The sequence below is a fragment of the Halictus rubicundus genome, chromosome 5, assembly GCF_050948215.1.
Source record: "Halictus rubicundus isolate RS-2024b chromosome 5, iyHalRubi1_principal, whole genome shotgun sequence".
Lineage (NCBI taxonomy): Eukaryota > Metazoa > Arthropoda > Insecta > Hymenoptera > Halictidae > Halictus > Halictus rubicundus.
Genome location: NC_135153.1, coordinates 616,409 through 854,403, shown reverse-complemented (window position 1 = coordinate 854,403; position 237,995 = coordinate 616,409). Strand labels below are relative to the sequence as shown.

The following is a 237,995-nucleotide window of genomic DNA, read 5'->3' as shown; positions in this document are numbered from 1 at the left end:
ATATTGTCAAAACTCGGAGGGGAGTAATGTGGCGGTTGTAGATAATGTAGATTTCTGTATCGATTAATTTGTTTATATATAGTTGTTAACATTTATTTTGTTTTTGGTTTCCCTACCAACAAAAATTATTTACATAACAAATTGCTTCAGATTAAAGTAAATACTGAAAGAGATAACACGTCTTTTATTTGGAGAAATATATTACACTCCTACAGTCCTTCCACTAAGGCGCCTCCTGATGAGCGCCAGCTCAACTAAACTTGTCACATTTTTTTGCTCTATATTATCGATATCATGAATTCTGACGCTAGAAAGCCATGCCGAAATGGGAAACAAGTTTTCGCCTTTATTTCGCAACAGAATCAAGACAAATTATAGCTCAATTTGTAGCTGGAGATATTTTCTAATGCGGGCTGGTCTCGACATCATCCAGAAAACTCATCCAATGGCATAAAAATGCTTGAATTCCACGGCACGTGCATCGTCAATGTTTGGCCTAATTCTAACGCTCATATTTCTAAATATCTCCATAATCTCGTCAGCTCATGACCAGCCCGCATTAGATTGAACCTTCCTCTTTCGAATGATCCCTTTACCAGCGACAAAATATTCCTTTTTAAGGACGAAAACTTGATCCCCGTAAAACCATATATTGTCGGTAACGTAGTCACTCTACTTTTGGCAGTCCGGGCCCTTAAGTCTGTGATCAAGACCACCGTGCGACGCCACGTTCAGTTTGTACTACGTCAGAAATCAACCAATGAGAAATCAGAACGGAATCTGTAGGTTCCTTACGGACGTAATAAAACGAGTATTATGTGTCTCAAAATGATTAAAACCATAAAATAATTATTAAAATAACAAAAATATATAAAAATAATGAAATCGTATCGATTGAGAAAATATAAAGGGAGATAGGAAAGTAAGAATCGTAGTAGCGGGGCGCTACTTGTTCCAACGCACAAATATGATTGGCGATTTCAAACGAGTTACACGTTTTCCTATCTACAAACACACATCTTTCAACCAACCTCTGCTTAGTGGCAACGTTTCAATTTCCTTTTCGGTTTCAGTCGGGCAGTGAGTTGGTTCTTTCTGCAGACACTCGTGGTGTATGCGCAACAATAATGTCGTGAGTATTGAATCTTTCTATATCTCAACAATCGAACATTATAATGAATTCTTGTTGTTCAGAAAATTTGTTTCAATCTATATTGTAAACATAATCATTAATATTTATTAGAAACGAATGTGATTTCTAATTTTTAGATATTTAATAACATGATCTTTTGTTCTGTAACATTTCATGATCACATGTTCTCTATTCGTTATCGTATTAATATTTTATTATTATTTATTATACCGCCTTGCCTCTCGGCTTTCGCGAGGGTATATTTTATCCTATACATCCTGCACTTTCATCTTCCTCTCTCTCCAATTCTGGTTGTCCTTAACCTCGTTGCCGCATCTACATAAATCTGGATATAATTGTTCTTTCCTCATTTTTGCATTAATATGGAAAGATGTATATAAGAAAGGAATATATATTATGTATTAAAAACTCTAGTAGATTAAGCCTAAATATTGGGTTCAAACCAAAGTTCATAGCGGTTTTAAATTAAAATTCAAAAATAAAATTAGGATATTTATTCACAAGTTTATTCAATAACACGATAAATTACCATGAAAATGGCAAAAAGTAATAGAACAGAATGGAAAATATGTTATTGAACAAATTCATCAATAAAAATGGTAACTTTATCTTTGAACATTAATGTAAAAACAAGAGGAACTACCGTTCCAATCCAATAGTATAATGTTCATATTAATTATGATTTTGTTTAACCATATGTATTCTGATTTCTAGGTCCAAAGTATCACGTGATACTCTCTATGAGTGTGTGAATACAGTAATTCAAACTTCGCAAGATAAAAAGAGGAAATTTTTGGAAACTGTTGAGCTTCAAATTGGTTTGAAGAATTATGATCCACAAAAGGACAAACGTTTCTCAGGCACCGTCAAGTATGTTTCTACCTGACATTGAGGATTCTTTTCGGTTTATAATGGCCATTAAGTAAATCACTTTTTTTTTAAATTAACACCCGAAAAGGCTGCCTCATGCTTAGTCAGGGAGCTGGGTTTTTACCTGGCGGACCTTTACCCAGGGTCTTAAATAAATTGGGGAGGTTTTTTTACCGTTACTTTAGTTACAGGATCATGAATCATGATCCTGCTGGTAAGTTAATACATAATATGGTGCTATATCACCGATTCAAGTATATAAACCAATGTTCAATGATGGTAATTCATATTGCATGTATTATCTGAATCAGTTATGTGGATCACTTAAATGTAACTGAGAACATTGATTTTCGTAGATACTTCCATTTTGAACATGTGAGAATAATCACAGTCTTATTGTTTAAATGACCATAGCTTTTTGTTGAATTTCTTACTATTAATAGTATTTATTATTACAGAAAAATATAATTTTGCTACATGAAATTGTTTAAAATCTATAAAATAAATTAAATTCGTGTGTTAATTTTTAAAATGGTTTTGTTATTACGGTACCACATTTTAAACATGAAAACATAGTTATCTAAGAACTGTAAATTGACCTCTCAATTCTTTTTTGTTAAAGGTTGAAGAATATCCCAAGACCAAAAATGCAAGTTTGTGTTTTGGGTGACCAGCAACATTGTGACGAAGCTAAGGCTAACAATATTCCATACATGGATGCTGAAGCATTAAAGAAATTGAATAAAAATAAGAAGCTTGTAAAGAAGCTAGGTAATTCTTTATTTCTAATTATATTCGTTGAATACTGAATGTTCTAAGAATAGATAGAAATTTTCTACTGAATGATTATTGTACAGATGATCGTGCAATTCATTAGTATTCCTATCTTCCAAAAAGCACCACAGCTGATTTATAATTGCGGCTATGGTCGTCTAGTGGAAGAATATTAAATTCTGCACTTGGTGAGGGCGTTGTGTACTGTTGCAACGTACCTCAATCCGTGTCGAGACAATTTCCAAGTTTAAATTCAGTGAATACTTATGCTTATTGTGTATCGTTATTTATTAAATTTGCACTACTTTTGTTGCAGCTAAGAAATACGATGCTTTTCTGGCCAGTGAATCTTTAATCAAGCAAATTCCTCGTATTCTTGGTCCGGGTCTTAACAAGGCCGGTAAATTCCCTGGTCTTCTTTCTCATCAAGAGTCAATGGTGGGAAAAATTGACGAAGTTAAAGCCACGATCAAGTTCCAAATGAAGAAGGTATAAATTTTTATTTTAACGATAATTTAAAGATACCGTATGTTTTACACGCGCAATTTTCTAATAAATTATAAACAATCTTTCCCATTACCTTAATATAATTCTAACAAATTTGTTTACAGGTGTTGTGTTTGTCGGTCGCCGTAGGACACGTGGGAATGACACCAGATGAACTGGTACAAAATGTACATCTTTCGATTAACTTCTTGGTTTCGTTGTTGAAGAAACATTGGCAAAATGTACGTTCTCTTCACATAAAATCTTCTATGGGACCTCCTCAAAGACTATATTAATTCAATTAATATGGAAGTTCTTGAATTCTATTAAAAAAATAAAGGAAACTCAAAGTGAATTACATTGTCTGTTTATTGTAACAAATGTCCTAATATCTCTCTAAATTATTGGGAAGAGATAGTTGTATATATGTATAAGTATTAGCACCTCTGCATATCTACGCTTTTCTAAAAAATGTTACTTTAAAATTATACAGAACATCTTGATAACAGAATGTTTTATTGTACATATTGTATATATTTCATTAAAATAAAAATAATAAAATAAATATCTTCAGAAAAATATATTTGATAGAATTTTCATTTTGTATCCTGTAATAGTTACAGAAATTTCTTTTAACGCGCATAAGTATTTTGAAATAGTAAAATAATTCAGAAGAAAGTTGGACATGAAATTTTTGTAGAAGGTCTAGTGTAACGATTCTTTAACCTGGGGTTTAACACGTGTTAAAGGGTAGTACTATCATACAAATTCTATTTTTGGCTACCTTTGAGGGGACAAGTTTAAACACTCCCCTTTCGAAGAGCACGTGGTCTCCAATTTCGCCTCATAAGCAGCTTCCGGTGCGGTCGTAGAAGTAAAAATATTCCACCCATATTTTGTTTTACGATAGAACGCGATACGATTTCGATATCGCCAAATCGATTACAAAGTGTAGTTATCAATGATCTGAATTCTGGATTGCGAAACGTATACCACAGAGAAATTCTTATTTATGTGAAAACAGGTATAAACATTATGGATATATATACCATGCGGCAGAATGAACAAATTGCTACTGTGATCCTAGTGTGATCATTTATCTATTTATATTTTGTATGCATAAATAATTTCAATTATACGCTGCATTTACAATATACAGTTTCAACTAACGCGACGTCGAAACAGTTTGTCATCGTTATTAACACTAGAACGACCGGAGCAGTCAAAATGACTGCTTCCTAATTTTTTCTTTTACAATTACTGAAATTGTAAAAATGTTTTCATCGAAAATTTTTTAATGAACCTCTTCATTGAAGCACATATTACAATAAAAGTTGTATGAAGTCTGAATGGGCACAGTCTTGTCACTGTTACAAAGCAAATATACGTCAGTCGCATTTATTGCTCGGTCGTTCTAGTGTTAAAGATATAAATCATATGTAGTCAACTTACGCGATAACATCTACCTGTATGTATTGATACAAATGTGTTTATCAATTTTCTCAAGTGGTCTATGGTAACCGATTGTCGCGAAGATCTTATGGACAATCAGCGAAAAAATATTAGTTTAAAAATGATGGGGGAGGTAGGAAAGCCGTGTTGAAACTGTAAATAGTAAAGTAAACAGTAAACATTATGGTCGTGTTTGTTTAATAAAGTAGTGCAGAGTGCACTCTCAAGGGATAACTACATATAATGAACTAGAGATTCTTATCGGCGATATCAATGACCGGAGGGGGATAAATCTAAAGCTGTCAGTAAGTGGTCAGTCAATGATTATCGGAGAAAGAGTGTGAACGTACCACACGTTTTTAAAATTGTCTTTTCTAACGTCGTAAAATATCGTCGTAATGTGTTGGTGAACGAAAATGAATAAAAATGAAAAGTTGTTTCGCTTCAGTGAAATAAAGGTGATATGAGAGTATGCAGTCTAACAATGATCCGTACCAAAATATTCTTGATGGAATTATGATTGGCATGGTAATAGCATATCAATCGTGTTTGCGAAATCATTCTAAGAACAAAAGCTTTTGTCTTTTTTTGTATCATACTTACGACTTTTTGAATTGCGTGAACGACTTGAAACGACGGGAAGTGTTTACTATAGTATCGACAGTATTTATATAAATAGTTTATTGGAGAAAATGCTATGAAATCGAAGGAGATAGAATGCACAGCTACCTCGGAAAGTAAATAAAAAATGTTGAATTTTTCTTATTATAATAAATTTCCAAATTTTGATTTAAATATTTAAAATCGTGGAAGCGTTAAAGTACTTTCCATGGTGACTGTAATTTGTTAGATAGGATTTTATTAAAAAAAAAATTATTTAATAATTCTTTTAAAAATTTTTTTATTTTAATTATTTGCTATTTTATTTTATCCTCTCCATCGGGATTTTATTTAGAATTTTTTATTTTTGAATTAGTAAACAAAAGAATTTCATATAGTTACCGGAGAAAATCGGAATTTCCATTTTTTAATTAAAATTAATTTATTTTTTAGCTGATTAACATATTCATACGTCATCGCAATGACCGCAATTCGTGCGACATACAATTTTTGTAATTTTTAAATATGATATACGTTAATGTAAAAATATGTTGGAATGTTAACATTTTCATTTCGGTTTTCAGTTTTCTAAGGAACATGATATTGAAGAAACAATTGCGATACTTGATTTGCATGCTACAAGTTTTGTATGTATTAGCCAAAAACAATTCGATTGAATTAGGAGAATATGACACGACGACTTTTGAGACTAACGATGCATATGTTCAATCATCGACGAAGATCGAAGATTTTCCGGATGAAACAACAGAGTTCGATCGAAGCAAGCACCTATTGAATGATCACCTGAATAACAATGGTGCTAACATGTCGAGTCCCGACGTGCCAATCCTCGACTTCGATGAGAAATTTGAACATTCGTTTAATTCGATAGACAAGTTAAATGAACTGAACAATACAGAAAATGAACAAATGATGTGTAATTCGACAGGTACCTTTTCGTCATAAAATTAAAATATTTTTGTTAGTATATATATAGCAACTTCTGTCAACTGTTTAATCATTTTACACATTTGAAAAGTCGTAAGTTATTTTTTTATTTTATTGTTTTGCCGTTCCAATTAATTCGTTTCAATTAGTAAAATTTGACTAGTTCTCAGAATGAATAATAAATGTATTTTCTAACAAAACTAATTTTAGTTGAGTATTATTTAGCAATTGCTAAATAGAATATTTTAAACAATACGCAACGACTGCATAACAGGTCTCTAAAGGCAATCTATTTATTTGCAGTTCCAACAGCACCAATATTGTCTATGGAAGATTATTCTGCATCCAAAAATGAAATCTTATTTTCTTGGAAAATAATGAAGAACGGAAGTAATTGTATTTTGATTCACTTGAAGACTATATGTTATTACGTAGTAACTAATGGTTATGGGTATGATAGCATAAACGGAAGTGCAATGGCATCTATAAATTCCAGTATTCACAATGAATTTCTTATTATAAATTCAACAGTTGAAGAGATTAATCCATATACAACGTACTCATGTTCAGCATATGTTACTAACGAAGCAGGAAGGAGTGCATACAGCGATGCAACAAATATAACAACATTAGAAGATAGTAAGTACTTGAATGTATTGTAGTAAAAATAAAGCAAGCAATAAAAACGAAACAATAATAGGACTGATTTATATTTTAACATATAATCTTTCACTTTTTAGTACCGTCTATACCTGCATTTAATGTTACGAACGTAACGCATTCACAATTTATAATTGTATGGGAATCACCAACATATGTACCAGGAAGTCTACAAGAGTTTGAAATTACTCTTGAGTGGGAAGAACGCTTTACAGTACCGGATTGGTGTGAAAGCTCGTCAAAAAAAGTGACAAAATCTTTTGCTGCAGCAACGTTTTTTTTTAACTATGTAAAAGCAGTAGCATATACAGATTATAAAGTAAAAATCAGAGCAAAGACAAATGCAGGTTGGGGAAATTACAGTGAATATTTGACGTTTCAAACTCTACCAAAAGGTATACTCGCATTGCAGCATATTACGCGTATTTAAAAAATATCTAATTTTATTACGCCAGTGGTATTTTAGTTTCAGATGTAGTATCAAATTTTTCATTGTTGCTTACCGATGATGAAAATAATTCAGATCGTTTGGATGCTGTTTTAACATGGGGCTTCCCATGTTCCCCAAATGGAGAAATAGAGTACTTTAATGTGTCTGTATATGGGATTAGAAGTAACCACTCGCCTCATTCGTTCTCAGTTCAAAAATACATTCCAAATAATATTACAAGAAATGATATATTTGTTATCAACTTGAAAGAATTGCAAGCAGAATACAATTATAGTGTAGAAATATCTGTTAAAGTGGAAGATGTTCAAGACTTAGGAATACCAGAAAGAAGTAATATTTTGTACCCGGCTGGTAGTATGTATTTATTTTTCAATTTTTTCATGGAATATTTGTTTACTATTTTTCATACATTTTCCATATTTCTTCAGTACCGTTTCAACCAGACGAAGAGTATATAAAATCTATAACTATAGACCCATCTAAGGCACGAAGATCTACGACATCAGCCACACTTTTGCTTCCATTATTTCCTGATACAAATGGTGACATTATTTTTTATTCCATTATAGTATCGAAAGCTAAAGATAATATTGCATCAAACGCTAGATACAATTCTGCAAAGCTTACATGGCCAAACATATCTTCTTGGGAAGAATCCATGCTACAAGATTTCACAGTACTGTATCAAGCCACTAGGATGTGTTGGGATCCTTATCGTAGGTGATACGTTTTCAGAATAAGTATATAATTTTATTAAAAAATACATACGTAATTGAATATTTATGTTTTTCTGTAGCTAATTATGTTGCTGATTATGGTGACGTAAAAGCAGTGAAATATGTACTTGGCGAAGATACAAATTGCCAAGAAATTTCTTCTAACACCAATAAACGAGTTTATTGTAATGGACCTCTTAAACCGAATACATGGTACCATGTTAGAATGAGAGCATTTAGTCGTGGTGGTTATGCTGACTCTCCTATATTTGTAATCAAAACCAGTACGTAATTTACTGTAATACTTACTGTTTCGAATTTTCACTGTTAATTAAATATCTCATTTAATTCCAGATGCTGAAGTAAATATCGGGCTCGTTAGCGGAGTTGTTTTTGGTATTTTATTTTTAGGTATTTTAACAACGATGATGCTATTAGTACGCAGATGTTCACTCCAAGAGTAAGTACAATGTGAATTTTGTTCAAGCTCAAATGTTTCTTATAACGACAAAATCCGTTTTAAAATATATACTAATTTACTAGTGTAAATTTCAGATATTTAATCATGATTCAAAATTATTATGGTTTTACATACGCTATATTCACTTTATTAAATATTATACTTTTTGAAAGATATTCTCTTTTAGATTATCAGTGTATGTATGTACACTAAAAGAAATGACCTGAACATTAGTGGGAAATAATCAATATTTCTCTTGTGACTCAGAAGATCACTATAGTTAGTAACAACAAGGTCACTAAATGCAGATGTCAACTACACATATTAAAATATACATTGCACTATGTTCAGTAGCCATCAAACTTACTTAGTCATATAGTAAAACTTGTTTCATTACAATTACTGTGTCCAATGTATGTGGTGTTGTTAAATGTCAAAACAGCAGACGTTTTGTCGTAAAGTTTACAGAAAAATATTAGCATACAATTGTGACCTTGAGTCTAGAGAAAAATGCGTTTCCATTGTCTTCTTTTATAAAGTTTGCATACTGTTTCAATATTTAATTTGTATTTAAAATTTATTCGGCAATTAATTTATACTTCTTTTTGTAGAATATGTAAATCTACAATATAATGTGTTAGTGATCTTTTTGTTAATGTTGTCATGTAAAACACATTTAAAAGGAACATGTTGATATAATTAGAAAATTGATTTGATATTATTTATTTTTGTGTAGAATACTTCAACGATTTCTGCATTCTAATATGTCCAAATCACCAGTTCCTGTACCTTTTTCGAAGAAGAAATTTATAGCACATTGTCAACAACTTATTGACAATCCAGGAAAATTAAGTAACGAGTTTCAATTGCTTCAAACTCTTAGTTTGGATCTGCAGATGCCAACAAATAATGCCTGCTTACAAGCTAACAAAAAGAAAAACAGATACTCTGACATTTTGCCTTGTACGAATTTATATTTAAATGATTGTGTTGCAACTAGGTTAAACATGTATCACTAAATATGTTTCATGTTTCTAGATGACTTTTCAAGAGTGAAATTACATGTAATCGATAATGATCCTAATACCGACTACATCAATGCATCTTTTATACGTGTAAGTAGATTGAAAGATTGACACACTACAATAAATATACTGGCCTTACACTTTATACATAGATAATATTTTTAGGGTTATACAGGGGAAGATGAATACATAGCTTGCCAAGGACCAAAGGAAGAAACAACATTTGATTTTTGGAGAATGGTGGAACAGTATAATATTAACATTATAATTATGCTGACTCAATTAGTTGAAAAGGGCAAGGTAAGGTGAAAGTATTGATAATGTAGTAAAATATACATACAATTGAAGTGGTGTTAGAGGTATATAGTGTTAGGGGAAACAAAAAGGGATAAGATCCGTTTTTAAAGGGTGACCATTTAATTTTGTCTCTGACTGATGTATAAATAGAAATGTAAAATAAATATTCTTTTACAGGAGAAATGTTATCAATATTTCCCAACAATTAGAGAAACTTTTAAATATGAAGACGTGACTATAAAGTGTATAAGTGAACTAGATTATAGATCCTATACACAAAGAACATTGGTGTTGCAAAAGGTAAGCATTTTATATTTCATACAAAATATGTTTGTACTCCGAATGGTTTTGATTATAAATAATATATTACAGGAAAATAAAAAACGACATATAATACACTTACATTTTAAAGATTGGCCAGATCATGATGTCCCAGAAGATTTTGATCCAATGATTCATTTCTGCCAAGTTATACGTCGTAATCTTCTGGCTAATAAAGGATATATTGTCATTCATTGCAGGTAAAAATATTTAAAAACATTATACTATTAAAATTGTTTAAATTCCGTAGAGCTAAAATATTTTTCTATAGTGCAGGAATTGGTAGAACTGGCACTTTAATAGCAGTGGATATACTTTTACAACATTTACGAGATAATAGAAAGTTAGATGTATTTGGAACTGTATACAGATTGCGACATCATAGAATAAATATGGTACAAAAAGAGGTAAGAAACCCAAAATATTATACTTTACGCTTGTGTCAGTAGTGATTATACACTAATTACATCTACTATCATTTTTCAGAGTCAGTATGCTTATATATATAATTGTATAAAGCAAGTTTTAAAGAATCCGTATTGTTTAAAATCTTGTAAGTTCGTCATGTCACGTAAAATACAGTTTTCATAGTTGAGTGTTAGTTTTATAAAGATTTTATATTTTTTACAGACAAGCCTCCACCTATGGATCCGTTAAATGAAAATACATCCAGAAAGTCAAAAATGAAACCAAATTCAAGTTCAAATCTAATCAATAACATTGCAATATGTAATAATTTATTGTGAATAAGTTTTATCTAAATATTTATATATATCTATTTGTGCAATATTTTCGTTTTATATTTATTTTGTATCAAAGAACTAGAATATCGATCAATACGTACCAGGATAATGTACAATATAGTGAAGAACAAATCAACTTATTTGGACACTAAGAACGGTACATTATAAATCAATTTGTGTCATGGATCAATCTACATACATTAATATGGATCATTCAATGATAATAGATTATTTTGTGTTCAATAATACATGTCAGTCATCATGTGCAGAATACTTAATTTACACATATGAATGAACTAGTAATACTGAGAGTTGGCATTTAAGTTGCATTCGTATAGTCTTAGAAACTAGAATTTAAATGATAAAACTATAAAATAATTTTTTAAGTAGTAGTACTAATGTAGAGTGATATTATCAATAATATGAAACATCTAAACACTGCATATGTAGATTTTAAACAGTGTCTACCATCTGTATGTCAGATGATTGCTAGCCAAAGTGTATTATAGTTAGAATGTGTACACTCTGCCTACTCATTATCTGGAATGTGGACTGTACATACATTGTTTCAAATATAGATCTAATGATGCAATTGCTGATTTAAAATTATAAATTTAATTCATAATGTAAACTCAAAGTTTAAAGTGAATAAAAACACAAGAAAATAAATTGCTCTTTTACTATTGTATACATTTAAAAATAAATTACATATAAATATATATGCATATCATATAAAGTTATATTTATTTATACTCACAACATATTGTCACTTGTCAGTAGAAACTGATTTACCACATTTGTTCATCGACACATCATAGAAATTAATATCTCTGTTTAACTCTAACATTTTAATAAATTAATAACGATATTTTGTGGAATAGTCTTTGGGCGAAACAACTAAACCTCTTCCTTTTCTGGCACCTCTATAAACTGTTTCGATAATATCAATCATTTCTTGTTTATCTTCTAGTGTCCAATTTATTTTGTTATTATTTCCTGTCCCCAAGTCAATCATTATATGTTTGTTTCTAAAGAAAAACATAACTGTACAAGGATCGTACAATTCATACCTATAAAAATCAAAATTTATATTCATTTTAGATGTACCACTGCTATATAGTCTACCACTTAATTTCATAATATGAAATATCAGTAAAATTATTTTCATTTAAAAAAATTATTCTTTAAGTTACTTTACTGTATAAAAACTATTTGATGCATAGTTCAATTTTTAAAACTTACATTTTGTTAAAGTCAGGTACTTGTGTAATATCAACTAAATAAATCACAGCGAAATTTTTAACCTTTTCAGCGATGTTATACAGAACTTCATCCATTTTCATACACATTGGGTCCCAATCATGGCCAAATCTAATAACCTAAATAAACATCAATATCGTGTAATTCATTGACAAAATTTATTCAATATAACTGTCAAATAATCTAAATACGAGTAAAAATTTTAGTAGAACATAATATAAAACTTACAACTACTCTATCTTCTTCGGAGAGTATTGCTTGATCCACTTGCCACCCATTGTGAAGATGTGATAACATATAAGACATTGTGCCGTCTTCTTTTTGTAAAATATAAATTAAATAAGAGAAATATAAATTTGTTTAGGTCAAGTTTGAAATCACACTTCGAACGCTTCCTGATTTTGTATCACATGAAATATATTCTTCTTAAACAGCAAGAAACACGAGAAAAGAATTGTTTAATTTATTATCTTTATGTTTAAACCGCACAATTCATATACGTGTTACACTGTGTCACACAGAATAACACTATGTATAAACAAACTGTTCACTTCTCCAAACCATTGATCAACACATGGATTGATGTACAACTCTGCAGCCACAGAGAATGCTCTGTGCTTATTGGCTTACGTACAGTGATGAGCTATTGGACGGTTTTTCGCGCATATGCGTCCAGTAACGTATCCATATTGTGGAGAAAGTAGTGGGGCATTATTATTGGCGGGAAAATACCGGAAAAGTCCAAAAGGAGACGACGAGTCAAGCATGCTACGAATTTTTGGTAACTTATTTTTAATATTTGAGTGACATACACATGTTATACATTCCTTTTTGTAAAATCAAATCATAACAAATTTTGCAAAATTATGCAGGGTGACCAAGGTATCCCATTTTAGCCAAACCACAGACGAGTTATAAAGATAGACCTATCATCGTATGGGACTTCGTGTCTCATGTTCTGAAATATCGACTGTTCAAAAAATCAGAGGTTTTGGTGTGCCCTCTACGATTTAGAGTGGTGAGTTTAGGAATTATATTGAATTACAGGTATCGAAGGCATAGTTGCCAAACCACATCGGAGAATATTCGTCGCATAGTTGCCAATTGTTGCCAATTTACTGTTACTGCCGTGTAATGCACAGCGCGTATTTCGGCTATTTTCCAAGTTACAGTCGTAATTCTCGAAAAGTAAACGAAACGAGCTATTACTTTGCTATTACATGATTAATTCAACTTGAATATTTCATCTTTGTTTAAATACAATGCTTTCTGTTTCTATACTCATTTTAAAGCTAAATAAATGCTTTTTCAATTTATAAATATATATATAAATAAACTTTTATTTATTGATAGTAAACAAAATAATAATTGTTGTTGAAAATTTAAATACCTATTTAGCGCTATTTATATCTTGAAATTGATTCATATAAACTGTTGTTGGCTTCTTTGAACTTTTTGCTATCAAATACAATTTTCAAAAAGGACGGAAAAATATTCAAAAGATTGTCAAAAAATATTTTAATGACAGTTGTTATGCGAGGTTCCATATTCGTTACAAGTTGCGGCTTGTCTGTTATTATATGTTAACATTACATATACAATTATCAGTTCTTTTTTCCAAATATTTTCATAAGTTGTGCAAGAATTTATTAATTATAAACAATAAATAGCGCTAAATAGGTATTTAAATTTTCAACAACAATTATTATTTTGTTTACTATCAATAAATAAAAGTTTATTTACATAAATTGAAAAAGCATTTATTTAGCTTTAAAATGAGTAATAGCTCGTTTCGTTTACTTTTCCAGAATTGCGACTGTAACTTGGAAAATAGCCGAAATACACGCTGTGCATTACACGGCAGTAACAGTAAATTGGCAACAATTGGCAACTATGCGACGAATATTCTCCGATGTGGTTTGGCAACTACGCCTTCGATACCTGTAATTCAATATAATTCCTAAACTCACCACTCACATTTTTTGAACAGTCGATATTTCCGAACATGCGACACGAAGTCTCATAAGATGTTAGGTCTATCCTTATAACTCGTCTGTGATATTACACGAATTATTATTATTACCGTATCACATATATAAGTGAATGTCCATTTAAAATGAATTTATTGTACATCTACTTATAAAGTTTTTTTAAGCATTTTTTACTTAAAGTTCAGACATTATTTTGCCTACTTATTGTTGGATCATAGAAATAATAAAATCTTATGTGTGAAATTATAAAAATACTTTATTAATAACAATAACACACATTTTAAATACAAAAAATTTGTTGGTAGGAATGAGTAAAGTGTACGTCCGTTTGTATGTACCCAATTATGTAAAGAGTATTGCTGTAACAATAGTACAGTACAACATAGAGAGACTTTTCATTCTATTATGAAGTGAACATATACGATCAATATTTTGTGTAAGGCATCGTCTTTAAAAAATTCGAATTTGGATATTTTTCAAGTACATGTACTGTTAAACAAAAATTATTTGATTCATGAATTTGATTCATGAATTTACTTCACGCACAAATGTTAATTTTTTCAAAAATAAGATCTTGTGCAAGAAGTTTGTATGTTTCTTGATTACACTGTCTAACAAAATAAAACTTTTTCCGAGTTTTGCAATATCTGTTGGTGATTCTTATACACTTTGTCATTCTAAAATCAAATCCGAAAGTAGAATTGCTCTATACTTGACTTGAACTTTCTCGCGTGTTTAATTTTTGCGTAACACGTTATTTTTGATCAAAATCATGCATTTTTACAAAAATCAATATTTTTTTAAAACGTTGCGTGATAGAGCAATTCTGCTTTCGGATTTGGTTTTAGAATGACAAAGTGTATAAGAATCACTCAACAGGTATTGCAAAACAATTTTGGTGTTAGACAGTGTTATTGATTAAGGCATCCTTCTATATCTAATTGTGTCATCATTACTGTCACATTTTATACATAAATATTACATGAGTAAAATTATTAACCCTTTCGTTACGGGTGCCGACTATAGTCGGCGGCCACGAGACGACTTGTGTGAACGGGTGCCGACTATAGTCGGCGTTCACGAGACAACCTGTGTGTACGGGTGCCGACTATAATCGGTACAAAGTGTACATACAAGACAATCACAAAGTGGCGTTGAAAGACGTCAGTCCGAACATCGAAAACTACCGACATGCAGTGTCGGTGTACACTTCGCGACACGGTGCCCCGTTCAGTGGCGTCATTCCAGCGGAGCGGGCTGCCGTAAGGAAAGGGTTAATATTGCTGAGGAAGTTAAAATTGAATTTAAACAGAATAATTATTGAACAGTAATAGAACTGAAACAGTTCATACGATCCTGAGGAAAACTTAACATTCTTACTCCATATATCTGCTAATTTTTCGTTCTTCCAATTAGCAGTACATATACATACAAATACATTTAGTGCAATATTTATATACAAATATGAACATTCTTACATAAATATAATTTAATAATTTTCATAACATTAGTCATTGTTATGTTGATATATGCATACATATATCTTTATCTGTATAAAAAAATTAATGTGAAGTTTTTCATGTTCAGTATACAACTTCAAAAAATGTGAGATTGTAGAGAGTATAAAATATAATGGCCATAAATCTCAAGGAAGATTGATAAGTTTTAAATATTCTTGAATATTGTCTACTACAATAATGGTAAACTGATGTAGAGTAGATAAAATAGCTTTTATGGTACGAGTTTTAAGTAAACATCTACAGGCAAATACAGGCAAATTTGCGCCTGAAATTTGCAATTCATTACTTTTTTTACAACTTATTATCCCGCTTTTTTAACAACCAAGATTTTTAGTAACTACTAAGTTGTCTATAATAAAACAAATTAGTATAATACAATGATTTTCAGGAAGCTATATATACAGGGTGAGTCACCTAACGTTTGCACCTCAAATATCTTTGTTGTTTCTAAAGATACGTAAAATATGGTAAGGACAAAGTTGAATGGTACAATGGGGCTGACACGATGCCATAAACAAATTTTGTTTTTATGTCATTTTTTTAGAGATATCAAGGTGACCTTCACTTTTTTAAATGGAACCACCCTTTTTTAAACACCTACAATGATAGTCCCTTTCATTAGGAACTCAGTGGCAATTATTATTCCAAGGTCATTCAAGGTCACAGACAGAGAAAACGTATAAGATTTAGAATATGAAAGCAGAGTACGTTTATCACGTTTGAGACTTGTAGTAAATAGTAAACATAGTATGGTCGTAGTTAAAGTAAACATACTAAGGTCCTTCAATGTTATTGTTATTCAGCATTCTTATTTACTATCAGTATGTTCCAAATGCGATTCCGTCATATTCAATGACTGAAAAGTGTGATATGATCACGATTTACTGTGAATGTAGACAAAATGCAGTGGAGGCCCGATTACTTTATGAACAAAGGTACCCCGAGCGAAACACTCCTTCTAGACAGCCTTTCATTAGTACGTACAGGTTGTTTCGAAGTACTGGAAGTGTACATGCAAGGCAGCACAAACAGAAGAATCCCACGACTAATGAAGACAATGAAATTAATATTTTAGCAGCTATAGCTGTCGATCGTCACGTGAGTACGAGAAAAATTTCCCGGAAAGCAGGCATAAGTCAAAGTAGCGTAATACGAATTCTGGCCCGACATAAATTTCATCCGTTCCACATATTGCTCCATCAAAAATTGCATGGGATTGATTTTCAAAATAGAATTAACTTTTGTCAATGGGGACTGCTTCAAAATCATTCATTTTTTTCTAATGTCTTGTTTACGGACGAAGCAACATACACTAATTATGGCCCAATTATACATTTATAAAATACAGGTATTCTGCTTCCATATTTTAGTTTCATACGTTTTTTCTGTCCTTGACCTTGAATGACCTTGGAATAATATAGTCACTGCATTCCTAATGAAAGGGACTGTTATTGTAGGTGTTTAAAAAAGGGTGGTTCCATTTAAAAAGGTCAAGGTGACCTTAATATCTCTAAAAAAATGACATAAAAACAAAATTTGTTTATGGCATCGTGTCAGCCCCATTGTACCATTCAACTTTGTCCTTACCATATTTTACGTATCTTTAGAAACAACAAAGATATTTGAGGTGCAAACGTTAGGTGACTCACCCTGTATACATATATATATATATGTACTAAAAAATATACAAATTTCTTAACGGTAGAAAAACGAATAGTTCTCAGGAATTAAATACTATGCTGTTGGTCCAAGTGTGCGTTTAACAGTAAAACTTTTAGTTTTACTTGTCTTCCGGGTAGTTACTACAATTATTGCATGTCTCGGTATTCTCATTGCCTAAATTATTAGGCAGACATACATTAACAAAGGTAGTGCTAAATTGTCGATTTGATTCGTTTGTGCTTCAACGTAAGACACAGCAAAGCATAATGACAGCACTCTCAAAAGTAACCAGTAACCATATATGTAACCTATTTGAAAAGTAAATTAATATTTTAGTAATGTATCATATAATTAACCTTTTCGTCTATCGTCTAACCAAATTTACGAACGTAACTTTTAATAGCATGGTGTAATGTAATTTATTCTTTATTCTAGTTGTGAAAAAGATACAAAGAACAAGACAATCAGTAACCATGACAAAACAGATATACACTGCTCTAGAGCAGTAAAAAATCATTACAAAATTTTGACGGATGACTATAGTCACTGCTAGTAACGAAAAGGTTAATAGTGGTATAAACGCACAAAGTATAAATCATACTATTTTTAGAAAAAATATTAATAGTAATCGAATTAATTGACAAAATGGTTAAAGATATATAAATTATTCTTCACAAGAAGATTCTCAACCTTCATGCAATGCATAAGCATTGTATATTTCACAAAGTATGCTACTTTTTTCTATTCTTAATATATTGTAAACAAAATGATACTTTAAATAGCGTATACAGCTCAATGATTGTTTATTACATATTGTGGAATCTCCTTGTTAGTACCACTATTTATAAATTAAATATAAAATAATGAATGCATACCCATAAACGTTAAAGCGCATATCAATACAACTTGACTGAATATACAAGCAAGTGTTCCTTCAATGGATTTATTTGAATGACTCCATTTATGAAAGCCCCACTTACTACCAATAATGCTGGCAGTAGTATCACCTACTCCAACTGTTAAAACGCCACTAAATAAAGCCACCAATGGAATATTGTTACTGGGCATCCAAATTGGAAAAGATAGACCAGAAAGTAGGTACAATGCCGTCAAAGAAATCAAATTATCTTTTTCATCAACATATACAGAAAATCCTTGTTCTAATATCTCTCCAAGAGGTGATATCCTCAAGTATCTTACTAGCTGAAAATAAGCAACAATAAAACAACATATATAAATGAAACTACACGTATATACTCTGTAAATATTTGCAGTGTAAAAAAGTTAGAGTCAATATACCTCAAGAAATATGAATAATCCCATTATTACACCACTAGCAAAATATAACAATGTTTGTTCGTATATTAAACCTGGTATGTACACAAGTACAGCTAATATGTGAAAAATTTTCCTAATTGAAGTTGTCGCCTGGAAATTCCATAATGTTTGATACGTAACTGCAATTATGGCTAATAACAAACAAATAGCCCAATATCCAAACAGGATAATCTGTAACATTCAAAGATATTAGAAATCATTATTTGTTTATACAACGATTCAAACACACTTAATAATTAGTGAAACATACTTTACGTCTTGAACTAAACATATACGAAAACATCCATGTCAATGGATTTTGGTCTAATATGCTGTGCAATATTGGTAAAAAAATGATTAGTAATAGAGTAACCATCATTATGTAAAAGTATTTGGTTACACGAAATATTGGGAAGTATCCACATAGTAAGCATATAGTGATTATATATAATATTGCGACCTGAAATTGTATGGTATTAATAGTTGTTTAGAAGTGATTTGTTTAAAACAGAATTGTAGTCCATTTAAGATACCTGTAACAAAACTGTAGCAATATCGTCATCATGTATAGGTGGTAAATGATATCGTAATGGCAAGTTTGTCACCGAAGACATTATGAATAAGATACAACCATGTACTACTGCTGTCGCTTCCCCAAGTGTGAAGCAATTAGGGAAAGTAGACATCAATTGCATAATACTCCAGGTACCCAAACTTCCTACAGTCACACCCCATGTGACACTCGAGAGTAGTCCTGTTCTTATTTATTGAATAAAAATTTAATTTAAACAATGCATACTGTATGATATTTAATAGATTCAAAATGTAAGAGATTAAATTATATTTTTTTATTTCAAATAAATCATGAAATATTAATGAATAATTTGTGAATTGTCATACCTTTATTTGCTACAAGAAGGTATAACATTGATGTTACAATAGCTGGCAAAAAATATATAACTTGGAAATCTCTGGCCACAACTTTCTTCGTTGACAATCGTAAATACAAACATATTGAACTGATAACAAGACCAACACCAGTAAGACCCACAATGAGGCAAATTTCAGAGTAACTGGTATCCTCTTTTAGCAGATTTAAAATTGCGCTGAAACCTACTAACATTCCAAGCCATAATCCAATGTTGGCGTTTGCCCTAAAAATATTTTCAAATATGTATTATTATTATATAAATATTTCTATAAATTTTTATTTTCATTTGAGATATAAACTTAAAATATTGCATAGATAATTAATAACATGCTCGTACTAAAATAAATATATTGAAATTTATAATCTCAAAACAGTTTTTTGCTCAGCATGTTTATTAAGATTTCAAATATATTATTGTTACACATATCTTTTGCTTTTACTATTTATATTTTTATCATATATGTTTTATAAAAAAATATCCTTGAAACAGAAGAAAAACTAGTAGATACTAGTAGATAAAAAAATTAATTTTAGTTTCACATAATTTAGGATTTTCTCAGAAAGCCATTAATGATCGTTTACCCAATATAAAACGCAATTTCGTTAAATAATCACATTTTTATTAGATTTCGAGGTTAGGCATATCATATTTTATTTTGAAATAACTTCGAGTTTACTCACCGATGTCCAATCCCATTTGTGCGCAAACTTTGTAATATGTTTCCTTCGAAGTAGACGTACTTCTTTACAAGAAAATCCATTATTAAGAAAGTGAAAAAACACACGTTTTATACAATTAGTAGTAACGACATATCCTGTCTTTTGGAATGGAAAATGGGCGATAGTCACTGGGAATATCATTCCTTTTCCGTGTATCTTTTATACATACGTGTATGCATGTATGTGTATTTAGATCCGTACATCAAATGTAGCAGAAAACAATAAGATAACGTAATGAATAATAATGAATTGCTGTCACGAATACCGAATACTGAATACTGTCACGAATTCCATTTTTATGTAAATAGTACATCATGTTTCAATTTTTTATATACGTTTCAATATTCTATAGATCACTTTATTGATAAATATGAAACAACATTTGTGGTTAAATGTATTTTCAGGTTCAAAAGATGCAAACTTAAAATAATACATAACTAAACGAAAACTATCAAAAAATGATAATAAATATGGTAAAAGTATGTTAAAAAATATTATTTATATTATTTATTAAACAGTTATAAAAACATGAAAATAATAAGAAACAAAATTGCTACAATTTCACTGCACAATTATTATATATATTGTTTAACTTTTTAACAATTTACAATTTTAATGCATACTTTACAATTGTCGAGTATGCGAGACAAAATTACACACTTAACATTATACATTGTATGTAAAAATAAATTTCACAAATAACATTAAATAGTCTAACAGCCGTAACTATGAAAAATTGAGGTCTTTTCGGTGTATGTGCGAAGATAATTAATGGTCACTAATGGATATTCTAACATGGCTTGGTATAGTATAAATCTTTGTTTATTGATTACTCTTAATAAATTCAATCAATCCATTCGTTGACGAATCATGACTTGTAATTGCCTTCTTAGTTTCCAATTCTGGTTCTATTGCCTTTGCCAACTGTTTTCCTAGTTCGACACTGTTAACAAATATTGATAACTATGCAATAAACTTAGAACAAGAGATGTTATCAAACCATAAATTGTTCTAGTTGTTGAAATTTTAAAGTAATAACTAAGATAAAGCTTGAATTGAATGTTGAAACAAGAAAATGATTGTTAATTGCATGCATTTTAATTTAGTCTGATAGTCTAACGTTAATTTTGTGTAATTAGTATTGAAACTATATTTAGCAATAATACATTAATGCAAATTTATGTAGGGAATCAAATAAGTACTACAAATAAGATTGTTACCTACCCCCATTGGTCAAATGAATTAATATCCCATATAATGCCTTGGACGAAGATCTTGTGTTCATACATTGCTTTAAAAATAAAATATTCATATTACGGTTTTATTCGAAATTTAACGAAAGTACTATACGATAGTTATATGCACATTGAATTTACCAATTAAAGCTCCAAGAGTAAAAGGCGTCACTTTCTTCACAAGAATGCTATTGGTAGGTCTGTTCCCCTGGAACATCTTGTGTGGCAATAACATACTCACTTGTTCAGGACTCATTCCTGCTTTTTCCAATTCAGTTTTTGCTTCACTCTCACTTTTACCTTTCATTAATGCTTCAGTTTGCGCAAGGAAGTTAGCAAGCAATATTTTATGATGCAGTGTTCCTTGTACCTAAAATTATAATTTTCTGATTTACTATATCTTTCTTATAGGAAAAGTAATGAAATATAACTTATCGATTGATTGCAGTTATACCATATTGTGCGATTGCACAGGAATTATAAAATCAGCCGGTACGATTCGTGTACCTTGATGTAATAATTGGTAAAAAGCATGTTGTCCGTTAGTACCAGGTTCTCCCCACACAATTGGGCCTGAAATATAAGATAACAACATAATACAGAGTTTCATGGTACATTTAAAATATTATGAACTTACCAGTATTATAATTTACTACTTTTCCTGCTTTAGTAACATACTTTCCATTACTCTCCATATCTCCTTGTTGGAAATAAGCAGCAAACCTGTGCAAGTACTGGTCGTATGGTAACAATGCATGTGTTTCAACTTTATAGAAGTTGTGGTACCAAATACCAAGTATTGCCAATATAACTGATGCCTACAAAATAATGTATTCTGTAACATGTTGTGCTGAGAACACATTTACTTCAATTGTAAAACAATAAACTAATAGCTCTTACATTTTTTTCTAATGGAGCACTACAGAAATGTTGATCCATAAAGTGCGCACCACTCAGTAACTTTTCAAAATTGTTAAAACCAATGGCTAAACAAATTGACAAACCAATAGCCGACCATAAAGAATAACGGCCACCAACCCAGTCCCAAAATCCAAACATGTTCTTCTCGTCGATACCAAACTCTTTGACCTTTTGGTTGTTAGTAGATAATGCTACAAAATGACACGCTACCGCTGCATCCTGAACAGTTTAGAATAAACAGTAGTTACATTTGGTATCATAATAAATTCGAGATTAATATCTTTATTTCCTACTTACATTTTTTAAGGCACCTAACAGCCACATTTTTGCAGAAGTAGCATTTGTAATTGTTTCCTGAGTAGTGAATGTTTTTGATGCTATAATGAAGAGAGTTGTCTCGGGATTCAGTTTTTTAAGAGTTTCAGCTACATGAGTTCCATCGATATTACTAACAAAATGTACTCTCGGCCCAATATGATATGGTTTCAGCGCTTCCGTGACCATCAAAGGACCCTGCATACATATATTAAGAGTCAATAAAGTATTCCAAAAACTATTTCTCTTTCAATATTATGTATGTACTACTTACCAAATCTGAACCACCTATTCCAATATTAACAACATCTTCTATCGGTTTACCAGTGAAACCTTTCCATTGTTTTGAGAGAACCTATGCAATGGAGTATATAAATTAATATAACATTAACTTCATATTTAAAAATAAACTATAAGATGTATTTATTATTTCCAAATTACCTCATTAGTAAATTGTTTCATGTGTTCTAACACAGCATTTACTTCTGGCATAACATCTTTACCATCAACCAATATTGGTTTATTTGATCTGTTACGTAATGCAATGTGCAAAACAGCTCTGTTCTCAGTAAAATTAATCTTTTCTCCTTTGAACATAGCATCTCTGGCACTTTCCACCTCACGTTCGCGTACCTAAAAATTAATGCAATGTCATCATTAGTGTTTGTTATTCACTTTACTATTTGTATGATAAAAAGTTACATACTAGATCCAACAATAGTTTAAATGCTTCTTCAGTGAGACGGTTCTTGGAGTAATCAAGTAAAATCGGTCCATCGTCTGGAGTAGGAATTTCTAAACTAATTTATAATTTAAAAATTATAAAGTGCACTCACTTAATAATCTCTGAAAGATCTGACAAGAGTTCGATTAAAATTTCATTTAACAGAGTTTTCAACTTTAAAAATTTGAAAAAAAGGCGATATTTATATAAACAGGGATATGAATAATTATTTTTATACTTTTACGCTAACAAATACAGTTACAAATAACACTTTAATAGCATAATTTTAGATACCGATGCATAACCTTCTGAAGGTCACATCAAGGTCATCTGGTAAGGACTGATGAAAACTTACTTAAATTTTTCAAAGCGTTTAGGATCTTGTTGAAAAAGATCAGATATTTTAATTTTCGATTGATTATTATCGAAATAGTCTTGCAATTTCGTCCATGCTGACTGTGATGTCAAATCTACTTTTGGCATCTTTGTCAATTTAAGGAAACCGCGTTCGAATTCACAAGAACTAGATACGAGCACTTCTGTAATGACTCACGAAAGCAATATGTATGTATCCAGCAAAGATACCGACTTCTTCACAAAATCATTGATAAATGACAATCATGTTCGGTATTCGCTTGAGAAACAGCTGCACGTTGCACAAAATCCACGCGCCTACTGAGAGTCACTTCGACAAATTACATTCCCATCTACATATGCTACGATATTCTATGTTTCGATTGGCGCATGTATAATTTTACAAGCGAAAAATGCATAGAAATTGCATATGCAAATCTCTCTAATATGCAATCTCAACAGTAAATTCTGCATAGATTACAGTAGAAAATAGATAAATGATAAAAAGTATACAAAATGTATAAAGAAGTTATAAATTATGTATTCTATGACTAAAAGGCGCAATCAGAATCAGCGGCGGACTGGCTCTGGGCTGCTCTGGGCTAACACTGTTTGAATACAAATATATCTATAGATATTATAATAACGACTTAAAGTTATTCGTTATTGTTACTGGAAAATCAGTATTTTCTGCTTTATTTAACTACGCAATAAGATATATGTATTTGTATAGATTTAATTTGTCTGTACCTGTGTTTTAATTGTTGTTCGCCTACGTGATAGAATTTAAATATTTCCAATTTTCCAAATATTGCATTTTTATAAAAGATTTCAGTATAAATTTATCTATGTTGAATCATTCAATAATAATGTTAGTATTCTACTTACCATTGTTATAAATTTAGATTTTAAAGTTAACATGTGTATAAAAGTTTAAAGAAGACTCATTGACGAAAGATTTATTAACGATTATGAAAGTAATCATCCTTTTTTTTATCGTTTTTTAATCTTACCGTTTGCAGTAGAAAAACAAAATCGTTCTGCTGGTGAGGTAACTGAATGGCTTTGTTTTATTACGTCAGATGAATAAAACAATCGGAATCATGAACGCCATGTCAAGGTCAAGATGTTTCCTTTGGGACGTCACCTTCAGGACGGTCCTTGTCTAATGACAATGTCAACGAGTATCAATCGACGTCGAATCTTAAAATTTTATTTACCATGTTTCTTATCTTTAGGCTCAATTAGAACTGTCAGAGTTGTTCTAAATATGTTAATATCAACATTCACTTTATTTCTTTAAAAATTATGCGAATAATTTTTTTTGTGCCGGTAACAGATAAGTTTCAATGACCTCCTTCAGTATCCTCCTGTCAAATAATATCGAAGTGTAAATTAATATGTTGCTCTTAAGAGATTAAAAAAAAAGGTGACCGCATGGTTTGAACAAAAAAAAAACGACCGTGAAGTTTTTGTGTCAAACTGCAAAAATTTGCAAATGAGAATATTCAAAATGCTTCAGCATGTCTATTCCTTGCGATTGCTTGTTCATAAAAATTAAATGGAAGCTCAATAGGTAGAGAGAATTTTTTATTGGAAAAAAAGAAAATGTGTGCTAATCTTCTATTACCTAAATCAGAGGTCGGCAAGATTCTCAAGGATTCCATAGTGGAATAGACCACAGAGAATACCACTGACAACAAAAATGCGTATTGACAATAATGCTTCATCGGTTTTGTGGAGAACCTGTGCTGTTCATATGGTACGCGCCTGAGGTTGATGTGGCACTATGGCCGTTACAGGGGGGGGGGGGAGCTAGACGTGCGGGGGGAGCCAGAGGGTGGAGGTCTCGAAAATCGGTCGAAACGTGCATTTCTTGCCGAGCTATGACTTAAATAGTTAAACTATTTGTTTAAAATATTTAGATATGCAAGCCTGATGTCAATATTATGACCTTGAAAGGTTAAACTTTACGTGATATTCATTCAAAGAAACTGAGCCCAATTTATTTATTATATCACCCTGTACTGATTATCGCTACTGCATTGCAAAACAATTGCAAATATGAAATTTTTTTTAGTTTTTCGAACATTTCAGTTTTGTAGAAAACTGCATATTTAAAGGTATTTTAATAAATGTTTACGGAGGCTTTGGGGAGATTTCAGTGTGGCGCTTAGTAATCTGAGGAAACGGTATACGATTGCATGGTTGAAATACCTTTTTCAATTTTGTATTTGGTGGTAAAAGTGTTTGTTCAGTAAAACGATACGCTCTATGGATTTCCGTACACTTACGAAATCAGGTTTCTTTATAGCACCATGTTAGTACGCACATAAAGTGCGGACAGTAGATAGTTTAATAATATTTGCGAAAAGGGTGATCTTTGAGGAGTGAAAACGCTTCTGCGATCAACAAAACTTTACCAGTTCGCAATATCCTGTCTATCAAATATATGTGTGTTTCATATTCGGCATTTACAATGTTCCCTTTAGCAATCGATCGACGGTCACATCTTGACGAGGAGCCTATCAAGTGAAATTTTCAGAGGAAATGATAAAAGTCGATTAAACTCTAACTTCCTCTAACTCGAGTCCTGCTAGAGTGCATCCAAAAAATATCACTAAATTTCTAATTCTCCAAAAATTGTCGATATTCAAACTGTGACAATTTCGTAAAAAAAAATAGTATATACAACAGTAAACTTGGACTCGTTTTAAAGCTCGACGCCTCTACTTTTGTCATCCATCGTTCATTTTTGTGTAAGATATTTCTGCATAATACAGCAACTGGGAAACTGAATACGCTTTTTCAGAACCAAAATGTTACAAATTGGAGCGTATGTAAAAACATTGGAAAATTTTTCTCTCGACTAAATCTACCACAGATTTGAAGATTGAAGCCTCCTCTTTACACCGACTGTTTTCAATTCGATGTACAATTTTTTTAGTTAATTTATTCAGCTTTAAATGAAAAGCCATCTTTACAATAATGATAAGGTACACCGCGTAGGCCAGGCCTGGGCAATTGGGGGCTCGCGCAGTGTCGCCAGATGAGGGGAGGGAGCACGAATTGAGAGGAAAAAGTTACCCTCTCTCTGCCAGTATCGGAGTATGCAGGACAGAGACGAAACGCATCGGAAACTTGGGGAATAGCGCGGTAGAAGGGGAAATTAGAGTGAGGGAACCAGTCTTGATCTGTCGACACTGGGCTTGCGAGCCACATGCGAGTCCTTTTCCCACTCCTAAGATCCCCCACCATGCTCCTATGGAGTGTGGGAGAAGGGGGCGGGCCCCCTTGTGGAACCTATATAGGAGGTTGTCTCCAGGAAAGATAAAAGCACGGTAGGGTAATATGAAGTGGCCAGTGGTGGGGGAACCTATAGGCTGGTAGTGAGGGTCGTGAAGCGACGGCGGGGAAGAAGTCGCCTAGATCTGGCGTAAGCTTTACACGGCCAAACTTGTTCCTCATTTTTCATCTATAAAATATTAAAATGAGTCAGAGTTTATTATTGTACAATTTTTTTCGAAATTATCCTAGTTCAAATATTGACAATTTCTCAAGAACCGGAAGCGTTCGAATACTGTTTGGATCCACTGTATACGTACATCCTTATAGGTGGAAGTAACAGCAATAGCAATAAAAGAAGAAACGAGACTTTTAATGTCGATAATCGATCACAAAACGCCTTTTAATTCGGTTTTACAGTTAAAAATTCATGAAGAACAAAATGCCGATGTATGTTTGTGTTTATGTGTACGCGAGATGTAAAACAAATATGTACCTTAGAAACTAAAGAGAATAAAGAAACGAAAATTATTAAAGAGAAACACGTTTTAACACCAACTGAAAGACAAAAAGAAAATAATAATAATAATAATAACCAGTAACAACAAATGGCAACGTGCGTTCTTCTTAGCGTAAACGTTATTTTTCGGTCGCATTATACTTCAACGCGTTCGCGTCACCATTTACACCTTCTCTTCTCTTTCAATCTCTTACGTTCTTTCTCTTTCTCTCTCTCCCTCGCTCTCTCTCTCTCTCTCTCTCTCTCTCTCTCTCTCTTTTATGCTGCACAAAATTGTCTACTTCGTCGCATTTATGCATTCGTTTAGGCACACATACATTGCATACACACATAAAAAGTCTATTGAAGGTTACCAATGGAATTTTTCGGTTTGGTACGTAAAGATAATAAGCAAATCGTGTCCCGAATTGTCGAAGGAGATAAAAAGCTTCCCTCCGAAGAAATGATACGAAGAAATGCTGCACACTTTATCGATGCTTTGTCTTTCTTTCTTTTTCCTCTTCGTTTTTGTTAATCGTGTAACCCACGTACAAACGGACAAATATATAGAAATACTTTTTATCGATACGTAAACAAAACAGACACTATAAATACGTCGTATAGTGTGTCGCAGTGATAGAAAAGAAACAAATCGTTTTCTTGTTTTGTTTTTTAAATTACACTACCGCTTAATAATAACAGTCCTATTGTCAAACATTTCTTCCTGAAAATGCTCACTCGTAAGGGACTAGTTTCTTTGAAAGATTCTGTTCTAACACGATCCTTGCCCTCTCGTTCTCTTCTAATAGTGTTCGTTTTTAATCTAAAGAAAATCAGTCGTTCATATTTCAGCGGCACAGAATAAAAAAAAAGAAAGAAAGAAAGCCGTGCAAAACAGGAGACCGCTCGCAGTTCCAACAGAAAGCGTTCGAGTGAACGTGATCATCAAACGCAATATGTGCAAGAAATAGAAAAGACGGTGTTTGGCTTCTCACTTCTCTCGTGATTCTCGTTATTATTACGTGTATTGTTTTTTTCTTCTTTTCTTATATTCTCGACGCACCTGTTCTTGCTGAACTTTTACATAGTTTTATTCACATATTTAGCCTCTGCGACGGTAAACAGATGCATCGCAATTACTATAGTCGCGACACTAAACACAGGATACGATTGAACTCGCATTTCGTGTGTTCTGTCGCGTTTCGCGTTAACGTCTAATCGACATCGATAGAAATCTTTCGGGCTCGAGTCTCTATTTAAATCGTTTAATCCGTCGCTCGTGTACGCGTCTACGCCCGCGCGATTCGAAGGATAAACAGAAACAAAAAAGAAAGTAGAAAAAAAAATGAAAATCCTAGGAAATAGATAGAAACCAGAGAGGATACAAGAGTGTTCGCGCCCGGCGCTTTTTGCCTTCAATTTTGCCAGTATAGACGGAGACAGATCGTATCCACTTTTAGCATGGAACAGAACCTATACCCCACTTGTAGCATGGAACAGAACCTATACCCACTTTCAGCATACATACTATGTACGAGTATAGGTTCTGTTCATGCTAAAAATGGGTATGATCTATCTCTGTCTATACTGTCAAAAGCGATGGCAGAAAAACCTCGGCCGTGCGTACTCTCGTATTCTCTCTGATATAAACATATCGGTACCGCAACGGGCGAAGCTTGTATGAAATCGCAGATTAGAACAGCATAAAGGCCAAATGGCGATACTATACGCTCGTTTTCGACGTTTTTACAATCATATTGAGGAGGACAATATAATCTCTCACTTGTAGAAGAAGCATCGAAGTTAGCATCCTCGCACGCACACGATCTTTCACGCTCTCTTGCACTCTTACACCATTGTCGCACTATCATCTCCCTCCACTGCTTCACTGTTTCATCTTATACACACACTTCGTAGCAATAACTTTTTACATCCATGGTCCGTAATAGTGATTTGCATGAATTCGAGGTTCTCGGTACTATCAGTAACAAAATAGTAAGCGACGGCCGTTGCGTTTACGCATCCTGAGAATAAATCGGGGTTTCAGCTTTTGATCCTTGTCCACACTCTCGCCAGCGAAGAACAACTTTTGTTCGACGAAGCTCTCCTCTTCACGAATAATGTTCATTTGTTCTCCTCCTCTCTTTGTCGTTCCACCCTTTCCCCTCCCCTAGCTTTTCATTTTTTCTTCTTATTCTTCTTCTTCTTTTTATTAAACTATAAACGTACATATGCGCAGCGATTTATCGTCCGAATACGCATCACCGGCTAGTAACAGTATGCAAGTAATATTCGAAGGCATTGTTCCGGCTTTAAATCGATTGAAAACAATAATCGCTACGTTTGTATTATCACAATGCTTCTTTTTCGTCTATGTTCTAACCATCATAAACGTTTAAGCAAACGAGTGCGTACAGTCCTGCTAAAGAGAGAAAAGAAACGCATGAATAAGCGAGTCGTTCCCGATGAAAAACAACCATATCCATCCCCCTTCCCACGAAAGGAAAATCGAATCGTCCAATCGACGAGCAAATAAACAAAACGAAAACGAAATACGAAAAAAGGAACTCGAATATTACTTTATACTGTGTTTTTGTATCCACTTAGGGGGGAAAACTTTGGCAACACATCAAACGTTGGCAACAAAATCCTCTCTGTCTCTTTGTTGTCCTTTTTCATTGCTTTCTTTTTGTTTTTTTTTTCTGTTGTTAATTTTTCGCTTTCAGCTGGGCAGCACAGCCTTTACCATACACGCAACATGTTCTTTTTCCTCTTTATTTTTTTACATGCACAATCACTCGTGATAAAGATCGTTTCACATTGAATCGATCGCTTTGCACGCCGAACGTCGAAAAATTTGTATCATTTCATTCGCATAATTTCCATTCAAAGTTGAATTTATTGTTTCGTGTTAACGATGAGAGTCTTATCTGTACAAACTTTCACAGGAATTCGAAAAATATCGTTCAGTATAAAAATTGTAATTAACCCATTGTATGCTATGCCGAAGTCATTCGTCACCCGTCGCGGTGGCGGTGGGGATAAGCTCGAGCGACCGTCAATAGTTTCATTCCGATATAAGACGGCGCTTTTGATTTCGAAATAAGAAAATTGTTATCCCCTCTTCTTCTTTTAAAGCTGTTCGCTCGACACCGATCAGCGTCAGAACAAGAGGATATGTCATAGTCTATCCTTTTCGAATCTCTACAACATTCTCAACGACATTCTCTACAACATTCTCAATCGTCAAGCTACATAGGTACTCTCATCCGAAATATGACGAAAGCCGGTGCCGAGCCATCGTTTTATATCGGAATAAAACTGTATTAATAAAATATCGAACTCGCAGGAGTGCGAGGGTTAAATGTTTATTCCGGATATTTTGGAGTAAAGTAGAAATATCGAGTTTCCACGTTTGACATTGAAAAGTCCCTGACCCCGGACGTGCGTGGAGCGATTGATTCAACGCGAAACAATCCGATAGTTTCTGCGTTCTCTGTATAGTTGATATTTAATAATAATAATAATAGCGATACAATAATAGGTAATCGAATAGCTTCATTGTAATTGTTAATCGTTAATAATCGTTATTAATATATGTATATACAGCACAGAAAAACCGTCTTACACTGAATAACAAATTGTACAGTGATACAAGGCTAACACTGAGATCGTCGGACACTGTTTGCCACTCTCAATTGTTATTACTCTCCTCTTCTCTCATCTTTTTTATTTTCCCCCTTTCGACTCCGTTTCGTGCAACTTCTTTCTTTTTTCTTTTTTTTTTCCTTTGTTCGTCTCTGTTAACACTATTGACGTGCCCGCGCCGATAATCGAGTATTGCCTCGAACAATCATTGTCGAATATAGATAAACATTTCTTTGGCTGATGTACGGAACCGGGCGAATTTAACTGTGGTGGAATCGGAACGAAATGAATCAGCCATCAGAAACATTTAAACAACTCTCCCGCAGTTAGAACAATTACACAACACGCACGATCGTTACTTAGTTTTTCTTTTTTTTTTCTTTTTGTCGGTTTTCACCATAGTTTCAAGCATATTACAATTAGGCGGTATTTATCCGGATCGTGTGAAGTAACTGAATTATAACAATGAAAATGATAAAAGTTCTTCACGCATTTTCCTTAATGAACACTCGCTGTCAATATGTTGCATTGTTTATGTATTACGTATTCACAAGTAACAATTCAAGACGGGGAATAACATCAACTACGGTTAAAATTAATGTACAGTCGGTGACGTTTCAACAATTCAAAACGAATCTATTACGCGTTATAGCTGAGAATCAGATGTACAGGAACGATGCGTTTGTTTTCCATTAACTGTTACGAGAAATAGAAAGAAAAAAAAAGAAGCTCCCACGCCATCAAAATTAGGATTTCGTGGCCGCGACGAGAAACATATATTGTTTTATATTACAATACAGGTCACAAAATAGTTCATAGATAAATGCAAATAGATAGCCTGCCGTTGAACAGAATCGAACGTGTTTCTTTGTCACTCGAATTTGAAGCGTCGCGTAACGTGAAAAGAATTAAGTTACTTCGAACAGTAGAAGTTTCCAAATCGATCGAGTATTATCATTAGACAGCGGATCTTTATGCAAAATAAAAAAGTTCTACCTAAATTGCAACAAACCGGAGCGAATCAGAAATTTATTTTCTTTCTTAATGTGTCTAATAAGTTGAAAATAATATAACTGTACGTTTAAATTCTTCTAATGTTTTCACGGTTTTAAATTGCTCCCAGTGGCGGATTTAAGGGTGGGGGGCTATAGGAGCTATAGCTCAGGGCGGCAAATTTTTGGAAAAATACTAAAGGAACAAGTCATAATAATAAAAACAGATAATTGTAAATGTTAACCAATTTAAGAATAAAAATAACATGTTTTGAATGACGTATGAAATTACAAAAAATCATTTAGAGCCTACAGGACGGGAATGCAGAATGCAAGTACCTAGCTCCCCCCATATCTGAAAAATAGGTTGAGCAAAATTAGGGTAGTACGAATGATTTTGTGCTTTGTACTATTGATAAACCTATGGGGAGAAAGCGTAAAAGGGAGCGAGCGAAGAGGGAGTTGGCCCTTTAAGGAGAGCTGAGGTTTAGAGGTAGCTCCTAAGTATAAATAGAAGAAGCAGAAGTATAAATTCGCCGCTGATTGCACCTACTCATTTTTGTCATGAATGCATAAAATCCGCTGTCCAATTATCATCTTTGTCGTTTTCAACTGCAGAAAAGAATAAGTATGCTATCGTTTCGCATGTTTTTAATCGTTATATCTCTTTTCCTTTTGTTTATTAAGAGAAAAAAAGAGGGATACATTTTATACCCCACGATATACGACATTGTTTCAGCATAGCTGCCATTCAACGCATATTATCATATACAATTTATGGTCCTATTTTCTTCAAGTACTTCTGTGCTACGCTCTCTGCAAGAAACTTAGTACCTGGCCATTTGAACCGGTCAATGGCGCAAGTCGACACTGCACGCTATTACTTTTAAGCCGATGGAGCACCTGACTTTTGAATAGTTTCAGCACACCGTACGAAGATACCCCGAAGGAAAGTCATCCACTTAAAACACCGATAAAATTGCATGATGTAATAACAAGGTCTCGCAATTAAAAATTGAATCAGCCGGTAATAATATTCGTGTGAGCACTTATACAGATTGACTTACATTTAAAGAAACTCTCACCGATTAGAAAAAAAAAGATCTTTATCATTGAACACCTAATACTACATTATAAAAGCATATAATGGTAGAATGTATAATGTAAAATGAAAAAATATAAAAAAGAAACTAACTGTAAAAGCATGTTTTAATGCATCATTGGTTTGTAACGTCTTGTTTTGTGCGTAATCTGTTTTCTTGCGAAAAAAAGGCTTGGACCACTCTGAGCTCGCAACATGCGAGTTATAAGACTGGAGCGAAAAACTGTTATGACTATTGATGCACCTTGTGATTCTTCTTCTCGTGAAAACAGACCACAATAATAATAATAATAATTAATATTTTACGAGTTGAAAACGTTTTAATACAAAGTTAGACAGTGATCATGATCACAGTGTCATATAATCGAAATGCTACTAAAAAAGTGTTCACGTTTCGTTCAATAATGACGGAATTACGGAATGACGTTCCCTTCGAGGCATATTCGTGAATATGCGTTGATATTTCTTTCTTTATACATTACATATCTTAATTTATTACTCATGTGAAAGCTGTACCCCCAGCTGTACTATTGGTTTATTACTGGAGAAAAAGTAATGTATCAACAAAGTTCGTTTATTTCTTTCTTCATACGTAATTTTGATATCATTGAAAAAAAAGCCATAACAAAAATCGCCAATTTTAATTTGTTAATAACGATTAACTTCTCATTAATAATAATAATAATAATAATAATAATGTAATATAATGTAGTAGTAGTAGTAGTAGTAATAATAATAATAATAATAATAATCTAAATAGACAAACACACTTTTACTCTTTTATATGAAACTTGTCAGTGGTAGTTTGTTTATCATTACCTTTGATAATGACAAGCTTCCATGCACTTTCTCATGCGTTCCTTGCTGAAGATGTTTTGAAAACTACAATTTAAATTTATCTTTGTCTCATTGTTTCGTTTGCCTATTGAAAAAATAAAATATGTATTGGAGGTAGACATCCTATGTTAACAAATAGAATCACTTTAAAAAGAATTATGTTAAATTCACTCTTTTGATTAACTCGTATCTTTAAGCCTTTCTTTTTATTCTCATCTATCGTAGATGAATACCAACCACAAAGTGTATTTAGTTGCTTAATTCCGGGGAATAACACAATTCCATTAAAGACTCTAAGAATTTTAAACAGAAGTTCAAAACCAAATTGAACATCAGCTAGTAGAAAAGTATCTACATGAACTACACGCATTCACACACTGTCATACTTTATGATCACAAGCAAGTATTTTATTATAATTATCATTACCAATAATTAATAATTAATTATTCGTTAAATAAGCGAGTCTGTGTAAAAATTTAGCGTTTTTGACACATTCGCACTCTTTCTCACTGCCTCCATTCAGTTTATGACCTTGAGCGCAATATTTTTTGCAAAAATCAGTTTATGATTCTTTCATTTTTTTTCTTTCTTTCTTTAAATTTCTTAAACTATTATCAGTTGCAGCTGGAAGAATTAACCACTCCGTAAAGTTATGAGTCAATCGAACTATTTTTAATATTTTACACGTGTTCAATGTCACACTTACACACACCATCTTTTTCATTTTTTCTTTTCCTTTTTCCCGTTACACTTTCCACAACTTTACAGCTTCCTGCACGTTTCTTTTAAGCTGTCTCAAATAAAGTTCCGTTTAATCTAGCAACCATTATTTCCATTTCAGTCATCCTAAAGATTCGACGAAGACTCACTGACCGATACAACAGTCCCTGTTTTCAAGCTATCATTCTTTAAGATCATTCCAGCTTGCAGGCTCTTCATGATTGTTAGTAACGTAGCAATATTTTTTTCGACAGATGACCTCAATTTGGCATAGTTAACATAACAGACTCCTTTCAACTATTCATAGACTTTATTACAATGGTTTCTAAGGTGTATCTGTTATTTTAAAGGCATCAGCATAAACCACTGTCACAGCACATGCAGTTTTTCAAGGATCTGCATCACGGCAATCTCGTTTTAGTTATTTTTAACTTTCTTAAATAGTTATCTGTGTTTTATTCTTCTCTGTTCACTTTCCAAATGTTTATACGAAGCATTCTGCACATGTATGATTCTCACCATTTATTTTTACAAGGAAATTTTATTTTTTGCGTGTGTGTGTGTCGGAAACTGTGAAATATTATTTCGCGTGATATTAGAGACTTTTCAGATCCGAGATTTTCACTGAAATATTATAGATGTCAATACTGAAACTTTGATGTTGTTACCTCTTCAACGGTATTTGCAATTTCAATACTATGTACAACGGTAGAACATACAATTTCTAAGCATTGCCTTTTTATGGTGATTGACTATTATGTACACTATTTTTCGAGGCACATTTTGCACCGATGGGCTTTACAGAATTATCACTGACGATTTGACTTTAATTAGCACAGCTTGTTTCACCTTTGATCGATACCAAAAGTTTTGATAACATTTTGATAAATGTTCGATCACGTTTCTTGCGTTCACGTACATGTTCGGTTTTCACATCGGTAAACAGACTCTCCCGGCGGTCTATATATTTTTTTTAGTAGGCAATAATGCAACAGATGCAATCTTGCAATATAAAAACATTATTATATTATTCATTCCACAAATTTGGTGCTCATTTCACTGACCACTATAGAACTGAATACGACCACTTGCAGTTAATGGCATTTCTCTCATAACAGCATCCCATGCTATAATAACAAAGGAAAAAGAATATTTTAGTACAACAAAAACAGTTTTAAGTTTTAATTGTAGGAATTCATTTTTAAATACAATATCACTCCAACGATCTGGAAATACTTTCCATGAAAATGAAACTTGTTTTAATCAGATAACGGTTCGTTTATCATTTCGTCATCTCGGGCTACACCTAACATTAGGTATATGTACACTTCAATTTTCATCGATAAGACGTAATTAATCCATCAATACAAATTTTACGAAAAAATTGTGAAAATTGTTATATTTCATTCATAATTCATCAACGAATATGATATTAGATATAGAGTTGAAATTCTAAACTGAATTCCAGATTGTTTGGGCAACATTGCACTTATACACAGTCGATCACAAAAGCCTATATATACCTACTGAATTTCATATTCGGTAGTGTAGCAACCGAGTTATTCAAGTGGCATGTTTTAAATGTCTCACCCTGTATAACGATCCTGAGCAAAACTATTAGATTACAGGCAGGCAGGCAGGCATACGTGAACTTTCATGATTGACTGTATACTCTGGGGTCATCTAAAGAAATATTGTATACTTACCTAAACCAACAAATGAAACAATTTTATCGTGATTGTATGTCTGTATATTAACGTCTTCTTCAGGAGCTACATATAGCATAGAAAAATCTTCCTTGGGTTGATGATATTTTTCCATTATACCTGGTGGAGGTGTAGGGGGTGGTGGCAGACATGGGGGCGGTGGAAATCTGGGTGGGTACCCCATGCACGGTAACCGTTGCATTATCACTGGGTGCATAGGTTGTTGCGTCATATGAGTATTTGGTTGTATGAAATTAGGCGTAAATTTATCACATTTCATATGCCTTTCGAACATTGGTGGAGGGTATCTATCGAAATTCGAGGGTGGTTTGTTGATAAGTGACGGAACTACAGATGGAAAAACTGAACTGGCAGTTGAAGTATCGTCGATCGTAGAATCTTCAGATAGTAAGAGTTGTTCATTTATTTCAAAACCAAATCTAAGTTCCGTTGGCAGGTCAGTGTTCTTAGTGATATCGGACGAAGTTTCATCCAGCAATATAACCGCGGGTCTCGATGCTCTTTGCTTGTTAGACGTTTGCTGCGACTCGGTCTTCAAAGGTGGATCCTCTTGTTGGTCTTGCTTTAAATTCACGGAATGCGGATTTCCTGATTTAACAGACTCGTGTTTGACATTAGTATTCTGTTCTCTCGTAACTTTCGTGATTTTGTCATTTTTCGGTACTTTTGTGCTATCCGAATCGGTAACTTGTCCCTCTTGAGGCGATTTCGGATTGTTTTGTGTGTTTGCTTTTATTTTTGCCGTCTCACCGTCATCAAACGAACCCGTCCCTGAGGTATTTTTATTCTCAGAATGTGTATTAGGACTTTCTGTACTATGTAGTTTCTTCAAATTGTCATCGTGGTGTTGTACATATGTAGTTTTTTTTAAATGCTGATCGTCATGCGTTTGATTTTGTACAGTCTGAATAGTTTGAGAATATCCTCGCCGCGATCGAGGATTATTACATTTCGTGTTTATAATTGGATCTTTGTTATTAACAACGTTGCAATTCGAATTACTGTTGTCCGAGTCCAAATTACAATTTGTAACCGCATTATTAAGCTTTTGCTGTAGAGGATTTGACGCTGAAATCTCGCTTGAACTTCCGTGCTTCTGTTCCTGTTGCGTTAGATTTTGCATTTTTTCGATGTCTTGCACATATTTGATTACTTGAATATTTTTGCTAATAGCTTCTTCTTGAGCTTCCGCTTTTTTCCTTTCCGTCGAACTCTTCATCTTCGACAACAAAGTCGGCGAAGGTGATTTGTCAAAACTAAGGTTCAGAATATGATTCGTGTGAGTGAAATTATGCTGCTTCGTTTTTCTATCGGAGTGTTGCAATTCGTCTAAGCTTGGATAATAGTCCTGAGGAATTTTGTCTGGTTCCGAGGGCGTTTTGGGTGGCACAGTAGGCCACGAAGATGTGTTCAACATACTCGGAACAATCGAAGATATATTTAATACCGAACTATGAGTCATATTAATAGTTGCCATACGAGCTATGTCTGCGTAACTTGCCTGTGGCGTACCGCCTGATGAGGTAGCTACTTTCGATAAGTTGTGTTTGGACGTATTTGATGTGACTGGCAATGAATGGACAGAGTCTGTGTCGCTACTGTCCGATTTGTCACTGTAAACAGTAAGTATTTTACTATATTTGATAAATCTTGTTCAATTCAATCACCATCAAATAGTAACTTAATTTCATCGGTTTAAACCGCTGAAAGACAACGTTATTAATTACCTTGGCGGCATACTACTTGCCGATTTTCTTCTAAGTTCAGGAGAAAGAGGCGTTCTGTATTCGTTAGAAAATCCTCTCGAGTTCTGAAGATACGATCCGGTTGTCGTTAAATTCTGTGCTCTACTACCACTGGAACTTCTCCTCTGCTTTTTACTCTTCTTCTTTTTCGTCACAACCAGAAATTCTGTTTCGTGTTCGGACTCTGGATTGATTTTTTTATTGGAGTTTCGACGACTACCATAATCATCTCCGGTATCATTGCAATATATAGACTGACCTTCTTCGGTTCCCCAGGATCGTCTATCACCGCGACTATCGATAGCAGTATCTCCCGTGCTTCTTTGTTTCGCACGACGTAGAGTGACATTAATTGTGCCTATAAAACGACAGGACACGTATTTTATATATTTAAAATTATTTCATAGAAGATAGTTATCGTTCTTGGAACATTAAACTATAGTACAGTGCCAACTACTTACCTTGCTGACTTGACAGACTACTGGCACCGCTAGAACTGACGCTTTTTTCTGTTGTAAGATCTTCAAGTTTTGTCTTTGATATTTCTTCGAGCGAATTGGATTTCTGTAACTTGGCAGGCAACTGTTCTCTTTTAGTATCTTTTTCTCTACTCCTTGGCTTCGCTCCAGAACTAGTTTTTACTCTTACTGGATTGCCTGGTTTGCTTTTTTTACTTTTAGATTCTTTATTCTCAATAAAGTTAATTAAAGTATCAATGTCTTCGTCGTTTCGATGACCTTCGACGTTCTCAGCATTGTATACAATAACATTCAGTTCCCGTGTGTGGTTTCTTCTAGGCTTCTTACGCTCCCCATTGTAATTTTGCACTGCATTGCCATTTTCATCCAACGATTTTTTCTCTCCAGATGCCGTGGTATGAGCTGTGTACCTAGAACCTTCTGTGCAAAATTGACCCATTTTAACTTACTATACAATCAAATTAAAAGTATATACATAAAAACGACGTCATTCTATTATATTCATCACTGTAGGAAGCAATCTTTATTTTCCTCGTCAAAGCGAAAATACAATATCTATTCTACCATCGATTGTATTTTAATAATCAAATTTCTACGTTCTTATCTTATTGTTTTATCGATTCTATTCTCCTATAGCAAGTAAAAATCAGGTATCACTTACCCATTGTGATATTCTGTGTTTGTAAGGATGCAGACATCACGGAGCATAAACTTGGAACTAAACTTGGAACTTTACCCTGACTAGCAGTAGAACTATTCGAGGTTCCACCAATACCACATTTCACAGTATTAAAAGTTTGAAACGAGAGGGCTCCAGTTACCTCTGTACCGTTAACAGATATTTTTGATTTATCTTGTTTTCCACTATGCTCGCGGAGGGAGAAATCTATAGTAGTATCCACAGGAGTCTGAGCTATATCAAAAGTAGTACGTGATATATATTGAGGTCTACGTGGTTCAATGATTTTCATTTCAATTCCATCATCAATTTCTGTATCCAGAGAGTGAGGTCTTTGAACCCCACTTATTGTGGATCCCACATTTCTTTCGCTAAAAGTACCCACCTACAAAAATATGTGTCAACATAAATATGTCAATTTAATGGATTATATTTAATAGAAGATATATACCTCAGCATCACCCAAGTCGATCACCATGTAATCTGACTTATACTCTGGTGGTGGATTGTCTGATTCAAGCATTTCATTTGTCCCCTGTTTCCCTTTGTTACTTCTCTTTTCACGCGCGTCAAGCTCGGATTCGCAGAAATCTTTCTTTATATCTTTTTTGTCTTTTTCTTTTTCCTCCTTCTTTGTGCTTGTATATGATGGCTTGTCTAAAGATTTGGATTTTTCTTTATTGGTCCAGTCATATACTGTTTTTTCTTCACAGAAACCCTTCTTTATAGTTCAACAAACAAAGAAAGAACATAAATTTAATCATACAGTTTACACAAAGTTTGTATGTACTATTCTTATGTAATGCACATAAGTTACTCGAGTTTTTCTTTTGTACTCACAAAAATGTATAAGGTCATGTTTATGCAGTGACTTTCAGCCGGTAAATTGTAATAAGACACTTTAAATGGTCAATAGAAGGGACAGTCCAACTAGGACTTCACCGTCTTATGCATTAGTGTGAGAACACAAGGAAAGTGAATCGAACAAACAAGACCTGTGCATATCTATTTAAAGTGGTGTGTATAAATATTTATAAATATTATTTAAAATCACGTCTATATATTCTAGACTTGTACTTTTTTAATATGTAATATTGTCGCATCAAATACTAAAATTAATTAGCAGAGAAATTTCACAAAATCCATACCTTTTTATCAAATAGTAAGTCTAGATTAGCCAATGAAGCCAAACTATGTGATGCATTTACATTTGAAGGTAATGAACCGCCTTCTCTTTGTCTGGCAGACACACTGGAGCCTGTATACTTTTTATTTTTTCTTCTGCTTCCTCCGTAGGTATGACTGGAACCAGATGTCAAATAAGCGAAACTATCAAATTCCGAAGCAACAGGTTGTGCCAAATTTTGTAATGATCCTCCGTGCGTAAGCCTTTCAGATACAGAATCTCGTTTATGCCTTCTACGATTTGAACCTGGCAAACATCGTGAATTAGTTATTATCCTACGGCCTTCCTCAGTCTCATCAGCTTCTGCTTCTTGCAATAACTCCTATAAAAATGATTGTTAGTTTACTATTGTTCGGAAAATACCATAATACACTGGAATAGAACTACTAGTATACTCACTTTAAAAAGACTCGATTTTCCTTCACGATCTTTGGGACACTTATAAGTTATGGCCTCATCTAATAGCGCACGTAGTTCACCTTCATTTAATGTGGATAAGGTAGCTGGTTCTTCCTGAAAATTAGAATAAATAATAAAAATATTAATATCTGCAGAATATTAAAAATTAATAGTAAACATATCTACAAGTTGAATTCATGTATACATAAAAAGAAAATAAAAGTCTGATCCACATAAATATACATTTCAGTAGGATAAGTCGGTGTTCTTATTGAATGAAAAGTATTATATAAGCATACGATGAATTGACAATATTATATATCTTCACATTAAATGCATGTATGTTACGCATGAAAAACATTATTTTGTGGAAATACACATACAAAAAACAATGATCATTCTAACAAATTTTGTGTCTATCTACCATAACCTTGTACTATGTAATACATTTGTGAACATTTTGTTTGTAACCTATACACAGTGGAAGAACTTGTTTTGCAATCTAGATTCAAATATGGAAAGTATGCCAACAGACCAATCCAAACTTTAGCAGTAAACCATATGTGGAAATACATTTAAAGACATGCCAAGAACAAAAAGATTAACGCTGACACATGTACATTCATTTTTTATCAACATCATTTTTACAACGGTTAAAATTTGTTTAAACATCAGACAGACAAACCTAATACATTTGTCGGCATCGATTTTCAATAACATAAATATTATACGCAGTTCATTAACATCTTATAATTTGATTACTGCCAGATTTTGAAAATAATAAATTTACATTGTTGTACTTCAATATTATTAATTATATTCTACACCATGGTATAAAGTAGTCCACTAAACAGATAAGCATGGATATAGATAGATCGAGAGAGAGAATTTAAGGTTTCACTTATTGGATTTTGTAAAGAAATATAGATACCGCATAGAAAAAAACGTATATTAGTATAAATGATACACGTTATTATCACAATTAATACTTTGTACATATTTGTGCGTACATAGCATTTTGTTGATGTTAATTTGCAGAACTCTTATAAAAACAGTTAACCATAAAATATATGTTTAATAAAAATGTACATGTTCTAAATTTCATTATTATTTACATCAAATTGATGTGTATTTAGTAATGGCATATATATCTATATATATATATTACTTTATCGAAATATATACATAGCTGTTTATATAACAGTAAAAATTGTTGGTTCATGGGTGCTAATTTGTCTACTTACAAAGTACAGCATAAATATTGTAATGAAAGATACATTTTTTTCTCCAAAGGTTATAAACAAAGAACAAAATATTGTAAAAATTCATGTAGGACGTGTCATTTATTTTTAAATAATTCGACCGACTCCGTCTCACAGTAACCTGATTAGCTTCATTCAATGGAAAATATCTTATCAGAATGGCTACCCGTATAAAAAAAAAGTCGAAGTAATTGACTACCACAAACTTTTTCTTTCTTCTTTTAAAACAGTACACAAACGTCATCCAAAAAACGTTCGTTTAGGAACGAACTTTACCGAGAGCTACATGTAAATGCTGAAAACGATTACGATTTCTCCGAGAGTGTGCCGTTTTTATAGAGATAATAAACCTTTCCGAACTTATTGACCGTGAATTGTCGTACATACAAAACGGAGCACTATACCATTTTCGTACATACATAGGTTAATGATAAACTGTTATCGTTCGTTTCAAAAAAGAAAGAAAGAAAGGAAAGAAATTATCATTCGTTTCGTACTGTTGAGTAATATGCCTCTGAACGAAAAAAAATACTTGGTTTCGTACGAACAATACAAACCAATCATCTTTGAAGATTCAGAATGCACTGTTAAATGAATGCTCGTAAGTCCTTGGAAATTCGAAAAGGATAGCCAGTACGGAGTTTACCTTTGCTTGTAAATTAAAATAGGACACACACCAGGAATGAATTTGGGCTTGTCCAGAGATCGATAGGGGGTCGTGATTAGCTAATTGAGACACGAGGAGATACCGGGGTGACTTACGGACGAAGGAAAAATCTGCTGGGCAGTGCCGGCACGGAATTTATATTTTTAGAGGGCACCTGGGTCGGCTGCAGTCGTCTCTGCTCCGTCGAACTGCAGTCCCGCAGTATAGCACCGTTACGTAGAGATTTTGCGCATTTGAGTACACGATAAACGTAGCCGACGATATACTATCACTGTTCAGAAGAAATAATATCGGCAGTGTCAAGAATATGCCGCTGATTTAAATGCTATTATGACGAGCGGGTGCGGCGCGCTCTTCTCAGCATGGCCGCCGCCATTACATTGAGAGCACGGCCATTCCAGGACCGTAATAAGCAGGGGCCTCCCGATAGCCCCCGTTCGTTATGCTTTGTCAATTGTATGCCGAGTGATGCAAATACATTTAAACTTAACGTGGAATGAATAGGATACGTAAGTTTCCTTGAAATTTTTCCATAAAATATTTCCAGTAATGAAGCAAATAATAAAAAAATGTTCAACGTTGAATGAAAATAATATAATAATTTCAATTCAAATATAAGATAAGAAACTTTTACAAATTGCGTTTCATTTATACAAATCTATAATATCCCATCAAAATTTTTTAAATGTATATCACTTTAGCTTTTCTTTATTACTTAAGAGACACCTTTATCTTAAATTATATTCTAAATTATTGTTATACTCTTAATTTCTGTTACGTGTAATAATAATAAGAATAGTTTCATAGTTATATATAATGTATAAATTTTTAATGTATAAAGTTCTCTATGAGAAACTATTATTTATAACAAGACTGTTTTTAAGCGTATCATTATAGTCTTCATGATTGTAATTTAATACCTTCAGTGTGATTTATGCATTTCATTTATTATATTCGTTAATTGTAAATCTTTAAATATTTCTGGAAATTATTAAAGATCAGATAGCTATATACGTAGAAGTCCAAATAAATGACACAATACATATTTAATTTGTATCTTCCTTGCATTGTCACAAGTAGAAACACAGATTATAAGCTGGATTATAATTTTAAACAAGATACAATAACATGTGTCCATTTACCAATAAGAAATTGAGATATGTATAATATTATTCTTATATACTTGTATAAATCCAGAAAAAATCTTGACTTAAACAAACTAGGTGTTTATCATATTCATATCATCAACTTTATAAAAGTTCTAATAGTTTAGATTATTTTATGATTTCTCTATCCCCCTGTGATGTAAATTTATAAATGACAAAGATACATAAACTTTTTACATGCTATGTTTTAAGTGCATTAGACATCAAACATACTGTTCATTATCTTATAAATGTGCTGGGAAGGAAGCATTGCATAATTAAGAAAAACAATGTTAACATTTTCATTTTTGTAGAAGGTAGCTTTTTAAATTTTGTGTAAAATTATCAATTTCAATTATGTATGATGTAAGTATGTCAACATTATATCCTTATGTTCATAATATGTGAGTTTTACCTAGCATAAAATATATGAATTATATTCGATTGGATTAAATCCTTAATAATAGCCTTAAAGAGATAATTAAAATTTACTTTACATATTGATTAAATTTCATTCTGTATAATACAAAATGTATGTAACTTAGAAATTGCAGAATTTAAGAATAGCAGAAACTTGCTATAAAATTTGGAATAAAAGATTTTAATATATTTTATTTATGTTACTACAGTTTATTTCAATCTTGTTATTCTAATATTAACAAATTACTATGGTTTGATATTAACATATTTAACATAAACAGTTATTTTTTGCTACTTGGTCTTTCGATCTTTCTTTCAAAATGTTACTTTATTTGTTGACGTACAGATAATAACTTGAAACCTGGAGAAACTTTGACTGTAAATACTTAAAATGCTTTATATGAAAATAAGAGCCTTGTGCAATCATTTAAAAAGAAAAATGGTTAATTCATTGATTAAAAATTTTTATATATAACTCACCTGCTTGTTATCGAAGGTAGTAGAAGTCGGCGTACTTTGACTTGTTGGATCTGAACTTGTATCAATATTTGTTGAAGCACTTTCTGCACTTAAACTCAGGTTACTAACAGTCTCAACACCTACCACTAAATTTTCAACATCTCTTTCAGCAGAGATTTCACCACGACTGCTTTCAACAGTTTTATCGGGTGCTACCGGTTCCTGACGATGTTCCGGCCCTGAGGCCATCTTGATCGAAATTGACAGCGCTGTGTCCGCTGTACTCATAGCTTTCTCATCGTTGCTCTTTGGTATTTTCAAGGTCTAACGACCCGATCCGATTAATCACGGAAAATGACTTGAAATTTTCGCATACCATATCATGCGAAGTTTCGTGATCTTGTTTTTTTCGTATTATTAAGCCACCAGAATCATCACATTCGAAGAGGCGAAAGCATTTCTCACTGTACTGATGTCACGTGTCAGGTTAAAATTGATCGGATTAACCGATCATGTACTCATTATGTTTGATTTAGCTTGTAGAACCATGCACTCAAATATTTATAATTAGAAAGATTCAATTGAAAATCTTCTTGTCTTTACGCGCGCACCATGCGCGATGTGAAGGTGACAAAAATGGCACCGTCCACTATCTAGTGTCGTGACTGTCGTTCAATCAGATTAACTGTCGTATTTTGAGGATCCTTTTCTTCCAAACGGTGTAACGTACATTGAATTAGATTATAGGTTTTCATTGTTGTATGTCAGATTCGAATGTACGATTTTTTATTTCTTGATATCAGTAATCTTTCGTTGTTGAGGTTATTTCAGATTGACTTGTCAGCAGCGAACACAGCTGCCGATAAAGCACGTTTTATGCTCCATCAAATGGAAATTGTACATATTACATAGACATCTTGCAAATTGAAATACATTTATTATGTCGATGCAAGACTTTTACTCGAAAGTGATTGAAAATCATAAAAACAGCAATTTTCACTATTATCCTGTTTTATACTATTGATGTAGCAGAAAATTGTTTATTTTTTCAATTACGAATAAGGAAACACTAGACTGCATAGTTTGAAATATATTCCTTTTGAAATAGAATGAGTAATTTGTTTCAATTATTCTTGAAGTTCGAATAAAACAGTTTATGTTGAGAATGTAGCCACGAATTTACATAAAACCACATAACGAAAAACTGAATTGGAATGTTTTCTATAGCACTCGACAAGATTTGATTTTGAAATGCTTTCTGCTGACATTTGAAATTAGTGTTGCAGGCCTTTATGATTCTTAGATAGATGTTGAAGAAAGTCCAATTTTGGAGATATAAAGTGAGTTTGATAATCGGCGTAGTTCGCAGCACTCATAAATTCAAAATGGCCGCTGTCGATATTAAAATGCACATTTTTCACGTATGCTTCTACATAAAATTTTATTATTATTATTTTTTTACACTAAATGCAATGTACTAGCAGCGTTGTTCGAACCGTGCACGGACGGAAGACGCGAAAACATATTTGTACAAAACAGTAACCATGTTTCTGGCATTGCTCGTGTACACACTGGAAAGTATATACTTCGTTTGTATCACTGTTCCGCTGTACATGGGCTTTGGAAGACACTATAAGCACTTTTGAAACATTTCACTGACAAATAGGAACGTTTCATGGAGCCACAAGTACTGTGATCGGATCATTGGAGCGTATTCCAAAATCGTCGGTGAATTATCGATCGCATAATGGTACTTCTGCCTGTACACTTTCACACAATAACACAAAAATCTTCGATACAGTTCTGCACGGAAATATTTTACACGGTGGCAAACGAAAAATTTCTCTCGTCAGGATTTATTTCAAATACAATACAAACTGCAATTCAATTGAAAAAAAGTAGCCCACCCAAAACTTCACAGCACTCTGTCCGAATGTGACCGTACAGTTAATCAACTTTGACACTAAAACAGTTTGCTTGATTTCACTAGTGTTTCATGGAAATTACTCTTAGTTCATCACATCGGAAAGATGTAACAGGAAAACTGACGTAAATCTGAACAGATAGTTTTCTCGCGACACAATAAACGATCGCTTTTGCGCAGAGAAACGGCGGACCAATCGTTTAGCCTCCGAAAATGTCGTCTGGCTGCAGGAGCGTAACTAACAAGGGAAGGACCCCAACTGTACCATTTCGATTTCAATAATCTTTTGCAGAACGATAGAATACATATTTCTAATGATATGTATATATGAAATATTAGTCGTAGTTAATTGACAGTTTTAAAAATATAATTAATTAAAGTTACATAGTTAGTTATTTACTATTATGTGTAGATGCATAGTCGTAGAAGCTGCGACGGCGAAGTGATATGTGGCGTGACTTGTAAGTCGGAGGTTCAGTTTTCGAATCCCGGTTAACATAAAAGATTTTTTTTCTCTTTTTCTGTAATTTTATTGTGACAAGTGAACTGCGGATTTTTATGCATATTTTTATATACAGGACTAAAGAAATGGAACTTAAATAAACAGCCATGTGTAAAATATAATAATGTTCACATGTACGCTACCAAATCCGGTAAATTACAAAAAGAAACTTGCAGACTATTTTTGGATAACATAATTCATACATGTGCGACCAATAATCAATTTTTATTGATTATTGATTCTTGAGTAGTGCAAACCAACAATATGTGATAAAAAATTCATCGACGAAAATAATGTATCCACCTACACATTAAAAATCATTCCGCCAAAATCAAATTCTGTCAGCCTTATGATATGTATCGTTACAGATACGTGAAGAATTATATTGCACAATTCCAAAATCAAGAGCTTCTTTTAACCAGCTGTGATATTACCAAACGATCGGAACGCATAAACACCGATTTGTTTAAATATGACTAAATAGGCATCGTTTGCTTCTAAATTAACTTCTACAAGAGAAATATTCCTTAATGCGAATGAAGTTGCCTTTCTGGACGACATAAAAACTAAAAAATGTCAGTGTAGTAAACAACCGTTTAGTACGTATCTGTAGTGCCGAACATTTTTGCGTTTTTCCTGTATATTCGATAACTGCTACTCCGAATCGTATTCAGTGTCATCGCAATAAGGAAAAAAAGAGAAAAGAAGAAACTTTGTATCAATCGGGATTCGATCACTGAACCTCCGGATTTACAAGTCACGGCGAATGTAATTTGGCCGTCACGGCTTCTACGACTATGAATTTATATTCGTAGTACATAGACAGGATTGTAACTTTAATTAAATATATCTTTTAAACTATCGAGTCTGATATTTCATATATATAATTAGGAATATGTATTCTATCATCCTGCGATAGGTCATTAAAATTGAAATAGTACAGTTGGGGTGAAAGTCAAGCTGTTTACAATTATCGATATTTTTAGTTTATTTCTAGCAATTATTACTAAATTTGTACAAATAGATTCTATTTTTTATCATATTCGTTATAAATCATATTTTTACTATGATCATCCTAAATAGTTCATACATTAAGGCTTAATGACATAATTGCCGATTTATTTAACAAGAAAACAAGAATTTTTGCTTTTAATACCACCTTACATGAACTATTTTTTTTTATCAAAATTGTTGTATAATATCTAATGTGGTGTCGTTAAAAAAAAATATAGTTTTTAGATTTCGTAAAAATTTTCATTGATACGATACTGTTAGTTGTGTGACTGCTACATGCGTCACCATGATCGATGTATCTCGAACTCGAAACTGCGATACGATATAGTCGTCGATTCTACTCGTTTCATTGACGTTATATGTTGTTACATTGTACTTCTTTACAGTCGTTTAGATTAAATAGAAGAGAGCGGAACGTGAAAAGCACTAAGGCGATTGTCAAGTTTGTAAGTTAAAAACAATACGTATTATTTGGCACGAACGATTACAGATGACAGAGAGGTCTTTGCATTCGATTGCAGATAAACAGGTTGTGTTGTAAATACATTTCTCGTAGAGCGATAGATATTTGAAGGCGGCAAAATGATGGAGACGGATAACGTTTTCTTGTTTGTTCCTAACATTATTGGTAAGTAAATATTGAATATTTCCATATGTTAACAACGATCTGTATTTAGTTATACGATTTTTACATACAACGAATTAATGTGGATATTTGTCAAACTAAAGTAATGTAGGAACTAGATAACATTATACTGATTACAATACATGAAAGCTTTCATAGTATGTACAATTTATATTTACTAATACATGTCTGAAAATTGTTTAAATGTTTATAATTTATTTCTTCATTAGTGGTTTAAATATAGAGTGTGATAAGATAAAAGAGGAACAGCAGCATTTCAAAGACTTCCCATACTGATCTATACATATATGAACTTACGGATCAAGACTTTTATATAATATACTAGTATGTTTAGGATATCGAAAGCATTAAACTATGCTTTTATAAAATGATAAGATTACTATAAATTTAATAGAATATAGTACAAATATTTGAGAAAATATGGAACAAACTAAAGGCAATCCAATAACTAAGAACATAGACGTCTAGATGTAAAAGCATAAAAATATTATCACCACAATTATATAAATGACAATGTAATGTTAACAGGCTATGGGAGAGTGATTCTGGCTCTTGTATCTTTTTATTTTATGCCAAGCAACCATGTTATTGCATCATGGTGCTATATAATTAGTGCATTACTGGATGCAGTGGATGGTCATGCAGCTAGATATTTTAATCAAGGTACCAAATTTGGGGCTATGCTAGATCAATTGACTGATCGTGTTGGTACCATGTGTTTATTAGCCACACTATGTGTACTTTATCCATCGTACACATTTTGGTTTCAATTGAGTATGGCAATAGATATTGCTTGCCATTGGATATATGTTCACGCGTAAGGTCAAATTTTAATATGTAAATGCATTTATCAAAGCGTTTATATAAGGGTATAAATAAACAAATATTTCCTTATTACATAATTATATATTCCAGCTCACTTTTACAAGGAAAAACAAGTCATAAATTTATTGACATGGCTGAAAACCCAATTATGAATGTGTATTACACAAATCGTACAGTTTTATTTTTTATGTGTGCTGGAAATGAAGCATTTTACGCTGCATTATACCTTATTTACTTTACTGAAGGACCTATTTGTAAGTTATTTTATTTTGTAGACAGTTATTAGTATTTAAATCTTTTTGAAATATGACAAATAATACGAATTTTTATTTCAGTGGTTGGCATAAGTTTATTCAGGTTGATTATGTACATTTCTGCACCTGTGGCAATTATTAAAGCTGGCATTTCATTGTTACATGGATATGTGGCATGTATTAATTTGAGCATAATCGATCTTAAGGAAAGGCAAGCACTAAAGGGAAATAAATCATTGCATTCTGCAGCATCTTCTACTTCTGCTAAGTCTGATTAATTGATCTTCCTAATTTATTACATGTTATACTTAAATGTCTCCATACTTAATTATATTTTTACACATTAATCCAAAGATTTATGTGCCAGATTCAAAGTTAGGCTCCATCAACTATTTTAATATAAAATAGATGTACAGTGTAATTAATTATTTAATCTCTGTTTTAATGAGAACCACACTACGACCATTTAGGCTATATTATGCTTCGATTAATTTAACAGACTTTTATATTTCTATATAGTTTGTATAAGTTGATAGTTCTTTTGAAAATTTTTTTATAGAGATATTATAGAATTAGAAAAAATAGGAATTATAACTGATGTTATTATAGGTCTCTAATTATTTTAGTGTAAGGTAACAAAGTGTACTTGAACATTTTATGTTTCATATATTATATGTATATGACAGAGTTATATATTTATTCCATGTCGATGTTGGTTGTTCAATAATGTACCTACAGTATAGAAAATGGTGTGGAAGATGTAAACAAGAAACTTAAGATGTTTAATAAATATTTTTGTCCCTTATATGTTATTGACCATTATCTTTATTTTATCATAAGCATTAGTACAAAGTATATCATAAGCATATTACTATTATTATTATATATGTATATATATATATACATATATATATAAGGTATATGAAATTAGCCATATAAACATTAAAATTATCTATTACTATATATTTATTTATATCATTATAATAATTGGGAAATGGATTTCATGCATGTACATCATATTCGGCTGTGCAAAACACAATCAGTAAACAAATCGAGTAAATTTACATAATATTTTTATATTGTTTTCAAACGGTAAAAATATAAAAAGCAGCAAAAATAACTTTGTCTGTAATTCCTGTTGTCCTAAACTTGTCTACAAAAATGTGAATTTATATGTGGTGATCTGTAGCCTAATGACAGATATTTATTAATATTAATAATTCAAAATTTTCACTGCTGCTAATAATTAGAAAAATTAATTTATTATACCAAAAAGTAGTATGAAAATAATGTGAGAAGATAAATTTTAGTATAGTAATTTCTACACCATTGCACCAATCTAGGGAATCTACAGTTATTTAAGAAATTAAACTTAGGAAAAAAGGAAGGTAGCAAACACACAAAATATCATTTGTTCGACGGTAAGCGTGTAATATATGTTTTGTTACTGTTGAGATATTTTGCTAAATCATTATAAAAACAATGGTTGTATTATACAATGTGACACGTGTTTTCCGTTAAGACAATTATATATTTTTTAACATATGTACACCATACACATGTCCGCTGTGATATTCACACCATTATCGTAGTTGAACATATCAAATATACGGGATGCGACAATATTTAATGGCAAAATGATCAACTAACCTCAAAAATTTTGATTTCTTTCCCCCGTCATAGCCAGTCATGTTTCGGCGCCATGTTAACACTTCAAACATTCGCGCATGTTAGAAAGTTCAGAAAATTCATGCGAATTTCTTCCAGTCGTAAAAATATTGTAGAATGAATTGTACACTCCTTATGGTTACTAAAATGATGAAAAACGTCCCGCTAGGACGACGTTTTCTGTTTCCACTGAACTGAGACACATGAAACAAAGTACAATATTTATAAAAACAGATGAGAATTCTTCACCGGCTTACTATGGGATGATTCGCGATACGACAGCGCCAATGTCGTCAGCTGCGTACAAACGGCGGTTTTTTAACTGATATTTAAACTTGCGGATGACCGCTACATCCTGCATAAGATAATTGTGAATTCCTTCAAAGGCATTATTTGTAGTCACGATTATCTGATGAAATGATAACTCAAAATGGTTTGGCTGAATTGAGAAAAAAAAACCGAAAAAGTTGAAAATACAACATTTCTTTATTACCCACATTGAACTTGCAGTAAATAATTAATAGTTTATAAAAAAGTTATATTATATTTTAATCCTTAAGTATATTTTGGGACCTCTGAGGCCTTATAGAATTTTATGCTTATAATTCTGTGATTACGTGTAGACGTTATTATTTGAACATTTATGTAATCCTCCATTAAGTCATTATTTGAAATGTTGGGAACTAGAATCAATTGGTCTTTAGAATCCTCTGCTGTCAGTAAAGGTTTTGTCATAGAGAGAAGTAAGTTTTTTATTTCTGCACATAATTCTTTAATGTAAAAGTTAATTGTAATAATTTAATTTATAGAATTTTGAACAGCAAGTATATATTTAGCTGGGCCTTATAAAGTACTATGGGCTGTTTTTAAAAAAAATTTACCTAAAGTCATATTTATTGTCTATCCCACTCCTACTACTTCAGACTTGCAACGTAAGAGTAAAGTGGACAGCTATTATGTGACTATCTCCTTTCAAAAATAGAGATTAAATGTCAACATATGATCACTGAAATTGGTTGGATTTTTATTGTTCATTTATCAACGTTCATAACATTAAAGAAACATATGTTGCTGTTATTACTACATATGATTTTATATTTTTAGTACGAAAATATGGTATCACACTTAATCTGTAATATACATCTGTATGTACGAAAGTTTTGTATAGAAACCGTTTTATATACATTGCATTGATATACAATAACTTATGTTAACAATCACGAAAAGGTATAAAAATAACTTATGCCATCATAACAGAAACAAACTATAACTCCTCATTTAAAGAAAATATTCTTCATAAAAAAGATAATATAATCGTAGATCAAATACAATACAGTAAAACAGTTAAATTACTTACAGCTGTTCATTACTCTCGCAACACAGTTACTAAATTATCTGTAAAATTTAAGTCTGCTCTTGAAGGATAAAGCAGTTTCATATTACCATCCATATCTACTACTTTTATTTGTTCTACAACTAAATTATGAAAATTCGTATTATCTTCTTCTTCTGAAATACATCCAAAACCAAGTGTGACTATCTCCTTCAAAAATTGGTCCAAAACAGTCCTGGTAAGATATAAAATGATTTAAAAAATCAAATATATTTCTAATAAGTAGACTGCGGATCTTTATGCAAAATAAAATTTGTCTGCCTCAAATGCGAAAAGTAAGAACCAAACAAAAAGTTCTTTCTTTCTTTAATGATTTTAAAAGGTTTAAATTGATAAATTGGACTCACTTGTGCCATAAACGCATAAAATCCGCAGTCTTCTAATAAGGTTGTAATATGTGACTTAAATGTTAAAGTTAGTAAAATTTCTGATTTACATCTCTTAGATTAAACATAGTAAAATAGTAATACAAGGGTTATAAATATTCATAGAGATTATAAAACACTAAATATGTATGTTTAATGTTACTATACTATTATTTTACCTGCAAATGAAATAGGATGTAGCACTGGTTACTTCCACCAATACAGTTTCAGTATTTACTGACATTTTTGTAATGTCGCTATTGGTAATTGGTGGGAAAGATATAACTTGTTCTGTAGCATCCAATAAACATGGAAATAATGCTTTGCCTTCTAATAGATAAAGGTACTTATGAATGCTAGAGTATACATTGCGCTTTTTATCTTTTCTTAAATTTTCAGCCTCTGTTTGTAATTGTTGGAATAATGTAGCTCCGGTATAAATGCTATTACGCATCAAAGGTTTGATTTCTAATAAGGTTGGAGGTTTTGCAGTATACACTAAACTACCTATGTAATAAACGCAACATTATTAAGATAAATATTGTTTAGATACCTAATCTATTATTTTCCATTATACTTACCAGGTTTGATCAAGTTAAAATCGTGTGTTGCAATGGTTGCAGCATTCCTTTTCTCACATATACCTTCATGTAACTTAGTCTGAAGTTGAATAAATTTCTTAAAACTGTCATCCGTGAATTTCATGTTTTTGATAATGCAAGCTGCTATGTAAGGTCTAACGCTTTTCACCTCCTTTGTGATTTTGATTACTGGCGTGTCATCAGTTGTTTTTAGAACTTTCAACTTGTGCGATAAATTATTTATTTCCTTAACAATATTTTCAGATTCTGAAGATTTCTGTGCTTTTTTGCCTCTTTTCGTTTTGGCATTCGAAGCAGCAGAATTAGTGGTTTTAGGGCAGTGCTGTCTAACATAGTCTATTACTTGCTTAGTGCGACATTGATCGATTAATTTTGATAATCTTTTATCTGTTAAATTATTTCCTTTTAGATATAATTCCTTCAGCTTATAACAATCTGCAATTTCACCTGGTACAACTGTAATACAAACAATTAATGAAACCTCCTTTGAAGCGTAACCAACGACAAGGATTGATTTAATCGTCTTTAGAGAAAACATCCATTTGTTTAAAGAGAATTACCTGAAATTGAATTGTCGGCTACGTTTAATATCTTTAAAGACGGCAGTTGACTTATGGTTACAGGAATATCTTTTATTTGATTGCCATTCACATAAATCTCTGAAAGATGAATCAATTCTGGATAGCATATATCAGGAAAATTTTCAAATTTGTTGTTCGATAGATTCAGAACACTCAATTTGACATTAGCTGCCTGGGATGGTAGCGAGACCAAAATATTCGAACTCAAGTTCAGTGTCGTTAATTGCGGAAGGTTTCCGAGTTGATCTGGCAAGGAGGGCAACTTATTTCTGGAGCAATCGAAAACTTTCAGTTTCTCCAATTTGTCAATTGTGCCAGGCAACTTGGAAATTTGATTCGAGTGCAAGACCAAAGTTGTTAAATTCTGTAACTTTTCGATATCTTCTGGTATCTCGTCCAAGCATGTGTTCGATATATTCAGAAAATTCAGATGTTGCAGGTTAAATAAAGACTTGTCCAAACCTTCTTCCTCAATCAATTCAGATATTGCCGGACCTGACAATACTAGCTCATGTTTGTTTTCCGCAGCGGCTGTTCTAATCACGTGCCACGAATTGCCCAGCGTCATTATGTTAAATGTTAATGAAATTCTACCGGTATTAAAAGCTATATCATTTGTGTCGGCTCAAGGTTATTTGCCGGGAAATGCACTCGAAAACGTGTGCGTCAGACGTTCCCACGGACATCAACGGACATCTATATACAAGAGGTGAACCCGTGAACCGGCGTTTTTCGGATACTACTAATCTTCAGCGCGCATGCGTTTCGAGCGATTCCGCGCGATGCGTATCGTGAATATAGCTCTACAATTTGCGGTACTGACAATGGGAAATTCGAACACTAGGCGGGATATTTTATTTCTAATTTTCCAGTTTCTGTAATCCGTGTTTCAGATTTTAATCAAATTCAGACATTGAAATGTAATATTAGTAATTAGAGTATAAATTATCAATTAGAGGAGCATGATATAAGAAACTACGAAGTTAAGAAACTACGAAGTTAAGAATCTGCGAAGAATAAAATTGCAACTACCTCTTAATATGGAGACGTTAATTGCAAAACCAAATATTACTTTAAGTATAATTATACTTATTTTAAAAGTTATACTTATTTTAATACTTATTTTTAAAGCATAATGAATATTAAAAAAGATATATATATTAACTGATTTTAATGAAAAAAATTCAATATCTCCTTTTTAATATTCATTATGCTTTAAAAATAAGTATAATTAATATAGGCAGAGTAATTGGTACTCTCACAGTTGCGGCCCGCGCGTAGTATTAGGTTTCCACTTCTGGCCCGCTACAGTCCTGATGGCTGCTCATCACTGATTTAAAGTAGGGGTACAAAAGTAGGTTTGGCGAATGATTTTCGTGTGAACTATTGTCCATGCAAATTACATACACACGTGTTCTAATAAATGCAAATTACGATCCAGGAACTTGGGGTAACAATTATCTCGTTAGCATTAGAGGAAAAAAAGGGTGTCGTAGAATTTATGTTTAGGCAATTAACTGTAACGTTCGGAACACGCTAGATACCCATTTAACCGGTTTTAAATAATTCGTTGTCTTGATACGGCTGTTTTTATCGGTGAATAACAATCATTGTTAAGAGGAGTACAACGAGATTGTGGGGCGCATTAAAAATTTTAATTCGCCACCTACAAATTGAAAATATATTCTCTTATACATAATTATGTTATGCAATATGCATGAGAGGACCGTCCGCAAGAAGGACAATGTCCGTTTTATGTTATGCATATATGATTCACTAATTGCGTGTATATGATTTATTAGCTGTTATTACGAATTCGACGGAAATGGGAAACCAGTCAGATATTATAAATGACCGTCGTTGCGTGCTAAGAGATTTTTACGCAAATTTCCCACTAAAACGAATATCATAATCCATAACGGGCTGAGCGGGAATATAAAGAACGATTTTATTACCGACCTTCGATTCTCAGTCACCGGTGTGAAGGATTTAGCAATGTCCTTAGGAAATATCCAGTATCAATGATACCAGAGCCCGGCGAAATTTGCATGTGAATAAACTGCGAAGGAGGATGTTAATTTTAGTTCGGCGTCAAAGAACGTCTAAGAGCGATCTGTAAATAACACTTTGATACTTCAAATGGCAGTGTCAATCACCGGGATATTGAATTCATACTTCTGTTCCGGGTCTATAAATAGTGACCACTGTTTTTCATTCCTCGCGAAAAAGGAAACAATCACAATTTCTTTGCTCACTGTTTTCTTGACATAGGATAAGGGACTCAATTACCGTGAGAGTACAGAGTAAAATTTCAAAAATGTGTTTTGTAGATTTGTGTAGGTGAATGTATGAATACAATCACTCAAAGTAATATTCAGACATTCTTTAAAGGGACTTTTTCAATGATTGTGTGATCCATTCGTAAAAAAACCATACATTATATCAATATAATAAAATATGCACGACGTAAGCAACCGCGCGTTCTTCGACCGGCAAAGATGTCAGGCGTGAGGTAAGTGGCCGAAGACTTTTGCGTGCGTCAAATTTATTTTGCTCTGTCGCACGAAAAATATCGCGCGGATAAAGTTTTGTGACACCTCATCTCTCATATTGTACACCTTGACTGGTTATTATCCTGTATACGAGAACCATAAACGTCGTCTGGTGCGTCGGTGGGAAGCCTCCCGGAATCAAGCCGGCAAATCTTCACTTCCGGTTACCCAAAGTCCACGGTTATCAGAGAGACTGTCCCCGATCGCTTCCGCATGGAAGCATTGGACAGTTCCGCGGGTGGGGTTGCTCGGGCGCGTAAGTATAAAGTCGGGAAGAATCGGTCGATTTTCGTCAGTGGAATTGCCTCGAATCGCAGAGTCAAGACACATTTCGATTCAAACCAGTTTATCCACGATCGCGTTCGCCATGGCACCACGTTGTCCAGTTGTCTTCTCGCTCGCCCTCGTTCTTCTAACGTCCGCGTCCGCGTGGCCGTTCAAACAACGCCGCGACGTCCTGGATAATTCGGTGGATAGTCCTGAGGGAGTGATCGCTCATTTGCAGCACTTCGGTGAGCTCCTCTACCAGTTCCCGGACAACGCGACTGGACAGGTTGTGGCGAACTGGCACGAGGGTCTGGACGTTAATCCGGAAGAGATGGGTAGCTACGCGGAGGGCGACATCCTCTTTCCACCCCAGCTGGCGAAGAATGGACTAAAGGCGCAATCCGCCCGGTGGCCAGGCGGTGTTGTTCCTTATATGATCAGCCCCTATTTTAGTAAGCAATATTTTCACTTTGGTTAGCTAGATACTGCCATTTTAACACACTATCTACCGGCGAATATTTCACAATTTTTTAAAGCCCCATGGCTGAGGATTTTTCAATAGATCCTCCAACAACAGCAGATACTTCAATCAGAAACCAATAACTCGCTCTCTATAGCGTAATATAACAATTTTAATTGGAATTACAGTGTTTACTCGATATATGTCCAAAACACGGGTCTAGCCGGGACATATATCGACCAAAATGAAATTCCGGTCATCGATAATGGTTACTGGTAACCAATAAAAAATTCGAATGATAGTATGATCAATTTTAAAGGCTTATCAGACTAACCATTTGAGTGGAAAGGCTTAGATTGTAAGGCACAGCTAATTACCACATCGACTGGTCTGTCAGCCATATTTGGATGACAGAATTGCTTCACCAGACTGGAAAACCAATTTTTACACTGATAGCTTGAATGTACCAGTCAACGACCTGCTAAATGCAAAGTTGAAAGTGTAATTAATAAGCTGCGGATCTTTATGCACATCTTTCAAGATTTATTATTTTTTTTAATATGAAGGAACTAAATGTGTATTGTATCGACTAGATTCTTTGTGGTAAACATAAAATTACGCAATTATTCTTTATTAACGTTTACGGAGCACTAAAAATGATTATTATACAATACTTTATAAAAATAACCAAAATGTCTCTATTCAAATTTTTAACTTTGTGAGAAGTTAGAATAACTAGTTTACTACATGATGTGACAAATTTTTTCATGCAATTTTTAAATTGCAATTTCTTGAAAATTATTTTTGCTCAAAAAAAAAAAAATAATTAGACGTTGTTCAGAATCTTCGTCGCGAGTTTGACTCGACACTGTAGGGCAAAAGGGGTTAATAAATGTTCTGTAAAGTTTTACAAGTCATATTTCTTTATATTATTTACACGAACGGTGCTGCATTTTACAAAGTGCCACTGAGTGAACGGATTTCTGTGTGAGTCTAATATTCTCTCAAGTTGAAATCTATTGCAGACGAGAAACAGCGAAAATTGATTTTCGATGCTATGAACGATTACCATAAATATACGTGCATCAAGTTCAAACCGTATACCGGCGAAGAAAACGATTATGTCAGAATCACAGCTGGCGAGACTGGTTGTTGGAGCAGCGTGGGAAGAATCGGTGGACGACAGGATTTGAATTTACAGGTTCCAGGATGCGTTATCAAAAAGGGCACTGTAATACACGAATTGATGCACACAGTAGGATTCTTGCACGAGCAAAGCAGATACGAACGGGACGAGTTCGTTAGGATTCAGTGGAATAACATTTTAAATGGTATGTGAAGTACTAATGACATTTAGTGGCATAAAGGGGCTATGCGATCCTGTGAGCCCTGGGACTTTTTTCCGCAAATGAAAGTACTGTAACAAAAACTGATTTTAATGAAAAAAATTTAATATCCCTTTTTTAATATTCTCTATGCTTTGGAAATAAGTATAATTAATATAGGCACAGTAATTGGCACCACCACAGTAATTGGGTTCATTGCCAGTAGATTTTTTACATTTTACCCCTACAGACTGTGCAATTGTTTCAAATTCAAAAAGAAGATTTGATATTGGTCTAAATTCAAGGTTTAGTCTGTTTGCGGGTTCAGTGTTGATGATAATTGGCATTGCGTGTTGCGTGTTATCGAAAATGAAATATGAAGAACATGCCATTTCATGCGCACGTATCTGACACCTGTTCGGAGCCCATTCCTATTATAATTTTACTTGTCGTACTTGTGTCAGGCCTATACAAATTTCCAAAATACACCTGTCGTTACCACATGCTACTATCTATCTAGGTCATGCTGGGAATTTTGAGAAAGCCTCCAGACAGACCACTGACGCGTTTGGTGTCGGATATGATTACGGGAGCGTAATGCATTACTCTGCGAATGCGTTTTCAAGGAACGGCCAACCTACCATAATCCCAAAGGTGAGCAAATTGTGAAACCGAAATTATCGAGTTTCATGGTTCTTTATACAGGGTGGCTCAGTACGTATTAGCATATGATTATCTCCCCCTATCGGAGTCTAAAAAATATATATGTATATATATTTATATATATAGTGTTTAGTCGATATTTGTCCAAAACACGGGTCTAGCCAGGGACATATATCGGCCGGGAGATACTATTTTGATCCACGCCGAATGTAGAAGAGGACAGTGAAGCTCTAGAGGCCTCGGATCATGGCACCTCATGGGGTATTCCCCGCGGCAGTGGGGATAGTTCTGTGACTTTTATCGGCTAGGCATTTGGGACATATATAGAGTAAACACTGTATATATAAATTCAAATATATATAAATTTAAATACATTTAAATGTAAATAAATACATATATATATATATGCACATTGCATACACATATTACAAATATATATATATATATATATATATATATATATATATATATATATTTGTAATATGTGTATGCAATGTGCAATTGGAGAAAGATAAATAATTATTGCTTTGAGATGGTCTCTTGTACCGTGAAATATTTCAGAGTACAACTAAGGTGTCATTGGGTCAAAGAGAAGGGTTCAGTAAGAGAGACATTCAGAAAATTCGGAAGATGTACAGATGCAGCAAACGCAGACGCAGCAGCTATTATTAAATGCAACGATTTACATGGACGGAATTTTTACATTTGGCACCGGCTTGAAGAAAAGAGGGGATTGCAGAATCTAGTCCATTATAATTAAGACTACATAGTTTAAGTTCAATGGTGACGTTTGGCGAGCAGCAATCATTCGAGTAAACGATCTTGCATCGATGTTGAAAGGATGTTGTGCAATTGAAAAATCATCTATCTTTTGTGTGTACGTGTATGTGTGTGTTAATTAATACTGTTCGATGCATTTAATGTTTAAGAACGTGAAATGACCGACTAGAATCTAGGAAGATTGTAATTATAGATACCTGTGTGTGAGAAATAAATGCACTATTAAACAATTCTATTGTACGTTCTTTTTTGTATTGTCGTATTTTAATCCCATAAGCACTTCACTCGTTCAGTAATCCTAACAAATTTCATTTATGGAATGTATCAGCCATCCATGTATTGTTCTTATACAGGGTGTCCCACCTAAGTTGAGTGTCTAGAATATATCGCTTATTCTTTTATGATAGAGAAATGTTTCAGAGGAAAACATTATTTTGTTCGAAGGGGCAAATATTGTAATGGGATTCAAATTTTTCTCAAGGTTATATTTTTCCAGACTTCAAGGTCATCGGAGTTTTTTTTTAATAGAACTACATATTTTCACCATCGCGATATGATAGCTGAAGTCATGATGTATCCGACCACCTATAATACTATGACCTTCGCGTGACTTTGGGTACATAGAATGGTTAAAACGGATAATTCATAAGATTATCTATGTATACATTCATACTATCAGGAAGTTGTAACTGGAGAGTGTAAAACTTTGAATCAAAATACCGTAAATACGTAAATAAAAGATATCGGAACATTACCGCGCGGGCCACACCTTCGGTCCACAAATAATGGTCGGTCAATATCGACTTATTGTCACCTTAAATCGAAAGTGTCACTCTTATTACTTAAGTGTCCCTGGATTGCTTCCGCACGGAAGCATCCGAATGTTATCTGCCTATATCAGCCGCGCCTATGTTTTACGAACATTTTTTTTTTCTTCTTTATGAACAAAGAAACGATTGTTTTCTTAACGTAAATTGAATTCAAGGTGAAGTCATTTAGTTCGTAGAAAATATCTGGAGTTTTGGGTATGGTTCAATGGACGCTACGAGAATGTGTAATTTAAAATATTAAAGCACACGTATAAAGGCAGGGCCGCCCTTAGTACCGGGCAAGTGGGGCACTAGCCCCGGGCTCCGCAGTCTCTAGGGCTGGCTCTGCTTAAAGGCAAGTGAAACCTTTTAACCAGCGATTTTTTAAGTAAATACTCGGTTACGTGTGCACAAAGAATGAAGTATTTACTCCATTTTACTACCTGGTATTAGTAGAAGATTATGCATAAGGAACTTAATATCTATTTATACTTACAAGTATTTACTTATTTTTAAAGATTTAAATTTTACTTTGTCGAGGGATTCTCGATTGTTAGATCAAATACAAATTTGATTGAAAAGTTTCTAAAATGTTATGAGACAATGAAAAAAAATATATTCGATGCTTCACGCTCGTTTTTATTTCTATATTTTCTACATTACCTTTACGCTAAACATTTTATTTCTTTCCTATAACAATAATAAAGCAGATTCTATTTCAATCAATTATTATTTTTAGAGTTTTTAACTATTTCAATAAATTTTTGCGGTAACTTACATCTAACATAGTAGGTAGATAAACTATATTTAAATGCGTTGTAATTGAAGTGATTTCATACGCATCAATGTCAACTTTTCATATTCTACAAATGAGTGACGTTCGCTTGGATTACAATAGAAGTTTTTAAAATCTTTTTCGTAAGCGATTCAATTTTATAAAAAAAAATAGAAAGTATAAAGACAAATAGATTTAGCAATAAGGCTTAAGATTTAAGGCTTTTCGAAACCATTTAAAAAAATCATGAACTTTTTGCCCCTTTGCTAATTTCAGAGTCTAGAGTCTTTTTATTTTACATATAAAAATTATAAAGTAGAGTATTCTGAAAACAGTTGCATATATAGAAGTTTTCATTAAAACATAAAAAATAGTGTAAATTCTATCTATTATTAATACTTGAAACTACGTTCGGACTATTTACAGTAAGTCGTACCCTTCCCTAAAAAGGGTCAAAAGTTGTTGTTTCGTTGTCATGCGATAATAAATGTTTAGGTTTTTAGAGAACATAAAAAACGGATTTAGGAATTCATAGAAATTACTGAGTCGGTCTTAGGTCAATCTTCGTTTTTCATAATTTAGTCAAAGTCAAGAATCATTTTATAAGTAAACTAGAAATTAATTTCCGGTTTCAGAACCATCGTTGTCAGAATTTACCGAACTCGATCCAGTTATCCAAATAATCGGTAATTATTTACCACAGCGATTCTTCGCTGATTTCAATGACCTTGAAATATGTTGTCAAGGTCATTATACAGTTTTATGTTTACGTTAGATTTAGTATAAAAAAAAAATACGAAACTTTATTCTCAATTATTGTTAATAGAAATTGGAAAAATATCTATTATATAAAAAAATGCAACTATTTTTATATTGAAATCACACCATCGTCGAAGCAAAAGATTTTTATAAATATCTAGTAAACTAAGGTCTGACCAGGACAACATATTTCAAGGTCATTGAAAACGGCGTGGAATCACCAATGTAAATAATTACGAAATCACCCTGTGCCCCGAAACAGTTTCGATAAATGGAGTTCCACTGTAGGTATTATACAGGGTGTCCCAAAAGTGTTGCACTTCCTTGATATGGTTAATTCCGGAGGTTATTTGAAGTAACTTTTTCTTTTGCGAAAATGTTCTCCGCGGCTTCGTTAATAAGTTATTAACGAAAAACACGGACCAATCAGGGCGCGATAAAATCAGACAGACTCTGTCACAGCGGTAGGTCCCGCTGAACGTGACGTTGGCATTGGCCGAGCGGCCGGAATCCGTCCACTGTAGCCGCGCCGTGATTGGTCCGTGTTCTATTATTAATAAATCCTTAACGAAGCCGCGGAAAACATTTTCGCAAAGGGAAAAGTTACTTCAAATGACCCCGGCAATCACCTCTTTCAGGAAAGTACAACATTTTTGGGACACCCTGTATTCGCCGCAAGACACGTAATAGTCAATAAACATCATCGTGCATTGCTGAAACAAAACTAAATACTTGATTGTCGTTCTACATTGGCCCGTCACACGTTAACTCATTCCTGTTGCCAATAGCTTTTTGATTCCGAATGCGTTCTTTTTCTTCGACGAAAAGAAGTATTCATCCCACCCAGGTTCTCTTGACAAAGTCAGCAGCCCGTTCGCCGATCATGATGGCGGGCGCATTCGTGTTACCAGAAACAACCTTCGGCATGATACTGGTGTCGGCCACCCTGACACCTCTTACGCCTCTGACCCTCAACTGATTGTCCACCACAGCAAGAGGATCATCCGACGGTCCCATTTTGCAGGAACCTGCTTGATGATTCTCTGGAGATGTCTCGTGTTTCACCGCGCATGCCCAGTAATCGTCGCACCCGAATTTCAAATGCTCACAATTTTTCACTGGCGTACGGTCCAACTGAAATCCGTATCTGAAATATGAATGTCACATTTTTATTGTTGCGCCATAAAGGATGATGACTTTTTAAATGTATATTAATATAAGGACCGTACAACTTGGATTTTTTTTAAGTTTTTGATCGTTCTAAAGGGAAGGGATTGTTGTGTACAGTGATTTCTCTATAAATGTCGCCGAGGCCTGGATGATAAACGTCGCGGAATTATCCCTACTACCGCGAAGTATACCCCGGGAGGGGCCGCGAAGCTCGAGCGGCTTCGGACGCCGAGGAGTGTAAACATAACACGGCTCGGCTATGTCTCCTGGACGATACATGACGTTGGTAAGACCCGTGTTGTTGACATATATCGAGAATTCACTGTATACATTGCGAATCTTTACGAAAAATAAAAATTGCCTGCATTAATTGCAATAAACATTTGGAAGGCTTTTTCTGCCCTGAGTAGTCTTAATAAATTGGAAATATTTTATTAAAATAGTTTATAAAAATATTTTATTAAAATAGTTTATAAAAATAGTTTATAAAAATTTTCTTAATCTTTGTACTATTATAAATTGTACCAGCCCGTTTTTGTCATAAATACGTAAAATCCGCAGTCTAGTCACCAACCTGCTGAGTGCTCCGGTCTCGGCCAACCTGATGCTGAATTTGATACCCTCAACAAGGCCGGCTACGTCGTCGGGGTGGTTTAGGTACTTCGGATAAATCAGAGGCTTCGAGAGAGGGTCGTTGTTCCGCAGACGAAGATAACCACGACTTTTCGGGTGCAGATACGTAGGAATAATGTAGATTGTGCGGTTCGCACCCTTTGACTCGCCGACCATGCCGGTCTCCGCGCAATCCGCCAAGTAACCACCGAAAATTAGTTGTATATCCGGGTGGTCCTCCTTTGGATTTGCGTATTTCGTGTTTATCATGGCGGTCACTTCCGATATACCTTTTTAAACATTCAAAAAATATACGCTTCTCAGAAATAGTCGAATGAAAGATCCTAGTATAATAACACACTTTAAATCAATAAATTATATTTCATTTGTAGCATCACATTTTACAGAAATGTGTCTCACAACACGAACAAGAAGAGGTCGATCATTTTTCACTATGTAAAGATAGTAAACCAGTGAATTTGTATCCTGTGGAACTTATAAGAGTTGAAAATTAAAATTAAAAATTAATATTATTTTATTTTTAGCTGAATGACATTTTAACCCTCATACACTGGACCTTCTTTGCAACTATAAACATGATAATGCTTATAGCCAATCACAATTTTATTTATCAATCTTTTAGCAACCCCATTAGTCTTTTTTTCCCTAATGCAACATTTTACATATTTAATGGGCAGAAATTAGTTAGCTAAAAGAAGGTTTTCATACTCCTGGTGAACATAGACCCGGACTTCGCCGTTGAAGGGTTGATCGTGAGTTAAAGTTCTTCCATTCTGCTGTTAGGAAACGAATTACGAAAGAAGGCAAATATCTACGGTTGACTCATCTGGCTTCGGAAAAATAGCATTACAAAAATGTTCGAAAACCTGATATGTACTTATGATGTCTTATATTGCAACTTTCCTTTCTCTAAATAACTCCGAGATCGCGCGGTTTAGAAATCCATCTTGCGGTGCGACTTCTTAACGTGAAAAATTGTAGAAATAGTTCTAACGCGAACGCACTTGTGCGAATCATTTCGGACTGAAAGGGGAATTCTGGTGTAGAGACTTCCCCTATTTTGTAGAAAGTTATGTTGGCGATGTTACGAAAAATAATGCACAGACCTGAGTATGAAATACATGCTGAGAAGAAATCTTGCAACGATTGTAATACAATGAAAGTCGACTGCGTCATAGTTTGTCATCACAATTTGTAAGATCAGTATCGTACATCGCTTTAACGTTGAACAGTAGGTTGATTAAAACAAGTGAAACTGTCTAGTTTGAGAGATCGTTAGTAGCCCCGTGAGATACCACTATTCTTAAGGTATTTACGATCCTGTTTGGCTTAGAACCTGTCTTTAATGATTTAGGCATGGCTGGAAAATTATAGTTCCGTTTTGGGAGAGAAACCGAACCTATTGTCTGTTCGAGTTACGATTAAATAGCATGACATCAATGGCGACTGGTGGCGAGAATATTTGGAATGATTATCAAGGCAAAAATATAAACTTTATTTTCTACCTTCTAACCGAGTGACTTTTCAATCGTGAGCATTTAGGAAGATGGTATTAGACACTATAAGACAAATTATACTCGATATATGCATTTTTATATATAAAATTTCTATCTGTATTTTCTCAAGGTTACTTCAAGGTCACTGTGTGTTCTTTGAATGGAATTCCATAGTTTTGTTTTGATATTATAACAGTACAAAAGAAAACAAGTTCAGCATACGTCTTTGAAATGACCTTGAGGTAATCAGAGGTTCCAAACCTAAACAACTTTATCACGTAACAACAGGAATAACCGTTACTTAGCGAGGTAGATATTTAATAGAAATAATTATATTTTTGGTTACTACTACATAAGAGAAATACCAGATATATGCATAACATGTAAAGTATGCAAAATAAAAAATATATTTTTAAAACAAACCATGACATCAAATTTGTCCAGGTCCAGGTCCAGGTCTGTATTACTAATACACTTTCAATTTTTTATTTTCTTTTGACGCTGTGTATGACAATTACAATTGCAAGCGTGTGCTTACACAAGTGAACGTAGCTAATCCAACTAATTTGCCAATTTAACGGATTTTCGGCATTAACGCACACCACCTCGGCCGAGTTAGTTACGTATGTCAAGGTTTGACTGTGTTTGATATTATTCTAGCACGGATACATTGTAAGATACAATCAGCCCCGCGGTTTCGTGAGATGATCTGGTAGAGGAGTACCACAGAATCCTCGGGTGACCGACTTCTAAGTCAGCTTCGGGCTAAATGACAGTAAACAGACCGATAGGAACCCGGTTGCACCATCGTTGATCGGCGAACATGAACAAGATCATTGTGTAATACGCTTTCACTGGATATCTGCGAAGGAGCCTCTCTAGATCAATCGTTTCGGATACCGCTCTACCTCGACCGACCGACTTCTTTTTTTTTGCCCCTGTTATTGTTACTCCCTGTTACATCTCAGTTCTGCTTCGAGTTGACGCGACTCCGCAAAAACTTTGAGGCCGTTTTGCTCTGTATGTACAGCAGCGGACCTAGGCATGGGCTTTATGGGCTGCAGCCCAGGACCCCCTTTGCGGTATAAAAATAAACAATTGAAAATTTAAGGAAAAGTAAATTATACAAAAATGTTGGGTACTTCAGTTAATTCGGGTTAATTGGGTAGGCCCCTGAACAGTGTTAGCCCAGGGACCCCATAGCGGTAAAAAAAAAATAAAAACAATTTGGATTCAAAATTTAAGTAAAAATAAATTGTATAAAAATTTTGGGTACTTCAGTTAATTTGGGTTAATTGGGTAGACCTCCGAGCAGTGTTAGCCCAGGGCCCTAATGTTCACGGTCCGCCGCTGAGCCTCTAACTTTTTCCTACGAAATATGGAGAAGTATTTCCTTCTGAGGAACTGCTCCATTCATAATAATTACAGACTGTCTAGAAGCAGTTTTTACACTGCTTCATGATGGCGATAAAACTGGGGGTTCGTCGGAACCTGTTTCTTTTTCGTTTCCACTTTCAGCGTAACAACGAGAAATGTACGTACATAGCCACTGGTTGTTTACGCCTCGTTTTACATGTTATTTTCAACTATTTCAGTATTCAGCAGCGTTATCGTCAAACGCAATAAAATTCATTTGGTTCGCAAACACGTTAGAAATATTCTCGAAATGGATGGACCAATTAGCAAACTAAGCATCTGTGTAGGATATCTGGGGAAGGGGGGCACCATAGAAATTTTCTCAATTGTACACTGCTCCTTCTCTTGTTCACGACTCAACGAAAGCGTGATGCTGTCGCTACACGCTCTGATTGGTTCGTGTTTTTCGAACAAATAGGCAAAGGAAAACGGCGCTTAGAACCACCTCAGGAATCACCCCTTTCAGGGTTCTCGATACTTTTCAGCAAAGGTATCCTTACTTGTAATACGTCGAAAGCCGCCCCGAGCCATCGTCTTATATCGAGAGAAAACTATAGTTCCTCCAGGAACACACTTTTTTAAACTATAAAACGAAGCAAATAACTGCAGCACCTTTGCTTTCTTTGAATTTTTACAAATTCAGACGATTTTACGGAGTTTGTTTTTAAAACTCGAAAATTCTTCGGCTATAATTTCGTGGCCCATTAAATTCTGTACAGTAGAACATGTTCTGTTTTCTGATTATCTAATACCGCTCCAGCGGCCACTCTATTTAAAGAGGAGGGGGGGGGGGGAGGTACCAATTACTGTGGGGGTACCAAATATTGTGCCTATATTAATTATACTTATTTTTAAAACATATATATCAACTGATCCCAATGAAAAAAATGTAATGTCTTTACTTTTAATATTCATTATGCTTTCAAAATAAGTATAATTAATATAGGCACAGTAATTGGTACCCCCACAGTAATCGGGGTCCCTTACCCTAGCTTGTGTAGGAGTAAAGGTTGTTTACCTGTGCCGGACATCAGACCATCTCTGAAGAGTAGGTACTCCATCGCGGTAGCCCAGTTGAGGGGAGTGGTGTCGGTGTCGTTGATAGTGTAGACCAACGTGTAGGCGACATGATTGTGAAGATTCTTGCCGACACCAGGCAGATCATGGACAACCGGAACTCCTACCGCGTTCAATTCCTCACGAGGCCCGATACCGCTATTCAGAAGTATTTGCGGCGAGTTTACGGCACCTTCAAAAAAGAAAAATGCCAAACACATGTAAATGAGGACACATCGAAACCTTCTCCCGTGTCGTTGAACTCTCAACGATCCTTCGTCGCCGAACACGGCAAAATCAATTCTCGGTAAAACGTCAGTATTTGTTGGCTGGCAGCGAGACTCTTTTCCAGAGTTTCACTTCCGCTTCCGGTTGCAAACGAGTGAGAATTTGTACATGCGATGAAATTGCATCCTTTTGTTTCCTTTTTTTTTATGGGGGAGACTGGGGGGCTTCAGATATTTTTATACATTGTACATATTTTACATTTTATATCTTATATATTAGCTTTATTATCAACTTGAAATTGTTTGATTGAAGACGGTGCTGAGAAACATAAGTTTTTACTCATTTATACAGAGTGTCCCATTTTAAATTTCTAGGAAAAATCTTTTGAAAATATGAACGATACGAAAAAATGTTTTGGCTAGCAATTGTATGGTTTCGCGGGTGACATATAACTTAGTCGACCTTGAGATGACCTTGAGAAGGCCAATAGAGGTAAATGTTGTGTTTTGCGGTTACCATCGAGTTGCCATAAAATCGTTCTATGTAAATATTAATTGTTATAAAAAGCAAATAGTGTCGTTACTCGGAATTAAACGAACATTCGATTCTCAACCGCGCAAAAATATCTTGAGGCCATTTATCTGCAACAAAAATCTGCGTCGTGGACAGCCTTGGGTTCAATGTTCTTCACACTATAATTGCCCCCTGCAAGAGGGTCATCAGCGGCACAATAACCGAGCGTGTCCTCTTTCGTCGCGATCTTTATGTTTTTTGTCCTCTGAAGGACACGGAATTTCTGTCATCCGCACGAGTATCGATGGTTGATTGTTGTGTAAACGCTGACACGGGATATTTAGTCGGACGGAAACAATTACAGTGTAGGAGAACACGACGGGACTTTAGATAATCGTTCGCGCGAACATTATTAAGATTGCAATTGTGTACCTAATGTGTTTTCATTAAACCTGGTGTATGGGACCCACTTACTGTGGGGGTATCAATTATTCTGCCTATATTAATCATACTTATTTTTAAAGCATAATTAATGTTAAAAAAAGAGGTATATAACATCTATTTATATTAACCGATTCTAATGTAAAAAAATTAATATCTCTTTTATAAGATTCATTATGCTTTAGAAATAAGTATAATTAATATAGGCACTGCAACTTCATTACTTAAATTCTATCTACTCATTTTCATTATAAATGTAATTTATATTTTCATTATAATGTCATTGTAAATGTTCATTATAAATAAACATTCACGGTGTCTACGTTTTCGCGAGGTAGTGCAAAACCATACAATTTTTTTTATACAATTTTCTGAATTTATTTTTACAATTATCTGAGTATTTACAAATAGTCAATGAATAACTTGTTGAATAGGACTATGTTGGTAGTGTTAAATCGCCTCATATAAACTTTTTGTTATTATTGTTCATATACACTTGTTGTTAAAATAGCTTTTGCTTGATAAAAATATTGTTTCTAACGTTTGATGAAGAATTCCTACATACAGACTTCCAAGGTTAACGATCGGAGTAATGAATGTGCGATGAGCGTTGGGAATAAAAATTTCTGATACCTTGAAATATTGAATTCTTCGAATATTTCGTCATTTGTCGGATAATTACAGTTATCGCGTACCTGTTTAAGGACGAGACCAATAATTATGTTCTCACGTCTAATTATCGAGCTTCTGGATTGGACGAAGCAATTAGAGAGGAACTAACCAGTGGGTTATTGAAGAAGTGATGGATCTCGACACTAAAACGAATTCCTCTGTGATTTCCTAGTCTAATGGGAAACGTGCTGCAGATTCGCAGCTAATTTGTTCTACAAGTGAGTCCGACACCATAGTTTTCTGCAGTGCAAAATCTTGCATAAGGCAAGGCATTTACAGAAGATATAGGCACTAAAATTATTCACAGGGATTCTCAAAATATTTAGCGATTAAAATCACTTTCAAATTACTTTTGCACGATAAAACGTTGAAAATCGGAAATCTGTTACGTTATTGATTAAAGTAAGTTCAATTACACTACGGTAAAAATTGACATCCTTGGTCGTTCACGTTCTTCACTTATGATATTGTCATCTCCATTTTTGAGCTTTTCTCGACTCATTTTTCCGACCGGTGGCTCATAAGGGGCTCAGCTCGTTACATACAAAATGAAACTTTTTTATTTTTGGTTTTTCACGAATCTAACTTCTACCATCGTATTCGTCTCGTTTTTCTAATTAAAATGACTCTAAACACGATATAGTTAGTGTAACTAGGGAAGTGAAGAATTAGTGCACCTCTACCGTAAATGTCAAGTCCGGAATTTGAATCGCTTGCTACACAAGTAATTATGGTCGTAATAATATCATGCCTATCATATCTGTCACGCAGTAAACTAATTGTTCCAACTTCTAAAAAGAAAAAAAAACGAGGTCGTATGGTCCAGTGCAAAAAAAGTGATTGTTCTCTTAAAAATATCCGAATATTATGGTGATTCACTGTACGTGTTCCGTATCTTCCAGCGTTAGCAGTATTTCCATGAAATACTAATTTAAATGTTCATTATTTTCAAAATGTCTGGTGTTTAAACAGATGCCAAAACAGGAAACAATAACAGGATATAGAATCGATACATTCTATTTGTCTCAAGGAAATCACTTTCGCAAGCCAGACACCTCATTCCGCATAAAGGCCCCTTAAGAATGGTATAGTATTATGGCAGTCTAGTTACCATAAGTGTAACTTCCCTGTCAATGAAGAAACCCGTCGATCAATGGGATTGAATGCGTTCATTTTACACGCGGCCAGCGAAGCGTTATTATGAAAATTGTAATGATTTGCATTATGCAACGTAATTACCTCCGCTTATGATGACTTCCTTAGCCACCGATACGCGATGGATCTTGTCGTCGTGAACGAATTCCACGCCGACTGCTCTCTTGTTGTTGTCAAATAGGATTTTGGTCGCCGTGGAGTTGAGCATTATATGCAAATTCGGCCGATTTCTAGCCGGCCGAAGGAACGCCCGTGCTGTCGAAAGCCGGGAACCGTTTCTGGAGGTCGTTTGAGCAATGGCAAATCCAGTATGTGTTCGCCCGTTCAGATCTACGGTCCCGTATCCTGGAGACATTAAAAAAATGAAACAAAAATCAATTTCCTCCCTCAGCAAATATACACTGCGGTGCTATCAATAAGATTTTTTAAATTTGGAAGAATAATACAATTTATAAACGAATGATATTAAGATCAATAATAACATTAAGAGTCATACAATTTTATAGATTTATAAAAATTATTAGAGTTGTCTGTGTACACGTCGAAATGAAAGCAAAAAACTTGCTTGAAATATAATCGAAACATAGGTAATAATTGGTCATGATTAACCTAGCGCTCATTAATCACGAAATGATTAGGGTTTTGATCATTATTAACTCTAAAATTTGGTATTACAGTAGTTATAATAATTCTGAGCAGTACTTGGAGAAATGTATTTCACGACTCAATAAAAAAAAATTATTTATACAGCAACTGACTATTGAATTATGATTCTTGTGTAAGAGCAGGAGTACAATGGCTGATGTGCTGGGATATAAATATACAATATATACATACATATATATGCATTGTTACATAACTGCATGCAATGTTAATTTTAGCAACAGATAAATTAATCGTTCATTTCGCGATTGCAGATTTCTGATTAACGATTACAGCATACCGAATCAAATAATAATCACTGATTTATTCCAGTAGCAATCAATTAATTGATGATTGTGATCACTACCATTGCCACGATTACCATAATCAATTGCAAAAGTAATCATTAAATAATTAGCTAGGTTGAATATCATATCGAGATTTCGATATAATATTATACAGACCCCGTACGCGTTATTAATTATTGTACAAATATACAATAAATATACGTCAACATGTATTGTTGCAAATAATACAGTCGGGGACAAAATTAAGTGGACACCTTCTAAACGCTAATAAATTTTCAAAAATTTCGGTTTCTCACAGTTGTTGCTATTTTTAATTATTCACAACAATTAGCAATATTTTAATTATAAAATATTGTTTTATTTTTTTAACGGCATAAAAATTCACAATCTAGTGATCACTTGTTAAACCCAGCAATAATATAGTATAATTCGTAGTTCGATTTATTTAGTTCTCGATCGCTTTATCAATGGCTCGTTGTTTATCAAGTGCGTCAACCTTGTTCATTCACGGTCAAATTGTTTTCGTTGCAGCTAAATCCCGAACAAATTACGAATGGTAACAAGGCCGTCGACGTTCATTAATTGCCGAATTGCGTTTCCCGTCAGATAATTCGACTGTGACGACACACCGGCCGGCCGAGATCGGTATCGCAATTCATTAGCCATGAGCTGTATTGACGTAACGATTCTTTCGCTGAACGTCGAAACGGTTCATTAGATCTAACAAGTGTAAGCGAACCGTGCCAGGGAAATAAAAATGTAACGGTTCTTCGCTGTCACGTAATAACTGGTTCCGCGTGATTCGCTTAACAGAACCGAGATGTTTTTACCATTTTTGTGCATTCGTTCTTTCTCGCTCCGCCATCGATCGTGATGCGATATAGGGGAAAGTGGGGATAGTTGAACCACTTTTTTTTAATCCTCATTTCTCTACGGAAAACTTTTATTTATTACGTTTCTTGAAAATAAAATGAAAAAGCACATATTGCTTTACCATTTGACCAGTGGGGCAGTTATAATAATTCACCGTTTTCGAATTTAAAAATATATCTCGAATAAATCGTGCAATATGGCAAATTTTTCTACTGTCTCTTTGTTTTTGTTTTATATGTCACACAGCTATGTAAGATTTTGGTATAAAAGTTTTTATTGCAAATTTTCTCAAATATTCAACATAGGCCCGCATAAAAAAGTTGTCAAAAATTAACTGTTAGTATTTTCCCCGCAATTCAGATCAATTGCAATTTCTTCAAAATTTCTTTTTCTCTTCATGTAGTAAACTAATTGTTCTAATTTCTATAAAAAAAGTCCAAGTCGTATGGTTCAGTTTTAAAAAAAAGTGATCGTCCTTTTAAAAATTGTCCGAATATTACTGTGAGTGATACATGATACCCTGTAACCTTGTTACCGAAGTTGAAGCCAAACAAGAAACGAATAATCCATATTTACCGAGTTCCTTTCCAGCTTCAAGGAGAGCGTAGCTCAACGGCGGGTGATAAGGGAACTGCGTAACCGTAAGAGGTCCACCAACACCGTGATAACCATAATCCATAGTGTTGGCTTGAAGATTATCTTCGCTCCTGATGAAATATGGAAGGACATCTTGATAAGTCCATCCTACGTTGCCAAGCCTGGCCCAATCGTCGTAATCCTTTCGCGAACCTCTCATGTATGTCATGCCATTCATGACGCTGGTGCCCCCTAGTACCTGAAGAATTTCATTGCATGGAAAGGGTCACGCTTACGACTTGCATTTATTAATTTCATCAATAAATAATTCACTGTGTTTTCCAATTTTTTATTGAAAATATTGATTTTAGGCTACGTACTTTTCCTCTGGGCCAATAGCATCTTCTGTCGTCCTTGTTCAAGCATGCACCGTCTTCGCTCTCCGTGGAATATTGCCAATCAATATTAGATCCGATGAAATTGAAGAAAAACGATGGTATTTGAGTTCCGGTCGGCTCATCCAGCCCAGCTTCCAGTAATAACACAGAAAATCGTGATTCCTCCGATAATCTAGCAGCCACTGTTGCGCCGGCGCTGCCCCCACCTATTACAACGAAGTCGTACCTAACAGAAAGATTCGCCATTTTAATCACAGATCGCAACAAATTAACTTCCTCTCGTCGCCGAACTGGAAATTGGAACGACTCGAATACTAACAGCTGCGAAATTAGAATTCCAGTTCCAGTTTTATAACAGTTTAAGTTCCACAGTCACAACAGTTATTAGATAACTGTGATCTAATTCAGGTACTAGTTTAGTAACTTGACTGGCACTAGTATCTTACCTACTCAACTACTTACGTTAACTAACAACTTAAGGTACTAAGGATCTTATCAGGTTTCAGTTTCATAACAGTTATTAGGTAACTGAAATCTAATTCTGGTACTAATTTAGTAAATTGACTGGATCTAGTATCTTAACTACTTAACTTAAGTAACAATTTAATATACTAAGGATCTAATTAAGTTCCAGTTTTATAACAGTTATTAGGTAACTGTGATCTAATTCAGGTATTAATTTAGTAACTTGACTGGTACTAGTATCTTAACTACTTACCTACTTAACTGCTTAACTTAACTAACTAGTTAAGGTAGTAAGGATCTAATCAAGTTCAGTTTTATAACAGTTATTAGATAACTGTGATGTAATTCAAGTACGCTTGAAGTATAATTCCAACCATTTACACAATTTAATATAACAATATAAAAAATCTACTACTCTCAAAGCACAAAGATTCTTTGCATTAAAATTTTTTTTCACAGGATATGAACAAAAATGGGAATGTTAACTTGAGGTCTACTGTTTCACACATTTTCGTGTTCTTCTGACTTGAAAATAATTTTCACAATGTATGTATGTATATATGTACAGCCTCTTTATCAATATTGTTTTTATTTTCAAATAACAGTGCGAGATAAATTCTTCCAAGTAGTCATTTCTTATTTTGATTTCTTAATTATCTTAAATTCGGGAAATAATGAACGTATTCTGCGCTCGTTATGCAAGAAGCGAGCGTAAAGTTGCGTAAATCTCTGAAATTTCCGTTCTCCGGCGACTAATTCGAATTTTGCGATATCGACCGTGCTCTCTTCAAAAAGGTGAGGTCCCCGCTCCTATGGACAAGGTTGCATTGGCCATTTCAGTTTCTCCAGAACCGGGTACAGGTTCACTAGCCGGTTCTGAAGTTCCGTCGACGACAAAAAAGACTCTCGTTACAATGTCTTACGAATTAGAAACTGGGTTAAAGGAACGAGAGCCTCGGCTAGGGGCAGAGTCAAGCGAAAGGTGGATTTCTCAGCGCCGTTCGTTGGGGACGCTCGCGCTTGTGCGAAGTGGTAATGGTATTTTGAATGCCACGAGCCGCATACAGCCACTCTGTACAACGTAACTTACACTCTTGCCTCTTTGAGGGACGACAACTTACTTTTATCCTCTGAAATGTGAGCCCGAGTACTGAACGTCTCGTGTACCCTGGCGAAAAGTGTTCGATTAAACAAATCGAACGTCCACTTTTACAGCCGGAGCTGATTATCACAACATTTGTAAACATTTGATTTTAGACCATCAATTATAAATATTACTATCATTATTAATACTGGTTAAACTTTACCTTCTAGGACCAAAAATTTTTCACTTTTTTTATTTTTCTTCTCTCCTTTTTTTGTTCTTTGCTTAAAATCGTTCAACTTTACGCACGTATAAGTTTTGAACGAGTGAACTACGCGCTTTGAAACGCAGTTTTAGAATTGGTTAATATTTTGTAAACAAGTACTTTTTTGACAAAAACGACCGTGAAAAGAATTTTCGGCGTTTTAAAAGAAAATTTGGTACTATTCGAGTGTCGCTCCCTATCTTCCTAAAAATCTAATCTAGGTAACTTCGGTCATTGTAATTTCTGTCACACGAGGAATGTTTAATATTCCATTTTCCATGTTTCCTTCGAACCCGCGAAATACCCAAGCGCTGTGATCATTTGTTTTTAAAGTTTTAAAAATACAACCAATTTTAAGTCAGTGCCTTACGCTGTGTCGATAAGGTAGGAAACGTTGAAGATCCTTCTCGCAATCATCATTGTTGCCAAAAATACCTATTTACAATTTTCTACATTCTCTGATACGAATCATCAAACAGATGACATTGTTAATATAGAGCCAACTGTTAAGTGGAAATTAAAGTAGAATACATCATAGGCATGTATCATTAAGCAATACCGCAACGAATGAAACGTAATAAATTATTCATTTACGCATTGCCATGTCGTTAGGAAAATTGTAGGTTTCAAATTGCTCGTTCGTTTCGTTCCTAATGCTACTGTATATTTCATTACGGAACGTTCTATATTTTACAAACACAAGAAACGTTCAACCGTGCAGAGATTCAAACTCTGGAAATTATAGCAGGAATTTACCTAACGCCTGACAGCACTTAATGCCGGACATTGTCATCTTATCAACTCGTTAACGTAATACAAAGATGTTCCGTATATGCAGGATTTAAATGTTCAATACAGACCCGGTGAAAAAGTTGTAAAAGGTACTTTAAAATTTTCTCCACGATTCTGACCGATTGCAATTTTCTCACCTCAGCTAGTAAACTAATCCTAACGTCCCGAAAAAATGATCGTATTTTCAAAAATGTCCGAATTTATTATTATTAATAAATATTATTGTTATTACTGCGAGTGACTGTACGTTTTCGTGTGGTTGGAGGACTCTCGCTAATATTGGAGCATTAATTGGACCCTGCAGCGTGTAATCGACTATAGTCGGGCACGGTTCGGTTGTCGGTACCATTGAGCATGGTAATAGAATTCCGCGTTGCTCAACGTGCCACGGCCCATTGGTTTTGATGGACTTTCGATCTCTTCCAATTATCATTCGCTATCGTTCTCCGTTTTCTCGAGCAACGGTGAAGATCCAACAGTCTCCTGGGCGCCGGTTGCTTCAGTCCGCATCCGGTATACATAAGTGCAAACGCGGATGCATCGGCTGGATGTGATGTAACGCGGGAGAATCATCGGAACAATGGCCCCGGGCTATTACACGTAGACACACGCACGCAACAATTTTACGGGTAGTCGTGCATGGATGCTCACTTCCGAGAGAGTGACAAGACCGTTGTTTCCATCGCATTACGTGAACCGTGTCACCGTGACAATTAAGACTGTCTCTCGTCCTGCCCGACGGTCAACGGATCCCCGGATCATTGGTCCGTTGCACGCATTTCTTCGATCTTTTCCTCGCTCCAATAATCTTATCAAGTGCAACACACAAGTTCCTACATAGTCATGCAAATGTTTTTATTTTTTCTGTTTTTTTTTTCATTTTTCTTACATCTAAGGTTTCCTGCGCCAACTCTCCATTCTCTCAAGTTTATGCCATCCTCTTCCTGCACCTGAAACTACGTTATCCCAGTTGCGTACTGAAGTAATGCATTTTAATTTTTCTCAGACAAAGCCGGTGTTACATTGATACCGGCATTGTCCCTCAGTTAAGTCACACTGGAACCGATTGTAACGAGACACTTGCAACTGAAACTTGCACAATTTCGGATGTTATGCATTCACAAGAAAATTTACCAGCTGCGATTTAAAACGGTAAAGCTGTCAAAAGAATTTATATTTATTCATTATTTACAATTTATTCAAATGCAAGCTTGTAATTATGTTATGGTGAAATATCATGATTTTTAACTTGAAAAAAATATCCTAACGAAGGAAAAAACAGTGTGCTAGTCAGTATACATTTTGAACAGCAAATTAAAATCAAATAATTCATTAATTAATTGTTGAACTAACAAGGTAGCTTAATGGCACTGTAATTGGGACAAGTACCCTATCTTCCAATCCCTATTCATTTTATTTACATTTGTCGAGCTTAAAAAAATTGGGTTGTAACTTTTTTTTACTGAAGATAAAAGAAAATAAACGAAAATATAAAAGCATGATTTTACGAGCATAGTATTCGTGCAGTTGTGAAGGCTAATTAAAAAATGTATCGCTGTTCAGGCGTCGAGTTATGAACACCTACATCTCGGACATAATTTGCATTAATCTCGAAATCGCGAACATAATTGGCACTTTCACTACACCTCAGCTTGGCCGGTATGCGATCGCACACTAAAGGACAAAGACATAACGAGTTTATATGGAAATTCTTTGTTCCAGCAGAATAGAATGTCTATTCTTTCAATCTTTAACCGTATTTCCTTATTTCCAATCTCAACTTCTATTCTCCTCGCTTCTCTTCTAGTTCTCTACGCGCTTTCAGTCCACTCAACCAACCTAATCTATCAAGCGCACCCTCCTTGCCGTCGATCTTGCTGCTGTATTGTTTCTCCATTCATTTCCCCGCAATGTTTCAAAGTCTCGCATTCCTCTCCATACAGCTCAACATTTGTATCCTCTTCGTGGCCCTATTTGAAACGTTAATTCTACCCAATTGGCGAAATTCGTCTAGGATCGATAGAGCTGCCTCGTAGCGGTGGAATTTAGAAAAGTTTCGACGAAAAGCCGCCGGACCAATACACCGCGGTAATTAGAAAATTTTCTGCCGATCGCCCTCGCACGAACACGCCGACCTTTACTCGCCTATAACTCCGTAAATACGTTTCCGAAAGTACAGCAAAAGTGTGTGAAGTATTATTCTCGGATCTTCTTAACAAAACGAGTTTTTCGGCGTTGACCGTCTTCACCGAAGGACACGAGTTGTCTGTCGATTTGTTCGACCGTGAACTGTACTGGAAGTTTAATCCGAGCTTGACTTTGATCGGTTTTACCTGGAGTTGACAGTGTTCGGCGGCACTGGCCTGTTGCAAGGATCTTCAAGGTCGCATTGGCTACGCAGAAACACCTCGAGAAGACCCATAAATAGCATAAAGGATGGGCCACCGCATGTCGATGCGAGAGTAGGCCCGGTTGAAGGAGTCAACGGGCAGTTGCAACTCATCTGTAAGTAGAACAACGATTATTTTTATTTCAAAAACTATTTTGAAACGTCATTCTTAAAATTATTTAGCGTAGACAGCACGCAGAGGGGAATTTCACCAATGCTATTACTAGACTGCGGATCTTCATGCAAAATAAAAACAGTTCGCATCAGTTGACACAGGACACAGGAGCTAAATACAGTTTTCTTTCGATATAAGTCGATCGCTCGGGGCAGCTGACGACGTATTGCGAATGAGGGCACCTACGCGGCTTCATTTTGATATCGAGTGGACCGAGATGCACCAGCAAACTACAACTACCTGTGGGGCTAAAAAATATTTTAATTTCCATATAAAAAAGTTCTTTAATCTCGAGTGTGCACCATAATCCCCAATTTTAAATCCCATTGAAAATCTCCGGATAATTGTAGATATGAGCATATTTTTTTTAATGAGGCACTGACAAAGAATTATTTTTGCAATTATTAGTAACAATCAGTTTATAAAATATAATAGACAGTTTATGTAAATTTACGATTCTGTAGATCAATGTTCGAAAAAGAAAAATGAAACAGAAATTTATTTCGTTCCTCATCTAGAAACTAATCTGAACTAATTTGCAGAGTGACCTTCGATCGCTCGCCTAAACCTTGTAATAATCGTCAAAGTTACCGGAACTTCGGGGTGATACTAATAAATCGAGTTTCATATCGTAACAACATTCTGTCGGACTAGCTTGCAGATTGAACGAAGCAGCCTTGTGGATATTGCATAATTAGGAAACTATTCTAAAATTATTTGTGATCGTCTCGCAAGGGAAGTAGATTTCCTTACAAGGGTAATTTTTCGAAGAATGATTTCACACCACTGCGAATACCATCGTGCTTACATTAACGTTGTACACATAGAATTGTTAATAAATAATTGCTAGCAATAAGAAGTAGATATAAACAATAAAAATAAAATACTAAACGTATAACCAAAACAGTAAATATAAATGATAAAAATAAAATAATAAATATATAAAATTACATACGATTTTTGTCACTCTCTACTCGACACTACTCATTACATTTATCGTTTGCTTCCATTAGTTTTTCCCCATACCTTTCACCGGTTAAATCTTTTTGTTCCGATTATTTTATAAAGTGCTGGTGTCCGGCGTTAAGCGGCTTGCCCTTAATTGTGAGGAATTCGAACAATGCAGCGCGACATTGTGCAACGAAGGAAAGCAAGAAGGCTATCAACGTGTGCATTGTGTTGCAGGAAATATATTGTAGAATTTCTTCGAACGACAACTGAAACGTCGGTTAATGAGTTAGAAGACAGAGTTCGTGACAATCCGAGGAGAATGAAAGCGGCGAGGCCATCGCCGGGTCACGAACTTGCGAAATCGACGTAACGAATCCGTAACGAGAACGGCGACCGATTCTCCGCCATTGGCTGGTTCGTTTTTAGACAGCAGGAATAGGCGAGGACGCTTCGATGGCCCTTTTTATCATAATTTTTTAAGAGAACGATTAAGTTTTGACCGATGGTTCCTGTTGCACTTCTTATCCTTGCGACGAATAGGATAGTATGCAATCGAAAAAAAATTTTTGACCTTCTGACCTTGAAAATAATTTTGCGGCAGCTTCCTTACATCAATTTCCATAGAACCGAGGCGAAGGTGTAGAATCTCGCGTATGATCATTAGAATTGAAATAATTTTCGATCATTTGAATTTTCTTAGTTATAAATAAAATTGAATAAAATAATTATCTTTTTTTCATTTTTTCCCAAGTTTCCGCACCTATCGACATAGTGCGTTGCGAATCGCGTCGGGCTTTCTAATGCGACCCAAAACGAAGCCCCCATGGTCCACCATTTGCGTTACAATTCTGCGGTAGCGTTACATTTTTTACATGGTGCAGTTTCCTCTTCCTACAAGCTTCATTATGGCCGGTGGCGTTCTATGTCCCGCGATACAATGATCTCTAACTAAGGTGAACCGCCATTGTTTTACAAATGTAGGTACACGGTTAGAATATCGTTGTTGCGCCCCTCTACGTTACTCATTGTTCGTAGGTTTTTTCGTGCGATATTTTTACTTTCTTTTCTTTTGAACAGATACCTCTACAAGAGTAGAGCCAATCATGCCCATGTGTGAAAATGCGGTTTAATTAATCAGCGATCGACAGTTTCCTGTTTATAAATAATTGAACCGGTAACGGGACATTAGTTAGTGTGATTTTTCATACGTTACTTTCCTTCTTATCGTTCAAGTGATCATTTATTGGTCATTTTATAGCTGCAAAAATGTTATCAATTCTAAATGATTAATTCCACATTCATTATCTGTCTAAGAGTAATTCTGAAATGGAAGTCGAAAATGTCGTTTCAAGGTGAATCTACCCATAGTCATTTCTTAAACAACAAGAATTCTTGGAAAAATTGCCGATATTTAAATTGTGATAATTTGGCAAAAACAAATAGTACAACCATAAGTCTGGACTAATTTTAAAGCTTAAAGCTTCTACTTCCTCAAAAAAATCAAAGTTGACCTTTATATGTCCTTGGCGCGTCCACCTACAAAAAGACTAATAACAACAGTCTGCGCATCTCTTGAAACCATTTAATCTCCGTCCAAACACGTCTCTGTGAATAATAACAATAACGTAATGATTTGACCTTGAGAGGTGGTAATACCTGGTGTCCCACCCTGTATATATGTCCAATTCAATTGTCTGAATCAATAGAGATTGAATTTAGTACTCTGTAACAATATGTAACTATGCTGTTATTCGAATACTCATGCTTATCTGTGTAGTTCGGATAATCGAGGCTCTACTGTATCGTGAAACATAGCAATTAGTCAGTTTCATTAAATCTCCATAGTCGCAGCTGATCCCTCGCTCTGTTCCAATCAGAAATTCCGCCAGCACACCTGCTTTATGATCGATATATCCAGTCATGTAATGACGATCTATTTCGTCACATCGAGTAAATTAAACTTACATTTCGCGTCTCTCGTTTTTTGCACGACAATCCAATTCTGGTCTAACCGAGATGATAAAAAAGTTGGAAAGGGAAAAAATGTACACCAGACATAACCAATCGACGCAAAAGTGCGTAGCCAGTGTGAATAAACATGATCGCGTATAGTCAGTCTCATATTTGATGGCACACGCTTGAAATTACTATAAATTATTTAGAAACGGACTGAACGACTTCAAGCTACATAGATACGCTAAACTTCACTTCAGGAAACCAGAAATTGTTAACTTTTTCGACTTTAAACACTCATAACTTTTGAACCCGTGAATTCCTAACATTAAAACATCGATTTTCGGAATTTTCTCGCCAAAATCTAGATGATTACATAAAAAGAGTTAAAAATTTTTGGTTTCCTGAAGTAAAGTTCAGCCGAGAGATAGATTAGTACAACCAATTTTCTTAAATTTTCGTTACAAGCAAACATATTAAGTTGGAAAAAGCAACTTTCAAAAATTTTTCCGCAATTCACTCTAAACGGAAGTTTTCGAAAATTTTTTGCAACATTTATGACAAAAACGAGTAGGTGCAATTATGAAATGGTGCAACAGTGAGAAAGGTTAGACGACTTTAAGAGTATTAATATATTATTTTCACTACGTTAAAATTATTAGCGAAAAATATAAAATATTTAGCTCCTGTGTCTTGCAATTGACGTACAAACTTTTTATTTTACATAAAGATCCGCAGTCCATTCATTACATATCATCTGGTGAACTAGTCCGTCTAGCTTTGCAGGAAAACTAATAACCAATGTTTATTTATAAAAAAAGTTATTCTGATTTAAAGTGTGTGCCATCAATTATGGGACTGACAGTATGTATGTATGTACGTATGCAGGTACACACCTTTTGCACCGTTACGTTCACCGACCGAGAATCGCACGCGGGTTTATTTGCCGATTGCGACAGAGACACAGTTTTGCAGCTCCTCATTTTTTTTATTGCTGTTCGATTTTAATCGACGCTCGACAACCGATTAATTGCATCGGTATCGCGCGTTCTGGCGGAGCAAAAGAATGAAATTCGTGTCTTCGGCCGATAGTCTTATCAACATGCGAAACTGTATTCGCTGTAATGCAACAATGGGGTCTATACGAACGTGATTGAAGTAATATCTTACGTAACAGAAAATATAAATGCGTGAGCTGTTTGTTGCCGGTTGATCAACTCCAATCTATTCGGTTGTTGGAAATGAAATGTCGGACTTCGGAAAGTTGCGTTAAACAAATGTAACCTCCTTCCAATGAAACTTACGGATCAATGCAAGCAATCATTTTAATCAACAAATTCTGTCAATGAATTTAAAATTCATTGACAGGCTTGGGCATTATCGAAATAAATTATTTGAAAAGCAATCGTTAAATGCCATTTGAAATAACCAATGAAAAAGTATGAATAAAAATATAAAAAAAAAAATAAATTTTCATTTCTATGTGACTGTTAGTTTATTTGAACTGCCAAATATTTTTGTTTTTAATTATCTCATTTTAGTATTTTTTCATCACTGAAACTGAAATGATAAATAGTACAAGAATCCTGAGGCTTTTACTGTCCAGGAATGGGGGACAATTTTTTTTTAATATAGTCAATTTCAAAGAAAACTTAAAAATTATTTCCCGAAGAAAAAAGATTAGAGCACGTTAAGCACGTTATTTCAGTACTAGAGGATTAGTTACGCAGTAACAATTACGGGAACATGGGGCTCCACTTAAATTATTCCATACTTGTCTTGGCATTTACCATATTGAATCGCAGGACTTATACACAGGGTGTGCTAGTATTGATGGTGGTCGACCCCGTGGAGGGGTCGATTCTACATGAGAAAAGAAATTTGTTTCGTTTGAGGCTTTGTTTTCAAGGAAATCGAGTTTAGAGATCCGTCGGGTTCGCGTGCTTTGTATGCAGAAAGTAGAATTGGTTGGTCATGATCAGACGCGTCAGTCGACTCCTATGGAATAGCACGCGTATTCGCTGCATTTTCAAACTCGAGTTTCTCGAAAACGAAGCTTCGGATGAAAAGTATTTATACAACTTTTATTATTTTTTCTTATTTTCTCATGTAGAATCCTCTCCTTCTCGGTTGTACTATCAATACCGGGACACCCTGTATATGCTTCGAGCAAGCTGAATCGTCAGGTTTAGCGAAAATCATTTAGCAAAGAAATGGCCAACGCGAAAGTTCTTACGGCCAAAAGAGTTAAGTGAGTCTTCATGTTCCTTAGTCGGATGAATTAATTAATGTCCGGTTGAATGTACGTCCACCTTTGGTAGTGGTTTCGCTCCATTTTACTACTAAAGGTGTAGCCTAATCGACTGTACACTCAATAAGTAAAACATGTCCAATAGCAAGAACGAAGTGCGATAGCTAGACTGCGGATCTTTATGTAAAATAAAATTTTTCTATGTAAATTTAAGTTTCATGTATTTTCAATAATTTACAAATCTTAAAACAATGACAATAACGATTTTGCCCGATTCTCTTAGAGCAAGGTTAGGTCCGCTCTTAGTGCGACCGACCTGCCCTCTTCACGATGGGAACGGTTTGGCATGGATTTGGCAGGGATTTGGCATGGATTTTAAACGGATTTGGCATGGATTTGCGACTGCAAACTTTGCACTGAAATACCGAGCCATCTGTTTCTGCATCGGGCTCGGAATTTGTCGACAAGTTTTGGTGGCAGATTCATAGCAAGTCAAGAGCAAATTGCTTACTGGGTAATACATATTAAATTCAAACAAATTATCTTTTTTCCTTCCGTCTTTGGTAACCTTAGTAGTTCACCTACATATTAAGCACAATTTCAAATGAATTTAAGTTGTAAATCTTTTAAGAAAAAGGTAACATAAGCTGTTGTTGTGGAGTGAGCACGGAAGAATGTGCAAATCATGTTTATCTATTGTGTAAAGATATACTGCGATTATTTAATGTTGTTTTAAAAGCATTACAACACAAAAATGCATGTATAATTCATATAGTGAATAATTCCTCTGAGTAATTTCTCTGTTACAAAGATCACCGAGGAAAGTGTGGGACGCTTCCTCGTCTTGCTACCACAATTCTATGTATTTATTGTTCCCAACGCGATGTAAATTATACGTACCAGATGTTGATATAATCCCATTTTCTAGAGATCTGGCAAGTGTAAATGAACTTTTCCTCCGGGAACACGTTTAATATGATACATTAAAATCGTTTCGTAACAGCGACGGGAAGTACCTCATAATTGACGGAAAAATTAGTTCGGTCGTCTTTAGAAATTGCAATTCAGTGTTCAAGTGTATATCGCGGTTTGCATATTTTGTTGTTCGCAACGTTTGAAACGAGGATAACATGTTTATTTAACCAAAATGAAATATGGTAGAAAAATATAATAATTTCAAGAAACAAAGCAATATTTTATGAAAGTACCTGAATATATTGATTAAAAAAATATAGGACACACATTATAGAAAATATTTATATATTAACTCACAAAATTTTATTTGTTATTGATAAATTGATGCTATAACTAACATTCACTTTAGTTTAGCAGAATAGAGAACTATACATTCCAGCAATAGGTTTAATTAATTTTAGAATGTTAATAATCGGGAAGGCATAAGAAAACTCCACTTAATATTCTAGTGGTGCAACAAACCACTTTATTGCATATTTATGATGTCAAATGACAAAATTTATTCATATAAATTATACTTCAACACTGTTTTTTTTTATTTGTTACAATGTTCACCTTGACCAACTAAAGTTAACTTTAAGTTCATAATTTTTTTTATTAATTGGTTTATTATTAATCTATAGTTTATAATTTTTTTTAAGTGTTTGTTGCTAATAACCTTACAATACAGGAGAATTAACGTTGAGGTTGTAAGGAAATTTTAGAGATTGTGATATTCCCTCTCTATAATATTTTTTTATCTGCCATCTAGACAGTGACAGATAAGACAGTAATGATCGTATGAGTGAGAATAAACGAACTGACAGCCAATTATGGTAGATTTTGTTAGAGCTGGGTTTCCTTACATGTAGAAAAGTATTTAATCATACAAGGATTTTGTAACGAAGTTGAATTTAATTTTCTCAACTCGTTACCTTACTTACGTAATATCTTTGTGGTGAGTAAGCAAATTTTAACGTCTCCATTAGGCAGGAGTATCCTTTTTACGTTTTCTGGGAAAAACTTTATACTACCTTTGATTTATGGTTCGTTTTACGACGTCATAACAACAAGTCGGTCGGTCTTTCAATGAATAATGTTTAGCCATTTACACGCAGGCGTTGTATAAGCTTGATATTCTAAAAAAAAAAACAATATTTACGTACGAGGTATTCGATGGTTGGGCAACAATTCTCTAATAAATTTTAACCGTAAAATGTTTACACTCGCCGAGTAATAATGTATAATTGTGTTTTATCCCCGCTGTAAGAAATATTTTACTAAACAGAAATACGTTCTCAAAAACACGTTGCGCCGAAGATTTGTTTATAGATCCGCAGGCTACCTATGACCTTCTTTTATACAGCCATTTTAGTTTTTGCTTTAATTTATAGCTTTTTGTCGCATCAACTGCTGAGTTGTTATGCATTTTACAGGTGAAAGTTCACTTTTTGTTTTGGATGTTGTATAATGTCTAATTTGTTTTTCATGATTTTGATGTACTTAATTGATTTATTAAGACACCGTTGGCTAAATTAAAATGTAATATAAGAACGAGTGAAACCTCCACATAAATTTTCTATCTGAGTTGCAACAAACTCGAGTGAAATAGAAATTAATTTTCTTCCTTAATATGTTTAATGGGTTGCCAAAAATATAAAAGTATTTTCAAATTGTTCTAACGTTTCTACTGTGTAAAAATGCAAACCACCCTTTTTTGTCATCAATGCATAAAATATATTATATATTATATATGTTATTACTTGTAGAAAAATCTGGTTTGTGAAACTGATCATTTCAATATTCAAGAATACTGCGAATTTGTACATGTCTGCTCCATTCCACTGCAGATGTCGAAATATCATGTTCCCTAAAAATTAATAGTTAACGCTTTTTCATCTCGTTAAGTGCTGATCGTCGATATGTCTGACAGGTAAATGGCTAGAAATGGGCCGTTTTTTTCTTAGAACAGATGAGGAGAATGTAAGACAAGTAGTACGATGAGACTGGTGGGAACATTTCAAGGGAAAGGTAGAGTGATTCCGCGTTTCTTAATGCCAAGGTATGCCAGGACACACCGGTCACTGTGGATTGCAACTGTTACGCGATACGCGAACGAAAATTGTTGAAACCTCTTGCGAGCCAAAACTTTTGCAATTCCTCTCCTCCTCCCCCCCCCCCCCCTCGTGGTGCAACAACTACGACAGCAAACTTAGGGAAGATCGGATACGGTTGTCCCAAACACTATAATACAGAAACGTTCGACGGTAAACGTTTATTAATAGCTCAAGGTCATGCGTAGATACACTACCAGGTTTAACTTCACCTTGGCGACCCAGAAATTTTTAACTTTTTATTATATAATCCTGTGCATCTTGACGAGAAAATGCCAAGAATCGAAGTTTCAAGGCGAGGAATTCACTGGTTCAAAAGTTATGCGTTGCAACCTATGCGATGCAGAGATACTCTGGAGCATTTAAAGCGAAATTGCGACCGTATAATGGCTGTCCCGTAATTTTCGTCGGAAGATATTACGATAAGACGTGCAACGTGTTAATTGTTCTGCTTATTTGATGCCGTTGGCCCGTTAAAATTGCGCAGCGAGTTAATTGTAATGCCTGTTCACAGCTGTAAACTTGTCAACCGGTGACACGCAGACTTTCTCACTTGGTTTACGTTTCATGGAAATGGTAACAATGACAGATTTAACGCTTTCTTTGTGAGGGGTTAGCCAATGTTTGCTGTTCATAGTTTTAACGCGAGGAGGAAGTTGAAAATTTATAATCTACCAAATTAATTTAAAACTAGAAAGTTTTTTGATTTATATCGAAACAAATGAAATTTAAAAGTAAAACTGAATGTCATAGACTGTTACAAACTCATAGAGACTGCATACTAGAATTTTAATTGTTCAATTTGCTCTAAACCGAACATAATTAAACGAAGGATTGTTGCTCAAATGTAAATTTCTTACATTTAGAATTTTGAAAGTATAGAATTAATTAAAACATACTATGTTTCTTGATCCACTTTGAATAAAATAAATGTAATATACAAAAATAAATAAGAAAAATGAAAAAATAAATAAATAAATATTATCATAAATATCTTATATTATCTTCATTTTCATAAATTGAAAATACATAAGTCGAAAATAATATAATAATAATATTAAATCCTTCTAATTCCTCTTCAGTTTTCTATTTAATAAAATTCGAAATATAATAATTGTTTTCACGACATTTTCTATATGCGGCGTAACGACACATGTTAGCAAATATGGATTTAGAAAAATACATGTGAAATGAAGGAAGCCGAAGTATTATAATAAAAGTGAACGCCTACATTTTGTTCACTAAATTAGGAATTGATTATTCTTACATGACCATTGATATTATATCATGAAGTTAAATTTAAAATTTAAAAATGTACGGACTGTTAGTAGACAGAAATTTTAGAAAAGGATTTTGTTGAATTTGTTGCAAGAACTATTTCCTGCATGTACAAATATAGAGTATGAAAATATATTCTGCTTTTTAATACAATCTACACACAATTTTCCTTGTGCCATATTTTATTGCTATTTATTGACTATAAATGATATTCAATAGTTGATAGAAATTTTAGAAAAGGAATTCATTGAATTTATTGCAAAAATAATTTCCTGCATGTACGAATATAGAATATGAAAATATATTCTGATTTTTAACACACACTACATATAATTTTGCTTGTATCATATTCTATTGTTATTTATTGATTATAAATGTTACGACATATTCTTGTTGTACAGATTAACAACTATGATTATAATATGATAATAATAACGTCAACGATAAAAATTATAAAAATTGTATAAAAAAAGTCTTATAAAAAGTTGCAAAATTATAAAAAATGTATAGACGATATAAGTTCTGATTTTAGTATATCTTTATATCTAAAGATATAAAATTATATCTTTATATAATATATATAAAATATTATATTAAATAATAATATAAAAAATATATACTTAAATAAGTATATCTTATTTGGGAAGACAAAATTTCGCTATGAATCCGTTCGGAATCGATATCCGCCTTGAAAGATGGTAAATCCGTCTTTTAAAGTATAAGATCCGTAAGCAAGAAAAAGCGAGGTTAAAAGCAGCTTGAGAAAGTAACTACGGCTTTAAATTTCAGCTTCTACGGTTCTAGTCGGTACCCTTTTAGAAATATTGAAGTCAATTACGTCTTGACATATTTTTTCGTTGCAGGCAAAAGTCGGATTTCTCTCGTGAGTTTTGGTTTCAGTCGCAATCATCACCGGGAATCTCTAACGAACAGAGTCGCCAGATTAGGGGAATTGACTCGAATTAAGGGGACTACAGTTACCCTCTTTTTGCCAGTGCCGGATTTAGTCACGTGAAAAGTAAAATTTTTTAGTAAAATTTTCAGCATGTATAGAGCTTCTATGACTCTACAAAACATATTTTTTAAAATTTTTCCTGAAAAATTTTATGAAATTGTGATGAAAATTCTGATAAAATTTTCAGAATATGTAGTACTTACACATATCTACAGAAAGTATTTTTAGAATTTTCTGCGAAATTCTGATGAAATTTTCACAATATGTGTAACTGACACAAATCTACAAAAAGTATGTTTTAATATTTAACACTGAACCTACCACGGTCAAAATGACCGATTTTATATTCTGCAATTATTGAAACTATAAAAATTTACATATGGAAAATAGTAGAATACATTTTTCTGTCCAAGCATTTATTATATTGAAAATTATGGACAATCTCAATAAATTTAGGGTTGCCATTTTTATAAGGCAATATTTACCAGATATTGTTAATGCTTGGCAGGTTTAGGGTTAAATTATATTTTTTATTTTAGTAAAGTAAACTTTTGATCAATTGCAATTTTCTCAAAAAATTGTTTTCCCGATATGCAGGAAACTAGTTGTTCTAAAAAAAAATTCAAGTGGTACGGTCCAATAATGAAAAAGTTGTTGTCCTTTTAAGAGTGTCCGTTCATTAACAAGAGTCACTGTACGTTGTAATTGTTATCTGATTGTGTTCCGTACGGTAAAATATGCTGTGAATTGTGCTGGAGGTAGTTGCACGCAACTGGCAGGAATGGCTTACCTTTAAGGGGTCACCGCTCTTATCCTATGAAGCGAATTCCGTGCTTACAGCACCGGTGATCTTCGGGCACGTTTGTTTGCACCGCGCGCGAGAGCAATGGGATCGCAGTTTACGGTACCGCGATCAACAGCGAACTAAAGTGGTACCATTCCCCATCGCGGTGGTAATATTCGACAACTTCCACCTCTTTCTTACCTTTCCTTCTGCCCGGTGTCTGCTTATGGAAATTACACGAGAGCCTAGTACCATCTCTCCGTTTCTTCAGAACGAGTCGTTGATTTTTGCACACTCGTTGTCACATGCGAACATCGAAAACAAGAAATTCGATACTCGATTTTACTTCGAACAAACATTATGAGTCACTCAAATTTCGCTAAAGTTCCGAAAATCGGTCCAATCCAATTGTGCTGAAATTTGGTAAATAATTTGGTAAATTTTATTTTGCATTAAAAACATGTTTCCCAAAAGGATTTTTGACACTCACACAGCGAATTCTGCCCTTTAGAATTGACGGAACACGTGTTTTAGGAGCCCCTCCATCTGCACCCGCCCCCAAATATCGTCGGTAAGGTAGAAAATCATACTAATATAATACAATTTTTTTGAGTTGTCAAAAATCCTTTTGGGAAACATGTTTTTAATGCAAAATGAATCTATCTACCAAAATTTGGGTCATTCCGATTGGACCGATTTTCGGAACTTCAGCCTAAAATTTTTCTGATCAACTATTATATTCGTTAAAAATACAATTTTTATCAAATGAAACAATTTGTTTTTATTTATATGTGTTATTATACGTATTTTGACATAGTGGATGATAACTTCAGTTGCAATGTGCGCTACCATTTTATCACGTAGTGTACATAGCATTACAAATTCTTTGTGACTACATTTGTTACTCTATATCGATTTCGTTATGCCTTGTCATCGCGGTTTTTAACGTCAACATAATCGTCGTTAGCACCGTAACTTGGTAAATTGTAAAAAGACTGGGGCTCCTTGTCTTCATAACTTGGCGCAGCTGTCCTTGAATCTGTTTCCTGTCGGTAAAAGTAAAAACTGGTTTATGTTTCAGGTTAAGTTGTGGAAAGTCGAAATTCGACAACGTTCCAACCATAACTTTCGAATGTTTTGCGGAAGCTGCCTTTGTCGTAGCAAAAGTGCCGTTGTGCTTATAACATTAACATTAAAATTAAATTAAATTACTGTAGGGTGTAGATCACAAAAAATTGTAATATTAAGAATTAAAGAGTTACAATAACCGTGGAGACAAAATATCTAAATGATAGTCTCCAGTTCAGTCTCCAAAGGTTGACCTGAAGCTTCATCAAGATTTGAAAAAACGAAAGGAATCTACAAAAAATATTTCGTACCAAGTTTTCAACGTCCATGTTTCGTTTTGTTTCGTTCGAGGAATCGTTCTCTAGATCTACCTCTTCAATTAGAGTTTCGATGTAAGATAACAGAGCCTCCTTGTCCATCTCGAAGAAACGATCTAAATTTGCAGTTTCGTTATTAGCGTCTATCTTTTGAGCTGATGATATCCCTGAATCGCTGCTGTATGATTGATCCGTGCGATTAGAAGATCTCACGGTGTCTGAAACAATGGAGGAACGAAAATATTTTCTGAAGCACAATCGGTTTCGTGGTAGTCATAAATCAAACGTCGGAATTACCAATTCAACCAGCGATTATTCAGTTGTTAATAAGATAAATTATATAACAGTTCTACCGCATAAAGCGTGCTGTACTTAAACAGATTTCCACGAACGAGCTGCCTCTTTCAAGAAAAGGTGACGGACTACAGCAAAAAAGAATCAGAGAAACATTCGGGACGTCTCGTGTAAAGGTCACTGGTGCTCACGTTTTTTGCGTGTCTGTTTTTGTCACATTCGTGCACACGAACAAAGACATTTCAGATGTTAACATCCGATCCACTGCCCCGAAAAATCCAACGAAGGCAAAACACAGTATTCTCTCCGTAACTGTCGCAAAGATCTCTACCGTAACTGTCCAAATTTTATCCCTATTACTGGGGGATCCCCCTTGGAACCAGTCAAGCGGTGAACATGCTCGACGACCGATCCAGCGAGGGGTTGAGTATCGGCGAAGCATAAGATCGTATTCTAATTTTTTCTTTTATGAAACTGTTACCAGTTATTAGTATATTTGTCTCGTTTTTCCAAATGAAAAGATACTACACACGATATATTAGGGGTACTCATAAGTAATCAATTATTTGCAAAGAATTTGTTTTGCTTTTAGTTCTGTACCGATCGTTAAAGAGGAAACACGTATTCTTTTACAGTTTTCGGTAAAGCAGCCTATGTTTAAAATATTCTAAAAAGTATAATTTTTTTTTACAACCCTGTAATAAAATGGCGGCGTCCGTACCGAAATGGGAAAGGCATATAGGCAAAGAATATGTGTACCGCATCAATTATCTGAGACCAACAAGAATATTCGTCGATCAGTTTGCACTTCATTGCTATCCAGATTTCGTAGAGGTCCATTTTTTAGGATCAGTAGAGATGCAAACCGCAATATCAACCCCTAAACCTAGCTTATCACTTAGAAAGGTGTTATTGTGCATTTGGTGGGACTGTCGTGGAATAATTCACTTTGAGTTGTTGAAACCTGGAGAAACAGTTACTGCTGAGTTGTATTGTCAGCAATTACAACGGCTGTATTCAGAACTATTGAAAAGAGGGCATCTTTAGTTCGCAGAAAAGCAAATTGACAATGCCCGGCCCCATAAAATGAAACTCACTCAGGAAAAAATCAAAGAATTGCAACGAGAAGTTTTGCCGCACCCCCCGTACTCACCCGACATTGCTCCCTCTGACTATCATCTTTTCAGATCTCTGGAGCATTATTTAAGAAATAAAACATTAACTTCTGTAGAAGATGTAAGGAGGCACCTTGAGTCATATTTTGCTTCACGAACCCTGGGTTTCTATAAGAGGGGGATTGAAAATTTGCAGGAAAGATGGCAAACTGTCCTTAATAATGATGGAGATCATATAATAAATTAAGAAATAAAAATTTGAATTTACTACAAAGTTTGTTTCAGATTCCAAAATAATTGATTACTTATGGGTCCCTGTTCCGTCGTTCGGGACGGGAATTGCCGGTGTAAACGGTCGGACGTACACGAAAGAAAACTGGCGGTTACGCGACACACAACGAGCAATATATTCCCAACTATTTACAGAGTATTTACAATTCGCGGAGGCGCGAAGGATCCGGTGGACTGGGTGTGCTTTCGGTCGCGACGTGAATCGAGTAGCGGGCTCGCAAGTCGTTGGTATCGGAATTACGTTAAGGTGTGCTTTGGTTCGCAAGAGTGTTACATCTCAACTCGATCCGCGCGTCGGTGCGCGGGGTGTATATCGCCGGGCCTCCCTGGCGGCGGAAGGGTGTCGCGGGGTTGCATTTCCGAACGGTTCGGCAGCAACCGTCTTTTCGAGGCGTGACCTCGGGTTCGAATTCGCCCGGTGCAGGCGACCATTTGGCGGGCGCGCTCGCTTGTTTGGGACCGTGGCGGTCCTTTAGGTCGCTCGGTCGATGCTCCCGGCTTGTTGTCGGGCTCGGCCGAAGGTTGAGCCCGAACAGCCCCCCTAATAAACCATAGTTACTTGTGTAGCAAACGGAGTTAAGAATTCGAGGACCTCTACGGTAAATGCCAAGTCCGAGACTTTAAACGTTTTTTTAATATTCATCACGCTTTGAAAATAAGTAGAATTAATATAGGCACAGTAATTGGTACGCCTACACAAATTGGGACCCTTGCCCCAGTAGAAGTCACACGTTGGAGGGATTGTCCGTTGGTATAGGTATACAGAACCGCCGGACTAAATCTCCCCTTGCGAGTTCGCGGACGAACTCCGCCGATGGGTTCTCGTAATCCACTTACAGCCAAGAAATCTCTTGCGGGAAAATTCCTAAGTTCCTTCATTCTTCTTAATTGGGTGTGTAGCTAACCGTCTCGGCACTATTAGGGTTGCTATTCAACCATAAGCCTTATTAAGTGCCTCCTTCCGAGTGTCAATAGTCGCTATCGAGTTTTCTGTTCGGTGTCTACAGTTGCGAACATGTATCCCTTACGGCTTTTAACGGGGGGTTTCCCGTTAACACGTTGCACGACGGATCTTTAAGCAAAATTAAAATTGTCTTCATCACAAAAAAGGGGCCGTTTATATTAGTCCTAGTATTTCTTCTTTTTTTCGAAATATTTATGCGAGTATAATTTCATTTTAATTAATGTTATTTCGCTTGCGAATATTTAAGTATATTTAAATTCCACTTTTAAATGTCACTTTCTTTTCACGGATGTTTGAATGAAATATAGTCCTTTATTCCATCTTACACGGTTTTTTAATAACTTGGAACGTATCTCCCATTTTACTATGGAAAACGTTTTATTTTGCACGGCTGTTCGCACGATTTTTTGCGTTCTGTGCAACAGAATGTCAGATTGTCTAGTTACCAAGCTTTTTTAAATTCGATGTTCCCCTGTGTATTAGGTACGCAGTTACAAGTACTACAGACGCAGAAAATTCCATCAACTGTTCATAGAAAGAGTGAAAAAAGCTTCTAAGAAAGGGTTGCGTCACTGAACGTAACTTTCTAAAAATGTTAAATCGAATTAATTAAAATAAGTTAGGATACATGGCGGTCTTAAATGTGTTGCCAATTAAAATAATTCTCCGGTCAAACCGGGTGCTCTAGCTGCGAGGGAATCCGGAATCGTTAGCCGGTGCATACCATTTTTTTTATATTTTGTATTTTCGACACGCGCTTTAGATAGCTTGAGCTCGTCTAACGATGCTGAATTTTTGTGTAATTTATAGTCCCTCTGGGATAACAATATGACTCGTTCACCCAAAGAGCTTACAAACGAAACAATGTTAACGAGCGTCTTTGTTACTCACATTCACACATCATTAATGTTAATTTATTCTCCATGGTAATATGAGAATACTTCTGCAATTTTATTTGAGTACCTCGAATTGAGAATTAAAGAATTTTAATTCAGAATACTGATAATTGTGCATAAGCGAGGCATAGGGTAAGTGACTCACTTACTGCGGGGGTACCAATTACTGTGCCTATATTAATTATACTTACTTTTAAAGCACGATGAATGTTAAAAAAGAGATATTAAATTTTTTCATTAAAATCAGTTAATATATGTTATACATTTTTTATAAAATGTATTTTAAAAAATAAGTATAATTAATATAGGCACAGTAATTGATGCTCCCACAGTAATTGGGTCCCTTATCCCAGTTTGTAGAAAAATTATCCATAAATCTGCTGGATATTGGTTTGAAAATTCTCTTATTATTAAAATAATAAAATCGAGGAATTCTTTTAATTTTTCTGCATTTCAATTTCGACTAATTGTCCATAACTGGGGCATACTGTTCAATAGAAAAATGATCAGTAAATCTACTAGATATGGGATTGAAAATTCTATTGTTATTAAAATTTTAAAAGTGGAAAATTATTTCAATTTTTCTGTATTTCAACTTTGACGCATTGTGCATAACCGAAGGCGTTAAGCAGAAAAATCAAGGTATTCACGTTTGTACCATCCGAACCATTGAAGTTGTAATGGTCTCCGTAGTTTAGGTATAGGCAAACTTACTTAATTTGTTGAAGAACTTACCATGGACTCTCGGCTCGGAATTGTACGTGAAGTTTATGCGAGCTCCGCCGTACAAAGAAGATTGGTCTACAAGTTCTTCCAAGTTTTTGCTCGTAAACCGGTCTTCGCCGAAATAAGGTACTGCACTTGAGGCGTAGTTTTTATTTCCGTTCTAAAACAAGCAGGTGAGAGAACAATTACTTTCAACGTGATTGAACTTCTACCATGACGGAAATTATTTTTTCCCAATAAATAGCAAGATTATCCAGTTGGTTATAGAAAAATCACATGAAAAATATTATTATTCTTATTTTGCTACAGCTGCGGATGTTTAAACAAAATAAAATTGTTTTGATTAGTATTTCCTTGAAAAGGATGAGTCCAAAGGTCATTTGAAATAACTTTGTCCCTTACGAAAATGTTCCCCGCTGCCTCGTTAAGGGGTTATTAACGAAAAACGCGGATCAATCAGAGCGCGGCTACAGCAGACGGATTCCGGCCCGGCCATTGCCGACGCTACTCTCTGCGCTCTATAACCGCGCTCTGATTGGTCCGTGTTTTTCGTCAATAGCTCCTGAACAAAGCCACGGAGAACATTTTCGTAGAGGAAAAAGTTATTTCAAATCACCTTAGTGTAGTAGAACTTACTTCTGGGTAACTTCGATCAACCGGTTTGTCATCAAAATTTTCTTGAGTAGTTTCGTTTGAGAAATGCGTTAATGACTTCATTAACATTTCTAGAACATCAGCGGTTTCAGAAACGTCACTGAAACTGTCAATGGTAGTATCCGCCCTTTCAGATGCTTCTTTTTGGAAATTTCTGTCGGACACTGTCCACAAAGATGGCAGTTCATAGTTGTCGATAGATAAATATTTCAATATCTCTGGAACATTCTGTGCAAACAAATCATATTAAGAAACAGGACTTATAAATTAATTTCTGATAGAAAATACTCACGAAAGAGAAATCCTCCATTTGTATATCATGAATATCTTTATTTTGTGATGCTACGACAATTTGTTTTGGAACGTCGTGTGGCATATCAGTGTTGAGATTATTTATTTGAGTGTCTGTAATTCTCTTGTTTTCTACCGGAAGTGTGTGAGAGTGCTGGCTATTGGAGTTTTTATTTTCTGGTGATTGGTATGACAAAATTTCCTTTTCTTTTTCTTCCGGATCATGGACGAGATCTACCACTGAACTATTATACCCTGGTACGAACAGACTCTTTTTACCAAAAAGCTCTTCCACATTTGTTACATTCCATTCACGCAAAAGACCATCGACATCTACTAATATTTTATTCAAATCGTCTTGCGAAGGTTCATCCTGTAATAAAGGAACTACAGTGAATTCTCGTTACGAGTCAGTCCCGCTGTTCTTTTTACTGATTCTTATACGAAATCGGAGGTTCTCGCCGAGCGTCGCATTTGAAATACACAGGGCACGCTGGAAACCTAAGAGTCTTATCCGTCTACAAGTCATAAAAAACCTATGACCACTAAGCGCTAGCGACAAGAAGACTGAGAAAATGTCTTTCTCTGATACAATGTTGCACGGAGAAATGGACAGCGAAGCTCGAGAGCCGTCGCCGCCGAGGAGTGTGCCACAACATTGTCGGCTATATTACAAAACTTCTTTATTTTTCGTTATTTTTCTATGAAACTTTTACCAACATATTCGTGGCATTTTTCTGATTAAAATGATGCCAAACGCGATATAATTCGGATCACATTTACACTAATTTTCCATTAATGTAATTGTAATGGGAAGTAACTTTCGTCGTTCATTACACAAGTAAATATCATCGGTATTATACCATATTTTGTTTCATTTTAATCAGAAAAATGCCACAAATATGTTGGTGCAAGTTGGTGCAAATAAAGAAGTTTTGTAATTGGATTAGTAATGGTCTTCTGAGCTCACACCGATATAGCCGACAATGTTGCGGCGGCGATGGCTCTCGAGCTTCGTCCACTCACCGGTGGTGTGGGTTATTCCACTGACTCCAAATTGTAAGGTTGGCACTGATTCGTAATGAGAATTTACTGTATTCTGTAATTGACACAGATCTACAAAATGTATTTTTTAAATTTTCAATATACTCCGTATAAAAAAGTTTTAAACTTTTAGTATATTTTCTGTAATTCCGACGAATTGTTATTTTTAAAAATATTTTTTCATGTCATGTAGTAAACTAACTGTTCTAACTTTAAAAAAAATTAATATCAATATTAAAAAAATGATCGTCTTTTTAAAAGAATCCGAATATTTTTCTGTCCAAACAAAGGACTTTTGTTTACCGAAAGAACGGCAGAAACTTATTCAAGTACCCAATGTTTATTCACCTCGGGGGATCCGTGAATTTGCGACGTTCGCATCCATTTTCGAAATTCTTCGCTGCGCGGCGTCGAAGTGAGAATTGTTTCTATCCAGTTAGTGTACACGACGGGATTCAGTATACTTCTGATGGATCGAAACCAATCTTGAAATTGCTGGAAGTAGCAGGCTGTCGTAAGATTTTATCGAGGAGCGTTAAGATCGCGATTAGACACTGTGTTACTTAGGGCATTGTGGTTTGAGAATAGTCGAACATCATCCATTTTATGGATCGAGGTTACTATGGCAACTTTCTTACTGCTGCGATGAAGTAAAAAAAAATTGAGAAATTATAATTTATGGGTAATCATAAAAGATTTACGCGGGTATAGTTGTGTTAGATTGTCAATTAACAATATTATAAATAGAACGCAACCTTACTGGGTCCTTACGCTTTTCACTACTATACCTTGCGACAGTTATCGTAGCAACACTGTAACTACAGTATTCTCTCCGTAACTGTCGTATCTTCCAGTCTGCCGAGGCACAGTTCTAGAAGAAGTACTACATTCTTTGTAGTGTGCTGAACGAAGGGAAGCTATTAAAGTTCTTCTGACTTGACATTTACTGTAGAGGTAGACGAATTCTCAACTAGGCTTGCTATACAAGCAATTGTGATCGTAAGTATATCGTGTTTGATGTCATGTTAAATAGAAAAACGAGACGAATACGATGGTAAAAGTTCCATAAAAAAATCGAAAATTAGAAAATTAAAAAAAATTAGAATACGATCTTTTGCTTCGCTTGCATTAGTGTGAGTCTCACCGATAGTCGACCATTCGCTGGCTCGGTCGTCGAACGTGTTTACCGCTTAACTGGTTCCGAAGGGTGGTGGGGATAAAAGAGTGACATTTACGGTAGAGATCTTTCCGACAGTTATGGAGAGAATACTATTAGTTGATTTATGAAACAATACTTTAATGGTGTCTTGAGGAGATTGAGCATCATTGTCTTGTTTGTTCAGGGATCCTGGCCAGGAAGATGAATTATTTTGCGGTACCATATTGCAAGTTCTATTAACGTCGCAATTGTACGATTCGCATGGTGCCACAGTTTTCGCGACGCATTTATGCATCCGAGGACATATCCATCCGCGACAATGCGCATTTTCCACCTCGTCTTCTGTAAACATTACGAGTAATGCGAATAAGTAATTATCCCAACTGATTGTATAATGGTGTATATTTTTTTTGTTCAGTATACCTGCTGCCGTTATGCAATCCGTCGTATGTTTACAGGGTGGATCCGAGCAGGTACTCTCTGGTTTCCGTAAGAAGCAGTCGAATTCCGATGAACAACTTAGACTTCGGCATTTGTTGAACCAAATGTGCACGTCTAGAAAATAAATTTTGATTCCATTATCGACTATCATCGAACTGATAGTTCGTTGATTCATAGCATTAGGATTGACCTCTGTTCTTGCTGCAGCTCCGCAGTAGTTTGCACGGCGGGTTGGCACAGAGTGACTCCCGGAGGATACAGTGATGGCCTTGAGGACACTTGAACCCGGCGCAGGACGCCGGACCCTCGTGATACTCCCGCTGAGATACACATCTTGCTATCTGTTGCTTGCATTCTAGTAAACACCACCGAGCATCAGTGAATCCTTTAGTATTTTTAACTCTTAAATACTATAGACCCCAACTACCAGTATGCAGATTCCCCCACCACTGGTCCCTGCATATAACCCTATCGTGATTTTATCTCTCCTGGAGACAACCTCCTATAATAGGTTCCTAGTCCCCCGCCCCCTTTTCACACACTCCATAGGAGCATGGTGGGGGGCCTCAGGAGTGGGAAGAACGTGTGGTCTGGGTCTCCCCACCAAACTCCTGTGCTGCGTAGATGTACACGCATACATTCAAATGGAATACATAAGGAATACAATTCCTTATGATTATGGATGGAATACAATTTAGAAAAGAAAAATATTAAAAATGGATTGCATTTTGACTTTATTCATACTATTTATATTGATATACTTACTTTGATCCCAAAGACAATGTCGAACTTTCACCATGCACAAGTATCCGTTGCTACAATGCACAGTGTCGCAAGTAGAAGGCCCTCTCAGTGACTCTTAAAAAATTTGATTTGCATATGGTCAACGAAACCAAAATATAAAATATGAAAAACTGAAAAAATTGCGCGCTTTCGGCTGAGAAGTACAGTGGCGAACAAAAGAAAGATTGAAATTGCAATTTCTATATATAAGTATTAACAACTTTGGCACTAGATAGTTTTTTAAATGTTGATAACATTCATCTTGCCTGAGGCATCCTCGCACATATTCGATATAAGACGATGGCTCGGGACGGCTTTCGCCCTATTACGGATAAGGGCACCCAGTCGGCCTGACATGGATGTACAGAGTAACAAAACTAAAAAAATGTTCGAATATCAAAATCGTAATCACAAAAATGTAGAATCAAACTTACTCTTGTCCACCCGGTTTTATTACTTGTGGTACTGTTTTAAATAAACTATTAATTTTCTATCCCCTCTTACAGTTTTCTCACTTCCATTATTTTATAAGACGTAGATGTTTATAAAAAATGTATTGCTGCCTTAAAATAAAATTTCAGTTTGTAAAAATTGCCGTGGTTATCGCATACGTTACTATTTAAATTCTCTTTTGTCTGCCATTGTACAATAACTTTCACTGGGAATTTGTCGAGCTACTTACCTGTTCGAGATTTCGCGCAATAAAGCATGCCGGGACATGGAGGATTTTTGCAACGAAATTTACGGTGCACGCATGTCTCCGTCTTTTCACACTGCACGTATGCACATGCTATATGATTATTGCCACCCAGTTCTATTATCAAACAAAAAAAGAAGAACAGTGTTTCATAATTAAAATAAAATAAATTAAAATAAGATACAATAAGATATAATTAAACTGCATTAAACAATTATATTTGAACAAAACCGTACAGGTTACATCGAATGCCTGATTTATTTTAATCAATTTAGTTGAATCAGAATTAATTTTAGAAAATTAATTTAACGTTAACCTAGGACATATGCAGGTCAATACGCTTTTATGCAGAATTTGATACTCTATCGATTCGCGATACAAACGTCTTTCCATATAAATAAATCAAGGTGACCTTCAAATGTCCGAAACGCCTTTAGACATATACAGAAATGTTTACGTAACAATATTTCTCTCTCTATACCATGCGAATTTTGTAAATATAATTTTTTTATATTATTACAAATAGCGCAAATGTTCAAGATATGTAAGTTACGTGGTCACCCTCTATACTAAACCTGTAGACTAATAATAGTATTTCTTGATTAAAACACTTCATAAAATTTGCAGTCTGAAATCGGCCATTTCATATGCAATATTACAAAGATATGGGACACGTCGTTCGCAAGTATTTCATTTGAAATTCAATTCATAAATTGTCTTCATAGTAATTGTACAAAAGACTCATAAAGAAAGATAACAACGACAAAGCATATGTACTTACCTCTTCTATTCAAATTTTCAAGTTGCACTTGTGTGGGGAATTGAAATAGAGCGATTAATGCAAAATACTCGAACCATTTCGTCGCCATAGTGACACGATTAAGCATGGATCATAGTATCAAGTAATGATCGATTGTGACTGCACTTGTTGCCAGTACAGTTGACGTAACTGGTACAGGAAGACCATAGTCATTCGACGCATACGGTTTCCGATTTAAAAACGGTGTACGTCCATTGCAAATTCATTTCCTTTTTTCATAACCATTGCCACGAATTTAAAAATCTTTTTTACAATAAAGAACTTTAACAATAACGCACATTCGTTCGTATGCAATAGCAAACATTTCTATGATACCAAAAGCTCATATTTATTAATATTTACACAAATGAAAATAATCAATAATTGTCAGACAGATCATCTAATACTTAACGTACAGGATTTGCATACTAGACTAATTACAAAAATTTCTTTTGTTTTACAATAAAGTTTTATTTCATACCATAAATAATATTTCTGCTTCCTCTCTGTCTAGATCTATTTTTGCAACGGCATAAACGCATAATTCTAAATTGCTTGTTTTAAACAAGTTTCTTTAAAGAGTGTTTCTGAAATGATATAACGATTTTTAAATAGTTTTTCTAATTATAGTAAACACTTGTGTTGTTACACTCGACTCATTTCGACTTATTTGTGATCTCTACCGTAACTGTCCAAATTTTATCCCCACCACTGAGGGGATCTCCATTGGAATCACTCAAGCGCTAAACACGCTCGGCGACCGAGCCAATGAGGGATCGAGGATCGGTGAGACTCACACTAATGCAAGTTAAACAAAAGATTGCAAGTCTATTTTTATGAAACTTTTACCATCGTATTAATCTCGTTTTACTAATTAAAATGACACCAAACACGCTGTAATTACGATTATAATTACTTGTGTAGCAAGCGAAATTAGGAATTCGTGTACCTCTACCGTAAATGTCAAGGCCGAAACTTTAATCGCTTGTTAGACAAGTAATTATGATTGTAATGTATGTATATCGTGTTTGGTGTCATTTTAATCAGAAAAATGAGACGAATACATTCATACTCGTCATTCGTTGACATAATATGATGATTACAATGGTGCTTATTTTAATAAACAAGATTTGTTTAGAGGAAAGTTATGTTTGTTTAAAGTTACAGCTATGAATCGGACATTTCGTATGCAACAATAGGTCGTTGATATAAACTCTAACTGACTTCTGAAAGTTTAGGGTATCGACGCAAGGGTTGAACGTTTCCACGGCGGCCATTTATCACGTATTAAGTTGTACTTTTCACACGTAATTGCAAGAGTCCAGCGAGCGCACTCGTGAAGCCAGCATTATAGTCCAGTGTGACTTCGGTGTACACATAATCTTCACGATGATCATGAAACTTGTCTGCTTCGTCGGGACCGGAAACCAACGCGCCGTACAGTATTTGAGGATTCGGAACATCCTTGTCGAATTCAGGCCACCCGCAAGCCGCTGGTTTGTCAGGGCAAGACGAAGCTGCGTGATGAGGCTGCTTTGGAGGATTTCGACCCCATCCGATCACGTAGCTCCTTCCTAATTGGACAAAACCGATACTTCATAGTTTCGTAACGATGGTTCGTGGGGGAAACTAGTGAAATGGTTTAGCATCGATATTAACTTTCCTGCTCGAATCAACATCGAGAGGGCATTCTGATACTGAACACTCAAACGATCCATGTACAGTTTTCTTTCGATATAAGACGACGATGCTCTTTTTGCAACAAGAAAATCTCTATCCCATCTTCTTCCTCTGAAGTTGTCCGCTCGATACCAGAACGAAAGGATATACTAACCTTTTTCAACGAAAGATGGGACCCATAAATTCTCGGCCCACTCAAGAAGAATGTCTCATCCGCAATACGGCGAAAGCCATCCCGAGCTATCGTCTTATATCGAAAGAAAACTGTATTCTGCCTGCATTTTCAAGGACTTTGACAAACTGTACTATAGAAAACGATGGCAACTACTGAATCGACTGATTGTATCATTCTTTTGTAACACACAATTTAGAAATAATAATAGAAAAAGAATAAATAATAGAAAACTTTATAAGTAGAGGGCGGGTCTGTATGCAAACTAAAATTTTCTATAACAGTTTTGCAACAAACTGGAGGGAAATAGATCTCCTTCTTTTAATATGTTTAATAGGTTCAAAATAATGTAACAGTATCTGTAAATTTTTCTAATGGTTTTACTCTTTTGGCGAAGACTCCGTAGATTCCCGGTAAGGTAGAGTGACCATGTTACCGACAAAATTAGGCGAAAAATGGTTTCACGCGCCTCAACCTTTCGTCTTTATATGAGAATATTTTTCGCTGCGAAAGGGCTCATTCGAAGGAGGAAGGTTCAATGCAGCGCCCTATGGTCATGAGCTGACGAGATTATCCAGATATTTTGTCATATACAGTCGGGGACAAAAATAAGTGGACAGTTAGTGGAAACAGGTAAAAATGAAGTTTACTGAACTAACACGACTGTTATAAATTTAAGTTTTATTTATTATATATCCTTACAGTGTATAGATTATTTAGCGAATAATTGAAATTCATATTTACATCTTTGTGAAAACACGCCGTACCATAACGAAAATGACAGCTATTTATTAAGAGACAAAAATAAGTGGACACTCAATTAAATGCGTAATAAATCGAACGCATAACAAAGTTAATACTTGGTATTGCCACTTTTTGCTTGTATTACGGCTTCCAGACGTCGAGGAATACTTTTTATTAACTTTTCAATATAATCGTTACTAATTTTTTCATATTCAGACTGTAATCCAATGGAACTTTTGCGTTCATTAACCTTTTCGCGGCGAACAGCGCCTTTTGGCGCTCAGCTATAGATGCTCTCTCCGAGCGAACAGCGCCTTTTGGCGCTCAGCTATAGACGCTCTATACGTGTTCCGTGTTGTCCGCGCATGGTGCTGTCCGCGCGACATCGTATCGCGTATTGTGTTGTCCGCGCGTTCGATCTTCCACCGTCACGCGGGCTACCTAGAGCGCATTTTATTTCTGAGAGCTTCGCCGCGAAAGGGTTAAACTCCATAAGTTCTCGATAGGATTCAAACCAGGGCTCTGGGCCGGCCATTCAAGCAACTTAATATTGAAATCCTTGAAAAATTTTTCAGTTTTCTTAGTAGAGTGCTTAGGGTCATTGTCTTATTGAAAGACAAATTCGACGTCGCAACCCATTTTTACCACTGCTTCTCCTAAATTTTCATTTAGTATATTAATATACTTATCTGCATTCATAATTCCGTCAATTTGTACTAACGTACCAATTCCCCCCCCCCCCCATACCATTAATGATCCACCGTCAAATTTAACTGTGGGTATAATAAATGCTCTCTTATACGCTCCATGTTTTTTTTCTCAAGACTTTGTGCTTCTTTTTTAAATGCCGCAACTCAAATTTACTTTCGTCGCTCCAAATTATATTTTTTTGTAAAGGCTGAACGTTTTCTCATATTTCTTTCAATGATATGTGGCTTACGTCTAGCCTTGCAGCATCTTAAACCAGCTTCGTGCAGTCTTCGTTTTATTATTTTGTTGAAACATTTACTTCCACTATTTCTGCAATACTTCTTGCTACAATCGTTCGATCTTTTCGACTTGTACGAAAAATTCGACGGTCTTCTTGTATGGTGGTACATACAGCGTTAGCGTCCACGGCCTCTTAAATTTTTCACGGTCTTATATACTAAATATTTATTATAAATTTTTCCTATCACACTTTTAAATACGTTGCAGATCCGAGCTATTATGCGGTGACTTAATTTCTTACAGCAGTCTGATACAATTAAGTGGCGAATTTGATATGAAATTTCTTTCGCTCCTGGCATTCTGCAATTATTGTATAAATGTTCTTACTTGTACGAAGCTTGAATTGGTACTAATAAGTTTGATGGTGATCGCTGCATGTAAGCGTGACCTGTGCCTAATGTTTGTATACATTTCTTATCTCACAATAACATTATAACCAAGTGTCCACTTATTTTTGCCTCCTGATAAATAGCTGACATTTTCGTTATAGTACGGCGTGTTTACACAAAGATGTAAATATGAACTTCAATTATTCGCTAAATAATCTATACACTGTAAGGATATATAAAAAATATAACTTAAGTTTGTAACAGTCATTTTAAGGGCCCGGGATAGTCGCGTGACTTTTTAATTAATAATTTCCATTCACAGCCTTCAGACAGAGACTTAAGATCCGTTTTGGTCTTGATCCGACGGGTCTTAAGTCTGTGATTAAACTTATCACATTTTTTGCTCTTTATTATCGATATTATGAATTCTGACGCCAGAAACGCGTTTCAAGTTTTTGGCTTTATTTCGCAGAGAATGAAGACAAAATATAGCTTAATTTGTAGCTGGAGATATTTTCTAGTGCGCGCTGCTCTCTATTTCATCCAGAAAACTCAACCAATGGCATAAAAATGCTTGGATACCACGGTATGCACATCGTCAATTTTTGGCCTACTTCTAACGCTTATATTACCAAATATCTGCATAATCTCGGCAGCTCCTGACCAGCGCGCACTAGAATGAACCTTTCTCTTTCGAATGAGCCCTTTACCAGCGACAAAATATTCTTATATAAGGACGAACTTGAGGCACGTAAAACCATTTTTTGACGGTAATGTAGTCACTCTACCTTATCGCGAATCTACGAAGACCGGGCCCTTAATTCGACTAAACCTCATTTTTACTTATTTCCACTAACTGTCCACTTATTTTTGTCCCCGACTGTAAGTGTTAGAAGTAGGTCAAAAATTGATCATGCGGATGTCACAGAATCGAAGCATTTTTATGCCATTGGATGAGTTTTCTGGATGAAATCTCTCTGCCAGTACCGGAGTACGTCACGTGACCCGGTCGCGGCGGAGGCGTTGGGAATTAGAGTGGGGGAATAAGTCTCGATCTGGCGACGCTGAGGTAACGTCCGGTCAAAGGATGAAGCTTACCACCACCACCCAGCATATAGTGAATTTGTTGTTCGGCGAATTCACGGTATTCCTGGGGGTTGCCGATACCGGGATAGTCGGCTGCCTCCAGGCAAACGAATGCCACGTTCGCCGCGTGGCACAAAGTACCGAATTTGTCGATGTAGAGCAGCCCCTTCGGCGTGCGTTTTTGCTGGCGCACCGAGAAGTCGCAAAAAGCACTTGCGGCGGTCCGATATTCCGTTTGCCCCGTCAATTGAGCTAATAGAACCTGCAACGGACACGATGTTCAATATTTACAAGCTTCTTCGCGATTCATCGCCGAAGGATACGGAAAAAGAATGTTTTCCGAACTATTATTGGCACTTTGTGCAATTAACTCATCGCGGAGAATACCTCGTCGCTTGTACAATGGCTCGCGGAAGTATTCGAAACAGCTCGCGCTGTTAGAACTTCAAACGAACCAAATGTGTACAGTCGCTCACAAAAGTCTCCGTACATCGTTTAAGATGATGTAACTATATTATGCGTGGAACAATGACAAACAAATTGTAATCGACAGGAATTGCGAAAAGAAAATATTGTAGCAAATATTACAACTTTTTTTTTATCCGAGTCTGTAATAAAAATTTAAAAAACCACTATGAGCGCCAAACGAAAGACGTCGACTCTGGTTGACAACGCGTTCAATTTACCTGCACACCGGCGACCTTCTTGTTGTAGAAGAATTCGTTCGGCCTCTCTTTGAGATGGAAATGTTGGTAATGATCCTCGGCATCCTCGAGATAAATCGTGTCGTTTGTTGCCTTGTAGAGCCAAGCAGCCGCCCAAGCTAATTCATCGCCATAATCTGTGCTCTCGTAGTATTGTGCAGCGCCGCGAATCGCTTCGTGATAGAGCCCCCGGTATCTGTCCGCAAATCTGTATAACTCCTTGGCGTGCTTCAAGCACAGATCGCTGTACTCGGGATCATGGCTGCGGAAGACAATGCTCGACGCGGCAAGAGCGGCCGCCGTTTCGCCTGCCAAGTCGGAACCTGAACAATTTTACGGAAATGATTGTAGACTATGGTATTGTACTTCCCCGGTTAAATGCTTGATGGGTTACACGCTTTGTTCCATTGGCGTACCAGGATGTTCAAGATCGATTTTGTAGGCTGGCCTAGTGGTATTCAATTCCTCGGGTCTTCCCCAAAAGGTATGGTCCAGCGAGAAGTCGCCGACTTGTCCATAGAACACATACTCGCTGACGTGGCATTTTATGAAGTAGTCGGTAGCCCATTTGATGGCCTCGCGAAGTTCGTCAAGCTGCCCGGCAGCGTTGTAAGCCTCCGGCCAGCTTACCGCACCCCAGGCCAGAAGTGTGATTGTCGACGCCATCGTGAATCCGAACTTCACAAAATCGCCGGCTGAAAATCCGCATGAAAGGAATATCACTCTGCACAAGTTAGAATGGGGGCAGAAGTCTTGATCTGGTGACTATGACTACAGGCCAGTGTTGCCAGATGAGGGCAGGGAGCACGAATTGAGGGGAAAAAGTTACCCTCTCCCTCTCTCTCTCTCTCTGTCGGTACTGGAGTACGCACGGCGGAGATGGAACGCGTCACGTGATTCGGCCGCGGTAGAAGGGGAAGTTAGGGTGGGGGCATAAGTCTTGATCTGGCGACACTGCGCTAGACACCAGCGCACGCGACGATGGTGCGCGCTGCATGAAAGAGAGGTTGGTGGGAGAAACAGGCGTTGGAGGGGCCCCTACCGTGCCCATCACTGCCGCATACCCTGTATTTACCAAATTGTCTACTTAGCACTGTACTTACCGTCGTAATAACCTCCAGTCAAGTCTTCCCCGTTCAAACCATGATCCTCCAGTGCCGAGTCCTTTCTCCATGGTATGCGATTGTTCTTTGGCAGTTTCCCTGATCGTTGCGCTTCGTAAAACAAAAGCGAGAGCTCCAAGACCCGGGCGTAGTCGTTCTCGTCCTCGATGGGTTTTACGTAGTACGTTGGGCTCGCATTTATAACGTCGATCAATGCGATCGATGTGACAATCACGGTCTGAAATAGGTAACTTGAAATGTACAGATTCAAATCGATTCGGGCTAGGACTATAGATTTGACAGTACAGTGTCGTAGTGCATAGATGAGGGGAGGGTAGCGCGAATTGAGAGGAAAAAGTTACCTTCTCTCTGACAGGAACCGGTCAGTCACGTGACATCGTGACGCATGCACGACAGAGGCGGAACGCATCGCGTGACCAGGCCGTGGCAGAAGCGTGGGGGAATAGCGCGGTAGAAGGGGAAGCTAGAGTGGGAACACAAGTTTTGATCTGACGACTATGGATGAGTGTGACTACTTCGGGGACGAAACTTCACACTTATCGTGTTCTAGACACAATTCGGGAACCTCTAAAGCTGCGTACAGACCTGAACATTTCGACGAACATTGCTCCGAACAGCGAACGAAACGCAAAGTCGACATTCATTTCGGCGCGATTTTGCGTTACGGACGCTGTTCGGCGCGATGTTCGGCGCGATGTTATTATATTTTTCATTCGAAAAACTTCGTACTTGTCTTACACATGTTCGCGTATACTTATTTTTGTTACACTGTATATGACAAATTCATAACACTGCGATCGATTTGCAGTGCACGTACAAAGAGTCTATGTGACGAATTTTAGCGAGGGCCAATCAACACCCGTAGGCTAAACTTTCGTTATAATATTAGGGACTCGATAGAAAATATCTCGATATGAAGACAGGTTCTCGCTTCGCTTCAATCGCGAGAGTATCTTCGACTCTATGAAAGAAACTGCAAACTGCTCCGAGTTTCGGAGCTATACATCTAGCCAAACAAAATAAAATGCTATATACTAATATTCTTATATTATGATATTATATATTAGTATTATTATATTATAATATTATATACTAGTATTATTATATTACAATATTATACAGGGTGTTTTACCTAACTCGAGCATTTAAAATATCTCGTTTGTTTTTTATAATAGAAAAAAATGTCAGAGGAAAACATTAGTTGGTTCAGGAGGGCAAATATTGTGATAGGCAAAAAAATTTATTCAAGGATATATTTTTTGAGATTTCAAGGTCATCGAAGTGTTTTTAAATGGAATAATATATTTTTATTATCGCTGTATCATAGCCGAGGTCAAGACGAATCCAACGACCTGTAATATTATGAGCTTCACGTGACTTTGAGTACGAGAAATTCATAAAAGTAGGACACTTGATGTAAATAGTGAAATAACGATGACACGATCCCCCTAGGGTTTCAAGAAATATTCTTGAACCTTGATTAATGACTGTAAACACGCTCACAATAAATTGTCAACACCGATACTTCTTCTCGTTTCGGTGACTCTAATCAGTACGTTTCAGAAATTCGTCGGGATTTACTCGATTTTGAAACATAACGTTACTTCTCTGAAACGATGGCGTACAGTGGTGCAGAAAAGATAGACATGTTTTTAGTTTATGGTGAGGCAAAAAATAACTCAGTAGAAGCATCTCAACTGTACGCAGGAAAATACCCTGAGAGAAATCATTCTTCTCTACAAAGTTTTGACCGCATAGTTCAATTGTTTTGTAAAACAGGGAGTATTAAATCACTGAACAGAAAACGATCAAAGCGTGCTAATGGAGAAGATGCCGAAACTTTTGTAATGGCTACAGTCGATATTGATCCTACTACACGTTGTCGAAAAATTAGACGTTCTTTAGGCATTTCCAAAGCAATTGTGTTCCGAATATTATAATGTTATAAATTTCATCCATACCATATTTCCTTACATCAGGAGCTTCATGGCAACGACTTTGACAATCGTGTTGCTTTTTGTACATGGACATTGCAGTAAAAACAAAGGAATGAGCATTTCTTTTATGACGTTGTCTTTACTGACGAAGCTACTTTTTCTAACCATGGACAACTGAATACACATAATATACATTATTGGTGCACTGAAAACGCGAAATGACTTCGACAAGTTGAACATCAGCGTCCATGCAGTGTAAATGTATGGAGTTGAATCGTTGGTGATAACAAACTCAAGGTCACGTGAAGATCATAATATTACAGGTCATTGGATTCGTCTTGACCTTGGGTTATCATATATATATCATTCCATTTAAAAAAACTTCGATGACCTTGAAATCTCAAAAAATATAACCTAGAACAAATTTGTTTGCCTATAGTAATATTTGCCCCATTGAACCAACTAATGTTTTCCTTTGCAATTTTTTTCTATCATAAAAAACAAGCCAGATATTTTAGATGCTCGAGTTAGGTGAAATACCCCGTATACTAATATTATTATATTATAATATTATATACTAATATTATTATATTACGAATAAAATAATATTTTATTTTATTTGGCTACATGTCATTCGAGATAATCACAGTTTATAGTTTAAATGAACAGCCAAATAATTTTCAAACAGTTGTTTCATTTCTCAATTTTTTCATTTCATTTTTCATTCCATTTTTGACCAAATAATTCATTCTTTCCGAAATTATATTTATTTCAATTTTAAAAGCGAATGCAGTTGAACTTTAATCATTTCAGTAGGAAAATTAAATTTAGTGATTAATATAGTTAAATATGATTCTCCGGTATCGGAACCGAAGGAAATTCCGCGTGACATAGCGATGGCGAAAGAGGTACTTGGGGAGCGAGTTTGGAACCGCGTTCGGAAACTCTTCTTTGCACAGGCGTGTACGTCTGTTCCGAGAAGTTCTCAAGGTTCGTTGACCACGTAATATCTGTGTGACAAACGCCAATACCTTCCGCAAATACCGCGCTTATTGTCAACTTGTGTCCCTGCGTTTTTGCTGTGGCCTGGTGACGACAAATTTCGTCTACACGCCGCTCGATTGCTGGGACTCGAACAACGTGGACTCTAATTTCGCGTACGATGGTTGTTCGATTTTTGCATAATAAACGGTGTCAGTATGTATAAACTGGACTAAAACCTGATTATCCGGTTCTTTCCATTTCTGACCTTGCATGACCTTGAAGATCATTGTGACGTACACGAATCAATACATAGAACTCCATTTAAAGAACTGAAGGTCACCTTCGTTTCTAAAAAATATAATGTCTTTCTGGACGCCCAACTTTCTGAAAGCCCTACTACTTCGAATTGCGGGTGTCATACCGTTCGAAGGTCAGTCTAAGCAGACAATAAGAATGCAGACTTGCGTGATGGTAATACACGTCTGCCCATAAGACTTCGGACCGGAAGTTGATGTCCAGGCCGTTACGTCCGGCCACACAAATGAGTTTATGCTCGTCAAACTCGGCTATTCGCAACGATCGGGAGAAATCTGATTCCCTGACAAGCTATCATCATATGAAAAAGCAAATTCTATTGTTCATTTTACGCATTACTACTTTGTCATTTTACTTACGATTTACTCATATGTTTTTATTTGATAATAACCGGGGATAATACCAGGGACGAAGAACATTTCCAGTAACGAATAGTCAAATTGTATGACAACAAATCATAAACAATTAATTCATAACCAATTAATTTTCTCATAGTTTCTAATAGAATATAATATTATCTATGTCGGCTTTATTAATTTCTCTTAAACTTCAATATTTGTTGAAATTAAATCCTTAATTCCTTTATTTGAAAGACTTTCGCATATTGTTTAAAATAACGAAGATACTTCAGATGGACAGAATTCGTGGGACACAGTGTATATCACCAGTAATACGATAAAGGTTTTAATGCAATTATAAACTTCTATTTATTATTATTTACTTTCCAGTTAATTTGTAGTTTAATTAAGTTTGAAAGAAAACTTTTCGTTGTTACTCTACCGTCTCTGAAGGTATAAATTTTCATAAACAAGCAAGGCATTGTGAAAGAAAGATTGTGATTCTCAGTTTATCGCATGAGCATGGTAAATTATGAAGACATCAACGTAGTCTGTCCAATGGCGCTTAATGAATCTAGCAACAACGTTAATGAAACGTTGGAACATTTTCGCAATGAGCGAAGATTATTACCTGAAGTTACGCCTGATAACAAAAATAAATGAAAACAGCAGCAAAATTGAAATATCAATATATTACTTTCAACATGTTAAACATGTTGTTAAACATGTTAAACATGTCAACATGTTAGGTTCCTGTTTGTTACAATTCATGATTATTTTGCAGTCTAGTTGTGAGCTTCAGCTCCAATCAATTTATTTATTGTTTGTTTTAGAGCAATCACGTATCGTTTTCACTTGTTGTAATAGTTTTTCTTTTTTATTTGATTAGCATTTGCGAATCGACCAGAACAACAAAATTTCGATTACTCACCGTGACACAGGTGAACACGTTCAGCTCCATCGTCGGTGTTCCTCCACAGCTACTTATGTGGGGACACGGATAATTGTTGATCACCTTTTAGTAGTATTTGTTAGAGCCAGCTCGGAGCACGTCCCGTGATGCATATCGATCATTTACGAGCCTCTCTTCATCAACGTTCCACCGTAATCCGAGGTCTCTTCTTTAATCGCGAAACGTTCCCAGAATTCCTCTGTATTGCAGATTCAACACTTCACCGTAACTTGGTCAAGATGAAAATTGAATTTCAATCCTCTTATTAAGTGTACTTCCACAGTTTTTGTTAAATACGGAATCATGTTACTCTTTAGGTGTCCTCATTTTCGATGGCGGCACAGTCCTGTGATAGTTCCAATTATAAATTAGTATCTGGGTTGGAATTTATTTTTTTATGGGGGGGGGGGGACGTAAATAAATGTAGAGTTACATTATTTTTGTGTGTCAGACCAATGAAATCCTACTTCAAGTGCCAAGTGACTTCTTCTGAACTCCCAATAATACCCACTACCACCAGATGAGGGGAGGGAGCACGAATTGAGGGGGAAATGTTACCCCCTCTCTGACAGTACCGGAGTATCCACGACAGATACGAAGCAAAGAAATTTAATAATAATAGCAATAACATTAATAATAGCAATAACAATTAATTAATACCAATATGACACGTTAACGTATGATAAATTTTTGTCTCAAAATTCCCCTGTATTCGACGCATATTGGCGATGGGGCAACATTTATATTTGTATAACACTGAGATTGGCGTAATTGCGCGATAAGAAAGACGAACGTGTCGAAGAATTCGTATTGTCCTCGGTGTACGTTATTTGCATTCCGTGAGGAATTTCTCGGTAAAACGATTGCGGAGATATCCAGGAAGTCGAGTGCGCAGGAAGTTTGGAAAGTGGACATTCACTGTCGTGGCTAAATATTTCGTCTTCGCTCGTATCTGTGGCGTATTGTTAAATGACGTCGACGAATATATGTGAAAACATAACGACATCCAGAGCTGGGTAAAATAGTATTTAAAATAGTAAATCACCCTATTTATTTTAAAGTAAGCTTAGAACTTTGACAATAAAATATTTTATTTGATGTAATAAGTTTCCAAAGTAGTATTTCAAGAATTTATGAAAATATTTCGGTTCAATAATAATTTATTTATTTTCTTTACTTTAAATACCTTTGCTGAAAATAATGATTTATATGCTATTTATATACAATATACTTATGAGTATACATTGCTTCCCAATGGCAAGATAAATTGTATGTTTGTGTAGTAATTACCATTTTGAAAACGAAGAAAAAATGACTTTCGAATTTATATTTAGCGTGTCAACAATATCTATGAAAAATTTCTTACTGATTATTAAATCGCAAAATTGGTACTGGACAGTTTTATTATAGAAGCCTTTCCAATTAGTAGAAACAAATATTGTATATTTTTTTTTACGAAACAATCTAGTTTACTTTCGAAAAACGATCGACAGGATGTAAAATCCTCGAGAAATTTGCAAGCGTGTTGTTAGAAACTTTCATTACGACAAATTGCACGGTAATTGCATTGTACATTGTACGTCAGGAAAGTGTCAATCTTAACGGACACGCTTTCATAATTTCGCTTTAAGTGGAGAACGTAAAACTGCTACCGGATTTCGATGATTTTATCGAAATTAAAAGTACACCCTACAGATTGTTAAATATGCACTTAAACAAATTATGTAGAAACTGAAGAGTTAAAAACATTTCTTTCAAATCTTCAGTGCATTAAAAGAGAGTGCATAAAATGTCTGAAATGAAATATTTTTCATTGTCAAATGAAAATGTTTAATTATTTAAATTATTAATATTTTTGGAGAAGATAAACTATTAATAATCCACAATATTATTATCAGTATGTATATAATTATTACGATTATGATAATAATCAATAATTATGATAAATTATGACATTGTGCCAAACGAAAATGTTTAATTCTTTAAATTATTCATATTTTTGGAGAAAATAAACTATTAATAATTGACAAAATTATTATCAAGTGTATACATAATTATTATCATATCAAGAAAGTATGATTTCTTCGAAACTTGTATGAATATTTAGAATTTGTTAGGATATAGCTGAATGATTCATCGAAACCATGCACACTGCATATAAGAAATATGCATGGAAGATACTTCGACGCATCATTAAGTCGATACTTTCGATGCAGACAGGGACTGTAGTATTTTCCATGGAGTCATTTGGTGAAGGTTTTATTAAGAATGCTAAAGGCTTAGAAACCTTTGGATGGTTAAACAAAGTGTATAATATTTTTCTAATCCATGAAATTTTTCATTAATTTTAGAATGAAATTGTAATTTTTGCTTTAAAATAAAATTTTAATTTCAATCTTAAAATAATATATCAATTTTCACTATAACTTTAAAGTTTCAATTTTAATTATAACTTTAAAATAAAATGTCAATTTTAATTATAACTTTAAAATAAAATGTCAATTTTAATTTTAACTTTAAAATAAAATGTCAATTTTAATTTTAACTTTAAAATAAAATTTTAATTTTAATTTTAACTTTAAAATAAAATTGTAATTTTAATTTTAACTTTAAAATCAAATTGCAAGTTTAATTTCAGCTTTAAAATAGAATTTTGATTTTAATTTTAACTTTAAAATAAAATTTCAATTTTAGTTTTGACATGAAAAATCTAGAGCCTGTCATTTGACCGGTGGTAGTACGTTTAGCGCGAAAGTTGCCTTCAACTGCTTCGCCAGTAATTAAACGCGTTGCAGTACTTACCTTCAACATTCCCTGTGGCTAATCCTCTTTAAAGCCGTCGCAGACATGAACGCAGGCGTATCTCGCCGCTACACGTGTGTCTTCTTTAGCCACGGAACAAATTATCTGCGGCTGAACATTGCGCCCGCAATAATTCACCGAAACGTTTGAACATGCCGCACGTTTTGCAAGGTGAACGCACTGCCGCGCCGGCCAGGAAATTTGTCCACCGGGAGTCGCGATAAGTCACTGTTGCTGCTCGAGCCCGACGACACTATCAGCCAAACGGTTTAATTGATTCACCGACCGATCGATTATGTGCTTCACTGGCTGACTGACTTACTGACTTACTGACTGACTAACTGAATGGCGAGTAACTCGCCGACGATCCCAACCGGCCAAAGGACGAACAGGTGGGGAGGGAGTTGGGGAAACTCCTCGGAGAACGAAAGTACTCGTCTCGCAATTGAATTTAAACGATCGTCTAATCGAAGCTGGGTAAAATACCGTTTCAAATAGTCGATTCCATTCGAGATCATATGCGCGTCTTTAAAAATAAATTATTGTATTTGGTAGAAAAAATTTTTGAATATTTCATTTGAAAGATTCTCAAAATAGTGTGAATTTTATTTGAGGCGATGATTCTACATGAAAAAATGAATCGAAACTATGGAATAAATATTTTTCATTTGACTCCTCGTTTTCGAGAAAACTCACTTCGAAAATGTTATAGTTATTCACATTTTCATATTACTTGTTTTTTCAATCTGCTTGGATCGTCAGGAAATATTTTAAGCACTATTTAACGCAAAATTCAAATATTTAATTTTATGTTTCAGCGAATCAAAATAAAAATATTTCATGTTTTAGATTATCGAAATAAAGATAGGTAACTAGAAGATTCTAGTTTTTTTATTCGAAATTGGAATTATCGAGCTTCGCAGATGTAACAGTGAATGTTTGGTATAAAAACGCCTGTGTGACCGCTACCCCTGTAGTTGCACTAAAATGGCAGGGTAAAGAAGTTCCGAAGAAGCACTGTGCAATGTATTATTGTTTTTCCTTAAATAAAAATACAAGAAAATAAAATTGATTTCAATTCTTCTTCTCTATTTTGTTACAGAGAGTATTTAAATAAAATAAGAATGAAGAAGAATAATTATATTTATAAAACTAAATTTTCAAACGACCATTTTCGTAAACCAAAAGCACCTTAGATAAAAGTACAAGAAAACAAAATTGATTTCGATTCAGTTGGCTAAGTTCTGAAATGAATTTTTAATTGAAAAGCAATTACAAATCGGTTTATGTCAATGACGTAACAGCAAACACAAAAACAGCACGCCCCTTGAGTACAGGTGGCCAGTTGTGCACATGTTCTTTTTTCATTCGGTAAGTGCTGCAAATTAAATTGAAATTACATTCGCGAGAAGTGACTCTGTGCGTTCACTATTCTTTTTTCCTCTCGCAGCGTGCATTGCGCACGAACCAAGTCTATTTCTCACAAAATGGCAGGTGTGCGGTGTGCAAATGAAAAAAAGAAAAAAACGAACGCTGCTTTCAAAAATCGAAAGTGCCTTGCTCTATGTGCGTACTGCTGACATTGTGACCCACTTTCGACTCTGCAAATACGTGAAAATAAACGAATTATCCGCGTGTAGACGCGCGCGGTTATAATGTTTGGCGTCTCGGATGAAAGTATTCAGGCGTTTTGCGCTTAGGAGATCAGTTCCTAGAAATTTCGCCTCTCGCGACAGTCAGTATTCGCTTTTTGTAGTTCATTTGAGCCTGGCGTGGATGCGTGACTGATTTTCTCTTTAGCCGAGCTTGTTCGACAAGGAAAGAAACAGGGGCCCAGGGGCCCCATCGCGGTAAAAAAAAATAATAAAAACAATTTAAATTAAAAACTTCAGAAAAAATAAATTATACAAAAATTTTCGGTACTTGAGTTGGTAGGCCCCCAAATAGTATCAGCCCAGGGTCGCAAAATTAACGGTCCGCCGCTGGTTGGCTTAAATTCTCGGTCTTCCCATGGCAAAATTAATGTTTATATATCGAAAATCAAATACCAATTTAATAGGAAACGTAAGTCCGTGATGCAATTCTTCGACCTCTTCGTACGTCTCGAACTTTCCACTAAATGAAACAAGTGAAAGTCCGATGAAGTCAGGTCCGATGGGTACGGTGGATGTAGCATAGCTGTGCAGCAGTATACATCTAGCGAGCGAGTCACTAAAATCGTCGCTAGATGGCGTAACACTGTTTTATGGTAGGTTTTGGTCAACGTCCGCTGCCAATCTGCCGCCTGCGTCTGCTAGCAGACTCTGCTGGTTGTCTGCTATGTCAGATTTGACTATCCGAGTTGTAATCGGATAACGGATGTTGTTATATGAAATCGTTAGAGATTAAAAGGGAATTAAGTATGTCCAATCGTAACATTCGCAGTAATACTGGTGTATGGTGTATATAGTGCTTATGTTTTCTCCGTATCACTTTTAGCAGTTATTCTTGTGCGTTCGAGCTACAAATAAACAGTAAACGATTCTCAGTAATTTATCGCTATTTAGTATTTTCAATTGAAAGTAGTTTACAATTCATATACAAAAAGATAAATAGTTTCGTAATATATTAAACATCTATAAATAATATATATTCTGGTGTGGTGGCTACCCTTTACTCTGGCCAGCAGATGGCCAATTGGTCAACACTGAACACCCTTCACGCTACTATTTGACCCGTCACCGATCCGTATATACACAGTCCTCAACACTAAGTTTACGGAGCAATAATATTTTTTAATAGCATATATATAATGCTAATAATAGCACCTAAAGAAATAAATTTGTTGCAGAATTCCTCACGGATGCAGTTTTACAATCTCAATAATTGTAAATTAAAAATATTATAACGCGTAATTTTGACGTGACCCGTAAATCTAGTGTTAACTAAACACTCCCTGTTCTTCTCCTCCTCTGACTCATGCCAGCAGCCGCCAAAATGGACAAAATATAAAGAGTGTCCCAAAAATATTGTACTTCCTTGAATGACATGATTTCTAAGGTCATTTGAAGTAACTTTTTTCTTTGCGAAAATGTTCTGCGCGGCTTTGTTACGAAGTTATTAACGAAAACCACTGACCAACCAGGGCGTGGCTACAGCGGGCATCGACGTTCGCATTGGACGAGCCAGAATCCGTCTATAACGTTAATAACTCTTTAACAAAGCAGCGGAGAACATTTTCGTGAAGGAAAGAGTTACTTCAAATTACCTCAGGAATCATCCTTTTGAAGTACAACATTTTTGGGACAACCTGTATATAATATATTGTTGATGAGTTCAAAGATCTAGAAATGTACAACACATCTTATTCTTTCCGAATATTCTTGGTGTTAGACCATTAAGCTTAAGATTATTTAATCTTAATCGATAGACAATTGTCGAAACGATCCATCGAGACCAAATAAGTCGTCCTGTGTCTTCGGTTTTCCAGGTCGAAGAGCCTCATTCGACTTTATTTGTTCCTGTTCCTTGAACCATGGGCCGTATTCCTCTAGCTTCTTCATCCAAGTATCTGAAACCAAACGGATGGTCAAATTCAAACTTGATTAAATCTAGTCCAATTACGTTCTGATATTTTATATAAGCTATTCCTTAACCCTCGTCCGTTCCTCATTTTTTGCAACTTCGTTTCGTTCTTTACGTCATTTTGACACACTTATAAAACAAAAATTATTACATTTAAGACCGAAAAAAATATGTTGAATATTTCTAATATATTAGATATAATAGAAAGATAAATAGATGAATTTATAAACTGTATATAAAAATATTTGTTTTCATGTAATTTTTTTTTAGTGATCGCAAGGTCACCTTCATTTTATACACGGGATCACAAGGGACGATAGTCCCTTCCGTTCGGAATTCAGTGACTATAATTACTCAAGGTCATCGAAGATCACAGACAAAGGAAGCGTATAACATTTAAAAAAATTACTTTTGTTAAAAGACAGCGAATAGATGAGATTATTTGTGTACGAATTATGAAAATATATTAAACTAGAACTTGGTAATTTCATTTTTGTCAAAATCCTTATTCTGTTACTAAAATTGGTTAAAATGTGACCTTGTAAAGTAGAGATTAGGAAAAGTAGGAGACGGCTCCGTGTCTGATGTGGGAAGCTAATCAGCTATGAATCTCGAGATCCCAAGTTTATGTAGGTTCAGCTCGTGGCCGGATCCCTTTCATCCGAAAATCTGACGTACCATGAATAGCTTGAATTGGTCCCGCATCGCCGCCATACTCCGTCGGCAGTATTTCCTTGGGGATGTACTCGTACAATGTCTTCAGGTCGCTGTGCATGAAGATTCGATTGCGTATCTTCTCCTTGATGAACGGTTTCACGAAGTTGACGATCGTGTCCACGAGCGGGCTAACGTTCACGACGTGCACCTCCTTCAGCTTCACCGGATAAGCTTCTTGCACGCAGACCAGGAATTTTTTTACGATGGCTGGCGTGAATTTGGCAAAATGTGCCGGTGTTGCCACGCTAGCATCCAGAATGTAAACATCGCCGGCGACACCGACGGCCTCTTCCTTCAAACGAACGTCACCGATCATCAACACCATTTTCATCGCCTCTGTCACGTTCGGGGTTGGTATGTCCTTGTCGACTCCTCGCATGATGATCACTCGACGACCGTTCTTCGTTAGACCAGGCAACGGAGGAATTTGTCTAAAATTATATTAATCGCGTGTATTAATTCATACAATAATTAAAAAGAACAACAATGGTCAGACATATTTTGTAAATTAATTGTTATTTCTCGTATACAATATTCCTGTTCCCGGTGAAACTTGTAAAATAGTTTTACAAGTAAGTAGACCTAGTTTCCATTTTCATATTTAATTTTACGAAAACTAAAGCAACGAAAAAATGTCATTAATTAATTAAACGATTCTTTGTAGTAAATATAGAATAAAAATATCATCCGAAATACGTCGAAAACCGGTCCTGAGCCTTCGCCTTATATCGAAACGAAATTGTAATCAAATATCGGTGTGGGTCAGAAATGACTCTGGCATAGGCCTAGGACGCGCAGGAGTCCGAGGGTTAAAGGAACAAACTGTTCCTCATTTTTCAATAAAAATCGGTACAGTGATTTGTCTATATATGTCGCCAAGACCTGGATGATAAATGTCGCGGAATTATCCCCACTACCGCGGAGTATACCCAGTGAGATAACACGGCTTGGGTATTTCTCCTGGACCATACATAACGCTGGCAAGACCCGTGTATGAATATACAATGAATGAAAATGAATGAAATGAATGGCACCAATGAATTTCATTTATACAAAAATGAATGTAACGCACTATACGAAATAATATAAAATTTGGCCACTTTTTGATATCCTCCTTTAATTATCTATGACACTATGACGCGACATACAGCTATAAATTAAAAAAATAATAATTCGAACACTGCACTGCATTCTAGCACTATATATATATACACGATATTACCTCGAACGTGCACTTTGTAATTAACTGTGCTGCAGCAAGATTCCTCAAGAAAGTAAAAACACATTTATTATTCATTACGTGTTCTCAATGACAAATTAACGCTGGATCTGAACTTTGCTTATAATTAGCTGCCCAATAAAAAGATGTCTCAAAGAAGGCGAAGGAAAAACTGATTTTTACACGAGCTTGCTGATTTCTCTCAGTTCCGGCCTTGTGATGTCTCGGTCGGCGAAAAACTCGGGGACCGCCGTTCTCATGGTGAAGTACATGTCCAACTTCCTTTTGCATTTCTCCAAGGAGAACTTGCTGCCGCGAAGGAACGTCAGTACCCTTCCATCATCTGCAGAGAAGAACGAAAACGGTGTGAGCAAGGTGATATGAAAATATCAAACGTTAATAGGTGAATAATCTCTCGAAGAAAGGTGGAAAATTACGCGAACGATCTCACTCACGTGTCACAACCGTATATAGGCGACTCCTGCATAGCTGTAACGCAAGAAAAATGGTCTGACTTATTGGGCTCGCCGAACACGGAGTAACACAATGCAGAACATTATCTGAACGATGTCACACGATATTAGCAGTGTTATTATCATAATTTTTTAAATTTATATCTTTATGTCGCGCCATATCGGTCAGATAATTAAAGAAGGTTATTAAAAATTGGCCAAATTTTATTTTTATTTTTCTTGAGTTATTGGTTAGTAGTTTATTGCACTACTTCAGATACTTCGATTATGTTTTTAATAACTTTCCCACCATTTTGCTGGCAAACAAGGGCGAGCTTATACTTTCTTCAAACCTAAAGAATGACACGTCTTTTAGGTGTTTGTGTGACCAAAAAGGCCACTTTTTAACATCCTCCTTTTGACGATACGGTTACTCCACTTCTTCCGCTATTAGCAAAATCACACGTCCAACATATGAACTAATTTAATGGTTTGCTCGAGTGATTTCTGTCGCCTTGACGACTGCCTCCATTTCACACTCTAAATCTTTTTTTGCAATTAGCATCGCGTGCAGTTTAAAGGTCTTATTGCCGCACTGACCCGAATGTTTTAATCGTAATACGTAAACGTAATACGTAAACGTAATACGTTCATTACTACTTTTCTTATTGCTCCAGTTTCCTACCTGATATTTACATCTCAATGATAAATTTTGTCTTGTCTCCGTTGACTGTAACGTTGAATAACTACTACACCATAGGTCTTTGCACAAAGTAAGAATTCTCTGCACCAATTGCAAAATACGAGAGTTAGATTAAATCAAACGGGATTAGAAAGTTAATTAATTTTTTCGATAGCTGTAATAAATTGAAAGTAATATAAACACATTCTTCAATTCTTCTGAAATTTTTATTGTTTTGTATTTCAATTATTTTTGTCATAAATGCGTAAAATCCACAACCATGTAGTTGAAATATTACCAATGAAAAGAGATGAATTGAAAAGTAACAGTTACAGTTTTAACTGTTTCAGTTGCATGTAATCCTTCGTGTAATGAGACTGTTATTGGTCGATTTGTATCATTAACGCCAGGTCATACACGAGCAAGTCTTTCCTGAGAAGTAATTATGTTTTTACTAACAAGTTAGAGGAATCCAGGCTGCGTGTGCTGTATCACTGCCAACTTGCTTTTGGCCTTCTAAATTGGAAACAAATTGTACATTACGAAACGCGTATGTTTCGTTATTTTTTCAGAGTACTAATTAATCGTTCGATGTCTTTCATTTATACAGTAGAATGCTCTTTTAGAGACATATAGGGTGGTATCCCAAAAATTTTGTAAGCCATTTGAAGTAACTTTTTCTTTTGCGAAAATGCTCTCCGCGGCTTTGTTAAAGAGTTATTAACGAAAAGCACAGGCCAATCAGAAAGCGGCTACAGAGGCTCCGTGTTTTTCGTTAATAACTTTTTAGCAAAGCCGCGGACAAGATTTTCACAAAGGAGAAAGTTACTTCAAATGACCTTGGGAATTGTCCCTTTCAAGGAAGTAGAACAGTTTTGGGACACCCTGTAGAGTGGACTTCATGAACACTTATACCGAATTGCGCAATATGTTTCTTGAACTTCATTATACAATGTTTAATTTGTTAATCTGTTTACGCACATATACGCGTCTTCTGCATACGCTTTTACTTACACTAACAATATGAAACTGTGTTAGAGTTTTTTTGTTCCTCTTAGCAACGAATAATCGTCTCGTAAATAATAGTTATCGCTAGAAAATTTCACACGCGAAATAGAAATTTATTTTCTTTTTGAATATGTTTAATAGATTGAAAATGATATAATTGTATTTTTAAATTCTTCTAATGTTTTTGCTGCTTTAAATTACATCTATTCATTTTTGCCATAAATTCATCCGCCGTCTACTTATCATAATTTATTCATAAATTGTTACAACGTGAACAGAATAGAGTGATGTGCACAAAATTATGTAAAATATATGCAATATGGAAAATATGTATTTGCATAAAAATCCGCAGTGCAGTCATCATCAACATGGAAAAGATTTACTTTTATGAGTGCGACAATTTATAATTAACGCGAGTCACACATGTAGCAACATTTTCTAATGAGCAATAAATTATACGGTATTTTCTAATCAATTATCAATTATCAATTGTGCACTGTTTCATCTGCATGCAATATTATGATTTAATCGGTAACAATTTATTTTAGAAAAATAAAATACAAAACAAACAAAATAAAAATAATAAATAATAATTAATTGAATAATGAATAAGTGATTTATCTTTGCACACGTATTTCTAAACGTTCTCTTCCATCGTGGGAGTTTCAACAGGTGTACTAAGAAATGATTGCGGAACTATACTTTTCATTGATGACGAACTATTGCAAATTGAATTACCGTCGAATTTAGGCAAATGTGGTTGTTTGGCTAGCCATTCTTTGATAATTTCGACATCTTTGTCGCGCGTCGTCACGTCCTCGTTCAGTTCCTCGCGAATCTGTTTCGACATCTCCTCTGATGGCTGAATCAGCAACATCTGAAATTTAGTGTAAAAACAAGTTTAGAAATAATCATTCGAAATTATGAATTATTCTAAATACAATTATTTTGATTCAATAAGTAACAAAAAATGTACTTTGTGTTGAATTCAAATGAATTATTTTCAAATACTTCACTCAAATAAAATAATAAATAATTTTACATAAAATGTTGAGGTAAAATTTTCTTTGAATATCAAATTATTAGTATTCCGTTAACTATTGTACTCTAAAACACAAAAAGCAATTGCAACTTGCAGCGACCTCGGCTTTAACGCATTGTAAATCTGAATGTCCACTTGATTAAGTATACTCCAGTAACCAACCATTTATCGTCGCCCAGCTGGAGAACAAATGACGGTGTGAATAAATCCATTAATTTACGTAATTCTGCCTCTTATCTTTTTTAGTGGATTCAAATTAATTTAAGTGCATTCTCCGCAATGTGTCATTATTAGTCTCGTAGAATCTCTAAAATTCTTGCGTTGAGTTTTAATCATTTTGTTACAAGTGGTTATCTAGGTTTTTTCATTGCTAGTTAAAATTCGATGAAACACACAAGATTAGAAAAAAAAAATACATTTCAATTTTGCGTTGATTTTTTACTGGATATAAGAATAGAGATGCACGCAATAATGTATTTAAGAATGGTAATATCTTTTGTATGAATTATATGAATAAAAATATAAAGTTTTGTAATGTAAAGAGATAAATTTGATATATGAAATAATATAGAATTTGATGAATATAAAGAGATTTTGATATGTGAGATAAATTTTGTTTTTCTAATGTTAATTCAAATGTATTTTGCAACGAACACAGACAAAGAGTCAGAATTTTTTATACGTATTATCAATAGAGAAAACTTTCTCTAACATTCTCAGTTTGGTTTTGGTGTTATTATCGATTGCAGGACTCATTGTCTGCGCTGCCAATTTGTATTTCACAGTCGTTTGATTACCCATTAACGGGTAATTGCGATGCCCTTACGAAACGAACAATCTTCCCAGTATCCCAAGAAAGAAGTTAATTCGTGACAGATAATAAGCAGAATTTGATTGGCATGCGCACATGAAGTAACCGCTTGCGGAATTAATCAGAAGATACATTGTTTCCGACTTCCGGCCAGTGAAAAATAATCATCGAAACTTACAAGCACATGTCCGAATGTCTGTCACTTCTTGGAAATCGAAACATAAATTACAGCTATTATAACTTGAAAGTAAATGACTTAACAGTGGTACTTGCTTCTTTAAACAATAAATATTTCACAACTTCGTTAAACAGTTCTGTAGAGTATAACAATATTTTTAGTTTCGAAAATGTACTGCAAAATAGAATTGACTTCTTTTTATAGGTATTTTCATCATAAACAATTCGAGAAAAGGGTATTTATTATTCAAAAGGTATCTAAATTAATCGGCCTATGAGAAATAACGGATTATGTCAAATTTTAACCATCTATCTCAACCGGGAGGGTAGTCATGGGATGAAATGGAAAAAATGAATTTTTGGCCTTTTCTTCCCAATTTAGTTGTATGTGAAAATTTTGAAAAAAACAGACAGATGCCAAATATCCAGATACATATACTACAATTAATTCGGATTTTTAAGTTGAAAATTATAAAAAATCGAAGACGTCAAAAAAATTGGAAAATGCAAATTTCGCGTTTGTCTGTATCAGTGCCCAGTTATAGGAAACGTTCATAAATTTTGTCAGATTTTTTGGCGGGGTGTGCCGCGATAAAAAAAAATAAAAATTGCCTTTTTCGACATTAAACATGTATCAGATCAGACACTCAATTAAACAGCAATGTCTATGTACATCACGTGCGTCACATCGAGTACTTTAATAGAATCTGTAAAGTTCAAAGTAGATCATAATTTTAGAAAATGATTGCCTCGTAAGGAATCGCTGTTCAAACGATCGTAATCGTGACACTCGTATGCGAGTGTGAGTGTTTGCACGTGTTACGCGAAACGCACAGTGTAACGAGTTGCGCAAATGGTCGACATACACGCATATTCTGTACACATCGTTCTTATGTGAGAAATTAATGCTGACCAGAAGTAGCTTGCCCAACGCTAAACTTTCTCTAACTCGTCACGGCTGGCCGAGGGGAACCTGTATTTCGCTACTTCTTCAAAGAAAACAGTCAAAAACAGTGGCGGACAAAAGAAAGTTTAGGGACCCAATTACTGTGGCGGTACCAATTACTGTGCCTGTATTAATCACACTTAATTATAAAGCTCAATGAATATTAATAAAAGAAACATATGTATCATATATATGTTAAGTAATTGATTTTAATGAAAAAAATTTAATATTCATTATGCTTTAAAAATAAGTATAATTAATATAGGTATAGTAATTGGTACGCCCACAGTAATTGGGTCCTCTACCATAAATAGCAATGTATGCGATAACAACCACAATTTTTGAAAAATTAAATTTCATTTTAAATATAATGATATTTTATAAAACAAAGTTTTTATAAATATTATGAAATAATGGAAGCGAGAGAACTATAAAAGGGTATAGAAGAAATTGATAGTTTACTTAATACAATGAAACAAATACAGAAACTGGGTTAAACATCATTCTACATTTTGTGATTACAATTTTGTCCGCCAATGTGGTGACGTCGCGCTTTTGCGATGCAGCTTGCGCGATCTTGATCTCGATCAAGGATGAAGCCAGTGTGACTGATCATATAAGATATCACTTTCATAGAAAATATTCCCTTTCAGTGATCGACTCAGCACCTCCGATCCGCAGGCTGTGGTGAAAGTGTGGAGGTCAGTGATCTCTCAGAGATCATCTTGGAGATAGAGATTTATAACTCAAGACTACAGGCTTATGGAAATTTCGATGCAACAGCATTTTTTTTTTAATTTTAAACTTATAGTTTTATGTCGCAACTGCTACATTATTAAAACTAGGTTTTTCATAAAAAAAAACAAAGTAAGGATACATTTCATTATTTGTTTGATCAATTTGGTTTCTTTATTTAAGTGTATTTTCGTAAAAGTTATTCGGACATACATAGTAGAGTAGTACACGAAAGTTCTCTTTCAATAATTTACGGTTTCGACATTAGTGAGCAGCAGTGTAAATGAAGTTTCACCGAGGAAGATTGTTTCCGTGGCTGTAGAAAATGATTCCTATTATGGAACGCTCGTGTTAATTAATATTACCAGAAATATGAACTAAGCAATGACACTGGAAACTATTTTATAGAAAGTGAAAGTACGTATGAAAGCTGCGGAACATGTGTACAAATTCCGTGTGAAAAATGAACCAGTTTTATCCGAAGAAATGTGCTCCCGGAGTCACGTGTTAGAGAAATGGTAACGTGACTCTTAGCAGTGCGGTTTGCAGCATTTAGGGGATACGTGCATCTCCGGTTAGTTGAAATAGTTGCGTACGCGAATTTACACTACTTTAAACAGTTAACAAGCGTCTGTTCACTTTCGACACGCGAAAGCCTCTCGTTCGAACGCGCATGACTCACGAAACATTTCCACACGAAATTCCACAATCGATGGACAGGGAAATGAAAGTTAGACGCGAAAAAAAGTTCACTGGGTACCCTAATCTGTGTCAGTAATGTTTACCGAAAGGAGTCGGCCATTCTCTAATGAATAGGCACTCGAAAACTACTTTTTTTTTAAACTTGCTTGCGTCACACGCGAATGATTTCGCGGACCTACGAATGTTTATGTTACGACAGCTATTGGAGCCAACGGCGGACCGTTGATTTTTGGGCCCTGGGCTAACACTGTTGGGGCCCACCCAATTAACCCAAATTAATTGAAGTAACAAAAATTTTTGTGTTATTTAGTTTTTCTTAAGTTTTCAATTTAAATTGTTCTTATTTTCCTCACCGAGCGATGGGCCCTTTGACTGAACGGGGCCCTGGGCTAACACTGTTTGGAGGTCCACCCAATTAACCCAAATTAGCTCAAGTAATAAGAATTTTTCTATCATTTAGGTTTTCTTAAGTTTTCAATTTAAATTGTTTTTATTTTTTTTTTCACCGCGAAGGGGGCCCTTTGATAATTTCCTTTCCTTTCCTTCTTCCTTTAACAATTTTAGTGAGTTGAGAATACTATATAAAATAATCGAGCATCAAGTTGAGGCCGGTGCTGGGGACGGTAGGGGCCCCTCAAACGCTTGCTTCCCCCACCAACGTGTCTTTCATGCGGCGCGCGCACCTCCGTCGCGTTGCCGCGCCGTATGTGCCTCCGTAACAATACGCGTCAGGCAGAGCGCGTCCTTTCTCCATGGTAACGGGACTCACTGAAAGGGGACAGTGGGCGCTATAGTAAGGGGACGATTTTGCCTCAATTGAAGCGAACAGCCCAGCCCAGGTTTAGGGTACATTCTTTTCTCGCATAAAACAAGATTATCTGCGTTCGTGGTGCGAGAGGTTCAGAGTGGTCTGGTTTTTATTGCAGACAACCATGAAACTCGGTGGGTCATGCCATTTAGAACGTAACACGCTGGTAGAAAGCTTTACGAAGCTTTTGAAATTTAAAAACGTTACCGGCATTCAGGCGAGAGGAAAAATGAACTCTCTGTCCGTTTTTCACGCGGAGAAAGAGGCGCACGATCTGTGCAGAAAAAAGAATAGGAACGGCACTCCTCGGCAAAACCTGAAATTAGGCAACCTGATGGAAAGGCGACTCGTGGACGTGACGGAGTAACTTGCAGACAGTATTCAGCGGATCAATCGGAAATTCAACAGGCGAAATATGCTCAGCTATCAAACTCGTTGTCTCTGACCATAAACAATAAAATATTGCAAATAATATTAAATTTCAATGGGGTTTTACGTTTGCTTGCAACCTCGATAGAATAAATGAATTCAATTCTGGTATTAGAGGTTTAAATAATTCAGATATTTCAGTTGTTTTATGATTACCATGGTAGAATATTTATGACGGTAATTGGATTTTGTGGTAAATTATAATGGCGAATAAGAAATTAACAGAGATTATTAGGTGTAGGAGAGAATAAGAATAGATTATTAGGTATATAATGATTAACGGAGTTTTATGCATTTAAGACTTATGAAAATTTAAAAAAAAAAAATGCTGGAATATACAGTTCAATAGAATTTAGTACAAATTTTATTTATTATAGATCTACGAAGGCAGCTGCCACTAAAAATAAGATTTTATTTAGTTCCACTTTCTTAAAATTTTACTAAATTAGTAAGGGACTGCTAAATTAGGAAGAGCTATTAAATTTAATTAACGGTAGTAGGAGGTCAATGAGTAAAACTGACACGACGAAAGAGTGTTATGGCAACGGTGTTTCGACAGAAAGGGATTTTCGTAAAGTTTTGCGATCTTTATTCATGAACGTTCCGCTGTTTTCCTTTTATTAGCTTTTTTAACGTGATGGACCATCGTGCGTGCAATTCCTATTTCTGTTTCGCAATCAATTTTTATTCCAGTTTCGTGTCGATCATTGATCCCTAAAATTGCGATATAATTTTGTTGTGCAATACCTTTCACGAGTGTTTCCATATAGTTATTCCAGCATACTATTCCTTCCTGGATACAGCAGATCATAAAATTCAGCACACAAACGCACGAACCACGTATTCCACAAGACGCGAAACAAAGCGTAGAAAGCGATCGTTAAACTTTATGATTTTTTAATTGAAAATTTTTAATTGAAAAATTAAAATGACCGAGTTTTAAATATTTGGAAACGTCTCGGTGCTTCCTTGTTTTTACCAATGCGATTTTTACTTTTACTGCAGCAATAATTTATTTGTAAATTACTTCGACTAGAACGTATTTTCTAGTACAATTCGCAGAAAAATGGATTACGCGTTTAGAATGTCACGATTTAGTTCAGGTGGATGTGCCGGAGATAATGACCGAGAAGAGATTGTTTACACTCGTGATGTGTCTAAGCATTCGCGTATGTACGAGGCAAAGTATAATGAATCAGAATTCTTGAACAGAATTCTTTCTATTTAATTTAACCCTCTCCTGAATAATAATTAGTCAGACTCGCGACGAAGATTTCAAGCAAAATCTACCGAATATCAATGTAATTTCTTTTTTTGAGTCGAAATGAGTAAAATTTTATTTATTTAATTATTTTATGTATTTTATGTTTTTTTTTTCTTTTGCTGAGTGACTTTTCGATCATGAACATTTAGAGAAACCTAAAGTAAGACCAATAAGATTTGGTTGTGTCAATGTTGACATACATTTGAGTAAACAGATGACAATAATAACCCTCTGTATGCTGTGCCGGGGTCATTCGTGACCCGTTGCGGTGAGAAGCTCGAGCGACCGTCAATATGTACAATTTTATTCAGATATAAGCCGACGCTTTTTATTTCGAAATAAGAAAATCGCTATTCCCTCTTCTTCTTCGTCTTCATCCGAAGTAAAGTGAATTCTCGATGTATGACAACAACACGGGTCTTGCCAGCGTCGTGTATCGTCCAGAAGACATACTCGAGACGTATGTTTACACTCCCTCGGTATACCCCGCGATAGTGGGGCTAATTTCGCGATGTTTTTCGTTCAAGCCTTGGCGACATATATAGAGAAATCACTGTACGACGAAAGTCGGTCCCGACCCATCGTCTTATATCAAAAGAAAGCTGTAGTGAAATATCAGCGTGGGTCAGAAATGACTCCGGCACAGGCCTAGAACTCACAGGAGTCCGAACGTTAATAAGTTTAAATATCGATAATTTTTCAAGAATTCGAAATTCGGTGTTCAAACTATTTTAAATCCACTGTATGTATGTTTCATACCTTTTTGAGTTAACAGATACCGATAGTATAAACAATATTATTTTTTTGAACGTCTTGCAGTTTTCGAATTCGATCTGTTCCGCTTTAGAGCGATTTGTCGAAGACGACCATGCTAGCTGTCAACTGTTTCATCCAACGTAAACAAGCGGAGTATACGAGGACATGTAACACTGTGTACTATAGTAATGAGTTTTTTTGTGACCCGTTACGGTTATGCCGATTTGCTGTATGTTCGTCTACGATAATTTTTCTCTATTTGAAAAGAGAGATCTGAAATTAAAGAAACAGACTCTTTAAAGAAACGTTGCAGTAATTATTTCTAATCTATATATGTTGGCGAGAGTAATTTATTTCAATAAATTATGCGATGTCTCGACGACTTGGCACGATACGATTCTTCACAATTGTTCGAAGTCAACGAGACATCACGCAAAACCAAAAATAGGGTAGGGACCAAATTACTGTGGGGGTACCAATTACTGTGCCTATTAATTATACCTATTTTTAAAACATAATGAATATTTAAAAAAAGACATAACATATATATTAACTGATTTTAATGAAAAACTTTAATAATTCTTTTTTAATACTATGCTTTATCTATCAATCCTATTAATTTTAAAGTATGCGCACGATTTTGAAAATAAAATATTTTATTTGACGATTCGGATTTTTGAAACAGAAATATTCTATTGTATGGTTTAGATTGTCAAAATAAAAATATTTTCTTTCTGAATAAAAAAAAATGTCTTATACATCTATTTGAAATAATATTTTTTTTAGAAGCTAAATGGAATCTAAAATATTAAATAGTAGGGTGAGGGACCCTACAAGGGACCCTAAATGAAAAAAGTTTAATATCTCCATAAAAATGAATATAATTAATATAGGCACGGTAATTGGTAACCCCACAGTGAGTCCCTTGCCCTAATCGCTTCGAAAGTTGTCAGGTCCACAACTGTCTGTCACTGCGCGTACAAGCTCAACAAACAATCACTCTCTGCCATTTGAACAGGAAAACATTGTCCGTAAAGCGATTTAGAGATCGGTTTGCCGATCGTTTGAACGTATCGCTGAACCTGTTCCGATTTCTTCAGCTGCGGCGGGAACGATTTGTTCGCCCTTAGCGGATCTAACAGAACACGCGGATCTGATCGAAATGCGGTTTCTTCCGAGCGGATAGAAGGAAAATGATTTGTCGATTCGGAATCGGCTTACCTTGATCAGCTGACGCGGCGGGTCGATCACAGAAGAGGCAACGACAGCGGAATCGGGAAGAACGTGCGGCAACGAGGTTTGACCGGTCACGGAAAGAGAAATGGAAGAAACTCCTGGCGGTGAACTGAAGAGATGGAGAACGGTTTATGGAGTGGGAACGATTACCTCTTAGACCGGTTCTCTTTTATATCGTGGGATGCCCCACTCTCTGTTTTCTCTCCGCGAGTCACATGGAACGAAGAAAACCCGGACACAATCGATACGCGGGTACCCGACCCCGGTGGACACAGTTTTTCGGCGGTGCGGCCGTCCCTGTAAATTATTGGGTTTCTGCATGCGAAATGTCCGACTGTAAATAGTTAAATAAACTTAATTTTCTAAATAAAATTTATTCATCGAAGTGAACGTCATTGTAGGGTGTCCAATGAATGAACACTTGAGCTGCGTGCCTGTTGAAATTAGTATACAGTGTTTACTCGATATATGTTCAAAACACGAGGTATACCCCGCGGCAGTGTGGATAGCTCTGAGACTTTTATCGACTAGGCATTTGGGACATGTATAGAGTAAACATTGTAATCGCAAACCATTTTTTCGTTTCCTGAGTGCTATCTCTATAAGAGGTCTTTGTTATTGTTAAGTTCTTACTTTTAAAATCTGGCACACGATTAAATGGAACGAAATAATTATTTAAATACAATTATTTAAATCGAAATATCTCGTAAACTGTTCGCTTATCGACATAGGTTAATACCTTCTTATAACGAATGTCGAGCTGCGGCCATTGATGTGGCGATAAAAAAATGAGGTTGACCTTCATATGACCTTCACGCGTTCACACACGAAAAAAACTAATACATAACTCCGAAGTAATACATATAATCTCTATAATAATGTAGAAATATACAAATATACAAATATTAATTATTATTAATTATTATTATTATTATATTCATTATTATTGTTATTAATTATTATTCGATTAATAATTAGTTTTTAATAATAATTTTAATTTTTTTTCTACGCGTAGTAATAGCGAGAAAATCGAGATGTCAAAGTAGAGCGAGGTACCCTGTATAACCTGCTGCCACCGTAATTAGGCGAACTGTTGTCGGTATTATTCTCGCTATTCTATTCTTTATGTAAGGTCGACAAGACAACACGTGGCGTGACAAGAGCGTGGAATATATACAGGGTGTCCCACGTACCGTAGAGAATCACTTGGGGAGCAATTCAATACGGAAAAGTCGGTCGAAAAGAAAGTATAAAGTTTTTTCATTTGACGCTTTGTTTTCGAGTAAATCGAGCTTGAAAGTTCAGCGGGTACGCGCGCTATTGGATAGGGATCGGCAGATGCGTCTGATTATGACCTACCGATTCTCCTTCCTGCATGTACCTAGTTTTTGATCATTTGAGAGATCTTTCTGTTTTAGTTTACTGGCTTTTACCGTAACAAACCCCTAAATGACAAACTTTTCTTGCTACTAATGAATAAATTTATGTTGAAACTTTAAGTACAAATGTTAAAAAGTTGAAAATAATATGTCTATATTGCAATGAGCTGCAGACCATTGGTAAAAATCGCAGTTAGCCAACCATGAATTCTATTAGGGCTCTTTATTATATTTTTCTTGTATTAAAAGAAAAATCGTTTATACTGTTTAATAGAAGAAAGCCAATAAAAGATACCCCTCAAGTTTCGCAAGTGAATATTAAATGCTTTTTTTTTATAAAAAAATTCCTAAAATTCGCACTAATTTTAGAAGTTTAATTTTAGAATTTTTGGGACAAAAATGTATGTGTGCATGTGTTGTAATGGACTTAGTATCCGCCAGACGGTAGTTACGGCGAACGTGACGGAAAGGTCAACAGATTCTTACTCAAACTTCCAACAATGCGCTATGAAGTACCAAGAAAGTACTCGACAGAGACTGTTCATATTTAGCTTACGTGTACTTAAAAATCAAGTGTTTTTTGTGTATTTGAAACATACAGAATTACGTAAAGTTCGGTTACGTTCTTAGGTTTTACTTGTTAGCTTGCCGAGAACCTGGAAGGAATGAAAAGATTGTTCAGTTTTTATTTAATCCAATATTTTATGCTTGAAATCGCTTTGAATGAAACTGTTAAAATTGCATCAACGAGTATACCTAAATGGATACATTCTGAAAGGATGTGGATGTGTTCTTTAACACTTGGATGGCGAGACCCGGGTCCGTTGTGACCCAGTATTTGAAACGTACAGTCTCTACTCGATAAATGTCAAAAAGATATCTAGCCGATAATTGAAATTTCAATTGGGAGTTGTGCAATTGGACGCAATAAGAAGACCAATGGATCTAGATAAAATATATTGAAAATAATTGATAAAAAGCTGTCTAAATGGAATAAAAAATTGTCATCAGTACGATCATCAAAATCTATCTGTCTTCCGAGTGTTAATCGAGGGTTGTTGAAATGCTATACCAATGAGAAATAAATGTTTCCCAACACGATAGTAATTCGAGTAATTATGAAATACCGTGACTCTCTATCATCGATTTCTACACGAGGAATTTATGGCAATCCGGATGGGGGATGTTTATGAATCACACTTATACAATATAATACGCATACCACGAATGATAATAATAATATTACGAGTACAGCCTCTGATAAATCGAATAATAAATAATGTAAAAAATTATTCCTCCCGAAAGACAATATAATTACTGATCAGAATGCGGTGTAATGGCTCTTGGCACATAATGGGCAAGAAAATTGCCGCGTAACGAAAGGTACGAAGAGACTGTCGGAAAAACATTAGCGTACACAATTCTGTGAAATGATGTGTACATTACAGTAGTATTATCGAAGACAAGCCAAACAATCTAAGCAAATTGCAGAACTTTTTATCATTATCTTACACTAGGGTAAGGGACCCAATTACTGTGCCTATATTAATTATACTTATTTTTAGAGCATAACGAATATTAAAAAAGAGATTAAATTTTTTTCATTAAAATATATATGTTATATATCTCTTTTTTAATATTCATAATGCTTTAAAAATAAGTATAGTTAATGTAGGCACAGTAATTGGTACCCCCACAGTAATTGGGTCCCTTACCTTACAATTTGATCACCGAGGATCTTGGGGGAAAATAATAATTTTAAGAAGCAATTTATTCATTTATTTTTTATATTAATTATTCTTTAGAGTTTGAAATACCCAGATACATTTCGACGATTTCTTGTTCTTAAGAAAGCGATTCTTACTTTCACTGCAGCAATAATTGAATTGAGAATTATTTTAGTGAGTCAGAACGATTGCTATGCGAATATCGCGCGGAGAACGCTTAAGCTATAGAGCGTCGAAGTCAGAAGGTTAATTACCTTATATTATTTTCATTGCAACTCTTGTTACCATTTATTTACATTTGTTCGAGTTCTTCTGTTCATCTATCTTCTGCGAACCTCTTCGCATAAATCTTTTTTTTTTTTGGAACGTAAGATTTTGAGATGGAGTTTTCCAAATTAGAATGTCAAATGACTAGAACAATGATACTCTTGGATCATAGTAATATCTATATCGAATCTCGAACGCAGTAATAAATAAAACACCAAGTAGGATGATTCAGTGATACGCGGGGAAAGTGGTGGCAGCTCACAAATTTTAGAAACTTCTGAAATCGGACAATTATATAATTCCGCAGCAGGAAGTAGCGTAACTGCGTGAGGTGCATAGTCTTTTATCTTGATAATCATCAAAATGCTCTACATTCGAAATCAGTGTTACCCGTTAGGTTGCGCACGCCTAAATTTATGTGCATTACTGGATCATTGAGAAATCATTTTTCTGGACAAACGAAAATCAACTATTAATCATCTACGCATCAAGTTATTTCGTTAAGCGTTCACTGTAATTTGCAATTTGTAATAGAATAGAAAAATAAAAATTTATGCAAATTTATGCAATATAAAGGAATTACATACAGTTATTTAATTTCCTAGTAACTTTATACCTATTATTTTTATATTTTTAAAATGTTTTTACTGTTTTGACTTTCATCTACACATTTTTGCCATAAGTAAATAAAATCCGCAATCTAGTAATTTCAAATTAAGAAGATAGTTTATTAAATTTTCTATTATTTTCACCAAAAAATATACAATTTTTCGTATCGCATAGTTACAAAAGTACAATTTTAATGATTGCTATTTTTATTTTGGTAAACTAATTGTTCCGACATAATTCGCGAAAATTAGTTTATTGTTGTTATGGCAATTTGTGTGAATTTCCTAAATAGTACCCATTGTAAAGGATTGCATATCCTCGAAAATTCTACGGATATTTTTAGGTTTTTTTTCTTTTCAGCGCATACGAGCTCCAACAGAAAATTTTCGTTTAACTCTACTAAGTTTGTTAAACAAGCGCATAACTGCTTACAAAATTATTTTCTGCATATTGAAATTTTTTAAAAAAACAATGTCCCAGTATTTGACGTACGAGTTGGTATTCCAATTACTAAACCCCACAAATTACTAAACCCTTACAACTTTGTTCTATTCCCAACGAAAATTTCACGCAGCTTTCGCGGAAGAAAATTGTTTATTTGTGATCCCTGGTAAAAATCAGCGTCAAAGATATTTTATTCTAAAAGGTGCTTTTAGGAAGCTAGGATGAACGTAACAAGAATGGATATGATTGTGCCGAAAACCGTGGTAAACTTCGTTGCTTTCATATCGGAGTTCGCCATGTTCTCTGTTTTAATAATGGACGACGATTTTTCGGATTCTGCCTTTTTCTCTTCCTGAAAATGACAACGTAAAAATAAACTCTTGTATTCCTCTTGCAGAATGATACACGAATGCATAATAAATCTACGAGTACAGTGTTTACTCGATATATTTATGTTCACAATACGGGTCTAGCCAGGGTCATATATCGGTCAGGAGATACTATTCGAAGTTCGAAGCTCTAGAGGCCTACATACATAGAATAAACACTGAATTTGTAGAATTTTCCATTTACGGATAATTCCATTTTCCATTTTATATAATATAAAACAGTAGACGGTAAAAATGTATTAATAGCTCAGGACGATGCGTTGACATACTGCCCCCCCCCCCAACAGTCATAGTCCGCTACGGAGTTGCAAGCATCCGTGAGAAATTTGTTTCGTTTAATTTTCCCCCTAATACGATTTGACGTTTCGATTTTTTCATTTGGAACTATCGAGCAGTGAAGTGAGCATTTTATTGATTTTTGAAAATGCTTTTATGTTGCTAAATCAAAAAAACATAGGAATATTTTCAATGTTGCAATATAGTAATATTTTAAGTTTATATTTTATTGTGCACGAGACCTCTGGTAATACTAAACGTTGAATAAAATAATTTAAAGAGAAACTACAGATTAGGATACACTATACCTTCGCGTCCAAGTCTCTAACTTTCTTGCTGTGATCATCCTGTTAAAGAAAACGATGTGCACATTATGATTTATTATTTAGATATGAATACAGAGTTTTATTATTTACCGTAACACTCGAAGCTTTCGCGTTACTGCCATTCACCTGTACCTAGAAAACGATGATTTTATGAAATATTTAAAATTATTTATAACACACGAATCCTTAATGCTATCGAATAAAAAATATTACCGAAATTACAATTACAACTGATTTAAATGTGGAAAAAATAAGTATAATTAATATAATGTATAATTAATTAGTATAATTGATAGGCACATTAATTGGCACCCCCACAGTAATTGGGTCCCTTACCCTATTTAAGAGTGCGAATAAAACTTGAAAACATCTGCAATTGAACATTGTAAACTAAATTTATAGTTTTCAGTTATTAAAATATACAGGTTTTAGAAGAAACTGTTTCGTTTCGAAACATCCAAAATAAAGATCTTCTCTTACAAAAAAAAGTTGTTAACGTTCGCTGTGTCAGTTACATGTACATTGAATTTCATTACAGTGTTTGCGTAAGTTGTTTTTATCATGAATCTTAAATGCTAATGTATTCAACTATTATTGAACTAATTATATGACTTTTTAAGGCAGTATAGGAAATTCATTATTTTGCATAACATGATTCTCGCGGATTTGATACACGCGAGACTATTCAGTCGTTACTTTTTGTAAGAAAATCGTTAAAAAATTGCTAATGTATTTTCAAAAAAAAATATTTTTATTTCTTAATTTTTATGTTATCGAAAATTTTATAAAAATATGTAGTCAAGCTAATACTGGTAATTATTATCCAGTACGGGACTCCTCACCGGTTTTCTGTGACCTTGAAATATATGGACAAGATCAACATAGTTGTCAAAAAATTTGTTTGAAAATGTTTGTTTATGATATTGACCTTGACAACATATTTCAAGGCCGTCGAAATCTGTGAGACGTTCCCTAATGTAAATAATTGCCTAAAATAATTTAAAGAGATTACAGGTTACGATATACTACCTTCGAGTCCAAGATTTTAACTTCCTTGCCGAGATCCTCCTGTTAAAGAAAACGATTTGCACATTATGATTTAATATTTAGGTATTACAGATTACAGGTATTTAGGTATTAGGTATTAGGTACTTAGGTACAGTGTTATATTACTCACCGTAGCATTCGAAGCTTCAGCGCTACTGGCATTCGCCTGTACCTAGAAAAAGAAATTTTATGAAATACTTAATATTATTTATAACACACGCATTTTGAACGCTACTAAATCAAAATTATTAAAGAAATCATAATTAAGAAAGTTATATGTGCCAGTGGACTCAAAATGTTTTTTCCATTTCTGACCTTGTATGTCCTTGAAGGTAATTGTGTCGTATACGAATGAATTGGTCTTGACACACGCTTTCATATGATACAAAACTATACAATATAGGATGTAGTACGAAAATGGTTGCTTGGAATTAAATCATTCACCCAACAATATTTTGACATTCGTTGTTAATGCTTATGTTCAAGATGGTGTTTTTAAAGATGACAATTTTTATTTGAGTATCTGATAGGAAATTAAATTTGATTTATCTATTCGTGTTTTTCAATAAAACGTAATTTTCAAATTTTTAAAATCACATATTCGTTCATATTCACATCTAATTTATTCATTATTTTTTTGCTTGTTGTTCAAATAGCTGTTGTTCAACACTGTCCGTAAATATATCAAAATAGATGCTTTATTGTATAATTTACGGTTAGAAATATGAAACATTTGCATTTTCAACGAACGTTAAATTGCGATATTACAATTCATTTTGGTCAAAGATCGAGGAACTTAACGAGCGTCATTTGCGGATTAAAGCAAACTTTATATACCTTAACAGATCGATTCAACCGTAGCTGCAACACATGTTAGAATTTCACCTGATTTATCTTATACCCCTAAGGTCACGGTTAATTTCAGGCTGCCCTGTCGATGTCACATCAGAACTAACAATGTCAAGCTGTGCGCTAAGGTGTCAATATCAAATCGACGTACTTTTAGAAACTCGATAAACTACCCTCCCGCTGACGTCAATCTATTTACCGGAAATTAGAGCAAAAACAGCACACGCAAAAACCAAAATCCCACCCTTGCTTAGGAAATTCTAATGCCAACACGAAAAAATTATTACTAAAATCGCCACAGGGTCAATGTCTAGGGCAATATCGAAGAACACTATTTATAGCGGCAGCAGTTCGAAACTGTCGTCATACACGACGATTTGCTTTCAACCATTACCTGACTGTTGTCGTAGTCTTTAATTATTACTAGAGTGCAGAGAATTGGATTTTCGTATACTACCCTTGGCAGAAAATATTCGATTGTAATCGCGAATATGATTGTCGAGTGACTTGTCGGGCGTATATTAAATACGAAAAATAGTATACAGGGAGAGACATTTAAAACAGGCCACCCGAATAACTCAGCTGTTGTTGGTGATATAGAAACTTGTGTCAGACGAAACTTGCTTGGTTTCGAGGGTGGCACAATCTCATATTAATCATAATTTTGTAGGTGGATACGTAGAGGACATATGAAGGTCAAAGGAAAATATTTTCCATCGCAGTTGATCTTGAACGACCTTGAATCGTAGGTCACTGTACGCATCTTAAAATTGTATACTGTACGCACATGTCCTCTACGCGTTTAATCCCCTTTAATCATTTTAGTAGGTCGAAGGTAATATTCTTTCAATCTTTCATTCTGTTGCAATATTTAAAATTGTAGCTACTGTAAAAAATGCACAAAATTCACAGTCTAGTAATTAGTAAGTGTAAAGTAAGTAGAACTAATACAATAACCAACTACCAACGTAGCAATTTAAACTGCAGTTAATATATGAACAAAATTCTTTTGCGCTATTAGCTCTACGTAATGAACTATGGTATGTTGTATACCTAAATAAATCTTAGGTATACACTACAGGAAATCGCAGATTTCCTTGAAAACCAGCTTAATAAGTGTACTCGGAAACAGATGGTTAAAGACACGTCGACTTTGCGGAATAATTTTATAACCCAATTAATAACCCAAATTATTTTTTTAAAAACAGTAATCATATTTCTACAGATTTTAGAAATAAAATATTACGCTATATCACCAATATCGATGCGAAATATAAATTTTTGTAATTCAGTAACCTAGAGTTTCTAATTAAATGCAGAGATTTTGTAGTGGACCTATAAGTCATAAAATGATCCCTATTTCAGTGAGAATATCAATAATTACGTCATGGATATATCACAACAAGTAAATTTCATTTACTAGAAATGTAAAAGTCGGAACGAATTTTGAAAAAATTTCACGACTGGTCGATTATAGAATTATTAGAGTGAATCTTAATGCACTTATGGTATTTTACAGGGTGTTTTGATGGTGCATTGGGCTTCGGTATTGATGGTGCAACCGCGGAGGGGGTGGTTCTAGATGAGAAAATAAGTCGAAAATATACAATAAAATTTGTTCATTCGAAGCTCTGTTCTCGAGAAAATGGAACTTGAAAATGCAGCGAATGCGCGTGCTATTCGATAGGAATTGTCCGACGTGTCTGATCATGACCGACCAATTCTACTTCCTGCGTTTACTGAACACGCGAACCCGACGGATCTTCAAACTCGATTTTCTCGAAAACAAAGCCTCAATTGAAAAAAATGTATTTCATATTTTCGACTTATTTTCTCATGTAGAATCACCCCTTCCACGGTTGTACCATCAACACTGAGAAACCATTATAAATTTAAATTTCTTTTGATCTTCAGTAAACAAAAGAAATTTTTTACTTGTTTTATTTCTTTGCGAGATAGTGTGTAGATGATGATCGTATGTTGATGATGACTTACTGTTTTTTCGAGGACCAGTGATATTTTTTCCGGAACGGCTTCTTTTGCAGGGACTGTCGTTGGTTGTTCGACCGGAAGCGAATTAGTATCGTGTCGACGAATTCGACAACTGGGGTCCTGGTATCCATTTGCGATAATATTTCTGATGGTTGTAGGAAGATCCCAAATAGTTATCGCCTCGTGAAGCATCTTGGCTGCCGGTCCTTTCGCGAAGAACGGTATCGGCTTGGTATCGTGCGTGCAGACTCCGGCTACTACCACCAGCACATCTTGGGACACCTTAAATTTGCAACACAACTTATTAACCGTTTTAATTGCAGAAAAAATATTTCAAATACTATTTTTGTATTAAACATATTTTAAACTTAATTTTTTTATTCATAGATTTATTCAATAACATATTTTCCATTTTGTTCTATCATTTTTTTATAGGATTTTATAGAATAAACCAAGTTGTTATTAATCATTATTAATTAATATAATTCATTATTAATAAATTATTCATTATTATTTTTATCTTTTTTTCATTAATTTCTATTTTTTTTATTATACATTATCTTTAAAGTCATTAGCAGAAAAAATCAATTTTTATGTAACTATCTTTTCTTGTCGTTGATTCAGACAATTTTCATTTCGCATAAATGATCCGCAGTCAGGTTGTAGGCAGTTCACGTTGCAGAAATTCATTTCATTAAATCAAAGGGAAATTATGTACCTCCCGTTGCAGAGTTGCCATAGCGGAACTGAGCTCGCTCGAGGGCGTCGCTGCGACCAATACGAAGCCTTTCTGGTTTTGAATGGACTTCAGTTCGCTAACTATAGCCGCAAAATTGGACGACGAGGGATGCGATCGGCCGAACGGAATCGGCGCCTCTGAATCAGCAACATTTCTGCCCAGGGCTTCCAGCAAGGAACGGAATAGCGCCATTCGGACTCTGGAGAACATGTCGAAAACGTTCCATGCAGGATCCTCTGTCTCTGCGGCAAATAGTACAAGATCAATAAACATCGCTCCTCCTATACCAGTGTCACACATGTGCGACGACGATTCTGCACATCTCGTGAAGACAATTAAATTAATTTCGCGCATGTCGTTATTTAAATAAAGAAAGTGGATATAATATTAGATTATATAATATATAATATTTAATATCTAATATATAATATATAATAAGTAATATATAATAAGTTATATGTAATATATAATATATAATAATAAATAATATAATATATATATAATATATAATAAGTAATATATGATATATAATATACCGGGCGGTTCACGAGAAGTCACAGGTCACCTAATAGGTCCGTTAGGCTTACAAATAAAAGAAAATGTTAGAGAGAAAAGTTGTGCAGTTAAAGGAGGCAAATATGGTGAAATAAAAAAATGTTCCAATGGCAGTTGTTTTCAAGGTTTTTTGAAGGTCATCGATGGTTTTTAAATAACACGATATATTTTTAACTTGACAGTGTTGTAGCTGGTGTCAAGACGAGTTCAATGATGTGGTCCTCTATGACCTTCAAATGACCATGAACTTGAAAATTTATGATAAAGCAATCATAACTTCAAAATGTGCAATCATTTTATTTGAATTAACTTAAATGTTCGAAATTATGACCTTGAGCAGTAACACAACATTTAAACGTTTTACAAGGAAATCAATTGTACTTTTAATTGTTTCTGTTGGAATTGATTTACAAGATCTAATTATTCGTTTTTGCATGTTCTCTGGTGTAGTCGGTTGATCACGATACACATCGTCTTTGAATGTTTCCCACAAAAAAAAATTAAGTTAGATCGGGTGAACGAGCTGGCCACGGTATATGTCCATTACGCCCTATCCAGCGATTATTGTTCAGAAATTCTCTTATGGTATGTGAAGAATTAGCGGGACAGCCATAGTGTTGGTGCCACATTACCCATCTTTCTAAAGGCATGTCTTCTAAAAATATGGGCAATGTTTCTTCCAAAAACGTAAAGTATCTTGTGGTGTTTAATGTGCCGGGAATAAAAAAGGATTCAATTAATTTATTCTTCAAAATTCCACACCAAACGTTGATAGTCCAGGGTCATTGTTTATCTGCTTGTCGTAACCATTGTGGATTCGCATTACTCCAGTAATGCATATTTCTTAAATTAACTTGAAGGAAGCCTCAACAATAAATAATACGTTAATAAACAATCGGCTATCATTTCTAATTTGCCAAAAACCCCACTCATAAAAATTTTCGCGATTTTCAAAATCTCTTTCATAAATTTCTTGGTGGAGCGATATGTGATATCGGTGGAATTTGTGTAATAGAAATATTATTCGCATGATACTTGATTCTTTTTTGTGGGGAACACTGAAAGTTGATGTATATCGTGATCAACCGACTACGCCAGAGAACATGCAAGAAATAATAATTAGATGTTGTAAATCAATTCCAGCAGAAACAATTGAAAGTACAATTGATTGCATGTAAAACGTTTAGATGCTTGTGTTACTACTCAAGGTCATAACTTCGAACATTTAAGTTAATTCAAATAAAATGATTGCACATTTTGAAGTTATCATTTCTTTATCATAAATTTTTTAGTTCAAGGTCAGTTCAAGGTCATAGTGTACTACATCATTGGACTCGTCTTAACATTAGCTATAACATTGCGAAGTTAAAAATATATGGTGCTATTTAAAAATCATCGATGACCCCCAAAAGACCTTGAAAACGACTACAATCGGAACATTTTTTTATATCACCATATTTGCCCCCTTTAACAGTACAATTTTTCTCTTTAACATTTTCTTCTATCTCTAAGCCTAACGGAGCTATTTAGGTGGCCTGTTTCTCGTGAACCACCCGGTATATATTTAAGTCATAATAAATTTATATCATTGATCTTGTTCGCTGTTTACAAAAATATTAGTACACACAGAAAAAACTATAATTGTCGCTGTCATCAGACCGTCAAATGTCACTGATTACGACAGTAACTTCTTGTTTTATGATTTCTTTCGCGAATGTATTCGTCACAACTCTATTATCATTAATTATTTATTATAAGTCAAAGAAAATAATCCGCAAGTCGATGTTTACTCGGATTAAATATTAATAGAATAAAATACGGTTTCAAACTTTCTCGATCAGCCTTCACCTTTTTTACTTTTCTCAGGACAGACGTGGCGAAGTACTTTTGTATTCAGAATTTACCGTTTCATCGAAATCGAGCATAGAAAATGAATTAGTAATATTTATACAATTGGATTGGGTGAATTTAAAACGTTTATAAAATTATGGGGTTCATGTTTCATATTTTTAAAACGATCACGTTATTTTGTAAATATTCTTGAATAGGTTTCTCTAATGGCACGTTGTGATTTGAATGTTTTTTCGTATTAAATTTTTGTAACGGTCATTGCGGTTCTACGAATAACTAAAAATAAAAATTTTGAAAGGCAAGCTTCAAAAACATGTTGACTCACCCTCCTCTCGGTTAATTGGCACAAACGGTAACGCAGAGGCATGGTTGATTGGTTTTCCTAAATCAATCATATACCAGTCGCTGCGAATTTCGGGCTTAGCTTTGTGAATGTTCAATTTCATGTTTTCATCGAGTTCGTCAAGTTCTCCCGGAACGTTCGCTGGTTCCTCGTATCCGAATAGCGATGGGATAGTGAAATTGGAATTGAACAGCGTACCTGAATACAAATTGATATTACACATTTCATCTGTGCCTATAAAGCAGTTGAATGCTGCTATTAATATTGGATACAAATAAATTGCAAGCCAGTATCACATAGGGAATTTCATTAAATGTTCTTTGATATATAAAATGATATTTTAACCCGTAATTCGTAATTAAACGCATAACATTGTAATTACTATGAAATTATTTAAAATTCTATTTAAACTATTAAGTTTTCTACAAACTCAGTAACAATAATTATCTTTAACTTTTATTGTATTATATTGTCATATAATGTATACGCGTAATTGTGTATGTATAATTACGATTCTGTATAAATTGTATATGTATAATTATGATTCTGTGTAAATTGTATATGTATAATTACGATTCTGTATAAATTGTATATGTATAATTATGATTCTGTGTAAATTCTATATGTATAATTATGATTCTGTATAAATTGTTTATGTATAATTACGATTCTGTATTAATTGTGTATGAAGAATTATTATTTGGCAAGAGCGCAAGTTTTAAAATAATTATTAAAAAATTAATTTAGAATTTAAAGTATTTATTTTTACATTCTTTTTTTCAGTTTTGCATTCTAAAATTGGACATTCCATATGCAACAACCTGATAGACCTCCGGTTGTGTATATTTTATAATAAATGTAATAAAGTATATATGTAATAAAAAAATGTACATAAAAAATATAAAATATTTTTATATTGTATATTAATATATAGGTTAATACCTGTTGTCATCCCCTTAACGTCTCGGGCCCAAAGCAGCAGTGTGGCAACATTTGATCGTAAATAATGTTCGCAATCGCATTCCTTGTCCTTGTTCCCGGAAACCATTGCTTTGTCCAAGGGAAACCACGACGCTTCTATTTTAGTATTATGGCAGCTCTGTAACATGTTCCATTATATATTTCCGTGAAAAATGGACGAAATAAAAAAAGAAAAATAAACTACAGTGATAATAAAATAGAAAATTGATTGGTTATTTAAATCTTGATTGGGCCGATTTGAACGATGGCTGTGACTCCGAAGACATACCTGAAGGTGTCCTTCGACCGGAAATGAGTGCGAAGCTCTGAAGTCCTTCCACAGATCCTTCCGATCCGGATCCGATTCCGCTACTAAAAGAAGTATGACATTCCGCGGGCTGGCAACCACGGTGTCAGTAATAGTAGTCTCCTCGTTAATTGCAGCATCCTTGACGGTTTCTGTAGAGTGGCCGTCATTCTCGACGTTTTCCAGGACGACATATCTCCTGTCGCGGTCGGTATCCTGGGAAATAGTCTGCTCGGTGAATTGCGTCGATTTCTTCGTGTCCGAGGGCTGCAGGACCTTGTCGAGGCTTGTCACCGGCGTTTTTCCATTTAAAACGTGATCAACGGTGACCTTTTGTTCAGTTTCCAGAAGCGGCACAATGTTCCAGCCAGTGGGGACGTTCACTGCGACCAACACAACGCAACATGTCAAACTACGACGGGACGTTTTCTCCCGATTACTTCGCGAACATTACCGTTGCGAAGCGTTACGATTGGTCGTTATTATTATTCGTTGCAAACGAACATAAAAAAAAATAACGAACGTATTATTATACGTCTACATACATACGAACTCGACACAAAGTGGCTCGAAGTAAAACTCGGACACCTACCTTTTTATGCTGTATAAAGCGACTGATAAGAATACATGGGTTAAACTTCACCTTGGCAATCCAGAAATTTTTAACTTTTATTTATATAATCCTATAGATTTTGATAAGAAAATGCCAAAAATCCAAGTTTTAATGTTAGGAATTCACCAACTCAACTTCGCACACATATAACTTTTGAACCCGCGAATTCCTAACACTAAAACTTGGATTTTTGGCATTTCCTCGTCAAAATCTACAGGATTGTATACAGAAAAGAATCATTGCTACAATTTGGGCAGAAAAGTACGAAAGATTGAAAGCTCTACCTGAACGGTCTGCGGTGAATGCGGAACACGGCAGCAGCATCGTAAAAATCGCACTGAGCAAAGACACCGTCGAGCGTGCGAGCATCATCTTCCCGCTACGAACGAAATGAATTGCACAAATGTCAACGAAAAATTGGCACTCGTCGTGTCCGGGGGGTGTCGACTATTTCTTACTATAGCTTCGAGGAGGTCCGCGTCGCGTTTCAAATCTCCCGCTGTCGCGCGATACCGTTCACTGGAGATCGTAAAATGTATTTCAAGTTAAATCACAGTCAACTGCACGCAACGACCACGTCTGTTCGTCTCCTCGATTACCAGACAACTAGTCGACAGCTTCACGATCAACAAAATATCGTTGTCGGGTGAACAAAGAAGGAATGCCGAAATTCTTTTTTCCATCGACACTTGTACCGGCTCTTTCGCTACGGTGCCTCGCCTCGTCAAAATTTCCCGGAAACCTGCTTTCTTTTCCAATTACAGTTCTACTCCCTTTCCTTCCCTTAGACTATTTAAAATAAAATTGTAATTGTGTTAACAGGGTTGAATTAGCGTTACAATATACCGGGTGTTCACGGATTAACTAACCAGCGTAAATGCTAGGGAAAAATGGAACAGAAAAAAGTTGTACTGTTTTTTATAATTAATGTAATGGCGCATAGAAGTTTTTTCTAAGAGCTGAAGGTGACCTCCAACTCTTTAAACGGGTGGCTATATATTTTCTTACATTACGTGGAACCGTGCAACGAAAACGAATTCAATAACCTTCAGACACCCACAAGATCAAAAATAAACGTGATATTCAGTATTCGAAGTATTTCGTCCGTTTCTGACCTTGTGGCTGTCCGAAGGTCATTGAATTTGTTTTCATTTTAGCTTTACAAGCTACTCCACTATTGTGTACCATCTCGTGATACTAATATTGAAATGTCGCCTAAACTAATGGTTTTTCAATATATGAAGGTTAATAATTTCTTATGCGGAATAATAAACCACATCGATTAGAGTATCGAAAAATACACGGTTCCGCAAAAAAAAATTGAAAATGACCTTCATATGCCCTCTACTCCTCCAATTACAAAAAAATCATTAACATGAAGTTATTCCTCCCTCGAAACCATATAACTTTTGCTTGAAATATTTCTCGATATCATTAATAATTTCAGAGATGGTCGAGTGGTTCACTTCAAATGGAACACCCGGTATGTCAAATCTTTCGCAGTGTACATTGTATCACATTAGTACGGTCGCATGTTCAATGACTTATAGACGGTGGTGCAAACTATTCATTTGAACCGTGCAAACACGTTAGAAGGGATAACCGAAGGCTCATCGGTTCAAAGACATATAACATTCGAACGAAGTGAAACAGAAGACGCTGGTTCCGTGTTCTTTGTGCCACAACGGACGAAGAACTTCGTAAACGGGTGATTTAATTAATCATAGATCCACTGCCTAGATTCTTTTGCGATCATTTTAATAGTGTCAAGGTTGTTCGGAGGTAAACTAGATAATAAGCATCTATGTGTCCGTATCTATAACGTGACCTGAATATCCGTTCTTCCTCTCACATCTTTCCATGTTCGTGCATTTACAATATCTCGGAAGACAATATGTATTCTCTATGCCAAATAGAGACGACGTTGACGAGACAACCAAAAGGAAAAATTAATTTTTTGGCGGTTTTTAACAGGCTTTCTTTAGTCCCCTCACCCCCCGGAGGGGTACTTGCTATAATTGAAATAAATATTTCCGATATATTAACATTTAACATATTATTTTAAATATTATAATATATTATTTTAATATTTAACATTTTTTTGTATTTAACATTTTAGATTAAACAGGATAAATATTTTATTAAAATGAATATTTTATTTCAATAATCTCGACATAAAATAGAATGTTTTATTTTGTTGTGCGCATACTTTAAAATAATGTTGTTGGTAATTATTTACTTTAGCAATTCCTCACCGATTTCGATGACCTTGAGATATGTCGTTAAGGTCACTATTCTAAACAACCTTTCTCTATACATGTTACCGCCGCTCGGTATTCGCATTACCATCTTCTATTCAAAACACTATTTTATTAAATGGAAAAATGATTGAAATGACGAACAGTACGTTACGCTTTATAAAAGTTGGAATCGATGACAAGTTTACATAGGTAATGTTAAGAGTTGCCGCAGTTTATCGGTGACCTACGAGATCGAAGTTTGCTGAACTACGCACTACCATGAAGTGAAATTGCTTAGAGCGCTATTATTAATATGCGTGCATACATATAATCCAATAATCATTATTTAGTTAAACCATTAATATACGCGCTGTCTCGGGACGCTGATAACAGTGAGCTACTGACGACACCTGCTTCTAACTTACTCAATCCAAGCGTAACTCTAAACAACCTAGCTTTATCCATCCTACATATGTATTCCATTGTTTCAATAAGGACGATCAATATGGAATGTTAATTTTCAGAAATATCGAGTTATTTCTATGGTGCCCCCTTGCTTATCGATTAATCCAGCACTGGTCCCAGTGACTTTCGTATTGGTTCGGCACATTGAATTTGTATTGAATTTGTATTTGTACTGTATTTGTTTTTCCAATGGTTTTATACATATGTATGCCATTTGTTCGATGCAATCTCATTGTTACAGGACAACACCGTCCGGTTAGAAGCGTATTAACACTGAACCTACCGAGCCTTAAAAGTGACTTATACATGGTGCCTTATAAAAATGGCGAGATTGAATTTATTTGGATTTTGTTTAATCATTTCCCACGAAAGCATCTTTATAATTTCAGTAATGGTAAAATAAAAATCGGGAACCGGTCATTTTGACCGGCGGTGGTAGGTTTAGTGTTAAAACTTTTTCAACGACCCAACACATTTTCTTCCTATATCATGTGGAAACACGTGTCCTCTCTTTTTGTCCCTAACTGTTCCATCCCTCCACCACCTGAGCAAGAAGAATCCGTCAGAAAGGGGTGAAATTTGTCCGGTGGAAGCAAAGTAGGAAATGCTGGTATGTCGGGATCTTTCTATCGTTTATAATTTTCTCCTTCTCCTTGCGCGTTCTTCCTCCCCTCTCCCAACCCCCTCCCACCGCTGTTGGCTCGCGCTTGCCGACTCGCCAGTCGTCGAAATCTGAATAATTGATACGATTAGATAGCTCCATGTCGACGATACAAGAAACAACATGGCCACGGCAATCCGGCAACAACGTCTGCGCCTCGGTACCCTTCGCGGATTGGTCCACGTTTGGTGCCCCCCTCGAAGGGACATACCCTGGAGGGGTATCGCTGGAACAGGTGGACAGGTGGCAGCCCTCGGCGACCAACGCGGCGAGGGCGGGAAAAAAAAAAGAAGAGTGGAAGGAACGCCGACAAAGAAACCAACCCCCCCTCTGGGGCCGGCAATCGAGGGTCAGCCGACTCGCTACGTTAGTTTTCGTCGATACCGCGTGCCCTAATCACCGACACGCCGATTCCTCCCTTTGCGAACTCACGGCGAGCTCGCGCCTCACCGTGGATTCTTTTGGATAATTGGTGCGACTAATTGCCGGCTTCAAGGTGAGAATTCGGTGCCCCCCGGGCCGGTGGTCCCGGGAAACCAAGGCCGGCCCGTTTCGCGACACGAAACCGAGACCTCGCCTTGCACGATTCGAATGTTGAAGTGCGAATACGCGCGATGTTTCTTGCGTGAGCGACTCTCGTGGCCTGTGCGGACACATCCGAGATAGCCGAACTGGTTCGGTAGGCATTATTTTAAACGTGTTCGCTCGCGCCATGAGAATCGCTCGCGCAAGAATATTGCAAGTTACTCGCCAGAGTATCTGCATCTTGGCCGTCTGTGAGTGTTTGACCGTCTCCTTTGCTACTTTGCAGTGGGTGATCGAATTATTACGAACCTTTCGGGGTTACGGATTGGTTGGAGTTTGAGTCAGAATGGAATACAGTCAAACCTGTTTTTGTGCGGTCCTTTTCTATGCGATATTTTAGCGACTTTTTTTATGCGATATTATAACACCCTTATAATGTCCTCATCACAAGAAGATGCGCGTTTTAGACTACGACGAGTAGTATTGAATTATGTGCATTTTGAACATTTCTCTATGTTTAAAATGAGAAATTAAATTTTTGTTAAATGTTTCCATGTGTAAGTTGATTATTTATTTTGTTTGGAAAGCACTTTCTCGCTATTTCATAAATCTTTGACATATTTTCTAAGTGAGACTTTTTTTATGCGGTCTCTCTCCACCGCATAAAAAAATTTTCTTTAATATGTTGTAAAAAATTATTTGTTATAGCTATTTATGAAGTTTGTGAATATCTTTTTTTGTGCGGTTTCTTTAATGCGGTCCCTATCTACCGCACAAAAACAGGTTTGACTGTATACGAGTCGTTTTCCCTTGTTAGAAATAATAATAGTTTTTCAGTGTATCTGTCGGATGCGCCAATGCTCGGAAGCGAAAATTGTTTCAAATTAAAGTTATAGGATTTAAAGCAGTGGACGCCCAAAGATGATTGTTATTGTTCCAAATTTTTCGAGTGTTTAAGTGCTCGGTTGAAATAGTTGTATCTTTTGCAAAAGCGGAGGGAATTTTAAGTTCTTTCTGAAATTGTTAGTCTGAATGCAGAAAAAAGTGATTTATTTGATTGTTAATGTGTCCATGGAAATATTGTTAACATATTTGTAAATGATGCGGCGTTACCCGATTTATATAATGTAAATTATTAGGCAGAAAATAATGAAATTAGTAGAGAGTTGATGATATCGTATTAAATGCTGCAAGTGGAACATGACATAATTCAACTATAACAATAATACACCGCGGGTTGAATTTTCAAATTTGATTGCCTCGAAAACAGACCCATACTGGATCTATAACCATGTATTGATTCATAATGTAAAATAGATGTAAAATTTTCATTATATTTTAAAATATCAGCACTTAATGCCTAATTTGTGTACAACGTCATAGACAATTCCAAGTCTAATGCGGAAACAGATGGCTTAGGAATTGAGTGCAAAGTTTGCAAGCGCAAATCCGTATCAAATTTATGCCAAACCTTGCCCTCGCGGAAAGGGCAGGTCGATCGCACTAAGAGCGGACCTAACCTTACGCTAAATATCAAGCAAAATCGGAATAAACCTCTCTGTAGGAGGGAAAACAGAATTTTATATAAACTTTTAATATAATTTTAAGTTTCATGTATTTTCAACAATTTAAATATCTACAAAATTTAAAATAATCACGATAACGAGTTTGCCCGATATTTTCTCTTAATGCAAGGTAAGGTCTGTTTTTAGTGCTACCGACCTGCCCTCTTCACGAGGGCAAGGTTTGGCATAGATTTGGCATGGATTTGGTGGCAGATTCATAGCAAATCAAGAGCAAATTGCTTACTGGGCATGTATTGATACATTACATTAAGAATCGTAACAAAATACTTTACAAAGACAGGATCCAATATTTAAAATGGCTGTTTCATTCACGAGAAAGATTTTTGAAAGTTTTTCGGAGATGTTTGAGTTTGCAGCATTTTTAGGAAAAATGGGTCTTCAGTTTCCCACTTGTTACATAGAGTAAAAGTATCTTAGAGGGAAATGGACACTGCTTTGCGAAAGTAAATGCTTCAAGCTTTAAACTAAATCCTGGCGTATAGTTGTACTATTTGTTTTTACAAAATTATCACAATTTAAATATCCACAATTTTTCGAGAGTCGAAAATGTATTGTTTAAATATTTCTTGGGTCCACTGTAAATCCAGAGAAGGCGTATTTTAAATTTTCATTATAGTCACAGATCAAAAATTTTAAAGTCGTGACTTCTATTTTCTGTTATTACTACTTTTGTTAGCAATGTTGAAATAACTTTTTGGGCACATTGCCTAATAGAGTAATGCTTTTGTCCGCAACTGTACATCGGCATCTACGAAAGCAGTTTAAGCTGGATTGGGTAACGTAATCGGTCCTTTGAAATTTCTGTCGCAGATGATGAAGTTCAAACAACAGGGGCTGATCGCCGATCTAAGCCCGAACATCACGTTAATGAAAATCAGCGGGCACTTTTTGTTCAATTACTACAAGGACAGTTCCTCGAAGTTCATACACAAGATCTTCAGCATTGTAAGTCAAAATAGATCGCTATAGGTTATTGTTTATTTTAAACAATAAAATTATTCCTAGAACAAAAATCAATGATACACAATTATAAATATATAAATTTAATTATATTTAAAATATTTATCATATAAATATTTACGCCTTTAAACACTACAACTTTCAATGAATATTCATTATAAAATATCGTTTTCTTCGTTTGTGTCTCTGAGACGTTATCTTAGGGCAAGGGCCTAAATAAATTGCTTCGGTTTTCCCGAATTTTGATGGTCGCTAAATTCGCAGTGAACGTGTTAAATACGTGAGACCTTAAAACATGTTAAAAACTCTACTCTGAAATTAAATGATCTTCAGGTAAACCTCAGCCTGCTCCTCCTCCAGTTCGGGCTCTGTGGTATTAATCTGATGATCGAGAGCGCCGACGTCGATGTGCTGACAGCGAACACGATCACGATGCTCTTCTTCACGCATACCATGGTCAAGCTGATTTATTTCGCGGTTAGAACTAAGCTCTTTTACAGAACATTCGCCATCTGGAACAATCCCAACAGCCACCCTCTGTTTGCCGAGAGCAACGCTCGGTATCATCAGATAGCAATTAAGAAGATGAGACTACTGTTGATGGCTGTTGTGGGTGCCACGATACTGTCAACCATTTCTTGGACCACCATCACGTTCATCGGCGACTCGGTGAAAAAGGTCGTCGATCCTGTCACCAACGAAACATCCTTCGTCGAGGTAATAATAATATCGAACAATTAGATTTCGATTGAGCATTTTCTTCAAGGCCTTGGGGTTCCTGAAAATCAGGCATAAACATTTGCAATCATCCAATAAATTTTAAAATATTCCTTAGAGTCAGTATAGTGCACTTCGTCCCAGAAGGGTTGAAGTAAAATTAGTATTTAGCTCACGATGATGTACTTTCCATACAAGGCGATGGGCTTAGGGCGGCTTTCGACGTATTACGGATGGGGCTACCCATTCGGCTTGACATTGTTCCGGAGTAGACCCAGAACAATGGTCCGCTCCATTGGACCATAGGAGTGTAAATAAACTGGAGTGGAGTTTACGGGTCCCATAAAGTTTTCTGGCAGACAATAAAAGTATAGGATATGTCATGACCTCTCGTTTCGGCACCAAGCGGTCGGACAATTTCAAAAGACGAAGAGGGGATAGAGATTTTCTTATTGCGAACAGAACATCGTCGTGTTGTATCGAAAGGAAACTGCAATCCCAGTTTGTAAAAATTACACGTACCCGCCCAGTTTGTTTAATGTAGCTACTGTTTCGTCTACAGTTCTTTTCAAATAAGGATCAGTACTTGTGAAGGGAAACGTCTTCGTCAAACTAACCATTTGCCGGGTCGAGATGATCGGATTCTTTCTGTTTGATCAGGTACCAAGACTCATGCTGTACTCCTGGTACCCATTCGACGCTAGCCACGGAATGGCGCACATTATGACGCTCATATTCCAATTCTACTTTCTGCTGTTCGCCATGATGGACGCGAATCTTTTCGACGCACTGTTCTGCTCGTGGCTCCTCTTTGCTTGCGAGCAAATCCAACATCTGAAGAACATCATGAAACCGTTGATGGAGTTCAGCGCAACGTTGGACACTGTTGTGCCAAACAGCGGTGAATTGTTTAAGGTAATAATTGCATTTAGGCGTTACAGTTGTAGACAATTAATTAGAATGCGCCCAAGGTTTATATAGTAAATATCGCTCCGAGGTAACCATCGTTAAATTACGTCTCCCTCGCTTTTTGAGGTTACATAACTTTCATCAAATTTATTTTTCAAAAAAGATATTTGCCCCCTCCCCCCTGAAATATCGTCGTTATTTTAAACACTACGCGAAAATGATTCCAATAAAAGTTGTAGAATTTAAAGCGATTAGTAATATAGTAATTGCAGTGTTTTGACAACTGGTCGCGTGAAGGTGATACGAAGGTCACTTTCGAAACGAGTTTCCTACACGATATGTGTGCAAAAAGGTTTGTCTCTTATAGGAAGACATTGTTGTAAATCTGGTTATTTTTAATAGGTAATTATATCATATTTGGTATCATATTAATCAGAAAAATGTGACAAATATTATGTATAATTTTCATGAGAAAATGTTGTGTTGGCTCACCGATATACCTGATTCGCATCGTGTTACATTTCTCGGCCGAGTCGAGCGGTTGAGTTTCGACGGTCCCTCGAGGGGTATACCCCACAGCAGTGGAGATGTTTGTTTCACACTTATCGTGTAGGAGATTGTCATACTTATCGCGACACTTCTGCATTATTTTCTGTTAGGCTACCAGTGCGAAACAGGTGGCGGACATCGATGTGCCACCACCAGCCACACCAACCGGCGGAGACAATATGTTGGACATGGATCTTCGAAGGATCTATAACAATCGACAAGATTTCACGGCGAACTTCCGGACAAATGCTGGTGGACAATATAACGGAAATATAGGACCAAACGGATTGACGAAAAATCAAGAAATGCTGGTCCGTAGCGCTATCAAATATTGGGTTGAGAGGCACAAGCACATCGTTAGGTAAGTAATTAGACTTGCATCATTAGTGGCTTCATTTGCAATGGGAGTACCATCGACATTTATTTTCTAATAGTGAAAACCTTTTCGCCGTTTTCACGATTTTTGGCCTTTAAATTTTTCGACTTCGACGAAATTTTCAAAAAGTGCAAACTAACAGATGTCTAATAACACATTTTTTAAATTTTCAATACGTTATAAAAGAATTTATAAAAATTTTAGTATTTTCAACCATTTTTATTTTCTCCAGAATTCCGACCATTTGCAATTGCTTTTGAAATTTCTTTTTTCGCTTCGTCCAATAAACCAATTGTTCTAACGTCTGAAAAAATTTAAGTTAGAAAAAGCTATTCTGTTTTAAAGGGTGTACGTATACTTAAGTGAGTCAGTGTGTATAGATCAAGACTCACGCAGTAGATCGATGTTTACCATGTTATTACTTTCATGGTTGGCTTGGCTGAAGGCAATGTTCCGTTTAGAAACTTATATTAAATCTATATTAACCCTCCAGGGACGGTGTACTTTACTGACTCTGACGATTAGTACAAAATTTATTACACAAGTTCATTTTATCAGGGACGATATATTATCATATAGTATTGTTTACTTTCTTGATTGTAAAGGTAGCTGTGAAAAATATCAAAAAATCTGAATCATCAACACATATATATAAAAATATTTATTTTATACAAATAGTATAAAAATAAAAAGAAAGAGTAGTTTAAATGTGAATAATCTTAATATTAAATTAACGAGTTCGTGCTAATTATTTTTTTTTTTTTACGTTAGACCACAACCGAGAAATAATTCGCGGTAAACAATTCTATTAATGTCACGAAACCTACCACTTTCCCAAAAAAAGTTCAGTCGATCTGTTCGATCACCGATCGGAATAATGGACGGGATTTTTATCGCACGACCGAAAATAAAGTTTCGGGAATTGCTAGCTAATTCTCAATTAGCAAGCTCAAATTACAGCGCGTCGCAATTTCGAAGTTCGTCACGATGACGGACGCCTTGGCGGCGGTATAACCTAGTTTCCCATTTCGATTCCCAGTCGGAGTTCGCTTCTACATGGAAATGTAATCTACGACGACAATGAGGAGTCCCCTCCGCTTTCGCGAACATAACAATGAGAGACTTCCATTAGGATAATAATCTCTGCCAGATGCACACGTGAATTCGTGTAACTTTATTACATCGTACACTTTCGTGATGGCTATCGAAATTGTCCGTTGCAGCGATGGGCAAAGGCAGGGACTTGAAACCGGTACGATATTGATACCGGTATTGCACTAATAAGGCAGTGCCGAAACTGATCGGAAGTCGAAAAGTCGCCGGACCAACACACCGCGATACTTGGAAATTTCTCGGTCGAACTCCGCCGGAGCAATACATTGACCTTCACTCGCGAATAAATCCGTGCGTACGCTTCCTAGTGGTTTGTTATCGCGACATATGCTGTTTAATACCCTATTTAAATCGTAAAGAACGTCGAAAATTGTCTAGGACTGATACAGAAGAAGTGTCCTCTTAGCGGTGGACGAAAAGTCGCCGGACCAATACAACGCGACACTTAAAAAATTTTAATAATATGGGATATTATTTGACGACATTACGTTTTGCGGCAGCCGACGTTGCAAGTGAAAAATAATTTAAAAAATGATTCATTGGTTCACTGCGTCATCGTTCGCTCAGTCAATATTTAACTGCTCATAATTCATAAGGTTAACGACTGTGTCCGATGCAAATTGCACCTTCGATAAATAATTCAATAACAGAAATTTCCGGCGGTTGAGCATACGCGCATGGAAAGTCAATACACATTCTGATTACTCGAGGTTTTGCCTTGCATCTAGCAACGCAAATGGATTTTTAAGTTCCTGCGATTTCAATGATCGATTATGTGTAAGACTTCACTGGTCGCGAACTTGTTGCGAGCGCTCTCGTGTACAAACTTGCGTTATTGTGCAACCAGCAGACTTTCATTTCTGCCATGTAAATCTTATTGACAAACATTAAATAATTCGGTGAAAGATGATCATTAGACTGGCGATTTTTATGAAAAATAAAAATTTCCTGCAACAATTGCAAGAGACGGGAGCCAGGTAGACGTTTTAGTCGTTCTTCAATCATTTTGATAAGTTGAAAATATTATATGTATCAATTTGACTCAATTAATTTTTAATTTGTATTTAGTGGATGATATTCACTGTTCTCAAATTACACCGAGTTTACGTTCATAGATTTCAACCCCCTTCCCCCCGCAAACAGAATTCCAACAGAGTCTAAAGTTGAGCAAAAGCATCCAGCGTGACAAGTCACGTACCGATCGATCGCAAAGGTGGAAGTGTAAAAATCAGGCTCCGCCGTTTCAAAGGGAAGGGACTCTTTGAAGAGAGCAGAAACAAATAAGTCGGAACAGTTGTCTAAGGCTCGAACTAAATTTCAAAGAAAACCGAGGTAGCGACGCGTGGTGTTTCCTATAGGTTCTTCGGCAACGGAGAAACCGGGGGTTGCGTGTGTTCCCACGGTGGTGAAGTATTTATTCTGAGAGAGCGCGATATTGACCGCAACTGGGGACGTACGGTGTGGACTGGACAATTTATTGGACAATTCAGAGGTTGTACGCTCGCGTTCACGTGAACGCCGGTATACGTGTCTAACACGTGTACCCGCACGTTCTTTTCCTTCTCGCGGACGACCGGTACCGTTCGAAACGTGAGACTGACGTTCACGTTTACCTTTCAACCACGACGCGAACACCTGAGTTTCGGAGATGCACGAGAACCTGTTGCCGGACCTGTTACCGGCTTAAATGCGAAACTTACGAGGGAACATGGCCAAGTTACACAAGCCGATTTTGACGAAACTTAGGCGAGACGTACATAGTTCTTCGAAAAATATTTTACACGAGTTTCTCTTTTTTTTTTCGGCAACCATCGCAGGAGTGAAAACAACCCTCGATGTTGGGGGTGAAAACCACGATTTTTGAGATATCTCGGAAACCAGCGGTCGAAAAAAATTGAATTTGATTGGGAAATTTAGTCGCGCGAGAAAATTTCAACAAATGTCACTTGTTTAAACAATATATTAAAAATTCGATTTTTTTGCAGTATCTTCTATTAATTGTTAGTTCATTTCAATATAAATGAATAAAATATAAATTCTGTTTTATTATACAATTATTATACAAATATTTACATATTTTATTATTGTATTCTTATCAATCGTAAAAATATATTATATTCTGATAAAAGTTATATTAAATACATTATATATATATTGTATATATATTGTAGTAAATTGTTCTTATTATTGTAATCTATTAAATTAATATAAATTATGAATTCCTGTATAAAATTTACTTACCTGATCTGATGACATAATAAAAAAATGATGGGAAGATAAAGAAACGATCATTTTCAGGATTTTTATAAGATAATAAATATGATAATAATCTGTGATTTTCATAATTTCTTATACATACAGTGTTTCCCACTTATTAATGGTGTGGACAATATAAAAATATATATTTTTATTACAAAATATTTTTGGACACTCTTAAAAAGATAACCTTTTTCACTATTGGACCAAAAGATTTATATTATTACTTATTGACGGTGTTGTGGTACTCAATCATTATATACAATTAACATTGTAATTACGACCAATCAACTCTTCTTGTTTCAGACTGGTTACTGCAGTAGGAGACGCATATGGCGTCGCTTTGCTGTTACACATGTTGTCTACTACGATCACTTTGACATTGCTGGCCTACCAAGCTACCAAAGTACGTAATCGTAAAAAGTTCGAAGTTCATATTAACTCTATATAGAACAACAAATTAGATCTATACAGACATAGAGGTCGATAAAATAGTATCTTAAGTAGTAGGTAGTAAACAATCCTATTAAGTTTAAGGTATGCGCACAGCACGAAATATTCTACTGTATAGTTTAGATTGTCAACATAAAAATATTTTATTTCTGAAATTATACATCCTATTTGAAATACTATATTTTTTTTTGCTAAATGGAATTTAAAAAATTAAATAGTAGGGTGAGGGACCCAATTACTGTGCCAATATCAATTATATGTATTTTTAAAACATAATGAATATTTAAAAAAGTTATATAACATATATATATACAGGATGAGTCACCAAAGTTTGCACCTCAAATATCTTTGTTGTTTCTAAAGATACGTAAAATATGGTAAGGATAAAGTTGAATGGTATAATGCGGCTGACACGATGCCAAAAAAAAAATGTTGTATTTATGTCATTTTTTTAGAGATATCAAGGTCACCTTGACTTTTTTAAATGGAACCACCCTTTTTTAAACACCTACAATGATAGTTCCTTTCATTAGGAATTCAGTGACTATATTTTTCCAAAGTCATTCAAGGTCAAGGACAGAAAAAACGTATAAAACTAAAATACGGAAACAGAATACCTGTATTTTATAAATATTCGTAATGATGGCCGTCTACGTCGATACATTGATGTAAACGAGCTCTGAAGGAATGTTGAACTCTGATAAGTACATCCGAGGTGATATTCGTACAAGCTGTGATGATACGCTGACGCATATCTTCAACTGTTGTTGGAGCATCTATGTACACGGTCTCTTTTAGCAGACCCCATAAATATAAATCCACTGGATTTAAATCAGGCGAACGTGTTGGCTACGAAACAGTTCCGCCTCGTCCAATCCATCGGTTTGGAAATCGAGAATTCAACGTTTCTCTTGCTACTCGTGCATAATGAGCAGGACATCCGTCATGTTGGTACCACATATCATAGCGATTTTGTAAAGGGACATCTTCTAACAAAATTTGCAGATCTTTTTGCAAAAATTGAGCGTATTTCTGTCGCGTCATCATTCCGTTAACGAAATATGGTCCGATTACTTTGTCGTTCAAAATACCACACCCACGTTTACACTTCATTCTCTTTGATGATAATTTCTCGCAGCCAGTGCGGATTATCCACAGACCAATAATGGGCGTTCCGTAAATTAATTGAGCCATGATTAGTGAATGTTGCTTCGTCCGTAAACAAGACATTAGAAAAAAATTAATGATTTTGAAGCAATCCCCATCGACAAAAGTTAATTCTATTTTGAAAATCATTCCCGTGCAATTCTTGATGGAGCGATATGTGGAACGGATGAAATTTATATCGGGCCAGAATTCGTATTACGCTACTTTCCGGGAAATTTTTCTCGTACTCACATCAGGATTGACAGCTATAGCTGCTAAAATATTAATTTCATTGTCTTCATTAGTCGTGGGATTTTTTCGTTTGTGCTGTGTTGCATGTACACTTCCAGTACTTCGAAACAACCTGTATGTATTAATGAAAGTCTGTTTAGAAGGAGTATTTCGCTCTGGGTACCTGGCCAGCACTGCATTTTGTCTACATTCACAGTAAATCGTCATCATATCACACTTTTCAGTCATTGAATAAGACATAGCGGAATCGCGTTTGGAAACATACTGATAGTAAATAAGAATGCTGAATAACAATAACATTCAAGAACCTTAGTATGTTTACTTTAACTACGACCATAGTATGTTTACTATTTCCTACAAGTCTCAATCGTGATAAACGTATTCTGCTTTCATATTCGAAATCTTATACGTTTTCTCTGTCCTTGACCTTGAATGACCTTGGAATAATATAGTCACTGAATTCCTAGTGAAAGGGACTATCATTGTAGGTGTTTAAAAAAGGGTGATTCCACTTAAAAAAGTCAAGGTGACTTTGATATCTCTAAAAAAATGACATAAAAACAAAATTTTTTTATGGTATCGTGTCATCCCCATTGTACCATTCAACTTTTTCCTTACCATATTTTACGTATCTTTAGAAACAACAAAGATATTTGAGGTGCAAACGTTAGGTGACTCACTCTGTATATTTATATATTAACCGATTTTAATGAAAAAAGTTTAATATCTCTATAAAAATGAGTATAATTAATATAGGCACAGTAATTGATACCCCCACAGTAATTGGTCCCTTACCCTATTTGAAATATTTATTTCGTCAAATACTGTCCACGTCTGTAGTAACGTGGCAAATATTTTTCTTCAATGTCTCAGCGTAGCCCCCAAGAAAAATGATTTTTTTTATGTAACTTGCAGATCAATGGTATTAACGTGTACTCCTTCTCGACAATTGGATATTTGGTCTACTCCCTTGGACAAGTATTTTTGCTCTGCATATTTGGAAATCGCCTAATTGAAGAGGTACGTACAGTCGACAATCAAATGTATCAATCTTTTAATTGTACCGTGTTTGGACCCATTTTAATCAGAAAAATGGCGCGTACATACTGGTAAAAGTTTCGTGGAATAAGAATTGAAAATAAATAAATTTTGTCATTGTCATATGTCGAAGCATTACTGTAGTTCCATTAACCCCTGAGCGAACTACTGGGGCTGTATCGTCCTCACTCAAATTTATTCTAATAATTATTCAATGTGAAATTATAAATAATACAACTATTTGTGGAGTTAACTATTGACCATTCCGATAGAGATAAATGTTAAGTATTATTTTTAACGTACACATTGAATTTCCACTTGAGGGTCTATAGGGCTAAAATATATTTTCTCCAAAACTGTGTTGGAGCTTATTGACACGTATTGATTTTTCTATGTCTGTCGCATACAGAGCTCATCGGTGATGGAAGCCGCTTACTCCTGCCACTGGTACGACGGATCAGAAGAAGCAAAAACATTCGTACAAATTGTGTGCCAGCAGTGTCAGAAAGCCATGTCAATTTCGGGGGCGAAGTTCTTTACGGTGTCTCTAGATCTGTTTGCCTCGGTAAGATCACGTGCTGCCATTATAAGATCATTCGAACAACTTGCATTAGGTTGTTGCATGTGAAATGTCCGATTTTCAATAACATCAAAGAAACAATACTTTCTTCTCAGTAAAATATATTTATGAAGGTAAACGCCATTATTGTGTTTACTCACATACATAAAAATCGTATTGATTAACAGTGAAATAAATTCTACTTAAAATAAAAATTTAATATCTAAAATTAAATACAAGGTGAGTCAATAAAAATTACTACTTCAAATAACTCATTATTTATTGACTTCATAAAAAAATGTTTGAAACGAAATTTATCGTATCCGAAGGGGCTCATTAGAAAAAGAAAGTTCGATTTTTTAAGGCCTTGTATTTTCTGAGGTATCAAGGTGATCTTGATATTAGATCCACCATATTGTGTACGAAATCGTACATTTCAAATGCACAAACCGAATGCGTGTCTTGCCCGAAATAATCTACATATAAAAATTGCGATACTTTTTAGGTACTGGGAGCTATGGTCACCTACTTCATGGTGTTGGTGCAACTGAAGTGAACACCACGGACCAACTGCTGTGTGAATGAATGCGAGAGCTGGAATGCTCGAGTATGCCTGGTTACCGTTGTCAAACTCGAATTTCGTATTTCGCGCTTTGCAATGACTTGAATAGATGATCCGCAGGATTCCAAAATGGGAAATGAGACTGTAGAATACTTTGAGAATGTAAATTGCGAGAACTTTTACCGTTCGAATGAAACAATGCGAAGAATCTTAAGATGTGTGAGAGAGGTGCAGGAACGATTGCATGCTAACAAACATAATCTAAAGGCAACAGCAATTTACATAAAGCTCAGGATTTGACGCAAAATTAATATTTGTGTTATGCTAACAAATACCGCAAATTTTCCACAAAATCAACGATGTAAACTGTTACGGGTTTTCAGAGACCCAACGACACAGGGTGTCCCAAAAATGTCGGACAAACTTGGAAGGGGTGGTTCCTGAGGTCATTTGGAGGAACTTTTTCCTTTACGAAAATATTCTCCGAACCCTTGTTAAGGAATTATTAACGAAAACCGCGCTCCGATTGGTTGGCGTTTTTCGTTAATAACTCCTTAACTAAGCCGAGGCGGAAATTATCGCTAATTATGTTACTTCAAATGACCTTGGGAACCATTCCGACATTTTTGGGACACCCTGTATCGTTGAGTCTCTGACGACCCGTAACAGTTTATATTAGTACGTTTTTGACATAATACAAATATTAGTTTTGTGACAAATCCTGAACATTAATTAAGTTGCTATTGTGTTTGGATCATATTTGTTAACATGCTACCATTCCAACCGAGGGCTAATGATCACTAGGAAATCAGTTGAGATGTTCACGAGAATCTTTCTTCTCACAAATCGAACACCAAGAATGGTGGCATTGATTTCGAAAGGAAGTGGAGAAATAGTTGAAATTGTAAAATACACTCGCGGACAAAAGGTAGCGAATGTGTGTTGTTGTTAGATTTTCAGTGACACAGGATTTTCCAATTGCGACGAATGGTATAGAAACATTATCTTTTAGCACCAGAATGTTGATTTGTGCAAGATGAAATAAAATCCGCAGTTTGATTATCATGTGTGAAAAGAGGAATTGACAAAAATGCAGTGTAAAATGAGCAAAAGGGGTACAATGATTTCAGCGCGTATTGGTACGGCGGAAAGACTGACGGTGTATTGGTTTGTATCACCAGATGAATGTCACCGCTTACCGTCATTAAACACGTTAAACGTTGTATTAGTCCCTCGGGACCAACGGTATCGAATATACAAAATGATATATAAGTCATATATTATTAAATAATATGTTTACACTGTCTTGATAGATTGGATTGAAACAGAATAAACAGAAGTGTGGTAAGTTTTTGCTTATGCATAACCGTATTTTGTACGTAAACTGAAACAAAAAGTGAAATTGCAAGGGTTACACATTCGTGGTAGCAACTTAATTTTTGCAAACATTCCACTGGTTAGAGTGCTACCATGATTTATATTTCATTGAGAGCCGTTGAGGATATCTAAAATGTAGATTTTGGTTCCAATTTGTTTCACTCTTGTTAAATAAACGTTTCATTTTTGAAAATGTGATATTTCGCCGACCCTATTTCATCAATAATGGACAAATTTACAATAAATTATAACTTTTGCAATTATACATTACATTATTAAAATTTAATGTTTCTATATCGCTCACCGAGTTCGGACAATTTTTAATCTATCTCTGAGAATCTGATATCCACTATCGTTTTAATTGGGAGTGTATTTAAACTTCGTCCCCGAGAAAAATAAATTTGTGCGTTAAGTGTTAAGTTGCAACCTAACAGATCGCTGTATAAACTGTTTCTGCTCGTGTTTCTATTAAAAATAAGGGTAATCAGCGATATAAGACCGAACGTCGATCGCCAAAGAATCAAATGGTTGTGTGAAAAGAAAATCGCAATAATAATAATAATAATAATAATAATAATAATAATAATAATAATTTCCTCTGTTATGTTAACGCGTATTGTTAACGCGAAAACGATTAATAACCGTAAGTGGTAATTCTTATTGTATACAACATTAAATTACACTGCATACAATACCCAAGGGGGAGCAATGAATGGGGAATATTACGCTGAAACAGAATTTTACTTGCGTTTGTTTACTGATCTACCGATGTACAATATACTGTGATGTAATTACGAGAAGTTAATTTATTGAACGAAGGATTATGACGCAAGGAACAGTTACAGCGACCGCTGTAGCGTGAGTTTGCGCCCCTGGATAGGTGAAGATCTGTTGAAAAAAATGGACCGAAAAATTGACCTTGATTCTTTTTCAACATCAAAATTGTTTTTTATTTCATCCTATAACACTCACGTAAAGTCTCGAAGGACCATAGGTCGCAAGTCAACCGTTCTCTCAGAAAACAACTTTAAAGTTTCGCAAACTATTTTATTCCATTTGTCTACAGGGTGTCTCGAAATGGTCCAAACGTGGACGGAGTGATTCTATACGAGAGAATCAGTTGAAAATATACAATAAATTTTTTTCATTCGACGCCTCGTTTTCAAAAACATTCGCTTTAAAAATCCACCACGTTCGCGTGCCTGGCGGTCTTAAGAAGTAGAATTCGTGAACAGTCGCGTCAGACGATCCCTATTCAATAGCACGAGTGTTCGCCGAATTATCAAACTCAAATTTCTCGGAAAGGAGTCAAATGAAAAACATTTGTTCTATATTTTCTCATGTAGAATCGCGCCATCCATGTTTGTACCATCTTGCGACACCCTGTAGACATATAGAATAAAATAGTTTACGAAAGTTTAAGTTCGTTTTCTAACAGAACGGTTGACTTGAGACCCACGGCTCCTTCAAGACTTTTGTTCGTCGCGATGACTACTATAGGATGCAATAAAAAGAAAAGTTTGACCTTGAGATTCAAAGTCAAAGTCAATTCTTCGATCCATTTTTTTTAACCGATCTCCACCTATCCAGAGGTGCAGAATCACGCGATGGTGGTCACGACATATAATATTGAAACTGTATAACTTGTTCTCCGATTTGTCGAGCAGACATACTGAACACTTGCATCCTGATCTTTCAATAGACTTTTACGAGAACAGAAAAGTACTTCTATCAACGTGTAAATAAACACTTATATTATATTCTTTCATAAAGATCATTGTATACTTACAATTGGTAAGTCTCGAGTATTACACTGTACCATAGTGGCCTTGATTTGTAACGTGACTATTACAAATATTGCGTGTCTTTTAGGTTTAGTGAAAACTATAACTTGTCGAAACAATATTTAAGGTGGTATTCCCATTTAGAGAATTTTAGACAATCTGTGAAATAAAAAATTAGGTTAGGTTATTATTGATGGGAGAGGTTTAAAATTTTGTATACATGTTTGGCTATCTTTCAAGATGGCTGCCATAATATCTGAATTTATCATTCCTCTTCAAGTTTTAATAAAATCTTTATCTTGTGAAATAAAATGAAGCAGAACGAAATTTGTGAACAAAATGGCGGTCATATAAGACGGAAATTCATTAAAATTGAAAATACTTCAAGATTCTCTATTTTAGATGTTTGTAAAATTTGAAGATTGATCAATTCACTGATAAAATATGGGAGCCACAAAAAAGATATGCTGCAGGAATCATGCTATAATTTGAGTAATAATAAATATAATTGCATAAAAATTACACACTGTCATCTTGGAATATAGCCAAACGTGTATACGAAATTTTAAAACACTTGATCAGTAATAACCTAACCTTTTTTCATTCTAAATAATAATACCCCCTTAAATCTACTTTTATTGTTCTCTGCGTACGATAATAGTTTAAAATATTTCGGGTTAATGGAAAAAGTCAAACGTTGTACTACTTTGTATTTCAACGATAACTTTCGTTTCTCTGTATTGTGATTTCAATATTACGAACTAATAACAGTAGCATAATGCTTATCTACCTGTCCTCGTTCTAGAGAGTTTTCTTATCGCGATGATAGTTAACGAAGATATTTAGGTGTCCTCATTTACATAAATGGCCCACTCTGTGTAACTGGAACCACAATTTCGACGATTTTAAAACGAGTTTGTTTTGTAATTAGTTCCATGTTGCCTACGACGGTAACTGAACAGACATTCCTGATCCAGTTTCTTTATATTTTTAATACTAATGAAGTGCTCGTTTAAATGGACAGTAGGATGTACTTTATTTTTTTACCAAAAAGTTTTTTAGTCTCACTCACCAAGGATTCTGACACTTGTTGAGAAAATGATTTGAAAAAATTTGGGGTCTATTCGATCATAGGAACCCGAAGTGCATCAAATTTGAAAATTTGAATTGTTTAAATCTTGACATAAATGTACGTTATGATATATCGTGGAATTTGTCTTTTTTCTCTTTACATATTCTCTTCATATGAGGTACATACATAGCATAAATAGTTGTTAATAGAAAAAACATCCCTGACCTTGAAGACTTGAAAAAATTACCTTGAAAGAAATTTTTTCACTTTTCTCTAAAATCAGTTTTAGGGCCACCAAATAACAAAATACAATAAACTATAATAAGAAAACTTGGCAATATTATTTTTCTTTTTAATTTAAGAATAATCCATTCACTATACACCGTACTTAACCGGCGTTTATTTAAGAATACAGGCATCTTTCGATAACACTTTTACATATTTCACATAGCTAATAGATAACATTACATTCGTAATGACTATACAATCGAATTTTTTTTAATAATAAACATTCTACCTTAGTTTTAAACTTAAATATATGTATATTGTAAGTATCGCCATGTATAATTTTAGCTGTACTGCAGCGATGTGAATTGAATAGGTTAGTTAATAATCATTATTAGCAATACGATCGTATCTAGAAATGAATCTGCAGTATTATAGATAATTTCTGTCTATGTAAAACTTTAATATATTTATCTTTTAAAATCTTCTAAATATTCACCGTTTTTTTTTCTTTTTCTCTGAAACACTACCCTTTTTTATGATTAAGGGGAGATTCTCGTGTAACAGGTTCAAAAAATTGATTCGTTTGCATAAATCAACAATACAACACTCGTAGGATGCGCTCTCTAAATTTTGCAGTTAAAATCACCCTCGCATGACGCATAAAAACGCCGTAAAAGACGTTATGTCCTTTCTAAATGCAGCTATTTATCTCGCGTCTCAGATACTCGTCCGAAGAATTGCTCGGTAAAGTCATGCGACCGTAAAGTTTAATATCGAGCTACTTCACTCCTACTCAACGAGGATTGTTCAGCGGAAAATCAACTATTAGTTATTTTTGAGATAAAATTTGGAAATTTCTAAAATCGTGCTAAAATGAATTTCGTATTAAAATTTTTTTGTCAGGGGGGTCCTCGCTGACTTCGATGACCTTGAAATGTGTTAGCAAGGTCATCATTCTGAACAACTTTCTCCTACAAATGTTATCGCCGGACGGCCTTGGGAAACTGTTGCGATGACTATAGCGAACACTACCTTTTTTCCAATGAGCAAATTCGCCCTTCAAGGCAACTCCTGCACCCCCTCCCCGAAAACCTAACCGAGAACTAACCAAAATTCGTTCAAAATTAGGGGTGGGGGTGCAGGGGGAGGGGCCTAGCTCTTCCACCGCCCTAAAGGGCAAATTCGGTCACAGAATACACTTTTATAAATACGTGAATATATTCAGGATTTAGTAACATATAAATGTGCAATCAAATTTATTAGTTTATGTTACAATTAAAATTACTAAATTGGAAATACTTCAGCCGTTTTGCCAAGAAATGCGATTGTTCGGTTATCTATCGGACGTAATGATGTTTCCGGGTACCGTAGTGGGGAATATTAGCTGTAGCCTCTCTCGAATTGGGTTCTATAGTTAGAAGAAAGGGAATAACATAGAGTCATGTGTCGTAGGTTAGAAAGCGTCCTCTGTGCAGAAGCAACAGTTTCTTGCAAATATCTTGCAAAGGAAGGTCGTCCGGCGGTAAGAGGTATAGGGAAAAGTTGTTCAAAATTACGGCTCCAACACCATGTTTTAAGGTCATTGAAATCGATGAGGATCCGTATTCCGAATAATTACACCTATTTGCTGATACGACTTTTTCCCAGAATTTCCCAACGATCCCGCTGTGCCACGGGTGAAATAACGAAACGTATCGAGCCCGTAATGACAAGAATCATCGTGCCGTAAAGAAATTGGCGCGAAGCGCCGTTCCCGTGCGCACGTGCAGACTGACTGTGTCGGCCGCTTCGATCGTCCAGGGGTCGTCGCGGCATAGTCGTACGTCGAATAGCTTTTCCTCGTGCGTGCTCCGGTGATGCTGGCTGCGCTCTTCGATCTCCCTGCTCGTTCCTCGGTTTCGTGACAGAACGGGCACCATTTTCGATCGGATCGTGACGGCCGAAGATCCGTCTGGGCGACACCGGAGCCACCGCGGCGTCAACTTCACCTGTGCTCACCTGGAGCCACCCTCGAAATTCTGGTCTCGCGCGAAAGGCTAGGAGACCGTGGGCGAGAGCGAAACCAACGCACGGGAGGGAGAGAGAGAGAGAGAGAGAGAGAGATGCTGGCACAGGTCCGATCAGTGGACTGGCTCGAATCATCCGGCACGGTCCGTCGGGACAGATTGCTAACCGTTTCGTAATAGTGACATAGCACAGGGGCTACCACGTGAAAGGGGGGCTCGGCTATGTGTCGCGTGCACCGCTCCACCCCGAAACGGAGCGGCCCGCGGTACGGGCGCCGATCGGTTTAGATTTTCGAACGGGGGGTCCCCGAGAATATTCGATCGATCGCGGAACGTGCGTGATCCTGTGTAATCGTCGATTCCAATATTGAATCACCGCTCCGGGGAAATAGGTTAACGGCGCGATTCGCCTGGCGTGAACGCGGGGCACGTTGGCCACGGGGTGGTTCTCGCCGAATCCCATGGGCATGGGGTCGGCCCGATCCGATCGACCGGGATGATCGTCGGCCGCGGCCGAAACCTCAAAAATTGTGTGCGCGACTCATTACGTAACCGGTCCACGACGATGTGAAATAAAATCGAGGGAACCAGTCGGCGAGAGGGGTCGATAAAAATGGGGGCGAGGGTTGTTTCTTAACGGGCGTCGTTGGTGTATTTGTGTCCGACAATAAATCAATGGATCGGTGCACGGCGGTGTAATTAGCGTTGTTGAGAGAGGGAGAGCAACGAGAGAGAGAAAGGGAGAGTGGGCAGGTGTTCTTACGTGTTATTAAATGAGGCGAAACAGCCTGTGGGGAGATAATGTGATATTCGATACCGAGTACGCACACGTTGCATTCAACGCAACACACATCGGACACACCGCGTCCGCAATCAGTGAGAACACAGTGATCCGAAGAGTTCGCACCAGTGACAGCACACCGTGATAACGGCCGAGTCCGGTCTGCCACCCCATGTTGTAGCCAAACCTATCACGATTGCCGAGGCCGATTTTTTTGGAAGACCGATAATCATAGAGACTAAAGCTGCTGGCGGCAAGAGGAGGCATAGCCTCCTGCCGCAAAAACAACGCCGTAAGTACGATCACATGTTACACGGAGTTTCGCGCGAGAACTTCGCCCTCGTTGCGTTTTACAGGTATACCTGAAAATTTTTCTGCAAAAATTTTTCTGAAAATTGTCCAATTCTATGAAACCGAAGATTAACAAAATCTCCTCTTTTAATCATCTTGGAAAATGACATCAAATCCTTTTAATATCGTTTCAGTTTTGTATTTGATCTAGTCTTTATTAAGTTTTCCTTGAGTGGTCGAAAATTTTCGAATTCAATGTTTCAACTTCCTTTGAAATGTAGGGGATTTTGGTTACATAGATTCCTCGATTATTAGGTTATAATTGGACTGCCGATTTCTTTTTTTGCAAAATATGTTCTGCTTCGATTGTTGCAAACAGTAGCCATATGAAATTGTCATCGTTTCTTTCATCATTTTATTGAGCTGAGAATGATATGTCGGCAGGCATAGTTAAACTTCTTTAATCCCTTTACTGTTTGAAATTGCATCTACTCGCTTTTGCCATAAATGGATAAAATCCGCAGTCTAACTGATACAAAATGCATATTTCATTGCATAAAATATTGATGCATGTCCGGAGGTCGTTGGGAAAATAATTTCTGTATTAACTGAGGCACCACTGAAATAGTACCACTTAGAATATTTAAGTATAGAAACACTGTGATTGAAAGACACTGTGATTGAAAACAATTTCTACATAAATGCCTTGGTGTTGAATAAATTGTTAAACGCACCAGTGTTAAACGAGTAAATATACGTATACAAGGAGAAAGAGGAAAGTGAATGAAGAAATGTTGAATTTAATAACATTGTCAGATGATTTAAATGAGTCGGACACCGAAACAGAACCTGAAATTGGGCTGTCATCATCAGATATTGAAGTGTAAAGCAATGCAATAACAGTAGTGACCTTTCGATTTAATAACAAATTTAATAAGTTCATTTGTACCCCTTTTTTAGGAAAATTAAGTTTTCTGCAACTTAAAAAATATAAAGGCATATAAAAATCTGCACATAACTCTTTTGTTTATAATAAGTCCTCAACTACTAAATTTTGAGACCATGATTATTGTCATTTTTTGCTTAAAATTATATTCTAAATTAACTGGCAAAATCTTGTTTTAACAGCGTGAAATATTCCCTATAATAGTAATTTTTAAGGATAGTATAATATTAAACGATAATATTAAACGATATTTCATGTCAATGAATGCAAGGCCGTAAGAAACACACCTTTTTCTATGTCAAGGGGCGAACACTCAATTGTTGAAAAAATCCGTGCAATGTATAGAAACCGATGATATTAAATTAATTGATATATTTCAGAAAGTAAAGTTATAATTGAAAGCAAATTGACCCGAACTGTGCACGAGAGTCAAATTAAAAGTTAGCCTGTGTTTGCGGTTATTAGTAGACTACGGATATTACGAAATGAGTAGGTGAAAGAGGTAGCACGATGATTGAGAGAATTTCAATATAGTCAATTTTAATTAAAACAGCGAGATAAGTTATATTTTCAAAGAAATTTCAGTTCGCATTTTAATTAAGTTCTGAAAGAAACGAATATACGCCAAAATACACAGAAACAATTTTTTTCTTAACGAAGTAAAAAAATAAGAAAGTAAAAGTTTTATTCTAAAGCGTCGAAGTAAAAGTAATATAAGTTTATAGACATGTCCGTGGTAGACGAGTTGCTCGTGATCTTAGGTGTTAATGTCACTTTGAACATTAAATATAAAAAAGAAAAGTTAAAGTCCGAGGTTTAATCTATTATAAGACACGCGAACATATGTACGTCTAAAAATGTTAGTTTATTGCAATCTAAAATACTTTTGTTGTAGTATTGTGAAAAGACACCACGATTTCAAAACAGCTGAAATCGATTAATGTTGTTTTCTAATTATTAGAAATTAGAATTATTCTGAAGGTCCTTTGTTAAATTTCTGCATTGATTACTAGCCAAAGGTGGCATTTATAATTTTTACATTTAATACTCGGATAATAGCAGCACAGAAATAAACAAAAAGAAAAGATTCAAATTGTATGAATTTGAAAATTGGAAGGAAAACATTTTGCGATGATAAAGTTACGATTGGCACAGGATAACTGGCATCGGATGTAATGGTAGATACAGTCAAACCTGTCTTTGTGTGGTCCTTTTCTATGCGATTTATTTTGTGCGATTTTTTTTATGCGGTATATGAATGTCAACGGTGTGGCATTATAACACCCTTGTAATGTTCTCATCACAAAAAGATGCGCGTTTTGGACAACGACGAGTAGTATTGAATTATGTGCATTTTGAAAATTTCTCTATGTTTAAAATGGGAAATTAAATTTTTCTAAAATGTTTCCATGTATAATTTAATTATTTATTTTGTTTGGAAAGCACTTTCTCGCTATTTCGTAAATCTTTGAAATATTTTCTAAGTGAGACTTTTTTATGTGGTCCCTCTCCACCAAATAAAAAAATTTTCTTTAATACGTTGTAAAAAATTATTTTTTATAGCTATTTATGAAGTTTCTGAATATTTTTTTGTGCTGTTCCTTTTATGCGGTCCCTATCTACCGCACAAACACAGGTTTGACTGTATTCTTAATGTCGCAAAAATTTGAAAAAAAATAATTTACCGAAGGCTCCGTATTAAACAAAATTTTATATTTTTCGCAGTGTTAGAAACAAAATTTGAAATACTGTTGTTGAAGAATGTCGTTGAAGATGCTAGAAATGTCCTCAACACCGATTTGCTCGATAGTTGATCTAGTCGATTCGAGTGATTCGTCGGACGTCCCGAATCGTTTTCTGTCGAATCCTGAGCGATGAACTATCTTGATTAGTTCTATTACGACTAGCGTACCGGACGCTTGCATCGGAATTAACGAGTCTGATGATTGACCTTATTAGGTTACACCACTGCGGATTCGTCTATTGAATTCCGCAAGTTCAGAGTCGCCATTGACGCCCAGAAAGCTGGGGATGTTTATCGGATTCCTCAAGTTCTGGTTATCCTCCATCAATTTCACTGGTCCAAATAATATCAAATTCTATCACTATAAACTCCTCTTTACTGATTTGAAATTAATACTGTCGATCTGCAGGAAAAAAAAATAATTAAAAAATTGAATTAATAATAATAATAATGAAAATTGTCTGAACACTCGCGTGGCGAGTCCAAAGCGCCCGTTAAAAGTATTTTTAAACAATTTTTTTATATTTAATAAATTAATTGCACCAGTATCATATGCATGAAATGGAAAAAATAGAATAGAATTATTCCAAGTCGGAAGGTATGTTTGATTTTCGAGTGGAAATAGTTCCGAGTGCAAAGAGTAAATTGCAAAAGAAAGGAGCCAATTAGAAATGTCTTTCTCCCTTCAAGGATTTCAACAGGCTATAGATAATACAGGGTGGACCAATAAATTTGACCGCCTTGAACATTTCCGTTATTTGTAACAATATGGAACAATTGTATATACAAAACTCGCATGGTATAGAGGGAGAAATATCGTGACGGGTGCATTTTTTATATGGGTGAAGACGTGTTGGATATCTCAAGGTTACCTTGATTTCTTCAAATGGTATGACCACTGTACCGTTGATCATGATCACTGGACCATTTGTACCGTGAATCGATAGAGTATCCTAATTCTGCATAAAAATGTATCTACCTTCATATGTCCCAGATGTAACTGTTGATATAAACTGCTTGAAAATGACAATGGAGTTAGGTCTGACAGAAAGTATAAATTATGTTAATTATCCATTTATTTAGTTCTGTTACATAGACGTTCCTTAATATAAAAATGTACCAAGCCTCTTCAGTCCCTACTATCTATTATTGTTTAAATATCGATGATAAAAACCCAGAATTTTGCTTCGCATCAAAAGAGAGAAATAACATTTGCGCTCAACAGATTTTTATAAAAATATAGCGAGGGATTATAAGGGTATTCTCGTTTTGAATGCAATTTTTTTACGAATTTTGCATTTTTATTAACAGTGCCTGTAGAGTAAACGAACGGATACACGTCCGCCACCCCCCCCCCCACACCGCTTCAATAAATTCGTGCTCGTTTAAATGTCGGACACGAGCGAATGTTTAAAAAATTCAATATTCCATTCTATTTTTAATGAATGCGCCGTGTCCCCGTACATCAAAATTACGTATCGAGCTGGACGTCCATACAATGTGCAGAATCATTGTGTACATTGTGAAATTCATCAGACGAATATAAACTTTGGTGACTGACAAGGAAAGATGTGAAAATTTAGATGAAACTTTGTAGCCTTGAAGAACACGAAAAAATAGTAGACACATTTTTTTTAGCTGCGGTCACTCAAATTTAAGGGGTGAAGCCACCTTCCAAAGTTCGACCCCGAAGAGATAACTCGGAAACTTTTATACATCCCGCGACAAAACTGTAAGGAAATGAATGAAAAGTGTATTTCTAGGCAGAATTTTTCCCTTCCTTTATTGTTAATGTTATTGTGCAGATCATATAGTAACACTCTATACAGTACTATGCCTAGGGTCACTAAATTAAGACTTGTCTCCCCACTCTACCTTCCCCTTCTACGACGCTATTCTCCCACGCTTCCGCCTCGGCCCGGTCACGTGACGCGTTTCATCTCTGTCGTGCATGTGTCACGTGACTGATCCGGTACTGGCACAGAGGAGGTAACTTTTTCCCCTCAATTCGAGTCAATTTCCCTGATCCAGCGACTGTGGCTACGCCTTCCTTAAAGCTACGGATCAAAGAACTCCAATAATAAACAATAATCCAGAATGGTATTCATAAAATGTTGATTTCTAAAGGCATTTACTCACAATTTTTACCAAATCTTATTAATTTCATCGTTTTCGAAGGTGATGGACATTTAGAATAACACTATTTAACATTACAATATCACTGAAGTGGGAAATGATTCTTGCGTAATTATTGGGTTGTCCGGTAAGTTCGTGCCGGCATTAGGATAGGTCTGAATATGTCAAAATGATTGAAAACAAATGGTATGTGTACATAGTCTAAAAAGGTGATCTTTCAGGCATTTTTAGAAAAAAATTTGATTAGAATACATCAATTTTTGTTAATTTTATACGCTCTTAAATATGGAAGGAAACAGAGTGAATTATAGGCATTTGATGCTTTCTTCTTCCAAAAGCTGTGGAAGCTTGGTTGGGATGTGCTACCCCATTCACCCTATTAACCAGACATTACACCCTCAGATTTTCATCTCTTTAGGTCAATACAAAATTCCCATAATGACAAAAACCTTAACTCTTTGGTCGACATACAAAATCATATTTAAAAGTTTTTCGCCGAAAAACGCAAATTGCGTGAAAGACGCAGAAAGATTATGGAACAAAATGGCCCTTAGAATAATTCAATAAATATATATCGAAATTTAAATGTACTGCGTTTGAGTTTCCCTTAAAAATCGGCACGAACTTTCCGAACAACCCAATATATAAGGAAAAGTGTACTGAAAATATTCCAATCTGAAAAAATGCAGAACTATTTAAAACTCAAATAATTTTGACAACTTTCATTAGTCCATTGAGAATAATTTATGTAACAAATGACGAGCTGTAGTTCTAAATTTAAGGTGAGCATTTTCAATGTAGAAGTTCACAGCTTAAGAGTTCACAGAAGAAAATGATTTCAAAAATCGTATTCACAAAATGTTTATTTTTAAATGCCAGTTCCAATTATAATTTTTATTCAATTTCATTAATAATTAATAAGTGATTATCAGTAGCTATTATCGACATTTCTGAAGATTTAGAAGGTAATATAGAAACTAGACATGAGAAACCTCGTTTTTTGGTGGACCTCCGTACATTCAGGGCCTCTCCTTGCGAATCAGCGTCGCTGATCGCACCTCTTGGAGTTGATCGTGCTACTCTGGAGCACCGGAGGAGTCAGTCGAGCTTCGAGCTTCGACCGCGGAGGTTGCCGGGACACGGATCCGATTCGTCGCAGGTTGTGACGCTCTCCGCGTATTTTCGATTTCTATCCATGGATCGTTCCTGGAAAGAGAACGATTCACTTTTGGGGCAATCTTTGCACGGGAACAAACAGTTGTTAGGTAATCAATTAGCAGTGTTCTTAACATCGTCGAAGTTTTTCGGTACCGGCACTCGCTCAACGACCAATACACGATGATCAAATTATTGGGAGTCGTAACGTAAATATGTTCAGTTATATCGGGTATTTATTTATTAATAAATTGCAGACTTTCAGCAATTGTATAATTTCTGACTGCGAGTGGTCTCTTTTCAAACACAGTTCTGCACAGTCGAATCATAACTGAATTGTTAAAATTAGAACACATTTACAACTGAACGAATTTATTTGCAATCCAATAATAGAATTACAGTACGGAAAATATCGAATAGTTAGATGTATTTTTTTTTATAAATCTAACGTATTTTGAAAGTGGTTACCTGTTGTTTTTTTTTAATCGTAAGACACAGTGAACAAGATTTATGTCAAATGAACATGTGGCACTGAAATTCGGAATGCAATCTAACACAAAGGGAAAGTCTAAAAGGCACGTGTAATTCTATATACAGGGTGAGTCACTTGACTGTATCACCTGAATTCATTCATAAAATAAATTCATATAAATGTTTATTTTTCACATTATACTAAAAAATATACTGCATATACAAAAAAATTAAAATATACTAAAAAATGAAATAACAGTATATGAATGATTTACGTTTAACAAACAATATATGTATATTCTTCTGTGTTTATCAATAATATGTTAGAAGAGTGTAACAACAGTTTAATGTCCCATTGATATTTATATTCTGTACTTGCTAATATTGCTATGCAATAACTATATATAAAACAATTATATAGACAAAGTGTTTGAAACATCCCCTAATACCTACAAATAACAAAATGTGGACAATAAAATACAGATAATTACTACTAATAATTTTTCCATCATTTTATCCCTAATACTTCTCACGCGAAATCACAAGAGGACTGCAAGTTAAAATCTTCTAAGAAAAGCATAATTAAAAACGTAATGCATAATATTTTTAAATTAATATATGGTTAATATTTGATTACGAATAATTAAAAAATATAACACAAGTGACAAACACTGACTCTAATCACTTACAATTTTGTAGTATTTTTCAACACTTGAATAGCTACTATAATACATTTCAAAAACTGTCGATGTGAAACGAAGATGAGATAGTTCTCGTTTATACAACCCTGACAGTGAATGAGTCGCAAGGGTCTATATACTTTCAATACTCCTGCCATAATTCATCGAATTTATCACTTGAAAGGTGAGCACCGTTAGAAACTCGTACGCAACTACAACTACACTGCAGGTCTTTATGCACAATAAATATTTTCTGCATTTGTTGCAAGAAACAGGTGTGTTTTTAAACAAAAATAAGTAACCAGCACAAGTTCTAACAAGAAAACAATCGAATCGAGGTAAACATTTAATTTCGATACAATAAAACTAATTTTATTTTGTATCCGAAATACGGCGAAAGACGATCCCGAGCCTTCGCCTTATATCGAAACAAAGCTGTATTACTTCTTGTAATACTTGAAGCTAAACTTGGGAGGTCACTTTCACTCTTAAAATTAAGATTTTTTCTACTCCGTGAAACGCAGTCCCATACCATAATATACCCTGTCATAGTCAGTGCCCTTCAAGACCTTCAGAGGCCCTAAGCACTTGAAAGATTTTGAGGCCTCCTTATACAGGATCGCTTCGAAGCAATATAGAGTGGACCTGTACGGTTTCTTAGGCATTTTTACACATGCACATAATAATATTATTACCATGTAAAGATGTAAAATTGAGCTATGGTGCCCCCTTTTCCTGATGCCCTAAGCACGTGCTTACTTTGCTTCTTGGTTTATCCAGCACTGGTTCCAGTAACTTTAATGTTGGTTTGGCACACTGATACGATTGGTACTTCAAAATTTTTATACTTTTGAAAATAGTAAAAAGAAAAACATATTTAGAGGTCTCGTAAGGATACAAGAATTTTGTAAAATATCGATACGATTAAATAATTTAATCGTTCTTTATTTTATTTTTAATTTTTTTGTATTATTTCATCTACGTCACCCCAATACAGCTGTTATTAATAAAACATTTTTTCATTGTTTGGCAGCATTTTTTGGATTCGATTTATTCGAAACTTTTATTTGATTTCTGCGGCACCATGTCAGTGTATAATTAATAACCAGGCAGAGCTTCCAAACGAGAGTATAAGTTGTGAAATAAATATAATATTCCGACGAGCGAAGCTAAAACTGGCTTCAGTTTATACCGAAAGAAAGCAGATACGTTGTAGGTCATGGGTAAAAATATTGGCTTGGCCTGTCAATGGAAAATTCAAGCAAAGTTCTAAAGTAGGAAACCAGTGTGCAAAGTTGATAGACAGCGTAAAAAAAGAATCTAAAACAGTATCTTTTAGCCCGTGCTACTCTATATTAAGGCACACTTGACATTCAAATTTACTTCAATTATCACAGACTTCTACATACTCGCAAAGTACAATTACAACGTATGCAAAAGGAATCTGGGAATTCCCTAACTCTACAAATGAATTAAACAAAGCAGTATTTTTGTTAATGTTTTATCGCATCTGGAACTGTCACTTATTCGTGTCACTTGCCTAATTAAGAAACTAATTAACTAATTTTTGGCACAGCCTAATATTTAAATTTAATTTCACATTACTTAGGAGCCAAAAAAGCCCTTGTCGAAGTCGATTTTGAAGAAATCAACCTTTTAGATGATAAAACGTATTCGGACTCGAATACATAATTTTCATCCGCATTCGGCTCCGATCGTTCGTAGAGAAAGGAAAAATTAACGAATCAAAAATCTGCCTCGACAAAGACCGGATAACAATGGTACTGCGAAATTTTATCCGCGTTGGTCCAGCAGTTAAAAATTTCATTTCGTGAAAAGCGCGTTTAAAGTTTCAATTGTCTGTTACCACTATTCACCTGCACTTCTGGTGTTCCAAATTCGCCAGTTTTAACAGAACAGGAATAATGATCTACACATGTATACAGAAATATAAATATACGGGGTGGTCTAGAAAGTAACAAAACTAACAATTTCAAGACATTCCAAGGTCATTGAATTCTGCGAGGAGTCCGTTTTTCTAGATACTTGCCATAATTTGAATTAAAATAGATTTAAACTTTAACGTAATACAAAAAACGATGAAGATTCGTTACACAAGAACGATCCCTATTTTATACCAATTTATTAATTCAAGGTCACCTCAAGGTCATGGAAATCGCCTACAAAACTATGCAGTCAGATATATACGTAGTGCCATTTTAAAAAGTCAAGGTGACTGACTTTCCATCGAAACGAAATTTTTTTTTCAAATTCATAATTGTACGATTTGTAGACCATTGAAAATTCACTTTTGTTCGAAACATTTTATTGATCGGACTATTGGAAATGCCTCAAAAATCATGGTAACTAAATTGCAGACTTGCATAATAAATTCCAAACAGGGCAGAAATCGTTTTTGAAAAATCTATTGGCCTCATTTTACCATAGGGTCCGGCAGAATAACATGTAAAAGCGGGCACAGGGTGATCCCTTATGGAAAAATAAGAAAAAATATAGAATAAAATTTGTTCATCCGAAGCTTCGTTTCTAAGAAAATAGAGTTTGAAGATGCAGCGAATGCGCGTGCTATTCGGTAGGAATGGTCTGGCATGTCTGATCACGACCGACCAATTCTACTTCCTGTGTATACCGAAGCACGCGAACTCGACGGATTTCTAAACTGGATTTTCTCGAAACCCAGGCGTTAAACGGAAAAATTTTATTCCTGTTTTTCGACTTATACCTGCACGTAGAATAACTCCCTGCCCTCTTATACATGTTTTATGGCCGGACCCTGTCCGTAGCCCTTTAGGAAATCAGTTCAATAATTACAGAATCGAGTATTGCGATAGGCGTAGACTAGCATCGTGCGACTAACTACGGGAAGTATTTCTTGTCTTTCATTAAATCGCGGATTGTGTGAATGATTTGTAGAGCTCGACCTGGACTATTTGGAAAGGAGAGGAGGCGAGACAATAAACTATGAAAACGCTGAAAGCGGATCGAAAGAAGAAGAGAGCCCCGCAGACACTCTGGATCGTGTCAAAGTCGTGTTTCTCGGTGCACCTGGAGTGGGCAAGTCCAGCATCATTAGGGTGAGCACAGTGTTTGCAGAGTCGGAGATCAATATCGTTCAATAATCGTGCGATAACGAACGAACGGGCCCTAACCTTCGGACCTAATCGTGGATCATCCCGACGTTTGATTTTTTCCCGAATCAAAAGTTTTCTGTAACAGCCCTACATAAAAATCATTATTGTTCTATTTTTGTTACAGTAGAATCTCGATTATCCGAACTAAACTACTCGAGTGTTCGAATAATAGAACGGTTACTTAATTACTATGCTGGGTTTAATCTTTAGATTGAAACTTGTCAACTACAATACGAAACAAAGGGAGCGAGGCTTAATAATCTCCGAGTGGTAAAAACTTTTATTCAACGGAGGAAACATTTTAGTCGAGAGAATACTCCCATTAGGAAGTAAGATAAGCTAGATTATCCATTAGAAAGCACTTTATCTCGCGCTTCAGAGTTTATTTGCATCAACTAGGTCGAAAAACTGTTTTCCCCGAATGCAAATGATCTTTATAAACTGTGGCAATGGCAAGAGTTACGCTCAATTATTAGTTTATCGATTTCATGTTGTTATTTCTCATCGCTGCTTATAATTACACAATTACACTAAAAAACGAGTAGAAAATAATATATTAATACTCTCTTTTGATCTTTGCATTGTTTTAAATTGCATTTCCCCTGCATTATAATTATTACTGAAAAATTCATATTCAACTCATGTGTCTTGCAATTGAGCACAAACTTTTTATTTTTCATAAAGATCCGGAGTATAATTGTAGGGTAACAGTTCAGCGTGGTTTTTGTTGACATTAAAGTCCTGTTGAAATGTTTTTATTTGAGGTACATGGCCGTAAAAAGCGGGAACAAAAATTACATCACACCAGAGGAATCGTAAACTATAAAATTAGGATGTCGCCTGGTAACTGAAGAAAGAAGCAAAAGGTTCTCAATCTACCAGTAACGAATTCTGGTTCAGAAGACGCGAATGACTTCCTTTCATTTCCGGCGACAGTTTCCGGTTACAAATGGCAACTGCCGACGGCCGAGGAAATGAAAAGTCATGGAAAGGCGTTGTAGAATATTTAATCGCAATATAGGCACGCCATAAGCAACCGAATGTCGGAATATCTGGTTTATTATTTCTCGTAATACCGAAGGCCGGAAATACTTTACCGGACAGAATAAATTGAATCACATTTCCGCGTCTTTGCAAATTTCTTTAGAAGTAATGCAATTCTCTTGCGGTTTTCAATCACTATTTCAATAAATGTTTCACCCTAGAAAAAGTAATATTTTGATTTTCTCGATTTAAGGCAATCTTTGATAATATAAATAACAATCGAATATCAATAAACAAGACCACTTTTACACGCTTTCTGATAATCCTAATACCAAAACGTACAGGAGGAAATTTGAAAATTTCGCATTTTTCGGTTTTTCTTCGATGAAATGTTCACCATCGTATTCGTCTCTTTTTTCTGATTAAAATGACACCAAACATGATCTAATTACGATCATTGCTTGTTCAAATGGAAACATTTTTGACCTTGAGATTCAAGGTCAAACACGACAGTGGCGGCTCAAGTCAAGTGGAGGCACCAAGCGGTAAAAATTTTGGAGCCCTCAAACTCAAGTTAGAAATAGAAGTTGCAAGAAAACACTCATGAACTTATTAACAAAAAAGAAAGAGGACCTCACGCGGCCGCTTAGTCGAAAACATTTCTCAACACCCTGTACATATTATTTGGCCGGATCTTCGCATGACAAACTCCCCCAATCGATTCTCTATCTGTCAACCGGAACAGATTGTACGAATTAGAAAAGAGCTAACGATAATCCATCGTTTGTGCACTGTAGCAATTCGTGTGGAGCGAATTCTCCGAGGAATACAAGCCAACCGAACGCAGAGAGACCTTCTATCCGAGCGTGGTGCTCGCCGACCGATTGTACGAGCTAAAAATCACGGATCTGCCGACGATACCGTATTTTCCGGTCAGCTCGCACCTCGAATGGACGGACTTCCGTTATTGCGGTCTGCGAAGTGCAAACGCTTACGTACTCGTATTCGATCTCAGCAATCAGGACACCTTTCAGGTACGTAACTGAACGCTCCGTTCTTAACACGTTGACTGCCCGCTCAATGACCACGAAAATTAAAAGGGCAATCCTGTGTAACAAGTACAGGAATAAGTGATTTTTGCCATTTTTTTTTACAAGAACTGTTTATATCTGTAATTTCTAATCGTCTACACCAGCAAGATACGATTTTTAAACATGTCTTAAACCAAGTACTTAACCAAGAAACATGTAATTAAAGCTATAGAGAAATTGTTGCGTATGACGAAAGAGTAGCTGAATCAATTACGAAAAAAAAAATTATAATGTGAAACATACCATCAATTTGAAAAAAATGAATGAAAATTATTCAATTTTGCAGCGTTTACACTAGACTGGCCCCTTAAAGTAACTTTTCTTTTTTATTTCCCAGTACATTAGAACGTTACGGGAGCAAATTTACGAAGGTCGAGAAATGAGGGGTGTGCCGTTATTAGTAGTCGGAAACAAGCAAGACGAATTATCGCCTGCGGTTGCTTCCGGAAGTAGGTACAGGGACATTGTCAATCTTGTCCGGAAACATTGGCAATGTGGCTACGTCGAGTGTAGCGCCAGATTTAACTGTCGTGTGGTTCAGGTAAGTGTAAAACCACCCCCTTGTCGAATGTACCACGGTGTATTGATCACAATCAAAGGGAAAATTATTTGCATGAACTCCTCCCGTTATTTCTACCCGTTTAATTCTAAGATTTTAACCCTCCTCTTCATAACCGAAAAGTCACACAGCAGCATCTGTAAACAAATTATATCAAATACACTAAAATCATAATCTTAACAATAAAACTAAAGCTCGTATTGACAAAGAAGGAAGAAGTTCTGCAGACTTAAAAACGAACTCTTAAAATATTTTTTTAATTAAAATTATTTCAATCATTCGATATCAGATAACCTTCCTGAAAATATATAAAATGTTAAAATTTATTTCAATTGTAGGAAGTGTATTTAAAAAATAAACAACACTAATTTAGATCAACTTTCATTTTTTTGAAGACAGATTAGAAGTGGAAATACTTCAGACTTCATAAAAAGTGTTCTCTTTTTTATAAAAATATATACATTTTTATTAGCTTATCATATTTCCTAAGTTTTTACAAGCTTATGTTGTAAAACATACAAGTACATACAAGAGATTTTTGTGTCAAATAGTAATTTTGACTTTATAAAGACACATAATACAAAGTTAAATGGTAGATCACAAGAAACCTATATACTAAACTTACATATCTTATGTAGGTAATAAATCTTATTAATTATGAGAAAGTGTAGCATAGCATTACATATCCTTAAAAGATAACTTTAACATTGCTTTAATATAACTAGACTGTAGATAATCAACTGCAAATAATATAAGGCACATCAAATTGTCATTCTTGCTTTAATAATTTTAACAAAACAAAAGTAATACATTGACATTTCTAAATTCTTTAAATTCCTTTACTGTTTTAAATTGCGTCTACTCATTGCCACGATAACTACATAATATCCACAGTCTAGTTATAACTACTATTACGCCATAAAATGAACTATATAAATATTGAAAAGAAACATAAATGTTTTAACATTTTGAAAGAGATTAGAAGTTCTTATATTACATTTCTTTAATTGGAAAATTTATTTTCAAAACATTGATTCAAATTAATTTATCTGAATTCTGGCTTCAGTTACAAGATATCAAAAAAAGGATGCAATGCTTGTAAACTTAATAGCTTTAAAAACAAGTACAAACAACAATATGAACGTAAACATAATTACATTCTACACCATGATATTGGATTTAGTGTCACCTTATATTACTATTCTTGTTATACTTGAAGCTTGTGGAGTACTACTTGACAAGTCTTGAACATCTTATTTCTCTTGGTAGTTGCTGGATATATTTTTGAAAAATTTCCATCTTTCGTGACCGGTGAAATACTGGGAAGAATGTAGGCAGAAAATGTACTTGAGTTACGTGAATTTACCAATTCTACACCCTGATCCATTTTAGTGTTTCTTGTGCTATTTTTACTTGCGTTTTTTTCATTGCAAGTGTCTGTTTCGTGTTTAGTGTTTTTTTGTATCACTGTCTCTTCTGAATGCCAGAAACGTGAGTTTGTCAGTTGAGGTTTCCTGCCAGTATATGTACCCAATGATCGAGTATATCGTCCATCACAGAGTTTACTTTTATTTTCACCTATTATATTGCTTTTATGTTTACAGCCTTTTACTACATTGTTATATTTGATAAGAAGAGAAGACATTGTACTACTTGTACTACATATATCACTGACATCATTTAATTGGACACATTGTGTATTCTTTGTTGTTAATTTGTTTCCCAGTGAGACTTTCTTCGTTTTAGTAGGACTAGTTTTAGTAATTGCAGGAACAGATCCAACTTTCCCAGAATGCTTCCAATCTGCATCTGTAGTCTTTAAATTGTCATTCCGTGAGCTTCGAGTAACTCGACCAAGTCCCTTTGTATTTTTCACAGTGCCTCCAATCACTGTCAGGTCACTAAAAATAGAAGCATCATTTTGTTTGTTCCAAAAAGCAATTTTGTCATTGGCTTTATTTATAGCATTGTAGTTTTGTTGAAATTTTCTTTTTACACGTATGTGATCATTTTGTATCCAGCTTACATTGTCATTGAATCCAACTATAGTAGTACTAGTAAAAGATTTCTCCGACCTTGTTTCTATAGATACGTGATCATTTTGTATCCAGTTTGCATTATTGATTTTAGATTTTGAATTATCCTTGCGATTGTGATTGTGATGTAATTTACCATACCTATATAAGTGCGATTGTTTAGAGTTATGTTGTATGTTTTGTTGGAGGTAGGACATTGTTAACAGCTCTTCCTTATCTTTTAGTTCTTCTTTCAATTTACTAATTATACAACCAATGATGAATATAATATCTTTTGCATCGTATTGATCAACTATTTTATTCTTCAGATTTTTCACTTGCAAATTATTTAGTTGCATCTTAAATTTGGATAACGTGCGTTTCATTTCTCCTACTACTTTCATAATGCAAGGCTTATAATTTTTAGCCACTTCAGATTTTGTTCCTCGTTTTACGTTAGTTTTCTCTTGTGCTTTTTTATTACTACTATTACATGTAATTTGTTTTTGTTTCGTGTTACTGATTTTATCTATCGGTTTGCGATACACCGTGACATCTGAATGATTGTTTAACTTGTTAAACAAATCACTTGTCTTCTCCTTCTTAATAGGATTTATATTGATATCACGAAGTCTTTTTAATTTGGATATAAAATCAAATTTATCAGTTTCACTAGAAGATGTGGTATCATATTTTAATTTTTTGAAAGTGTTATCACAATCTTGTAATCTATTTGATAATTTAGTTTTTCTGAAATAAAGCAAAGATTAAATTTTATTTCTGAACTATAATACTATATGTATATTTAACATACATTGATGTTCCTAAAGCACACAATTTTATATGAAATCCATTTAGCATACATAAGCCATTGTCAAAGGTAGGAAAGAAAGATTTAAAGGCAATGTTAAAATGAAAAGACTATTAAATTTCAATGTACAATAGAACACAGTTTATCCAAACCCCGCTAATCTGAATTTCCAGTTTATCCGAATTGTTGTTGTTCCACAATTCAATTAAAATATTATTTTAAGTAAAGAGTAAAATTTCTGCAAATAAAATATCTTTATTTTGATAATCTAAAACATGAAATGTAATATTTTTATTTTGATTCGCTAAAGGCATAAAACATAAAATTAAATATTTGAATTTTGAGTTAAATAGTATTTAAAATATTTCTTGTCGATGAAAATAGATTGAGAAAACAGGTAATATTAATTTTCTCAATAACGAGGAGACAAATAACAAATTTTATTCCATAGTTTCGATTGTAAACAACTTTTAGTACTTTCTCTAAAACTCCGACCGGTTGCAATTTTACAAAGTTCTGTTTACGTCATGTAGTAAACTAATTGTTCTAACTTCTCAAAAAAATGCAAGTCCTATCGTTCGATATTAAAAAAGTTATTGCCCTTTTAAAAGTAGCCGAATATTACGGTGTGTCACTGTATACATTTGAAATAGATGTTCGTAGAATTCGAATGCAAAACAAAGTATATACTTACTTGCTCGTAGAAGTCATGATAAGAATCAGGGATCACAGATGTAACATAAATGACCGATATGATCCGTTTCAAAAGGAATCCGCTTAAATTTGACTTCTTGTGCTTGTACACAAATACAGTTTCGAACGATCGCACTTCGCAGGAGGCAAATGAGTTTCTGGTGTTATTTACAAAATTCACATCTACGTACCATCGAGTAAAATAATCTGTGATACGTATTCGTACATATTTTATGACGTCGTGATCGCAGCGCCACACGGACGAACGTATAATCAACTTCTTTGAATCTCTACTTTCGAATTTTTCCTGTTTTCACTTCGTTTATTTTTAATTAATTCGTTCTCTTCCTCTACGAGTCCATACTTTTACGGTATAATGTCTACCACTAGGTATTTCGAGAATTAATGAAGAGCATCCAGGCGGTCGAAGGCAGACCACCCTCGCCGATATCTGCGCCCATGCAGCCTTTGCGAGCGCATCCCCACGACACCGGGGAAAAGTGCATTCTTCTCTGACGTTAAAAACAAAGAATCAGCGTGCTCGTCTTCTGCGACAATATTATCAGAAGAACTGCTTCCTTTCTTATCGCGACGCAAGATCGTAATTAAGTCAAGGACGAGGGTGAAAGGTGAACGAGAGGCAGGGTCACTCGAAAGAATCGGCAAATTTCCGACATAAAAGCGGAATTTTACCGTGGATTCTAAAGCAAATAACTTCGAATATAACAGCGTGTCAACCGAAATATACGAACCGCGCCCGTGGTTCGTCGTTCAATCGTATAACATACACAGCATTGTGATTGTTTAAATTATTGCAACATTTCGTGAAAAATGTATTCGTTTCCTATCGACTTACAAATCATTACAAATTCAATATATTTTTGTTATAACTTTGATATCGAATGGAAATCGATTCGAACAAAAAGAAATATCGTTACCTGGTGATTCTGTTTCAGTTCAATAATTATAATTAGACAGCGGATTTTATGTATTCGTGACAAAAATGAGTAGGTGTAACTTAAAATAGTGAAAACATTGGAGAAATTTAAAAATATTATTTTCAACCTATTAAACATCTTAAGATCCGCTGTCTGATTACAATCGATTCAATCAATATACGTTTCTAGTTGGTAAAATGTTCGTTCTCACAAACAGCAGTATTAGTAATTTAGCGAGGAGGTGAAAACCGAGCGTTTCCGATTGCAAAACGTGTGAATATGATCCATTAAAATTACCCAAACCGCGTAATTTTAACGCTGAGAAATACAATCTTGTTGTACAACTGTAATCGCTCGTTCGCGATGAAAGTAACGAGTATAGATTGCAAATGCGTATTGCGTACTTGAACTTGACTGCCGAATCCCTTTGTATCTACGCACAGTTTCGTTCACCGTCTTACTTTTACTATATAGCACGACGATGTTTATTTTGTTCGTGACATTCTGAAAACACAAATTTCAACACACACACGGTACTCTCGACCCTCTACAAAATGTCACGCGCTTTTTCAAAGTTTTCTCGTGAGGTACACAGCCAGTGCCCTTGTTGGTAAGGTCATTTATACAGTGTGTCTTCCCACCTGAAGTATTCTCGTTATTTTAAACCAGAGCTGCTCAACATGCCTATCAGCGGGCACAGCCAGTGTCGCCGGATGAGGGGAGGGAGCACGAATTGAGGGGAAAGAAGTTACCCTCCTTCTGCCACTACCGGAGTATGCGCGACAGAGACAAAACGCGTCACGTAACCGAGCCGTGGCGCAAGCGTGGGGAATAGCGCGGTAGAAGAGGAAATTGAAGTGGGGAAACAAATCTCTCTTGATCTGGCGACTCTGGGCACAGCTACGGGCAAGTGATTCAGCGGAGTGGGGGTAGACCGTAGCACATCCGTAGCTTGCCACGTAGCTGTGACAATGCGTGTGACAAAGGTATGCAGCGTTACCCGCGGGGGCGTGGCTTCATGCCCGCCGCTCTGTATATGGCAAGAAAATCGCTGCCCGTACGGGCAGACGCTCTGTTTTAAACAATACGCGTAAATGTTTCCGACAAAAGTTATAGAATTTAAAGCAATTCATGATATAATGACAAGCGAGCGTGTAAAGAGCAGGTCACTTTAATTATTTTCTTTTTTACATGACTTTGTGGATACATGCTATTGTGTGCACAAATTTCATCTGGGTCTTTCTAGTATAATTTCCTTTTGATGAATTTATTGTTTTCCGACTCGGATACCGGTTGCCTTCCTTGGGCCTGGCCGTACCGCTCACAATGGCACTATAAATCCTATCACTATTCTTTGAAACATTTTCGCATACCGTTTAATATAACGAAGATGTTTCAGTTGGATAGAGTTTGTGCAACACACTTTACATGAAAACTCGTCGCTCTGTATACGTACACAGTTGGCTAAAAAACAAAAAAAAAGTAATGAGACTGTGGGAAGTAAACAATATACAAAAACACTTTCCAACGATTTGTTTCTGCGTATTTACATGTCATATATTCCGAGGTCACAATTCATTCGCGTGAGTAACATTTTATTTTTCTATAAGCTTTTTAACCATATGCACGGTTATATTTGCATTGACAGATTTTGTTTGAATTTTGTTTCCAGATACACTTTTTGGAAAATTTCTAGACTGTCTTCTCGTGAAGTGCGCGTAGGTTCTAACTGTGAAATTTTGAAAAACATTTACGATTGGAAAACAATAAAATGTGATGATGAAAAATTAACTCATGACGCAAACGGCACAAAAAAGTAAACTGTGTACAAAAAAGTAAACATTTCGAACACTTTTACAAGCAATCATTATTATACGCAAAGAGTGTTTACGAGCTTCGTTTGTTACTAGACACATACATTTTTTTATAATAACTTTTTATACAAGCACTTAACTGAAATATTGCCAGTGTCGAACTTTCTGTTAGGTTTTTACTTTTTAAGCCCAACAATACTTCTCAACACTCACACACACACGGAAATGGCTTAATGCTTGCATTAGCATAACGTTTTTAGTGTTATTACATGACAGTTAACTCTTCATTACTATGTCTCTTTATTTTCAAAAATAGCAAAAAGATATAATCTGTTTATTAAATTAGCCAGCTTAGCATTAGTCTGCTTTTTTTCTGGCAGAAATAAAAATTGTTGATCGATCAATAGAAATATAGTGTCTCGTTACTTTCCTGTGATACTATACGTGGCATTTAAATTGTATCCGAAAAACAGGAAAAATTTGTACAAATGCACCAAAATTCCGTTTTCCGATTCATTGTTCCACATGTGATATATTATTTGTATGCATATATGTACTGATTGTATTCATAATTTCACTATAGTCTGTAAATAGGGTAAGGGACCCAATTACTGTGCCTATAATAATAATATAATTAATATAGGCACAGTAATTGGCACACCCACAGTAACTGGGTCCCTTACCCTAGTCCGCGATCTTCGCCCGGGAAGCATCAGACTACCCTAATTTTACGATATTATATTTTAGGCATACAAAATAATTCTACATTGTTTATTTGTTTCCAGCAATGCATTCGGCCTAATGATATTAGTAATAAATAGACTGCGGACCATTATGCAAAATATTTTTACGCATCAATTGCAAGCGACAGGAGCCAAGTAAAAATTTATTTTCCACAATAATAATTTTAATATTCTTGAACTCTTGTAATCTGTTTACTATTTTAAATTACACCTATTCTTTTTTGTCATGGACGCATAAAATCCGCAGTCTAGTAATAAAATAATAATAGTGAATATAACAATTATACTAATAATAGCGAACAAATAAATGTAACGATAGCGTGTTATTGAGAGTTACCTCAGATCAAGCAATAGCGTATACAATATACATATATTTTACTATACTGTTAAGGAATTAGTTACTAAGTAGACTATAAGCGTAGTTGTTGACACTACGAAGTATCGTGCATGTACGCTATCGGCGATCAGTACAAAAAGGACGACAGCCTCTACTTGTTAAATCTTTTGGATATTATTCCAGATTTCAATATTATTTCATAGGAGACACAAGAATCTTGTTTAAATATTTTGTTTTTCCAAAAAAGTATTTTATATTATTCTCGACACAATTTAATTGAAAGATAAACAATTTTAATATGAAATACACAACGTGAAAAACTGACGAGTTTATTTTTAAGAAGTCACTTTCTCGCAGTTTGAAAACAATTAAAGCAAATATTATACCTTAAAAGCTTATTTTCAGCAGTACAATTATATTTTTCTCAATTTTCAGATTATGATTTATTGTCGTTCTAATACAGCCGATAGTAGACAAATATGTATGCAATTTTATGAAGTGTATGTTACTGTTGTTATTGTTTACACCTATTTTAAGCAGAACGCAATATTTTCGGCTCAACAGTTACACCGTTATCTGCTGTAACACAGACGAGGTCAAGTAATGTATTGTTGAAAGATTTCCTGACAACTCTTGCGTTCGATCGATTTCAGAAAACAGTCGGTCGTTAATTTTCGGTCGTTGAACTTGTTGTGTATTACACGCGTAGGTGATGCAAAATATACGTAAATCTTGAATATATCGTACATCAGGATAGAGTGTAATTGCATAACATACAAACATGTGTTCGTTGAAAATCTTTGTACCGAAATACATAGAATCTAGAAAATGGTAACTTTCGACGTGGTTTATACAGTATTGAGCGTCGAGCAAGCGTCGTTTTACATACAAAATGGTATTAATCATTATTTTGTATGCAGAAGTAACGCAATAATAAATGGCAAACTGAAGTATTATTTGTTTGGTGGATTTTATTCGACCCCCTCCTTCCCTTGAAACCACACGCAAATAATAATTATCGCACATCGAACATAATCTCCTGTGCGAGAAAAAAGGGAAGAACAAAGGAAAATCTTCGCACGGCCGCGTCAAAAAATATCATCATGATTTAGTTTTGTTCATTTTGTGCGGAGAAATGTCTAAATTTTAAGCTTCATATTGCAAAGTATTACAGTAAAAGCAGAACTCGTGATCACGATATAATAAGATAAATTAGCAGTGACGGTTCTGTTCTATGGAAATTTCGAGGATCCGTGTGTCAAAGCCGCTTTTTTTGGTGCACGTATTTTGGAAAAATGCATCAGTTTTGGAGAGGATGTACGGACATACCGACGATTCTGATGTTCACCCGGGCATGCAGCAATAGTAATCTCGGAGGACGACGACACGCATTGAGGGTTGGAATTGATTTACCGATGTACGAGGTTACTCGCTGCCAATTCGATTTTCCAAATCATAACCAAACTCGACCGAATCGATTGACAGTTGAAATACACATTAAAGAATTCACATCAATTTGCGGAACAATATTAAAGTAAAAACGTGTGATTGTACTAAACAATTACACCAGACCCGTTCAGCAAGCGGGATGCAACGTGATTATTGCTCGTGTTTGTTCCTCTATAATTTACACGGTACAACAACTCGGTAAAATTTTAAATGTTAAGAAAACTGTACAGCGAATTCTCGATATATGTCAAAAACACGGGTCTTGCCAGCGTCGTGTATCGTCCAGAAGACATACCCGAGCCGTGTTATGTTTACACTCCTCGGAGTCCAAGGCCTCTCGAGCTTCGTGGCCCCTCGCGGAGTATACCCTGCGGTAGTGGGGATAATTCCGCGATGTTTATCATACAGGCCTTGGCGACATATATAGAGAAATCACTGTAGTTACTGTATTAGGTGCCGTCCAGCGTTAGGGGAACTCGCTTTAACGTGTAAATTCTACAGCTTAAGAAGTTATAGGTAAATATTAGTAAAATATAAAACAACTAATTAAATTAAGGTGAGCAGAACAAGAGGTGTCCCCAGTGCAAGCATAGATTTAAAACAGGCACTGTGGGAGAAGATACCCGTCCACTATGATCTACTAAGGAGTTTTCGCGAACAGCACGGATCTTCTGTGGTCAGTCACATAACCGTGGAGAATATATACCAGGGCTTAAGCGGTGTGAAGACTATGGTTAGAGAAACCTCGGAAACTGATCCCAAACATGGTGTAAGTATCACTCTAGCCTACTTTGTCATACTGCTTCCAAAAGACTAGCGCGATAAACCAATGGGATAATAACTATACGCTAAGACAGCGATGGGCACGGTAGGGACCCCTCAAACGCTTCTTCCACCACCTCTCTTTCATGCAGCGCTTACGGGAAGCGGGCATTGGGCGCTGTGGTGGGGAGGTCTTGTCTCAATTGACACAAAAATGCCCATCCCTGCACTAGGAGGTAGTAGAATTAACAAGAATCATTTTTTTATATTTTTTGGGATAGCTCCCTCTTCCATGGGACCCCTCAATTGGTCGAGATAAATGTTTGCAATTTACATACTCGAACACTAAGAATATTGTTTGTAAATAGAAGCGGAACATCTTTTTAAATAAATGTGACGCGCTTGTTGTTAGGTCAAGTACAGAGGATTGACGCTACCGGAAGTTGTGAGTCTGCTACCTCGCCAAGGGAAGTCGCCGACCGCGGAATCTGTGTTTTGGTTACTGCTTACTGGTGACGTACCGACAGAAGAGCAAACAGCTTCGTTAATCGCCGATTGGTCGATGCGACGCCAAAAGAAGAAATATTGGTGGTCCGGTCCAGGAGGAGGGGTTGTAGGTTCTGTTCTTCAGGCTCTTCCGAAAACAGTCACACCCCTCGAAAAGCTATCGGTAGCTCTCACTGTCTTCGATTCCGGGAAACACATGAAAGAAGCTTTGAAAAATCGGGCATCGAGCTACAGGTACTGGGAAGTAAGTTGTAGAATAACGAGAAAGATTTTCTGAAAGATTTATACGGATCTACCAATTACAAAATCAACTGCTTTTATCCGAAGTACACGTATGAAGATAGCATGGAATTGCTAGCCACATTGCCGGCAATAGTTGGGCTGATTGCCAAAGGGAAAGGACTGAACGATGTGAGAGAGGAAGGAGACTGGGTGCAATTTCTAATGGAGTGTTTAGGCGACGCGTACGGGATCACGGAAAATCAGAAGAAGACGATGATCGATTTTCTTCGATTATATGTCACCTTAAATGCGTAAGTAGCGGCACAGTTTTCTTGCCTTTAGGTGCATCGAAATTTTAGCAAGGAAAGCCACCATTTTCAGATTTTGAGTTTAACGAAGATAAGGACATTCGACAACCACCACTCAACTTCATAGAGCGTTTTCGAAAATATAAAAAATCTTTACTAACCAAAGTTTTTCAGTTTAAAGAGGACTACAATCAGTAGCGCATTGAGGGGGGGGGGGTATAGGGGCTATAGCCCGAGACGGCAAATTTTTGGAAAAATATCAAAGGCACAAGTCACAACAATAACGTTGTATGAAACTCACCCCATATCTGAAAAATAGTTTGAACAAAATCAGAGTAGTACCAATAATTTTGGCCCTTTGAGGAGAGCTGAGACGTAGAGGTAGCCCCTCGGCGGCAGAAGTATAAATCCGCCACTGAATACAATATGGCAATGACAGTTTTTTCTGGATTTTGCTACAAAACCTTGAAAAATATAAAATGTGTCATCTTTTTGTCCTGGCGTGTAAGAATAAAGAGTAGAGGTTTCCATTTTTAAAAATTCATTTAATTCGTATGCCAAAGTATTAAACTGCTTGTATAGTTTGGAAACCATTGACTTGATCTATTCTAAACAACATCTAGCATGTACTGTATACAATTTTATATCTAGTGACGAAGACGGAGGTATTCCCGCTATTCATGTCACTGAAATACTCGGTGCCTGTCAACTGGATATAAACCAAGCTTTAGCTGCTGGGGTTTTAGCGTATAATGATGAGCCGAAGAGCGGTACCATGTCACAAGTAAATTCAACGATTACATTCAGTCAGATGTTATAAAAATCAAGACATATCCTGGTAGCATTTATGGTTGGCCAACGGTATCCAACAGTTGGGATATATAGTTAGTGTTTTTGCCTACAAATTACCAACATAGGGCCTACAATTAAAAAAAAGGTTAATTAACAAAAAATTTACATACCATTATACTAAGCTGGCCCAACCAAACTTTGCCAACATTTAAATGTCTTACAGACGCTAGAAAGGTTGCTGCAACCAAAAACTTGTTAATTATTATATTCCAAATTGATTTTTGTTTTCTTATTTATGAATATACATAAATAAGTATAGTCACATAGGCCCTATGTTGGGTATGATCGTTGGCTCACTTGCAAAAAAGGGTGACGATTCTAACTGTTGGCCAGCCAATACTACAACAAAATCTCAACAATAATTGTCGCTAGGGAACTCTTTACTAAGGGTGGGCGGGTACCCAAAAATTTTGGGTAACCGAATAACACGAATTTTCCGGTTCCAACCCGGGGTAAATTCCCGACCCGACCCCGACATTTTCGAGTACCCGCCCTCCCCTACTTTTTATGTATAGACTTAAGAAACTTTGTTTGAGGACTCATTTATGTCCTCAAGTTAAAAATTACATAGATTACGATCCGAATTCGTGTACTACACGTGTACACGTGAAATATGGCCCTCCAAAATGCACGCAACAATCGTAGCTCTTAAAGAGACTTACAGTATCCATTAATAAAGATTTCAAAAAGGTATACGTGTTTTCATGCCATATTTACTTAACGTTTCGTTTCGTTTCAATAACACAGTATATGGAATTCCAATCAAAAATACAAGGCCTTCTCGGCCGAGAATCAAAGGAAGAGAACATAAAAAATTATGTGACTTTAATAGCCAAAGACAGGTTGATTGGTTGCAAAGAGACAGAAGTTTCTGATCCACGGTACTCTACATTATTACATTACGTCATGGAAAATCTACCTGATAATTCTGATGTAAATGTGCGTAATAAATTTTTCTGCTCACTATGCATTTCTTAAATGATACTGACAATTTTAGGTATTAAATTTGTTGTCCTTTTCTGCTTTCCTATATTCACAGTTATCTCGAGCTATCACGCGGGTACTAACTACAACGATGAAAACTGCCAAAGGAAAAACATTTCATCCGGAACAGACTACCATTGCAGCACCGGTTTTTCAGGTATGAAAAAAATATTGATTACTGAAATGACATTACACAGCAAAATCTTTAGTATAAAAACCTGCGGTATCACGATGTTAAATTACATCAAACAAAGTGTGTGCGTCACTATCTTTATCCCACTTAAATATTGGTATATAATGCCTCGGATTTAGTTCTGATTACAGACAGGTTCAAAATTTAAGTTCAAGGCTTTTGTAACAGTTTGCTATAAATATGTTGTACAAAGTTTGAATATTCACGCAATACAAATTCACTGTACAAAGGCATAAAAAATGGGATTGCAAATGATACATATACAAATGATGTACTAGAGCAAATGTACAGTCGGTGTGAAAAGTATTCGTACAGTGACAAATTGAAAGTAAAACTGTGTATATTCATGCCAGTAATAAATTTTATGCGGAAAAAATGATTAATAAATATTATTAGATGTTTGTAGAATAAATTTTGTGTAAACAAAATTTTATTTCCCTTCAGCATTACAAAAAGAATCAACGAAAACGGAAAAATGTGCAGAAACAGACGCGTAGAAAGTATTCGTACATCTCTTATTTTGTATACTAATATAGATATAAACACAACGTGACCTCCAAATATAACGAATAATAACAAAGCTGTTCAGTTAGCACAGAGCACTCGTAGAATTAAAGTCAAAAATTTGAATTGGTCTCAACATGGGTTGTAAAAGTTCCGAAACAACGGAAGAAGTGCGAAACATTATTGTTCGGTTGCACAATCAATGCAAATCGCTTAGCGAAATTGCTAGAATAGTGGGTAGACCAAGGTCTACTGTTCAAAGTATTATCGACAGATTTGGATTACGAAAAACAGTTCAAAATAAAAGAAGATCTGGACGTCCGCGAAAGATAAACGAGTATGATCGACGACTAATTATTCGTAAAGTTAAACAAAATCCACTTATAAGTGCCGCACAAATTACAACAGAGCTTAAAAACAACAATGGTATACATGTCTCGGCTAGTACTGTGCGTGATTACTTATGAAGTAGTGAATATCACGGCAGGGATGCGCGGAAGAAGTATTTTGTAAATGAAGTTAATCGTAAGAAGCGACTAGAATTTGCTAAACAGCATGTTAACGCTCCAATGCAGTATTGGAAGAAGGTAATTTTCACAGACGAAAGCAAATTCGAAATATTTGGGACCAAAAATCACTTCACAGTATGGAGACAAAGTGGTACTGAGTTCAATAAAAGAAATTTGCGACCCACGATAAAACACGGCGGGGGCTCTGTATTAGTCTGGGGTTGCATGAGTGCAGCTGGAGTGGGATCTTTACATTTTATCGATGGTATCATGGATCACAGAGTCTATATTGACATCCTTAAAAATCACCTCCATTCTAGTGCAAATAAAATGGGACTTACCAACGATTTTATATTCACCCATGACAATGATCCAAAGCATTCTGCATATAATACTAGGCAATGGATTTTATATAATACAGCAAAATACTTGAAGACGCCACCACAATCACCAGACATTAATCCTATCGAACATCTATGGGATTACTTGGAGAAAAAGATTCGTAATCACAATATTACATCTAAAGAAAGTTTAAAAGCTGCTTTACTAGAAGAGTGGAATAAAATAGAGCCTGCTACAACATCCAACTTAGTACATTCCATGCCAAGAAGGCTCGAAGCTATTGCAAAATCAAAAGGCAATCCCACAAAATATTAAACCCTTAAATATTTAGTATATTTTCATAGTTCTTTCATTTGATATTTGACTGTATGAATACTTTCTACGCGTCTGTTTCTGAAAATTTATCTGTTTTTGTTGATTCTTTTGTAATTCTGAAGGGAAATAAAATTTTGTTTACGCAAAATTTATTCTACAAACATCTAAGAATATTTATTAATCATTTTTCCTCATAAAATTTATTATTGGCATGAATATACACAGTTTTACTTTCAATTTGTCACTGTACGAATACTTTCCACACCGACTGTATTTACTTCTTTTACACATGTCACTCCTTGCTCCAGGCCTGTGGATTGAAAGACATGAAATTCAATCAAGTATTATTGTGTGTATCGAGAGCGTTCGGCGCAATCGCATCTATTATTTGGGCAAGAGCTGTTAATGCACCGGTCGAGCATCCAGCTTCAAAATGCACATACAGTTACTTGGAATCCTTACAAGGTCCATGCCCAAACAGAAAACGCGGGAAACACGTCAAAGATTTTCGAAAATAAGTGTCGTTTCAATGAATGTGTTCTTGTAATAAAAATGTATAGAAAATTATATCCATCGCATTGCCTCATACATTTGTATAGCGTCTTTCTCTAGTAAAAATGTATCTTCCCAGTTATTCACGATTTTATTAGAATTACCTCCAAAAATTCTAATTTTATTCGCCTAATACAAAACTTATTCTTCTTCCAGATCTAACATAAATCGATCTATTTCATTTGTAAATAAAATCAAATTATTTATACAGTAATAATAGAAAATGGAAATGTAACAGTGTTTAATGCTTTTTAAATAACGTAATTTTAGTAATTATACTCAACATTTTTTCAGTATATGAGAAGCTACTAAATTTTCAATCTACGTTATCCGTGTTATGGAAATTCACTTTTATGCACTATACATATATACAACATATCATACATTTATATTTAGGAAAATAGCAATGTTATGTATGTCAATAAGATTCATATTTATTAACATTATATCTAATTAAGTACAGTATAAATGTAAAGATATTCCACTTAGGACTTCAATTTTTTTCCAGTATGTATACTCACCCGAGTTAGTATATTTACAATTAAAAATATTCACAATGTACAAAAATATATTGACTACGGAAACAGAATTATTTACTTATATCTATGCATGTTTTTCGTCCAGTATTATTCAAAGGAAGTTACAAGCTTGTAATAAGAATATTTTATGTGAGCATTTATGTAATAAGCATCTCAGTTCAGTATAAAAATGTGCTTATGTATATACTTTGTTGTCGTCCTTTCCATGAAATATAACGACTTATAAAATGATTACATGATATCTGAGATTATCTACCACTGTATGCTAATTTTGTTATGAAACAACCTATGGATCATAGATTATATCATTAGCATTGAAAAGGCAAATGTTAACCATTATGTAACAGAAATAAAAAAAGGCTGTGAAGTCAGTGATATAATTTTTACATGCATACCTATCGCAACTCATTCATATAGCAGTAGGAGAGGAATCATTGTAACAAGAAAAGAGACAAAGGTTTGTCAAATCAAGTTTTGAATTACAATTTACATAATTTGTAAAACGAAAACGATGAAACCTTACATGAGCTTTATAATTGCCTGATTTTCTTACTAAAATAGGTTAGCTAGTCACTATACTGTTTTAAGTGACATGAAATGACAAGTGAAGATGAAATTACAGCTTATTTCTGGTTCATGACAGAATAGTTTAACTGCTACTTTGAGACCTTTTGTTCAATAATATTTACAAATTATTTAACCTTTATTTGGAGAGATTAAAGTTTTTACACTGCATATCACTTGTAATAATTTTTAAACGAAAACTATGCAATTGGTTATTCAATTATGTTCTACATAATTGAATACTTGTCACAACCATTGTTAAGCAGGCCTCTTTAAATACTATTGCTTGTTAAAATAATACATTCACATGTATTTTATCTAAATACATTGAAATACTGACAATGGTCAAGAACACATTTTCATTATTCTCACGTTAAGCTTTCTGAGTTGTAGAATGTCTGTCCATTGATTTTGGTTGGTGTCCATACATGAAAATGGAACAAATAACTAAAATGGCACCTACCGAAAACTGGAAAGTCAAATTGAAATTGAATAGATATATAGATGCTATGCAAGAAATAATAATAGCTAAAGATGTAGCAAAACCTTTGAGTATATTATCAGCATACTTAACTACCATGGCAACAATAAGACCTCCACCTGCTTGAAGAACAACTAAATAACAGACAAATAAATCATAGCCAAAAAAGAAACCTTGTTTTTGTATTGTACTGCCATCGCTTATAAAGCATGTAATTAGTCCAAAAGGTAAAGATAGAAAGCTTAATTGCACATTTCTCATCCATACCGATATATCTGAGTCTTTGAGTATTTTTTCAAAGTATATACCAGCAAAACCTGATAAAAAGCATGCGCTCAACGCAGCAGAGAATCCTAACATACGATTCTGCTCTATTCCAGATGGTAGAGTATCTTCAGAGGTTTGAGCTAACTGTACTAATATTACTCCTATAACTAATAATATTACAGCTCCCCATTGAGTACTTCTTAAGGACTTTCTTAGCATTACTACTGCGAAAAATGCTGTTGTTAAAATTTTTAGTTGGTATGTCACCTGCAAAACAATGTGCATAGTAATCTTGAACAATATTAAAGGATTCTTATAAAATTTTCAAAACAATAATTTATACCTGATAAGTTGCCGCATCTAAATTAGACGCTGATACATATAGGAGATTATTTTGTACGATATACAAAAGAGATGGCACACACACTTTTAAAGTGTCTGTAGGTTGTTTTATAATTGTCACTTTCAGAGATTCGCAAAACTTCCAAAAACTTTTTTCTTCCCAGAAGACAAATATTAGACATGTTAAAAGCTTAACAATTTCTGCCATAACAACAGCTAAAAGAATACGTGAAATACATAAAGAAATAATTTCATGTAGATTTCCTAACTACTTCATAATAAAGCATAACGTACGCACCTGTTGAGGATAAAAACATGTCACCTGATCTGGTGCGTGCATAGCGCATACTAAGCCCAACAAGGGCATTTTGTAATGTAAGAGTAACTAAACTGACATACTTTAGCATTCGATTGTTTTCTATAAGTAAAATTTCAAATAAAAGATAAATAAATGTTATTTTTATACTACAGCCTGCATAATAAAAATAAAATATATAAATTCCATACTTACTTTGCAATGGATTTATCATTGTTATAATAATCTCTTGAATATTTTTTTAAAAGCCAATTTAAGAGATCACCTCATCTGTAAAATAATATATTAATGGAATCACTATCTTAAAAGCTATTTTAAAAATTTATGAATATTTCAGCATTAGATATGTAAGAGTGTGTAAAATATATAATAAAAATGTTAATAACACTTCCAAAACACATTAATTGTATGAAAAATCAAATTATTTATTCCACTTCATTCCGTTCTTGTAAATGAAAATTAATTTAAAACATCTGCAGTATGAAAAGTCTTTATTATGACGTAAAATATGAGAAAATACTTTTACTTTACCTCTCTATGTATTTTCATTTTTAAAAATACCATGCATTCAGACAAGTGTACACGTTGACATTTCCCTGGTGCCACTTCCTCTAACCTTCACATAGAAACACATTGCACCACAAAACAAATCCAACACGTGAACACATTGGCAAAATATCTACATAACACAGGTGTCTTATGAATGTATATATATGTTTGTGTGTGTAGTTGTGTGTAACTATGTGTTTAACTATGTGTGTAGTAACCACATTTCTGCCTTTCAAGATGTCCAATGAAAAACGACATTCCGGTCTTACAATAAAATAAAAGAAAGAAAGGAAAGTTTATAATATAAATATTTAACGTTTAGAAAAAACTTTCCCATTTTCAGTGTATTAGAAAGTGGTTAGGAATATTCGTACCCTGCGCGCGCTAGATGATGGCTGTCAAAGTGTATTCATAGGGGATAGCTATTGGCTGCAGAATCGTCTCGGAGTTAGAGCGAACAGACTTTGCTAGCCATCATCTGGCACGCGCACACTACCTGTACCAGAGAGGAATCTGCCTGTACTACCAACGTTCATCGAGTTTCAACAGAAAGAGAAGATCACCGACGAATCAATGCTAAACCGAGCATATTCAGGTTTCCTATTGGCTGAAGATGGTAGGTAAAATCTAATATTTTAAAGCATATGACTAGCTTAGAAGTTTAGGAAGGAGCAGTTTTTGTATACTCATGTATCCATAACAAGTAAAATCTACATTCTTTCTTAACCTATTTTGTTTTAAAATTCAGTCTTCCACGAGCATCCACGAGCAGTGTAGTTTAACGCTCCACGGGCATTTGAATCAGATCTAAATTTCCCGATTCCATCACACGACAATGTAACACTCAAACATTGACGGAAACTGTTTTCAGGATAAGTACTTTTTAAATAATATTAAAATCAGCAAAATTAATCAACCTCCCCTCTATAATAAGATTTCTAAAAATACAAATGGCTTACCACAATATTGTTTTACGAGTAATCACATATTTTGAATTTACCGCGCTTCTATATCTCATTGTTCCGTATCGAAATCAAATACAATGTATGACCTAGGTATACGATAAACAATTCTTTATTTAAATTGACGAATACACGTGCGTATTCAGTGAAATTTCATTCATGCTTTAAGTTTAAAGGTAATGTAAGTTATTGTTTACGATTTATTATATGTTAATTCATACATTAGAGAATGACATGTGGTGTTATCAATAACAAAACATTGTAACCTCACCGTATTATAACAGAGACCAAGGTGTAAATTGCGTAGATAGGCACAATATGATGAAAACACCTGTATCTATTCTACAAGAAATGATGGTGAAAGAGCAGACAGTACCTAATTATGAACTTATACACGATGGCGGTGGAACACATATGAATACCTTCACCTACCAAGTTACATGCGATGGCCTTAGAGCAATTGGTACTGGACGTTCTAAAAAAGATGCAAAGCATGAAGCTGCGAAAGCAATGTTAGAAGTTATAGCAACACATAGAGGCCACCTTCAGCTTCCAGCACCACCTTCGCAATCACCTCTGAGAACACCTTTGCCACCAGTAATTCCAGAAACAGAAAGGCTACCACCTAATGTGCCATTTGTTAATGCTGTGGGTGCTTTAAAAGTAAGATATATTCTGTGCTCCTTATTCATGGAATTATTGTGAACATATTAATATGTTGGTGCACATATTTACATGTCAATCTGTATATTGTAGGAATTATGTGTTGAGAACAGTTTACAGGAGCCTGATTATGTACAAATTAGTGATGTTGGACCACCTCATATAAGAGTTTTTACTTTTCAATGTAAAGTAGCAAATTTTAGAGAAGTTGGCGTTGCAAGAACAAAGAAGCAAGCTAAACAAGAAGCTGCGAAGAAGATGTTGCATAAGTTAATAGACTTAGTAGCTGATTTGAATGTAACAGAGTTATCAAATGAAGAATCGAAGGGCAGTGGAGAGGAAAACGAAGCTAATGAAATTGCAAAATCTCGTTATCCAACATTGTCAAGGTTACCAACCACGAAAAAAATTAACTTAGGTTTTAAGATAGCTGAATATCACATTAAAGTGAAAGAATCCTTGAGTACTGAGTTATGTAACGATTTAGGCCAGAAATTAGAATTACTCGTTTCACAAGATCATAGTAATATTACAAAAGAATATGTACAAGAATTTCAATTAAGTTTAAAAGATCTTTTGTTGAGTGTAAATTTAGAACTTTGGTGTGCAGTTTTAGAACCCATAAAAGAAAATACTTATGTTATAGCTGCAAAAGTTAATACTTCCCCTGAGATTGTAGAAATTGCGATAGCCGATACAGAAGAAAATGCTATGTTTAATGCATTATTGAAGCTAATTAATATATTAATACATTTTTCAAACTAAAACGAATCTATAAATATAAAACAAATCAGGGACACTTTGCTAATAAAATGTTAATTACTATTTACGTTGTAAGAATAAGTTAAGAAACGAAGTTGAATATATTGCAATCACTTGTTCAAAGAAACTTTTGTTTATCATACAAACTTTAGAACTCTACTACTATCACTGTTTATAATATGATCTACTTTTCGATTACATTACTATTATCTATCTATTAATTTGTATTTAATAATTGTGGAAAAACTCGTTGAAGACATATGTATGACTTAGTTACTTTTGACAATTCCATTTAATAGAATACAATTTAGGTAGAATAAAGTAATCACATATAATTGCAACAAAGAATTTATGTTTTTTAAATCGTTGATACAAATTTTTGCTTTTTTTACAGAATTTGGAATAATTCTGCAAATCGGACAGATGCTTAGAAGTGATAAAGTAAATATATTGCTTTCATTATTAAAACGTCAAAATGATCATACTTTTGTTTATTTAATTTTATATTATTTTATAATTTTTTTTATTCGTTAATTGCAATATTAATATTTCATGAAGGAAAAGTGACAAAGAATATTTTTAAAATTTTATACACTATGAATCGTATCGTAAACAGTATCATTTTTTTTTATTTGTTAATTTTAATATTAATATTTTATCAAGGCAAAGTAACAGAATATTTTTTTTCACTTGTTTATGAAAATGTTATCGGTTTGTGTTTCATATGACAAGGAGATATTCTTACTTCAATATATGTAACACGATATATTTTGTACAAGTTTATTTGTAACAGTGTTAGATACTATAAATATTTCTATGTTTTTCCAACAAAATTGAAAGATGCTGTATTTATTCACATGGTGACGTTTGCGATTTTACCTTCAACGGGCATCAACAAGAGAAATCAAATTACAAGTTTACAAAAAGTTGAAAAATAAGATAAGATGACCTTCAACGCATACCGATTTGCCATTAGCGTCATCAATTAAGAAATATTTTTATTTATTATTGTCTATTTTTAGCGTTTTGAAGGGAGTGCGTGTACATAAAATTTACACTTTATTATTAAACCGATACTAAACAGACACTAATTTAATATTAATCTGCCAATACTACAATAATTGTCGTCTTAATCGGACGGTTTGTTTACGTTGACTGACTGAGACGCGCGCTCAATAAACGTAAAAAACAGCAACGAACGCTAGCTATGACTATGGCAATATCTGGAATACGAAGGGCCTAGCCGATTAAGATGGTCAAAACTGCCCTTAGACGTTTTTCAATGATTAATGAACCATTCGAAAGATGACCCAGAAAAACCCCTCTGAGCAAAATTTCAACCCTCTATCTTGCCCGTGAGGGTAGTTACAGGGTAAATTAGATTTCGCGCTTTTCCACGCATTTTCCACACTCTGATGCTTCCTAAAATCCTGAAAAAAATGTGGCATATTTTGGATCCTAAGACAGATTTTTGAGAATTTTTTCAGATTTTTTCTTGCAAACTGTGGTCGCAAAAAATGAAAAACCTCAAAAAAATCGGAAAAATGTACATTTCTTAAAAATATGAAAACATGCTATTTTGCTGTTTAGTGCACCGATAAAGTACCGTAACAGGCAGTGTCCTCAATTTTTTTTAGATTTTTTGTTGTGGAACCGAATTTTTTCGCCGTTTCTGCTATTAGGAGGAAAGTTACACTTGTTGGTTTTATCGCAGGTATATATTAAGTCATTTTAAACATTATTACATTGAAACAAGTAAGTGTTTGACCTAAGAAATGTTTTAAAAGAAAAAATGGATTGTATTTTGTGCGGTATATACCAGAATGTTCGTAACGTTTACAACATCGCCGGTTGGCACAGCGGTTAGGGCGTCGGACTACGGAGCGGATACGCTGGGGTTCGAATCCCCTTGGTGGGAAAGTTTTTTTTCCATACGTCATTTTTATTTTTTCAATTTCTTATATGGTTTATTCATGTGATTTTAACAATATTTTTTAATGTTTTAAAAATTTAAGGTAACATTTTTAACTAAAATACATACAAAAATAGTTTTGCAGTATCTATTATTTCCTCGATTCTCTAATTGTATATGTTCATCATTGCGGTCCTGTTTAATATTCTTAATATTAAAATTCATTAATCTAGTTTCTAAGCCTTGCGTCTTCAGAAATTAGGGAGGAAATAAGAAGAACTCTGAATAAATAACACGCAGCAAAGTATTGGTTTTTGTCAAATTGAGAGAAAAGGGCTACATACTACCACTATTTTGAAAGTGAGGTATCAGGTACAAATAAGCCTAAGCCATTCCTCTTTATTGTAAGGTACATGAGGAAGTAATTCCCGTTTATAGTTACTTGAATGAAAGACTTGTTCTGTGGACATTTATGATACGGATCAGGAAGTTCATTATTTTCGGTGGGATGCAGAGGCAATTCATAGTATACTAGGTCAAAAGTACCAGCTTCTACAGAAACAAGTAGACAACAAAACCTTTCCAAAAATTGGAAACAATTGGAACTGCAAAAAGACTCCATTTCAAACAGTATCCTCGGTAGATCCTCTTGATTTTCCGGAAATGACAGAAGTAGATTTAAAAATTCTTTTCACGGAATCTTACCAATTTTCACAAGCAATTTCATATCTGGCAGAAATCGTGGACGAACACAATAATATAAATATTAATTTATTGCCTAATCCAAGAAAATAATATCATTAAATTCGAAGTAAAATCGGAGTGATATAAATAAAAGTTAGTTAAAAATGTTACCTCAATATTTTTAAAACATTAAAAAAATATTGTTAAAATCACATGTGTGGAAATGATCGGAGACAGTATAACATACAATTACACTTTATTTGTCCAACTATAAAACGTGTGAAACGGAGGTATAAGCCTTTACAATAGATCGCGTGAATGTCCCGATAATCTTGTGAATGCTCGGTAATCTGTGGCTCGTCGACAGTTGCGTGGTATTATATTTTCGCTTGCGGTGTAGCGGGGAGAGACGTGGGACCTTTGTCTACGCGGCTTGGGTTCGATAACCTGTCGACTTTTATTCGCATTGCGTTTATGTTTTGGGCTAGCAGCTGACCCGGTGACAAGGAGAAAGACGCGGTGTGTTCTCCTTCTTGCCCGCTGCTGAGGAAAAAACGCTGGCTTTTTTCCCGCCGCTGTTTAGCTGCTACACATGAATAAACCATATAAAAAATTGAAAAAATAAAGATGACGTATGGAAAAAAAACTTTCCCACCGACGGGATTCGAACACCAAGCGTATCCGCTCCGTAGTCCGACGACCTAACCGCTTTTTTTTTTTTTTTTTTTTTAACAAAGCGTTTATTGTGCCAAAATAACAAACAAAGAGAAACATATATACATATTTACAATGCGGAACAATAAACTTAAACGCTAAAAAAAAGTATAACAGTAAGGATAACTTTATATACTAAACTAAAGGACCGGCAGTCCGGTCACGCGCTGTTTATGGGGTTTGACATTTCTTTTATTGCACTTATTGCACGTGTGATGCTTATTCCTTAAGTCTAAATTTTCTTACAAACTAGCGGGGTTGATTATGTACAGCAGGGCACAAGAACTGTACATAGGTCTTTGGTTTGTGGTTTGTGTGTATACGGGTTATTAAGGTACTGAATTGCACTTTTCTGTGTAGTTACTGAAATAATTAATACACTAGTTGTTGAACCTGAGCCAGGTCTGATCTTAAACTTAGCTTAACTTAACTTATTCTTACAGTTAATGCTATTAGATACACGGTTGCTTATTCTGCGGGGCTTTGGCTTAGCTATTGCACTTAATTAATTATGTTGGTTCGTCCAGCCACCAGTATTTGTCTGTGTTTTTTCTGTGATCGTCTTCTGTATCGTATTGTGTAAGTTTGTGTCTGAATCGCATGTCTGGGTCGTCGATACTACAGTTATTGTTGTATGTTATTGTTTTGTTGTAGTTTTTTCGGTTATGGTGATATAATATTGGGTGGCCGAGTGTGTTTTGTATTAGTCCTGCTTTATCTAAGTGTATGAATGCTTCTGGCGGTATGTACCCTGTGTGTCTCGTGATTTCGTGGTATAGGGGGTTGGGATATGTTGAACTAAATATTAGACTGTTGTTTTGTATTCTGCGTGTATTCGCCCAATGGTTCCTGGCTAGTTTTATCATGTGTATGTCAATTCTTGGTATTTGAGCTTTGAGCAAAAGGTTGTGGTTGCTAATATATTTTGTATAATTAGACTCGGGTGTTCTGTAGACATTAAGGCAGGCTCTCAAACATTTTCTCTCTAGGAGACGGATTTTCTCCATGGTACTGGCGCTTATGTTAAACCAAATGGGGAAACCGTAAAAAATTATTGGTTTAATTAGCATTTTATAACAGAGAATTTTGACTGATGAATCGAGGTCTTTCGAGTGAAAAAGCCTTTTGTTCGCCGCGAAGGCTTTTTGCGCTTTGCTAATTTGTATATTTACATGCTCGTTATAATTTAGCTTAAAATCTAGGTGTACGCCTAAATAACGCACAACCTTTTTGTGGGGGATTATGATGTTGGCGTCCCTGTTGTCTCGTATGTGGAAGTGTCTGGCGTTTTTTCGTACGTCTCTGTTTGCGTCTGAGATTTGTGAAATATATGGTCTGAAAAGGATCGTCTCGCATTTGTTTGTGTTTATTTTTAGTTTCCAAGAGTCGAAGTAGTCCTGTATTTTGTCAAATAGGTTTTGTAGTTTAGTTTGTAGTTTGGAGGGTTTGTTGTCGCTAATATATATCAGTAGGTCGTCTGCGTATGCTATTGCTCCCCTTTGGTTGTCGTTATTTAGGTCGTACATATTTAGTAGGTCGCTCATGTATAGGCTAAACAGGATGGGGGAGTTGACCGCCCCTTGTTGAAGTCCGTTGCTGACCTCGAATTTCCTTGGGGAAGTGTTTGGGCCCTCTACTACCTGAAATTTCTTTCCGTGCACCATGTTCCATAAAATTTTTATTAGGTGTTTCGGGAAATTTTTCTTTAGAAGCTTGTAAAAGAGACCATCCAGCCATACCGTGTCAAACGCTTTCTCGAGGTCAATGAACACTGCTCCTACGCAATCGCCCGCGTTTCTCGCCCAGCAGATGTCAGATGTGAATTTTGTTATAGCATGCACCGTTGAGTGATTTCCTCTAAAACCGAATTGAGTTTCGGGGATCAGCTTTCTCTCTGCGCAGACTGCCTCTATTGCGTTGTTGATTGTGATTTCGAATATCTTGCTTATGTTCGGCAGGAGACTTATTGGGCGGTAGCTGGCGGGGATGCTTTCGTTTTTGTCTTTTTTTTTTAGGCAGATTGTTTTTGCCGTTTTCCAGGCTGCCGGGAAATGTGCTGAATTGAGGCAGTTGTTGAAGATTATGGTATAGTTGTATATGAACCGTGGGGGTAGATGTTTCAGAATAATGTTTGGAATGTTGTCGAAGCTTGAGGATTTTTTATTGTTAAGTTTTCTTAATATTATGTTGAGTTCGTATGTGGAGGTGAAGAAGTCTGTCGGAGTTTCGTCTGTGTTTGGGTTGTCTGCTTTGTTTGTGTCAGAGAAGTTGCACACCGTTATGTTGTTTCGTCTGTCCTCGTCCATTTCTGTTCTTAAGGTGTTTATTTTTTGCGTAATTATGTCTGATAGTTGTGGTTTACCCATGCTGTTGTTCTGTGTGTGTGCATTCTCGAAATGTGCCCCTAGTACGTTCAGTTTGTCTTTTATGTCCGTGATTAGTAGGTTGCCATCGTCGTCAGTTTGTGTGTTTACGCTGTCTATATTTGCCTTTGCTAATAAGTCTGAGTTGCTGTTGTGTATTTTTAGGGTGTTTATGGTGCTTTGTCTTTTTGCGCGGAATATCGTGTTTATTGATGGGAATAAATCATTTGAGTTGTGTTTCGAAATGTTGCTTATTTTTTTTCTCCAGTAATCACTTACAGATCTCTGGAATGCTTTTTTTATTTCTTTTCTGATTATTTTTAGAGTGTATTTGGTTAGTGCTATTCGTGTGTCGTTCACTGCTGTGTAATTGGTGATTGCTGTCAATCTGTTCAGTCTCGTGATTAGCGTACTTTTTAGTTTTTTTAGGTTTTTTATGGTCGGTGTGATATATCTGTCTGTCGAGTTGTAGTCGTTTGGGATGCGCGGTATTGTGTTGTCTATGGCGGAGTTGATGCTTGTGTTTAGTTTATCTGTGTAGTTGTCAATTTCTTCTATTGTTAGGTTTCTTGTGTTTGGTATTATTGTGTTGTCGATGGTTAATAGGTTTGTTTGGAAGTCGAGCCAGTTGACTTTGTTGAAGTTGTATTTCTTGGTATGGGTTGGTTCGTCTATTATTAAAGGTTCGTCAGCGTCTAGAGTGATTGTCATTTCTGTAGCTCTGTGGTCGCTGTCATAGTCACGTGTGTGAAGTCTTCCGGGTGCGGGGAGTCTGTGGAATTTGATTCTATTGTCTGTCAAGCAAATGTCTATGAATGATCCACTGATTGGGAAGGATGGTAAAAGTGTGTTCAGAAGAGTTACTCTGTACTGAATTAAGTTATGGTGCAGCCATTTGTTTAGGGTGGTGCCTCTGTTGTTGTTTGTGGTGTTGTGCCAGTCGGTGTGTTTTGCATTTAAGTCTCCTGCCAGTAGGTAATAGTTGTTTAATTTGTGTAGCTCTAATTTATCGAATATAGTATTAAGGTCTGATGTAAATTCTTTTTTATTGCTGCTGGGGGCGTATGCTGCTATTAGGAACAGGTTTTTTTGCTGGACTTTGATTTTTATTATTGTTGTCTCGAGCGTTGTGTTGAGGTTAGTATCTGACTGGATGGTTTTGAATTTAATTTTGCGCTTGATCAGGATTGCGGTTCCCCCACCCTGTTTGGAGTTTGGCCTATCGTTTCTTATCATTACGTAGTTCTTAAAGCTAACGCGATGTCTGTCGTTCAATTTGGTTTCGCACAGAAGGACCGCATCCGGTTCGTGTGTGTTAAGGTAGTCAGTGAGGGCTGCCCTTTTTTCATTGGAGATGAGTGAGTTTACGTTTATTTCTGTTATTTTTAGTGCTTGGAATGTGTTGGTGTTTGGGGTGGTTGTTGCGTCTGTAGAGTTAGATACTGTATTGTTAGCCATTTAGGACTCTAGGTCTAAAGCTTGCGCTATTATATTGATTTTATTGCTGTTATCCTGTATTAGTGATCGCAAATGTGCTGTTTGTGTGTTGACTGCTGCATCGATTATTGTTTTTATTTGTTCTAGTAATGTGTTTTGTGTTTGTTGGGTGAGAGCGTTGTCTGTGCTGTGTGTTTGCGCTGTGTGTGTTTGTGAGTGTGGTTTTTTCGGGGTGGTGTTCGCTGCTATGGCGCTGAATGAGACACCAGCTTTTACAAAATTTGATTTTATGATTTGCTTTTTTTCATTTGCTATTTTTGACGCCTCTTTTTTTGCCGCGATAAACTCTTTTATCTCTTTTAGCTTGGGGCAGCCTCTGTATGAGGCGGGGTGTCCGTGATTTTTGCAGTTAACGCAGTAAGGGGGTGTCTCTGCTTTTTCGGTGGAAGAAGCGGATGATCTCTGGCACTCGCCCGGGTTGTGTGTTTTGTCGCATTTTACGCACCTGTAGTTGAGGTTGCAGTTTGATGCTGCATGCCCTATACGCTGGCATCTTTTGCATTGGATGCGGTCCTTCTTTACTAATTTCTCCCATTTTACACACGTGTGTAGAATGGTTTTAACCTGGCTCAGGTTCGATAATATGCTATTCGCTGCTAGTTGTACTATGAAAATAGGAAGGGATCTGCCTTCGTCCGATGCTCTTTTTGTCGTGAATCTTTTTACTGAGAGGAATGTGACATCAGGTATATTTCTATTAACTAAATCATCTAATATTTCGGCGGGCTCGAAATTGCCTTCAATGTTTTTTAATAGGATTGTGATGTTTTTGTTTGATTTGGGGGTGTAAGTGAAAAACTGTATTTGTAGCTGTTTTAATGAATCGCATGCGATTTTGTGGTTGTCTAGAGTGTGAGTTTGTAGTGTATGTTTGTTGTTATTTATTCTTTTTACTGTGAAGTTTGTTATTTTTTGTTTTAGGGATGCTATTATAGGTTTTATTGTGTCTGTGAAAATTGTGATTGGGGGAGGTTTATGGCTACGCTCGCTGTCGATTATTGATGTGTTTACGTGTGTTGGCGGCGATTGTGTTTCGGTACCTGTGTTTGGTGCCGGTTGGGGTGGCCTGGGGTCGTGTTTGCCTGCTGTATGCTGCTTCAGCCCTTGGTTCGGCTGTTGGGATGTTTGTTGATGCGCCTGGTTTTTATCGTTGGTGGTCCCTGCCGTCGTTGCCGTTTCCGCTGACCTTGGGACATCTGGAGGTTGCTTTCGCTCCTGGTTTTGTTCCTTCGTCGTGTGTTTTGTTTCCTTTTCTGATTTTTTTATGGTTTTATGCGCATCCGTGCTTGGGCAGGGTCTTTTATGTCCTGCGACGGTGCCGTCCTTTTGTCTCTTGGTGACGCTTGGTTCAGGTAAAGCCGGGTATGGGTTGGGTTCAATGTCGGCTTCTAATGCTGCAAATTTGTTCGCATCTGCGAATCTGCTGTGTGTTGCGGTATTGTTCTTGTTGCGCTCTTCCTCTAGCTGTTTCGTGAGGTTTGCGATTGTCGCATTTAGGTTTTCTATTAATTTTAGTAAGTGGTCCATTTGGCTGCTTTGGTGGTTTGATGCTGGTACTTCGGTTTTTTGTGTTTGCGTGGTGGTCAGCGATTTTTTTATTTTGCCCATTTCTAAGCTGATGGGTGTTGACTTTAACTGTGTTGTTTTTCTTTTTGCTATATTTGGGGCTGGATTGAGGCGTCTCTGCGATCTGATGTTTTTATTGAGCTGTTTTAATAGTAATGTTGTTTGCGGGTCTTTTATTATGCTGTCTGGAAAGCAGCATTTTGATTTGCGTGTGTCTGCTCTGTCCTGGTGGGCTATCTTGATTGTGTCTAGTGCGTACCTCTTGGAATATGATGTGACTTCGTCTGTTTGTGTTAGATTGCTGTTCGATGCATTTGTTGGGGCGCCCGCCCTCACGTGGTCCTGGGACTCACGCTCTATTGTGCTGTTGGTTCGGATTTTTGTCACTCACTGTCCTGCTGTATTGTAATATGGGTGTGACCCTGTATTGCGATTGTGGTTACCCTGCTGGGTACACACACTTTAGCGAGAGCACTGCACTAATTTGCACACACGAATTTATCCACTGCGATGACACTTGGAAGCTTTCTGCTATTCGCTACCACGCGGGTACCTGAGTCGGAAGGCTGCGCAAGGGCACGTCTTACCTCTTCGAGGGTAACTTAGCCACTGACGACCTAACCGCTGTGCCAACCGGCGATGTTGTAAACGTTACGAACATTTTGGTATATACCGCACAAAATACAATCCATTTTTTCTTTTAAAACATTTCTTAGGTCAAACACTTACTTGTTTCAATGTAATAATGTTTAAAATGACTTAATATATACCTGCGATAAAACCAACAAGTGTAACTTTCCTCCTAATAGCAGAAACGGCGAAAAAATTCGGTTCCACAACAAAAAATCTAAAAAAAATTGAGGACACTGCCTGTTATGGTACTTTATCGGGGCACTAAACAGCAAAATAGCATGTTTTCATATTTTTGAGAAATGTACATTTTTCCGATTTTTTTGAGGTTTTTCATTTTTTGCGACCACAGTTTGCAAGAAAAAAATCTGAAAAAATTCTCAAAAATCTGTCTTAAGATCCAAAATATGCCACATTTTTTTCAGGATTTTAGGAAGCATCAGAGTGTGGAAAATGCGTGGAAAAGCGCGAAATCTAATTTACCCTGTAACTACCCTCACGGGCAAGATAGAGGGTTGAAATTTTGCTCAGAGCGGTTTTTCTGGGTCAGCTTTCGAATGGTTCATTAATCATTGAAAAACCTCTAAGGGCAGTTTTGACCATCTTAATCGGCTAGGCCCTTTATAGTATTGAGATAGTGTATTCTCAACATACCCCCTTAGTACTAACAATTTGATTACTAGTTGAACATTCTTTAGGTCATTATCAAATGTTTATCGTTCGTATCCTCTGCAAGGACTTTCATAGTTTGATCTTTTCGACTCGATAACAGTCGCGAAATTATAACTTTTAATTTTTGTTTTAACACTTTCCTTACGGTTCCAACGGCTCGAATTGTGTCTCGAGGTGATGGAAGTCGTAAATAAAATTCTAAAAATCGATAACTATTCGCATAGTAAGTCATAAAATGGAACGATTAAGGAGGAAATTGAATGTGCTCTATGAAATATTCTTTATTTGATGTCACATAAAAGTGCTACACCTCGAAGTGTCCAGTGTCGAGGATTATGGTCGGTTTCGAAATCGATCGATCCTATGTACTTTGTATCCGTCCTCTGCGGTTTTCTATATATAGGACACTCGTAAAGCTTTGGATCCTTGCCCGCAGTTGTGTTTATCGCGTAAATGTAAATCACAGGCATCTGCTCGTATAGGACCTTTGGTTTACTTTCCACCAACTTGCCCGTTTTACGATCGAGTGAGGCACCTTCCAGGAATAAACCGTGAACGTAGACTCCTTCCTGGGGCTGATTCTTAATGTCTTCCTTATTGAACCTCGTAATCAAATTTTGCAATACGACGGAATCCAGCGCCCATCCTTTGTGCGCCCGAGTTACCTCCTTCGACATACACAGACAAAATTTTAATCGTACCACTCGAAAGTACCCAATTAGCCAAACCTGTTTCGAGAAAATTTTGATCAATCTTTGTAATCGTACGTCGTGAGAAAAAGACTGTTATTTTTGTGCCAAGACCATGCTTGCAGCAGAATTTGGTCCCTATTTGCTATTAATTTGCTATCAAAATTTGTGGAGAAAATCTGAGTCGAATGTGGATACATACCAAAATAACCGTCTTTTGCTCGCAAAGTACGATTACAAACATTTGGCTAACTGGGTAAGTTCAGTTATAGAAAACCATTTATTTATAAACTAAGTTGAACGCGAACAAATGATAGAGATTCTTTAAATTTTTTTCTATTGTCCTTTGAAACATTAATTGGAGATTTTGCATTTTAACATCGTCATTGTAAATCATCGGATTGGTACTCTGTCGCCAGATGAGGGGTGGGAGCACGAATTGAGGGGAAAAAGTTACCCTCCCTCTGGCAATACCTGGTTAGTCACATGACATTGTGACACATGCACGACAGGGACGGAACACGTCACGTGACCGGGCCGTAGCGAAATCGTGGGGGAATAGCGCCGTAGAAGGGGAAATTAGAGTGGGGGAACAAGTCTTGATCTGGCGACTATGTCGGTACATTCGAGAACACGACCTGACCCGAAATCCGAAATGTTCGAGTTCTCGCAGACCTCTGGTATAAACTATTACCAGAAAAATATTCTACACTTTCACGCTGACAAAAACGACGCGTTTCAACTAACTTGTCGCATAGCAGTTAAAAATCCTTGGGGGTTGAAGAAGCCCGTCATCCAGAAAACTTTTGGTCTGCCGTGGGTGCACCACTGTCTAAACTGATAGTCACGTTCCAGGAGTTCAGTGTACCAGAATCCGAGGGTAGCGGATTCCCACGATATTTTCAACCATTTTTCTGGTATACGGGCGTCGTACATTGCGTCGAGCGATTTTCGTAATCCTTGGCTCATCACGATGGTACCATCGATGGCCAGTTTCAGGTTCATTAAAGTACTACGCACCTCCTTTATGACCCTCGTAATTCTATAGAAGTGGACGAATTTGTCAAATACATAGCATTGGAAAAAATAGGAAGAAACAAAGTACAGTAATGTCTCAATACATATGAAATCTTCAAGACTTCCATTGGTTCAATTTTATTTGTGACTGTATCTAATGCCTGTATCACATTACACTTCTCAGGGACCGAGCTTCTGTGTCCCTGAAGGGTTTGCGGCAGTAGGAACGAATTTCTCACAACTATCGTGTACATGTTTTTCACATTTATCGAGGCATTACTGTACACGAATTTCTGCACCTGTCGACTTCCTGACGTAAGAATATGTTCATTGGGAGCAACGCTCCCATTCGTTGAAGCGCTTCTTTCACTTCGAAAGCGTTGTATTGTTTCGGCAATTTGGCCAACATGTCGCTAGCTAATTTGTAGACCACGTTCTCCCTGCTTTCGCCACCCTGTGAGCCTCCTTCCTTCGGCTGCACGCTTAGGATTGTGTCGAGTATTCCCTTCGCCGTATTTATTTGATAGGTAATGTCCGCGTTCGGATGCAATCCGAACACCTCCGGAGTGTCCGTCGCCGGCAAAGCATCGATGTAATCTATGTATCCTTGAAGATTCCTGGTCTGGGGTACCTTGTATCCACGGTAAAATTCGAAACCAGGCCGTAACAGTACATCGCAGAACCAGACGTGTGTAAACGTAGTCAATAATCGCTTGTCAAAGTCGTCGGTGACTCTGCCGCCATATTGGACCTGAATTCGTGAAAAAGTGCAATTACAAATCAAACAGAGTTATCGCTCAGTTCAGCGATTAGATTTACACTGTATAATATAGCAGTTCAAAAATTCCGATAACCACTTTATCCGTAGCTAGAGTGCAATAAACATTTAGTGGAAAACGTTCATTGTAACAGAAAAAATTCTATTGTTCCGCAATCGAACAGTAAATGTCTTATTATGTTAATTAACAAACCTCTCCAAGCATGTAGCAGACAGTCGGCCACGACACTCCTCTTTTTGGATCCATGTCGTCTAAATGATTCTGTATAAATTGAACCGAGGCTGCAAAATCAGCTTGGTTAAATTCATATGGAATATTCCATCCAAGGGGTCCAAATTTCCTGCGTTCTTGAACGACCGTGTGCAAAAACGCTACTGCATATAGTAACGGTGGCCATTGCGATTGTGTACTATAATCCAATGTATCTTGCGTCACAGCTTGGTAGGTTCTCTTCAAACTAGCTCTGATACCTTGTGGCGGTTCGTTTGTGAATTTGATCGCCATCTGAAACGAATTTGATTGTTAAACGACCTACAAATGGTGCGATCTTTCGTACAACTATAATTGTACGACAAATGTTCCTCCGACAGTTTGAACGACACGTGACAGTTGTGCCATTTGCGCTCCTGTTGTACAACTTGTACGACCGGTGTCGCCAGATTAAGAATTGTCTCCCACTCTTCCTTACCCCTTCCACGACGCCATTCCCCCAATCCCCGACGGCGAGCATCCCCACGTTTCCGCCACGGACCGGTCACGTGACGCGACGCGCGCACCCAATTTGCGTTGCGTCTGCGTCTGCGTCGCGACTAACCCGGTAATGGTAGAGAGGGGGTAACTGTATTCCCCTCAATTTCCCCTGTCTGGCGACACTGCGTACGGATGCGACGTGAATTACGACAAATCGTATCGTCTGTAGGCCGTTTTACACCCAGCGTGCAATTAACTTCCACGTTTTTCACTTCTTTAATGATTATAAAAACCTGCAGTAAACCGATGGGAAATTGTGTGTGCACTTCGGTGGTCATCCAAAGTCTGAACATTCCGTTGACTGTTTCCGTTTCAACGAGGGCGTCCATAACTTCCGTGCAGAACGGAAGCGACAAGTGAATATTTTGCAGCAGCACCCAACCGCCGGTATTCATGGCGTCTGAGATCAATCTGCGAGCGTGAAATTCCTGACCTTGACCCATAGACACTAACCTGAGTTCTGTAACATCAATGGAACGATGCTTAACAGGTAAGCCTACTGAGCTCTAAAAGCGACTGGAAGCAATAATGTCTGTAAAATCTATCGTTAAATTTTGCATTCAATTATTTGCGACTCTATAGCATTTCGAAGACAGTTTACTCACGAATGGATTTCTGTTTTGCCAGCGCTGTTATCTGTGGGCTAGGGTCAGATCCAATAGATAGGATGCATATAAGCGGAGTTCTGACTTCCGATTCCAGCCAAGTGGCCTCCAAGTCTAAAATTTTGGCTTCTCCGTACTCCTTCCCCAAGGACTCGATCACATACTTCGTTGCCTGGGACAAGGTTCTGTCCGGACTCCAAGATCTAATCAAGAGCAGCTTTCTGAACACGTCCAGCTTCTTCTGATAGCCGCAAGGGAGTTCTTCCTCCTCGGGCTTCTCCTTTTCGTACCACGACCTCCACTCCCTCTCGCCAAACTCAATCTTGGTCAAGACGTCCGAAAATGTCTTCAGCTTGCTGATCTCTACCAAGTTCAACCAGGTGATGTCGAGGATCCATTTGAACGGCTTCGGGGCGACGGCGTTCAGATCCAATGACGCACCGCCTTTTATGAACGCGTTGAACTCCGCATGAGATATCGTACCCCGGTGGCAATCAATCTTCATCGCCAGCATCAGCGTGAATAATGATTTGTGCCTCTCGTACAGACTTCGCAGCGTGAAAGCCCACACTTCGTAGGTCAAGTGGCGGAGGATTATGTTTATACGTTCGTTGGTAATTGGGCTCTTCGTCGACTTAGTGATCGAATTGTCGAATATAGTCAGGAATTGTCTCAACGAGTTCTGGTACATGACGTTCACGTTACTCATCTCCACGATCAGGAAGTAAAGAATGGAGCCTCTGGACGCGACCGCCCGGAATTCCTCTCGAGCCAAGGTGATCTTCTTCTTCGTTAACGCCGACACCTTCAGCTTCTCGTTCACCGACTCCGCCGTCGTTTTGGTCTCCCTGAGCACGTTGATGAGCGCCTCGTCGTCTACCAAGGTGCCCTCGGACGACGTGAGCCGGTGTAACAGCGTGCTCTCGAGTTCCTTCATCGACCGTTGATTCGTCATCACGGACTCGAAAAGAGCCACCCTCTCAGCCTCCAAGTCTGCCTTCTCCATTAATATGACCCTACCCAACAACTGATCTTCTAAACCCAGCATGGTAACCGTGAAGTCGATTATCGACGTCTTCGCCGATATCTCCGGGCTGTACGCGGGATTTGGTAGTTTCGTGGTGATGTACAGCATGAAACCAGGCATCACGTCGCACTCCTTGTCACCGACGATCACCTTCTCGATAGAACCAGACTTGATGAAATTCTTTTCCAGCACGTTATCGAGAACCGGGTCTAACTCTTCCGCTATATCTTCTATCAACAATGGCCTGCCTAGAGACAGACTGTCCTCGAGATGCGTCCTGAAGTACTTGTGATTCAGAGACGTGATCTGTAACTCGTTCATGCATTCTTTGTTCTTAATCCACATTTTCCCCTGATTTTGTGGATCGACTAACAGGGGATACGACGAGGATTTCGTCACAATTAACGCGTTCTGCACGGACAATTCATCGTTTGGTAGACCCTGAAGGGTCCACTCCGACATGGTTGCACTGTCAACCAGCATGTTCGTGATGTTCAGATTCTTGGTGAAAGGAATAGACTTGGTTGCTAATATGTTCATCCAGGAGGACACCAAGCCCGCTCTGTACTGTTGATTATAAGGTCCGCAGTATGATAAGAAACCGGTAGCTAACAGAACATCACCCACCAATCGTCCCAGCTGGATTTTGAACTCGCTGCTTTGTTCGGTCCAGCGTATCTTTTCGCCTCCGAGTCCGTTGATCAGAGCAGTGGCGGCCGTCATTTTCCTGATGCAAATGTTCGCGGCGTCTGTCAGTCGTTGCTTCTCCGCAACAGCTGAATCGTATTGCTCTTTAACAGCCTGCAACGCCATTTCTCGTTCCGATAATTCTCGCTCCGCGTTCGCTAGATCCTCCATCGCAACTTTCAATCTCGCTTCCTGCAAGGCTAAGTTAGCTTTCAGCGGGAGGACCTCTTTGTTAACGGAGTGAAAGAAAGCCATGGCCTTGGTCCAGGACAGTAAACCCGCCACGTCGCCGCAAACTCGTCTAGCAGTCTCCATGTTATAGTCTTCCATTTTAAAATAGGGCTGTAGTAATTCCACCATCTCGTTGTTGATGATGTCCTTTGGATAATTTTGCAGCTGGAGGAGGAAAGTGGTGCTGGCCATCAGCTTCAAAGATTCCGCCCACGATGGCTTTGGACAGAGCGCAGTATTGTCTGGCACCACTGGACCAATCTTGCGCTGAAACAGAATCAGCACGCAGTCCATAATCCTCATAATCAGATGGGGTGGTCTGCCCAATTTTCGCACGGTAGCTATGTGGGCAGGCTTGATCGTATTCAGAGCGGCCTCCGCTTCTTCCAACGCTGGCTTAGCAGCCTCCAGCTTCTGTTCAGCGATCGCTTTCTCCTCGGCTATGCAAGCCACCAACTGCTCGGCCTTCTCCTTCACTTTTTGCACCTGGTTCTTGAAAGCTTCCGCTTGCATCGCTCTCTCCGTTACCTCCAACAGAACCGTCTCCGCCTTTTCCGAAGCTTGGACCAGTTCCTGTTCCATCATAGCGAGGTCCCTTTTCAGGATCTCGACCGATATCGAAGCCTCTTCCAGTTTCGCCAAACCTGTGTCCATCCTTTTGGCTCCCTCCCCGAGTTCGTGTCGCTTGCTGTGATAAATATTCTTGTAGCCTCCGATGAAGTTCAAGTACGATTTCGGTGTGACGTGGGTTGCTCTGCGGAACCGTTCGAAGTACTCTGCAGACTTCATGGAAACGATGTCTTGTATGGAGCCCAGCGCGTTCACCAGCTCGGCCTTTACCTCGTCGGTGCAAGCAATGCCAAAATCGTGTAGAAAGTGTTTAGCGACTAGGACCAGAGCGTCTTTCGGCCACGGCTGAAACCAGTCAATCGTGCATCCCGATATCAGAGCGGGGAAACGTTGGGCACGGTTTCTGAACTTCTCTCCGACAGGGGAGAAGCAGAATACCACGTGCAGATTGTGGCATGTCCTCTGCAGGAAAAACTCCATCACGAGCTCGTTGTTGATCGTCCGCTTTGGGTTCTCGCGTTTCAAGATCGGCGTCAGCTCGGATATGATCTCCTGTTGCTCGTCTCGTGTGAACAAGTTGCTGATCACGCCGGAACTGAGTATGTTGTTCAAGTACTCTAAGAAACCTTCCTCCTTGATGTCCAGGTCAGTGAATATGAACGTGGTCCCTTTCCCCTGGGCACCGCACGTTCGATAAAGGTACTTGAGGTCCTCTAAAAAGTTCGCCACGTTGTACGATCTCGTCAACGTAATTTGATACGTCTTATAACCAGCGATAAAAGACGATAACTTCGTCAGACTCTGTTTGCCCGATCCGCCGACACCCACCAGCATCACGTTCCCTTTCGGGTGCCTGATGACCCGCGAGATTTTCACCAAATGCAACATGGCGTCGGGAAAGAAGACCAGGTCCATGCCCGAACCCCTCTGCATTTCGTTAAACTGCGACAGAAACATCTCCAATCTGTCTCTCAGTATCTGGTCGTCGTAAACTGGCTCGTACACCTTTGGCAACTCCACGTCGGCTTCTTCACCTTCTTCACCGGTAGGCTCGGGGGCATCTCTGAAAGTTACGACAACGATTAAATCTGTTACGTGCCTAAATCAACACTTACGAAATGATAAAACACCCTACGTTTCTTTGTGAAATCAAAATGTTTCTCAAGGTCATATTTTTCGAGATTTCCAGGTCATTGGAGTTTTTTAAAAACAGAACTACATATTTTCACCGTCGCGATGCGATGGTTGAGGTCGAGATGCATCCAACCACCTGTAATACTATGACCTTCGAGTCACCTTGAGCACAAAAAATTCATAAACACCAGGCAATTGATGGAAACAGTGAGAGAACTCTGATGGAAGGATCAACGAATGATATTTTGTATAACAAGTACGCAAAATGATGTACACCAATTTCAATACGTGTTCCATCTTTTTGCCTCTGACTGTACCTCATAAAATCCACGAACGCAGGACTCTGGCCCAACATGTCCACGTATCTTTCCCCCAGCATGTCGTTGGTGACACGGACTAGTTCTTCCTCGAACCACTTTTTGTCCGCCTGTATCGTGAATCGGTCACTGAAAACCCGACAGCACTCGTGCTTCCACAACAGCATCAGTACGTTCTCCTTATCGACGACGGTGGACAACGTGCCGACCATGCCTTGCCAAATCCTCGACAAATCTCGAAGGCTGAACACATAGTGGAACTTCGCCGGCGTCGGCAGCAGAGTAGTTCTGGTCTGGTTCCAGAGTATCCTGGTCAGAGGGACCATCTTCTTCACGAGGCCTCTGATCTCCGACGAGAATCCCCTCTTCGTGTTGTAGTGTCCCTCCCCGAGCACGCTGAAGATCCGATCGATCGACGCCTCGTCAGGCAACGTGCAGTTGAAGATACAGAACTGCCTCTTCAGCCTCGACGGTATGTCGTTTCGTCCTCCGCCGGGTTGGCACATCGCAGCGAGGAACGTCACGTCCACTATGCTGGTGAAGTCCCCGGGTTTCTCGAGCGAATAGAACCCCTTCATGTCCATTGTCTGGCGCACGATCTCGTTGGTGATCTGGTCGCCCCACTCGTTTATCTGCGGCAGGTTTACGTCGTCGATGAAGATCAACATCTTTCTGCCCCCCGGTGGCCCGAACGTGTTCCCCAAACGTTTCTCCACGTAGCTCTCGATGGTCTTCTGGAATTGGTACGGGCTGGTGGCTGAGCTAAAATTGAACGACCGGTTCAACGTGGTTTCCGGGTTTGCTTTCTTCATGTAAGACTTCATCATCACCGTCTTGGCCGAGCCCTGTTCCCCTATCAACAGAACAGCTTTATCCTGCCGACCGATTAGATCGATCAAGTATTGAATCCTCACGTTGTCGGATATCGGCACTAACACGTTGCTGTAGTCGGGTGACGAGTATTCGGGGTAAACGTAGTTGGTTACCATGCTGTGCCACGTGTCCCATTTCCCCTTCTCGGTTACAAAGAAGTCGAACACCATCGCGTTAGGGTATTTTTCGGACACCGGTAGATCCAAGCTCTCGAAGTTCCCGCGAAGGTACGAGTCATATTTGTCTCTGTCGGACGTCTCCAGAAGAGCTCCTATGCTCCACACCAGCGTGAACACGTAGAGACGCTTCAAGTGATCTGCCGTCATCGGCTGACGTTTCTCTTCTTCGGCTTCTTCGTCCTCCTCGTCCTTCTCTTCTACTGTTTCAGCTGGCACTAATCCTTCCAGGAGACATAACATCTGCTGCACGATGTTGCACTGAAGGACGTCGATGGCCAACGTCACAGCTTGAGTACTCCAGGAATAAATCTTCGAAATAATAAGAAAAAAGCTAAGAGTTCTACTGTGACTATAATTTGTTATCAAGTTTTACCTGCCCGAAAGAGTCTGTGAAGCATTGTTCGAACACTTGGTGCTCCAAAAGCGACCTAGTTTTCAACCAAGCGGTCACCACAGGATTCCAGTCGAGGCCAGAGGAGCTCATGTAGACCATGCCGTTGCGGGAGACTGTCGCCGGACTAGCATTGTCGATGTTGTGTGGTTCAAAGATGATCTTGCAGGTAGGTGCCATCGACAAACGGTCGCCGTTCGCCAGTGTCAACGTTTTATTGTCGTCCAACACCGAGTTCAAGTTCTCAATCCAAATGCTGTCGACTGGCCCGTCAAGGACCATCCACACGTGCTCCCCTTCCTTCAACTTTAACGTTTTACGCCACAGAGCCGAAAATATGCCGTCTGTCCAGTCGTTGGTGGCTACGTCCAGACGACCAAACATTTGGGCCGCTGTTATGCTTTTCGGATTCATTCTCATTTCTCTGTAATGAAACGAGGCATAATTTTTCTGTCTGTAACCTTGAATGACCTTGAGTAATCATAATCACTGAATCTCCCATGAAAGAGACTATCATCGTAGGTGTTTAAAAAGGGGTGGCCTCGTTTAAAAAAGATTAAGGTGTGTAATAAATAATAAATATTGATAATTATAAAAAAAAAATACAACAAAAATAAATATTTTTACGGCATAGTGCGAACCTCATTGAACCATTCACCTTGTCTTTAAGACATTTGACGTATCTTCAAAAACAACAAAGATATTTGAGGTGCACATATTAGATGACTTTGAAACGACTTTGAACGTAACTAAGCGATCCCATTCTTTAATGTTATTATTGACGGAGTGTTCTCGATTGGAATATAATGGAACTAGGCTTGTTATGCTTAAATCAATCAGAAGGAAATCAAAATAATTTGTCCCACATAATTAACATGAAATTTTTGATGAAGTGCTGCGGATGTATGGTACACAGACATGTTTAAGATTACCTGTGCACATCACCAGTTTGCGTTAAAGCTTTCATTAGAATTTGGATACATGTTGTCTTCCCAGCCCCGGTTGGACCCAGCGTCATTATTCCATGCCTCACCCTCTGAGTCTCGTACAATTGTATCAATTTTAATACCCACGGTGGATGATAGATTAATCCAGCTTCGTCAACTTGTAGGCTGATTGCTTCTTCCAATTCTGGATAAGCAGTTTTTTCGAGGGCTTGATTCGGAAACAGATCCGCTACTAGAGAGATGAACAGTGGTTCATCCTCGTCTGCAATTGTCAACCAATAACCAGTGTAACCCTTTAGAAGATCAGAAATAATCGACGGTAGATAATGTATTCATTGTATCGATAGCATTACCTATAAGTTTAGAAAGATTCATGTCTCTCAACACTCGCATGACGATAGTGCTTTCTGAGTCTTTTGAATTTACTCTCTTCGATGCTCCCAGAGTTCTCAATACTGACAGTATGTTCCTTAGGCCAAAATCGTAATGGACCTTCGCACATAAACGATATGTTATTATAGCAATAGTGCTGTATGTGCCGCAAAAGGAGTCTCGCGAAAGGAATGCGGAGCTGATTGGAAGGGGCACGCCTCCAACTGCTCTATTGGCTACAGCGATCACACATTCTATGCAGCGTGTGACGTCAAAGCCTAAGCATAGGCCTACCGGAGCGTCAACGGTGGGATAGGTGTTCCGATATAAGGCGACGGTGTTTGTTCCGAAATAAGAAAATCGCTATTCCTTCTTCTTGTTTTGAAATTGTTCACTGGACACTTCTTCCATCCTTTTCCTCTCGCTCATTCTCCCTGTCACTTTCGGCCCACTCGAGGACAAAGTTGAGGTACCCTGATCTGAAATACGGCGAAAGCCGGACCCGAGCCTTCGCCTTTTATCGGAACAAAACTACAGAGTTTACTAGATATATGTCCTAAATGCCTAGCCGATAAAAGTACCAGAACTATCCCCACTACCGCGGGGTATACCCCGTGAGGGACCACGAACCGAGGCCTCTAGAGCTTCACTGTCCTTTTTTACGTTCGGCGTGGATCAAAATAGTATCTCTTGGCCGATATATGTCCGTGGCTACACTCGTGTTTTGGACATATATCGAGTAAACACTGTATTGTATTTCTTTTTAAAATCACCTGTTTGGTAAGTTGCTCTTCACATAGTTTATACAAGGTGTAAAATTTCCGGGCCAAAGTAATGTTTTCCAAAAAACCGCAGCTGGCCAATTTCACTCGAATGATAATTTGTCGGTCGGGCACCATCATGGCGACCGTTCGGAATTGAATTTTTAGGTTCTCCGGTAGTTCTTTTCTGCCAGCGTAGCCAGGATTCTATAAGACACATTTCTTCATTTCATTACTCAGCCGCGTTCTGATTGGTCCGTGTTTTTTTTTTATTAATAACTCCTTAACAGAGCCGCGTAGAAAATTTTCGCGAAGGAAAAAGTTACTTCAAATGATCTCAGGAATCATTCCTTTAAAATCATAAATCATTGAGTCATTATTAATGACTGTAAATGTAAATGTGAATGTAGTGGAACTCTAAGTAGTGGAAAGCTAACTACAGTGATTTCTCTATATATGTCGCCAAGGCATGGATGATAACCGTCGCGGAATTATCCCCACTACTGGAGGACTGTAAACATAACACAGCTCGAGTATGGCTCCTGGACGATAGACGAAGCTGACAAGACCCGTGTCGTTGACATATATCGACAATTCACTGTAAATCTAAGGGGCTTCAGATGTGTAATAAATAGAACAAAATTTGTCATCGATTACGATTAGTAGCTCCCCAGACTTTTGATTACCATAGTTATGAAGATTCCAAGTTCAGGGCACATGTCTATCAGATCACCGTCCGTGAAGACGAATTGCTTTTTCTTTTCCTTCTTCGCGGCGAGAACAACGGCGACTTGTTGAGCGGCAACAGACAGAACCGGTAGTTCGATTCTATTGAACTCGTCGAAACAACCCCAGGAGCCACTTTGCGCTAAGCCTTTGTAAATTCGTCCTAATCCCCTGTAATCCATCTGGTCCGAACAGTTGAAAACCACCACGTACTTCGCCAGAGTTTTCCCCATGTCCTTGACGGTCTCCGTTTTCCCGGTTCCGGCTGGACCACACGGTGATCCACCCATTGACATCGATAAAGCTTGAGCCAGGGTAATATAACACCTTGAAACGCGAATGGAGATTATTCTTTACACAACAATGAATCGAATAAATAAATAACTCTAAACAAAGTGCTCATTTTTATCATAAATGCTTAAAATCAGTCCAGTGATAATAAGTTTGCGTCGGTAATTGTTGCAAGTTTTAACTGAAACGTTTATTATACAGTGGGCAAGCGGGCACGAGGTGATTCCTTATAAGAAAATAAGAGAAAAATATACAATAAAATTTGTTCATCCGAAGCTCCGTTTTCGAGAAAATTGAATTTGAAAATGCTGCGAACACGTGCGCTACTAGACAGGAATCGTCCGACGCGTCTGATCATGGCCAACCAATTCTACTTCCTGCAATACAAGGTGTTCCACCTAACTCGAGCATCTAAAATATCTCGTTTGTTTTTTATGATAGAAAAAAATTGCAGAGGAAAACATTAGTTGGTTCAGAGGGGCAAATATTATGATAGGCAAACAAATTTGTTCAAGGTTATATTTCTTGAGATTTCAAGGTCATCGAAGTTTTTTGAAATGGAATGATTTATTTTTATTGTCGCTATATGATAGCCGAGGTCGAGATGTATCCAACGACCTGTAATATTATGACCTTCACGTGACCTTGAGTTTGTTATCACCAACGATTCCACACCATACATTTACACTCCATGGGCGCTGGTGTTCAACGTGTCGAAGTCATTTCGGGTTTTCAGTGTAACAATAATGTATATTATGTGTATTCAGTTGTCCATGGTTAGAAAAAGTAGCTTGGTCAGTAAAGAGAACGTCATAAAAGAAATGTTCATTTCTTTGTAATTGCTGCAATGTCCACGTACAAAAAGTAACACGGTTCCCAAAGTCGTTGCCATGAAGCTCCTGACGTAAGGAAATATGGTATGTGTGGTTGTGTTACCACAAAACAGAAACTGTTTATTTAACGGGATAGTCTGTTTATTTAATAGCGTGTTCGATGTACAATGAGAGACCGACAGACGAAGTACATAGACTGCTTAGCAAGAAGCGCGAGAAGTGCAAGAGGTACAAGAAGTAGGTTCTCTGGATTTCCTCCCTTTATATCCTGATCTTCGGAAAGGCGTTACCTTTCCGAAGATAGGAAGGCGGAGCTGTGCTTCGCGGGGGTAGGAAATCCCACATCTGTTGTTTTATGGTCACTGGCAAAGGTGGTCGCCAAATGTTTGGAAAAAAGGTCTTGTCGGGACCGCGCGTGCCGCGCGGTCGGACAGGCCCAGCGGTACTCGGCTGGCAACGTTTATGATGGGGTAGTTAAATTTTCTACACCCGTAAAGTCATTTCGGAAATAAAATAATTTCTGCCATCCTGCAAAAGTCAGGGTAGGTTTTATTACCTTAGACCCTAACATCTGCAGGCGGTCAACTCTAATATCTTGCGATGCTAATCGCGTACCGCTACAGTATGGATGAAAATAACATGGTAATATTCGGAACACACTTGCTTTGGAAATGCCTAAAGAACGTCCAGTTTTTCGACAACTTGTAGTAGGATCAATATTGACTGTAGCCAATACAAAAGTTTCGGCATCTTCTTCAGCAGCAGGCCTTGATCGTTTTCTGTTCAATGATTTAATACTCCCTGTTTTACAAAACAATTGAACTATGCGGTCAAAACTTTGTAGAGGAGAATGATTTCTTTTAGGGTATTTTTCTGCGTACAAAAACTAAAAACAGGTCTATCGTTTCTGCATTACTGTACACCATCGTTTGAGAGGAGTCATACTATCTTTCACAATCGAATAAATCCCGATGAATTTCTGAAACGTACTGATTAGAGTCACCAAAAGGAGAAGAATTTGTATCAGTATTTACAATTTATTGTGAGCGTGTTTACAGTCATTAGTCAAGGTTCAAGAACATTTCTTGAAACCCTAGGGGGGCTTCCCCCCTTTTGATAATAAAAATATATCATTTCATTTAAAAAAAAATTTCGATGACCTTGAAATCTCAAAAAATATAACCTTAAACAAATTTTGTTGAATATCATAATATTTGCCCCTCTGAACCAACTAATGTTTTCCTCCTACATTTTTTCAATTATAAAAAACAAGCGAGATATTTTAGATGCGCGAGTTAGGTGAAACACCCTGTATACTGCACGCGAACCCGACGGATGTTTAAACTCGAGTATCTCGAAAACGAGGCGTCAAACGAAAAAATATTATTCGTCTTTTTCCAATTGTTTTTACATGTAGAATCACCCCCTGTCCGCTTGTACATGTTATTCGACCGCACTATATAGGGTGTTCCACTCACTCTGTTACAAAGCGATATCTCCGCTATTTTATTTGGGACACATAGCATTGTAGGAATCATTTTTTCATTAAGATAATTTTTTTCTAGATTTCAAGGTCATCGATGTTTTCTTGTATGTAGCTGTACATCAAGACGGAACCAATGACCTTGCAATGTCATGACCTTCGCGCGATCTTGAGTGGCAAATATTTACAAATCTTTGGAACTTGACGCGAATAATGAAATAGCAGAGAGCAGAGAGATTTGCGAAGAATTTATTATGATAATTGCTCAAAATGATTTCCGTTAACTTCTAAACATTTGTCAGTTCGATTACAAAAATTTGTGACGTTGCAGCAGTATTGTAATAAATTCTTCGTAAACCTCTTTGTTGCAGTTATTGAATTATTCACATCGAGTCCCAAAAATTTCTAAATTTTTACAACTCAAGATCATGCGAAGGTCATGAAATTGTAGGTGGTAGGTCAGACACCGAACAAAATCGAACGTACTTATGTCACGACCCAACACATTTACCTGTCAGTTAAAGGGGTGATAACGAGTCGTTCCGTACAACCTAGGTATTCGTTTTGGTACGTGAAGTTCACATCCGTTATGCATATCGATGTTTTATCGAGATCTTCCTTGAAGTAAAATCTGCATTGCTTCAACCACTCGAAATCGTTTACTGATCTCACGTTTAGACGGCACTGTAAAGAAATTTATCTTCACGTTTTTACTGAAGGTTGATGACGAACTTCAATGACGAATCAACTCATCTCCGGTCAAAAGGTTAATGTTCGTAAAAGTAAGAAATCATTTCTTGTACACTTCTAGAATGCAAAATTCATGAATAGCGATTGTATATTTATTATTTTGGTGATCTGTGTTTTTGGAAATTGATTTGATGGTTCACATGATTTTAACCCATTTGCATCATTAGCGTATATATGCGCTCAATTTTCCTGGTCACTATCACCGGAGCGTATATATGTATACGCTCAATTTTCCTGGTCACAATCACCGCAGCCGTATGCATACGCTCAACTTTGTTGGTCACTATCATTATACGTTACCTAAAAAATTGAAATGGAGGGTGTTGTTTCTTATAATGCTGAAATATGAACTTCTTTTACTTGTAGTCATTTTTGTACTAAAATATAATTTAAAAAAAAGTTTGGTGATAAAGGCCTTCTTTTCACATTTCCTTATGATGCAAATAGGTTAAGCACCAAATTTACCAGTATGTCGAATATATCACGCTGATGCACGTGGATGGTAATCAATGTTTCAAATTTTGTCCGATCGATTTTCGACAGGTCCCTGGTTGTCTGATCGATCAAAGTGTTCAGCAAATCAAGGAATCGGTTATTCGTTTCCCCCATAATCTTTTTATCCGCGCGTGCTTGAGCGAGAGCCAGCTCGCTGTCCCTGGTCCAAATCATTTGTATGCCGAGCAGACCGATCTGAGCAGGCATTTTGTCCAGAAAACCAAGGAAGTTGAAGTTTACATCGTTGATCATGGAATAACACTGCCGGATTATCGAGTGCAGAGATTGCTGGGACGTTTGCAAAAGCTGCGTCAGCCATGTTTCCACCGAGCCCTCTGCTCGCACAGCTTTCTCGAGCTGTGTACATTAGAAGCAATAAATTCACCTGCGTTAGTCACAATTACCCTTTTCAACTAGTAAACTGCGTACCAAGATGGTTTCACCTTCGGACGATATAATGGCGGTCATCTTGTTGTACTCGATATCGTGAAACTTGACGTAACGAGTGTTGTCGAAAATGGACAACAGGTGATTTTGTATCGTGTGAGAATCGGACGCTTGGCCGAGGATTTCCAACAGGGCGGGGTCCGACACGAAGAAGAATCTTGGGAACATCATACGTTTCTTCTCCAAATACCTATAGTTACATTTATGAAAACCAAACTTACCATATTACGACCTCCTCTAATATTTCTACAGACTGTCCCAGAAATATTGTACATCCTTGAAAAGGATGATTCTTGAGATGATTTGAAGTAACTTTTTCCTTTACGAAAATGTTTTCCGCGGTTTCGTTCAGGAGTTATTAACGAAAAACACGGAGCAATCAGAGCGCGGCTACGACAGGCCCCGTTGAGCGGACCTGACTCAGCCAATGCCAACGCCACGCTCAGCGGGGCCTGTTCTAGCCGCACTCTGATTGGCCCGTGTTTTTCCTTAATAACTCCTTAACGAAGCCACGGAGAACATTTTCGCAAAGGAAAAAGTTTTATAGAATAACCTCAGGAATTATCCCTTCCAAAGAGATACAACATTTTTGGGACAGCCTGTATAACATGCATATACTTGCCCACTCAGCGATTTTTGGCACAATTCCAATTGCTCTTGCAGATGCGGTAGAAGTTGCTTCAGCAAATCATCCCCCACGCAGCAAGGTACCACGCCCGGGGTCTCGTGGGCTCTTTGCATGATCTTCTGCCAGCTTTTATCGATTTTGCTAAATCTCTTCGCCTCTTTCGGTAGCTGCTTCGCGATATCCCCACCGACGAACACCGCCTCCAGATAGACCCACATATTCTGCACCAGCAGCCATCTTTCCAAGATCTCGTTAGTGTTCGACAGATCCGCCAGCCACTGTTGTATCTGTTTGCGGAACGGCGCGTTGTACCGGTTCGACATCAGCGACCCAAGGACCATCAAGCTGTCCTCGAGCTGACCAATCGTCTCTGCCGTGGTGTCTCCTCTCAGTAACAACTCCCCCCTGTTGTTGAACGTCATGAACGTCAGCTCGTGGGATGACCACTCGTTGACGACCATGCGTAATTTCGCCTCGATGTCCTTTTCCTTCATAGCCGAGATACAGATGTCCTCGATGTCCTCCTTGTACTTCAACAACGGCGCCTCGAGGATGTTCTTCAGACAGAATCCCTCGTTCTCGAGATCGAACGAGTAGCCTGTCACTTCCACGATCCTGTGCCAGTGGCGGGGCTTCATCGCTTTGTTGGCCATTAACTCGAGAAGGGGACACATGTCGTTGAAGTCGTCGATTGTCTTCTTCAACGCGAAGAACGCCGGCCACTCCTTCAGCCCCTTCGGCAGCTTGCGGCACCGGTTTTGGAATTCCATTAGCTCGTTATTTATGTCCTCGATATTTACCTGAACAGTAATTAACCCTCTTAGTGCCCAGCAAATTCTTTCAATTCTTGCTAGGAATACTCGAGAAAATGCGCGATCTTGAAGAGCGAAAGCCTCTTAAGATCCATCTCTTAAGTGCGTTCCTCAGTGGCGAGATTTTTCGCCGCTGGCGTATATAGGGTGTCCCATTTTAATCAATAAACACTATTACCTCCAGAAATATTTGTTATTTGAGAAAATGTAAGATGAATAAATGTCAGATGAAGGTCATCTTAATATTGCCATCTTTATATAGCTTTTGGTCATCTTTATATAGCTTTTTATGCACTATTCGATGCATCTCGGTATTCTGAATAAAAATGTGTCGACCTACTTATGTCAAAAAGCTATTACTTTTGGAGATATTTTCATTTTCATTTTGCGAATCCCTATTACAGTGTTTTCTCGATATATGTCAACAACATGGGTCTTCCCGGCGTATCATGTTTACACTCCTCGGCGATCGAGGCCTCTCGAACTTCGGGTCCCCTCACGGGGTATACCCCTCGGTAGTGGGGATAGTTCTGCAAATTTTACCAGCTAGCTATTTGCGACATACACATATATCAAGAAAAGACTGTATTAGTACAAAAATGTACACTAGCGTAATATCCTATGACACGTGGTATTTTTGTTTTCAGGATGTAGACGACCCTGTTTTTGTACTGTTTATCGACTAAAATGATTTAAATGCACGTTACCTCGCCCCAGGGAATATCGTAGTAGCTGTTGACTCGGTCGATCACGTCGTTGTACAATTTGTACAATTTCTGTAGCAAGTTCAGCTCCTTTCTGATCTGCGATAGCATCGGATAATCCGTGATGGGCAACCCGAACAGTTCCTCGCCGCTCTGATAAGTCTGTAGTTTCCTCCACATCCCGTCGAATCGATTTTGAAAGAGAATTTGCCGATCGGATGCCTCTCGTGGGCTCAAACCCGGCTGCATCGGCCCTGAAGATCTGTACTCCTCGCAGTACATTTCGTTGTCGAGCCGAAATCTCGTTAGATTGTTTCTGAGGTCCTCTTCGAACTGTGGTTGCAGCTTTAGCAACAACACGTGACTCTCTTGCGCTCGCGTGAGCAACCTCTGCCACGTGTACCTCAAGCTGTCGACTTGTTCAAGACACTCCTGGTCAACCGGCACCTCGTATCTCGTCACTATGTTAAAAGCTTCCTCGATCGGATCGATCTTCAGCTCCATGTCTACTTCTTGCTCGCGAATCTTCTTCAGGGTGTCCATGATGAGACGCACGTCGTCTAGGTCCCGGATCTGGCGGTCTAGTTTACGCTCCATTTCGTTCATCAGGGCGTAAACATACTCCATCTCTCGCCTGTACTTCTTCTTCATTGCCTGGCCGATTTTGTGAGTGCACGCTGCGGAAATAACACGTTTAGCCTCGCACACTCCTCAACATGAAAATCCATCCATATTTGTTAGTTTAGATACTGTGAAAGATTTTAATGACTTTGAAATATGTTGTCAAGATCATCATTCTGAACAACTTTTCCCTATACTACGGACTCCATACTCCAGTTTTCTATACTCTAAAAAACTACGGACACCCACTACAGCGAAGCCCTTTTCTCTGCTCCCCCACCCCAACAAACCAAATTCAGACCTAACCAACGTTAGTTTCAAATGGCGGAGTTGGCTGTGGTGGACCTAACAGTTTTTACAAATATCTCGGAAGCCAAGGTGGAGCGGCGACAACTTGTATAGGAAAAACTTTGGAGTGATAGCCTTGACAATATATTTCAAGGTCATCAAAATTCAAATTTATTTTGCATAAAGATTCGCAGTCTAGTTTTACATATATCGAATGTACAACCACATGGATGTTCGTTTTTAAATTTCCATTAGTTCGGATGAAGCCAATAAAAATTATAAAATATTTGTCGTTGCGTGTGTCAGTTTCGAAGTGCATTGTTCGTGGATTTGTTATTTTAAAATGACACCTCGTACCTTTGATTTCCGTGTAGAGGCCATATTTCAATTTTTCAGTGGATATCGCAATGGAGGTTCCAAAAATGATCATGTCCGGTTCGGTAGCTAATCGATCTTCAAGTTCGCTGTGCTTGCGAAGAGTAGCTTCGAATTCTGGCAAGGAGATTTGTAATAATTCTCTCATGCTCCGTTCGTTCTTCCATAAAAATTTGTAAGGTTTCCATCTATTAATAAACTCTACAAGATCCTACGAAATTAATACATATTAATTAAAATATTACGTTTAGCCATTACAATTGAGTTTCTTGAAACTGTGTTGAAATTACTGGTTTGAATTCCAGCATGCACGTGTTCAGCATGGATAGAATTTTCACGATTTCCTTATTGTCCATCACCATCCCGTAGAAATTGCTTCCTTGAACGGGAAAACTTGGCCTTTCCTCAGAGATAATTTTGTATAATCGTCGCCTTCGAGTTTTCGGGTCTTCAGGTTCCTCTTGTTTCTTCTTCGCGACTTGCATCTGAGCTCGCATTACTATATCGGCGAAGCTTTTTCTTGGATAAGCGGTTCCCCACGAGTTCTGATCGATTGAGGACTTTGACAATTACAGAAACGCTTTATGTTTCCCGCAAATACATTAATGATTATTAATAAATGGCATTCGTTGACTTTCAAATTTATTATAAACGAATACGACAACTGCCGGCGGTTTTTACAAACTGAAATTTTACTTTGAAGCAGCAATGAATTTTTTTGTAAGTATATATCCACATTTTAGAAAATAAAGGAAGCGAGAGAACCACAAAAGGGGATAGAAAATGAGATGGGTAAATGAGTAAAGAAACTGAGTGGACAAAACTAAGGTAAATATTACCTGTAGAGGAGGCAGTGCGGATGACCTTGACAACATATGTCAAGGTCATCCCTCTGAACAACCCGAAAGGTTCTACCCGTCGTTACTTTTTCATTAAAAAGTTATGAACAAAAGAATGGCCTAATAATATTAAAAAATGTGTGGGTTTGTTGCAATTTTTTGGAAGCTTTGTGAGTAAAGTTTTCGTTCGATATAGGACGATGGCTCGGGACGATTTTCAACCTATTGGAGATGAAAGTACCTATTCAGTTTGACATTGTTCTCGAGTGGGTTGAGAGTTTATGGGTCCCATAAAGTCGGCCGGCAGACCATAAAATAATCGTCTGAGCGGCGATAACTTTCGTTGGAAAATGTTTTTAAATTATAGTCACTGGTGAGTGGGTACCCCGGCCATGAATCAGTGAGAAATTTTTCTGTTATGAATGAGAGGGTTAGTAACGCAAAAAAAATGATAAATTTGGAGCATCACCTTGTTAACTTTCGAGTTCCATTGTGAAACTCCTTTTGCGACGCCGGCGATCGTTTTTCCGACTAACGTCAGGACTTCTTGAACGTCATCTAAACTGGGCTTTACCGTCACCACCGGAATCATCAAGGTTGCGTGTAGTAGAAATATCGGACTCGGTGTCTGTTCTTTTTCGAAGACAATCATTAATTCACTCATCTGCCGCTATGAAAATCTTGCAGGCAACATTTATATTTTATTCAATGCAGGTAAATACCTGTATCGATCTCGCGAATAAAACGTTTTCTAATAGCGTCCAGGGAGCTTCGTGTAACCTTCGTGAGAACGTCCACGACTTTTCTCGTGTAATATCTCCTCATCTCGGACACTGCGTTTTGCACCATGTCCTGCATACCCTTCGGCAAACTACCGGGCGTAGTCAACAGCTGATGGGGATCGTCGAATAAATTCCAGACTAACGACCAGTCGTGCTGAACAGTTTGGTCAACGGATTCCTCGGTTTCTGTAAGTGTTACAACGATAAATAAGACAAGCACAAACGATGAGTCGTTTGTCTGCTCAATGGACGAAGCGGGTATTCTGGCTTCCTTTAAGAACTCTTCAACATGTGTACAAAAAAATTGGCTTGAATTCGTAGAATTAACCTTGACCACCTAAACTTGACCGTCCTATAACCTTGACCACCTTGAATATTGCCGTTATTTGTGATAATATATAGAAATGATATATACAAAATTTGTAGAGGAGGAAATATTGCAGGGTTGGACACATTTCAGTTGAAATAAAATAACAAATAATCAGACCTCTAAGTAAAAAATTATTTTATTTTTGATTTTTCACGAATCAAACTTTTACCATTGTATTCGTCTCGTTTTTTTATTAAAATGACACCAAACGCTGATTAAAATGATACCTAAAGTTACGATCACAATTACGTGTGTAACAAGCGAAGTTAAGAATTCGTGTACCTCTACCGTAAATGACAAGCTCGAAACTTTAACGAGCTCGTAGCTTGTTACACAAGTAATTATGGTCGTAATTATATCATGTTTGGTGTCATTTTAATCAGAAAAACAACACCAATACGACGGTCAAAGTTTCATTGAAAAAAAATCAGGAAGAAGAAATTCTGATTTTTTAATTTAAAAGGCTGACAGTTGCGTAGTATAACTATACTCAATCTAAGGGTCAGTAGATATCTACGTGGAGAGTATACATATATGAAAAATTATTTCGATAATGCCTGGTTTAATGTCACGTGAAGGTAAATTCGCAACTTTTGCGTACAATTTGATTTAAAGAAATGAAGGTGACCTTGAAATCTCCAAAATGCTTTCGTCCATATGAAAAATGTATGAATTAGAATATTTCTTCCACTATGCAGGTTTTGTGTACATGATTTTTTCATATTATTATTTGTAATAACGGAATTATTTGTAACGGAAATATTCAAGGTGGTCAAAGTTATTGGTCTACCCTGTATATACGCTAATGACGCAAATGAATTAAGCCTTTTTTTAAAGAT

The 237,995-nt window shown here is 36.1% G+C and overlaps 21 protein-coding genes and 1 long non-coding RNA gene across 35 annotated transcripts in view; 8 read left to right on the top strand and 14 right to left on the bottom strand.

The window, feature by feature from the left end:
- Positions 1-993: 993 nt before the first annotated feature.
- On the top strand, positions 994-3,638 carry Rpl10ab (ribosomal protein L10Ab). Its single transcript, XM_076787546.1, has 5 exons — positions 994-1,132; positions 1,868-2,023; positions 2,646-2,794; positions 3,114-3,286; positions 3,409-3,638. Exons 1-5 carry the CDS (start codon positions 1,128-1,130, stop codon positions 3,577-3,579), a joined length of 654 nt encoding a protein of 217 aa, XP_076643661.1. The 5' UTR covers positions 994-1,127; the 3' UTR covers positions 3,580-3,638.
- A 330-nt stretch (positions 3,639-3,968) lies between these two features.
- On the top strand, positions 3,969-11,060 carry LOC143353925 (tyrosine-protein phosphatase 10D-like). Of its 5 annotated transcripts, XM_076787518.1 has the most exons (16): positions 4,914-5,263; positions 5,920-6,284; positions 6,587-6,922; positions 7,024-7,338; positions 7,410-7,748; positions 7,823-8,110; positions 8,191-8,394; positions 8,465-8,570; positions 9,307-9,533; positions 9,609-9,685; positions 9,761-9,895; positions 10,070-10,192; positions 10,265-10,413; positions 10,485-10,620; positions 10,700-10,766; positions 10,844-11,060. In XM_076787518.1, exons 2-16 carry the CDS (start codon positions 5,933-5,935, stop codon positions 10,957-10,959), a joined length of 2,970 nt encoding a protein of 989 aa, XP_076643633.1. In that variant the 5' UTR covers positions 4,914-5,263; positions 5,920-5,932; the 3' UTR covers positions 10,960-11,060. The 5 variants fall into 5 exon arrangements, with proteins under 5 accessions (XP_076643632.1, XP_076643630.1, XP_076643629.1 ...); XM_076787517.1 differs by lacking the exon at positions 4,914-5,263 and adding an exon at positions 3,969-4,307 and having other exon boundaries at positions 10,070-10,413; XM_076787515.1 differs by having other exon boundaries at positions 4,912-5,193; positions 10,070-10,413.
- LOC143353944 (uncharacterized) lies at positions 7,780-8,523 on the bottom strand. 2 transcript variants are annotated; one of them, XR_013082234.1, is made up of 3 exons: positions 8,420-8,523; positions 8,022-8,104; positions 7,780-7,924 (listed from the first exon to the last, which is right to left on the bottom strand). It is a non-coding gene; the product is annotated as an uncharacterized LOC143353944 (long non-coding RNA). The 2 variants fall into 2 exon arrangements; XR_013082233.1 differs by lacking the exon at positions 8,420-8,523 and having other exon boundaries at positions 8,022-8,158.
- Dim1 (thioredoxin-like protein Dim1) lies at positions 10,178-12,771 on the bottom strand. Of its 3 annotated transcripts, XR_013082231.1 has the most exons (5): positions 12,445-12,771; positions 12,199-12,335; positions 11,714-12,026; positions 11,058-11,147; positions 10,178-10,382 (listed from the first exon to the last, which is right to left on the bottom strand). XR_013082231.1 is itself a non-coding variant. In XM_076787553.1 (3 exons), exons 1-3 carry the CDS (start codon positions 12,520-12,522, stop codon positions 11,813-11,815), a joined length of 429 nt encoding a protein of 142 aa, XP_076643668.1. In that variant the 5' UTR covers positions 12,523-12,771; the 3' UTR covers positions 11,620-11,812. The 3 variants fall into 3 exon arrangements, 1 of the variants encoding a protein (XP_076643668.1); XR_013082232.1 differs by lacking the exon at positions 11,058-11,147; XM_076787553.1 differs by lacking the exons at positions 10,178-10,382; positions 11,058-11,147 and having other exon boundaries at positions 11,620-12,026.
- A 1,676-nt stretch (positions 12,772-14,447) lies between these two features.
- Dolk (Dolichol kinase) lies at positions 14,448-20,603 on the bottom strand. The gene is made up of 7 exons (XM_076787526.1): positions 20,319-20,603; positions 19,607-19,860; positions 19,240-19,460; positions 18,978-19,166; positions 18,689-18,898; positions 18,265-18,592; positions 14,448-17,697 (listed from the first exon to the last, which is right to left on the bottom strand). Exons 1-7 carry the CDS (start codon positions 20,396-20,398, stop codon positions 17,564-17,566), a joined length of 1,416 nt encoding a protein of 471 aa, XP_076643641.1. The 5' UTR covers positions 20,399-20,603; the 3' UTR covers positions 14,448-17,563.
- A 308-nt stretch (positions 20,604-20,911) lies between these two features.
- Positions 20,912-24,227, bottom strand: Pgi (glucose-6-phosphate isomerase). Its single transcript, XM_076787521.1, has 11 exons — positions 23,908-24,227; positions 23,535-23,628; positions 23,270-23,461; positions 23,103-23,183; positions 22,811-23,026; positions 22,493-22,732; positions 22,230-22,410; positions 22,047-22,165; positions 21,734-21,962; positions 21,582-21,648; positions 20,912-21,300 (listed from the first exon to the last, which is right to left on the bottom strand). The coding sequence occupies exons 1-11, from the start codon at positions 24,033-24,035 to the stop codon at positions 21,180-21,182; spliced, it is 1,668 nt and encodes a 555-aa protein (XP_076643636.1). The 5' UTR covers positions 24,036-24,227; the 3' UTR covers positions 20,912-21,179.
- A 3,316-nt stretch (positions 24,228-27,543) lies between these two features.
- Tyf (twenty-four) lies at positions 27,544-47,319 on the bottom strand. Of its 3 annotated transcripts, XM_076787511.1 has the most exons (10): positions 45,180-47,319; positions 41,206-41,319; positions 40,769-41,128; positions 40,072-40,341; positions 39,603-40,005; positions 38,924-39,361; positions 38,722-38,820; positions 38,445-38,646; positions 36,697-38,330; positions 27,544-36,117 (listed from the first exon to the last, which is right to left on the bottom strand). In XM_076787511.1, exons 1-10 carry the CDS (start codon positions 45,444-45,446, stop codon positions 36,047-36,049), a joined length of 3,858 nt encoding a protein of 1,285 aa, XP_076643626.1. In that variant the 5' UTR covers positions 45,447-47,319; the 3' UTR covers positions 27,544-36,046. The 3 variants fall into 3 exon arrangements, with proteins under 3 accessions (XP_076643626.1, XP_076643625.1, XP_076643624.1); XM_076787510.1 differs by having other exon boundaries at positions 38,445-38,820; positions 38,924-39,358; XM_076787509.1 differs by having other exon boundaries at positions 38,445-38,820; positions 45,180-47,318.
- A 1,566-nt stretch (positions 47,320-48,885) lies between these two features.
- Pis (phosphatidylinositol synthase) lies at positions 48,886-51,128 on the top strand. The gene is made up of 5 exons (XM_076788868.1): positions 48,886-49,044; positions 49,120-49,226; positions 49,773-50,061; positions 50,160-50,323; positions 50,405-51,128. The coding sequence occupies exons 2-5, from the start codon at positions 49,181-49,183 to the stop codon at positions 50,599-50,601; spliced, it is 696 nt and encodes a 231-aa protein (XP_076644983.1). The 5' UTR covers positions 48,886-49,044; positions 49,120-49,180; the 3' UTR covers positions 50,602-51,128.
- Positions 51,129-52,991: 1,863 nt separating this feature from the next.
- Positions 52,992-55,651, bottom strand: LOC143353921 (leucine-rich repeat-containing protein 47). The gene is made up of 4 exons (XM_076787508.1): positions 54,912-55,651; positions 54,331-54,807; positions 53,929-54,256; positions 52,992-53,559 (listed from the first exon to the last, which is right to left on the bottom strand). The coding sequence occupies exons 1-4, from the start codon at positions 55,498-55,500 to the stop codon at positions 53,358-53,360; spliced, it is 1,596 nt and encodes a 531-aa protein (XP_076643623.1). The 5' UTR covers positions 55,501-55,651; the 3' UTR covers positions 52,992-53,357.
- A 1,779-nt stretch (positions 55,652-57,430) lies between these two features.
- Positions 57,431-61,149, top strand: LOC143354609 (zinc metalloproteinase nas-15). The gene is made up of 5 exons (XM_076788863.1): positions 57,431-57,444; positions 57,830-58,203; positions 59,237-59,542; positions 60,057-60,190; positions 60,761-61,149. The coding sequence occupies exons 1-5, from the start codon at positions 57,431-57,433 to the stop codon at positions 60,869-60,871; spliced, it is 939 nt and encodes a 312-aa protein (XP_076644978.1). The 3' UTR covers positions 60,872-61,149.
- A 1,257-nt stretch (positions 61,150-62,406) lies between these two features.
- Positions 62,407-91,515, bottom strand: LOC143353920 (glucose dehydrogenase [FAD, quinone]). The gene is made up of 8 exons (XM_076787507.1): positions 91,316-91,515; positions 79,839-80,008; positions 74,882-75,125; positions 74,502-74,760; positions 72,187-72,447; positions 69,056-69,286; positions 65,067-65,394; positions 62,407-64,469 (listed from the first exon to the last, which is right to left on the bottom strand). Exons 2-8 carry the CDS (start codon positions 80,006-80,008, stop codon positions 64,157-64,159), a joined length of 1,806 nt encoding a protein of 601 aa, XP_076643622.1. The 5' UTR covers positions 91,316-91,515; the 3' UTR covers positions 62,407-64,156.
- Positions 91,516-92,075: 560 nt separating this feature from the next.
- Positions 92,076-103,522, bottom strand: LOC143353926 (uncharacterized). Of its 2 annotated transcripts, XM_076787519.1 has the most exons (12): positions 102,831-103,522; positions 102,035-102,166; positions 101,335-101,427; positions 100,760-100,924; positions 100,552-100,683; positions 100,265-100,467; positions 99,318-99,464; positions 97,927-98,298; positions 97,617-97,862; positions 96,990-97,140; positions 92,689-92,912; positions 92,076-92,355 (listed from the first exon to the last, which is right to left on the bottom strand). In XM_076787519.1, the coding sequence occupies exons 1-12, from the start codon at positions 102,934-102,936 to the stop codon at positions 92,230-92,232; spliced, it is 2,097 nt and encodes a 698-aa protein (XP_076643634.1). In that variant the 5' UTR covers positions 102,937-103,522; the 3' UTR covers positions 92,076-92,229. The 2 variants fall into 2 exon arrangements, with proteins under 2 accessions (XP_076643634.1, XP_076643635.1); XM_076787520.1 differs by lacking the exon at positions 99,318-99,464.
- A 150-nt stretch (positions 103,523-103,672) lies between these two features.
- Positions 103,673-117,345, bottom strand: LOC143353929 (endoglucanase F). Of its 2 annotated transcripts, XM_076787525.1 has the most exons (8): positions 117,006-117,345; positions 114,183-114,549; positions 109,657-109,894; positions 108,970-109,248; positions 108,536-108,876; positions 107,862-108,111; positions 104,133-104,422; positions 103,673-104,067 (listed from the first exon to the last, which is right to left on the bottom strand). In XM_076787525.1, exons 2-7 carry the CDS (start codon positions 114,210-114,212, stop codon positions 104,136-104,138), a joined length of 1,425 nt encoding a protein of 474 aa, XP_076643640.1. In that variant the 5' UTR covers positions 114,213-114,549; positions 117,006-117,345; the 3' UTR covers positions 103,673-104,067; positions 104,133-104,135. The 2 variants fall into 2 exon arrangements, with proteins under 2 accessions (XP_076643640.1, XP_076643639.1); XM_076787524.1 differs by having other exon boundaries at positions 103,673-104,422.
- Positions 117,346-119,526: 2,181 nt separating this feature from the next.
- Positions 119,527-133,698, bottom strand: LOC143353919 (alpha-tocopherol transfer protein-like). Its single transcript, XM_076787506.1, has 5 exons — positions 133,539-133,698; positions 125,386-125,524; positions 122,689-122,848; positions 121,248-121,717; positions 119,527-120,555 (listed from the first exon to the last, which is right to left on the bottom strand). Exons 2-5 carry the CDS (start codon positions 125,522-125,524, stop codon positions 120,404-120,406), a joined length of 921 nt encoding a protein of 306 aa, XP_076643621.1. The 5' UTR covers positions 133,539-133,698; the 3' UTR covers positions 119,527-120,403.
- Positions 133,699-133,702: 4 nt separating this feature from the next.
- Positions 133,703-149,276, bottom strand: LOC143353918 (uncharacterized). Of its 2 annotated transcripts, none has more exons than XM_076787505.1 (11): positions 148,511-149,276; positions 147,596-147,996; positions 147,289-147,445; positions 146,329-146,544; positions 143,577-143,839; positions 142,862-143,140; positions 140,148-140,189; positions 140,000-140,038; positions 139,061-139,102; positions 138,953-138,991; positions 133,703-133,850 (listed from the first exon to the last, which is right to left on the bottom strand). In XM_076787505.1, the coding sequence occupies exons 1-11, from the start codon at positions 148,596-148,598 to the stop codon at positions 133,707-133,709; spliced, it is 1,710 nt and encodes a 569-aa protein (XP_076643620.1). In that variant the 5' UTR covers positions 148,599-149,276; the 3' UTR covers positions 133,703-133,706. The 2 variants fall into 2 exon arrangements, with proteins under 2 accessions (XP_076643620.1, XP_076643619.1); XM_076787504.1 differs by lacking the exon at positions 133,703-133,850 and adding an exon at positions 137,710-138,331 and having other exon boundaries at positions 148,511-149,275.
- Positions 149,277-151,940: 2,664 nt separating this feature from the next.
- Positions 151,941-164,813, top strand: Orco (odorant receptor co-receptor). The gene is made up of 9 exons (XM_076787522.1): positions 151,941-152,088; positions 154,514-154,648; positions 154,997-155,380; positions 156,041-156,295; positions 156,949-157,199; positions 160,890-160,989; positions 163,350-163,454; positions 163,882-164,037; positions 164,537-164,813. Exons 2-9 carry the CDS (start codon positions 154,514-154,516, stop codon positions 164,585-164,587), a joined length of 1,437 nt encoding a protein of 478 aa, XP_076643637.1. The 5' UTR covers positions 151,941-152,088; the 3' UTR covers positions 164,588-164,813.
- A 13,006-nt stretch (positions 164,814-177,819) lies between these two features.
- Positions 177,820-190,128, top strand: LOC143353938 (ras-like protein family member 10B). The gene is made up of 5 exons (XM_076787545.1): positions 177,820-178,223; positions 182,199-182,359; positions 184,198-184,434; positions 184,829-185,032; positions 188,960-190,128. Exons 1-5 carry the CDS (start codon positions 178,154-178,156, stop codon positions 189,083-189,085), a joined length of 798 nt encoding a protein of 265 aa, XP_076643660.1. The 5' UTR covers positions 177,820-178,153; the 3' UTR covers positions 189,086-190,128.
- A 3,568-nt stretch (positions 190,129-193,696) lies between these two features.
- Positions 193,697-200,191, top strand: LOC143354608 (putative citrate synthase 2, mitochondrial). The gene is made up of 8 exons (XM_076788862.1): positions 193,697-193,825; positions 194,407-194,619; positions 195,025-195,363; positions 195,447-195,652; positions 196,301-196,433; positions 197,249-197,440; positions 197,541-197,642; positions 199,657-200,191. The coding sequence occupies exons 1-8, from the start codon at positions 193,697-193,699 to the stop codon at positions 199,864-199,866; spliced, it is 1,524 nt and encodes a 507-aa protein (XP_076644977.1). The 3' UTR covers positions 199,867-200,191.
- Positions 200,192-200,353: 162 nt separating this feature from the next.
- Positions 200,354-203,361, bottom strand: Ugalt (UDP-galactose transporter). Its single transcript, XM_076787539.1, has 5 exons — positions 202,941-203,361; positions 202,605-202,679; positions 202,392-202,511; positions 202,095-202,309; positions 200,354-202,018 (listed from the first exon to the last, which is right to left on the bottom strand). The coding sequence occupies exons 2-5, from the start codon at positions 202,621-202,623 to the stop codon at positions 201,377-201,379; spliced, it is 996 nt and encodes a 331-aa protein (XP_076643654.1). The 5' UTR covers positions 202,624-202,679; positions 202,941-203,361; the 3' UTR covers positions 200,354-201,376.
- Positions 203,362-203,716: 355 nt separating this feature from the next.
- On the top strand, positions 203,717-205,472 carry LOC143353932 (protein Loquacious). Of its 2 annotated transcripts, none has more exons than XM_076787529.1 (3): positions 203,717-204,101; positions 204,205-204,583; positions 204,677-205,472. In XM_076787529.1, the coding sequence occupies exons 2-3, from the start codon at positions 204,239-204,241 to the stop codon at positions 205,346-205,348; spliced, it is 1,017 nt and encodes a 338-aa protein (XP_076643644.1). In that variant the 5' UTR covers positions 203,717-204,101; positions 204,205-204,238; the 3' UTR covers positions 205,349-205,472. The 2 variants fall into 2 exon arrangements, with proteins under 2 accessions (XP_076643644.1, XP_076643643.1); XM_076787528.1 differs by having other exon boundaries at positions 203,718-204,096.
- Positions 205,473-209,164: 3,692 nt separating this feature from the next.
- Positions 209,165-212,476, bottom strand: LOC143354607 (uncharacterized). Its single transcript, XM_076788861.1, has one exon. It carries the CDS (start codon positions 212,474-212,476, stop codon positions 209,165-209,167), a length of 3,312 nt encoding a protein of 1,103 aa, XP_076644976.1.
- A 3,170-nt stretch (positions 212,477-215,646) lies between these two features.
- The window catches only part of Dhc1 (dynein axonemal heavy chain 1), a 44,948-nt gene continuing 22,599 nt past the window's right edge, over positions 215,647-237,995 (bottom strand). Inside the window, exons 15-35 of the mRNA XM_076788860.1 lie at positions 236,727-237,094; positions 236,474-236,637; positions 235,456-235,710; positions 235,148-235,376; positions 233,885-234,558; positions 232,360-233,165; positions 231,720-231,927; positions 231,261-231,647; positions 230,557-230,729; positions 227,399-227,765; positions 226,725-226,919; positions 225,933-226,071; positions 225,565-225,841; positions 224,615-225,056; positions 223,190-224,550; positions 219,224-222,801; positions 218,852-219,078; positions 218,061-218,372; positions 217,389-217,840; positions 216,820-217,114; positions 215,647-216,051 (exon numbers count right to left, since the gene is read on the bottom strand). Of these exons, the coding sequence (XP_076644975.1) occupies positions 215,665-216,051; positions 216,820-217,114; positions 217,389-217,840; positions 218,061-218,372; positions 218,852-219,078; positions 219,224-222,801; positions 223,190-224,550; positions 224,615-225,056; positions 225,565-225,841; positions 225,933-226,071; positions 226,725-226,919; positions 227,399-227,765; positions 230,557-230,729; positions 231,261-231,647; positions 231,720-231,927; positions 232,360-233,165; positions 233,885-234,558; positions 235,148-235,376; positions 235,456-235,710; positions 236,474-236,637; positions 236,727-237,094 (11,296 nt within the window). The 3' untranslated portion in view covers positions 215,647-215,664. The remainder of the gene's footprint in view (positions 216,052-216,819; positions 217,115-217,388; positions 217,841-218,060; positions 218,373-218,851; positions 219,079-219,223; positions 222,802-223,189; positions 224,551-224,614; positions 225,057-225,564; positions 225,842-225,932; positions 226,072-226,724; positions 226,920-227,398; positions 227,766-230,556; positions 230,730-231,260; positions 231,648-231,719; positions 231,928-232,359; positions 233,166-233,884; positions 234,559-235,147; positions 235,377-235,455; positions 235,711-236,473; positions 236,638-236,726; positions 237,095-237,995) is intronic.

Excerpts from the sequence above, each read along its gene's own strand:
- Rpl10ab (XM_076787546.1), top strand. Across the intron at positions 2,024-2,645 it reads CGTTTCTCAGGCACCGTCAA|GTTGAAGAATATCCCAAGAC; the intron begins GTATGTTTCTAC and ends TTTTTGTTAAAG. Across the intron at positions 3,287-3,408 it reads TCAAGTTCCAAATGAAGAAG|GTGTTGTGTTTGTCGGTCGC; the intron begins GTATAAATTTTT and ends ATTTGTTTACAG.
- LOC143353925 (XM_076787517.1), top strand. The coding sequence starts at position 5,933 with ATGATATTGAAGAAACAATTGCGATACTTGATTTGCATGCTACAAGTT. Across the intron at positions 7,339-7,409 it reads GTTTCAAACTCTACCAAAAG|TTTCAGATGTAGTATCAAAT; the intron begins GTATACTCGCAT and ends GTGGTATTTTAG. Across the intron at positions 10,621-10,699 it reads TAAATATGGTACAAAAAGAG|AGTCAGTATGCTTATATATA; the intron begins GTAAGAAACCCA and ends ATCATTTTTCAG.
- Dim1 (XM_076787553.1), bottom strand. The coding sequence starts at position 12,522 with ATGTCTTATATGTTATCACATCTTCACAATGGGTGGCAAGTGGATCAA. Across the intron at positions 12,336-12,444 it reads CCGAAGAAGATAGAGTAGTT|GTTATTAGATTTGGCCATGA; the intron begins GTAAGTTTTATA and ends ATGTTTATTTAG. Across the intron at positions 12,027-12,198 it reads GTACCTGACTTTAACAAAAT|GTATGAATTGTACGATCCTT; the intron begins GTAAGTTTTAAA and ends TGATTTTTATAG.
- Dolk (XM_076787526.1), bottom strand. The coding sequence starts at position 20,398 with ATGGATTTTCTTGTAAAGAAGTACGTCTACTTCGAAGGAAACATATTA. Across the intron at positions 18,899-18,977 it reads TGTTTAGTTCAAGACGTAAA|ATTATCCTGTTTGGATATTG; the intron begins GTATGTTTCACT and ends TGAATGTTACAG. Across the intron at positions 18,593-18,688 it reads GATTATTCATATTTCTTGAG|CTAGTAAGATACTTGAGGAT; the intron begins GTATATTGACTC and ends GCTTATTTTCAG.
- Pgi (XM_076787521.1), bottom strand. The coding sequence starts at position 24,035 with ATGCCAAAAGTAGATTTGACATCACAGTCAGCATGGACGAAATTGCAA. Across the intron at positions 23,184-23,269 it reads TGAAACAATTTACTAATGAG|GTTCTCTCAAAACAATGGAA; the intron begins GTAATTTGGAAA and ends TCCATTGCATAG. Across the intron at positions 21,649-21,733 it reads TACTCTTGGAGCTTTAATTG|CAATGTATGAACACAAGATC; the intron begins GTAAATTCAATG and ends TTATTTTTAAAG.
- Tyf (XM_076787509.1), bottom strand. The coding sequence starts at position 45,446 with ATGAGTACAGCGGACACAGCGCTGTCAATTTCGATCAAGATGGCCTCA. Across the intron at positions 41,129-41,205 it reads GAAAATCGAGTCTTTTTAAA|GAGTTATTGCAAGAAGCAGA; the intron begins GTGAGTATACTA and ends TCATTTTTATAG. Across the intron at positions 36,118-36,696 it reads TGTTTCATTTGTTGGTTTAG|CATGGGATGCTGTTATGAGA; the intron begins GTAAGTATACAA and ends TTGTTATTATAG.
- Pis (XM_076788868.1), top strand. The coding sequence starts at position 49,181 with ATGATGGAGACGGATAACGTTTTCTTGTTTGTTCCTAACATTATTG. Across the intron at positions 49,227-49,772 it reads GTTTGTTCCTAACATTATTG|GCTATGGGAGAGTGATTCTG; the intron begins GTAAGTAAATAT and ends TAATGTTAACAG. Across the intron at positions 50,062-50,159 it reads CATTGGATATATGTTCACGC|CTCACTTTTACAAGGAAAAA; the intron begins GTAAGGTCAAAT and ends TATATATTCCAG.
- LOC143353921 (XM_076787508.1), bottom strand. The coding sequence starts at position 55,500 with ATGACGCTGGGCAATTCGTGGCACGTGATTAGAACAGCCGCTGCGGAA. Across the intron at positions 54,257-54,330 it reads TTTTAACTTGATCAAACCTG|GTAGTTTAGTGTATACTGCA; the intron begins GTAAGTATAATG and ends TTTATTACATAG. Across the intron at positions 53,560-53,928 it reads ACATCCTATTTCATTTGCAG|GACTGTTTTGGACCAATTTT; the intron begins GTAAAATAATAG and ends ATATCTTACCAG.
- LOC143354609 (XM_076788863.1), top strand. Across the intron at positions 59,543-60,056 it reads GTGGAATAACATTTTAAATG|GTCATGCTGGGAATTTTGAG; the intron begins GTATGTGAAGTA and ends CTATCTATCTAG. Across the intron at positions 60,191-60,760 it reads AACCTACCATAATCCCAAAG|AGTACAACTAAGGTGTCATT; the intron begins GTGAGCAAATTG and ends GAAATATTTCAG.
- LOC143353920 (XM_076787507.1), bottom strand. The coding sequence starts at position 80,008 with ATGAGTTGCAACTGCCCGTTGACTCCTTCAACCGGGCCTACTCTCGCA. Across the intron at positions 75,126-79,838 it reads CCGAACACTGTCAACTCCAG|GTACGACTTCGTTGTAATAG; the intron begins GTAAAACCGATC and ends TCTTTCTGTTAG. Across the intron at positions 69,287-72,186 it reads GGAAGTCATCATAAGCGGAG|GTGCCGTAAACTCGCCGCAA; the intron begins GTAATTACGTTG and ends TCTTTTTTGAAG.
- LOC143353926 (XM_076787519.1), bottom strand. The coding sequence starts at position 102,936 with ATGCTTAATCGTGTCACTATGGCGACGAAATGGTTCGAGTATTTTGCA. Across the intron at positions 102,167-102,830 it reads TGAAAATTTGAATAGAAGAG|AACTGGGTGGCAATAATCAT; the intron begins GTAAGTACATAT and ends GTTTGATAATAG. Across the intron at positions 99,465-100,264 it reads CTCCTCAAGACACCATTAAA|CAATTTCAAGATTGGTTTCG; the intron begins GTATTGTTTCAT and ends TGCTACTTCCAG.
- LOC143353929 (XM_076787524.1), bottom strand. The coding sequence starts at position 114,212 with ATGGAGCTGAACGTGTTCACCTGTGTCACG. Across the intron at positions 109,895-114,182 it reads ACGTGTTCACCTGTGTCACG|ACCGTGATTGTCACATCGAT; the intron begins GTGAGTAATCGA and ends TACCTATTTCAG. Across the intron at positions 108,112-108,535 it reads AGAAGGTCGCCGGTGTGCAG|GTTCTATTAGCTCAATTGAC; the intron begins GTAAATTGAACG and ends TGTCCGTTGCAG.
- LOC143353919 (XM_076787506.1), bottom strand. The coding sequence starts at position 125,524 with ATGTTGCTGATTCAGCCATCAGAGGAGATGTCGAAACAGATTCGCGAG. Across the intron at positions 121,718-122,688 it reads AGAGAAATCAGCAAGCTCGT|ACAAATTCCTCCGTTGCCTG; the intron begins GTAAAAATCAGT and ends ATATAATTTTAG. Across the intron at positions 120,556-121,247 it reads ACCAATTCAAGCTATTCATG|ATACTTGGATGAAGAAGCTA; the intron begins GTACGTCAGATT and ends GTTTGGTTTCAG.
- LOC143353918 (XM_076787505.1), bottom strand. The coding sequence starts at position 148,598 with ATGATGCTCGCACGCTCGACGGTGTCTTTGCTCAGTGCGATTTTTACG. Across the intron at positions 147,997-148,510 it reads ATTCACCGCAGACCGTTCAG|TGAACGTCCCCACTGGCTGG; the intron begins GTAGAGCTTTCA and ends TGTTGGTCGCAG. Across the intron at positions 140,190-142,861 it reads CACTGGTCCTCGAAAAAACA|GTACAGGCGAATGCCAGTAG; the intron begins GTAAGTCATCAT and ends TTCTTTTTCTAG.
- Orco (XM_076787522.1), top strand. The coding sequence starts at position 154,514 with ATGATGAAGTTCAAACAACAGGGGCTGATCGCCGATCTAAGCCCGAAC. Across the intron at positions 155,381-156,040 it reads ACGAAACATCCTTCGTCGAG|GTACCAAGACTCATGCTGTA; the intron begins GTAATAATAATA and ends CTGTTTGATCAG. Across the intron at positions 160,990-163,349 it reads TGGCCTACCAAGCTACCAAA|ATCAATGGTATTAACGTGTA; the intron begins GTACGTAATCGT and ends TGTAACTTGCAG.
- LOC143353938 (XM_076787545.1), top strand. The coding sequence starts at position 178,154 with ATGGATCGTTCCTGGAAAGAGAACGATTCACTTTTGGGGCAATCTTTG. Across the intron at positions 178,224-182,198 it reads CGGGAACAAACAGTTGTTAG|AGCTCGACCTGGACTATTTG; the intron begins GTAATCAATTAG and ends AATGATTTGTAG. Across the intron at positions 182,360-184,197 it reads GCAAGTCCAGCATCATTAGG|CAATTCGTGTGGAGCGAATT; the intron begins GTGAGCACAGTG and ends TGTGCACTGTAG.
- LOC143354608 (XM_076788862.1), top strand. The coding sequence starts at position 193,697 with ATGCATCAGTTTTGGAGAGGATGTACGGACATACCGACGATTCTGATG. Across the intron at positions 194,620-195,024 it reads AAACTGATCCCAAACATGGT|GTCAAGTACAGAGGATTGAC; the intron begins GTAAGTATCACT and ends GCTTGTTGTTAG. Across the intron at positions 195,364-195,446 it reads CGAGCTACAGGTACTGGGAA|TACACGTATGAAGATAGCAT; the intron begins GTAAGTTGTAGA and ends TTTTATCCGAAG.
- Ugalt (XM_076787539.1), bottom strand. Across the intron at positions 202,310-202,391 it reads CATGTTTTTATCCTCAACAG|CTGTTGTTATGGCAGAAATT; the intron begins GTGCGTACGTTA and ends GTATTCTTTTAG. Across the intron at positions 202,019-202,094 it reads TAGATGCGGCAACTTATCAG|GTGACATACCAACTAAAAAT; the intron begins GTATAAATTATT and ends ATTGTTTTGCAG.
- LOC143353932 (XM_076787529.1), top strand. The coding sequence starts at position 204,239 with ATGATGAAAACACCTGTATCTATTCTACAAGAAATGATGGTGAAAGAG. Across the intron at positions 204,584-204,676 it reads ATGCTGTGGGTGCTTTAAAA|GAATTATGTGTTGAGAACAG; the intron begins GTAAGATATATT and ends TGTATATTGTAG.
- LOC143354607 (XM_076788861.1), bottom strand. The coding sequence starts at position 212,476 with ATGGCTAACAATACAGTATCTAACTCTACAGACGCAACAACCACCCCA.